The sequence below is a fragment of the Nycticebus coucang genome, chromosome 1, assembly GCF_027406575.1.
Source record: "Nycticebus coucang isolate mNycCou1 chromosome 1, mNycCou1.pri, whole genome shotgun sequence".
Lineage (NCBI taxonomy): Eukaryota > Metazoa > Chordata > Mammalia > Primates > Lorisidae > Nycticebus > Nycticebus coucang.
In genome coordinates, this window is record NC_069780.1 from 44,838,130 (window position 1) to 45,100,834 (window position 262,705).

The window sequence follows — 262,705 nt, forward strand, 5'->3', positions numbered from 1 at the left end:
GGCAATTGGACAATTGTTGGAACTGAGCTCCAGAGAGGAATTTAGCTGGGGCAGTCTGGCCTGTCCTTCAGCTCCCTGTAATGAAGAGAAACTGAAGCTTCTTCAAGGCCTCCTTATACTTAACAGATTATCAAGTTGACATGTACAAAATGGAGTTACCCACAGAAAATTCCACATCTGGATTTCATCATATACACTTTAAAACATATCTTCTTAGTAAATAAATAGCATTTGTGTAAGTAGACCATGGACTTAAGGATATCAACTTGGGCTAGGCCTTCCTTGCATTCCAAGGCAAAATATGACTGCAAAGTATAAATCCATTCTTTACATGTGACTCCCCTCCTCTGCTAACATTTTCCCTTCCTCTCTTCTTTCAGTCCTCCTCCACTAACATGCAGATACTTAGAATTTCCAGATCCCAATTCAGTCCCTTAAATGCATTTCTCCCTCCCACCTCATCACATCACAGTGTGAAGGGAAAGTGGGGTAGGGGGTTTATGGGAAAAAATTCTTTCCTTCTATTCTATTAGGCCATTCCCTAGTCCCTCCTCTGATTCTCATCACCCTCCATCATAGTTCTTAAAGCTAAAGTGGCAAGGCAAAGGAGGCAATTCCATCTTGTTACCACTGTAAGAACTCCACAGCTCATTGTCCACCATCCCTTCAACAGCAATGAGGTAGCAAGTGAAGAGAACAGAAAGAAATGCCATCTCGCAGGCCCTCCCCACCATGACACTTGGAAGTCCCCAGGGGGCCCTCATAATTCCCCACCACTTTTGTCACCTCTGATTTCTTTGACACCTCTGATTTCTTTGAGCACAAGCAAACATATTGACTAGCAGTCTAAGAATTCAGTTCCCCCTAGCCTCATAGACTATTCTGGTGGAATCTAGATCCAGAAGCACAATTGGGAAGCTAGGGAAATGAAGAGAGCAGTGTCCCTGTCCATAACACAGTGGGGCAGCGTAGGCAGTCCTGGGGGTGGGGGTGGGGTACACATACATCTGTGTATTTGTACTTTCCCATGGAAACTATGTCATATGTGAACATTTGGTTCTATGGTGGTTTAAAGGATCATTTTACTTTACATAAGTGATGGGCTGAATAGCTCTTGTGTAGTTTGATTCTGAAACATAGCCAATATGTATATTATTTTTACAAAATTCCAAAAATCAACATAGGAAATAACTTTTGGAAAGGCCCATTTACAATTTAGATACCGTCTGTATTTGGAAAAGCTAAAAGCTTTTAAACAGATGGCATAAAGCAGTGTTTACTTTTACAACTTGAATTGCAAAAACCGTGTTAAAAGAACACTGAGCATTGCTCTTTCACATCAAAGGGGAAAAAAATCAAATAATATGAGGGCCTGTGTAGAGCCTGTAGGAGATCCAAAATGATAAGATATTGTCAGGCTTTTCAAGGGCTGAAAAATAAATAAGTGATACTATAATATTTAGTTTAAAATTTGAGAAAATAAGAGAAACTTTCAGACAATACATGATGAATTGCTGAATTAATGGCACAGTGTTTCGGGGTCAGAAGCCCTTCTTAGCAGAAGGTCCCTGGCAGTGGAGGTAAAATTTATACCTCTGCCTGCCTTGATCCATGAGAAGGTCTGAAGACCAGTGATTGCAGTAGCAATCATAGTATGCTGTTGATCTTATATATGGTGTCCAAGAAGAAAATAAAAGTTCTACTGACTCTTTGTGTCTTGATCTCTTTTTTTATTGTTTAATATTGAAATTTATATAAAAGAACAAAATTCTTTTTAAGTTTGAATTCAAATTTATTTTTTTTAATTCATCTAAACTTGATACAATTTCTATGTGGAAATTAGTTCTACAGAACTTGTCAGGTTACCCAAATGATATATACTAATAGGTGAGGAATATACAGAGGGTGCCCAAAAGAACATCTACAAAGTCAGACAGTTAAGTTCATGAACTCATCCTAGAAAAAAATGCTACTATCTCACTGCTGAATATCAATATGATCACCATCAAAGTACTCCCCTTGGGAAGCTATGCACTGATCCTAGTGCAATTTTGGAACTCTTTTTCTAGAATGGCCGTGACAGCTGTTGTCACATTACCTTTGATGCCCTGAATGTCATCAAAATGTCTTCCTTTCAATATTTCCTTTATCTTTCAGTAAAGAAAAAAGTCCCTGGGGGCCAGAACAGGTAAGTAGGGAGGGTGTTCCAATACAGTTATTTGTTTACAGATTAAAAACTCCCTCACAGACAGTGCTGTGTGAGCTCTTTGCTTTTGTTCACAGCTCCTTCAAGACCATTTTGCACACACTTTTCTCACATTTTTCAATTAAGATTTTCCTGTTTCTCTATGGATGTTTCCTTGGCCTGCTATACTTCTCAGAGTTAGCTCACAAGTTTTACGCACAATTTGACAACTTTCTGCAATGTTTTCATCAGTTTTGCTCATTACTGGCCATCCTGACCTCTCCTCATCAGTGATACTTTCTCTCCCCTCAGAAAAATGTTTAATCCATTTTTACACTGCCATTTTCTTCATAGTATTATCCCCATAATCTTGGATTAAATGTCCCTGATTTCACTTCCATTCTTGCCAAGTTTAATCAGAAATTTATTGTTTGTTTATTGCTCTAATTGCAGTTGTGACATTCTCAAGATGGCCACAAAGCCACACAATAACAATAATGAATGCTACTTAGCAAGACACCACCACACATCAACATGAACACAGGTGTGAGACACCGCTATATCAAGGTTATGAAACCTTACCAAGTTGTTTGTACAGTGCTGCCAACGTAAGCTTATGGTAGCAAGTTCAATAACTTAATTGTCAGACTGTATATACACTTTAAGAAAGGAATTGACTATTAAAAGTTAATACTCAAGTCACATTTGACTTCTGCAATTACAAGAGATTCAAGATACAAGATAACATGCATTATTGGTATATATTGAGTATTACAAATTTAATATATTTTGTTTATTTTATTGTGTACCTTTTTTGGCACCCTCTGTATATACATATGTTGTTATAAAAACATGTTGGTGTTGGACTCAAACTATGCTTAATCTGACTTTAGCCTTTAATCCCCTGGAGTTTCTTAGACAAATTCCCTGTGTAAAGGGAATAGTAATAGTACTTGCATGATAAGTCTCAGTGAGAGATAGAGAATACCGTGTTACCTGTGGAACAGAGCATTTCATAAATGTCAACTATGGATGGTATGGTGGACTAGATCAGTAACTGCCTTTCAATTCTTAACCCCACAAACTGAGTCATCCTGTGAAAACATGCACGTAAGGCAGAAAGTTTGTCTACATTTCCCTCCCCAACATGCCTGCCTTTCACTGCCGCTTACTGGCTTCCCCACTAAACCAAGGGCAATCATGGGGCTGCCCTAGTTCAGCTCGCATGAGCTCTTGTCCTCTCTCCTGTGGTTTTCTCTTTCTTCCTCTCAACAAGTCTTGTTCCTGAAAGCCAGTGAAATACTTCTCAAGTTAAAACACTTCCCTAAGAAGTTTGCCAAGTATAATGAGTGGTTTTCAAACCTCTCAGTCTTCTAGCTGCAAGTGGTCTGTGGTCACATAGGAAAGAAAAACTGCATGAGAACTGTTTGCCAGTGATCCTGGAATTACAGAATCTTAGGTTTGAAAAGGACGTTGAGATCCAACTTTCCATCAAATGCAGGAATCCTTCCTGAAGTTCTGACAAGTGGACCTCCAGCTATTACTTGAAAACTAATCATAGGGAAATTCCTATTTGGGAGCCAGCACACTCAATTTCTAGAAAGTCTGAATTGTTGAAAAAGTCTTCCCTTCTACAGAGCCAGAAGTTACCTCCAGGCAGAAATCTTTTTATCTAGCTGTGGTTCTGGTTCTATACTGCTATTGCTTAGGGTTTGGGAAGAGGTTGAAGGGGAGATTACAGTTTTGGAATCTAGCCCACCTGGGTTCAAATCCCTGTTAAACTAATTAGCTTCTCAGCCTCTAAGGGCTGCTGAAGTCTCCTTTGTTTCCCACTTCTCTCTATCCTCAAGAAAGAGATGCGCAAATTTGGAGAGGGCAGATCCAAGCACAGTAATTAGTTCACTTTACCAGAGTCCCTTAGTATTATAATGTAAGGCATAAATAAATCTTGTTAGCATAAATGATTGATAATCTAATCTCTCTCCTTTTGCTTAGTGTGATTTTCTTTACTTCACTGGAATTTTGAAAGACATAAATCTGAGTGTGGATATGGGTTGAAATGAAAAAGACACTGTTTAGCTATTTCACCTCGTAACTAGGAAATTAATTTTGAATTTGGGGGCAAAACCTCCACTAATTGTAAAGAGCTTACATTTGGGCTTGTTCTCTATCATATCAATGTCTTCTGGGTAATTCATTGGGAGAGAGGTGGCATAAAGATAGAAGTTAGGATTAATCACTGCTAACCTCTCCAAATATAGTTTGTCCGTCTGTTACGTGGAGATAACAATTCTGCTTCAAAGAGTTGTAAGGATTAAAAATATTATGTTAATGCTAGATACTGAGCAAGTGACTTTCATTTTAGTATGTGAAGACAATTATCAGGGCCTCTCTGCTTTTTTCTAAACCATCATTCTTTCTACCATTTCTTAACTTTCATGCCTTATGCTGGAATCCCTTGTCTGGTTAAACAAAATTATAGCAATATCTTCATTAAACTGTAGATTATAAGATTAAAAACAATACCTCAGATATTTGACCAGTACAGATTTCAATGAAATAAAAATGTTATCCTTATTTCAAATAATCACACTAGGATTGCACTAACTTTTTCATGGCCATGTAACATTTGGCTCTTACACAATAAGCATTTAAGCTCTTACTTAAATTTTTGTCAGCCTGACAAAATTTTCCACATTCTGAAAAGCGCTGTTCAAACTGTAAAATATTCCCTATCCAAATTCTGCTTTCAAAATAAGTGTTAACCTGGCACACTGTACTTACGAAATTTCACAATCACAATAGCATTTTTGTTGTCATTAAAAGTTCCTTAGTGGAAAGATTTGTGTACTCCACAGTAATTAGCCCTTAGCTGGAAGCCAATAAATAGTCATTGAACAAATGAAATCTTGAAGTAAAACTCTAATGAGCCTTTTTCACTTTTTTATAATATGTTAGTATAGAATCTACAAAAGACGTCACAGACTAGCAGCCAGCAAGATGAACATGCCATCCAGAAACATTCTGTTCAAAAAAACTCATTTTAAAATTTAAATTTCATATAACCATTTAAAAATCAGTAGATTACACATAAAATTACAGATTTTAGCATCCCTTGTGCTACCATTAGAATGCTTTTGGCTGCAAGTAAAATAAACCTAACTCAAACTGCCTTAAAATAATGTATTTTAAAGTACCACATAGGTCTCATAAAATAGTAAATGCCAAGTTCCCCAGGGTTGATTACTCCAGTGTCTAACTATGCTGCTGCAGTCTCAGCCTCTTTACATCTTTGTGCTTGGCCTTTGTAATGTTAGCTTTGGCTTCAGACTGCCAGCAAATGGCAAGACATCATCTTTAGATAGAGCCTCTGTTCAGAGGAAGAAGAGAGACTTATTCCTTCAGCGCTACTTTTTTAAGTGAAAAGAAGTCTTTCCCAAAAGCCTCCTTAGAGATTTATCCTCAAACTTTATTGGCCAGAATTGGGTCACGTGCCTGTTCATAAAACATTCCCTGCCAGGAAGGATAAACTTCCTATGATTAGCTTGGACTGATTATCTGGAGTATAATAAGTGGTTGGATTGGGAAGAGACCAGCCTATGGTGCACTACACCTTGAAAAATCAAAAGATCTGGCTACATCGCAACCCTAATACCCATCCGGCAATAAATGCCTATAGTTGTTTCAGTCCTTATACCTAGAGAATAGGACTCAGTTCACCATGGTCCCCACCCCTCACACCCAGGCCTGGCCTTTGCAAGCATCTGAGTTTACCACACATAGTTTATACTTCTTTATCTGGCAATTTCCTGCTAAGTTATGATGCTTCATGGATATTTCAGCTTATAGATTCTATAAACTAATGACATGTGAATAATTGTGTTAGTTATTTGTAGCATGCAACAAATTATTTCACAACTTACTGGCTTAAAAGAACAAGAATTTATTATCTCATAGGGTTTCTGAGGGTCAAGAATCTCTGAGGGAGTGGCTAATCCATGGAGTTTTATCTGAAGGTCATGAAGTTGCTGTGAAAATGTCAATGGGACTGCAGTCATCTGAAGGCCTGATTTAGCTAGAGGATCTACTTCCAGTGTTATTCGTGTGGCTGTTGACTGTAGACCTCAGTTACTTACCATTAGGACTTCATCATGGCAGTGCTTTACAATATGGCATTGGCATGCTGTAATGGCATACCATCACTTCTGCCAGGTTGTATTGTTCATATAGTAAACTAACCTGGGACAGGGCAGGAGAGGTCTACACAAGGATGTGAATTCTAGGAGATGGGGACTGTCGGGGGCCATCTTTGATGCTGGCTAACACAGTTATGTTCTGGAAAATAACTCCAGAACAGAGAATTTAAAGATACTGTTTTTGTAATGTGGCCAAATGCAAGTATCTTGCAGATGCATTAACAATTAAATAATAATTTTCCATAAAACATGGGCTAGCTCCAAGCAAATGTGTTTTAATTTTCTTACAATTGAGTCTCCCACTCTATTTTATAAGCAGACTCATTGTTGGTCTATCATTTGTCTGGTTACAAGAAAGCAAAAGATTTTAATCCATGAATTCAGGTATCCAGAATTCTATTAGAAGACTCCAGAGCATACCAGCTGCCTGACAAGGTTTAATATGTCACCCAGTATGGAGTTACTAACATCTTAATGGGGGCAAAAGAATGCACTGAACAGACAAAGGATTTCAGGCACCTCCTGAACTAAGTCCCAGGGGAGCAGGAATTTAGGTAAGGAAGATGCTTTCTAAATATGTATCGCTTGTAAGATATCACTGATATTAGAATATTAGTGAAGACAAAGAAACATAAAACAAAAACAGTCTATTTTGATGAGATTACTGAACTTTTTAAGTTACACTATATTCACTATCTGCAAAACAAATAATTCTGAGCATTTTATAATGCAACAGAGTTTCCTGTCCCTGAAATCAAGCTACATACATTTCGATTGCTTTCCTATGCACCCACAAGCAAACAGAAAACCGCACAGCATCAAAAGGCTTATAGTTATCCATTACACAGCTATAATAACTGGAAACAAAATTTGCTGGTAGAGCTGGTAGAAAGAATTTTTTCCTCTCTTTGCATAAAACAGTTATATTGTGAAGGCTATTTGCCCTCATTTTAGTGCTGAAAGATTGGTACAATTTTGAAACAGAGACTCATTGGCAGTAATAATAGCTGAGTTGTGTAATAAAACCAACTCAGGGCATTGAAACTATGATGCTACTGCAGACTAGTCTTTATTTTTAGAAGGCTTAGAAACCTCTACGCAATGTAGAAAGCCTTTGGATATGACTTAATGTTTGTTGCTATCGAATAATCATTAGAAAAATGAAATATGGTCAGTCAACAAGAAAGACAGGGATGGCATAATAGATTAGTTATGTTGGATACAAGCTGAACAGACGACTTAATAGAAGAATTCTCAGTTCCACTGAAGAGTCTGAAATAAGAAATCCTACCTAGAAAGGTAGTTTTTTTTTTTTTCTGTGAAAAGAAAATGGCTATTAGTGTAATTTATACATCTTGTTGAATGTCTATCTTCAGAAATATTTTAAGTAAATTATTTCAAAGAATCTACGATAACTTTGAACAACATTGACCTTTGGACCTTCACTAGGTCTACAGGGCATATGATGATTAAAACAGAGGGAAGAAACCTATTAAGAAATATGTCTCTTGAAGTGAGTTAAAAATGTTTGAACATTGAGAATCAACACAAACCCTGAAAAATGACAGGTTTTGAGAAGATAAATAATAACATGATTTTCAGTTTTGATTGTGACACATAGCTGTCTTTGGAAGCTGTGATTTTGTACTTTGTAGCTACTAAGATGAGCTATGAACTCAGACACCTTGGGTTCAAACCCATTTCAGTTGCTTAACTATCAATTTGACCATTTTGGCGAGTCACATACTCTCATTAAGCCACCTAAAATTATTACGAGAATTAAGTGGGATAATTTTTGTATAGTACTTATTTTAGGGCTGGCTTTTTTTAAAGCTACAATAAGAGAGGGAACAAGAGTATTAAGGAGAAAAAGAGAAATATTTAGTTCATAAGCAGCTCTTACTGAAAATGATAAAAATAGTTATTTGAAAAGGTGGGCCACTAGCAAACATTTTCAAGGGAATTTTGTACTCATATGCTATATTATGTGACCTAGCTGTTAAAGACTGAGGTTTAAGCAGAGTCAGAATGAATCTATATTTAAAATCTGACTCTGCTCCTTAATGGTTCAATGACATCAGACAAATTGCTTAGTGTTCTTTTGCTCAGTTTAATCATCAGTAAAATAGGATAACTCTAATATCTCAGGAGTAATCATTGATGAATAAATAAAATGATGCAATAATAGCATAGCATCTGATTATATGTTACATTTTGGGAAAATGGCTGTTAATATATTATTAAAATTATTGTTTAAAGTAGAAAATAGGAAATCTACAGTTCAATCATGGGGAAGTGAAAAGAACTTTGGCTTTTTCCTCCTAGTACTTTCAATTATGTGGATTTGGCCGCTAGACTGTCTTTTGAGAAAGAAGTTGGAGAGGTAAGTTTTGAATATAGTTTGATGAAGGCACAAGTTCAATATCAGATTCAGCTTGTCCAGGAGCCAGGTAAACATTAGACTTCCTGGTCTCAAGTGGTTGGTGCATAACAGCAAGCATAACAATCTTCTACCAAGGGAAAAATCCTGATCTAGAAACACAAATGTTACCTGAAAGAGTTGTAACACTTCAGTGATTATTTTGTTAAGAAAGAAAAAAAACAAAGTTTTCTTATTTCTAAAGTTTTGACGGTGCCCGATTGACACTTCTTCATGAATTCCTAGATAACCGACCCAAAGAATTCAAGAAAATTCCTTTTCCTCAACCTCAGATGGATAGTTTTCTATAGTGTCCATTCCAGCTATAGTTAGCTGACAACTACTTGACTATCTATCCCTCATGCACCCAGGCCTTTCACATCACAAGCACTCTTTTTCATCAGAAAAAAAAGGGGTGTGTGTGTTATAATTAAGCTATGATCATCTAGAAGTTGACTTATGTTTTTAATGTTTTTAAACATTAGTAGGTAACGTTATTCTTTGTTTATCATGGTTATGTCTAAATCACAGGATGCTATGTTGTCTGGTGGACAGCACATGGATTAACAATCAACTGGCATTATATCATATTCTACTCAGTCATTTACCAGAGTTTTGCTAGTTCCTGTCTGAGTCACATCTGAGGATCGCAATGTCACCTCACAGTGTTGTGCGAAGATGTCGTAAAGAAAAATGCTATGTTAGCTACTTCATAGGCACTCAGCAGATGGTATGTTTTTGTTCCTTTTTTTTTTTTTTTTTGTATAAGCTTAATGTTTGCTCAATATTATTAGAGGGTAAAAGTTTATGCCTTTCCAAAGTATGTGTCAAGAAGCTGTTTCACAATCCAGACTGAAGTGGGACTGGTCAGGAAAAAATGTTATAAATCCTTGAGAACATGCTAACCTCTAAAAACCAAAAAATAAATAACTCACCTACTGTTTATTTGGGACCCTGAGGTCTAGTAAATAATACGTACTTAATTAAAATTTCAGCTACTTTGGAAAGGAAGCCAATTTTCTTTCTCTTTCCAATTGGTAGGCAAAAGAATTTAGACCAAATTAAAGGGTTATTAAACCTTTGAGACACACACACATGAAATGAAATAATACTGCTGAGGACTAAATTATGTGCTGATATTTTTTGGGTTCCCCCACAGTTTTAACTTCTTTACTGTGTTAAAACTATAAAACACTTTGGCCATTTAAATTTATGTGTTATGTAGGTGCATAAATACTTCCTGAAGGTGTTAATGAATGAATCAATGACTGCTTCACCCTCTTCTCCAGCCTATGTAATCTTACCAGTTAATCAAGGTCCCTATTTCTTCCTTATAAATGTCCTGCTTGAAGATTCGAGCCCATGATGTTGATTAAAACAATTGCTTTTATTTTCAAAAGTACTAGACTACCTTTTAGAATTTCCTACCACTCTGTCCTAAGTTTCAATTACTTGTCAACTCTGATCCAAATGATCACCCCTGAGTTTAGGTTGGAACCAATCAATTATGATCCTAAACAGTTCTCAGAGACTACTCAATAAGTATATAATCCCTTGACTTCCAAAATTTAGCCCAGGACTCTCCAGAGTGCCTCCAGGCTATTTGAGATAATGGATTTTGCAAGGAAGAGCAATATAATCCTTGACTTTTCATACCAGCCTGCTCAAGACAGTGATCCCCAATCCCATCTTGGCTGTGGACAGTCACCTGTGTAAAACAGATGTTAGAAAATAAAATCTGTACTTCTTGCTTTTTCATATTTTTCACTTTGGGTACTCTCCTTCCCTCTCTAGGAATGTGCCTCCTGCATTAAACCCCAGGGCCTGCTTGCTGAGCAGTTAGGATTCTTCTGGGTGTGTGGCCAGTGAGTTTCCACAGCTGTCCAGAGCTTGATAAAGAATCAACTTAAGTCATTTGAGGAAAAAATAAAGCTCCCCACCTGCTGCTTTTGATTTCCTGTGGCGATTTCCAAACATCATTGCTGGCTATTGTTCTTCCCTCACTTTCACAGCTATTCCTTCTCCTGAATGCTCTTCCCAGGACCACATCAGTGATATTTTTTTCAACGCAGCATGCTTAGCCTGAAATTGTTCTTCCCCTTCCTTCGTTTTTATTTTCCTCTTTCACGTTCTATCATTTAAAAAAAATCCCTCTTTTGAAGTCTGTTACTTGTTGGAATGGACATGCCAGCTCTAAATTTTCCCCTCAGGAATGGAATAAAGGGAAAAACATGAGAAAGAAAGATGAAAGAATCATTGGATCTGTTTCTCATCTTCCTCTGTGGGGCTAAGGGAAAGACAGAAACCAGGCTCTCACTCTATGAAAACCCACTAACCTCGGAGGTTTCCTCGGCTCCCTTGATGGATTACAGCCTTAATTATCTTTCTATAGTTATTAGACTCCTGAAGAAATCCTTGCCTCTTATTTATGCACTGCTCTGGTGCTATCACATCACCTTGTTATTATTGATCATAATAGAGAGAAACAATGACATTGAATGCATTCTTTGTAATTTAATCTTCTCTAATCTGATCCGAATTTGTTCATATCATTAAAAGAGGGTGGTATAAAATGTCAACATATGAAAAGGTTAACATGCACTAAAACTAGTACATATTTAGGGTGGTGCCTGTGGCTCAAGGAGTAGGGCACCGGTCCCATATGCTGGGGGTGGTGGGTTCAAACCCAGCCCTGGCCAAAAAAAAAAAAAAAAAACTTTCAAAAAAAAAAAATAACTAGTACGTATTTTAGTTATTCTTCCAGTTGACATCTTCATGTAATAAACATAGAGAATTTCTATGAAAATGATGTATTACAAGATAACTTTTGCCACTAATTTATAATGAAATTTACAGTTATCAGTTTTCAGTGTGAAAAAACACTTTGAGATTAAAAACGTGTGTGGTACGATTATGAGATTTTATTTCTATTTTTCTAGAAAGCATGCAAAAATGCAGCTGCATTTTTACCACAGTGACATTGCAAACACATGGTCTGTTGAAAGTACAATCAAGAAGAAGCCTTTGTCTCCATCTATAAATGAGCTCCACAGAATGGCAGTGTGTTTCTTCAAGCTATTGAAGATCAGCTTGTTGCTAACAAGATTTAGGTTACTACAGAGTGAGGTTTAGTTAGTATGATAATGAGGGCACAAGGGAGATTTTCAAAAAAAAAAGCTGGGTTTTAATTAGATGCAAACTTAGCTAAGAAGAGGCATAGACCACAAATATCAAAAGACAACAGCGACTACTGTGTCCTAACAGCATTATGTTAGAACATAAATGTGAAATAAACAAACATAAACCAGAAATAATTTAACGTGAGTGCCAAAACAGTTCTCAAATTTCTCCATTTCATTAGGAAAGGTTTCAAATAGAATGATAAGGAATCACCTATATTTTAGAAAAACACTAGGTGTACCATAAATACGTAAATAAATAATTTAATGGGGAAATCAGCCAGCACTATTCTATTCAGGGGCTTAAAGGTCTGCCTTTTGTGCCATTTGGAAATAAAGCACTCATCCCTTAATTAATTACTGGTAAAGATAAATCAACTTAATAGCTGTTTTCTCTTTTAATCAACCCAGCAACGTTTGCAGGGTAGGTATTTTTACACGAGGATGCTGAGGTGTAGAGAGTGTGAATGGCGTGTTGCACCTTAACGGGTGGAGCCAGGACCAAAGTGGTGTCTTCCCTGCTGTCCTGTGCTGCCACCTTGGAAGCAGGGAAACCTGCAGGCAGGGAGAAGATCACCAGATTTCCACTCGTCTCCAAACAGATACGCAGGGTACTTTGTGAGCTGACTAGTGAAAAGGTAAATAAAAACAAAAATCTGAGAGCACTGAGGTTTCAAAAATACCCAGACAAAGCCATTGGATTTCAAAGTCTGAGCTTTTTCTGGTTTCTTGATTGGGGATGAACTTAGGAGCCATTTGCAGGAGAAAATAAGTAAAACACGATAATCCTTTGAACTGTTGTTCTTATAAAATATAGCCATCTCTCTCAGACAGCCACGACATCAGTCATGACCTGTACATTCTTTTCAAAATACATCACTCAGTCCATTTAAAGTTACAAAATGTGTTACTCAGTGCAGAAATAGAGTAACAGTTGTTATGACTAAATTAAAATCTCCCCTCAGATATCTCTTTTATTGACAGTGGTGGTACATAGGAGCATCACAGCCTTTAAATAAAGTGCTGTATTCTCAACCTATAAGATTTGGTGGGAAATAACTTCTGAAATTGATGTTGTGCCCTAACAAGTAGCTTTCTAGTTAAGGTTTACAGATACTTTGGTTTTTTTCTTAATGCTTTCTCTGTACTCTGTTTTATAAGTTATCGCATTCTTGCAATTATTTGTTTATATCTCTCTCCCTTACTGTGAACCAATGGAGCTTGTTGTGTGATTGCTCATTACACACCCAGAATATAAAAAGAAATCCAAGACTTTATAGCGATACTAAAAAATAAAAAGAAATAAAAAGAGGAAGAGAAACTACTCTTCAGAGAAGGATGTCAGGCAATGAATGTAGAAAGGATCAGAGAATTAGTAAATTCCCGCTTTCCAAACACAACACAATAGCATTCAGGAAAGGGTCATCAAGGGATGCTAAACCATTGGGTGGTTAAAATATGGCTGGGGAACAGGATATTTACTGTCAAAGAATCAAAGAGCTGCTATCAGAGCAATATGGATTCTGCTAAAATTGAAACAAGAGCAAACATCAAATTTGTGGGTGGAAGAATGGTGAAATTATTGATGCTTTACAAAAAGCTTAGAAGGCACCAAAGCAATCAACTTACAAGTAGATAACTATTTGTCCCTGTTAGAAAGGGACAAAACTCTGTCAAGATGAAGCCCATAGCTGCAAACAGTCCACATCTATGTGTGAGGAAAAATATAATCTCTTTCATGAACTAATTACTAACAATTAATAGCACAAACAGTAGCTTACATCGTATACATCTCACTGGGTCAGCTTACACAATTCTAGTTGAAAAATTAAAGTTGAGCAGACTTTCTAGTTGATGGGTGCCAAAACCACTGCACTCAAATTGGCTGCAGACAAGAAAGAGTTTTCAATGGAAATGTTTAACAAGTGGGACTAAGATCCTGAAGCATTTCTAGGAAGAATCATTACAGGAGATGAAATGTGGTGGTAGCAGTACAATCTTGAAGACAAAGTACAATCAAACTTATGGCTATACTAAGAGACGGAAGTGGTCCAGTCAAAGCAAAAGTGGACTGATCAAGAGAAAGGTCATGGCAAAATTTTGGTGTGCTCAAGGCATTTGCTTATTGACTTTCTGAAAGGCAAAAGAATGACCATCTGATTATTCTGAGAGTGTTTGGAAAAAGTTAGCTTTAGTGGAAAAAAATGCCCAGGAGTCCTTCGCCAGCATGACATGTTGGTTCTTGTTCTTTCCTTTCATCAAATAAGAATAATTTTGTGAAAGTTTCAATGGAAAATCATTAGGCATTCTCCTTACAGTCTGATTTGTCTTTTTCTACCTTCCTTTTGTTTCCTAACCTTAAAATATCTATTAAGGTGCCCATTTTGTCTTTAGTTAATATAGAAAATATTGTGATAAAAAAGTTAAATTTGCAAGATACTCTCAGTTCTTTGGAGGTGGAGTAAAAAAATGGTATTATCACTTACAGAAGTGCCTTGACCTTGATGGAGCTTGTGTTGAGAAATAAAGTTTATATTTTTATTTTTACCTTTTAGTTCCATTTTTCCTTGAACTTTTGAAGTCCCCTTGCAGACTTGAAATTAGCTGAAAGCACACTTTAACTGCTCTCACCATAGCAAAATGATAAGTGTTGAAATAATACCAATGTTAAGTAGCTTGATTTAGCCATTTCACAACATATACATATACCAAAATGTTGTGTTGTACATCATAAATAGATACAATTTTTGCTTATCAATTAAATGAATGAATTTTTAATAAAGAAAAGAATATAAATATCATGGGACAAACCTTTGTGCCTGTTGATGTGATTCATTTGAGAAAGACCTTATATCATCATTGTAATATTTTTGTCAAAAAATATTTCCAGTGACTCTAATCATGAGGAAATAATCAAGCAAACTAAACTTCTGGGACATTCTGCAACACGCTTGGCCCAAATGCTTCAAAAATGCCAGTGTCATGAAAGTCAAAGAAAAAATAAGAAACCCAAACAGAACACTCCTAGAATGAAAGATGCTAGAGAAATTCATCATCTAAATGCAATGGCTGATCTTTGACCCTGGAGTTAAAAAAAAAGAAAAGGAAAAACCTACAAGTGTTATTATTTAGACAACTGGAGACATTAGAACATAATGTAATATTAGCATATAGTATTAGGGGAATTTGAACGTAATGCAATAATACTACATAGTATTAAATACCTAAATTGTGATAATAGCATTATGTGTATGTGGAAGCTTCTTTTTGTTCTGGAAGGCATGTGTCAAGGCATCAGCAATGATAGAAGCATAATGCTGTGGCAGATGTTAACACTTGAAGGACCTGGGGGATGAGCATGCCTATTATAGGATGTTCATTGTATAGTAAAGGTTTTTTCAATTATTTTGGAATTTAAGAAACAGTTAAGCACTATGCACTGGGAATATAAAATGAAAAAAACAAGTCTCTCTTCCCCAAGGAAATTCTAGTTTTGTAGAAGACTGGCATGATCAAATCGTTGTAGTATATGCTGATAGGTGCATGAATATAGATATACGAAATACACAGTGACACAAAGAGATGTAAAGGTCAAAGGAAATTAAGAAGGGAGAGAGGGAGGAGGGGAGAGGTAAAAATGTGCCTATGGGTACAATGAACATTATTAGGGGGATGGGCACGCTAAAAACCCTGACTGATGCATTCTAAAAGGTATTCGTGTAACAAAAAAAATTTGTACCCCTTGATATTTGGGGGAAAAAACCCACAGTGATAGAAAATTTTGTTAATAAAATTGTTATCCTTATGGAAAATATCAAAAATAAAGAAAAACTGGGCTGAGAGTGGTGGCTCACACCTGTAATCCCAGCAGTCTGGGAGGTGGAGGTGGGAGGATTGCTTGAAGTCAGGAGTTTAAGACGAGTGTGAGTAAATCAAGATCCCATCTCTACTAAAAATCAAAAACTTAGCTAGGTGTGGTGACTGAGGCAGGAGGATTGCTTGAGCCCACAAATTTGAGACTGCTGTGAGCTAGGCTGAGGCCATAGCTGTCTAGCTAGCATCTGATCTCAAAAAAAAAAAAAAAAAAGTATGGAGAATCCTCAAAGAGCTAAAAATAGACCTTCCATGTGCTCTCAAAATCGTATAACAATGTATCTACCCAGAAGAAAAAATATTCTTTTATCATAAAGACATTTGCACTCAAATGTTTATAGCAGCTCAATTCATAATCAGAAAGATGTGGAAACAACCCAAGTTCCCATCAATCCATGAATGGATAAGTAAACTGTGGTATATGTATATCATGGAATACTATTCATTCATAAAGAAAGATGGAGACTTTACGTCTTTTGTATTTACCTGGAAGGATTTGGAGAATATCCTCCTAAGTAAAGTATCACAAGAATGGAAAAGCAAGCATCAATGTACTCAATATTAATATAAAACTAGTTGATAAACAACTACACAAAAGAAAAACACACTTAAGTTCAAGAAGTGAGGAACGGAAAGAGCAGAGGGAGTGTGGTAAGCTTTCACTTACTGTGTACAAAGTAGGGGTATGTGACACGTATGTACCTTTATTTAAAAAAGAAGGAAAAATTTAGACAATTCAAATTCTCATATGCTATGGTCCAGAGGAATTATTGTTACTATTTTATTAATTTGATTTATTTCTTTTTTCTATTCATTATATATATGTTCTTTTCTTTCCTCCCCCAACATAGCTACTCTTTTACCTCTGGAGGATAAAAGCACAAAACAGAATTCACATGTGATTTTCAGTTCTGTTCTCTTTTTCACTCATTGTATCATTACAGATAATTTTCCTTGCTGTCAACATTTGTTTGAGACTTCCATTTTAATGGCATCATAGTATTCAATTATATTCTCCCATTGTTGAAGATTCTGACCATTTCCAAACACTCTCTGTTATAAATGCTTCTAAGGAAATGATCAGAGAGAAGGGGTTTGGATAGCAAAACAAAATGCTGGTAGCAGTATAAGAGTAAGTAAACTTTTGATTATTCTTTTAATATATTCCTTTTACTCATTTTATAACATGAGAATGAAATGCTAATTTTCCTTTATCTGATTTTTCAGTTAGTTTACCATCATATTATACACCTAAATAACTATACTATATTAGTTCCTAGTAGTATTTGATTTTGAAGTAATAATGTAATAACATGAGGTTATATGTTAATCTTAGGTATTTGTAACAGGGGAAGTTATAATTATCTTGATTTTTCAACTTCTGAAAGAAATTATAATCAAGAACCCTTTCAAAGGAAACACTTTATTACATTAAAAGTAATTTTCCTTCTTTCACATACCTCTAACCTTTCCCTCAAACTTCTCTACTGAGGATTTTATTGTCTACTTCAAGTGAAAATGTCTTACTGCATTTATGTAAATGTATCTGAAAGATAAATTACCCAATAAATTAACGGTCCAGGATAATTTTTCACCTCTTATGTGGAGAAAAACTACAGCACTGTTTGGAGAAGTTTAAAGGGGAAAAGTACTCTCTCTGGCATTCCATTTATGGGAGGGTAATTTGATAGAACTTTTTTGTAGGACAACATGGCAATGCCCAGTAAAGATTTAAATATGGTGCCCCACGATCGCATTAATATACACAGCTCTGATTTAATTAAAAAATAAATAAATAAAATAAATTGTGTGACCACATTCTTTTTTTTTTTTTTACTGTTGGGGATTCATTGAGGGTACAATAAGCCAGATTACACTGATTGCAATTGTTAGGTAAAGTCCCTCTTGCAATCATGTTTTGCCCCCATAAAGTGTGACACACACCAAGGCCCCACCCCCCTCCCTCCTTCCCTCTTTCTGATTCCCCCCCCATAACCATAATTGTCATTAATTGTCCTCATATCAAAATTGAGTACATAGGATTCATGCTTCTCCATCCTTGTGATGCTTTACTAAGAATAATGTCTTCCACGTCCATCCAGGTTAATAAGAAGGATGTAAAGTCTCCATTTTTTTTAATGGCTGAATAGTATTCCATGGTATACATATACCACAGCTTGTTAATCCATTCCTGGGTTGGTGGGCAGTTAGGCTGTTTCCACATTTTGGCGATTGTAAATTGAGCTGCAATAAACAGTCTAGTACAAGTGTCCCTATGATAAAAGGATTTTTTTCCTTCTGGGTAGATGCCCAGTAATGGGATTGCAGGATCAAATGGGAGGTCTAGCTTGAGTGCTTTGAGGTTTCTCCATACTTCCTTCCAGAAAGGTTGTACTAGTTTGCAGTCCCACCAGCAGTGCAAAAGGGTTCCCTTCTCTCCACATCCACGCCAGCATCTGCAGTTTTGAGATTTTGTGATGTGGGCCATTCTCACTGGGGTTAGATATCTCAGGGTTGTTTTGATTTGCATTTCTCTAATAGATAGAGATGATGAACATTTTTTCATGTGTTTGTTAGCCATTCGTCTGTCGTCTTTAGAGAAAGTTCTATTCATGTCTCTTGCCCATTGATATATGGGATTGTTGGCTTTTTTCATGTGGATTAATTTGAGTTCTCTATAGATCCTAGTTATCAAGCTTTTGTCTGATTGAAAATATGCAAATATCCTTTCCCATTGTGTAGGTTGTCTCTTTGCTTTGGTTATTGTCTCCTTAGCTGTACAGAAGCTTTTCAGTTTAATGAAGTCCCATTTGTTTATTTTTGTTGTTGTTGCAATTCCCATGGCAGTCTTCTTCATGAAGTCTTTCCCCAGGCCAATATCTTCCCGTGTTTTTCCTATGCTTTCTTTGAGGATTTTTATTGTTTCATGCCTTAAATTTAAGTCCTTTATCCATCTTGAATCAATTTTTGTGAGTGGGGAAAGGTGTGGGTCCAGTTTCAGTCTTTTACATGTAGACATCCAGTTCTCCCTACACCATTTATTGAATAGGGAGTCTTTCCCCCAAGGTATGTTCTTGTTTGGTTTATCGAAGATTAGGTAGTTGTAAAATGTTAGTTTCATTTCTTGGTTTTCAATTCGATTCCAAGTGTCTATGTGTCTGTTTTTGTGCTAGTACCATGCTGTCTTGAGCACTATGGCTTTGTAGTACAGACTAAAATCTGGTATGCTGACGCCCCCCAGCTTTATTTTTGTTACAGAGAACTGCCTTAGCTATACGGGTTTTTTTCCGGTTCCATACAAAACGCAGAATCATTTTTTCCAAATCTTGAAAGTACGATGTTGGTATCTTGATAGGAATGGTATTGAATAGGTAGATTGCTTTGGGAAGTATAAACATTTTAACAATGTTGATTCTTCCCATCCATGAGCATGGTATGTTCTTCCATTTGTTAATATCCTCTGCTATTTCCTTTCTGAGGATTTCATAGTTTTCTTTATAGAGGTCCTTCACTTCCTTCGTTAGGTATATTCCTAGGTATTTCATTTTCTTTGAAACTATGGTGAAGGGAGTTGTGTCCTTAATTAGCTTCTCATCTTGACTGTTATTGGTGTAAACAAAGGCTACTGACTTGTGGACATTGATTTTATATCCTGAAACATTACTGTATTTTTTGATGACTTCTAGGAGTCTTGTGGTTGAGTCTTTGGGGTTCTCTAAGTATAAGGTCATGTCGTCAGCAAAGAGGGAGAGTTTGACCTCCTCTGCTCCCATTTGGATTCCCTTTATTTCCTTGTCTTGCCTAATTGTATTGGCTAGAACTTCCAGCACTATGTTGAATAGTAAAGGTGACAGAGGACAACCTTGTCTGGTTTCAGTTCTAAGAGGAAAAGCTTTCAGTTTTACTCCATTCAGTAAAATATTGGCTGTGGGTTTGTCATAGATAGCTTCAATCAGTTTTAGAAATGTGCCACCTATGCCTATACTCTTCAGTGTTCTAATTAGAAAAGGATGCTGGATTTTATCAAATGCTTTTTCTGCATCTATTGAGAGGATCATGTGATCTTTATTTTTGCCTCTGCTAATATGGTGGATAATGTTTATACACTTGCGTATGTTAAACCAGCCTTGCATCCCTGGGATGAAGCCTACTTGATCATGATGAATGACTTTTTTGATGATAAGCTGTAATCTATTGGCTAGGATTTTGTTGAGAATTTTTGCATCTATATTCAGGAGTGAGATTGGTCTGAAATTCTCCTTTTTGTTTGGGTCTTTTCCTGGTTTTGGTATCAGAGTGATGTTTGCTTCATAGAATGTGTTGGGGAAGATTCCTTCTTCCTGAATTTTTTGGAATAATTTCTGCAGTACAGGAATAAGCTCTTCCTTGAAGGTTTGATAGAATTCTGGAGTGAAGCCATCTGGACCAGGGCATTTTTTAGTTGGAAGCTTTTTTATTGTTTCTTTGATCTCAGTGCTTGAAATTGGTCTGTTCAGGAGCTCTATTTCTTCCTGGCTGAGTCTAGGGAGAGGGTGTGATTCCAAATATTGATCCATTTCTTTCACATTGTCAAATTTCTGGGCATAGAGTATTCAGAGATGATCTCTTGTATCTCTGTGGGATCAGTTGTTATTTCCCCTTTATCATTTCTGATTGAGGTTACTAGAAATTTTACTTTTCTATCCCTCGTTAGTCTGGCCAATGGTTTATCTATTTTATTTATTTTTTCAAAAAACCAACTCCTTGTTTCATTAATTTTCTGAATGATTCTTTTGTTTTCAATTTCATTGATCTCTGATTTGATTTTGGAGATTTCTTTTCTTCTACTGAGTTTAGGCTTAGATTGTTCTTCTTTTTCCAATTCCATAAGATCTCTTGTGAGATTGTTGATGTGCTCTCTTTCTGTTTTTCGAATGTAGGCATCTAAAGCGATGAATTTTCCTCTCAAAACTGCTTTTGCAGTATCCCACAGGTTTTGGTAGCTTGTGTCTTCATTGTTGTTATGCTCAAGGAAGTTAATGATTTCCTGTTTTATTTCTTCCTGAACCCATCTGTTATTCAACAGAAGATTGTTTAATTTCCATGCCTTTGGGTGGGGTCGAGCATTTTTGTTAGAGTTGAGTTCCACCTTTAGTGCCTTATGGTCTGAGACGATACAAGGTAAAATTTCAATTCTTTTGATTCTGTTGATATTTGTTTTGTGTCCCAGGCTATGATCAATTTTGGAGAATGTTCCATGGGGTGATGAGAAGAATGTATATTCTTTATCTTTGGGATGGAGTGTTCTATATGCGTCTATCAAGCACAGTTGTTCTAGGGTCTCATTTAAATCTCTTATATCCTTGTTTAATTTCTGTTTAGAGGATCTGTCCAGCTCTGTAAGAGGAGTGTTAAAGTCCCCTGTTATTATGATATTATCAGATATCATATTGCTCAGACTGAGTAAGGTCTGTTTCAAGAATCTGGGAGCATTTAAATTGAGTGCATAGATATTTAGAATTGAAATGTCTTCTTCTTGTATTTTTCCCTTGACCAATATAAAGTGACCATCTTTGTCTTTTTTGACTTTAGTTGCTTTAAATCCACATGTATCTGAAAATAAGATTGCAACTCCTCTTTTCTTCTGAATTCCATTTGCCTGAAAAATTGTCTTCCAACCCTTGACTCGGAGCTTCAATTTGTCTTTTGAAGCCAGGTGTGTTTCTCGCAGACAGCAAATGGATGGCGTGTGTTTTTTAATCCAGTCAACCAATCTATGTCTCTTCAGTGGGGAATTCAAGCCATTAACATTTATTGAGATAATTGATAAGTGTGGTAGTATTCTATTCGTCTTATTTTGTGACAGTCCATTGCTTAGTTTTATCTTTTGCATCAGTGTGGAGGTTAGGTTCTGTCCTTTAATGTCTGAGTTCTTACTTTGCTGCTGATCCATTGTGGTGGTCAGTGTGCAGAACAGGTTGAAGTATTTCCTGTGGAGCTGGTCTTGTTGTGGCGAATTTCCTCAATGTTTGTATATCCGTAAATGATTTGATTTCTCCGTCAATTTTGAAGCTTAGCTTAGCAGGGTACAGAATTCTGGGCTGGAAATTGTTCTGTTTAAGTAGATTAAAGGTAGATGACCATTGTCTTCTTGCTTGGAAAGTTTCATTAGAGAAGTCTGCGGTCACTCTGATGGATTTGCCCCTGTAAGTCAACTGGCGCTTACTCCTGGCAGCTTGCAGAATCTTTTCTTTTGTCTTGACTTTGGACAGGTTCATCACAATGTGTCTTGGAGAAGCTTGGTTAGAGTTGAGGCGACCTGGGGTCCGATATCCCTCTGAAAGCAGTGTGTCAGAATCTTTGGTGATATTTGGGAAATTTTATAATATTCTCTAGTATGGCTTCCATTCCTCTGGGGCATTCTTCTTCCCCTTCTGGAATTCCTATAACTCGTATGTTGGAACGCTTCATAAAGTCCCATAATTCTGGCAGTGAACGTTCTGCTTTCTCTCTCCTCTTTTCTGCCTCTTTTACTATCTGAGTTATCTCAAAAACTTTGTCTTCTACCTCTGAAATTCTTTCTTCTGCATGGTCGAACCTGTTGCTGATACTTTCCATTGCATCTTTAAGTTCCCTAATTGACTGTTTCAGTTCCTTCAGCTCTGCTATATCCTTTTTATATTCTTCATATCGTTCATCTCTTATTTGATTCTATTTTTGAATTTCCTTTTGGTTATTTTCCACTTTATTAGCAGTTTCCTTCATTGTTTCCATCATTTCTTTCATTGTTTTCAACATGTGTATTCTGAATTCCCTTTCTGTCATTCCTAACATTTCTTTATATGTGGACTCCTCTGCAGTAGCTACGTCATGGTCCCTTGGTGGGGTTGTTCTGGACTGGTTCTTCATGTTGCCTGGAGTTTTCTGCTGATTCTTCCTAATGAGTGATTTCTTTTATCTGTTTCCTTGCCCTAATTTTCCTTTCACTTCCTCTTGCCCTTTAAGTTCTCGTGCCTGTGGACTAAAGGTTATAGGACCAGAAGGGTGAGAAGGTTGAAGAGCAAAACAGGGATGAAAGAAAGGAGGACCAAGTGTTAAGAAAAAAAAAAAAAAAGCAAAATAGAGAAAGGAGAGGGGGTGGGTAAAAGGAATATTGACAAAAAGAAGAGAGGCACAGAAAGAGGGAGACAGAGCATTATAGGTGTACAGTAGGGTACTTTGATACAACCTTAAAAAAAACTACCTTCTGGGGTTGCCCAGTTGGGTGGTTCCCTTGAGGTCAGCAGCTCTTTGCTAACCTGATCAGACACAGTACCCCACCTCCACCAAGTAGAGAGGAAAGACAAAAATGCTATAAATCAAACCAAAACAAGCAAACAAAAAACTTTACGGGATAAAATTGGGTGGAAAACCAAATAATAGCGGTAGAAACACTAACAAAAATGAAGTTCTAATTATTGAAATAGGCAGCAATGGGAAATTATAATTAAACTAGAAAAATTGAGAAAGAAAAAGGATCTGTATGGAAAAGGTTGAACTTAAAAAACAAAACAACATCAACATCAAAATAAACAAAAAAAATAACCAAACCAAAAAAAAAAACAAAAAACACACAACCAAAAACAAAGCAGTATGTATATGTTATTGAATGTTGTCTGGGCAACACGTGGTCTTCTGGGGTATGAGACGTTAATCACAGTTCTGATACGACTGGAGGCTGCTAGTTTCTCAAACCCCAGCAGGTAGACACCCTAAATCTCTCTTCAGCCCACTTAAAAGGCACTTTGAGCTTGTTCACTTGCTGAGCAGAAGCTTTCCCAGGGAAGTGCTTGTCGCTGGAATCACTGCTGAAGTGGCTATCCACTTACCCTGTGTGCCAAAACTGGTCTCCCTCTGCCCTCGAGGGTTAGGGCTGCAAGGCGGCTCAGACCCCGCCCTTAGGCTACTTGGTCGCTGGGTTACCAGCTCCCACCCAATTTTAGCTCTGCGACCCTGAGGGTGGAGCTTGCCGGGGCAGATCGCTCACAATGGCTGCCTGTGACCCAGAGCCAAACACTATTAGCTCCGTCTGGCTCAGCGGCTCAGACTGGGGCCCTAGACAAAGGCCAAAGTTCTCCGCACTCCCGCTCAGGCTCTCCCCAAGGCAGTTCAGCTGAGTGCCAAGTCCAAAGACACCAAAACAGTTCACAGGTAAGGCCTTTCTGATTTGCAGTCTCGCTGCTACTGAACTTATAGTTGCGGGAAGGTTTAGACGGATTGAACACACGCGACCACTTGCTGGTTTTCCACTGTTTTAGTCCTCCTCTTGGGGTCCAGAAGTCTCTTGCTGACTCCCTGTATCCTCTCAGGGGTGATGATAGGCAGATCCCACCAGCCAGAGATGCCTGGAGTCCTATCTCTCCAGACTCACAGTGCCCAGATGCAAGGAAGCTGTTACTTGGCTGCCATCTTGCTCCGCCTCTCTCCTAATGTGTGTGACCACATTCTTATTGTTATTTTAAGGTTTTATAAACACATATGGACAACTTTTAATTGTCTTTGGGAGACAGAGGATAAGGTGGCTACTGGAAATCTTGTAGTCCATCAAGAGTTGATTTACACGCTTCATCCCCTCTTTGATTAAAGATTTTATTAAATCTCCTAAGAAATCACAAAATGACGAACAACCATGATTCTCTGCTTTATTCTGTCTCCAAACTACTCTTGGGAGATATGTTAGTGAAAGGGCTGAATAGTCAGCCACAGTGAGACAGAGTAGAGGCAAAAAGCTTGTATGATCTCCAAACAGGACAAACAGAACAATTACAGTTTGACTGTGCAGTAGATACAAATTATGCCCAACAGATCCCTTCTGTTCAGCCCTCTCATTATATCATGCAAAATGCATTGTGTATAGTAAGGCTTTCCATAAATGGTTCTTAGTAGAGGATGTGCTGGAGTGTCAATGGGGATTCTAAATGAATTAAATGGTCTAGTGCAGAGAAAAGAAAGAAGGTAATTAGGAAGATGTTTAATGGTTGGGTAGTGCTAAAGTCTCGAATACCTCTTCAGAGACTCCCTTTATGTTATCACAATTCCTATAAAGAAGCGGTAACAAATCAAATACATTCCATCCACTGAAGGCATTTTATAATCATGCAAGTCTTCCGAAATGGCAATTGAAGTGAAAATCAAACTTTTGGCCTCATCTAGTTTCAACCCACATTTTCTAAATGAGGAGAGCTGCCTGTTGAAGACATGAAATATTTTTTTCTTTATAGGTCAAGAACGATGTTCCTAATACACTTCCTACAATTTATATTCTAAATCCAAAAATATTCTTATTTAGGTTTACGCTTGTGTGTGTCTCAAGGGAGAAATGACAATCCAACGAAAAGAAGGTAAAGTTATGTTACCTGCTGAGAACTATTTCTTAATGTATGACAGCTGTTTATGTTAAAGATCCCAAAATTTATTTGGACAAATCTGTATTGTCCTCTTAATGTCACTCTTTATATTTGGATTCATGTCTTTCATATTTAAATGCAAATACCAATTATTTTATAAATATCATGGGGGTCTGAAAATATTTTTTATCCTTATGCTATCATATAGTTAATTTGTAATTTTAGCTATTATTTTAAAATGGAACTCCTTAATTTAAAGTTTTATGTCTTTCATAATATAATCAATTACATCCAAACCAGAATGGCAGCAGGGACCCCTGACAGCAGTCAACACAAACAGTGAGGGTCATTTATAGATTTTAGATATTTGGTTGACTCCTCAATAAATACAGAAATGTTAAATTTACCAAGTTCATCATTTAGTCTTTTCACTCATTTCCTTTTATTTTACTAGGTCCAGTTTTGTTTTTTTCTTTTTTTTGTTTTTGTTTTTGTTTTTCAGGGTAACAAAGAGATGTATTATTTAGGAAGAACAAAGAGAAAGTTTAGAGCATTTGCAAAGAAAGTGGGTCCCTCTCACGGAGGAGAAAAGGTGAGAGACCAGTTTTATTTTTTTCTTAAAAATTGGTCATTGTTATAGTATCTCTCCTTTCCTCCTGGCAGACTCAACATAAGAATTCCAAAAAATTAGTAGCAGTCAACCCCTACTGCCTTTTCATAGGGTGAGTCTTGTATGACCTGTTAAAGCAAATAATATATCCCAATATTGTTCTACATAAAATGAATAATAAGCAATAGTGTACAGAATGAAATAAGTGCAAAATAAGCCATATGGAGGACAAATCATTAATTCTCAGCTTGGGAATTGAGAAAAGTTAGATAAAGATGTGCAAGTAATAGGATTTGAATAGTTGTAAACATATTCAAAGCAGAGGTTTTATCTTTATATCTCTAGAACCTCCCTGAATGCTTGGAATATTGTATATACACAAGGAACTCTGTTGAGTAAAACATATAATAGACAACAATAGTTGGAAAGTAGAGAAAAGACATGGTAGGTTAAGGGTTGAGTACGAAAAGAACAGTCTTTTACACCTGATATGTTTGGGAGCAGGGACCATCCCGGTGTGTCCTCAGTATGAAGGGAGTTAATCAATCAGGCTAGTGCACCCATCTAAGCAATTTCTTAACTCTTCTTCTGGAAAGTCTGTTGGAGCTGTTGTCTTTTAAGGTCTGACAATTAAGTTCACAAACTCACCCTAAGAAGAGTACTTTGAAGCTTACTAAGGGGAGTACTTCAAAGTGACCATAGTGATATTCAGCAGTGAGATATGTGGCACTTTTTCTAGGACGGGTTTGTGACTTAATTCTCAGACCTCCTTTATCTACATACTTGGTGCAGAGTGTAACATGTGGCGGGTACTTTAAACAATTGTTGAGTCAATGGGTAATGATTATGGAAAGCAACTTTAATATATGGTAACAAGTCACATGATAACCTTTAAGGTTCTATAATCGTAAAACTTTCCTACTATAAAACATTAATTAAGACATTCTAGATAAAATGTAACAAATATTTCCTTAAGTGCACAGACATGCTCAGAAGAATTTTTTTAAATCTCCAAGATCAAAAATTAAGGAAGAAATTGCAAACCAGAGAACAGATTCATGACTGTTTGAAAATAGTTACCGTGAGGGCTTGGTTGGATTCAGCACTGAAAGGGCCTCGGTTTTAACATCCAAGTGGGATCATAAGACAAGATTTTGGGCAGATATAATTTCTGCCCAAAGCAGAGGCCAAATATCAGCAATCCAGTATAGTAGAAAAAGCCACCCCGCCAGCTCATGATGAAAAAATATATATATACTATGAGAATTCATAAGGACTCATGAAAAGAAAACCTGAGATTGGGGAAGTGGGGAAAAGCAAGCAACTCTCACTGGAGTGGAAACAAGATATAATAGAAATGTGCAGGCCATTGGTATAGTAACTGGTTCACCTCTCCGTGATCCACAAAGCAAAGGCTTTGGTTGTAAGGATGACTCATGTTAAAGATTCTTTCTCTATTGTTTTTAACCTAATTTGTTGTTCCTTTTATAAATTAAAAAAAAACAAACAGTTATTTCTGTCATTGTGTATTTAAGTTCATTACTCTGCTTTGGAGGTCCAGTTGACTAACAGTGAACACAGTGGTGGCTTTCAATAAACGTTTATTTAAAATATGTTCCATTCCCTTATTTAACTTTGGTAACTTCTGCTAAACATTGTGACAAATGTGTTTTATGTCCCAGAGCGGTTGGAAAATAAAGCCAGACAAGGTTTGACCTTGGCTATCTCATTATTTCTTTGTGGCTTCGTCCCTCTAAAATAAACAGTTTATCTTTGAATTTTTGAGAATCCTTACTTATAGAAAATTTGAATTACATACTACTCACTGTCCCAGGGTAATTTTATATGGTGCATGAGGTTTAATTTACTTATAGAAGATTTGAATTACATATTATTCACTGTCCATGGGTAATTTTTTATGGTTTGGGAAGTTTAATTTACTTACTAAGAATAAATGAGATGAAGTTTGTATTAAATGAAAAACATATTTGTGAATTTCCATGAAGGTCAGAACAACCACATTTAAAAATTATTAGCAGTTTACTTGGTTTAGAAAGTTTAGTTCATTTCGTATTTTTTAAAGCAAAACTCTTTAATTTACTTGAAAAGAAAAAAAAACATTTTTCCCTATGGGCTTTGAGGTTCATATTTCTTTCCTGTACAGATTTAGCTAAAGATTTGATACACTAACTTTTTTTAAAGGGATAATAAAAACATGACACTTGGAAGTTTTAAAAGTTGGGTTTATTCATAGAATTTCAAACATTTTGTTACCCATGATTTTTATTCTATCAAATCTGACGACAAAGAATATTGAATGTTTATTCACTCAGTATTAATTCATCCAAATGAGATATATTTATGAACCAGGCAGTGAATAAAGCCAAGAATAAAGAAGCTTTATTGTTGTGAAGCTTAGAGTCTAGCAAAGGATGGCACACAATAAATACAAAAACATAAAATGTAAGCCAGACAGTAGTAGATGTTATGAAGAAAAATAAAGCAAGGCAGAGGGACAACAGGCAACAGAAGGGACTATGCTATTTTACATAGCTTGACAGGATCCTCACTTTTATGGTTTAGCATCTCATTTTGAACATCTACATAATTGAAGGATCATGCTAATAATTTCAAAGCTCTGGCCCTGCAAAAAATGTAATATCTAGTATCTTGAAACACACATTTCTTAGAAAAAACAACATTCATATTGACCCGATGATGAAATATATATCTGAGCACTGTGTTATTTGGCAATATACAAATTATGAGTCTAGGTAAATACACTTTTCTTTTTGAGATATTCAAGGTCCTTTACTCAAAGTCCCAAATGCATACTTACAAATGAACTTTTAACAACACAATTTAGAAGTTCATTTGTAAGTATGCATTTGGGTCTATGGATACATTTTCCCATGTATAAGGCTATATAACTAAGTTTATTAGCTGAAACATGGTTAATTAAAAGAGAAGAAATGGTAGAAAATAATATCGTTTCCAATTATAGCATTAAATAGAATGGAAATTTGAAACAGATATTTTTTTCTTGAGGAGTGATACTAAAGCAGATCAGGTTTATTAGAGGAAAACAAAGAGAAAGAAAGAAAATGAAGACAATGGTAAAGACACCCAGGAGCATTTTCAAGGTCTTTAGAGGTAACTGGGATGATTTTTTATGTCTAATTAGTTTCCTTTATTTTTGAGAAGCCATGTTATTTAGCCTACACATATTAAATCATGATTAGAGTTAATTTGTATTTCTCCTCTCAAATCTAATTAAGAAGAGAGACAAAAAGAAGGTAAAATTTTTCTTAGTCTTGGGTATAATGAAAGAGGCAGAACAAAGTTTGTTACTAAGAATGTTATTACATTGAAGCATTATGTGAAATAACAAAGACTTGGAAATAAACTTAATGTTCAATAGTAGGAAAATGCAAAAGAAATTTAGACTTGGAATATATTGAAAAGGCCACCAAAGAGAATGCTTTGGAAGAATATTCAATGAAGTAGGAAGAAAATGAACTATGTTCACCAAAAAAAAAAAAAAAATGTAGTGACAAGAGTATGATTCTACATAGATTTTTCTAGAGGATTTTTTTTTTTTTTTTTTTTGTAGAGACAGAGTCTCACTGTACCGCCCTCGGGTAGAGTGCCATGGCATCACACGGCTCAAAGCAACCTCTAACTCTTGGGCTTAAGCGATTCTCTTGCCTCAGCCTCCCGAGCAGCTGGGACTACAGGTGCCCGCCACAATGCCCGGCTATTTTTTTGTTGCAGTTTGGCCGGGGCTGGGTTTGAACCCGCCACCCTCAGCATATGGGGCTGGCGCCCTACTCACTGAGCCACAGGCGCCGCCCTCTAGAGGATTTTTAAAGTGAAAATTTTGAAGTATTATCTCTAGGTGATAACTAGTATGTGTGTGTGTGTGAGTGTGTGTGTGTGTGTGTGTGTGTATTATTTATTTATTTTTTGATTGGAGCCTGAGCCCGCTGAAACCAAAGTGAAAAGGCCCCTACTTGGTGATATCCTGTCTACACCAACAGCAGTGAAGGCGAATGGCATTCCTGCCTGAATATATCGCTCATGTGTGAAACCAGCCAGTGATGGAGAGTGGATGGTCCAATGACATCCAGAGCATTCCCACCATCTTAACCCTGAAAACACAGACTACAGCCCTGCCCCAGTCACATACCAGGAGCTGACCGGTGTCCACACGGCAGAAGCTTGAGGATGAGCAGCATCAGCATGGGACTGATGACTGATTTTTGCTTTGGACTTTTTCACCTTTTCATCTTCCTTCTTTAATTTTAGGTATAAGGCATGATGAACGTTGTGAAAAATGTATCCAAAAGGTAACACAAACAGTCAAAATTGTTGTACTGGTTTACTCTTATTATGAATGCCCAGCAAAGCCTGAAGGTATTTGCATATATTTTATTGATATTTTTAAATTTCTAAAATGAGTATTATTGATTTTATAATTTTCAAGGTACTTTTCTGAGTATAAATTGCATAGGAAAAGTAATAGGAAAGGTTTTAGAATAACTCTGTTCACCATATATCGTAATGAACTATGTGGAAAATAATAGCCCTAAGAAGGAAGCAACTGAAAAAGATCTGAGTTTACTTCACATTTCTTTAAATGAAAAAAACAGCCTGATGATAAAGAATCTATGGACAGAAAACTGTGGTGCCTCCAGATTTCAGGACCTATGAAATGAATCTCCATATTATTTTCTCTCTCTCAAACTACCTCGTGAGGCTCTATTTTCCTGACTGCAATCTGACCAATAGCAGGACTTTTCTTCTAAGTAGTACTTCTTTTTTTTTTTTTTTACTTTTTTTAAGCAGTTTTTGGCTGGGGCTGGGTTTGAACCCGCCACCTCCAGCATATGGAGCTGGCACCCTACTCCTCTGAGCCACAAGCGCCACCCAGTACTTCTGAATAACAAAAATTAGACACACATATATTCTACATCGTGTATAGTGAACACTTTTCTCTCTCTGTCTTCTACCTAGCCAAGCATAGTCTGCACCCTCCACAGTGTGGTATGTCCCCCTCCTCATCCTCCACCAGCTGTCTTCAGCCAGAAACCAATGAGTCTATCTTAGTTAATGGTGAAAGGTGTGGGTACAGTTTCAGTATTCTACAGCTTGCCAGCCAGTTCACCCAGCACCATTTGTTAAATAGGGAATCTTTTCCCCACTGAATGTTTTTAATTGACTTGTCAAAGATCAAATAACGGTAAGTAGCTAGATTCATCTCTTGGTTCTCTATTCTATTCCATACATCTACCTCTCTGTTTTTGTGCCAGTACCATGCTGTTTTGATCACTATCAATTTATAGTATAGTCTGAAGTCTGTTAGTGTGATTTCTCCTGCTTTGTTTTTCTTTTTGAGTAATGTCTTGGCTATTCGAGGTTTTTTCTGATTCCATATAAAATGAAGTATTATTTTTTCAAGATCTTTAAAGTATGACAGTGGAGCTTTAATAGGGATTGCATTAAAACTGTACATTGCTTTGGGTAGTATGGACATTTTAACCATGTTGATTCTTCCCAGCCATGAGCATGGTATGTTTTTCCATTCGTTAACATTTTCAGCTATTTCTTTTCTTAGAGTTTCATAGTTCTCTTTATCGAGATCTTTCATGTCCTTTGTTAGGTAAACTCCCAAATATTTCATCTTCTTTGGCACTACTGTGAATGGAATAGAGTCCTTAATGTTTTTTCAGCTTGACTATTGTTGGTACATATGAAGGCTACCAATTTAAGAATGTTGATTTTGTAACCTGAGACGCTGCTGTATTCCTTGATCACTTCTAAGAGTTTTGTAGTAGAATCCCTGGTGTTTTCCAGATATACAATCATATCATCTGCGAAGAGCAAAAGTTTGATCTCTTCTGACCCTATATGGATACCCTTGATAGCCTTTTCTTCCCTAATTGTGGTGGCTAAAACTTCCATTATAATGTTAAAGAGCAGTGGTGACGATGGGCAGCCTTGTCTGGTTCCTGATCTGAGTGGAAATGATTTCAATTTAACTCCATTCAGTACGATATTGGCTGTGGGTTTGCTGTAGATGGCCTCTATCAGTTTAAGAAACGTCCCTTCTATACTGGAATGCTGGAATATTATCAAAAGCTTTTTCTGCATCAATTGAGAGAATCATATGGTCTTTGTTTTTTAATTTGTTTATGTGCTGAATTATACTTACAGATTTACATATATTGAACCAGCCTTGAGACCCTGGGATAAAACCGACTTGGTCATGATGTATAATTTGTTTGATGTGTTGCTGGATTCTGTTTCTTAGGATCTTGTTGAACATTTTTGCATATATATTCATTAGTGATATTGGTCTATAATTTTCTTTTCTTGTTGGTCTTTTCCTGGCTTGGGGATCAGGGTGATGTTTGCTTCATAGAATGTGTTGGGTAATCTTCCTTCTTTTTCTACATTTTGGAACAGGTTGAGTAATATAGGTACTAGTTCCTCTTTAAAGATTTGGTAGAATTCTGACATGAAGCCATCTGGTCCCGGGCTTTTCTTTTTAGGGAGATTTTGTATGGTTGATGCTATTTCAGAACTTGATATTGGCCTGTTCAACATTTTCACTTGATTCTGGCTAAATCTTAGAAGATGACATGCTTCCAAGTATTGGTTAATTTCCTTCAGATTTTCATCTTTCTGAGAATAAAGTAGTCTATGGAGTACACAAACAATACACCAGCGTATAATCTTGCTCCACACCCTCCAATATGAACCTGGGTTCCTTTAAGCCATTTCCATCCAGAGGAAGAATAGTAGGTCCATAATAACATTCCTCCATCTTCAACTATGGGGCCTGCTGTCCTTCTTCAAAAGCCTCAAACATCTCTGCACATTCCTGGAAGTCTTCTCGTATCTGCTCATGAACTCCGTCATCTCGCTGATCATATCTTTCCCTCTACTCTCCTCTTTCCTAGTGCCCTGAAGAAGCGGTCCTCAAGTCTTAAATTAGAAGTCCCTGTATCCCTGAGAAAGTTGAGGAATTCAGTCTCTCCTCCTTTCAGTGCTAAACAACTCTACCTGGGTCTCAAATAGAAATGAAATCAGGTTTTCCTTTGTTAGTTGGCTGGTGAGTAGGGGGTTCATATTTATTCACTTTCTTCTTTTCCTAGAACTCATATGTGGGTCTGTGGGTCTGGTATGAATACCAGTTGAAAGCCCCACCCATGTCACAATTTTCTCTCTCTCTCTCAGCAGGACCTTGAGATATGCCCAGACATGTCTGACTGCTGTTGTAAGGGCATTTTCTGAAGCTGGGAATTTTTCCTTACATGCTTATAAAAATGACTGTACATAAAAACTTCACAGGAATAATATCATCAAACTTCTTAAAGGAATCGTGTTGGGGGTAGTGATATGATGTATGAAATTTGTTCTTATTCTCTATATTTTCTAATGTTCCATAATATAATTATATGGTTTTTCTAACAAAAAAAATTATAGCCACATTGAAGAAAGGCATGGTGTTTCTGGAAAATCATGCTCTCGATAGCAAGCCGTCGGGCAGACCAGAATCGGCATGCTATGGCTGGGGCTGGAGTAGAGCTGGTGATCCAGCCTGCCTGTTACAGGCTGAGGTTTTGATTGAACTCTAGTTATGCTCAGAAAAGGGGGCTTAGGCACACAGAAAAAGAGAGAAAACCCATTTTACACGTATGGAGCACATATCTCTAGTGAAGGAAGCCAAAACATTCCTTTTTAAATTACTTGACAAAGGTTGAAATGCAGGGGCCCACTCTGCTCCCACCCTGCCTTGCCCACCTTAAGATGAGCTCCTTCGTGGTACTTACCAGCTCAGAAACAGAACTCAGAGATGGCACCAGAGGATCTAGGAGCAGACCTCACTTTTCCCATAAATTTACCTTCCCACATTTTGGCAGTGTGAAGACACCCTCTTTTTTGTCTTGTCACTATATGGGATTTGTGGCTCTTTGTTAAAGTATTATTTGGGCAAAGGCCCTAAGCCACTGCCTTGAACTGTATTTTTGAACAGAGGCGAAAAAACTTCTCTTTGCTTTTCTTTGGTTAACCTGACTTTTATTTTCAGAAAAGTGTCTCAACTAAGTACCTAAAAAGGGATAAAAAAAGCAATTTTGTTTCCTTTTCTCCCCAAGCATGCAAAGTACTCAATCATTTATCAGGACAAATTCCAAGTCTCATCTGTCAGCAGGATATCTTCTTCCCTGGGTGGGAATGACTCAGAACTTGGAGGTGGTGAGTTGCAGCGACTCACTCACTTTCCTGTGGACAGTCTCACTTTCTTTTGTCAACTCTGTCTTGAGGATGAAGCCTTAGTTATTTCTCGATTCCTTCACAGCTCAACCCAGCGCATAATCAGATGCACTGGGAAACACCGTGTTTACTGACTTTATCTGTCTTCTAAACACATTTAAATCATCTTTTATCATTTTATCAGAAAAAAATTTTTATTTACTCAGTCTAATTTTTCTTTCAGTCATTTTAATACACCTAGAATTTACTGGTGCACTAGAACTTTGGAAAAGAAATAGAATGCTACTAATAACCTGTGCTGAATGTGGTAGAATTACTTGATAGATTTACTGCGTTGTAGGATATGTTTTTAGTATGTTTACTATCTAATTTAAGGTAGGTTTGTGGTTACTATTTATATGTAAACTGTGTCATTTATATTAATTTTATTTATATGATTTCATGTTTCTTTTGTTTATAACTTTCACAGTCTATAAAGATTGTCTTGAAATTCTGAAAAATCAATGTATTCATTACAAAGCAAAACATGCTTTTTGTAGAAAATGTAATAAATGCAGAAAAACCTGAAGAAAATTTAAATAATCCATAATCCTACCACGAGGGATAATCATTTTAACATATTTTTGCATTATTCTGTTTAATGGTATTTTTCTTAATCACAGTACAATTACTGGTGTTAAAATTACAAATGCTCAGCATGCTTGCCTTGCTCAGAACATCCTTCTAAGTGGTTTTTTTCACCTAAATTACTCTGTTGCTACGGTACAACCTTAGCTAGATCTGATTGGTAGGAATGGGCACTGCCCTAAAAATGCTATGTGGTAGGCATAATAATGGCCTTCTCAAAGATGCCTACATCTCAATCCCTGGAATCTGTTAGTATGTTATGTCACATGGCAAATAAGGATTAAAGTTGCAAATAGAAATAAGGTCGCTAACAGGTGGACTGATTATCCTGGACAAGTGGACCCAATGTAATCACTAGATTTCTTAAAAGTGGAAGAGGGAAGCCAAAAAGGAGAGTTAGAAAAAAAAAAATGTGACACCGATAGCAGGGTCAGAGAGACGCTATGTCGTTGGCTTTCTCTATGGAGGAAGGGAGTCCTGGGCCAGGAAATGCAGTTTCTAGCAGCTGAAGAGTCAAGGAAACAGATTTTCTCCTAGAGCCTCAGAAAGAATTACGGTTCTGCTGACACTTTGATTATAGTCCAGTGAGATCATGTTGGACTTCTGAACTACAGAACTGGAGTTGTTTTAAACCACTAAGTTTGTGATAATTTGTATGGCAGTGATAGGAAACTAAATTCCTTCCTTTCTTCTACTGTCTCAAAGAGTAAGGGCTCCCCATATGCCAGGCACTATATTAGATGCTGGAGCATTTTGTTAGATGAGAACAAATAGTACCAAAGGAACTAACAGAAGGAAACAGAGAAAAAAAAAAGGAACATTCACCCTTAATTCCAGAGTTTAGCAATTCATGTGAGTATAGGCAGCCTCTCTGCCTCTTGCCTTACTGTAGAGAGGCAAGTCTCCGGATATTTCACATAGTTTTACATCTTTTGAGAAAAAGTACCTGACTGTCTTTGTTCAAGATGATCTTTTCAAGGAGGTTTGTAGAGTAGTTATCAGAATGTAGAGAATAACCAAGTAATATTTAGACCAGGTATTGATATAATAGCTACAAAAAAGAAATTTTCTGATGAAATGGTTCATTGATACAGATGAAAGCAGATTAGATGAATTAAAAATCATGAATTAGGAAATGTGAAATATTTTTATTTTTCAGCAAAAATAAAAATAAAAGAGGAAAAGGTGTTACCTGAGCTAAGTGTAAGTTTCATCTGATTGCCTTGTGAATGTTTCTATACTACTTTTTTTTGGAGACAGTCTCACTATGTTGCCCTCGGTAGAGTGCTGTAGTGTCACAGCTCACAGCAACCTCCAACTCTTGGGCTTAGGAGATTGTCCTGCCTCAGCCTCCCAAGTAGCTAGAGGCTATAGCGGCCACAATGCCCAGCTATTTTTTCTTTCTTTTTCCTTCCCTCCTTCCTTCCTTCCTTTTTGTTGTAGTTGTCATTGTTATTTGGCAGGCCCAGCCTGGGTTTGAACCCGCCAGCCCCGGCATACGTGGCCAGCACCCTAGCCACTGAGCTATGGATGCCAAGCCAATGCTTCTATACTATTATGTGAAATAAAAGAGCTTACAATATTTATTCTGATTACTCAGACAAAAGATTTGCAAATATAAAATTAAATTAAAAAGCATTCTATTCTTATTTATCCAGGGAACTTATACATTCTTAAAGTTTTCCTATGTTCATTATAGAAAAAAATAGAAAAATAGAAGAAAGAATAAAATCACATAAAAACTATTCCTTGATAATCACTGTTAGATTTTTCATGTTACCTTCCAGTTTTTTGACCATATGTTTTATATAATATCATAAACAGCCTTTTTTATTATAAAAGTAGTATGTTTTATTGCAAAACATTTAGAAAACATAACATATAAAGAAGAAAAACATTATCAAGCTGTACAATTGGGCTAATAACATTAATTAAATTTACTATAACCTAGGAAAAGTTTATCAGGTAAGTCAATCGGTTTCAGTACTTTATAATTCCCTATACTTTCTTAATCATATTAAAAAATATTAAGTGTTGACTGGGCATAGTGGCTCATGCCTATAATCCTAGTACTCTGGGAGACCAAGGTGGGTGGATTTGCTTGAGCTTATGAGTTCAAGACCAGCCTCAGCAAGAGTAAGACCCCCATCTCTAACAACAACGACAAATTAAATGTTATATATAAAAGCAACATCAAAAGGCTATAAAACCCATATATAACTTTCCATAATTTTTTCCCAGATAGTAAAAATTTTAACCTCTAGAAAAATTGATAGTGTTGTTGAATATCTATGAATATCAACAATATAAATCAAGAAGCTTATGTCACATATAAGTTTGTATTATAATAGTGAGCATTTAAAAATACAAGAAGAGGGTGGCGCCTGTGGCTCAAGGAGTAGGGCACCGGTCCCATATGCCGGAGGTGGCAGGTTCAAATCTAGCCCCGGCCAAAAACCACAAAAAAAAAAAAAAAAATACAAGAAGAAAAAAATAATTAACAAAGAAAAACCACTTCCACTTAATGAAACCAGCACATTGTACCCCTTGATTGCACTAATGTACACAGCTATCAGTTAACAATAAAAATAAATAAAGAAAGAAAAGCAAAGAAAAATCCTCCAAAACTGTATATACCATTTCTACTCATATCCAGCTGGCCAGATCTTACTCACATGACCACATCTAGCTGTAAGATTGGGTATTGAATAACAACTACCTGTCTCCACTAGGTATTTTTCTAAAACACTCAATAAAACTAAAAGAATTTACAGTTTGCACCTCTTTTTTTCCCACTGTGAAATTCTCCTTCAATTTGCCAATTTTGAAGTTTGAATTTAAATATATGTATATATTAATAGGCTAAAAAAAAAATAAAGACAGGTACTAATATCAAACAATTTGTAGACATCAAAGTTGATATATATTATTCCTGACAGTACATCTTAAGGCAATAAGGTAGACCTGCTCTTATCTTACAAAAAGCCCTGTGTCTTGCAGAAGTTAATAGATGTCATAAGAAAAATTAAGTGTATGTGCTCAAACACGTTTGAGAAAGTTTGTGTAGTACAATTTCCTCCTAGAAACATACAGAGAGTGCCAGCATATCAAAGATTCTGAAAAATCAAGTATTAAGTATTAGGTTTGTCATTTCAGAATTTCTTAGTTTTATTTGATAAAGGGACTTATTCTTTCTCTTCCAAAAACTTAATAATTAACTCACAAAGATGTCCTACAGAATTCAGTTTGGGAAATGCATATGGTTTAAGAGACTCATACTCAGGGTCTCATCCAATTTTCTTGGACGTCAAAAGATTGTCTAAATAGTTGGTGATTTATTGATTCATTGCTCTTGAAGAATTTCTTGTTTCACATCTAATGTAGTCTCCTATCATTCCCACCATAGTTATTTCCAAGTATTCTCTCCTGCTTCCCAGTCATCTTTTTGTGTCTTACTACTAGCATATCTCAAGTACTAATAAATCCAGAGAGACATTCGTATTGATTCCAAATATAAATTATGACTACCAATAATGATATTAAGAGTAAAACAAAAAGGAAAGTCGCAAGGAAATCTCCAGAGAGCTTCCCTGAGTTGTCCCTACTATTCGAAAGGCAATACTATTTTACCATTATTCCTCTAAATTCTTTATAAAGGAGGAAGTTTCAGTATATTTTACAAACAATTTCACCTTGAGAGGCTGGAAAACAAGTGCTTTCCTTTCAAAAATTCCAACACTTTATTTCAGAGCTTTTCAATTAGGTAGCTTGGCACAAATATTTGCCAAGTGTGTTGGCAACAGCATCTCACCTTTGCCCGCAGATGTGCGGGCTCAGCAGCTGCATCTGACCACAAGCAACTTTACCAGGTTTTCTCAGGGCACCTTATGAATATTATTATGTTTTATACTGTCACAGCATGAACAATGTTGGAAAGAAATGCATACAAATGCTCAGTGCATTTCTATACTAATCCATTTTTCCTTAAGTTGGAAAAGAACTAGAATTCTTTAAATCGAGAAATCACAATATTCATAAACAACAATAAACAAGATATATATTTAAATAACATTAGGAACACTTTTAACAAACTCTAAAACATTTTGGCAAAGCTATTAAACTATGATTTGAAGAATATTGTTTAAAACATCAGTAATGAAAATCATACTGTTCCTAAAATGTGAAAAAGCCACAGGAAAAGTGGGTGCAGTGAATACTTTCTTTTTTAATCAAGAGAAACATCCGGGCGGCGCCTGTGGCTCAGTCGGTAAGGCGCCGGCCCCATATACCGAGGGTGGCGGGTTCAAACCCGGCCCCGGCCAAACTGCAACCAAAAAATAGCCGGGCGTTGTGGCGGGCGCCTGCAGTCCCAGCTACTCGGGAGGCTGAGGCAAGAGAATCGCTTAAGCCCAGGAGTTGGAGGTTGCTGTGAGCTGTGTGAGGCCATGGCACTCTACTGAGGGCCATAAAGTGAGACTCTGTCTCTACAAAAAAAAAAAAAAGAAACATCCATGAAAGCTTCACTATTAAACTGGATTATCAAAAAGTAGTGCCCTTTGAACATCATAGTCCGTAGGATTCAACTTTCACTGAGTTTTATTTTATTACACAGTTAACATTGCAATGATTTATTAAGTACGATATGGGCTGAAATATATAATAACTAGAAGACATTATTAAAGCGCCTAAAATTAATAGCAAGAACATGCAAATAACCAAATAATGCAAACATGTTAAGCATAACGTAACAGCATCCAAAAGCTATTCAATAATTTGTAGTGCGTTGTTCTCACAATCATTGACAGGGGAAATTTTATTGATATATGAAAGGTTTTGTCCAATGAGCATGTACAATGAAAAGATAGTAGAAAAAAAACAAAGTGATGCAAACTTAACAAAAGGAAACCTTTTGGTAGAGTATATTTGTTTTCCAGATTTACAGAGCAATTCTCTTTGAATATCAAATAACCATATTTTCAAATTTCTATTAATTTCCTAGATTGATTGCTGGAGGCAAATTAATTTCAGATTAATTTCTAACATTTTTGATGGAGGAACATATTTAGAGCAAAAATGTGTATCAATCAAATATCCATCTGTCTTACAGAGGTCAATTCATAAGGTCATTGAAATGACCAATACATAAGGTCATTCAAATGACCAATACATAAGGTCATTCAATCCCCCCACCCCCAGAATGTTTTCAAACCTGTGTATTCTTTTGCTAAGAACATTGCTTAAGTATTCCTCCCAAGATTAGGACACACGTGTCATCCATGAGCCATATGGCTCTCAAATGCACGCATTTCAGATTCCACCATCATTACGAGTCCATACAATGCCCCTAACATTTTATTTCATTATTCATTCCCCTTTGTTTTATCCATCCTCATATCTGTTGTCCTTCCCAGCAGAGGTGTTCACACTAAAATATCCAATTTATTTCCTTGGGCATCTGAAAATATATCCCTCTGATATAATATTTTGTTGTTTTTTTTTCTCTGTGGATGTGTGTTTTTTGAATGTATGTAACTTGTTTTGTCCTGTAGAACTCATTCTGTATTTCTAAGACCCGTTCGCATTGCTCTATATAAAAATGATTAAGTGCTTCTTATTGCTATATCATAGCCCACTGCATGTATATGCTACACATTCTGTTTAGCCACGTCCCTGGGGATGGATATCAAGGCTGCTTCTAACTTCTTTGTAATACAAATAAAGGTAAGATACTACATCCTCATAATGTCCCCTTAAGGGTTTATATATAGTATGGTATAAACCCAGGCCCATAGAATTATATGAATTAGTTTCACTAAGCAATATGAAATTACATTCCTACCAAAAATGTGTAAGTTCCTCATTTCTCCTCATGCTAGCCAGCTCTTTAGTATTAGCTGACTTTGTAATTTTACCAATTCTTTGTTCACTTAATTTGAATTTCTTTGATTACAACCAAAGTCGAACATCTCTTTATATACATATTAGCTATTTAGGATTCTCCTTCCGTAAATTGTCTATTTTTTTATTCCTTGATCAATTTTTGAATTTCCTTATAGATTTTAGTGGTCCCTTGTATATTCTCCATGTTAATGACTTTTCATTTTTACATTTTAAAATCATCTTTTCCTAATCTGCTTGCCACTAGCCTACATTCGCCTATCATGTCTTCTTTGTATAGAAATATTTTTAGTATGATCATATCCACCAATTTCTATTACCCATTCTTAAGGTTTGTCATTTTTTTCTCTTGTTTAAAAATCCATTCCCTCACAAGTTCACAAAGGTAGCCTATACAAGTATATTTTATTAACCTTGTAGTGTTGCATTTTATAGTTAAGTTTTTCATCCTTTTGTCCATGCTTCCTCCATTCACATTTTAAAATATTTGCCCAGTTGCTCACAAAATCTTGATGAAATTTTCATTAAAGGTGTATCAAATTTATAGATTAGAGAGAATGATATTTCTATAATGTTAGTTTGTCCCATATATAAATTTGGTACTTTTCTGTCTTTATCAGGGTCTTGTTTCATATACTTTAGTGGAATTTGAAAAGTTCTCTATAAAGGATGTGTTTATTCTTCATTAGTTTATATCCTATGTGCTTTGTAGTTTTTGTTGCTATTGTGAGTGAAATCACATTTTCTATACTAATTTCCAGTTGGTCACTAATGATAGAGAAGAATGTTATTACACTGGTGGCAGCACTGCAAACTAACACAGCCTCTATGGAAAGAAGTATGGAGAATCCTCAAAGAGCTAAATGATAAAGGGCAGTAGTCCACTATTGCCACTGCTACTCAACATAATATTGGAAGTTCTAGTCAATGCAATCAGGCAAAAGAAGGATATCAAGGTAGTCAAATATGGTCAGAGGGGGTCAAACTCTCACACTTTGCTGATGATATGATCTTATACTTATACCCCTGGGACTCAACCACAAGACTCCTGGAAGTGATCAAGAAATGCAGTAACTTCTTGGGATATAAAATCAATGCCCACAAATCAGTAGCCTTCATATACACCAATAACAGTTAAGCTCAGAATCAAATCAAAGACACAATACCCTTCACAGAACTTCAAAGAAAATGAAATACCTGGGAATACACCTAACAAAGGACATAAAGGATCTCTACAAAGAGAACTAGGAAACCCTAAGAAAAGAAATGGCAGAAGACATTAACAAATAAAAGAATGTATCGTGCTCTTGGCTGGAAAGAATCAACATTGTTAAAATACCTGTACTAACTAAAGTGAACTACAGATTTAATTCAATCACCACCAAAGCATCAACGTCATACTTTGAAGAACTCAAAAAAAATAGTACTTCATTTCCTATGGTACAAAACCTGAATAGCCAATGCAATTCTAAGAAATAAAAACAAATCTGGTGGCTTCATGTTACCAGATGTCAGGTTATTCTACACATCTACAGTGATCAAAACAGCATGGTACTGGCACAAAGATAGAGATATAAATCTATGGAATAGAATAGAGAGACTGGAGATGAAACCAAATGCATATCACCACCTGATCTTCAATAAACCAAACAAAAGTGTACACTGGGAAAAAGAATCCCTATTTAATAAGTGGTTCTAGGAGAACTGGTAGAAGACTGGAACTGGAACTGCACCCCTCACCACTTATAAAAATTGACTCATGGTGGATAAAAGATATAAATTTAAGGCACAAAATGATGAAAAAAAAAAACTCTAGAGGAAAGTATGGGCAAACTCTTGACAATATTGGCCTGGGAAAAGATTTTTTTGAAGAAGACCCCTTTGGCAATTGCAGTGACACCAAGAATAAGTAAATGAGACATAATCAAGCTAACAGGCTTTTGCATATCTATTTCTTCTTGGTTAAGTCTAGGAAGAGGACGTGATTCCAGCTGGTGATCCATTTCCTTCACATTGTCAAAATTCTGAGCATAAAGTATGCTTAGAGAAAATTATCTCTGTGGCATCTGTTGTTATTTCCCCTGTATCATTTCAGATTGAGGTTACTAGAGATTTTACTTTTTGGTGCCTAGTTAGTCGGGCCAACTTTTTGGTGCCTAGTTAGTCTGGCCAAAATATATAAACTATTTTATTTATTTTTTCAAAAATGCAACTTTTTGTTTGGTTAATTTTGTGAATGATTCTTTTGTTTTCAATTTCATTAATCTCTAATTTATTTTTAGATATTTCTTTTCTTCTGCTGGGTTTAGGATTGGATTGTTCTTCTTTGGGACTTTGGGAATCTGGGACTTCTTTTTTCCAATTCCACAAGATGGTTTGTGAGTTTGTGGATGTGCTCTCTTTCTGTTTTTCAGATATAGGCATCTAAAGCAATAAATTTTCTTCTCAGGACTGTTTTTGCTGTATCTGACTGGTTTTGGTAGTTTGTGTTTTCATTGTTGTTATGCTCAAGGAAGTTAATGATTTCCACTTTTATCTCTTCCTGCACCCAACTGTCATTCAGCATAAGATTGTTTAATTTCCATGTGTTTGTGTTGGGTTGAATGTTTTTATTGGACGTTTTCCTTTAATGCCTTATGGACTGAAAAAATACAAGGTAAAATTTCAGTTCTTTTGATTCTGTTGAGGTTTGTTTTGTGTCCTAGGATATGATCAATTTTGGAGAATGTTCCATGGGCCAATGAGAAGAATGTATATTCTTTAGCTTTGGGATGGAGTGTTCTATATATGTCTATAAAGAATAGTTGTTCTAGGGTCACATTTAAGTCCCTTGTATGTTTGTTAGTTTCTGTTTAGAGGATCTGTTCAGCTCTGCAAGAGGAATATTAAAGTCTCCTGCTATTATGGTGTTATGGAATATCATATTGCTCATATTAATTGAGGTTTGTTTCCTATTTTAAGTACTGAGATCAAAGAAACAATAAAAAAAATCTCCCAACAAGAAAATTCCCTGGTCTGGATGGCTTCACACCAGAATTTTATCAAACCTTCAAGGAAGAGTTATACCCATACTATGGAAATTATTCCAAAATATTGAGGAGAAAGAAACCTTCCCCAACACATTCTACAAAGCAAACATCCTAATACCAAAACAAGGAAAAGAACCAACTAAAAAGGAGAACTTCAAACCAATTTCACTAATGAATATAGATGCAAAAATTCTCAACAAAATTCTACCCAATAGACTATAGCTTCTTATTTAAAAGTCATACATCATGATAAAGTAGGTTTCATCCCAGGGATGCAAGGCTGGTTTAACATACACAAATGCATAAACGTAATTCACCATATCAACAGAAGTGAAAACTAAGACCATAGGATCCTCTCAATAGATGCAGAAGAAGCATTTGATAAAATTCAACATCCTTTTTTAATTAAAACCCTGAAGAATATAGGCATAGGTGGTACATTTCTTAAACTGATTGAAGCCATCTACCCCACAACTAATATTTTACTGGGATTAAAACTGAAAACTTTTCCACTTAGGACTGAAAGCAGACAAAGTTGTTCTCTATTACCACTACTATTCAACATAGTGCTGAAAGTTCCAGCCAATACAATTAGGCAAGACAAGGAAATAAAGGGCATCCAAAGGGGAACAGAAGAGGTCAAACTCTCCCTCTTTGCTGATAATATGATCTTATACTTGGAGAACCTCAAAGACTCAACCACAAGATTCCTGGAAATCATCAAAATAATATAGTAATGATTCAGGATATAAAATCAATGTCCACAAGTCAGTAACATTTGTATACGCCAATAACAGCCAGGATGCAAAGCTAATTAAGGACATAATCCCCTTCACAGTAGCTTCAAAGAAAATGAAATATCTAGGAATATACCTCACAAAAGAGGTGAAGAACCTCTATAAGGAAAATTACAAAACCCCAAGAAAAGAAATAGCAGAAGATGTTAACAAATAGAAGAATATACCATGCTCATTACTGGGAAGAATCAACATTGTTAAAATGTCTATACTTCCCAAAGCAATCTACAAATTCAATGCCATTCCCATTAAAATACCAACATCATACTTCAAGACTTGGAAAAAATAATTCTTCATTTTATATGGAACCAGAAAAAAACCCATTTAGCTAAGGCAATTCATAGCAATAAAAACAAAGCTGGGGGCATCAGCCTACCAGACTTTAGGCTATACTACAAGGCCATAGTGATCAAAACATCATGGTACTGGCACAAAAATAGAGACATAGACATCTAAACTGAATAGAAAATCATGAGATAAAATTAACATCTTATAGCCACCTAATCTTTGATAAACCAAACAAGAACATACACTGGGGGAAAGAATCCCTATTCAATAAATGGTGCTAGGAGAACTGGATATCCACATACATAGCTTCTGTACAGCTAAAGAGACAACAACTAAAGCAAATAGACAACCTATATGGGAAAGGATATTTGAATACTATGAATTGGACAAAAGCTTCATAACTAGGATCTACAGAGAACTCAAATTAATCAACATAAAAAGAGTCAACAATTCTATATGACTGAGCAAAAGAAATGAATAGAACCTTCTCTAAAAAGGACAGACAAATGTCTAATAAACATATGGAAAAAAATGCTCATTGTCCCTAATTATCAGAGAAATGCAAATCAAAAGCACCCTAAAATATCACCTAATCCTAGTGAGAATGTCCCACATCACAAAATCTCAAAACTGCAGTTGCTGGCATGGATGTGGAGACAAGGGAACACTTCTACATTGCTGGTGGGACTGCAAACTAATACAGCCTCTTTGGAAGTAAGTGTGAAGAATCCTCAAAGAACTCAAAGTAGACTTCCTGTTTGATCCTGCAATCCCATTACCAGGTATCTACCCAGAAGAAAAAAAAGATCCTTTTATCACAAAGAAATTTTCACTAGATTGTTTATCGCAGCTCAATTTACAATCACCAAAATACGGAAATGGCCTAAATGGCCACCAACCCAGGAATATGGATTAACAAGCTGTGGTATATGTATACCGTGGAATACTATTCAGCCATTAAAAAGATGGAGATTTTACATCTTTTGCATTAACCTGGATGGAAGTGGAACACATTCTTAGTAAAGCATCACAAGAATAGAGAAGCAAGAATCCTATGTACTCAATTCTGATATGAGGACAATTGATGACCTAATACATAGTGGGGGATGGAGGAAAGGGGGTGCAGTGAGAGAGAAGGAGGAAGGGGGTGGGGTGTCATGGTGTGTGACACACCTCTTGGGGATGGGTCACAATTATAAGAGGGACTTTACATAACAAATGCAAGCAGTGTAACCTAGTTCTTTGTACCCTCAATGAATCCCCAACAATAAAACAATAACAAAAACAAACAAAAGAAAAACTTCTGTGTAGCTAAAGGCACAACAGCTAAAGCAAACAGACAACCTTCCAAATGGCAGAAGATATATGCATGCTATGAATCTGACAATGGGCTGATAATGAGAATCTATAGAGAATTCAAACTAATCAACATGAAAAGAGCAAACAATCCCATTTATAAATAGCTAAGAGACATCAACAGAACTTTCTTTGAAGAGGACAGATTAATGGCCAATAAACAAATAAAAGGATTCAAGTTTTCTATTTCTTCTTGGGCAAATTTCTCCTGAAAATTAATTTTTTTCATTTATGTTTTCAATATCATTGCTATATAATCTGTGGTATTATTTTTGAAATTTCTGTCATTCCTATAGTAATAGAAATTATTATAATTCTATAATTATAATGTAATTATAATTATTTGGAGGCAGTTGAATTTTAACCCTAGTCTCTTTTATTTTTTGTATTAGTCAAGATTCTCCAGAATTGCAGACTAATAGGAGAGAGATGATTGATAGATTGATAGATGGATAGATAGATAGATAGGATTTATTAGAGGAATTGGCTGACACAATTATGGAGTAAACATCTCTACTAACTTTTTTCTTTACTTTTTTTTTTTTTTTTTTTTTGCAGATTTTTGCTGGGGCTGGGTTTGAACCCACCACCTCCAGCATATGGGGCCGGTGCCCTACTTCTTTGAGCCACAGGCGCCACTCTTCTTTAGTATTTTTTTATTTTCTCTTACTTATAGCATCTGTTTCCTTATTGTTTCCACATATTTATTCTCTTATTTCCTTTTCTAATTTGTCAAGTTTAATGTTTGCTTTATTTTTCTCAATCTTTGTTTTCTGATAAATGTATTCAATCAGTTTAAAGAATTTCTTAATTTCCCCCTTTTAATCCAAAGTATGTTAATTATTTTTAATTCCTAGAGTTATGAGATTTTTAAAAATCCACCTTATTAGGGTTTATTCTTAATTAAATTGTTTAATGATGAAAGAACATAACCTTCATTACATGGGTTCTTAATATATGAAGTTTTCCTTATGACTTCATTCATGAATGATTTTTGTACATGTTCCATATGGAGTTGAAAATAATATGTATTCTCTGTTGAGTATAATATTCTATAGATTATTTTATTAATTATATTTTACTTGTAATATAACTGAATATAAACACAGTCTCACTTGTTCTCCTTGGTAGAGCGCCCTGATGTCATAGCTCACAGCAACCTCAAACTCGTGGACTCAAGCAATTCTCTTGTGTCAGCCTTCTGAGTAGCTGGGACTACAGGCACCTGCCACAACGCCAGGCTATTTTTAGAGATGGGGTCTCACTGTTGCTCAGGCTGGTTTCGAATCAGTGAGCTCAGGAAATCCACCTGCTTCAGCCTCCTTGAGTGCTGGGATTACAGGTGTGAGCCACCACACCCAGCCTGCTGCCTTTTATCTTTTAAAGCTATTTTTTGTTGTTGTTATATACTTGTATCATTATAGTTTATCAGTATGTTTTTGTTTTCGGTTTTTGAGACGGAGTCTTATTTTGTCGCCCTCGGTAGGGTACTGGGGCATCACAGATCACAGCAACCTCAAACTCTTGGGCTCAAGTGATTCTCTTGCCTCAGCCTCCTGAGTAGCTGGGACTACAGGTGTCCACTATTTTTGTTGTTGTTGTTGTTGTCATTGTTGTTTCAGCAGACCCAGGCCAGGTTCAAACCTGCCAGTCCTGGTATATGTGGCTAGTGCCCTAACTACTGACTATAGGTGCTGAGCTGGTATTTTATTTAAAGATTATTTTTAACCTTTAATTCTATCTTATTATGATGGCTTTTTTTTCTTAAGGCAATGAGTTAATATTTTCCTGATATGCCTTCTTCTGTCCCTTTACCTATGGCCTTAAGCCTGCATAGGGTAAATTACTGATTTTTTTTTTTTCCGGGAAAATGACTAGGAGTCCTGTTTACTAACACCTTGAGGTCTATACTATAAGTATATATAGGTTCATAGAGACAGATGGGATCAAGCAATGATCCCAGGACTGTTGCATTATCTAAGCTCTTCTAGTAGGCTCCAGATGTAAGCTCAGTTTCTGATTTAGCAGTTCTAACAAATCACTGAGAACATCAAAAGGAAGATGTGCAGAAGAGGTAGTTACCATCTTGAGCTGCCTGCTTGTACAAAAGATCGGAAGTCTGACCTTGCTTAGTAATGCTTGCCTAGGGAGACTCCGATTTCTCCGTTGTCTAGTTGCACTTGGTCAAACACTTAGATGAGATCTGGAACAGTCTAATTTTGCCCACGTTAACAATGATAATATCCTAACATCCACAGAATAATGAAAAACCAAGAGACCTTACCTTTTGGACTGAGTCAAACAGCATACCTGAAAAGACTCAGTCCCAGAGATGATCTGGTTCACTGTGAGTAAAAGAGGGTAGTACGATTTATCGTCACAACCTCAGAAGTTTGCTTTGGGTTGGTCACTGTGAAATCAATTTCTATCACCTGGAAAACTGCACTCTTGGGAACTCTTCACATTTGCCAGTCATCCTGGCCAAAGGGATCTTAAACAGAGAATATCATTACACACACAACTGAGTTCTCCTTGATGAAGAACTTACACAGGCATGCTAGCTGGTCAGATACGACATAGATGCTCAGGTTAACAGAAGATTTGAAATCCAGATTGTGTTTCCAACACAGGAGACACAATGAAGGATGAGAAGTACTTTCCTCTGTCAGCAACCTCATCCATGCAGAGAGCCTCTTCAATGATATTCTTTGGCAGCTCCAGGGTTTTATTATTTTCTAGGGTATTTAGAGGAAAACATTGAACCTCCACATTGGTATCATCTTGTCTTATTCCTCGTGGATGGCTTTCTTTAGGTTTTGTTAGGCCTCAGCTCTAGTACACATGGCTACCTTGATGTTTGTGAACACTGCATTGTGATCTTGTTGCTGGCATATGCTCCAACATTGAAAACTGAGATGGGATGATATCTGAATGGCTGGAATACTCAGCAATGGGATGGGACAGGAGCTTGCTTTTCATCAGCACCTCCCATGTACTTACCATCTGTGAAGAGCAGGTGGAATTGTTGGGACTTTCCAATGAAGAACTATAAAATATAATTGCAAGGGCAATGACTGGGCAGGCTACTTTTGACAGCTATTCTCTAACTAGATATAAGACCCTAAACTAGTAGAGAACTATTATTCACTTCAGAGTGTCAGATCAGAAAGAAACTCTCCAAGATAAATGGAAGAATGTAATGTGAGCCATTTTCGAGATAGTTATAGTAGGTCAGTCCCAATAGCATAGATGGATGATGAGTAAGGTCTGTCTTCGTGTGTGTGTGGAGTGTGTGTGTGTGTGTGTGTGTGTGTGTGTGCATGTGTCCTCAATTTAAAGAACAGTCTTCAATCTAGGGATCTGGTGCCCCAAGATCCGTTATTACCAGCAACAACAGTGGAAGTAGGCTTTTAAGAGGAGATGAAGGAGTCTCAAATTGTGAAAGGATCTAAGTAACATCTTAGGTATGTCTTGATCCTAAAAGAAAAATTTAGAGGCTAGGTTCCCATAGTTCTGCAGGTGGAATTGAATGAAAGTATTATGCTATTATTATTATTACTGTGACTGCATTTAACCATTATCATTGTTCTGCCCTCCTGACCCCCTGCCAATCCACTTAATCTTTTGGTTTGGAAAGGCTGACAGAATTTCAGATTAAAGTATTGATTGATATTCAGCATTCATCATTCACAAGGCTATTATCCAGACGAGATAATTCACTAAAAATAAATATTTTTAATATAATTAAAGAATATTTATTGATGAAAAGCAGTCATATAGTGGCTCACATGTATAATCCTAGCACTCTGGGAGGCTGAGGCGGGTAGATTGCCTGAGTTCACAGATTCAAGACCAGCCTGAGAAAGAGTGAGACCCCCATCTCTAAAAATAGTGGGCGTTGTGGCAGGCGCCTGTACTCTGGAGGCTGAGGCAACAGAATTGCTTGAGCCCAAGAGTTCGAGGTTGCTATGACCTACGATGCCAGAGCACTCAACTGACAGCGACAAAGTGAAACTCTGTCTCAAAAAAAAAAAAAAAAAAGTAGCCACATAAAGATAGAAGAAAAAGCCCTCGTCTTAACACTCAGCACTGTATTGTAAAGAATGTTTGTCTCTACAAGCCACTCCCTAAAAGTTATTATTCTTTGATATGAAAAAATTTTAAATCTTAATATGAAAAATTCATAGCTATGTTTCAGATTTCACATAGCAACTGGACTTTAATAAATTACTATATATAAAGTTTCTATGTAATTTTAAAGAAGAATATCCACAATTATCTGAAATTTTAAAAACATAAATCTCTTTCCAAATACATGTCTGCATGAGACCAAATTGTCTTCATATACTTGAACCAAAACAACATGTCACGGCAGAACAAATACATAAAAAGATATGAGAATCCAGCTGTCTTTTATTAATCTAGACAATAAAAAGATTTGACAAAATATAAAACAATGTCATTCTTCTCAAGAAAAGTTTTGTTTTGGAAAATATAGTTACATTTTTTTTCATAGAATATATTGGTTTTGTTAACATATAAAGAGATAGTTATTTTGAAGTGAATTAACCAGTAAATATATTAAAATATTCTTAGTTTTATTTTCTAGTGTTGTAAATAATGATTGATTTAAGCCACATAAACATAAAGCTCTTTGAAGTCATCAGTTTTTAAGAGAGTGAAGTGTTCTTGACTAAAATATTTGAAAATTACTGAATTATTTCATTTCCTTTGAATTGTAATCAAGGAATCTGTGACATAAAATAGGTGACTTTATCCAAGTCATAAAGTCAGTTCATTCTGATGACTTCTGAATTTAAAAAGCTTATTTCATATTTGTAAATAAAAACATTTTAATTTTATAAATTAAATGAAAATTTTGATTTTACTAAATTCTGTCTATTAAAGTATTACCGTTAGTTATAGTAACGTAACTATAAGGCTCTTTTGATATTTATTAATCCTTTAAAAAACTCTACATAATAAATCTTATCAAACTGTATGTATTACAAGTTCCAGTTTCTTTGAGAAAGATGGATAGGACTCTTTTAGAATTAGAGTTACATCTTGGATAAATTAACAATCACTTTTCTTGTTCCATTCTTTAGTTGGGTTCCACAGGGTCCTAAGTAGATGAAGGCTATTAATATCAGAAAATTTTTTCATTTCATAAGATATGTGTCTGAAATACTCTATAAGCTTATTAAGTATAGTTCCCTGATTTTCTACTAAAGTTTGGAGACTATTCTGAGATATCCAAAAGTCATAGTCTAAAGATACAATTAAAAGTGATGAGACAATTGTTCAGCCTCACTAAATTCTGAATTTATTTTTAGATTTAACTGCAACACCATTCCAAAAATTAATTAGACATATGCAATATAATCCCCATAGAATCTCCAAGAATGCGTTATCCTTTATGGCACAAAATCTTTTGATGCCATTGTGTGATAAGTGTGCTGTTCCACACCAATATAGACACAAAAATCATACAGTACTTGTAATAAATAGAAACTGTTTTACATAGCATGTTGGTGAGGTAAGCTTGTGTAATAGCCTTTTAACAGAACAAGAAACTAAGCTGTAAAGACCTGTTCAGACCTGCCTGGAGTCTTAGAATTACTGCTGAAGCACAGTGCAAATTTATACAGTTTTTGGAGTTCATGACAACACAATAATAGCATCTTCTCTTGCAGCTGGAATCAAGATGCATCTAAGGTGTATTTTGCTCCACTTGTGAACCTCAGGCTACATGGACAAAGGACATGTTTTCCTGGCATGAGTTGAACTTATCAGAAACCAGAATTCGCTTTTCTTTGTTTCTCTAATTAATGCTAATTCATAATTAGCATTATTATAAATAGTCCCTTTTGAGGGCATATTGAATCTAGCCATAGCTGAATACTCAATAGGAAATTTGGCTTTTAAAAAACAAACGGAAGAGTTCAACGATTTAATAATATTAATTGAGTAACTCCACGTGCTGGATGTTCAGAATGTAAGGAAGAACATAACAGGCAAGTCACTGCTCTGACAGACTACATACAAGTGGGCAGACGGTAAACAAATAAACAGCTTCAGCTAGTAAGTGAAAGTGCTTTAGAAAGAAAGCAGTAATAATAAAAGGGGTGAGAGAAAGCAGGCAACTTTAAATATGATGATGAGAGAAGGCACCTTGGGGCAATTGACTTTTGAGCTGTGTCTGGAAAGAGGAGAAGCTAGCCCTGAGAACACTGGGGGAAGGGTCTGCAAATGCTTGGATCTTTTTTTTTTTTTTTTTTTTTTTTGTTGTCTAGGGTGTTTGAATTTATTTTTTAAATACTGGTAATACTTTGTTGAATTTTTTTTTGTATTTTTTTTATTAAATCATAACTGTATACATTGATATGATCATGGGGTATCATACACTCGCTTCATAGACCATTTGACACATTTTTATCACAGTGGTTAACATAGCCTTTCCGGCGTTATCTCAGTTACTGTGCCAAAACATTTACATTCTACCTTTACCAAGTTTGGCAAATACCCCTGTAATATGCACCACAGGTGTGATCCCACCGATCCCCCTCCCTCTACCCACCCCACCCCCCTTTCCCACTTCCCCCTATTGTTAAGTTGTAGCTGGGTTATAGCTTTCATGTGAGAGTCCCAAATTAGTTTCATAGTAGGGCTGTGTACATTGGGTACTTTTTCTTCCATTCTTGAGATACTTTACTAAGAAGAATATGTTCCAGCTCCATCCATGTAAACATGAAAGAGGTTTTATATGGAATCAGAAAAAACCTCGAATAGCCAAGACATTACTCAGAAATAAAAACAAAACAGGAGGAATCACGCTACCAGACCTCAGACTTTACTACAAATCGATAGTGATCAAAACAGCATGGTATTGGCACAAAAACAGAGAAGTAGATGTCTAGAACAGAATAGAGAACCAAGAGATGAATCCAGCTACTTACCGCTATTTGATTTTTGACAAGCCAATTAAAAACATTCAGTGGGGAAAAGATTCCCTATTTAACAAATGGTGCTGGGTGAACTGGCTGGCAACCTGCAGAAGACTGAAATTGGACCCACACCTTTCACCATTAACTAAGATAGACTCTCATTGGATTAAAGATTTAAACTTAAGACATGAAACTATAAAAATACTAGAGGAGAATGCAGGGAAAACCCTTGAAGAAATTGGTCTGGGTGAGTATTTCATGAGGAGAACCTCCCGGGCAATTGAAGCAGCTTCAAAAATACACTACTGGGACTTGATCAAACTAAAAAGCTTCCACACAGCTAAGAACACAGTAAGCAAAGCAAATGCTTGGATCTTAAGTGCCAGGGAGTTTGTTGTGCTTGAGGAACAAGCAGAAAGGAGAGTTGAGTGCACCAGTGTGAGAAGGAGGGAAGTCAGAGGTTATTGTAGCAGGGTGAGGTCAGATATAAGACAGGCAGGGAAGAAGACAGCTGCCTTTTGTTTTTGTTTACAAATATGAAATAAGCTTTTTAAATTCAGAAGTCATCAGAAAGAACTGACTTTATGACTTGGATAGAGTCACCTATTTTATGTCACAGATTCCTTGATTGCAATTCAAAGACTGTGGCAGAATCTGGATTTTATTCTGAGATTTAAAAATTTCCCATTTTATTCTAAGATGGGAAACCTTTGGGGGATTTTAAGTTAGGAGGTCACATAATGTAAGAAGCAAGACCAATTAGATGAGCTAGGATGGTGGTTTGAAACTTGGGGATTGCTGTAGAAATGGAGAGAAGTAGGCATGTTTCAGTTATATTTTGGAGATGGTGCTCACAGGACCTGCCAATGACTTGGCTATAGGAAGAGAGGGAAAGAGATGTATTCACTTCTATATAGAATACGTTAACTATTACTTTGCAGCAAAAGCATGATCCAAAAAGTAAAATCTGGACTTCATCAAAGCTCAAACTTTCGCTCTGTGAAAGTCTTTGTTAAGGGGACAAAAAGATGAGCTACAGACTTAGAGAAAACATTTGACAATCACATATACAACAAAGAACTAGTGTCTGAAATACATTTTAAAAAGCTTTCAAAACTCAACAGTCAAAAAAAACAAAAAAATCCAATTAGAACATGGGCAAAAGACATGAAGAAACATTTCACCAGAAAAGATACACACATGGCAAATAAACACATGAAGGGATACTCAACATTATTCACTGGGGGAATGCAAATTTCAATCAAAATGGGATCACTTTTGTGATGGATTTTTATAATTCTAGGTTGCCTCGGCATCCATTTGAAATATAAATTGGACTTTCTTGTACCAGAAGCAGGGGTTAGTCACCCCTGACATAGTTTTGAGCTTGACACCACCCAACCTCCCCAGTTCTTCAGTGTGATTGATCTGAATATGTGCTTTATACCCCTGCTCCCTCGTAACACTTTCCTGTGGTGAGCCAGACGCTTCACTGGCCTGGCTGATCCCACGCCCCTCCTGGACTGTGCAGACATGCCTCAGTGACTGCCTCAGTCACTGCAGGACCTCCCAGACCTTGTGCCTGCTTGCTTTAAACTCACCAGTTAAAACTTCCCTTAGAAAAACTGTTTGGATAATGCCCTGGACCCAACAAAGGCATTGGCCCCCGAGTCTTTCTCCCTCCCCTTGCCTGTGCTTCCTAAGCTCTGTGCGCCTGGCACCCAGGTGTACCGCATACCTCACTCCTGTAAGTAATAATATCCTTATTTCCGTCTTATGTGGCTCCCAATTACTTCCTTTTAGGAAGGCCCTCCATCCTAAAATCCTAAATTAAAACAACTTAACACCTATCAGAATGGATAAAATGAAAAATAGAGGTGATACCAAATGCTGGCAAGAATGTGGAAGTGAGGGGCCACTCACATATTGCTGGTAAGACTGTAAAATGATACAGATAACTCTGGAAAACAGTTTGGCACATGCAACTACCATATGACCCAGCAATTGCACAGCATTCATTTATTCCAAAGAAATGAAGACTTATGTTTACATAAAAACTCATACATTAATGTTGATGGTAGTTTTATTTATAACAGCAAGAAGTGGAAACAAACTATATGTCCTTCCTTGTGTGAATGGTTTAACAAACAATGGTACATCCATAGTTTGGAATACTGTTTAGCAGTATAAAAGAAATGAACTATTGGGCGGCGCCTGTGGCTCAAAGGAGTAGGGCTCTGGCCCCATATGCTGGAGGTGGCGGGTTCAAACCCAGCCCTGGCCAAAAAAAAAGAAAAGAAAAGAAAGAAATGAACTATTAATACATGCAGAAACCTGGATGAATCTCCAGAGAATCAAGTTGAGTGTAAAAAGATAACCCTCAAAAACGTATTGTCTTATTCCATTTTTTTTTTTTTTTTTGAGACAGAGTCTCAGTATGTCACCTTCAGTAGAGTGCCGTGGCAACACAACTCACAACAACCTCAAACTCTTGGGCTTAAGCGATTCTTTTGCCTCAGCCTCCCAAGTTGCTGGGACTATAGGCACCCGCCACAATGCCCAGCTATTTTTTGGTTGCAGTTGTCATTGTTGTTTAGCAGGCCCAGGCTAGGCTGGAACCTGCCACCTTTGGTATAAGTGGCCAGGGCCCTGCTCACTGAGCCACGGGTGCAGAGCCATTATTCCATTATTTATTGACAAGTTTCTTTTAATTTTCAAGAGACAGGATCTTACTGTGCATCTAGGCTGGAGTGCAGTGGCACAATCATAGCTTATTATAACCTTGACCTCCTGGGCTCTATTCCATTTATGTACAAATCCTAAATGACAACGTTACAGAAAACGGAGAATGGATTAGTAATTGTTAAGGGTCAAGGAGAGGGTGGGACAGGAGGAATGAGGGACTTTTGTGGTGATGGAAATGTTCTATCAAAGCCAATAAACTGGTTGTGATATTGTACTAAAGGCAATTCCTGGGTTATGAATGAGATAGGTTCTGTAGGTTTGTTTGTAAGCTGAATTTGTATGTAAGTTGGAACAGGCACATTTAACTATTACCTGTAATAACCTGTTTGCAAATTTGAGTTGTACGTAAGTCAAATATTTGTAACTCAGGACTGCTCATATAATTTTACAAAATGTTACCATTGGGGAAACTGGGTAAAGGGTACATGGGATCCATCTGTGTTATCTCTTATAACTGTATGTGAATCTATAATCATTTCAAAATTAAAAGATAATTTTTTTAAAGTTAATTATTGACAGGGTTCCTACATTTATATATAGTAGAACTTCTGTGAGTTGACCACCAAAGGGACTGTAACAATTGGTCAACACAGCGAAGTAGTCAACATAAGGACCTGCTGTACGCTGAAACGTACATGTGGTGCATGTCCAGTCTGTGAAAATTAGGTCAACTTAAGAAGATGGTCAGTGTAGGGAGGTGGTCAACAATGCAGGTTCTACAGTGTATATGTATATATGTACACAGAGGGTGCCAAAAACGTATACAAATTTTAAGGAAACAACTGTATTAAAATTGTAATATTCAAGTCACATCTGACTTCTGCAATGACAAGTGATAGAAGACATAATATACAAGCTAATAGATATTACCGGTATCTATTGAGTATTATAATTTTAATACAGCTTTTTCCTTTTTTAAAAATGTGAATATAGGGCGGCACCTGTGGCTCAAGGAGTAGAGCGCCGGTCCCATATGCCAGAGGTGGCAGGTTCAAACCCAGCCCTGGCCAAAAACCAAAAAAAAAAAAAAAAAAAAAAGTGAATATACATTTTTGACACCCTCTGTATATGCCTTTATATATAAATGAATATCTTTCACTTAAAAGCACCACAAGATTTGTTGTAAAGTTTTATCTAGGACCCTAAGAGAGGAAATACAACATTCCAAGGTGAGGCCCAGACCACCTGGTGGTTGTACTTATACAAGAAGTATAGGATAATTGGGTGTAAGGTTTTAAGCTACTTTACCCACTTTGAGGTCTGAAATGGTTGAGAGAACACCAACACTCCCCTCAAGGAGGAAAGGCAGAAGGTGATCTTTCTTCACCCTAAATCAAGAGAGGGGGCTTTAAGAGACCACAGGGAGAAGCCCAAGTCTGAGAACATGGGACTGTTTACTTCTCATTCGGGAAATCTAAAGAGCTGAATAATGGCTGGTTAGTTGCTCAGAAGGCAGAGACAAGAAGGCGTAATGTGGATGTTTAGAGGGGCCATAGCACAGTGGGATTTCTGGTTCCCTGACTTTCAGCCGTACAATATCGCTTCCAAACTCTGGTGGGGCAAACAATGTGGTTCTCCCAAACCAAATGTGGACCACTCACTTAAGAAAGCCAGTGTGGAGTCGTCTTAGGTTATGTCCAAAAGAGTGACTAACAGAATTAAATAGTCACTCAAGAAAGAATTCAAGTAAATAAAGGAACAGAAGAAATAGAGATACATTAATTTTTGTCATTAGAACCCACAGGATGGGTACAGTGGGTCTTGGAAGAATCTATTAAAAAGCTCAAGATAAAGAGCTACATCATGAAGACAGTACAAGTTTATTTTTTAAAATTATTTTATATTTTTTAGAGACAGAGCCCCACTCTGTCACCAAGGCTAGAATGCAGTGGCGTCATCATATTTCACTGCAGCCTTGAACTTCTGGGCTCAAGCAATTCTCCCACCTCAGCCTCCAGCACAGCTGAGACTACACACTTGGCCAAAATAGTATCAGTTTAGTGAGAATTTTTCCCTCAATGGATAAAAGACTTAAACCTAAGAAATGAAACCATAAAGATTCTTGGAAACAGTGCAGGGAAAACACTTGAAGAAATTGGCCTGGGAGAAAACTTTATGAGGAGGACCCCCAGGGCAATTGAAGCAATACCAAAAATACAGTACTGGGATCTGATCAAACTAAAAAGATTTTGTACTGCCAAGAACACAGTAAATAAAGCAAGTAGACTGCCCTCAGAATGGGAGAGGATATTTGTAGGTTACATTTCTGACAAAGGTCTAATAACCAGAAGCCACAGAGAACTCAAACTTATTAATTGCAATCAGTGTAACCTGGCTTATTGTACCCTCAATGAATCCCCAACAATAAAAAAAAGAAAAGAAAAGAACAAGTGATCCCATTTCACTATGGGAAAGAGACCTGAACAGAAGCTTCTCCGAAGAAGACAGGCGCATGGTTTACAGACACATGAAAAAATGCTTCTCATCTTTAATCATCAGAGAAATGCAAATGAAAACCACTTTGAGATACCATCTAACTCCAGTAAGAGTAGCCCACATAACAAAATCCCAAAACTACAGAAGTTGGCACGAATGTGGAGAAAAGGGAACACTTCTCCACTGCTGGTGGGAATGCAAGCTAATATGTTCCTTTTGGAAAGAAGTCTGGAGAACACTCAGGGATCTAAAAATTGACCTGCCGTTGGATCCTGCAATTCTTCTACTAGGAGTATATCCAAAAGACCAAAAATCACTTTGCAAAAAAGATATTTACACCAGATTGTTCATTGCAGCTCAATTCGTAATAGCCAAGTCATGGAAGAAGCCCAAGTGCCCATCAACCCATGAATAGATCAATAAATTGTGGTATATGTATACCATGGAATACTATGCAGCCTTAAAAAAGATGGAGCCTTTACCTCTTTTATGTTTACCTGGAGGGACCTGGAACATATTCTCCTGGGTAAAGTATCTCAAGAATGGAGGAAAAAGTATCCAATGTACTCAGTACTTCTACGAAACTAACTTATATTTACTTACATTTCTTATGAAAGATAGAACACAACTATAGCCCAGATGAAGAAGAGAAATGGAGTGGGAAGAGAGGGAGGTGGGAGGTTTAATAGAGGGAGGGTAAAGGCGGGACCACACCTATGGAGCATATTGCAAGGGTATACAAGTCAAATCTGTCAAGTGTAGAACATAAATGTCTTAACACAATAATCAAGTAAATAAGGTGAAAGCTATGTTGATTGGTTTGATGTAAGCACGTCAGATTGTATAAAAAAAACCCAACACATTGTACCCCACATATGCATAAATGTATTCAGGATCTATGTGTATATGACTTAATAAAAATAAAATAAAATAAAGAACTTTTCCCTTAAGCTCCTTCCATTAAATCCTCTCCCTCCCCACACTCCAAACCTAAGTGAGGCTACCGGCCTGATGAAGATGAAGTTGGAGCATTCCCATAAGGAAAGACAGAAGCAGCAGACCACTTTTTCTCATGTTTAATTCCTGGGATGTTAGTGTCATGTCTGCAACTGGCCTGGAAAGGGACAGGGAGAGAAGCTGTAATTCCAATGCCAACTAAATTTTGATCTTATATTTTGATTCTTAAAACTGAGACTAAAGCTTAAACAACTAAATAACTGTTTCTAGTATTTAATAATAACCATAAAAAGCATGGCAGACTGCTCAAGTTTTAATCCAGAGACAGGGGAAGAGCCAGACCCACAGAAAGGGTAACAGAAGATAAAAACCTAATTTGCTTTAGGATTTTACTATGAGTCCTGCTTACTCAATATTCTAAATACAAAGGTGATCTCCCTATACATCTTAGCAAAAATGTTCTGAATTATACATTAGCATATTATGTCTGATCACTTGTATATACACGTACATTATGTGCTTTCCCCACTGGTATTAACACAATGTTTCCAAACTATCAATTTAGACTTAGATATGGATGTGGCCGAGCTACTTCTTCATAATACGATTATCAGTTTTCCTGAATACGGTACTATAAATGTGAAACTATGGCTTAAGTTTTGGCTTGAGATAAATCTTGCCACGTGCAACATTCAGACTTTAGAGAAATAGTAAAAGTAGTTTAGTTGAAATTTAAGTTGGAATCCAGTTCCCATCCAGGATGAGATGATGTCCAATTTTTTTCCATCCCGTTAAGCTTTTGAAGCTTCTATGGCTACTAGCCAAAGCTGTTTTTCTCTGCTAACTTTCTCACAATCAACATGCTTTGGTTTATTGTACATTTGACCCATTAATGAACAGTAGAAAAAAACAGTAGATATAATTCATATCAGAGAGAATTCTAAATAATCCATGACTGGCAAATAAACACTAAATCTGCATCACTCCTAAGTTATCTGATAGAAATTCCCAGAGGGGAATGCTGGGAAGCCCAGAATGAACAGAAACTCCAGTAATTTCTTTTGGATGTACTTTGTTCATAATCTGAAACATATTTAGTATGTTAGCCACAACAATTTGGTTTTATTATCTTTCTTTCAAGCATATATACAAAGACTGCCTTTCATATTCAGTTGAAACTTAATTCTTTGGGGTAACAATTATAGCATTTGCATTGACTACAATAATATACCATTTATTGTAAAGATGTATGCAACTAAATCCATTTTTATGGTGTTTTGGTATAAAGCAACAAAACAAATTTTGGCATATTTCTGATCCAAATCTCTAGGGCAATGGCTTTCTTTCAATAATTTCTTTTGGTACAAAATTTACTATTTATAAATAATACTTTATAATAAAAATTGAATAATGTTATATATTCAATTTCAATGTAGGTTTTATTTTTGATTCATCACAGAATGTGCTTTCTTTTTCTAATTGTTTTTACCCTTTCAAATTTAGCTGTGGAAGGGAGAAAAATTTTAATTTCGATATAAGAATTAAGTTGTAACAACAGACAAATTCGAAAGCAGTGTTAAAGTACAAAGGCTCTTTAAATAAGCTACTTTACAGAAAGGCTGTTTAAATAAGCTACTTCACAGAAATTCATATTCTTTAAACATCTTTAGCATCAACCTCAGGGAGTATATGTTCCATAAACAATTTCATTTCTTACATAAGTATGATAACTTTCTTAGACATATCCATACATGCAATTTTTAAATACAGTTATTTTACTTACCTTGACAAGTTTTCTTTTTTTTGGCAGTTTTTGGCTGGGGCTGGGTTTGAACCCACCACCTCTGGCATATGGGGCTGGTGCCCTACTCCTTTGAGCCATAGGCACCGCCCGACAAGTTTTTAACTCATCATTTTCTGTGATGCATAGAGATACAGTGATCAGTTAAAGAAAATAAATTATAAAAGACAAATTTGGGATAAATTAATTTCATTTTAAAGGTATATTTCACTTTACTAAATCCATTATCCCTCAAAGCTTTAAGGTAGTTGTATTATTAGTGTTTTTCAAATAAGAAGAAATTTACAGAAAATGTTTTCAGTTTTCAGAAATTGTACGCAAATCATAAAAAGTTCCATTAAAGTAGTATTTTATATTCGTTTCCTCCTAGTTATAAGTATTTTTAAAGGCTGTGAATTAGTTTTATCTCTTCCTTTTTTTTTTTTTTTTCTGAGACAGGGTCTCACTCTGTTGCCCAGGCTGGAGTGTAGTAGCACTATCATAGCTCGCTGCAGCCCTGAACTCCTGGACTCAAGGGATCCTCCAACCTCTTTCTACTGAGTAGTAAGACTACAAGGGCATGCCACTATGTCTAGCTAGTTTTTTTTTCTTTTCTTTCTTTTTTTCTTATTTATGTAGAGATAGAGACTCAATATGTCACCCAGGCTGGTCTTGAATGCTTGCTTTTAAATGGCTCTCACTTCAGCCTCACAACATGCTGGGTTTATGGGCATAAACCACCCCACCCAGCCCCTTTCTCTCTTCTTGATGGTGTAAGTGCTTTCAAAATGTAGTAGACTTTTTTTTTTCAAATTTATAATTCCGTTCAGATAGAATGAATTAAAAGAAATTTTGATTAGTCCACTTGTTGGATTTTGTTGTAGTTATATTTCTCTGAAACTGTTATTTTGATCTCAGAGATAAGGCAGAACTTTTCAAGAAAGCACACAAAATAAAATGAGTGTCAGAATTTGCTGATAAGTTCTGCTTTGTTTTTTCCAGTGCCTTTAAAGAATAGATGCTCAGTAGATGCTTATCGATAAACCTGCTGGTTGAGGCTAATTATTTTTGAATTTTGTCAGAAAGACTGACTGGAAATAGCTATTTTGGGGAGGATCTCGGAAGGGTGCTTACCATTTTACTTCATTCTTAGAGCTTCAGTTATAATCATTAAATACAGATGATTTCCTAGCTCATAAATTCATTGTGCTCAACAGGACAACTGTTAAGGTCTAGTGTACATGTGGCATTGTACATGTGTACAAACCTCATGTGTCAAATACATGAACTGCTAGGAAAGAAGAATGAAGATTATCTTTCTCATCACTTGTCAATAGGTTTTTTAAGGGTATGAAGATTATAAAAAATAATTGTGAAGAAAATTGATTTTCTGCAGAGTAAAGTAAAAAGAGATCTATTTCACATCCTGTCACATCAGTATCAAATGGAAATGCAGAGATTTGAATGCTTGACCTATTTGGGAAGTATGCATAAAATATTCCTATTGTTTTTTCCAAATGACCAAAACTGGGGAATAAGTTAAGAATGGGAAAATGAAAAGAATAAAATAATACAAACATTATAAGTAATGTCAATACATTTAACTGAATAGATGTTATATTAAAGAAAATATTTAAAGGTTGACTAGTGTAACATTAGTTTGTTGTATTAATTAGGAAAATTCAGTTCTGCTGTAGAGTACAGAATGGAATGGATGAGTCCCATAGAGTGTGTTAAATACAAGTAATGAGTAAGCAAGTCGCTTGTGAGACATAGGTAAAGTTTACAAGATGCTAAATACAGGGTGGGCACAAAGTCCTATATACATACAAAAGCCTAATAATCAAAATCTACAGAGAACTAGAACTAATCAAGAGCAAACGACAATCCCATTTATCATTGGGGAAGAGACATGAACATAACCTTCTCCCAAGAAGACAGACAATCCCAGCAAGAATCATAAAGTCCTCAAACTGCAGATGCTGGCATAGGTGTGGAGGGAAGGGAATACTTATATACTGTAGGTGGGATTGCAAACTAATACAGCCTCCTTGGAGAGAAGTATGGAGAATCCTCAAAGAGCTAAAAATAGACCTTCTATTTGATCCCACAATCCTATTACTAGTTATCGCCCCAGAAGGAAAAAAAAAATCATTTTCCCCTAAGGACATATGCACTAGAGCGTTTGTTGCAGCTCAATTTACAATTACAAAGGTGAGGAAACAACCCAAGTGTCCATCAACCCATAGATGAATACATAAACTGTTTTATATGTATACCATGAAATACTATTCAGCCATAAAGAAAGATGAAGACTTCACATCGTTTGTATTTACCTGGAAGGATTTGGAGAACATCCTCCTAAGTAAAACACCACAAAAATTGAAAAGCAAGCATCTCATATACTCAATACTATAAAACTAGTAGATGAACAACTCTATGGTCAAAAGAGAGAAAAACACATTTAGATTCTAGAAGGGAGGAGGAAGGAGTGTGGTGGGCTCTCACCCAACAGGCACAATGTAGGGGTATATGGCATACCTTCTGGGTGAAGGGCTCACCTGCAACTTGGACTTTACCTAACAAACACAAACAATGTAACCTAATTGTATGTACCCTTATATTTATCTGAAATTTTAAAAAGGAACCTAATAAACTGAATGATGTGTTAAAGCTAGATAGCCTAAACTATATGTATGATGGAACAAAGGAGAGAGTTATTTGTAGAGAGAAAGGGATGGAACGACCATATTACCATTCCATTAACCATCTATGGTCCTATTCTGGGCCCACGTGTGCTGTACCTAAGAAACACTTACAGTACCCGTGGTTGTTGGCAGGGTGATTGACAAGAAATAGCTGTGGTCAGGTGTACTTGTCACTGTCTCTCTTTAATAGATCAAATGTATATCTTGGCCCTAAGCGTCTTCTATCTATTGACTTCTTTGCTCAAATTTCAGCGTGTTCCTCTAACCATCAGTGAGGAAGACGGCAGCTGAAGACAGACACAGGACATATGAATATTGTACAACCCAGGATTCACCTGGTGTAGTCCTTCCCACTTGCACCCTCTCCTTACGGTGGTAACTTACCCCATCTCTTTCCACTTGCTTCAGACAATGTAATTTAATGTGATTTAATTAACTGTGTGATCAAAACATCTTTAATTGGTTTGTGAACCTGTTTCATGCCTTCTGGGATAAACTGGCTTATAGTTATTTGGAGGCCACCACTGCATCAGGATAATTTTTCATGACAGCTACAAAAATTTAAGAAAAATAACAATATAGTGTTACATAAATGAAAGTAATTTGAAGAGAGGAAAGAAAGGCGGTCACGAATTGTATCATTAGCAGACTGAAAGACCAAAATTGGCAAGTAAAGGACAAACCAAAAGATAAAATGTGGAAAGGATGTTTTCCTCTCAATTGATTTATAGGGGATTAAGACAAATAAAAAGGACATGGATCTTGGCAATGCTGTATGAAAAGTCAGTGACATCAATTATTCTTTATCTTGGAGATCAAAATAACTGTTACAGAGAAATATAACTACAATGAAGTCCAACAAGTAGACTAATCGAAATTTCTTTTAATTCATTCTATCTGGATGGAATTATAAATTTGAAAAAACATCTACTACATTTTGAAAGCACTTACACCATCAAGAAGAGAGACAGGGCTGGGTGGGGTGGTTTATGCCCATAAACCCAGCATGTTGGGAGGCTGAGGTGGGAGCCATTTGAAAGAAAGCGTTCAAGACCAGTCTGGATGACATAGTGAGACTCCATCTCTATAAAAAATAAGAAAAAAAAAAAAAAAAGAAAGGAAAAAAATGTAGTTTTTAAAAGTCTCTTTGGAACCTATCTCTTTATTCTAGGAGAATTTTCTTTTACCTAATTATAAATTTATAAAAACTATAGTAAAAAAAGGCATGTTTTTGGAAAAAAGACAAGAAAAGATGGGTACATAAAGGAGAACAGAATGAGGCTCGGTAAAACAGTAGAGTAGTGTTTCCAATGCTAAGTCGTTTAGATATTTATCCCCTTGAAACTGTTCAATATGGTAGTCATTAGCCAAATATGGCTAATTATATTTAATTAAGATAAAAGAAAAATTTAGTTCCTCGGATACAATATCCACATTTTTTTTTTTTGTGATTTTTGGCCGGGGCTCGGTTTGAACCCACCACCTCCAGCATATGGGACCGGCGCCCTACTCCTTGAGCCACAGGCGTCGCCCACAATATCCACATTTTAAGTCCTCAGAAGACATACATGGCTGGTGGCTACTATACTGGTTAGTGCAGGTAGAACATTTCTATCGTCTATAGAAAGTTCTATTGGACAGTACTGTCCTAGACAAGGGGGAAACATGAACAAATTTTGAGCAGAGTTTAAAATGATAAAATATTCCACAATCTCTAGGGAATACTGAATAGACTAGAAAGAGGTGGGCCATCAGGATATGAATTGGAATATAAGTCATCCACAGATTGCAGTTGTAGAAATGAAGAATTGTGTGTGTGTTATGTGTGTCGGGGGTGGGTACGGGCAGGGGCAGAGATATAGTCACAGAGCAGATATGGAGGCTAAGGGAGAAGTGGAGTATTTCTTATTTAGGAAAATAGGCGGATACGGATCAGTTGTCCTGTCAAGCACAATAAACTTCTAAGATAGATTAATTTATTAATTAATGAAATAGGAAATGCTGGAGAAGCGAAGTTGGGTTTTTCTGAGAGGGGGAAGGTGGATGACAAATTTAGACTTTATCTGTGTTAAGCTTGAGATTGTCTTAGTTCATTTGTACTGGGTAATTTATAAAAAACAGAAATATATTTCTTATAGCTCTAGCAAGTGGGAAGTCCAAGATAAGGCACTGCCAAGTTCACTGTCTGGTGAAAGGCCATTCTCTGCTTTCAAGCAGTACCTTAAAAGTCTATTCTCCAGACTGTTGGGAGGAAGGACAAAAGGGGTGAACTCCTCTGTAAAACCTTTTTATAAGAGCACTTATTCCCATTCATGAGGGTGAAGCCCTTAAAGCTCAATCATCTCCAAAAGCCCACACCTCCCAATACTGTTGCCTTGGAGATTAAGTTTCAACATGACTTTTTGGAGGAGATAAAGACATCTAAAACAGGCAAGACTGTGGAGGACATTCCAGTGGGATGTACAATAGCCACTTGGATATACAGGTGGTCCCCAACTTAAAATGGTTACACTTATGGTCTTTTGATGTTAAGATTGGTTTATCAAAGGTATTAAATGCATTTTTAATGTAGGATTTTTTTTACTTACAATGGGTTTATCAAGATGTAACCCCATCATAATTTGAGAAGCACGTGTATAGGTCTGAAGGAGTCATTCTTGAAAAGCACATTATGTTGATGTCTCCTCGCTTCCTTCAAGTAAGTGCCTAGAGGTGACATTACTTCTTCAAAGACTATGAAATGTATGTCAAGACTTTCCAATTTTTTTTCTTCTTTTGCTACCACACACACCCCCTAGTGGTCCTTATGTTGCCAGGATGAACAAATGTTACTGGTGGGTGTGTACAGTACTTACCGGTGTGCTAATGTGGTCTGGTGTTTTAAAATTCATTAGCTGGGAGCCTTATTTCAGAGTTATATCTTCTTTGTAAAAAGTGCAACAACCCTAGGCTAGATTCCAATTGCTTTGTAAATACTACAAGGTAGTAGACATCTCCATTTTATCAGCCCAGGTTCTAGGCAGAAAACAGAAATTGTTTAAAAAGTATTTTAAACAGACACCATTTTCTATGGAGAAATGGTTACACGGGTATTGAAGATTAGAAGAGGAAAATGACAGGTTTAAGATTAAATTCAAAATTCTTAACTGCAGATGGCCACCAGTCTTAGAGCTGATGGAACATGGGGAGAAGTGATATTATCAGAGCCCCTAAACAGAGTTGCTGTTGGGGTTGGGGTGCCACATAAAGGAAGGGGAAATGAGGGGCTTCTCTGACTCAAGAATTTGTAAGGGATATAGTGATTCCCTTGGATGCCAAAATCAGAGTGTAAAAAAAATGAACCAGTACCACCCCATTCTCCCTATTCCTCAAACCCAGGTAAGTAGGCTATTTCAGTTAGGACAAATGAACAAACACAAAAAGGGTCTACTGGCTCCTGATCTCTAGGACACAAACCCAGTAAAGACACATTTCACTATTACCCATTTCCCCGAAGGGAAGCATCCATAAAATGCATTATGGTAGAACAGTAAGTATCTGAAGGTTCAGTGAAGCGTGGGAAAGGGCAGGGCAAATACAGTGGTTGCTCCCTGCTTGTAAAGTAGTAACAAAAGTCTCAGTAATAAACACTTTCACGGCGTTACGCGCTAGAGCCGTTTATTCTTTCAATTTTTACAATTCTGACGTAAACTCTCAGTATGCCCATTTTTCAGATGCGAAAACGGAGGCTCACTCACACAATTAACTGGCCAAAGCCACAATCTGGCTCAAGTCTGTATTCTCAGTAAAAATCAGGTCCAGCAATTTTTAAAACGTCACGACTGGCAACTAGGGAATTTACAGGAAAGGGAGGCAACGCTTAGAAACACTGTGACACACCAAGGCAGCCTGATATCCTGGAAAGGAGCGTGGAGAAGAGGTAGGACCAGCCCTGACCACAGCGGCCAGGGGCGGCGGAACCACAGCCGAGACCCCACCTCCTCCCGGCGCCGCAGCTTTCCTGCCTTACAAGCAGCGTCAAACGCAGGAGTCTGGGAAAAGGCGGGACTTCCGGGCTGGGCTGAGCCAATTCCGGCCGCGCCCGGCGCCGGAAATCGATTCTGAGGATAATGTAGGGGGTACTCGCCGCCAGCAGCTCTCGGTGAACAGTGTGTTCCACAGACTGCGGAAAGACCGAACAAGGGTTCACTCGCAATTCACAAGTATTTGAGGTGGCGAAAAGAGGAGTTAGGACATGGACAGCCGCCTGCAGGAGATCCGGGAGCGGCAGAAGTTACGGCGACAGCTTCTCGCGCAGCAGGTCCGCGGCGGCCTATATGGGGCGGGATCGACAGTGCGCGTGCGCGTCCCCCTTCCTCCTCTTCCCTATCTGCAGCGGTCCGGCCTTCCTGCGCCCTCCAACCGGGTCCTTGGCTCTCTCCCCTACGGGGAGTTCTGCACACTTGCGGCTCCCCAAGTGTTTTGTTTTTTTTTTTTTTCCATTTTCTGCCTACTTCGAGTGCACGGTTGGTTTTCAGCAATTTTTATGGAACTGGAACGCCTGCGTGGCGCGGGGCTTTAGTGGTGGGGATACCAAGCTCTGATCTTTGTAAATAAATTACTGCAATTCACACAAGGATGAACGACTTGCTATCCTAAAATTTGACTTCACAAATGGTCGTCTGTGGCTTGTCTTTCCTTCTGGTCAGCACCAAATTCTTGAGCTTGTGGCTTCATTGTCAAATAAATTTCCACCATTTCTTTAGGGTCATGTCTGAAGACCATTGGAAGTTGCCTGAGTCTAAATTTAGTTTGTGTATATGATGTATGCATGTTATGCATGGCATCCTTGTCATGATCCACAGCCAGTAATTGAAATCTTACTCTGTGTTAGTTACAACACCCCCCCCGAAATAGGTAGTATTATCTTCACTTGTCAAATAATGAAACAGGCTCCAGAGTTTACATAATTTTACCCCCGTGGGTCATCTCTCCGCCAGGAAATTGAACCCAGATTTGTCTCTCCAAAGCTTGTCTTATAAACCCTTCTCCGCTTATTTAGGAGTAAGTTTACACATGCAGAAAGTACAGACTACATATTCCTGCTTAAAAATTCAGAGGTTATATTTTTCATTTGCCTGTTCAGATCAGTACATCTATCTTATGGGGAAAGTACTGATGGGCTGTAATGAGGCATCTTGCTGTTATTTTTCAGTAATAAATATTGGTTTTACTGAAGGAAATCCGAAACCTATCTAACTTTTATGACCTAATGAACAGATTTGTGAAATATTGTTAGAAATAGGGGAATTTGGAGTCAGACCTATTCTTGGCCCTCTGGCATTACCGTCTTGGAAAAATCAGGTGTTCTTCAGTCTTCTTTTCCCCCACTTCTTTTGTTATCTTTAGAAATGTTTAGTAGCTCTTGTTGCCACTATATAGGGTGTTTCTCCTTAATTTTAAATTCAGACCTCAAAATACATTATTGGAACCATTATTTGTTGAACATTTTACACTCAGTGAATGCCAAAGCTCTAGTTGGGGTTGGCAAACGAACGGTAGTCCTTACACTCAGCTTACAAAATTTTGTAAAATTTAATAATGCCTGCCATTTATTAAGTCCTTACTAATTATGTCTCAGACTTTGCTAAGCTTTTCATAAATTTTCTTTGATCTACAGTCAGTTGCTATCCACCCTTTTATAGATGAATAAATTAAGCTCGACAGAATTTACAATTGCCATTCATAAAGTGTCAGTAAAGTTCAGTGTTGTGCCTATAATCCTTATAACGACTTAACTTGAATAAAACTGGATAGATTTTTATTAGAGCATGGGCTAATAAAGTAGAGCGATAATAAAGTACAATATATCAGGAAGTGCATACAAAGTGTTTAATTTAGTGCCTACAACCCTGTATCAAAACAGTTAGCTGCTTTTTGGTTATTGCTATTACAGGTTGAGTATCTCTTTTCCCAAATGTTTGTGTATTTTGGACTTTTTTCAGACTTTTGAAATATTTACATTATGCTTACCAGTTGAGCATTCAGAAATACAAAAATCTGAAATTTAAGATGCTCTAATGACCATTTCTTTTGAGCATCATGTCAGTGCTCAGAAAATTTCAGTTTGGAGCATTTGGATTTGGGATTTTCAGATTTGGGTTGTTCAGCCTATACTACTAAACTTTGTTGTTTTTTTTTTTTTTTTGTAGAGACAGAGTCTCACTGTACCGCCCTCGGGTAGAGTGCCGTGGCGTCACACGGCTCACAGCAACCTCTAACTCTTGGGCTTACGCTATTCTCCTGCCTCAGCCTCCCGAGTAGCTGGGACTACAGGCACCCGCCACAACACCCGGCTATTTTTTTGTTGCAGTTTGGCCAGAGCTGGGTTTGAACCCGCCACCCTTGGTATATGGGGCCGGCGCCCTACTCACTGAGCCATAGGTGCCGCCCTACTAAACTGTTTTATTGTTTACTTTGAAAGTAGGAAATTGGGTAAAGTGAAATGTCTTATTTTCAAATACTCCTTAATGATTTTTTGACTTTCAAGTGGTGCAAAACCCACATACATTCACTACACTCCTCAGTTTCTAATAGGGTTGTATCCTGATAAATCCATTGTAAGTTAAAAAGTCTGGAAGCACACTTTCAACTTTTATTTTGAACACGTTTATTTTCAACTTATGATGGGTTTATCAGGGTGCATCATAAGTCAAGGGGTTATCTATATAACTAAAAGTATAAAATGCTTTTTCTGCTGTCAAAATCTTTCTTAATTAACATGATTTTGTTCCAACATTTTTCTAGTTTGTTTTGCAAGCTCATCTACTTATTTGTTATATGAGTTAGGATTTTTTCTTTTTTGGGTATTTTTTATTTTTTATTTTTTATTTTTTTTTGGTATTTTTTAAAATAGTTGATACAGTAAATGTTTCTATAAATTCCTGAAAAGGCTGTCCAAAGAACTGTTATCTAATTTTTGGTTTTTACCTTTTCACAGTTGGGAGCTGAAAGTGCTGACAGCATTGGCGCTGTGTTAAATAGCAAAGATGAGCAGAGAGAAATTGCTGAAACAAGAGAAACTTGCAGGTCAGTTGACTAATTTTTTTTTTTTTTCTTTTTGTGACACGTTAATATTGTTAAAGGATTGTTTAATAAACAGATCACCTTAGGTATGTAGTGTGTTTTTATGAAAAGCATCAAAATAAAGATTTTAAAAACATGAAGTTTTATTGTCAGTTCATGAATTATGAAATATTTTCTGAATATGGTAAGTTTTCATTTATAAAGTAGTTAGGAAATGGACTTTTAGAATAAGAATTGGCTTACATACTATTAAGTATTTTTTAAAAATTTTTATGAAGGAAAATATACTTTATCCTAAAAGTGATATTTATTTGATAGTTCAGAAAGCATTTCAAATTATTAGTGCTCACTTTGGACATCAGCCTTATTTAAAATAGATTAAAATGACGCCATATATAGAAGTTGTTTTTTGTAATACATCCCCTACAACAGCTTATTTTGTCATGTGTTTGCTTTCTCATGAAAATAAAGTACAGAATTATCAATCAGGTTGTTTGAATTTTTGGAAGATACATAAACTGAGTAAATACGTAATATTTAATTTTGAAAATTTTGCCTTGTTCTGTTTTTACTCTCTGTTATTTAATATTTTTAATAGATGCATTTATACTTCTCATATATATTTGTGTGTGATATTTTCTTTTTTTTTATTGTTGGGGATTCATTGAGGTTACAATAAGCCAGGTTACACTGATTGCAATTGTTAGGTAAAGTCCCTCTTGCAATCATGTCTTGCCCCCATAAAGTGTGACACATATCAAGGCCCCACCCCCCTCCCTCTGTCCCTCTTTCTGCTTCCCCCCCCATAACCTTAATTGTCATTAATTGTCCTCATATCAAAATTGAGTACATAGGATTCATGCTTCTCCATTCTTGTGATGCTTTACTAAGAATAATGTCTTCCACTTCCATCCAGGTTAATACGAAGGATGTAAAGTCTCCATTTTTTTTAATAGCTGAATAGTATTCCATGGTATACATATACCACAGCTTGTTAATCCATTCCTGGGTTGATGGGCATTTAGGCTGTTTCCACATTTTGGCGATTGTAAATTGAGCTGCAATAAACAGTCTAGTACAAGTGTCCTTATGATAAAAGGATTTTTTTCCTTCTGGGTAGATGCCCAGTAATGGGATTGCAGGATCAAATGGGAGGTCTAGCTTGAGTGCTTTGAGGTTTCTCCATACTTCCTTCCAGAAAGGTTGTACTAGTTTGCAGTCCCACCAGCAGAGTAAAAGTGTTCCCTTCTCTCCACATCCACGCCAGCAGCTGCAGTTTTGAGATTTTGTGATGTGGGCCATTCTCACTGGGGTTAGATGATATCTCAGGGTTGTTTTGATTTGCATTTCTCTAATAGATAGAGATGATGAACATTTTTTCATGTGTTTGTTAGCCATTCGTCTGTCATCTTTAGAGAAAGTTCTATTCATGTCTCTTGCCCATTGATATATGGGATTGTTGGCTTTTTTCATGTGGATTAATTTGAGTTCTCTATAGATCCTAGTTATCAAGCTTTTGTCTGATTGAAAATATGCAAATATCCTTTCCCATTGTGTAGGTTGTCTCTTTGCTTTGGTTATTGTCTCCTTAGCTGTACAGAAGCTTTTCAGTTTCATCAAGTCCCATTTGTTTATTTTTGTTGTTGTTGCAATTGCCATGGCAGTCTTCTTCATGAAGTCTTTCCCCAGGCCAATATCTTCCCGTGTTTTTCCTATGCTTTCTTTGAGGATTTTTATTGTTTCATGCCTTAAATTTAAGTCCTTTATCCATCTTGAATCAATGTGTGTGATATTTTCATTTTATGTATTTTATTTATTTATTTTTTTGAGACAGAGTCTCATTATGTCACCCTGGGTAGTGTCGTGGCGTCACAACTCACAGCAACCTCCAACTCTTGGGCTTACGTGATTCCCTTGCTTCAGCCTCCCAAGTAGCTGGCACTATAGGTGCCTGCCACAACGCCCGGCTTTTTGTTGTTGTTGTTGCAGTTGTTTAGTTGGCTGGGGCTAGGTTCGAACCTGCCACTGTTGGTGTATGTGGCTAGTGTCGTAACCACTGTGCTACAAGCACCGAGCCTGATATTTTCATTTTAATTTTCAGGGCTTCTTATGATACTTCTGCTCCAAATGCAAAACGTAAGTATTTGGATGAAGGAGAGACAGATGAAGACAAAATGGAAGAATATAAGGCAAGAAGAGAATTTTACTATCAAGAAAAAAAGTAATCCTTATAATAATACATGTAGTTTCATATCCAAGAAAACAAATTTGGTGAAAAAATGAATTTTACGATGTGCTAAAATAATTGTCAGTGTCATATGTTATCATCAGTTAATGTAAGACCTTATTATCTTTCTCATTTTAATGCCAGAGTTGTCTGGATTAAATTAGGTTATGCATATAAAGCATTCAGTATGCCAAGCACCAGGCGATAATATCCTTAAAGAAGTATGAGGAGATAAGTGTATCAGAAACTTTGAGTTATTAGATTCAGTTTCAGAAAGCTGCAATAGTCCTTTTTGAGTTGTGGTATTTCGTGTTAACGATACCGGCTAGTACAGTAACTCATGGCTAGCCAGCAGTATAGAAGCATTTTTGAAGAGGCCTGAGAAAGAACCAACACCTGAGCTTGTAACTACAATACTTAGTTACAAAATACATATTGAAGAATACAGTTGAAGAAAAATACATATTATGGCTGAAAACCTACTTCCATTTTTTTAAAGTAAATTATGTATTACTATATTTAATAGAGAATGTATAGTTTCAGTATATCTCTAGGAATTTTAGTGATATGATATGTAATCTCATGAACACTTTGTGTGTTGCATTTTGGTGTACTCTAATAAGTACTTAAATATTTGTGATTGTTTTAGGTAGAACCATATACAATTGCTCATATTCCAGTGTTTTTGACCTATAACTATAGTAGTTCCATATGGTTCAATCTAATAGGAATAAATTGCCCAACTGATGGTTGTATCTTTCATGAGTTAAGCTAAATTCTCACATTTGTAATATTATATATGTTATAAATCCTTGTAGACTATTCAGTCAACAAAATGTCAATAATTGTAGGTAATTACTCTTCATAGTAATGAGGAAATTTTTATTTTGAAGATAATTAGATCTAATGATGAGAAAGCAAAGACTTTAATGTTTGGCTTTAAAGCTAATTAGAAATATTTATTATATCTTAGGGACATAAAATATTTATTGCATCTTAATATATAATAATTAGAGGGATTGTCTGTGTAAAATGTTTACTAAATCTTTTTCAAGGATGAAGTAGAAATGCAACCAGAAGATGAAAACTTGCCATATGAAGAAGAGATTTACAAAGATTCAAGTACTTTTCTTAAGGTAAAATAGAGAATTTGTTTTTTTTTTTTTTACTCACCTATTTTTTTTTTTAGCATTTTTTTTTTTTTTTTATTGTTGGGGATTCATTGAGGGTACAATAAGCCAGGTTACACTGATTGCAATTGTTAGGTAAAGTCCCTCTTGCAATCATGTCTGGCCCCCATAAAGTGTGACACACACCAAGGCCCCACCCTCCTCCCTCCAAAATAGAGAATTTTTAAATCTTGTTATTAACTCTTCACGTTTAAGTTCTGTACCTGAAAAGATTTTAAATACCTATTTGTTTTTAAGATTTTTTTTCGGTTATTTAAGGGTTATTATAATAAAAAAAAAAAAGATGAATTAAAATTATTTATAAAATTTCCTTCTGATATTTGACTATTTGGTATGAGATAATAATGTATTAATGTCAGTAGCTACGGAACAATAATGCTATAATTTTACTTGTGTTTTCAAAGATTACTTTAACCTATCAGTTGATTATATTTTGTGTGACCCCATGATAAAAAACAAAGTACAAATTTGGTGTGTTTGTCTTCAGAGTACATGCTATTAATTTGATTTTGACTTTCTTAAGGGAACACAGAGTTTGAATCCCCATAATGATTACTGCCAACATTTTGTAGACACTGGACATAGGCCTCAGAATTTCATCAGGGATGTAGGTAGGTCAGATTTATTTGGAATAGGCTGTTCTTAAGTCTAAATTATATGCATGTAATTTAGTAATTTGTGGATTATTTCTAACAAAATTATTTTTCCTGGGTTGACTTCTTCTTTCTGTATCAGTGCTTTCTTCTGGTACAAATTCCTTTTCCTTGCACAATGTTATTATATTTTCTTCTTTCTTTCTTTTTGTAGGACTCCTCCTCATTGGTTCTATGACTGCCTGCATTTTAGATAGCTTTATTGAGATCTTGCAGTTCTTTTATTTAAAGAGTATAATTCGTTGTTTATTTTAGTGTATCCACAGGAGTTATGCAGCCATTACCACAATGTATATCTGAGCATTTCATTTAAGGAAGCCCTGTACCCATTAACATTCAGTCCCCATTCCCACCCTCTCCTCTGCCCACCCTAGCATTAAGTAACCATTAATATACTTCCTATCTTGATAAATTTGCTTATTTTAGACATCTCATAAATGAAATCATGTAATATGTGGTATTTGGTGAGTGGGTTCTTAGCATAATTTTTTTTTTTTGAAAGGCAATGTCTCACTATGTTGGCCTTGGTAGAGTGCCATGGCATCACAGCTCACAGCAACCTCAAACTCTTGGGCTTAAGCCATTCTCTTGTCTTAGCCTCCCAAGTAGCTGGGACTACAGGTGCCTGCCATAACACCCGGGTACTTTTTTGTTGTAGTTGTCATTTTAGCAGCCCCGGCTGGATTTAGCAGCCCCGGCTGGGTTTGAACCCATGGTGTATGTGGCTGGCACGCTAACCACTGAACTATGGGCACTGAGTCTAGCATAATATTTTTGGGAGTCATTGGTGCTATAGCATATGTTAATACTTTCTTTTTATTGCCAAATATTACATTGTACGTGTGTGTGTGGGTATGTGTGTGTGTATATATATGTCATACTTTATCCATTCGTATGGATTGTTTGTATTTTTTGGCTATTATGAACACTGCTGTTATGAATATTCATATACAAGTTTTTATGTGGACATGGGCTTAAGCAATTCTCTTGCCTCAGCCTCCCGAGTAGCTGGGACTATAGGTGCCCGCCACAATGTCCAGCTATTTTTTGGTTGCAGTTGTCATTGTCATTCAGGTGGCCTGGGCTGGGTTCGAACCTGCCAGCCTCGATGTGGCCAGTGCCATAACCACTGAACTATGGGTGCCGAGCCTGTGGACATGTTTTTATCTCTCTCCAGTATATACCTAGGAGTGGAATTGCTGGGTCCCATGGTAATCCTCTCTTATCTTTTTAGGTACTACTTCTTTATTTTCAAAGTGACCATACCATTTTACATTCCTACCAGAAATAGGTGAGGGATCCAGTTTCTTCACATCCTGGACTCTTATTATCTGTGTTTTTTATTAAAGCCATTGTAGTTGGTGTAAAGTGGCATCTCATTGTGGTTTTGATTTGCATTTTCCTAGTGATTAATGATACTGAGCATCTTTTCATGCTTATTGGTGGCCAATTATCTTCTTTGGAGAAATGTCTAGGTGCTTTGTTGTTAAATTTTTCTTTGTCTTTTTATTACTGAATTGCAAGAGTTCTTATTCTGTGTGTGTGTAAATAGTGTTCAGGTGTTTTAGGTACAAGTGTTATTAGATTCATGATTTGCAGTTATTTTCTCCCATTCTGGAGGTTGTTTCTTCACTTTTTTGATGGTGTATTTTGGAGTACATTTTAATTTTGATGTAATCCAATTTATTTTTTCTTTATCACTTGTAGAAACATTACTCTGAAATAGAAACTAATTTTAATGCTTCTACAAGCAAAATTTAGTCATCAAAACTTATAAATTTTGGGGCAGCACCTGTGGCTCAAGGAGTAAGGTGCTGGCCCCATATACCGGGGTGGTAGGTTCAAGCCCAGCCCCAGCCAAAATAGCAAAAAATAAATAAATAAATAAATAAATTTTGTAACTAAATTTGGATATAAACCTTTCTGCTCTTAAGACACTTCCTTTATCAATTCAAAGAAAATGTACTTAGAAAACTATTATGATAGACTGAAGAAAAGTTGTTCCTTCTATTTGGTATAGGACTGAGAACTGACAACTCTGTTGAAATCTAACTACAATAAAGTCTTCAAACTTGTTTTATTTGAAGAGTGGTCTATAAGCACTGGTTGAAGAAGCTTTTCAAAATCTTTCACTTTTTTCTCTTTTATGTTAAAGTTATTGATATTTGTACTTTTGTTTTTATATTAATTTTATATAATTTATAGTATTACAAATATGCTTCCTATGTGGTGAAAAAGATAGGAAAAAGATACTAATTTTCTCTACTTTGGCTAACTTTCCAAGAAATTAAGTAAAAAAATCTTAACAGTTACTACATTTTTTTAGGAGAAGGAATTTTTTTTTTTTTAAACGAAAAGGAAGGCAAGAAAGCACACTGGAAAGGGGGGAAAACACACAGGAAAGATAGTTGTTTTTTCTTTTCCTGAATGGTTAAAGTTGATGCTATGAGCAGATTGTTTAACCTAATAAATATGAGAAATTAAATGGTATATTGACTTGAACTAGTCTTCAGAACATCTGAGTTTTTACCTGTATGTGGGCTTGGGGTCATTAGTTATGAAATGTATATATGAATTATCTGAAAAATGCTACAGATTAGCTTTTCTAAAAGACATGAGAGCAAACTGATGTGTGTATTATTGTTTTGAGAAAATTCATACCCTTTGAATTCATTGATACTAAGTTTATTTGAATGGAAATTTAGAATTTGCTATTTTTCCTTCTCAGGTTTAGCTGACAGATTTGAAGAATACCCTAAACTAAGGGAGCTCATCAGGCTAAAGGATGAGTTAATATCTAAATCTAACACTCCTCCTATGTAAGTGTTTATATTGAATTACTGTTGGTTCCCAACTGAGGCTTAAAGTATCAGTGTGTTATAATTTTTTCTTTTTAAAAAATATTCAGTGCCCATATAAGATTAACATATTTTATTGCTCTATTTTTTATAATAAAATATATCAGTTTGAAACTCTTGTGCTAAGTACACAGTGGGTTCTCATTTAAAATTTTTTCAGCTTTTCAGATAATTTGCTTGAAGTACAAATTATTTTTGTCCTATTAAAAAATTATTCATGTTTATTGTATTCTTGATACTTACTCAGCTTAAAATACCTTTAAATTAACTTTTTTCTTACAAAATTATTTGTTTGCTGGAGAAAGTTTAGAAAACTTAAAGGATAAAAAATAATTAGCCATCTTAAGATACTTTTTTTTTTTTTTTTTTTGTAGAGACAGAGTCTCACTGTACCGCCCTCGGTAGAGTGCCCTGGCGTCACACGGCTCACAGCAACCTCCAGCTCCTGGGCTTACATGATTCTCTTGCCTCAGCCTCCTGAGTAGCTGGGACTACAGGCGCCCGCCACAACTCCTGGCTATTTTTTTGTTGCAGTTTGGCCGGGGCTGGGTTTGAAGCCGCCACCCTCGGCATATGGGGCTGGCGCTCTACTTACTGAGCCATAGGCGCCGCCCTTTTTTTTTTTTTTTTTTTTTTTTGATTCAGAGTCTGACTGTGTCGCCCTGGGTAAAGTGCCCTGGTGTCATCAGCTCATAGCAACCACAAACTTGGGCTTGAGCAATCCTCTTGCTTCAGCATCCTACATAGCTGGGACTATACGTGCCTCTGACAAGGCCCAGCTAGTTTGTTCTATTTTTAGTAGAGATGGGGTCTCACTCTAGCTCAGGCTGGTGTAGAATTCCTGAGCTTGAGTAATCCACCTGCTCAGCCTCCTGGAGTGCTAGGGTTACAGGTGTGACCCATTGTGCCCAGCCTCTGAAATACTATTCTTAACAATTTGGAATATGGTAATTCATTTTCATCTTTGCTAAACAGAATAATGTGTTTTTCAGAGATGTATATGTAGCATAAGTTCTTTGAAATTAGAGAATGTTTGTTTCATATTTAGCTTTAAATGTTTTGTACATGTAACAAAAGCATCCTATAAATTAGTAGAAAAGCCATCATGACAAGAAAAAATGAGAAATGTCCATTTCCCACTGAGGGCGTGTGTGAGCTAATGAATAGTATACTATAAAATGTGTCATTCACAGAAAGTATTTATGGCATTAAATCATAATATCTGTAAACTATTATTACTAAATTTATATTTTGGGTTAAACTGTTTCAAATGTTATTAACATTCCTAGTCATGTTATACGAAAATATGGGAAAATACATACTGGGCTGACAGCAATACTAATACATGGTCATGAGTAATGGGAGAGGGGCAGAAGTACAGTAAGTGTATAATCCCTAAAACATATAAGGTTGGACAGTTAAGTTTGTGAACTCATCCTAGAAAAAGTACTACATACCTGATTGCTGAATATCATTGTAGTCACCTTCAAAGTACTTCCCTTGGAAAGCTATGCACCACCATCAGTTCCTAGTTCACCCTTTAAAAGAATTTTGGAACTCTTTTACTGGAATGGCCGTCAGAGCTGCTGTCATATGAGGTTGATCAATTAAGTTTATGAACTCATCCTAGAAAAAGTGCTGGGTACTTCACTGCTATCACTAGTCACTAGACTTCCCTAGGGAAGCTGTGCACTAACACACCAGTGCATAGTCCACCCTTCAAAGTACTTTTTGTAGGATGAGTTTGTGAACTTAATTGTCAGACCTCTTTCAGTGACAGCTGTGATGGCTATTCCAGAAAAAGAGTTCCAAAATTACTTTGAAGGATGAACTAGGTGCCAGTGTTCTTGCATAGCTTCCCAAGGGGAGTACTTCAAAGGTGTCTGTAGTGATACTGAGCCATGAGTTTGCAAACATAGTTGTCTAACCTTGTATGTGGGGAAATCTTAGTGTACCCTAAGATTCATTCTATTTAAAAACTCTGTTACATTCAGAATAGTTTAGATTTAAAATACTTTTATACTATGTGAAAATAACTTCAGGAAAGGCTAGGAGTAATTTATGTTAGCATGAAAAGTCTAGTAATGTAGACATTTTTAATAATGAACAAGTTAATATAAGAAAAATTATGTCAATATTTAGATGCTATTTTTATTTTTATTTTTTCATATTCAATAAAAATTAAGTTCATTTTTATTTTTTATTTATTTTATTTATTTTTTGACACATTTAGTAGAGTGCCATGGTGTCATAGCTCACAGCAACCCCAAACTCTTGGGCTTAAGCGATTCTCTTGCCTCAGCCTCTGTAGTAGCTGGGACGCAGGTGGCCACCACAGTACCAGGCTATTTTTAGAGAGGGGGTCTTGCTCTTATTGAAGCTGATCTCAAACTCTTCAGCTCAAGCAATCCACCCAGCTTAGTCTTCCAGGGAGCTGGGATTACAGGCTGAGCCACTGTGCACAGCCTTAGATACTATTTTTTAGAAGGACGAATTTAAAACACATAGTGAAGTAATTTTTCTAACCTAACTAAACAATTAGGAAAAAAGTAATATGGCATTCCTTAGAAAATTCAGGTGACTATGGAAAGGGGTTCAGAAAGTTACATCTGAATATGAATTTTCAATGTAAAAATAAGACAAGAATTCCAGATATATGTGAGGAATAGTATGATTTTTATTTTATAGTGTAATTGTTTCCATGACTTAGGGAGGAATACTGGAGGGTGGTTGAATGTCTATACTAAAGAAAGAAGACCTTCCATGAAAAAACCATTTAGTAATTAGCTCATGATTATTTTAAAAATAATGTTTGGTAATAATGTTTAGTAATATTTAAGAAAATTTTCATTACCACATGTGAATCATATTTGAAAATCTTTTATTTATTTTTTGTTTTAATCAACCAGGTATTTACAAGCAGATATAGAAGCCTTTGACATCAGAGAACTAACACCCAAATTTGATGTTATTCTTCTGGAACCCCCTTTGGAAGAATATTACAGAGAGACTGGCATCACTGCTAATGAAAAATGCTGGACTTGGGATGATGTATGATGAAACTTTCTACATCGTAATGAATTATTTGATCAGAAAGTGAGATTATAAATATCCCTACTTTTGTAGGAATTATAAATATAGATTTACAATATATGTTATTGCTGGAGGTTCAAGTTACATTAACGAATAGTACATTATCTTAAATTTTATTTTTCTTTCTGATACAAAAATAGAGCAAGTCGTGAGTAGGCTGTAGAAGACTCACAATTCCAGTCTTAGAGTCCTTGGATATATAGCTAGAAAAAAATCTAAAAGCTGACAGAATAATTACAACTTATTTTGCACTTGATTAGTGTCAGTAACATCTAAGTCCTGATCCAAGCAATCTCCCACCTTAGCCTCCTAGAGTGTAAGGTTGAGTGATTGAGATGGGAACAAGAGCTGAAGGTTTCTATCTTGGGTTAAATGGATTGAGTTACTATTAACTGAGGGTGAATCAAGGAAGAGAAGCAGAAATAGAGGGCTCAGATAATATTGATAAATATTGATTTGGGGGGCATATGTTAGATACTCACTTAAGTGGAAGAGGTAAGAGGAATGCGAAACTCAAAGGACACACAGATCTGGTCTCAAAATACACATTTTAGAGCAGGCGTCCTCAAACTTTTTCAACAGGGGGCCAATTCACTGTCTCTCAGACTGTTGGAGGGCAGGACTATAGTTAAAAAAAAACAACTATGAACAAATTCCTATGCACACTGCACATATCTTATTTTGAAATAAAAAACAAAACAGGAACAAATACAAATCACACCACCTCATGTGGACCGCAGGCCATAGTTTGAGGACCCTTGTTTTAGAGGATTATCACATTAAACACATGCAAATAGTTAAGTTTGTCCTTGGATTGTGTCTCAAGATAAAATATGGACTGTCAACAAAACCTGGAGAAGCATTAGATCTAAGGAGCACTTATAAAAAAATGGATCAGAGATAAATGAGGAGAACCAGGAGAGTAGGAATGTCATGGAAACCGAGGTAATAGGGAATTTCAAGGAGAGTATAATCAGAGCATGAGGTCATGAATTAGAGACCAGCCTGACCAAGAGCTCAGGGATAAGTATTACTGATACTAAGAATAGTTAACTACCATTAATGCAGAAAATCACATGCAGGGATTCAAAGTATTACTGATATTAAGAATAGTTAACTACCATTCCAGAAGAGAGGTAGGGTAAAGAAAGGATTGAAACTGTAAGGCTGATGTTTCTTCTTCTTCTTCTTCTTCTTCTTTTTTTTGATACATGATACTTTCATTAGCATTCAATCATTTTCTAATTTTCATATCCTTTCTTCTTTGACGATGGGTTATTTGGATATATATTTTCTTTTCTTTTTTTATAATTAATATACTGATTTTTATTTATTTTTAGTTTTTTTTTTTTGTACCAGAATGTTTATTGCAGCCCAATTCATAATTGCTAAGTCATGGAAAAAGCCCAAGTGCCCATCCATCCAGGAATGGATTAATAAATTGTGGTATATGTACACCGTGGAATATTATGCAGCCTTAAAGAAAGATGGAGACTTTACCTCTTTCATGTTTACATGGATGGAGCTGGAACATATTCTTCTTAGTAAAGTATCTTAAGAATGGAAGAAAAAGTATCCGATGAACTCAGCCCTACTATGAAACTAATTTATGGCTTTCATATGAAAGCTATAACCCAGTATAACCCAAGAATATGGGGACGGAGGAGAGGGAGAGGAGGAGAGGTGGGGGATGGGCGGAGGGAGGGTGATTGGTGGGCTCACACCTACCGTGCATCTTACGAGGGTATACGTAAAACTTACTAAATGTAGAATATAAATGTCTTAACACAATAACTAAGAAAATGCCAGGAAGGGCTATGATAACCAGTGTGATGAAAATATGTCAAATGGTCTATAAAACCAGTGTATGGTGCCCCATGACTGCATTAATGTACACAGCTATGATTTAATAATAATAAAAAATAAAATAAGTAAAAATAAAAAATAGAGCTTGGGAGGCTCAGGCAAGATCACTTGAGCCCAGGAGTTTGAGGTTGCTGTGAGCTGTGATGCCAAGGCACTCTGCCAAGAATGACGAAGTGAAACTCTGCCTCTGTTTTTATTAAATCATAGCTGTGTGTATTAGTGCAATCATGGGGTACCATACACTGGTTTTATAGACCATTTGACATATTTTCATCACACTGGTTAACATAGCCTTCCTGGCATTTTCTTAGTTTTATTGTGTTAAGACATTTATATTCTACATTTAGTAAGTTTCACAAGTACCCTTGTAAGATGCACTTCCCCCTTCCCTCCCCTCCCTCTCTCCCTAAGACTGATGTTTCATAGGAGACCTCTTTGAATCCTTGCATGTGACTTTCTGCATTAATGTTGATTAACTATTCTTAACATCAGTAATGCTTATTTTTCAAGATTTGCCTTTAGTTCTTTCTTCTTCTTGAAGGTTTTTCTGTTAACTTTAGGACTCCTCACTTTTTTATTTACTATTTTATGGTTCTTATAATGTAAAAGAACAAAAGAAATCTCCTCTCTCCCGTTTATAAAGTGTTACCTGTATTTATTGTTGAAAAATCAGAAAAGTATACAGAATATAATATTCCCAAGATTCAGAATTAAAGACTTAACATTCTTGCTATTATTACTTGCTGAGCAGTTTTCCAAATGGGTCATACAAATTTGCATCCCTTCCAGTAGTGTTTAAAAATGTCTAGTTCATCATATTCTTGTGGAAATTGATTATTAAAAACTATTTTTGGTCAAAAGAAAAGAAAATTTAAACAATCTTATTATACCTTATTTAATATTATTTAATAGTTAGATTAAACCTTGTTTTCTCTACCCAATCTGTGAAATTTGGTGAGTAAAGGCATAGAACTTCAAGTATATATGTCAGAATAATAGAGTTTTTGAAATAAATTCCATTTTATATGGAAGTTCTTGATTTCAATTTATTTTCACTGAATTTCAGCTCTGACTGACATACGAAAAGTTTTGTCTGGACCCAGAGTCCTAAACTCTTAACCCATGTGATGATATTCTAAGGAAAATACCAGTAATTAATATAGTAAATAAAATGTAAATAAGAAAAGTATGTTAGTTTCATAAGTATTCTTTTTCACATTAGTGATCAGTGTATTTTTGTTAAGGACATTAGCATTTATTTAGAATATCAGTGCTTAGCTTTTAGAATTACAGAGTCAAAAGAGTATTATCATTTTTTTTTTTTGGCATTTCAGACTTGAAGTAGTTATAAGAAAATAGGTATGTTGATTTATCAAAAAGTGTTCTATAGATACTGGAAACCACAGTCCTCCAAATACTATATTTCATTTTAATTTTACCCTTAACTTTGGGCTCCCTTAACCTCTTTGCATTCTTTTGGTAAACAGTATAACATTATTGTAGAATATCTCTGAAGTTCCATTTTGTAAGATTCCATAATTCTATAAAAAAGGTTTCATCTAAGTTCTTTCCCTATAAAAGCAAGTGTATTTATGTGTATGCATGTGTATATAATATTAAAACAGCAGAACAAGTAATTTTAAATAAATTTAAATTTTATTTTCCATTAATTTACTAAGGGAAATTAGTTCACTCTCAACACCTACTGAGAATCCTGATAAATTTTGATGGTTATTCTTTTGGATGTAAGATAAATGAGAAACGAACTACTTTCATGCAATATTGTTTTGGTTTCTTACAGATTATGAAGTTAGAAATTGATGAGATTGCAGCACCTAGATCGTTTATTTTTCTCTGGTGTGGTTCTGGGGAGGGATTGGACCTTGGAAGAGTGGTAAGGTGATGTTTTTTAAAGTGGAATTGTGAGTTCAGAAGAAAAAACTAAAAATATTTTTCAGAAGAAGTTTGAAGATTATTATTTTGTCTTTTGTTTCTTGGATAGTTCTCAAATATTCAGAAGGAAAAAAATATACAGAAAAGAATGAAAGACATTACCCTTTAATCAGTTAACTAGCAGGATGGATAAATGTAGCTCTTTTAAAATATTATTTATTTTAAAAAAAGAAAAAATATGTAATTTATTACAACTGCAGGAAGAATATAGTTTAGAGATTTGAAACTGTGAATTAACCAGCTCAAAAATAAGCTAGTTAAGGTCATTTACTCCTCTTTATGAGCAGCTAAACAGTGTCATTCTGAATAGCATTGAATTCTAAATTGAAGCATAATCAAATTGGAGAAGTGACAGTATGTGGAACACATATTTTGAATGAATGAGAGTGAGAAAAAAGTTTTAACATTCAAACTTATTTTAGATATATTAGTGGGATTTCAGAGCTTTTTTTTTTTATTGGAGTATTTCGCTAAAAAGAAACAAAATAGCCTGCTGTTTTAATAAAAAATAATGGGATTATTGTGATGAGGTAGGGAGAGTCTTCAGTTTGGGCCAGGCGCGGTGGTTCACGCCTGTACTCTTATCATGCCTCTGATCCTGGCACTTGGGGAAGCCAAGGCAGGAGGATCCCTTAAGCTCAGGAGTTCGAGACAGCCAGAGCAAGAGTGAGAATCAGGCTCTACTAAAAATAGAAAAATTAGCCTAGTATTGTGGAGGGTGCCTGTCATCTCAGCTAGTCAGAGGCTGAGGCAGGAGGGTAGCTAGGAGTTTGAGGTTGCAGTGAGCTAGTTTGAGGCCATGGTACCCTTGCATGGGCAACAGAGTGAGATTATCTCAAAAAAAGAAAGAAAAGCGAGAGAATCTTCAATTTTGGTCTCAATTTAGGTACTATTCAACGGTGAGACTTTGGGCAAAAAGGCACGTACTCTTAGGAGTCTCAGTTTGAGGCTATTGGGTTACATCACTGCTTCTGTCATTTATTAATGTCAAGAGTAAGACTTTAACTGTATTTTAATTAGGTATCTTCTTCTTTTTTTTTTTTTTTTTTGGTGGTGGTGGCTCCCCAAGATGCTATGGCAAATAAGAGAGAAAGAAATGTATCGTATGTGTTTACAGGTTTATTGGTATTTACCTTTTTTAACTCTAATGTCTGCCTTTGGTCTTTCTCCTACCCCATGAATTAGGTTAAAACTGAGTAAGAGGTTTTGTTTTATTTATTTATGCAGCAGTTTATCATATTAGTGAAAGCAGAGTTTGGCCAAAAGTGACTACAAAAATAATTCAGCATGAGAAATACTCTTGCGCTTTTGGTAAATTAGTAGATTAGGGCATGTAGGATTTACGTTACTGTGATGTTAATGAACATCCAGTGCTAAGTATATGTTTAGTGATACGAAGAGGTATTGACTTGGAGATTTTAAAATAAAAATCTAAGTTTTCATTTTGAAGTGTATCTCACTTTACACGATAAGCATTCCTGAAAAGTATGTATGTTTTATGCTTCACTGTATATGTACTTGATCATAGTACTAACCATATTGTAATATACCATTTATTGCCCCTAGTTTACTTTTAATGTGACTTGGGATAGGGACTGTATCGTGACCCATTGTTAACAATGAAAGTACATTGCAGCATTAGGAAGGTTGAGAACCGCTGCTGAGTAGCTGCATATGTTAGGGTCTCAAAATGTCACTGATCATTGGTTCGGCCAGTATTTGTTGTATTTGTATATATTACAGATCCTAGGACACTAATGTTCATAAATCTACTTTCTAGATTTTATAAAGACTAAGTATGATTTTACCCAATAAGATGTATATATAACAATTTTAAGTCAAAACTTTTTGTAGTTGTTAATATTAAATATAAAATTAAAATTTTAAAAGATACTCATTTGAAAAGAAGTTATCAGAAAATTTTCAACAGTGTTTAGTTTTGTAAGAAAAATAGAAAATTAAGGTGGCAGGAATCAAATTATCTTTGGACTATTTTGCGATAATAGAGGGTCAGAGTATTTTCTTAACAACTTAAAACCCAGTATCGGGCGGCACTTGTGGCTCAGTGAGTAGGGCGCCGGCCCCATATACCGAGGGTGGCAGTTTTGAACCTGGCCCTGGCCAAACTGCAACAAAAAATAGCCAGGTATTTTGGTGGGTGCCTATAGTCCCAGCTACTCGGGTAGCTGAGGCAAGAGAATCGCCTAAGCCCAAGAGCTGGGGGTTGCTGTGAGCTGTGATGCCATGGCACTCTACTGAGGGTGATAAAATGAGACTCCCATCTCTTAAAAAAAAAAAAAAAAGTAAAATAAAACCCAGTATCGATGAGAATGGAAGATAGTATTAAAGAACTGGGGTATGATTAAGTTTCAGTATTTAACTATATATGCATATTGATATCCAGCAGCCATATATGTGATTCTGTATTACAGCTATATATTTGAAGACTGTTGAAGACTGGCATTTGTTTTCTTCTATATTACACTAAACAAAATTACTGTAACACCTTGGAATTTAGTGTCTCAAGTTTTTTAATGCTGGTTGGTTATTTCTTTAAGTATTTTTTTTTCTTTAGTTAAGCATTTGTTAATTCTTTTATTTCTAGTGTTTACGAAAGTGGGGTTACAGGAGATGTGAAGATATTTGTTGGATTAAAACCAATAAAAACAATCCCGGGAAGACTAAAACTTTAGATCCAAAGGCTGTCTTTCAGAGAACAAAGGTAATTGTCTGTTTTGTTTTGTTTTTGTGATTTTTATTGTTTTTATGAAGCTTTTCTAAATCATATCTGTTTAATTAATTTTGGTGGGAAGGTCCTTTTCTTAGACCTGTAAAAATAGCATTGAGCATTATAGGAATATATCCAAGATGATTTTAAAGTACTGTATTTTGGTCACTATCTTAGATTGGCCCCCATTGTGCTAGAGAGGGGAGTCTTTATTCCTACATGTCCTCAACTGCTATATTTCTAAGTTAGATATGGGCTTTTGATACCTCTGACCCCTGTAATTTTTTCTTTTTTTTTGTGGTTTTTTGGCGGGGGCTGGGTTTGAACCCACCACCTCCGGCATATGGGACCGGCGCCCTACTCCTTGAGCCACAGGCGCCGCCCCATGACCCCTGTAATTTTTCCCTTTGTTTGGGCTTAGAAGATGGCATCAAGACTCATAACTGGCTAGCTTAGAGATATATTTCTCTCTTCTTCCCTTCTTTTTCCTTTATAAGAAGTTCTCAGGGGAGAACTTCTACTTTTATTAGGCTTTAATAGTTTTTATTCTTTATTCTTTAAGGGGCTGTTGGTGGGAAGGTCTTTCTTGTTAAAACTTTCTTAGACTGGAATCATGCCTGTGTGATGATGCCTCCATAAAATCCCAAAGGACAGTATCTGTAGTGCTTCTGGGTTGGTAAACTTGTGGAATTGCTGTTAGGGTGGTCTGCCTGGAAAGGGCATATATAGAAGCTTCTCCCATTTCCTCTTTTTTTCCCCCAGAGATGCTTTATGCGTCTCTTCAGTCTGGCTGTTTCTGAGTTGGATACTTTTATAATAAACAGGTAAATGCTTATGTAAAGGCTTTCCTGAATTCTATGAGCTGTTCTAACAAATATTCCCCAAGAAGGTGGTCATGGGAGCCCTCTGATTACAGACTGTCAGAATCACAATGTGGACTTGTGATTGGTATCTGAAGTGAAGAGCAATCTTGTGTGACTAAATCTTGATTTATGCATGGGGTCTACAGTAACTGACTAGTGTCAGAGTTGAATTGAATTCCAGTGTTGGTAGAGAAGTGGGGAATAGCTTGGTGTGGGAATCGCACACATCTGATGTCAAAAATGAAGTGTTTTAGAAGTATTGAATGTTGTAAGAGTATGGAAGAATACTGTTCTTCTGATTTACACGGTAATCTTTACTCATCCAGAGATCTGAGCTTTCTTATCCTGTTTTTGTGTGTAGAACTGTATTATCAAAGATTCAGAGAAATGAGGGTTTTTTGGATTGAGGACATAAAAAACTAAAATATTGTGAAATATGACTACTGATGAAAAGAGATTAATTGGTCTGTTCTTGTTACATAGGAACACTGCCTCATGGGGATCAAAGGAACTGTGAAGCGTAGCACAGATGGGGACTTCATTCATGCTAATGTTGACATTGACCTAATTATCACTGAAGAACCTGAAATTGGCAATATAGAAAAACCTGTAGAAATTTTTCATATAATTGAGCATTTTTGTCTTGGGAGAAGACGCCTTCATCTATTTGGAAGAGATAGTACAATTAGACCAGGTAGGACTTAACTTTAAAAAAATAGCTTTATGATTCCTTGGGATATGGGTATTGAGAAGCAGGACACACTGCTGCATAAAATAAAATTCTTATGTATTTGAGTCCCCCTTTTCGCTGTACTTCAAGTATGTACAGTTTTAGGTTCACAGCAAAATTGAGAGGAAGGTACGGAGAATCCCCTGTGCCTGCATTGCAGACCTCCCCATTTATCGGCATTCCTTACCATAAAGGTATGTTTGTTACAGTTGATGAGCCAGTGCTAACACATCATAGTCACCCCGTGTTTGTAGTTTACATTAAAATTTACTCTTGGTGGTGTGTGTTCTCTGAGTTTAGACAAATGTAAAATGATGTATATCTGTCATTGTGGTATCATACTGAGTAATTTCATTGCCCTAAAAATCCTCTGCCCCACTTCCTAGCCCCGTCCTTTCCTCATCCCCTGGCAATCACTTGATTTTTTATACTGATTCCATAATTTCCCGTTTCCAGAATGTCATATAGTTGGAATCATATAGTATGATTTTCAAATTGGTAGCCTTTTCAAATTGGCTTCTTTTAGCGGGCTTTGGTGGTATAGTGGTTAGCATAGCTGCCTTCCAAATTGGCTTCTTTTATTTAGTAGTATGCATTGAAGTTTCCTTCGTATCTTTGCATGACGTGTTAGCTCATTTCTTTTTAGTGCTGAGTAGTATCCCATTTTCTGGTTGTACCACCATTTATTTCTCCATTTACGTACTTTCTTTTTAGTGCCGAATAGAATCCCATTTACCTTCTGAAGGGTGTCTTGTTGCTTCCAAGTTGCCAAAGTGTCTATGCTATTTTGCATTTCCATCTGCAGTAAGAGTTGCTGTTGCCGCGCATCATCACCAGCACTCAGTGGTGGTAGTGTTCTGGATTTTGGCCATTTTAATATGTGTGGTGATATGTTTTAGTTTGCAAATCCCTGATGGCATGCAATGTGGAGCATCTTTTTATATGCTTAATACTATCTGTAGGTCTTCTTTGGTGAAGTATCTCTTAAAGTCTTTTATTATTTTTATTAGGTTGTTCACTTTTTTATTACTGATGTTTAAGAGTTCTTTGCTTACTTTGGATAGCAGTCTTTTTCAGATATGGTTTTTACCAGCACTTTGTCGCAATTTGTGCTTGGGTTCCCATTCTTTTTTACATGTTTTGTTTTATTTAATTATTTTCTGCTCTTATGTTTTGTTTTCTTCCTCCTGCTTTGAGTTTATCTTTTATCTGAGGTATGTTTTGATTATTGTTATTAAGCTTTTTCATATTATAGTGTTATATTTAGACCTGTAAATTTCTCTAAGCACAGCTTTACTGCATTCCAAAAGTTTGACATGTAGTATTTTATTATTTCAAAAGTAATAATTATCTAATTTTTATTGTGATTATATATTTAATCCATTGGTTATTCACTATTGTGTTGATTTATTTTATTTATGTATTTTTTTTGAGACAGAGTCTTATTTTGTCACCCTCTGTAGAGTGCCATGGCGTCATATTCACAGCAACCTCAAATTCTTGAGCTCACGTGATTCTCTTGCCTCAGCCTCCTGACAAGCTGGGACTACAGGTGCCCGCCACAACGCCCAGCTATTTTTTTAGAGATGAGGTCTCACTCTGGCTCAGGCTGGTCTTGAACCTGTGAGCTCAGGCAATGCACCTGCCTTGGCCTCCTAGAGTGTTAGGATTATAGGCATTTTTTAAAAATTTATTTATTTTTGCCTAATATTGTTGTCAGGTAGCACAGATCAATTTCAATTCTTTGTAATTTGTTTAATTAACTTTATGACTCAATGTAATAAATATTCCAAGTCCAGTTGAAATGAACATATACTTTATTTTTGTTTTGGTTATAGTATTGTGTGCTATTTAAGTCATCAATTGTTTTCACTGATACTTTTAAACTACTTTGTTTGTTGAAATCTGTTATGGTGGTTTTCTTTATTTAGTTGTCAGTTTTTATTTATATCTATTTGGGGCTCTTATTAAGTACATATAAAATTAAAATTTTTATACCTTCCTGGTAGATTAACCCTTTTAATACTTAAGGAAATGTCCTTTTTTCATTCAAATACTTAATCAAAATACTTTATACTTAATGAAATGTCCTTCCTTATCCTATGTTTTCTGCCCTAAATTCTACTTCATGTGGCATTATTGCAGTTATTCCAACTTCTTAGGTTTGTGTTTAGGTGACATATTATTTTCATTCATCTACTTTGAGTTTTGCTATCATCACATTTAAGATCTTTTATGATTAAATACATCATCCAGTTTATATTTATTTAATCGGACTGTTTAGTCAATCTGTATTTAATGTAATTCCTGATACATTTGACATACATTACCTTGTACCACTGGTTTTTTTTTTTGTTTGTTTTTAGTTCATGGAACAGAACTTTTAACCATCTCACTGTTTTACAATGGCACCATCTATTTTGTGTTCCTTTTTCTCTTATTTCTTTTGGATGATTAATTATTATTCCATTTGTCCTTTTCATTAACTTGTTAGGTATTCTTTTATTCTTTCATTGGTTATCTTTGAGATTGCAGCTTGCATCCTTGGATTATTAAAGTATAAATTAAAATAGTATTGATTTTTAAAGAGTGAGAATGATACGATTTAATCTTTATAGTTTCCTTAATTTTTTCAAAACAGCTTTTCCTCAGTTGTTATAGATCATGCATATGTTATTGTATACATAGTATATATACAGGTAAAGAATGAACTGACAATTGTTAAGACTTCTGCAAATATACATGAACAACTTATTTGGAAGTTCTGTGGATGATTTTACTTTCTTATGAAAGTAAAAATATTTTGGCAAACAGAGTTTGTAGCTTAAGATAAAGTAATGTCACAGATACTCAACTGGAGGAATGTGTTTAGAAAGCATAGGTGTTCATATAATATCAAGATTATGGCTCTGGTTTAGCAAATAAGAAACAGATTTTTCTCTTCCACCATTAACGTATCCTGCCCCAAAATAGCACCTGAATATGGGAATAATCACCAGTGCCAGTTGTTTTTTTAAGGAAACAAAAAAAGTAAGAAGAAACAAAACCATTTGGAGAATAAAAGCAAACATCAGATGGTAATATTTTAATAATTGAAAAGTTAAAGCAACAACATTTAGGAAAGGTTTGAAGAGGAAAAAAGTCTCACTACCTCCAAGAAGTACTTTGATTTTTTTTAATGGTACCTATCAAAACCTGTGCATATAAATTTTTACATAATTGTAGCCATCATTTTGTATTTTTGATCAGTATTGTATCAGATATTTTCTACATTTTAAATAATTATTCATAATCATTTTAATGGCTTTATAGTATCATTTTAATGATCTCTATTAATTTTTTTAAATGAGTGGAAGAACCTAAGGAGACAGTAGATAATTGTTAAGTGTAGGTATTATAAGCATAAGAAGCAACTAAAGTAGAGATTTCGCCTCATGCCAATTCTTATTTATAATTTAATTTTTTGGGGGGGAGTTCTTCATCCAATTAGTTGTGGCCACTCTACACACTTTGGTTATATTATACATTATGTCTTTTAAGTAGGATATCTTCTATTTTTATCTGTATCAGTTAAAGTCTTTGAGGCTCAAATCTAATTTTTTACTTATAAACTTCATCTAATGCTTTACTCTTGCCTATTATTACAAAAATTATTTTGGTATTAGCTGTAGTAAGACAAAATTAGGAAGAAAAGTTTGGTTGATGTTTGGGGGTTAATCACATTAATAATATTAATAGTAGGGGCAATTGAGAGACTGCTCAAGAGGTATTTATTTGGATTGAGCCCTCAAATACACTGCTTCCTCAAGAAGGTATTCTAAGCTATTTCACATTTGTACCATGGAAATACCATTTTGCCATGGCTTTAAAGTAGAAGTTAAAAGGTAGCTGTATGAATCAAATTCATTCTGATGCCAGGCTGTTTTAACTTTACTCTGCTCTTTGTGATACCTTTAGAACTTGTATAAAACACTGATGTAGTTAAGAATTTGAGGGGGTAGTGAATGAATCTCTTGGGCTTCTATAACCAGTTTACCCTGCAAAGATTTGCATGTTTTATTCACATAAGAGGCCGTGTGACAGGGAAGAGGCAATATTAATTATTTTTATTATATCTTTAAATTTTCTGTTTCTTACCCATTGTCTGTATGTCACGTGCCACAATACCATAGATGCCATGAGAGCATGTAAGAATGCCAAACCAGAAGAGAGCAAGTAAAAATCTCACAGATTGAACAGTCAGTGTGATCGCAGAGGTGTGGAATGTGCTTATTAATCTGGTGTGTCTTCTCTGTTTATCATGGTGTCTACTAGTTGATAGCTAAAGCACAATATGATAGATCTTTTATTTTTTCTTCAAAAGCATTTGAAGAAACTATACAGTTAAATACTGAAGATTTCTTAAAACCATGAAGAAAATATACACAAATGGCTACTATGTTTTAGAATGTTTTCCTAGCAGAATATTTTTTCATTTTATGGCAATTATTTTTTTCTTTTTAGACAGTCTCACTTTGTTGCCCTTAGTATAGTGATAAAGAGCCTAATGCTTAAAGATTTGACCTTTTCCAAAGGATCTCATGCCTGTTGTAATACTCCAGAGGCATATTTCCAGGATCCCTCAAAAGACATGTCAATTATAAGAATCACCACACCCAAAGAATCCAAAAGCATGGTGTTTCTATTGGGTGTTCATAGTTAATTTATAGTTCCTCCCATTCCAGATACAGTTTAATCAATCAGAAAAATATCCTTACAAGCAAAGTTGTCTAGCAATGTAATTGACAAAAATACCTTTTTACTTATAGAAGTATAGTGTACAATAGAATTTCTGAGAAGAGAGAAATAGTTTTCATTTCATATAGAAAGTATATTTGAATTGGATATTGAAGGGTGAAATTTTAACAAGTCAGCTGGATAGAAAAGAAAATAATATGGGCACAAAGTAGGGTTTAAACAAAGGTTTTTGGAAAGCATTAATGAGAAATGTGATTGGAAAGTTAGTTCAAGACTTACATTTTGTATTTATGAATTTGGGCTTTGTGTAAAATCTAGAATGTTTTTAAGCAGAGAAGTGACATGTTTTAGGCTTTGCTTCAGATTTTCCACTTTTAGAGGGAAGAGAAACTAGAAGTTGGGAGATGATGACACTATACACATGTGTATCTATTACATGTTGTGGTATAGTAGTGGACTGTCCTTGTGAAAAATAAAAGTTTAAGTTTGAGGGTGGCAGTAGAAATGAAAAGATGGGAATGAATGGGGCAACATGGTAGTGGTTGAGTTTCTAGGACATATCTGTGAGAATAGAGCAAAAGTTGGTTCCAAGATTTTAACCAAAAAATGATGGTACCATTTCCATAAGAAGAAAGATACATAATTTAATAAATACTCACTGAGCTCAAATTCAATATAATGTGTAATATAATTTTTTTCTGAGCGCTATTCTCACAGACAGAATGTGGATGGAGACACTGAGAAGGATATATTACAAAAGTTACAATCTAGGAGGAGAAGCAACATATGTAAACATGACATCTTTAAAATATGACCATAATTAAGTGCCATGAATTCTGTAAAAGAGATCAGTATAGGGTGAGTGATAGGGACATCTTTAAGGATACATTGGGAATTTAACCTAGTCCCTAAAGGTTGAATAAGAGAAGAAAGAACTGAAAATAAAAATAATAATCTTTTTTTCCCTCCATTTCAGGCTGGCTCACAGTTGGACCAACGCTTACAAATAGCAACTACAATGCAGAAACGTATGCATCCTATTTCAGTGCCCCCAATTCCTACTTGACTGGATGTACAGAAGAAATTGAGAGACTTCGACCCAAATCACCTCCTCCCAAATCTAAATCTGATCGGGGTGGGGGAGCACCCAGAGGCGGAGGTAGAGGTGGCACTTCTGCTGGCCGTGGACGAGAAAGAAATCGATCTAACTTCCGAGGAGAGAGAGGTGGCTTTAGAGGGGGCCGTGGAGGCGCACACAGAGGTGGCTTTCCACCTCGATAATTTTTGATGACATTGATCATATTAATGCCCCTCTAACTATCTTTATTATTTGCATTTCAAGTGGGAAACTTACTTTAGAACTTAATTCAAGCTTGCATCTTTACTTTGGTTTCTCTGAGCTGAAGGAATCTTAGTCAACCTCCTTTGCAGTTGATACACACACTGTTTGGTTTTATTCAGGATAAATGAGCAATTCTGCCTCTTGTCATCTGCATGAACAGAATGGAGCAACACAAGTAGACTTCAGAGACTGAATCTGTTCTTATAAATTCCAACTACTTACAAAAGTTTTGCTTCTTAGAAATAGTTGAAGAGTTGAAAAAGTTCCAATCTTTGGTTCATGGTGCCCACAGGAGTGGGTAATGTGCATCCTCCTATTGCTGTCGTAGCAAACGGGAGCTATCTGGGAGCCTTGACAGAATGGAGTTGGGGCAGATGGTAAGCTTTTGTCAGAGTTTTAACGTTTTCTTGATGAAAGAATAAAAAGGGGTAGGCTTCTTTTTTTAATCTTAAATAAACTTAGATACGATTGAGTATTGAAGAAGTTGAGAGACTTTGAACAAAATCACCTTCTCCCAAATCTAATCTGATAGGGGAGATAGACATCCCAGGAGTGAAGTAGAACTTGGTAGGCAGACAAAAAAAAAATAACAAAAAAGCTCATTGTCATAATCTCAATTATGTAGTGAAATATGACTCTTAGTCGTGCTTCCTAAGACCCAAACGAGGACAAGAGCTAGAACTCTGGTGTAGACTTGAAGTAGTTTCATATTCCTTAGCAAAATAAAGTAACAGAAGTAATGACAGAGATACCTGGTCGTCAGATGCTTGGTTTGAACATTTTGTGGAATAAAGTATGTGGGACGAGGAAATGACATACATCTTCAAACTTGTTATGGAGAAAATTTAATGTAAAATCAATTACAGAAGACTCTTCAGAATATAGCTCAGAAAATGAACTGCAGTTGCCTTTTATTAATAAAGCTTTGTGTTGTTTCTAAGGGGCTGGTGTAAGACTTCATGCTGTCATTTCTTTTTCTATACTGTAATTCATGTTTTAAACGAATTAAATGATGAATGAAATTATGCCCTTATTGTTCCTCATGAGTACTTTTTTATTGTTTTACGATATTTCTAATGAAACTTGAAGCCTTTGAAATTTGAGAATCTACTTTCTGTAAATGGAATTACTGTTGTTATTTATAAAATGAAAAGACTGACCCAAAATCATACTGTTCTTTTGGTCTTTGATGCATTTTATTGACTCTCTTGTGCTCTGACCACACCTAAGATGAGGTTATCCACTGAAGATTTGGTTTGAAGATAAAGACCAAATAATCGAAATAGGGTTGAGATTTTTAAAAGCCTGATGATTAACTTGATCAGTCTTTTAGTACTATTTGACTAACACCTTTTGTAATGTAGATACTATGTATCATAGTTGGGTTATAGTTTGGGGGAAATGGTATATTTTCAATGTCAGTAAAATTATAAATTATCTGCGATTAGAACTATGGATGTCAGAGTTCTAATTTTAGATCATTCTAGGGAGTGAAGTCAGGACACAGGAATTTCCAGTTGCCCACTTCTATTGGGCAACTTAGTGTTGGCTAAGGAGCAGCCCTGCCCTGTAAACAGAACTCTTTTCTCAGGTTCTTTGCCCCGGGCCTACCCTAAGTGAAGAGACATTCCTGGTGCCTAGCTGATGTAGACACTGTGAGGTTTGTATCACAAGGTCTTCACAGAGAGACAGGAATAGCTTCTTGGTAGGTTTAAAGTTAAGGGGAGCCACAGCCCACTAAATAGAGAAAAGAGTTGGTAGAAAAAGAATGCAAACCTAGAATTTATCCTTTTGACAATGATTCTACTGAAAGACTTGGGACAAGACCCCCACTCTGTCCTGGACTACGACGACCCCAATCAACCGCAAGAGACAGCACTTGATGCAATCAGCAAGAGGGTTTTATTCCAGCATGCTGGGGCTTAGCTCGTAACTCTCTCAGGAGCAGAGGAGTCAAGCCCCGAACAGCAGGTTTTACAAGCTTATAAAGGCAAAAACCACAAAGTAGGGAGGGGTAGCAGACATGGCAGGGGCTTTAACCACAAAGTAGGGAGGGGTAGCAGACATAGCAGGGGCTTTCTAGGTAAGAAGAACTCTGGTTCATTACTCAACTGTCTTAAGACAAGATTAACAGTTAAACATTTGCTTAGCCCTTTTATCTGCTTCAGCTCGGGGCTATCTCCTGGAACAGTTACAAAAAGTCACATTCTCATGGTAGGGGGCAAGAGGTGCTGCTACAGGTCACATTCTCATGGTAGGGGGCGAGAGGTGCTGTTACATGGCTGGTTCCCCACCCCCTTTTGGATTTGGTAGTACTTTCCTTCACTACCCTTTTTTAATAACATAACAAATTATTTAATAACTTTTAAATAACTAGTTTCTCTACCTTTCAGTAAAAGTTGAGATGTTATTTTTACAACAGGATTGTCTATTCATTGAAGACAGGGTCCCAATGAAAATTCATTACTCTGAGCTCTTCTGATTTTTGATCCTCTTTGTATTTACATGTTGTATTTTCACAAAATTATCTAGAAACAAATTTTCACTTGCTTCACTGATTCTTTATTGGGAATAGAAGCTAATAAATGAAATAATCCTGAATTTTTTCAGTTTAAGAGTCCTAAGATCAGCATGCGTGAGTTTATACAAAATTCCTAGGTATTCCAAGTCAACAGTGGGAGCCATTCTCCCTGTGACCCTCCTGCCTTTCGAGGATGGGCATTAGGGGGCCCAGAGTGCTGCATGAGTAGACATACTTTCCTCCTCTTTTTCATTCTGGAGAAAAAACAAGCCAGGTAGTTGATGTCAGCTAGCAGATTTTGGGGTGGGGATACCCCAGAATACCCATACATAACTAAACCAGATTAGACCAGGGAATTGTGGGGATAGCAATGTAGATTAGTGGCCATGAAACGGTACGTTGTGAGAGGTCAAGATGTAGTACTGGAAAGTGGGACTCAAGCACGGAGTCTGGCATGACAACCAGGTCACAGGTCCAAAGGTGAAAGGGATCCATACTGATTCTTTGTGAGCCCTTGGCTCAGAGCTCCCTGATCCCCACCCAGGTCAGTGCTGTGCCATGGTTTCATTAATTAGTGAAGTGTAATACCTGGGAGCCACAGTGTGCCTCTGTGTCATGCCTAGTACTAGGAGGAATTCCTTTTTAAGTCTTTTGAAATACTTTCTACCCATCTTAATTGTTAAATTCTGTCTTTTAGTTATGACGGCTTATTTTAAAATGTACTGTTTCATCCTAAATTTAGAATGTAAGATTTAGTCTTTGAAGTATAGTTTCAGATGTTACTAATTTGTTTAATAAAATCCTTATTAACTTGACAAAACGAAAGCTTAGTAGGGACTCATTCTAAATGGTAGTCTTTAATCTGAAAGTCTCTCATATTTTTGTGATTAAAAACAACCTTTGCTTATTAGAAAGGCCTTTCTTAGAACAAGGGTTAGAATATTGGGGCTCATGTAGGGCTATGATCATCTTGCCTCTAATGGGATAGAGCCTGAACTTTTAGCTGAGATCTCAAGTCTGTGGTCAGTTTTGAAGCTTTGCATCTAGAACTTCCCAAAAGGTTAGGGAACTTACCAGGCAAACGGAGCCCAGCGGAGACTCCATTTCTGGGTTACCACGCTGCGTCTGCTCTCAAAGCCTCAGTCATTTACTCAGGTACAGGCAGTCCTGGGTTACAAATGAGATAGGTTCCATAGGTTTGTTCTTAAGTTTAATTTGTATCTGAGTCGGAACAGGTATGTTTACCTATTACCTCTGGTAGCCTACGTTCATAAATGTGGGTTGTACATCAGATGTTTGTAACTCAGGGACTATCTATATAAAATTACTAGCTACAATCCGTCAACTCATTTAATGTACATATGGATAATTTGGACATCTTTTTCCAGTAAACTTTCTCCAGTACTGGACAAAATATTAAAATGATCAGTTTGAGCTATATGTTATAGTTCTTGCTTCTCTGTTAAGTGTTAATAAACAGTGAAAATCAGGTAAGTGAGGTTTTTCCAAAAATACTTGTAAAGAATTGAGAATCTGGAAGTCAGCGATGTGAAATGCAGGCAGAAACCAAGTATACAATATAAATCAGTGAAGCAGGCCAGGAGTTTGGGTTTTTTATGGAATAATTATCTTTCTAAGGAATATCGTGTGCATGTTAAATACACGGAGATTGTTATTTTTACTCATTTTCTTTCTCCCTTTTTTTTTTTTTTGGCATATAGCAAAATTCTTTATTCCAAGTTTTAGTTTTATACTCTTCCAGTCACGTACACACCTAATCTTTTATCTATTAGTTTCATCATCTTATCTTCTTTTTTACATATCTGTAATGTAACTTGAAAGGAAATATTTATCATATCAATGCAATCACTTGCGTAGTAAATCTCTTCCTCCAAACAGTGACTAGGTTTTGAGGAGGTAGCTAAAAGGAGATACCAAAGATGAAAGTAGCCACAGGGGAATTGAATATCTTCAAGCATTCACTCAGTTTACTCAGTATGAAGTAATGACTGTGACCTTCCTTGAGGGCAGAGCACCTACAGACCTCTGACAATATGTTGTTAACATATGTCAACCCTCTGGCCCCTATCTCTGAGGAAGGGTGGCATGCCCTTTGATCTCAGGCTTCACGGGGTGTACTGCTTCAGAGAAAAGGCCTAAGAAATTCGTTACTCCAAAAGCCTAACTCTGCGAGTAACCCAGGGGGGTGCAAGCCTCTTAAGCCTCTGGAAGAAAAGCATGTCATTTTAAACTCACATTGAATTTACTTTGTGTGCTTGATGTAGGATATGTTTATTTATTTTTTTTATTAAATCATAACTGTATACATTGATATGATCATGGGGCATCATACACTCGCTTCATAGACCATTTGACACATTTTCATCACAATGGTTAACATAGCCTTCCTGGCATTATCTCAGGTACTGTGCCAAAACATTTACATTCTACATTTACCAAGTTTCACAAATACCCCTGTAAGATGCACCACAGGTATCTCCCATGTTTCTTATCTGTTCTGTTTCCCACTTTGATGAGCTTTCTCAGTTCCTCTTTGAGAGAAGTGGAGCAGCACAGAAGCCTTAGTGAACAGCCACTGACTTGGCTGCATGGGTACTTGAGATGACATGCCGTGGTGTAGGTGGACAACACATCACTCCAGGTAATTGTCACCACAGAGGAAAGAGGGCAAGTCTGAGATGTTCATACGAAATCCACCTAATTTTTAGAGGCTGACAAAATAGTTTGTGACTTTTGCTTATACTTTAGTGAAATTAAAATTTCTTAATTTGGCTAACTAAATACTGCGTGCATATTTAAAATTCTGGCCTCCAAAGACTGTGGGACCAAATTTACTAAAGAGAAAAAAGTTAGTTTGATTGGGATGGGAAACCATCATCACCCTTGAAAGCATATTGTAAAGTTGACTTTCTTTGGAATACACAAAGAAGGATGAAAATGTTGACTAATACTTTCAAGTTGCAAACAGTGATGTGATTGCAAGCCATTGACTGTCCAGTGGGAAAAAGCATAGAGACCTATTGCAGCTTGTGTTGTGACAAAACACACTTTTTAGAGAAGCCTATACTTGTACAAATTTTTCGTTTACAACTGTTAAAATTGTAAGAATGAATACCGCATCATCAGCCGGCCTTTTGTGTGTGTGTGCATTTTGTTTTTTTGAAAGCAGGGGACAAAAAGTCAAAACTCAATTTTTGTTCAGGTATATCTAGTTCAATATATTAAGGTAATTGGCTTAAATGTCTTGTGTAATTGGCTGTCCCTTTGTAGACCAATGCTTTTCAGGACAACTTCTGGGTAGGTACATACTTTAATTTTTTAAAAAAGAAGCTTTTAAAGTATTCTTCAAACATCAGTAATTGATATTTAGTTTTTCATGGACCCAAGGCATACCTCAACTTGAAATAAACTGACTTTAAAAACTGAAGTCTTATTCTAAAAAGGTCTCAAAGTTGCAAATTTTCATTGCAGTAGTTTTGTAATTGGTAAAAATTTTTTTTAAAAAATCATAAAAAGCATTTCCCAAATATTCTTGTATAAGTTTGTATTCTTGATACCGGATCTGCAGTCGTCATTATAGTTTCCTTTTTGAAAGCAGGGGACAAAACACTTGTAATTTTGCCTCCCCAAATTGACTTGAAAAGTCTGCTAAATATAACTTAACAAGCAGAATTGTTCATAAATGACTGCTTGGGAAAGAAGTGAGCTTCTCCTCACTGATTCTCAAGCAGAGCTCTGTAGATATCCATTGGAGATGATGACTAGGAGATTTCTATTGTCTCTTCCAACTAATACTTTTTCTTTTAATCCAGATTACTATTGTGTTTTTAGCAATTAAAATCTGTATATTCAATTCCCCCAAAAGAACTGCCTTTTCAAACTTTCTGGAAGGTTTAGACACTAATGTATAATACCTCCTAGTGGAGTTGAAGTTCAATTTCAGATTATCCTTTAAAACAATTGATCTAAAATTTGATTTTTGCTCTTTTGTTTTTTAGAGAAGTATGTTTCCTCACAAAGTTGTGCAACTGTCACACACACACAAAAGAAATGTTTTCATCTGGCTACATTAATTACATCTGGCTACATTAATGTGAAAAAATTTTTTTCTAGGTCTCCCTTCAAGAAAGAAAAAAATTATTAATAGACAGTTCTTACGTATCCTCAATTTACTGTCTTTAGAAAGTGAAGCTGTGCCATTTAGTAACCTCAAAGATGTGCCTTTTGGAGTGAGTAAACTTACTTTTTTCAACTGTTTCCTCCGCATTTAAAATGCAAGTTCTTGTCTTTGGTTTAAAAATTAAGGTTTTGGTTTTTAACAGTGAAAGCAGCTTAGATTACAAGTTATCCTTATTGGTGAATTTATTGTAATCTCTGTAATGATCTGTCAATTGGACATTTCCGTATCATTTAAAGATAGTAGCTTTATTTCGAGGATAACAATTGAGACACTTACGGCCTAGCAGTAGCCAGTACATTATGAAGTCAGAGTAGTCCTAGTTTTTATGAACCTTAGAAAGTTTAAGAAAAAAACTAATAAAATAATAACATTTGCTATGTGTCAGACACTATTCTGAACCTCTTCTATTTATTAACTTAATTCCTAAAACAATAGAAGAGGAAACAGACACAGGAAAGTTTCTACCTTGGTCTGGATCACACAGCCAGTGGTGGAACCAATACAGAAACCTGTCTTGTTGGGTCCAGAGCCATTGTGCTCTGCTGCCTCCTGAGGTTTGGGGAGGGGAGAACTAGTTCAGAGCACCAGGATGCAGCATCTACACTTTTTTTTTTTTTTTTGGTGAGCGGGGAAGAGTAAGTGATCATTCAGCACTCACTGAAGCATTTCCATTATAAAAAAAAAAAAAGTTTCTTCCACCATTGAGAGCTAGTCTCTCCATTTATATTATATTCTTTCTGCTTTCCAAGGGTCTTGCTCTTTTGAATATTTTTTCAGGCTTCCCCCTTCAGCATTCTTTGAAGTACAATATTGCCACTATTTTTCAACATAATACTGGCTTCTTTCCACCAGCATTTAAATGTCGATTTAAATGTTAATCTCTGCATGTTTTAAAATAAGAAATCCTCCCCTCCACCTGTGACCCACCCTTTCATCCCCTTCCAGAGTTCCCTCCACTGGGCCTCCACTTCCTCAACCTCTTCTAATATAGCAGACCTCTTTGTTGATCTAGCGAAACTGCTCCCATCCAAGTGACCCATGACCTTTCCACTGATCACAACATACATCTTCTCTGTTCTATAACTCATCTTTTGGAAGCCTGTAAGCTGGCTGCCCAGTTTCTCCACGTACCCCTCTCTTACCTTGGGCTTAGTGACAGCCTCCTGCCAGGTTTCCTTCTTACCTTTTTGGTCCTCCCTTCAGTGTCCTTCACAAGTTTCTAGTTTACTCTCTGCTCCAGGGATTTGCTGTCTTTTCTGCAGTCTGTCTTCATAAGCTTTTTGGCCACTTGTATGGCTTTTCTCTATACGTAGATGGCTTTCAAATCTCCGGCACAGCTCTACTCTGAGCTGCACACCTGTATTTCTCAGTGCTATAGTTTGTCTCCCTGGGGTAGCTGGTGAGGGACCTCAACATGTTCAAAGTTGAACCACTATCCTTTACACACGCACTGCTCTGAAAATACAATCTGCTTCTACTTGTGTTTCTTCTCAGAGAATCATTTATCTACCCAGCTGCCTGAAACAGAAATCATTTTCTGACAATTTCTTCCCTTTTACTAGTATCAGCTCTACTTCCTATGGCTTCCCCCTCCCAACTAAATAACTAAGTTAGTTTAGGCCACCATGAATTCAAACGGACCACTCTGATAAGCTAATGGTCCCTCTGCTGCAATTCCATCATCTCACAACCCCAAAATGATCTTTCTAATGACTGATGCTGCCGCTCTTGTTTAAATTACCTTGAATGTCTTCACTTTGCCATTAGGATTAAGTCCAAACTCCCCCTTCACCAGGACTCCATCTACTTGCCATCTTTTTTATATCGTCTCTCCTTAGTGTAACGGTTCCAGCCAAGTTTAAATTCACTAGTTTAAATGGTAGGTAATGTATGCTCTTCCCCACTCTGGGCCTTCATGTATATTTTCTCCTCTTACCAGAGTATTTACCAACACTAACAACCTGGCTATGTCCAATAATTTTTTCTGGACTTAGCTTTGATGTAACTTCCTCTGGAAAATCCATACTGGGCTGCGTCCTGCTCCCCACCTAGACCAGTCCAGATATCCCTGCTCTATACTCACTATAGTGGTTTTCTAATTTGTATGATCCATTTAGATAACTTTTTGCCAAGACACTTTGAGTACTATCCTTATTTCTTTTTAAAATCTCAAAATACATAAAAATGAATAATTCTACCTACTAAGAGTACATGAAGTAATTTATTGATACTAGTTAAGAGCCATTATATACAGGTAGAAACCTTCAAAATTGTACAAAGAACCATTAAGAATATTGATAAAGACAGTTTTATAGACAAAACAACTGGAAAAAGTTTTAACATATACAATATATAATTATGAAAAAAACAACGCAGAACACAAATTGTTCTACCAGATTGATTTTAAGGTTTGCTATTCAAACCTTAATTTAAAAAAAATTGCTCAATGGAGTTACATGGTTTAAAAAAATTAAGTGTAATGTAAAAATCAAGCTTTTTTTCCTCACTGCAAATGGGAGAGGAACAAAGACAACTTTTTACCTCAAATCTATAAAGTTTGAAAAATAATTTATGTCTGGCACAAGGAAAGAAAATTGAGAATGTTTAAGGTTCTGTAAACTTTGCCTTTCATGAAATGCAATCTGCATCAGTTTTAAAAATTCAAAATTGTGCAATCAGAAATAGACTGTTCCCTTTATGGTACAATGGTACCTTCATTGGCTTTATACCTGAGCACCGAAGCTGAAGTTCTAAATGCTGTCTCAGAAGGCTATTCTGCAAATGAGCAAGAAATCAAAACTAGCCTATTATCATCTAGAAAATTAGGCACCAAGAAGGAGATTTCCTTAGAAATGAAACATCAATGATAGAGAAGTTTCAATTAATTCAGCAACTGACAGATCTCCTTGTGAACACAACAGAGGAAATCCACGTAAGATGATCCTCCGTAAAGTCCTTTGTCTTCTACCAGGAACTGTCGGAAAACCATTTCTGGCTGCTCCCGCTGCTTTACTATTGTGAGCTAGGAAAAAAAAAAAAACAACAACAGCTGCCGGTTATAAACATTTCTTTAACACGTTTCAATTTTGTCTGCTTCTATTTTATCAAACACTGGAGAATGTCCACTAGGAATGAGGACAAGAAGCACAGATCCCCAAACCACAAAAGTGAGACATACAATTTTAAATGGCAAAAAATAAAACATAAGCACAATGCTATGGAAAGGCTCTGTAAGCAAGTGACTGTCACCTGAGCCTTAAAGGACAGGGTTAGGGCCAGACAGCATTCCATACCATGTACCAGGCACCAGAAATGCAATACAGCTGGCACGTCAATCATCACAGGCTTCCACAGGGTGGCCATAAAGTTCAGGTGCAATTTAAAATAGTGTGCAGTGAGAGGTTAGTGGGAAATTACCAGAATAATGAGTCTGCGCTTTTATAGGACATGTGATCCAGGGAAGGCACAGAAGAATGAAAGGAGACAGTTAACTGGCTCAAGTATGCGCCATGCATTAGGACATGAAGAAACGAGGTTGGTAGATAGGAAGTAGTTGGAAGTATCTACGTCAGAAACCATCAGGATCTGAATGAAGGCTCAGGATACAGAAAGAGGGTAGATTTGAGAGATGATACAGAGGGTATCACACCGGGAGACCTAGGAGAACGCCTATCCTCTGCTCATCGCAGTTCTCTAGGGCTGTGCTGTCCAGTACTATGGCTACCGGCCACATGTGCTACTGAGCACTTGAAATGTGGCTTTTCCTCAGAGAGAAGGGGGTGGGGCCTTGGTGTGTGTCACACTTTGTGGGGGCAAGACATGATTGCAAGAGGGACTTTACCTAACAATTGCAATCAGTGTAACCTGGCTTATTGTAACCTCAATGAGTCCCCAACAATAAAAAAAAAAAAAAAAAAAAAAAGAAATGTGGTTTTTCCAAATTGAGATGTGCTGTAAATATAACATACACAATGGATTTCTAAGACTTAATATGAGAAATAAAATGTAAAAAAACTCAATAATTGTTTATACTGAACACATTGAAGTGATAATATTTGGATATATTAGGTTAAATGAAATATATTATTTAAATGAATTTACTTTATATGTATTTATTTAATTTAATGTTTGGGTCACCCCAAACATTAGAGTGCTATAAAGTCATAGCTTACAGCAACCTCAGATTCTTGGGCTTGATCGATCCTCTTGTCTCAGCCTCCCATGTAGCTGGGACTATAGGCATGTGCCACCATGCCCAGCTTGTTTTTCTATTTTTAGTAGAGACAGGGTCTCTCACTCTTGCTCAGGCTGATCTAGAACTATGAGCTCAAGCAATCCACCCTCCTTGGTCTCCCAGAGTGCTAGGATTACAGGCATGAGCCACCATGCCCAGCTACTTTCTAAATACGGCTACTAGAATTGCACATGTGGCTCACACTATTGGACAGTGCAACTTTGGGAAAAGACACCCACAGGGAGAAAGCCCAAGGGGGACATTTTGTCATGAACACTTTGAGCCCTTCCCTGTACCCACTCACTCCTGTTTGAGGGAGTCAGAGTAGATGATATGAAGGGTCAGAGCTGGATATATATGGGGCTACAAATGGGGTTAACTGAGCTGTACCCGCATAGTATGTCTCTCCACCTGCTTCCTATGTGATTAAGAGCAGCTGGCACATCTGACTGCCTCCTCTCATTGTGAAACCACCAGTGGGTCTGCATGGCGAGAGCCTGCGGTTAGTTAGCAGGTTCACCAGCTACAGCAGGGAAGGGATGTGCACATTTTAGCCTGGCCCTACTTTTGCATCAAACGTGTTTTAGTTATCAAGTACAAATAATTCTGTCAATACACTTGCTTTTTTTCCTTTGTGACATTTTTGCTGCACCTTAGGGTGATACATTTTAAACTGCCCTGACCTAGTTTAAAATGTGTGTGTGTGTGTGTGTGTATACACCACTACAACTCAGCCGGTTCCACGTAGATTTAGATGGTGTGTGTGATGACTCAGCTTTCAGATGTCAGCACTAAGCAGGGGATGTGGTACTGAAATATTGTTTGCATGGATTCCACTCCTACACAGAGAAGGAAAACTGTCAATGGAGATTTCTCCAAAGGAGCTCAAGATTTGCTTCCTGATGGACTGAAGCCAAGGCTATTTACATTTTTTTCCAGCCTTATCCGTGAGCCCCTATGACTGCTGTTTTCTGGAAGGGGCAGCAGCAGTGTGAGTAGCTTCAGTGATACTCTGCAGGCTACGAGTGGACACAAGGAGGTGCTATGGGGAGAGGAAGCTGAAGTTCCAATTTCTTTAGAATTTACTTTCTCTGTGGAAATTAATGGGGGGTTACATGGCTCATCTGGGGTATTTTCTATTGCAGCCATTCACTGGGGTTATATATTTTTTTATGCTTTGAATTTTTTATTTATTATTTTTTATTAAGTCTTGTACATAGATCATAAATACATTTATGCTCATTTCAGTGTGTTGATTATTTGTGCAAATTGGAGTGCTTCCATCATACTAATCAGCATAGCTTTCATCTCATGTACCCAATTATAGCATTAGGACATTTGTGTTCTACACATGATAGAACCAACTTGTACTTGCAGTGTGCTCCATAGTGTGGTCCCCCTACTATCCTTCCCATCCCCTCCCCCTCCCTCACTTGGGTTATATTTTTGTTTGTTTTCCTGTGGTGCTCACTGTACAACCTCTAAAAACATGTGTCTGGTTGCAATCTGAGGGGGTAAGTAGTATGTGGAATGAATTTCAGCCTTAGAAGAAATTTAGCTTTAAGCTAAAGTAATTAATATCCTGCTCAACCATTTGACTATCTACAAAGTTAAGCCACCACTGATTGTGCCAGGATGATAGTGGAAAACTCAGGAAAGTGGATTCATTAAAGTGGAGCCCGGGTTGTCTTGACCCACAGATGGTCTCCTCCTCAAGGGCACCAACACCACTAAGAGCTGGAATGGACTGCGGGATACATCTTTATCCCCCCTCTTTACATTTTGACAGTGAGGGGTGTGGCCCTGTGGAGAGGGAGGAGAATACTAAAATGATCACTGCTGGTCTCCCTCCCTTCCTCTGCATGGAAGGACTGGCTAACTCAAGTGGTCCAAATGTGACATTCTCTGGGTCATATTACCAGAGGCCTTAAAGAATTAATGTTCTGGCTGGGCAGCTATAGCTCAGTGGTTAAGGCGCCAGCCACATACACCAGGGCTGGTGGGTTCGAACCCCAGCTAAACAACAAGGACAACTGCAACAAAAAAATAGCCGGGCACTGTGGTGGACACCTGTAGTCCCAGCTACTTGGGAGGCTGAGACAAGAGAATTGCTTGAGCCCAAGAATTCGAGGTTGCTGTGAACTGTGACACCACAGCACTGTACCGAGAGTGACATAGTGAGACTGCCTCAAAAAAAAAAAAAAAGAATTAAATGTTCTTCAAAAGCCAATCTCCATTCTCATTGCCTGATTCATAGGGAATAACTAAATGATAGGAAGGATTAGGAAGAATGTTGGAGTGAAAAAAGCAAAAGACAGCACAATGGCACAACCTTGGGGGAATACCAGCTCTTAAGGGGCAGATAAATGAAGAGAAGCCAAAGAAAAAGGGTCGCGGAGAAAGGAGAAGAATCAGGAGCCTGTGATGTTTTGAAAGCAAGCAGATGTGAGAATTTGAGGAAAGAGGTAGTATGCAGTCTTTTAAATGCTGTACAGGGACTGAGAATCAATTGTCTTTAGTAATTTGGCATTTCACAGAGAAGTGGAGAGATGAGGGGGAGGAAATATAAGCAGTTAATACAGACAACTTTTTCAAAGAGCTTGGTTGTAGAATGGCATACTGCAGATGCTCAATCAATATGTGTAGAATGAATGAAAGAAAAAGGAAAGAGAAGCAGAATCTTGGAGAAGCAACAGCTTCAGTGCAGGCAGATTTGGACAGTTTGTAAACTGTGAAATAGAACTAGTGGGGAGGGAATAATCTAGAAAATACAAGAGGAAGGACAGAGAACTAAAAGCATTTGTAGCACAGAGAAGCACTCCGGGCAGGACTGCAGTTCTTCAGTAAGGCCCCTGATTAGATCATCTGGGAGCAGACTGTGTAGAAACCGTTTTTTGTTCTGCTCCCCCACAAATGTAAGAATAGGCAGACAACGAGGTCTGAGGGATTGAGTCTCTGAAAAATAATTAGCATAACCTGGAAAATAGCAGTATCTACTGGATTTGATTTTGTTCTTCTTGAACCTTCCCATTCCAGCTTTTTTCCCCTATTCAGTATTGAGTCTTTAAAAGTATGCTTTTCCTTTGTGTGGTTGATTTTCAAATGTCGGAGAAAAAGGTATAATGCTAAGTACATTTATACTAAGTGGTTTGAGCCCTATATCTGCCATGATCCAGCTTTGAAATGCTGTCCCAGCTCGTGGGCTGGTTTGAGCCTCACTTCAAATCTGTCAGAGGTGGGGAGAGCTAAAAGGCTGGAGTTGGACCCCTTAATCTCCTAGGTTCCTTTAAGTTCTGACATTTGTAGATTTTAGATATTTCGAATTGGAGATGGAGAGAGCACTCTGAAATCTTACAATAACATATGAATTTGAGGGGATACATAAGAAAATCTGATTCTTTAAGAATTTAATCTAAAATTATTTTATCACACAGTTGCTTATATGCATATTTTATTCACACTTAATATCAAAGCTTACCTCCAAGTCTTTTTATAATCAAAGCTGAGGTAAAGGGTTATTTTTTTCTTGAAGGAAGGGCTATGGAGCATAAAAATGATCTCCACACTTAGTCCTGCCTCTTCTCTGCCAGTGGAGCCAGTTGGAGGGTTGCAGTTCACAGCCGTGCATTCTAAATACCAGCAGTTTTCGATTTGTGTTTCCTGAGACACTAAGATTTGGTTACACGTCCCCAGGGCATTTTGAGTGTTGTGTGGAGAATGTGTTTAGTTTGTGCCTTCTCTGCCATCTCCTGCTGGCAGTGTAAGGTCCTGCCCTTAAACTGAATCCAAATAGGTGCTATGTGGTGTGAAAACCATTCTGGAACATCTGCTAAAGGCCTCAAAGGTGTTCATCGGCTGTTTATTCAATTTCCCTAAGCTCCACCAAAAGTTGATGTTTGCACACATGAGTTACTGTCACAGTTAAGAATGCTAATTTAGACTGACATCATATTTACATTTCAGGAGAAAACTGGCCCCATTATAACCTGGCACTTGTAGACACTTGCGTCCAGGTGAGTCTCTATTACCTCTGCAGTAAGCTGTGTTACATACACGTGACCATTATCACCTGTACATCCAAATCCCAGGAGATTCTAATATTGAGCTGGGAAGGATGACAGGTGAGCAGCTGGGACCTAGCAATGATGTATAATTTTCTTGGGTTCTAGACATTTTAAATTCTTTTATTTAAACTCAGAAAAAGATACAAGGAGTTAGAAGGAATAGAGGCAGAGGTGTCCAAACTGTGGCCCATGGACTGTGTGCAGATTATTTGAGGACTGTTTTGTGAATTGGATATCACAAAACGTATGCACAGACCTTTCCTTTTGCTCATCGGCTTTCCTTTGTGATTGTATTTAATGTGTGACCCAAATCAACTCTTCTTCTTCCAATATGCAGCAGAAAAAAGACTGGACACCCCGGTAGTGAATAACAAAATTGTTTCATAAATCATAGGTCAAAAATCATAATAAATCAAATTTTACAAACGTTCTTGATGATTCCTCCATAATTAGGTAATTTTCAGCACCCAAGGGAAAGTCATTTCAAGACCTGTATTAACAGTACCAATTGCTATTAAATTGTAAAGAGGGTTTTCATGATTACTGAGGTAATTCTTAGCTATCTCATGCTTAACCCATGGCAATAGCTGGTTGTTTTTATATGTTTGACTGATAAGTAGGTAGATATACTAAGGGGTTGGTGTGAGTTTTCTATCAAAGATTACCTCATAAAAATATAAGACATGTGTTTTAAGAGCCATTAATGAAATTTAAAAATAAAACACTTGAAGAAAGGAAAAAGCAAAACCTCATTCTTACCTTCATTGAATATGGCCTCTTTCGTTGGATGGTACTCATTATCATTCTGAGTTGTTGCGAGTGTGGGCTTCCCACCTCAGGCAGCAAAGTCTACATTAAAGAAAATCAAAGTTTCAGTATAATTTGTAATATTCAGACAGTATAATTTGTAATATTCATTCAGTATAGAAATATGAGATTAGAATGTTAAATACATTCTCCTAAAACTATACACGTCACTATTGGTTTAATTCATTTACCCCAAAATGTTGGGAAAATACACTAAAAATTATTATTATTATTATTATTTTTTTTTTTTGAGACAAAGTCTTACTATGTTGTCCTCAGTAGAGTGCCATGGCATCACAGTTCACAGCAACCTCAAACTCTTGGGCTTAAGTGATTCTCTTGCCTGAGCGTCCGAGTAGCTGGGACTATAGGCGCCCATCACAACGCTCAGCTATTTTTTGGTTGCAATACTCATTGTTGTTGAGTAGGCCCAGGCTGGGCTCCAACCTGCTAGCTTAGGTGTATGTGGCTGGCATTCTACTCACTGAGCTACAGGCACCAAGCCAAAGTTACTGATTCTTAATGTTGCACATTCCTACTGTGGAAACAACTGTATATTGCTGTGTATAATGTGCACTCACATTTTTGACCCAAACTTTTAAGAAAAATTTTCTCATTTTAATTCAAATTTGTATTTGTTTATATTTAGGTACTTTTTTCTATTATAAAGAAATTTTATCATCTATTTTTTAACATATTATGTATAAGAAATTTTATGTAACAAATAACTAAAAAGCACAAGAAATTTTATGTACCAGTAAGCTAAGAGTTCTTCAATCACTGTCAATATCAGAAGAATTGTTTTCTTCATTTTTCTACTTTACCAATGTCTTCTGAAGAATCCCTTCTCTCTATAAATTTCATCATCCTCAGTTCTATCCACAGCATTGCTGATGCTGGATTTTTTAAAATAATTTCACAACCACTTCTTTCTTGATCTGTTTTCCATGGTCTTAGGATCTAATCACAAATCTGGATGCTGGATACTTTCTTGAGCTGACTGCATCCAGACGTCTACTCTTTCTTCATGAAGGCCTTCAAAGGTTTGTTTACTGACACAACCAGAGGTTGCAGTTGGCTGGCTAGCCTACCAAGTATCACAGCAAGTTGGGTTTTTAAGTCAGCTGTGATTGCTTTTGCACTTTGTGTAACATGGGCTTTGAAGTGATCAAAAACAAGCAAATCTGGTTTTTTAAGTAATCCTCCAGGGGTCCTCAAACTTTTTAAACAGGGGGCCAGTTCACTGTTCCTCAGACTGTTGGAGGGCCGGACTATAGTTTAAAAAAACAACTAAGAACAAATTCCTATGCACACTGCACATATCTTATTTTGAAGTAAAAAAACAAAATGGGAACAAATACAATTACACCGCCGCATGTGGCCCGTGGGCCGTAGTTTGATGACCCTTGCTCCAGACTTTTGTGACCAGACTTTGTTAAACCAGGTGGTTTTCATGCCTTCTTCATTCATCCATCCTTTTTTCATGCACGTGGACAATAACTATGCTTGGTATCTTTTCTTTTGGAAATATCTTTCTTTTAAAGATGATCCTAAGTGGTAACTCTGTCTCATCTATACAACAGACTAGAACAGTGGAATGTGTTTTCTCACATACAATAGTTTTTCATCAATGTTGAGCCAGACCTCATCTGTTTTGGCGATTTGAGACAGTTCAAGTTGTAAGTCCTCTGAAACATATAGAAGGAAACTCCAGAACTTGATTTTCATAGCCTGCTGGAGATTTGGGGGCAAGTTTTGTTTGTGTCCTCATGGTCAGACCTTCTCTCTTCATAAAGTTAAAGCACCGTTCAGGAGTCCCTGAGAAATCAACACTGGTTTTTTCTCATGCAATCCTTTTACCCTCTTCTTGAATCATCTTGGTGGAAACAGAGTTCCCAGTTTGACGCTGCTCCAGAATCCAGGTCTTCACCTCCCGCTCCACCTCCCGCCACCTCAGAGGTTTGAGGTTTCCCTCACATCACCTTCTTCTGGCATCTGAAGAAGCTTCTCCTCCTGTTGCCTCTACAATCTGATGACATGCTCTGTGGGAGGAGGTCCCATGCTCTTTGGCATATTTAACAACTGTTAGCTTAAAGCTCATGGTGTATGGAAACCATTTTGACATTTTCCAATGATTTTTGTAAAAATATCAGCTAGTTTGCTAGATCCTTCCCCTAAAGTGTTTGAAGAGAAATATGTCACTTTTCGTTGGCTGAAAATGTTTCCATTCTAAGTTCACCCTAAGTTCAACAAAACCAGTAACCGTATTCTAGGATATTACTTTGCGAACCCATACTGTTATTGCTTTCTAGAGTGACACTTTTAATGCATAAGCATAAATGAAAGTAAAAACATTTATGGATATAGGGAATTAGTACTACCCATGTTTATATAATGTACATACTTATTTTTCCCAAAAAAGTTTATGTAAAAAGTTCACATTATACAAGGCAAAAAATGGTGTTCTCTGCCTTGTGAAAATAAAACTCCTCCTCTGAAATTTGATGCATGTACGTCACTGAAATGACTCAACATGGACAAACGGTCCTCCACCCTCGGATTTTGCATCTGTGGTTTCAAATAACCATGAACTGAAAATTTTAAAATGTCTATACTGAATATGTTTACTTTTTTCCTTATAATTATTATCTAAACAACTATCTACCTAGTATTTAGACTGTATTAGGCATTATAAGTAATTCAGAGATGATTTAAAGTACTAAATGTGCTTTATGATGATGTGCATAGATTATATGCAAATACTGCACCATTTTATAAAAGTAACTTAAGCATCTGTGGATTTTGGAATCTGCAGGAGTTCCTGGAACTAAGGAACTCCCCCAGAGATGCCAAGTATATGTTTTATGCAAAAGATTCTGCTAGACCCTTCCCCATGAAGGTTTAATCCTTTTTCAAGATACATATTTTCTTAACATATGTTGTAAGAAAAAAGAATGTACTTTATCACTTCAGTAGATCAGCTGCAGAACTCAGAAGCATTACCAGTTTGGAAAATATTATACCATCCAAGTACCACTGTTAGAACATTAAAACAAACTACCAAATATTGATTTCTCAAGGGGAATGTAGTCTCTTAGATTTCCCTGAAATCTGGTTAGTGGTCACAAAGCAACCCAGCTGCACATGGTCTTCAGGAAATATAAAGGATTTGGACTTAGACCTCTTCTATTAAAACACAGTAAAAGGCTAAACTTGCTTTTCAGAAAGAATATGCTGAAAGCCAACACATCATCTGTGAGTAAGCCGCAGAAATTTTGAGTTAGAATATTTAATCATAAAGCTGCAAGTCTCAGGAAAGCATTATGGCCGATATTATTCACAGGGGTTATAAGAAAAGCCAAAAAACTCATTATTTATATTCACACTCCTTCCCCATATGTATTCTTTGACATTAGGTAGGTCTTTTTATTCAAAATATAACATAAACTAAATGCACTTCACGTATAATATATAGGTCTTAAAGTGCTAGCTGCCTCTAAACAGAAAGTAGCCCATGTTTGGCCTTTCATTTTCTTTTTCTCTCTTTTCTTTCTTTTTTTTTTTTTTTTTAATTGAGATGGAGTCTTACTTTGTAACCCTGGGTAGAGTGCCCTGAAGTCATAGCTCACAGCAACCTCAATCAAACTCTTGGTCTCAAGTGATTCTCTTGCCTCAGCCTCCCTAGTAGCTGTGGCCTTTTATTTTCATTTGTTGAAGAAGGTCAAGAAGAATTATGCTGACAATGAGGACAAACCTACCAATCTACTTGGTGTAGCAGCTATTCGTGTTGGCTATCTCATATGTACGTTCAATTCAGCAAATATGCACTTAGCATTTATTAGGCCAATACACTGTAACACCAGGGGAACTTCCTGAAATTTTATATAAACATTCTTCACATTCATAGTTCTTTGCCTACTGAATTTTTTTTTAATTGCATTTCTAGTCATTTCTTAATTTCAGTCACATGGAGATATCTTACTACATCTTCATCTTAATCTTGAAACTGTTCTCTTACAGAATATGGACACCCTCAGTTCTTTAAAAATATGCTTATGACACTCATAATGGATGTGCAGCTCTCTAAACTGACCTTTGAATTTCAACCTTGTCCTCTTTGCAAGATGCTACACCTCTAAATTGTACTTCATACCAGAAATTGGGTACAACAACTTGACAGAAGCCATTTTGCCATAACGTAAGGGAATAAGTGATCTGCTGCCCTCTACTGTGAATTCATAAGGGATTCACCATCAAGCACGGTTAAGACAACCATCACAGACAGAAATGGTGCTCATGCAAATAAAGTGGTCTACAAATAAAGTCTGCAGTAAATGTGGACTCTCAAACAAATTATAATTGCTGGGTTTTCCAGTGACTCTTTAAAAAGTAATCATTTGTATTCATTTCCACCTCAAACCTAAAATTTCTTTTGTTATGATCACAGCTGAAGAGTGTATAATTTGTTCTTCTGGGTTATTGTTTTGTAAATAATCCAATTTAGTCTCTAGTCAAAGACCTATGAAGGATTTCTGCATTCCTTTGAGCATGGATGCTTTAGGTTTAAGCTACAGTTTGGTAGTTCCAAGCACACTTTCCAGTACGCTTACCTTGTTACGAGTTTAGCCCTGGGAATGAGCCCAGGGCATAAGAACTGAATTCACTTCCCACCTCTGCCACTTACTACCTGCAGGAATTTGCCTTCAGGCCTCCCTTGATTCATCCCTAAAATGTTGATATAATATCCATCTCCCTGATTTGTTATATGCATTAGATGACATGGTGTACTAAAAGTATTTAAATCATAGCAACTGGCACATAGTAAATAATTTACAAGTGTTAGCATTTTCTATTAAAGTCATACATTTTGGTTATTTGATAAAATTCTATACAAATAACTTTTAGCCAGTTAATTATTATTGATCAAAACTTGAAATTCTTTATTCCTGTATAGAACTGTATGCCTTATTGTTTTTTCTTCTCTGTAATATATGATTGCGTATACATAGAAACATTTAAGAATTGATATTTTGTATAGTATCCCCCCCCGAAAAAATGAAAAAAATACTTCACCATATCTGTGTTGACATGTGCAAATGACGGCACATTAAATATTCCTTGGATCAGTTCTGGTGGGCTGCTCACTCCCAACCATAAGAACATGTGCAGACCATTAGCCAGCAAGAATATTCCTTCTTCTGAAAGACGGGACTCAGAGCAACGAACAGCAGCAGGGAACACTGTGCTCTTGACATCTAACGTGTGCTGCAGGGGCAGAGACCAGGGTTAGAAACGTCTCTCCTTCTCTTTCCTCCCCTTCTTTTCTTTTCCTTTTTCCTCCCTCCCTGCCTTCCATTGGATATTTCATGAGTTCCCACTATGTGCCAGGCATTGTTCTAGTCATTAGACAATAATCTCTGTCTTATACAGCTAAAGCTTTTTTTTGGAAGGAGGAAGAGACAACACATAAATAAGTAAAGTATATGGAACTGTAGCTGATTTCAAAGCTAGGAAACAAAGCAGAACTTGGGAAGAGGTGGTGGAAGTGGGTGTCCAGGGATTCTTTTTTAGAGACAGGGACTCCCTGTATAACCCAGGCCAGGGTACAGTGGCTTGAACATAGTTCACTGCAGCCTAGGCTCAAATGCCTAGGGTCAAGCCATCCTTGTGCCTCAGCCTCCTGAACAGCTGGGACCACAGCCCAGGAACTTCTGAGAGGGTAACCTGAGGAGGTGGGAGAAGGAGTCATGGGCATATGTGGGGAAGATCATTCCAGGTACAAGAAAAAGCTACTGTCAGCAAAGGTCCTGGAGCGAGACCCTGTGTGTACGGTCTGAGGACAGCAGGGGCCAGTGTGGCTGATGCACTGAGGAGAGGACAGTGACAGAGGAGGAGGGCAGACAGGCAAGAGGAGGACAGAGAGAGCAGGGCCAGGCAGTAGGAACCCAGAGTGTGTGGAGCAGAGCAGAGACCTGACCTGCCAACTGTATTAACAGGATCACCTTAACTTCTGTGCTGATAACAGACTCAGGAGACAGGGCTCTTCACGTCCCCGACCCCCCCCCCCCCACACACACACACAGAGCTCATGCTCACACATGTAGGCAACTGGCTCAAAGAGCTGCTCTCCAAATCCCACATTACACATTTTGAAGACATTCGTAACTTTGAATTTCCTTCTTAAGAACTAAGTATTTCACATGACATATGGAAAAACACAAAATGCAATTCCCTTCCAGACTCCTCTAGGAAACGCACCACTGCCGCAAACTTACTATTGGCAGAAGCTGTGGGTAGAAGAAAAGCTGAGAGTCGGCCACACCCATGGTCATGACCAGCTGCCGCTGGTACGCCCGCTCATCTGTTGAGATCTCGGGTCTGCTGAGCAGCACGCAGTTCTTTAACAAACAATTCATATATACTGGTAATACTTTCATGGAATCTGGGAGAATAAGCTGGAAAAAAAAAAAGAGGATTTGTTTCATATGCTTGACTAAGAGCCCCTGAGCATTATCTGTAAGACAGAAACATCGGCTGCCTTGAGATTGCTGTGAGGCTTAAATGGTACCCATCAAAGCACCGACAGCACAGTAACTGGCACATAGGAAGCATCTGAGGAAGAGCAGCTTTGCATTTTATCTAGTGCTCAGAAGCCCACACAGTGGTTACAGCACAGCACGCTGTCCGGACGCAATCCTAGTTCTGCCCCTGGGCAGGGTGCAGCCCTGGCCAAATGACTTACCCTCTCTTTTCTTTGGCTTTCTGACCTGAAAATGGAATAACAGTGTATCTACTTCATCTTAATAGGGCTACTATGAGAATTAAATGATTTGTAAAACACAATAGTGCCTCATACATCACCGTGTGTTTATTAAATAAACATTTTCTAAAAGCAATTTCCTAATCTGTATTTCTAATTTCTAGCTCTTTGGTTGAGGAAGAGCATTTCTAATTGCCCACAAGATAGCTGCCACTTTATGCTCTTCATGCATCTAAATCCACAGTTACTCATACATCCACCAAACACTGCTACACGCCACTGTGTCCCAAGTTCTGTGGAAAGTGTCGAGGATATTCCTAAGGAGGAAAAAGGTACGGTCTGTGTCATAAGAGGCTTGAGGTACACTGAGGATAACAGACATGTAAATAGATAAGACAGAACAAGGAGATTTTAATGCCACAGATACTAAAAAAGGAAACACTTTACGCATTTCGATATGTCAGTACTGAATGGGAAGTTCCACAATTCAACTCCTGCAATTCCACACACGTTCTTCTTCACGAGTTTCCCATTCAGTGTGGAACTTCCAGATAAATCTAATCTCATTTTTTTCTTTATTTCTCAATTAGTAAAGTTAATAAGTGAATCATTTTCATCCTGCCTTTATAATCCACCTGCGTCTCCCCATCCATCCTTACTTTGGCTCACATGACCTCATTCTAACTGCCTCAAAGCACACACCAGAATGAGACGCTATCGTGTGAGATAACACAACGCAGCAATTCTAGGAACACATCTTCAGGATTTAAAAAATTATAATGTCCTATGTTGTTTAACCTTCTCCCAAATCAATTTCATAAGAATAGCTAATCATCAAATCTGATGACTGAATGTCACTTCCTTCCATTTATACGCTGACCTGTGCACAGGTTGGAAGCACAAGGACAGACCCCAAAGAGAAAGTCTTAGGAGACAGTGATAATATACACACAGGTAACCCAAGGATCTAGTCTATAAATTCATGATTTCTTTTTAGCTCTCCATCTTAATAATGAAAAAGGATGCACAGTTATCAGAATCCAAAGTAAAAAGGAGTGTTCCTTAGGGCTCGGTTAGCATTTATTCCTCAGTTTAAATCTCTTCATATTACAGATCTCTTCTCATGATCTATTCAGTGAGGAACGTGTGGACCTGAACTTTGCAACTGGTTCAGGCAAACATATTTCTGAATGATTCTCTTTTGCAGTTTGTCTCCCTATTCAGATTCTAATCTCCCCTCTAAGAACCCAAATTTAACGCATGTATACTCAGAACACTCTCTTCTTGTAATTTTTTCTCTAGCATAAAATATTTTCATTTGACATTTGATACTGAATCACATTTTCAGCCAAGGAGAAACTGTCAGAAGATACAGAAACCAGATCAAGGTCACATGCGGGAGCCATGTGCTATTTCTGAGCTAATTATAAGCTAGGCATTTTATACATTATTATTAAGAATGTTCTTAAGATTCCTGTATAGAAGTGTGTCCATATGGCATTTAAGTATTTTCTTGAAATTTCACTAGTTGCTTCTAATAAATCAGGTCATATTAAGATTTCAGAAATCTGTTGTCCTAATTGCCACAAACAGGTGAAGGTGGCCCACAATGACACTGTTAAGAGTAAAAAGTCTAATCAGAGGAGACTGGATTATAAGGGGATAGAGGGGAGAAAACAGAAGCAGTAAATGAGAAGGAAGATTAATAAAGAAGAAATGGAATTAAAGAGTGAAAGAAAACAAGAACATGATCTTATCCATGTTTGTGAAATGGGAAAGAAAATGTAAAGTCCCTCCACCTCCTTGATCCCTTCCATAAATAAGTAAATTATTCTTGAGGCGAGAACATGTAGATAAAGAGGGAGTTGGAATTCACATAAGTCCAGTTTAACTGCATGTGGAAAATTCTTCTATTCTCTAGGTTTAAAAACGACAGAAATAGTAATGAATAAAAAAAAAAAAGCGATTACTTTGCAATTAAGGTCATTTGCCTTGCCTTCTGAAGTCAATGTACTCCTTTATAATGTAATATACAAAGGGTACCAAAGATAAATGTATATGCATTTTAAGAAAGGAAAAAAACTACACTAAATTTGTAATACTCAAGTTACATTTGACTTCTGCAATTACAAGAGGTGCTCAACATGATTTATATTTATCTTTTGTTAAGAGTACATATTGAATATTACAATTTTAATATAGTCTTTTCTTTCTAAAAAGGTATATACATTTTTTGGCACCCTTTATATTTAAGCTCAGAAGAACAAGCTACTAGATTTAATAAAAAGAATGTATGTTATTTATGCAAACCTGAAAATCTGTTTTAGTATCATATGATCCAACTCACAGCTATTTGATGGTCTTACGTGGATAAATGAAACTTTGGACTCCACGGTAAAACAGTAGAATTCCTTTAGTAATTTTTCTACAGATGTTACTTCTCATAAGTGAGCTGTAGGAGGCCCTAGGTTTATAGCTACATTTTCTGATGAGAACCTTAAGTCCAGCTATTCTTTTCTCAGTTAATGGCATATTTTATTACATTATTGTTACCAATAGTTTTGGAATATGCATTTTCCATACTCTATAATGGAAAATCATAAGGTACTTAAAATCATTTTTTTCAAACACCTCATAGGTTGGAGGATACATTTGATATATGCTAACAATGGAGAAAGAAAAATCTCATTATCAGAACAGGAACAATCTTTATTAACTTATTTAGAGAAAAATTTGACACCATAAGGTTTTCATACCAGAAATAATTAAATTATTTAAACAAATGATGCAGTAATAGACATAATTCTTTTTAATTTACACCAGAAAGAAATGACAGGTTTTATTTTTTTCCTTAAATAGGTAACAGATTTGTTTTTAAATTAAGATCTTTGAATCCAGTTGTTTTAACATGAGCAAATAAACTTCTAGAGAGGACACTAAGTATATCTGTACTGCTTCAGCTAACCCTTCTGCAATGTGAGATACTCCAGAGACAGAACAAAGTTTCCACAGCTCTAAGATAAACAGTAAAACTGGGTGTAAAGTGCTAGTTGGACTTTGCCCAGGCCAGATTCCACGTTCCCCTGTGAGTTGTGTATAATTTAAACAAGCACACTATGAAACAGTACTGCTATTTGAGTTTATTAAAGTGGCAGATCTTCCATATGGTAATAATAAAGAGGACTGGACACTCAAGACATCAGCAAGTGACAAACTGGATTTTCTTTTCTGTGTCATTTATATCATTATCAACACAGGAGGTGAAAGGATGGACAGCTAATTTATGTGCACTGGACAGCATGGAAAGGAACTTTTATGAAAAATCCAATCTAATAAATGTATTTATTTTTCTTCTTCAGCCAGATTATGAATTTGGACCCCTAAGTTATCTACATTATCTTTTCTGCTGAAGGCTAACGCTAGGTGGGGTTTCAGGTGTCCTCCCAGCACCCACCTTTGACAAAAAATGAATCGGAAAGTTTCCCACGTTTATTCACTGTCCTCCCTTTTAACTGAAATTCTATACTTAGATATGCCATACATCAACTAGGAGAAAAGGTATCTAACTTTTATTGACATAGAAAAGAACATGAACGACAGAACAGATCAAAAAATAAATGCGGATTTAAGATTTCACTTTTTTCTTTTATAGGAGAGAGTCTACATAAGGTTTGTTTAAGGAATCTTCAAAAATTTCAAATTATTAGATGATGGCCAGAGACAATTCTTTCAAAACACTTCATACCTCTTAATAGTGTTGAAGTACAAAAGATTCCAATATTCATATTTATAAATTATATTTATGGTTATAAAATATAATGCTGTAATTGCAGCAGCTCATGTCAACTTTGTTAATATGCCTGACGTGTGTCTCAGCATACCCATTTCATAAAATACTCATCTCTATATACAAAAGAGAATCCTGTTTATATTATGACAATTATAACATATAACATTCTTCTGTTTATACATAATGTAGTGGCTGTCAACCAAATATACACACTCATGTTTTGGTTCAGGCACCTTGTAAAGTGAAGTTTTTTTTTTTTTTAAATTTCAAAATATTAAAATTTCAAATGTTTTAGGTTACATGGATTATTTTTGTAATCCTTGAGTACCAGCTATAGGTGTGGCCATCATCCAAATAGCACCCATTCGGTTGGTTTCTAATGGGCACTATTAGAAACAGGTACTGTTCATAGTACCCATTAGCTTGGTTTCTTCCTTTCCCCTCTGCTTTCTTCCCCCTAAACCAAGTTTTTTAGTGTTGACTATATAAAAATCACAGCCCCCCAAAAACTGCATTCTTAATCTTCTGGCTATTTGATTTACTACACAGCATCTAAGTGCCTACAACATCCTAAGTCTTAAAGAGCTTTGTGCTGAAGGAGTGAGCAGTCGTGTGTAACACTTTAACATCTAAGTACAACAGGTGCCTCACCTGGCTTGCTGCAGACGGACTTGCACAGTTCTTTCGGTAACACGCCAACATATGGGCAGTCTGATTTACAAGAATTTCCCGGATAACCTTCAAAGGCTGATGTAAAACTGCTTTAAAAGCTATGTGCACAAAACAAGGAAAAAGACATCAGAGTTTTAGCTCAGAAACTGATCTCTTCAAATAATAATAATAAAGAACAAATTGCTATTATCTTTAGACAACCAGCAAAGAATAGCAGTTATAAATGTCGAAGGCATTTGCTAGTGTTCTCCTCTTGCCTAACTTGATCTAACTGAAAACAGTGACCCACCTACAGCAAAAGGTTCTATCAGCCTGATTACTTTCACAATGTTAGAAAGAGAGTTCTACACTCCGAGAAAAGAAAGGCCAGTTTATCGCCTTCTGATGTCCTGAATTTTTATAGGCTGGACTGCTATTTTATCCAAACCTTAGTGTAGAAATTTCAGAGGGAAAGCCAAAGAAAAGTTCTGCCTTGGGGCCCCATCCTGTCTCACAGTTAATATGGTACAGATAAGCTAGTTCAGTGTAGTATCAGGGATAGTCTCCTTCATTACCCTGATTGTCCCAGAGGGCTTACTCACATATCATAATAAGGGTCTATGCAGCATATTCGTAAACTCAACTCGGAGCCCCTGGCCTCGGAAAGAAAATGTTATATAAATCTGCATAGCCTAGCCCTGATGAATGAGTTATCTCATTTATTAATCTAGCATTAGAGATGCTGACTACTCTCCTTTACCCTTTGCTTTTATTAGTTCTGAATTTCCCCACGAAAGGCTCCTCCACCATAGTACTTTTCAGCTACTGACTCAATTAACCAACAAGTCCTGACTGAATGACTAAGGAAGGTTTACTGATCTTGGGATTAGCAAAATGTTACCTGACTTGGCAAAGAAGTTGACAAGGGCATCTGTCTCACAGCTCTTATAAAGATCAGCTAACTGGGAGCTGCAGTTCAGGCCAAGATTGTGAATCCGAAGTCTTCTTTGACCGCTGATTGTCGTGTAGAGCACAGCACACTGCAGAAGGAACATAGAGGTCATGTGTTTTTCTGGTTAATATATCCAGCCAGCTTGATCTTATTAACATTTACAAAACATCGAGTATGGATAAAAGACCTCCAAATTTTTCTGCAGAATTTTTTCTATTATAGTCAAAGACTGAACAACATCAAGAAAGGCAGAGTAATGACCAATCCATCTGCTGGTGTCTATGCAGCATTTCACAGGTTTAAACTATCGGGCTACTCACAGGGACGTACTTTTCACATTTCCACAACTAGTCTGCATTTCACACATCTCAGGTTTTATTTCCAGGCCTCTAGGTCCAAAAACAATACCTTCATGTGCTCACAGCCCCTACTCAGAGCTCACTTCCCTTAAAAAGAATTAGTTTCGATGATGGACTTGAGTTTTATGCTAAAGATATATACATTTCAAAATGCAGAGATAAACCACTTCTCCAAATGTCTACAACTAAAACAAGCATTAGTTAAAGTTCTTCAGCTTAATGTCAACCTCTCTCCATCTTAAAGGGTTATGCTAATGTCTACTGAAACTATGACCACTATATATATTTTTTCCTTATTTTAATTCAAAGTTTCCATGGCTTCTAATTTTATTTACTACAAAGCCAAGTCTTATCCAAATAGCTTATAATATGACAATGTGCTTAATGCAGTATTAAAGGCTGAATTATGTCACCTCCATTCTTTGATGTTGAAGTCCTAACTCCTGGTACCTCAGAATGTTGCTGTATTTAGAGACAGAAAAGAGATGAACAGTGTCTTTATAAGTGGAGGAACTTTGGACACAGATAGCTAATGCAGGAAAGAGGATGTGAACTCACAGGAGAAAGAAAACCATCAATAAGCCAAGGAGAAAGGCCTGGAACAGGTGCCTCCCTTAAGTCCCTTGGAAGCCTTGATTGCAGACTTCTAACCTTCAAAACTATGAGAAAGTAAGTTTCTGCTGTGTAAGCTGCTTGGTCTGTGTTATTCTGTTATGGCAGCCTTTCTAGTCTATATATACTTGGTTGAAATGGAGTGGTGCTGAAGCCTGAGAGAAGTGAATCCCATTGCAAGCCAGGTTGCTGGCACCATGAATCTTTACAGGGCTCCCATGCAGTGGCACATAATTGTTACTCTATCTAAGTACTGTACATATGTGAATGAGAGTGTGGATAAATCACACAAGTGAGTTCTCTATTCTGATGACTTCTGCCTTTGGAGAAAGTGAGTTTGTTGTTTTCTTTTTAAATGAAGACACTATCATATTTGATGCTATTTTAGTTTCCTCATTGATCACTGTCAGTAACAAACTAAAACACAAAAGATGGGAATAAACTTTAAATCACCTGGATTAAGGCTCCACTGTCTTCACTGAGTTTGTCATCATGCTTGAACTCCACAGTCACTGCCTTGTCACAATCAATGGCCGCCATTTCCACGTCAGTGGTATTGTTCATAAAAATTCCACCAAAGAAATCAGTGGCTCTGAATCCTAAAGATGAGGGGAAAAGGAAATTTTGCTTCTCCTTCTTTGATTGTTATTTTCTTCGTTGGCCTATTATTAATTTGAAAAAGAAACACTTATATAAAAGAGACCTGAAAAACTGTAGAAGCGATAATTACCTGTGCTGGTACGAACCCTCATGATAGCATCAAAGCCTATTTTCTTTTCAATATCATTTCTGAGGTCGTTCAAAAATTGTTGGCTATCCAAGTGCATCTAAAAAATAAAGTTTGATCAATGCCCACCAGATGGCAGTAAAACACTTAAAATAACAATTCTCATTTTAATCCTGACTTAAAATAACTATTTTTTATCTTCTGATTTCATATATTTATGTGCATACCTTATGTTTCTTTGGTTCAATAAAACATAGGATCTTTGGACCATAATTCTTAACTTTTCAAGTGAAACTCTCATCTATTATTTTCTTTCATTTTCATAACACTTGGATGAGAAAATCAGTTGTTAATTTTATTTTGCAAATGGGAGAATTAAGCCAGCATAAATGATCCACTCAGAGATTTAGAGTTGGAGCAAAGACTAAGACCCAATGTATAAGACCCATTTAAAGAGTCTGGGGATAGACCCTGCAGTTGGGGTCTTCTCCTTATCTGACCACATATAGAACTTGGTGAAGCTAAGTCACAGGACAGCTCATGCTTGTAGTAGAAACCCCTTCTCCTAGCCTTGTAAACGACTCAACTATCACATTTCTGAAAGCTGAGCACATTCCACAACTGAGCCGTATGTATACAACAAGCACATGTGCATAATACTGAGCTGAGCGCTTCCCCAAAGAGCATAAACAAACTGGTGGGGCACCAGCTTCCAAAGCTTCTCGTTGACCTGGTCAGTGAAGCTCTGAGAAATTCTCACCACTACTGTTTGACAGTTAGAAGGGCAGCAACACGTGCATCCCTTCCTGTCCCCCTCAACCCTCCCCCAATCCCCGCAAGGAGGCAGGGAAGTGGGAAATCACAGATGCAGTCTTCACGTAATAATCCCTTTAGCTGTTTATACACAACTTGAGGCCTCCAAAGTTCATGACCATCAGAACAATGACAAATGGAAAACACTATTAAAATTTTTACTAAAGATGGGATAGAAATGCTATAGTTTTACAGTAATGTGGAGTAAATACAAATAAACATCTGAGTGGTAGCACAGGCAAAATTAACACTGTTCAATGATATTTTACCACCTGATTACATCTCAGAGGGTTCTTCCTCTGTTGGACTGCAACAGCCTTTTTTAGGAACATTGAAGGAATCAGTAATAATTATTGATGTGTTGAGTACAAGTAAATATCCTTTATTATATCAGAAACTACATGGGGTTAACACATAACTCAAAAACTTAAGGAAATAGGAAAAAAGGAATAAACCTAGATGGTCACGTTGTGGTACACCCCCTGTCTGCACATCACTGGGTAGCCTGCTCTTTGAAGCTAAGTCACTCCAGTGTGGACGACCACACTAGTAAAGAGCTAAGGACCCCAGCAAGGATGCAAGTACAATTTAACTGTGCCAAGACCTTATGGAATGGAATGGAATGAAAGATGATAAAGTCTTTTTTTAGGAAAGTGAAAAATAAAGTTTCTAATGAAACTTATCTTCTTAACTGGAGAAGGAACTGTAATTGGTTGACACAATAGGCTTCACTGTGCCTCAATACCTACAGTCTGGGCAGACTGAGAAAGGGTTAGAATTCTGTATGATCACTAAGAGCTTATTTTTAGGAGTGTGCATAAAAAGACGTACTTTTATCCAGAAGTCTTGGAAAAAGCTCTTAAGTTTTATTTCATTTGTCATGTTTGGTCTTATCAAGACCCTTGACTAGTTTATTAATATAAACATATACGCAGGCTCAATTAATAATAACTTTACTGGTGATAAATAAAAATAGATGATTAAGATGTGTCATTTATGTTGGGAGCCACTCTACACACAGTCGTGACTCCTCAGGTGAGAGGAGTGACTAGGAACTGGGTCGGTGCAGTTCAGCACTGTCTACGAGTCCTCCTTTGTGGGAGGCAGCCTTCCTGCAAGAGGCACACATTTTCTGCCCCTGAATGAAGTTTTCAAGGGACAGGTGTCCATGGGAGAAGCTTGCACAGGCAGTCCTGGAGTTACAAACATCCAACTTACAGGCAACTCATTCACACTTAAAAATGGGGGCTATTACAGTAAGTCTCTGAATTACAAACATCTGACTGAAGTTGAAATTGCACTTAGAAGTGGAGGCTATTATCTTTATCACATTTATAGGTAAATATATCTATTCCAACTTACATGCAAATTCAACTTAAGAACAAACCGACAGAACCTATCTCATTCACAATCTGAGGACTGCCTATAACTGCCCTCCTATGCCTACGTGTACAAGTTTGTCAAGTTCCGGGTTGAGGCATTAGCAAGCCAACCTGCCTTACATAATATTCTGTTGACATTTTGATTATCTCTTCACTGTCTCTCAATCAAGGCTTAGAAGAAAGAAGTGTAGCGAATTGACTCCCTAAATCCCCACAATTTAAACCAAATATGTAGTCATTTTTAAAACATTAAGCATATTTTGCATAAAATATATGTTTCCCTACTATAAAGGCTCACACTGACATTTAACTCTGAGCATGAAGGAGCTCATTCTATGCCAAACACTTAGGAAGTATAAATTGCTTAACCATATATACAGTCATCTCTTGGGTATCCATGAAAGATTTGTTCCAGGACCTTCCACAAATACTAAAATCTACCAGATGTTCAAGCTCCAGTACAAAATGGCTTATTTGCATAAAATCTACCCACACCCTCCGTAAACATTAAATCCACTCCAGACTACTTGTAATATGTAATGACAAGAAGAAAAAGTCTTCATATGTTCAACACAGAACGCAATTTTTTTTTTCTGAATATGTTTGACATTTGATGTTGGCTGAATTCACAGATGCAGAACCCTCAGATACAGAGGGCCAACTGTATACATTCTTTTCTATCTGCTCTTGAATTTAAATTTATAAGCTGCCCACAAGATTACACAGCTTTTTAACCTATGAGCAAAGCACTAAAACAGAAATGGGAGTAGAAAACTGCAGTGAAAAAGGAGCTTGCATTCACCTGGAAATTGTTGTATTTGTAAAGGGTTCCTCCAGTGAGCTGTGGAACAAGTCCCAGAGAGGCCACATCCACATACTGACTGGGAAAGAGGAAGAGCGTCACGGAGCAGCCATGAGCCACACAGTCCTTGGCCAGTGAGTCATAGACATTAGTTTGGGGCTGGAAAAGTATCTGGAAAAAAAAGAGATACAAAAAAGGAAAAAAGACAAATTAAGATATGTTTTTGGTTTAAAAAAAAAATTTTTTTTTTTTTTTTTTGAGACAGAGTCTCATTATATTGCCCTCAGTAGAGTGCCGAGGTGTCACGGCTCACAGCAACCTCAAACTCCTGGGCTTAAGCGAATCTCTTGCCTCGGCCTCCCAAGTTTCAGACTATAAGTGCCCACCACAATGCCTGGCTATTTTTTTGTTGTAGTTGTAATTGTTGTTTAGCTGGCCTGGCCGGGTTGGAACCCACCAGCCCCGTGCATGTGGCCAGTGCCCTAACCACAGTTTCTATTGAACTCTGAATTTTTTAAATGTAAAATATATATATATTCTCCAGTTAAGTGAACTGGGATTATGAAATAAATCATAATCACTTGTTGAGCACCAGGTCTGTGCTGGGCTCATGTGGTATTCAGTTTTATTGGTCCTCCAATAATCTGAATGAAGCTGATGTTGCTGTCCTTATTTCACAGATCTAGAGGAGGCCACTGTGCGTTGTGGCCAGCAGCTGGATGCCTACACCGTGGTCTTTTCCTTCCCATGTCCCTCCCCCGCCCCACTGTTATGCTGTCAGACGTGTTAGACGAAGGCATGTTTGGGCACCCAGCCCCTCTGCGTCACGACTCAGGCCTCTGCCTCAGTGGGCTCTGGTCATATGGCACCTCTGCTTTCTCCCTCCATCCTTTATATTCTTTTTGTAATTTTCCCCTCCTTCTGCCATTTCTTTAATAGTCTTTTCATTCACTCTCTTAAAAAGATTACTCATGAGCAAGGTTAGGCCCTTATTTTGAGACTTCAGACATCAATTTTTCTAGGACTATAAACTTTCTTAAATTGCTTGCAATTCAAAATATTTCTATCGTGTACAATGTCCTGGTCTTACACATTAGATGTAGCTTATCCCCCTTTTTCTTCCATAGGATACACTGCCTCTTCCTTTACCCCCCTCAACTGAGAGATGGACACTGGAAAGATTAACTATTCACAAAGTACCTTCTCTTTGTCTGTATTGACCAGTTTTTTGTCATCTCTGTTTTTGAGCTTGCCTGGTGCTTCAGCAGTCGGCAAGGAAGAATGGAAGATGAACAGCTTCCCAGGACAGTCTGCTGCCTACAAAAGGAAAAAAAGAAAAAAGAAATCACATAACACGCTTGGGTAGAAAGGTTTTATTTTAGGGTAAACAGAAAATAAATTAAAACTATTAAAAAAATGTGTTACACTGAAAATACTTTCTTAGTTGGGCTACAGTACAGTCTTTGAGGATCAGGTAGACAGAATTTCCAGGATTATAACACAACCAAAATTCTTACTCCAAATCTTTAGTAAACAAGGATTAAAACCACAGTGGTATTCTGGCAAACAACGCACAAGACCATAGTGGTGCTGCGGTAATAGGAGACTCCAGGAACCAACGCTCACACGACAGAAGGAAAAGTATGTGATCAAGACTGTGTACCTGCACTCTCTGGAAAGCAACAAAAAGAAGATTCAGGCCCCATGAAAGTCAATTCAGCCCTAAGTATTAAGATTTAAAGATTTAAAGGAACTAAGAAGTAACCTACTGAGAAAAGGGTCCTGAAATATGATTCCATGTGACTCCTGCCCCTCTCCAAACCCCACTGTACGTTGCTCCAGAGAGCTGCCCCTGAAATGAAGGCAACAGCTCTGATCAGGTCTGTGGCTTTTCTCCTCCAGAATCCTGAAGGCTTCCTAGTACAGGAGAAAGTCCACAGTCCTTCATCTAAGTGGGAGTAGGAAGGGTAGGAAACAGTAAGAGGAGACGCTAGCAACATTTGCTGCGTGCAGCTCCACACCAGGCCTGTCACAGTTTCTCATTCAACATTCACAACATTGCGCAATAGGTGCTTCTGTCTACATTTTAAGAACAGGAAACAGTGAGGCTCATCCAATTTGCTTCCAGGTCACACAACCAGCTTCAAGACCTTTTGGTGGAGCTGAGTCTGAAGCTATCTTTCCAGACTACTGTCCAACATTTCCTCACCCCTGCCATCCCTTGCACTGGAAGTTTTAGCCCCACAAGTTCTTGCCTTCCTGGAACACACCACGTGCTTTACACATCTCCACATCTTTGCACATTCTGTTCTTTTGGCCTAGAATCCAATTCTCCAGCTCACTCCCAGCAGCTGGTCTTGGCAAATACACAGGTGCTCCTGGTCAGCTGTAAGGATGTGCTGTGAGTGCTACTAATAGCAAGGTGCTTAGGTCTTTCAGTAGCTCCGTTTAAAAGAGACTAAGAGAATGCACAATCAGCCCTGTCCTAATGTCTCTCTGAACCAGTGGCATTCTGAGGTGCTCTGTGGAGTGGGTCAGAGAGGGGAAGACACAGGTGACACATGAGGAAGGGGGTAACCCACAACCTATCTCATTTCTGCTGTGACCAGGAGAGAGAATTTGTGGGCTGAGCTTATTGTTGTACGTGTCTTCTCTGAAAATTACTGACAGATACAGCATTAGCAAGAATGAAGGAAGGATGAAGAAATGTAGGCGCAGATGTCCAGCAGATGTACACTGCACAGAGGAAAAGATGATCAACATTTTGGCCACTCAGGATGTAATTAGCTCCAATGACCAAATTCAGTGTCAAATTGACGATAATATTGATTATAACATGTCAAGAATGTTACAAATTTTGGAATTCTATGACTGTATGTTTTCAGTTCTATATAGTACTTTTTAGAAAAGTACTTTTTAAATATTTCAAATGGCAGTACAAAAGTGAAAAAAAAAGAAAGTCTACCTTCCCTGAACTTTTCTTGCCTGACCCACTCAACTCTCCTAAGGATTTCATTGTCAAAAATTCTTCTATCCACAGAGATATTCTCTACTCACAGAAGCATTGTAATTTTATACTGCAGCAATTAAAAATAAGGGCCCTGTTAGAATCATAGCCATTTTATTATCTGAATGACATTGGGAAAATTACTTAACTCCTCTTATTATTAGTCACACCTGATACATGAACTATATCAAATATTGTTGGGAGAATTCAATGATCCAAAAAAGAATGTTGATCATAATTCAACATGCTTGATTGCCTTCTTTTTTTTTTTTTTTTTTGTAGAGACAGAGTCTCACTTTATGGCCCTTGGTAGAGTGCCATGGCCTCACACAGCTCACAGCAACCTCCAGCTCCTGGGCTTAAGCGATTCTCTTGCCTCAGCCTCCCGAGTAGCTGGGACTACAGGTGCCCGCCACAGCACCCGGCTATTTTTCTGTTGCAGTTCGGCCGGGGCTGGGTTTGAACCCGCCACCCTCGGCATATGGGGCCGGCGCCCTACTCACTGAGCCACAGGCGCCGCCCTTGATTGCCTTCTTAATGTTACCTATGATAAAACTCTTGAGGTAAAAAAAAAAAAAAAAAACTAGGCTTCATTAAAAAACATAAAGTCCAATATTGAAAAAAAATAAAATAGCTGTATTTATGTTTCCTTATAAAATACTTACTAAATTTAGATTCATAATTTCATTAATCACATACTTATACTCTGTATTTTATAAGTAGCAAATGAATCAAAGACAAAGTTCCTATCTATTAAAGGTGTCATTTCTCTACAAAATTTATGTTTTAACCCAAATCTGGCCTTGAACACAGGAGCGAGTCATACAGAATCCATCAATGACGTATATCATTCTTATTATGGTAGAAACAGGTTGAGAAAGGCTGGCCTAGAGAGATCACAGTTCTAAATTCAGCCGACACTCGCTCTGAGGGATCTATTGCTAACACCCTCAGCAGAACCAGCTGTCTCTACCTCTGTGTCCCCATTATTCCCTGTAGAAAAGCTCATTCTAGAATTAATACATTGTGTCACAACTTTAAATATTCCACTGTCTTCAGCAGATCCAGGGCTCCCCGAAAAAAGACAGACTTTGATTTAGTGTTTCTCCCACCCCCATCAGGTTGACTGCCTTTGACTCTGTATATGCTCCATAAAGGTTGTGTAAAGAGGGTTGTCTGTGATGCACCACCCTGAAATTAAACCTGGTATGTGTTAAAATTTAAAGATAATTTCCCCCAATAGTGATATATTTTAAACATACCCACAAAAGGCCATTTCCCTCCCAATTTTGCCAGATCTTACCCCCAAGTTTTATTTATCTGGTTTTATGGCAGAAGTAACAGCTAACTCAGAAAACTGTTCTTTGGACACGTCAAAAGACAATGCCAGAAATTCATATACATTTAAGTTATGAGGGTCAGATTCTAAAATAAATGTAGATTTTGAAAGACTGTGGGGAACAAAAAAAGTGCTAAGAGTCTAAGACGCTATAGCCATGGAAGCGGAAGCGTTTGTGACAGAAAGCAGTACAGCGAAGCCTTTCGCTGGATATTTCTGGGACTTTTGTAAAATATATGTAAGAACTTTCCAAACATTCCCTGTTTATCTTTGGGACAAATTAGCATATGTGTTTTGTCTACTGTGTTTCCTTCAAGAAGTTTATGACTACAAATTATATAGAGATTTTACTTGGCATCTATCCGACAGAAAGTAAAGCTTATCCACTAGGGGAGTCCAGTTCTGAAAAGTCTTCTCTTGGACACTTTATAACAGAGGTTTCGCTTTGATGTTCCTTCAGTTTCTACTCCCTGTTCACAGGGGATGCCCTCAGCTCTGCCCTCCTCTGTGCAGAATATTCTGAGCCACAGTCCTGGGCTTTCCAAAGTTACACTTTGCCCTTCCCTTGCCCTGCCGAGGGTGGCGGGTTCAGGCCCAGCCCCGGCCAAATTGCAACAAAAAAATAGCCGGGCGTTGTGGCGGGCGCCTGTAATCCCAGCTGCTCGGGAGGCTGAGACAAGAGAATCGCATAAGCCCAAGAGTTAGAGGTTGCTGTGAGCCGTGTGACGCCATGGCACTCTACCGAGGGCGGTACAGTGAGACTCTGTCTCTACAAAAAAAAAAAAAAAAAAATTATAAACAATGAACTTAAGTTTGTATTACTGAGTTACCTCTCTTCTACCACTCTGTAAGCAACTGAGGAGCAGGGACAGCAGACTTTACACTGCCTTATAAACAGTGGCACCTCATGTATCTTTGCTGATTGAAAGAATGAGTGAAAGAATGATGTAGGCTCTTCAATATTTTGACACTACCTTGCAAATTTTGAAAACTGTTAGTTCTTAGCCTAATAATGACTTCAGGCAAGTCCCCTCATGTATAACTTGTATAACTTGTACAAGTATTGGTCTGACTTTCAGCCACACAGGACCTGAAAAGATACTGAGATAATATGGCTGCCATAGGCAGTTAATCACGCACACTCTTTATCCCATTTGCATTTTTTTTTTCCAGGTGAAATGACCAATGGGACCCTGTGAGAGGCTTACACTATGGCCAGCAGCATCTCAAGTACAGCTATCAAGTGCAGCACCAGTCCACTCTCCCATAGGTCTCTTTATTCCATCAAAAATCATAACAATGTTGGCAACGTAATACATAAACTTAATTTGAGTTACTCAAAGCAAGGCGCCCCAAGTAATCATTTTCAGCCAGAGGTAGAGAACACAGGAAGGCATGCAGGCACCCATATAAGATTACAAGACAGACTTTACAAACTGGGGGTAAACGTGCCCCATTCGCTTCAGTGACTTCTACCCACGCCTGGGCAGGACTCAGGGGATGGCCACCTTTGGCTCCCAGCCGTTCTGTTCTCAGCCACCAGTGAACAGCCAGGCCGTTTGTGGCACCTGAAAGGGGCGCAGGATCCTGGACTCTGCTCAACAGGACACTCAGAATTCCAGCCTTAAGCCTGTCAGGTGCCAGACCATCCCATGTAGACCACCAGGCTATTACTAGCCTTGAGGGCTCTGAGGAATGTGGACTCTGGGCAACAAGCCTTTCAGAAATGCCTGGCCCAAACTACACTGCAAACCTGACTCCCAGACTCTGGCCGCTGAACTCCCTGGGAGCTCCTGCTGCTGTGCTCCTCAGGGCCGGAGACATCCTTTTCCCTTACTGCCTTGCGTCTGGGCCCTGAAGAGGACAACTGCTGTGCCTGCACTCCCCACTCTGTGCTCCTTTTCTTTCTCCTCTTTCCTTTTTTCTTTTCTGTGCTTGTCAGTGAATTTGTCATCTTTGGAGTCCTCAGAAGAACTCAGAGAGGGGGTGTGAGCCCCACAACCCTTCTCCTCGAGCTCTCTGGTCACCTCACCATACCCTCTGAGTCCTTAGGAGCCCGACAGTTGGACATGTGATCCACAAGGACAGCTCGCCCTTTTATCTTGATTCTACTGAAATTGTCAATGGCCAGAATTGCGTTCCTCTGGTCTTCACAGCAGAGGAAACAGAATCCTTCAGATTTGCTGGTCTTCTTGTCCCATACAAGATTAATGTTAACAATCTCCCCATACAGTGAGAACACACAGATGCTGTCCCCTTTAGTCAGTTCATAAGGAAGCCCTCCCAAGAAGATCCAGGTGCTGCCCTTGTACTCAGAGGGCCAGGACCCCTCGCTCATTCAGCTCACTGGTCAGCTTCACCTTAGTTAAAGGATTCATCTTCAGGGTTTGTGATCCTGAGAGATTTTATTTATAAAGGCTCTTTCATTTGCATAGGGAGATACCAGGACCTTACTGTAGAAAACATAATAATTATTACATATGGTTTCCCTAGAACATAATGGAGTTTCAGAAACTACAAAAGATGTCAAGACCCATAATTTCCTTCATCAAATGCTTTTCTAGCCCATTTCAATTCTTCATTCACCATAAGCAAGTCTTTAACCCCAGCAAATTTCCTGCAGTCCTTTTGAATCAAGAAGACGATATCTTCAACTTGTCCTCAACCTTGTCTTCCAATAGACACGGCCTTGTGAGCCATTTCAGTAATGAACTCTATGACAAGGTCTTCAAGAACATCTCCTGACTCAGCATAAAGATTCTGGTCATCTCCAAAGCCATACATCATATATCTCAATTCTTTAGAAAAAAACCTTTCTTTCTTTTACCCTCTCTACCTTCTTCACCTCCTCTAATTTCTTCACGTTCTTCCTCAGAAGCAGGGTCTTCCTCCTCATCTGCCATCCCACCAGCCAGCCGACCTACAGTGCCCAGCAGGCTCCCTCCCAGCAGGTTTCACTACTTCTGCAGCCTCACTTCAGTGTGACACATTAATCTGAGTTTTTAAAAATAAGCATCCATACCAGTGTGGGTACTGTGAGAAGAAAGGAGGAAGGGCAGGGCAAGGACTTCTGCTCTATTGGTAATAAAGATCCAGGTTCATCCCATCACGGATTTCATATTCCCCTAGAGACACATGGTCCTTAAAAATCGTGTACCACTTCTTAAGGACAATCTTATTCCAAAGGGTACCAGTTAGGGCTGCAATCAGCTAGTTAAGGTCCCCAATGGTGTCATCGGCATTACATTTAATGCCGAACTTCTTCCCCAGATGGTCGTTGCAAACAACCTTGATCATCCTGGCTGGAGCTACAAACGCAAACCTCGAACCTGCAGATGCCATACCCTCCAGTCTCAAGTACTCTGAATGAGGAGATTTTTAAAACCATGAGAGATTCTTTTGCAATCTCTACACATTTCAAAACATTTGGAAGCCATGTTGAATTTCTACTCTAGCCTGTCAGAGCAACACAACACTCTGGATTCTTTTTTCCTTTACCCAAAGCTGGCAAAGTTGCTACAAGGTGAAAAGCATAAACTATAGACAGGCTGCAATGAGACTGCATCAGTTCTTACTCTTAAATAATTACATACAAAGTGGTTATTCTTCTTAATTATAATCACCCAGAATTTTCCTGACAGGCGCAAGAGAAATTTTTCATTAATTTACTGTTCATATTAAAAATCTACTTACAAAAAGGTTTTCAGAAAACATATGAATAAAGGCATATATACATAGAATCACTAAAGCAAAAGTAAAACCAAAAACCCTAGCAATCAGTAAGAAGATTAGGGAAAGGAAATAATTCTATTAGAAGATCTACCCTAAGAATTATTAGTACTTTCTTTTTAGTATATAAGTCTAAACAAAACATTATAGGCTAGAACGCTTACAATAACTGACTATAAAATCAACCAGCAAGTCTTTATATAAGAAACTGAATAACACAGAATGCCTCCACTGAATATTCTGTACTATAGACTTTTTCATCAAATTACTTCTTTTTGTAACCATTAATTAACAGCTGAGGGCACGAAGTTAAATCACAGGTAAGTAGAAGCATTCCTAGAGCAAAAGGAACACATGAAGTAGTACGGGTCAGGAATGCAAGTTTCTGGTGAGTTAACGTAATGTGAGGATGTTCTCAGAGATGGCAGAACAATGAACAATTCCTTGTGCTGGTAGTTCCTAAATATGGATAATCCTCAGAATAAATCAGAGCCCTAATGATCAGAATCTCTGGGAGTGGAGCATCGCCCACTCTTTATCACCTGCTGCTCTGTAGAGACGCTCCAGGAGCGTCTTACCGAAGCAGTGGAGCCTTTTCCTGCCTCTGCATGAATAGGGATGGGATGGGGAAGGACCTTATGCTCACTGCTGTGACATTAAGCCCAACAGCATCATTTATGGAGACAGTTTCTTATCTTTTTTATAAAGATAGTTCTTTTTATAAAAATAGTCCATTCTACTTTGTAAGGATGATACTACTCACTAACTTTGTTTTACGAAGCTATTAGTTTTTTCTAATTTTTAAACGTTGAGGTAAAAATATAGATTACTATAACAATAAAATTTCAAAATAACAAATATAATGAACAAAAAAAAAAATACCCTGCAAAAGATAGGAAGATATATTAGCCAAAATGAACCAGAACTCTGGAAGACTGACTGATAGCCACATATACTGATGCAGGGTCATTATGGTACATATTCAGCCTCAGAGAATGCATGGCTATTAAGAACACTGTTTTTTCCAGTAATATAATATCAAATTTCAGATACACGGAGTATACATACACAAATTTGCTTCATATTACTTTTTCTTCCGATGCTGCCTAGCAGCCTCTAGCTGTCTTGTGGACTTCCAGTGTGGAAACCACTGTCACAAGACAGCATTACTCCCTTCCAGAAAAGAAACAAGGGGGTGACTGGGATTCTGCATGTGGGCACACTGGCAGCCACAGCTGAATGCTTCTTTTCACTTTGCTGTGCTCTCTTAACAGACAAAGTGTTAGCTTATGAATATCCATTCATCCTTCCTTTCACATGTGAGCCCAAGAACACAATACTTCCAGTCCTAACTTCTTACAGCAGAAAAACTCGTAAGGTCATAGATGACTTATTGTATATAGGAATTTACATATGGATTTCTAGATACCTTATTGGAAGACAGAACCACCACCCAAAAAAAAAAAAAAAAAAAAAAAACCCTTTCAAATTGAAATAGAAGATATTTGTTTGTAGTAATATGAAATAAAACAGGAATTCACAAACCTCTCTGGAGCCCAATTATCACTTGCTAGTTTCTGCTGGGTGAGCCCTAATATCTCCAAGTCACTTTATGGTGTAAAATTAATTTTATGTTAAATTAACATGTATTCTGAGACTTATGAGGGACGCCCAGAACAGTCTTTGATCCTGTAAGTGAATACCTTGCAGAGCAAAAAGCCTAGGCAAGAATCGCTATACTAGAGGCAAGCTAAAAAAATCAGACACAAACTTCATGTGGGAAGTACGTCAAGACTCAGTTCTTGTCCTGTTGTTGTTGCTATTTGTTATTTCTGTGGTTGTTCTTATTATTACATTTTACTTTTTAAAGTCTGATTTAAATTTAACTTTAACAGTAAAATTAAAAAATGTTAGGAACTAGCTGTCAGGGCCAAAGTGGTCTGACTCTCATGCTAAGGTAATAATGATTTAGAGTAAGTGGTTGCAGTGAGCTATGACGCCATTTCACTCTGCTCAGGGCATAGGGTAAGACTCTGTCTCAACAACAACAAAAACAAAGAAGTAAAAATAAAAAATAAGGAAGGAAAAAAAAGAGTAAGTGCACTTTCTTTTTAAGCCATACAGCATTCTTCAGTTTACTGTCTTTATTATGATGAATACGACCAGAGTCACTTGGGCTCAGCTTCCCAACGAAAGACATGGCCAACCTCTCCAGGGAGGCCCTGAGCAGCATTCACTGTCATGGACAGTCACAGGCCTTGCCACTGCATGTTTGAAAACCTCAAGGAAGAGAGTGATGTGGGAATCTGGTAGCTCAGATATAGCTGGACTGTTTTTAAAATAGACCATATAAAGTTCATAGAAAAGCCAAAAGGAGGAGCTAAACTGGAAATCATGGTAGAATCAGTTGCTCAGATGCTAATAGTGATGGAATGTAAACGCTGTGAACAATTCTTGGTTTGGGCCATTTCCTCTTGAGATTTGCATGGAAGTTTGGAATAGCCTCTAGTGACCCACATGTTTTAATGAAGACTGTATTTTCTTGCATACAATGAAACTTTTTTCTTTTCTTTCTTTCTTTTTTTTTTTTTTTGTCTCTCTTTTAAAAACTTTTTAACAATTAAAAGCAGCTTCCTCTCACCTTTAGTGCTTCCATGCCAGCCTGTATGACAGGCGCAAAGACAGTCTCATTTTCATTAGAGTCTGCAAACATCTCTGGAATCTGGTCCAGCAAACTGTAACAGATGAATAAGCTGTTTAGCATATTTTCAACAAACCTCAAGAAATAAATCACTGACATTTCAAGCCTAAACACATAAAGTATTTGACACCCAACACCTATGGGTGAATTTCACAGGCCATTCCTCATGTAATGATCTCCTAACCTGGGTGGCACCAAAATCTATAATATGAATGGAGCATTTACAAAACTACATTTTTCGTCAATATTTTTCTATTCACCACATTACTGATCTCTTAGACTATAAATTCTTAGAACAGTGGCCGTATCTTTAATTATATCATGATTAAATATACTCATCCGCAGGTAAGAAATCTCTCTCTTACATTACCTTTAAGGGTCAGCATGGTGTAGTGTGAGTATAAAAAAATTACTCCTTTTAAATATTGGTCTACATTAAAAAGGGACAGAACAAAAGGGATGGTGGAGTTTCATAATCCATGTTCTTAACACCCCCTTGCTAATGACAAAACAGCATGTGATTGAATAAAAACATGATACAATTAAAAAGACACCTGATTGGTATTTAGATCATAAAACACTTGATATTTACTTGTGAATCACAGATTGGGATTCTTGATAGTTGACAAGGAAACCATCCAATAAAGGAACAAAGACTTCTCCAACATCAGTCACCACCATCATCTGAGGCTGGGCCAAATTACTCTTTACATTAAAGAAATGGAGAACTTTGTTGTATGTGATAAAACCAACTCGAATTGCAGACGTCTCTTCTTGTTCTTCCCTATGAGAAAAAAAAAGTGCTGAAGTCCTCTTGTTAACTTAGAATGCAAAGGAGGTTTCCATCTGAAATTCAATAAGGATGTATCTCTTACAAAATATATGGAAGACATATTTAAACTTTTGGCCTTAATTTCTATTACCAGATATAAATAACATTGAGTCACAGCAGTAGGGAATAGGGGTTATTACAAAAATAAACAAGTTGATAGACTTCTCAAAATTCTACATAAAAAAACCAAATGGACATTGTGAAAACATGTACTCATATTTCTTTATCTATTTTCAATCCATAGAAAATTATAAGGTTGTTTTTCATGAATAAGCTGGGCTTATTACATTCTTTATAAACAAAGCTCTCTCAAAAGTCACCGTAAGGTCAGAAGAACAAATGGAGTATCTGAGGCAAGAGAGACAAAGGCACATTCATGTTACTAACAACCTCAAGTTCTTGGGCTCAAGAGATACTCTTGACTCAGCCTCCGGAGTAGATGGGACTACAGGCGCCGGCTAGTTTTGAGACGAGGTCTTGCTCTAGCTCAGGCTGGTCTCGAACCTGTGAGCTCTGGCAATCTATCTGCCTTGGCCTCCCAAAGTGCTAGGATTACAGCTGTGAGCCACCTCACCCAGCTCTTAAAAAGCAGACTTTCTAAAAGAAATTCCAAAACATGTCTATTTCCTGAAAGTATGAAAGCCTGGATGTCTCAGTCCAGCCTGTAGTAAGCATATCCAGAACTTAGGGTGGTCTAGGCTTTAGTTACACATTTATTGAGTGCACTGTATTGTTTATTTTTCTCTCCTAAAATAAAACATTTAGACAACACTGACGCTCTTACTAATTTTAAGTGATGAATATTACATAGAGCTCAATGATTAAATGGTTAAAAAAGCCACAAAAAATATATGCCATTTTCTTTGATTCTTAGATGTCAGTAAAACTTATTTTGATTAAAGGACAATTCTTTTGAAAAGGAAACAACCCCGGTTTTCTCAGTTTCTTAATTTTGTACATGGCATAAAAAGTTGCCTCAAGTAATAAAGGAAAATAGAAGTATCCAGATGAAAGTATCTCAAGTTAGATTGCTGATTCCATTGCAGACTTCCCAATTTCTTTGATGTCTCAGGCTGACAAAGTACTGCCTTCCAATGGTGTTTGATTTCTTCTCTTTCCTTTGCTAAAGGTATTTGTTCTTCATTGAGATCTTGATTAAAGAGTAGGTAGTTTAAACAGAGATTGATAATCCCTTCTGAAAGCACTAAGTAAACGTTTATATCTAGAATATACTTGCAAAATACTTGCAAAGCTTTCAGAGGTGAGGCTCTTTAACCTCTGTCACTACACAGACACAGGGTATATACCCTGACATTCTAAAGCAGTGGTTGTCAACCTTCCTAATGCCACGGCCCTTTAATACAGTTCCTATGGGTAGCCACCCACAGGTTGTGAGCCACTGTTCTAAAGGGTACGACTCTGTGCAACTAACCACTACACTACACTGCATCCACACTTCCCCTTCCTCTTCCCAGTTATTAGAATCTTACAAGACTAAGTGCAAACTTATTCTCCTTTGTGAAACCTCCCCCTGATGCTACCTACTAGAGGTAATTTCTTCTTCTAAATTCCTATAACTCATTCTCAATGGGCTCTTAACATACGGTGCCTTTTGTTTAACATTTCATGATCCTCAACTATAAGCTGATAAAGGGCGGAGTCCAAGGCTTACATTTCCTTTCCCACAAGGCCTAGCACACTGTAAGGAATGACAGGTTTCACTGAGGATAACTATCATGATGATGAAACACCAGATTTGGGATGGCAAGTTGCAAGCCAAGTTGATAAGCCAACAGTACACATCTCATCCCAACTCCAGTTTAGTGATGTCATTTTCATAGTTTAAAATCATCTACAGAGACCACCGACGCTGCTCCGTGTCCCACCTGCCCGGACCTCTGAGGCCACACGCAGCACCCCGCCTACCGGGAGTCCACTGAGGCTGCACACCGCGCCCCGCCCATCCGGAGACCACTGAAGCCATGTGCTGAGCCTGCCCTGCCTTCACGCCAGGCCTCCACCTGAACATAATTGCCAGTGGAGTAGTGATCTTGCTGAAGTCAACGGGCGCTAGATACTGCCAGAATCCATGCAATGTACCCTGCCCTGCTGCCAGATCCGTGTGCAGCACGCTCCTAGGGCTGCTCCTATAGCCAGAATTCTCTGGCTTTTGCAGCAGTAGTGGAACTGTGCAGGAGCACTTCCCACAAAGATCCAGCAACAATAGAGTGATCACGCCAGGGTCCAATCTTAGAGAAACACCCCCCCAACTCTATGCATTGTGAGAGGAAACTGGAAGTCACTCTAAAGGGATACTGGTGCTGCAGAGCGACAGGGACAAAGGTGCAGTGGCTGAGGGAATAAGCATTTGCAGGCCTGGTACCCCCAGGATTAGATTGAGACCAAGTGGAACACTCACCAGTAGAAATTGAACACCCGAGGTAGGCAGGCCTCAGCTCTCACAGCTGGCTGGTAGCTGAGGGCAGTGGCCGGGCCTTGGGGGCACTGACCTTCCTTTGACTCTGACAGGTGCTAAGCCCTGGCACTTTGCATTATTGGAGGAAACAGGACTGCAGCCCTGCAGGGTCACCAGTGATTAGGCGTGAAAAAGGAACAAAGTGAAGAAAGAGACTCAGCCTTCTGGTCCTACTGTGCTACTGGGCAGGCCTTTCTGATTCCGTAGAGTACCAGAGAGAGCACAATCTGAGCAGCCAGTGGACCTCTGCTATCTAGCTGCTGGAGACCTTTCAAACTCTCCCACCAGAGAGTTCATACAGACAGAGTCAATTGGTTCGGAACCCTTAACTTGGGACAATTACCCAAGGACCCTCTAGGGGGATACCCTGGTTGTGTAGTAACAGGAAGGGTCGATTTTTCCCATTCCAGTTGTTGTCTGGGGAGGTGGGGTTTCTTAATTGCTTGTATTTCTTCACAGCTAAAACTTCTCCAGAGTCACTGATCCACCAGGATAGGATAAGAACCAGTTGAATACAACACTGAGCCACCTAACCCCACCACACCAAGCAGGTTTTCCCAGCCTTACACTGTAATACTGTACAGGTCCTTTGCAAAGCTAAAGGGGAAAAAGCTGCAGTCATCAGTCTCAGATCCTTAACAAAGGGCTGGTTAACCACAACCCCAGGAAACCCCAATCCAATCTCACCTTACCAGATCACCTAGCCAACAGTGAAAAACAATTATGAGGCGGAATCAGAGGAAAAACTCTGGCAACATGAACAATCAGAATAGATCAACTTCCCCAAGAAATGATAAAGTAGATACAGTACAAGATTCTATTCCCAAACAAATGCCTGAGATGACAGAAATCGAGTTCAGAATTTGGATAGCAAATAGGATCAACAAAATGGAGGAAATGATGAAATTAGAATTTAAAGCAGAAATACAAAAGATGTCTGAAGAATTTAATGAATTTAAAGACAAAATGACCAAAGATTTTGACACATTAAAGCAAGAATTTGCAGCTCTCAAAGATCTAAAAAATACAGTAGAATCCCTCAGTAACAGAATGGAGCAGGCAGAAGAAAGAATCTCTGATATTGAAGACAAAGCTTTTGAACGCTCCTAAACAAAGAGGAAAAAAAGTGGAGAACAAAAACAGATCATTCTCTCAGAGATCTCTGGGATAATTCAAAGAGGTCTAATAGTTGCCTTATAGGAATACCTGAAAGTGATGAGCTTGCTGCAAAGAATACAGATGCTTTGCTTCATGAAATAATTAAAGAGAATTTTCCAGACATGCCCAGAGATTCGGAAATTCAGATAGCAGACAGTTTCAGAACACCAGCACAACTCAACCCAAATAAAAATTCTCATAGACATATTATAATTAATTTTGCTAAAGTTAATATGAAGGAGAAAATTCTGAAAGCTGTAAGAAGTAAGAAAATCATTACATACAAAGGGAAGCGCATTAGAATGAGTGCAGATCTCTCCACTGAAACCTTTCAAGCTAGAAGAGGGTGGTCATCGACCTTTAATCTCATTAAACAAAATAACTTTCAACCCAGGATCCTGTATCCAGCTAAACTGAGTTTCATCTGTGATGGCAAAATTAAATACTTTAATGACAGTCACATTTTGAAGAAATTTGCCATAACTAAAACAGCTCTTCAGGAAATTCTCAGACCTATCCTCCATAATGAACAACACAATCCTCCACCACAAAGTAAAATCACTCAGAAACTTTTGATCAAATTCTAACTTCCATAGTGGCAAAAGGATTAAAAATGTCCACTGGTCTTTTGAAAAACTCAATACCAAAAATTACACCAGGCCTATCAATATTCTCAATTAATGTGAATGGATTAAATTGCCCTCTAAAGAGACACAGGGTGGCTGACTGGATACAAAAACTCAGGCCAGACATCTGTTGCATTCAAGAATCGCATCTTACCTTAAAAGATAAATATAGACTCAGGGTGAAGGGATGGTCATCTATAATTCAGGCAAATGGAAATCAGAAAAAAGCAGGTGTTGCAATTTTATTTGCAGATACAATAGGCTTTAAACCAATCAAAGTAAGAAAAGACAATGATGGTCACTTCTTATTTGTTAAGGGCAACACTCAACATAATGAGATTTCAATTATAAACATCTATGCACCCAACCAGAATGCACCTCAATTTATAAGAGAAACTCTAACTGACATGAGCAATTTGATTTCCCCCAGCACCATAATTGTTGGAGACTTTAACATTCCTCTGGCAGTGTTGGATAGATCCTCACAAAAGAAGCTAAGCAAAGAAATTTTAGAATTAAATTTAACCATTCAACATTTGCATCTAATAGACATCTATAGAACATTTCATCCTAACAAAACCAAATACACATTCTTATCAACAGCCCATGGATCATCTTCCAAAATGGATCACATATTAGGTCACAAGTCTAACCTCAGCAAATTTGAAAGAATAGAAATCATTCCTTGTATTTTCTTGGACCACCACAGAATAAAAGTTGAACTCAGTAACAACAGGAATCTCCACACGCATACAAAAACATGGAAACTAAATAACTTCATGCTAAATGATAAGCTGGGTCATAGACGAGATTAAGAAGGAAATTGCCAAATTTTTGGAACAAAACAATAATGAAGAAACAAACTATCAGAACCTCTGGGATACAGCAAAGGCAGTCCTAAGAGGAAAATTTATAGCATTGCAAGCCTTCCTCAAGAGAACAGAAAGAAAGGAAGTCAATAACTTAATGGGTCATCTCAAGCAACTGGACAAGGAAGAACTTTCCAACCCTAAACCCAGCAGAAGAAAAGAAATAACTAAAATTAGAGCAGAACTTAATGAAATTGAAAACAAAAGAATCATACAACAGATCAACCACTCAAAGAGTTTGTTTTTTGAAAAGGTCAATAAAATAGATGAACTGTTAGCTAACCTAACCTGAAGTAGAAGAGTAAAATCCCTAATTTCATCAATCAGAAATGATAAAGGCCAAATAACAACGGACTCCTCAGAAATTCAGCAAATCCTTAATGAATACTACATAAAACTCTACTCTCAGAAGTATGAAAATCTGAAGGAAATAGATCAATACTTGGAAACATGTCACCCTCCCAGACTCAGCCAGAAAGAAGTGGAAATGTTGAACAAGCCTAGAACAAGCTCTGAAATAGCATCAACTATAAAAAATCTTCCCAAAAAGAAAAGCCCAGGACCAGATGGCTTCACATCAGAATTCCACCAAACCTTTAAAGAGGAACTAGTACCTATATTACTTAATCTTTTCCAAAACATAGAAAAAGAAGGAATACTTCCCAACTCATTCTATGAAGCAAATATCACCCTGATACCCAAACCAGGAAAAGACCCAACAAGAAAAGAAAATTATAGACCAATATCTCTAATGAATATTGATGCAAAAATATTCAATAAGATCCTAGCAAACAGAATCCAACAACACATGAAACAAATTATACACCACGATCAGGTGGGTTTCATCCCAGGGTCCCAAGGATGGTTCAATATACGTAAATCCATAAATATAATACATCACACATAAACAAATTAAAAAACAAAGACCATATGATTCTCTCAATTGATGCAGAAAAAGCTTTTGACAATATCCAGCATCCTTTCTTGATTAGAACACTTTAGAAAATAGGTATTGAAGGAACATTTCTTAAACTGATAGAGGCCATCTACAGCAAACCCACAGCCAATATCATAGTGAATGGAGTAAAATTGAAAACATTTCCACTCAGATCAGGAACCAGGCAAGGATGCCCACTGTCTCCACCGCTTTTTAACATTGTAATGGAAGTCTTAGCCACTGCAATCAGGCAAGAAAAGGCAATCAAAGGAATCCAAATAGGACCATAAGAGATCAAATTGTCACTCTTTGCAGACAATATGATTATATATCTGGAAAACCCCAGGGAATCTACAAAACTCCTAGAAGTAATCAAGGAATATAGTAACGTCTCAGGATACAAAATTAACACTCATAAATCTGTAGCCTTTATATACACCAACAATAGTCAAGGGGAAAAAATAATCAAAGATTCTATTCCCTTTATAGTAGTGCCAAAGAAGATGAAATATCTGGGAATGTATCTAACTAAGGACATGAAAGATCTCTATAAAGAGAACTATGAAACTCTGAGAAAAGAAATAGCTTAAGATGTTAATAAATGGAAAAATATACCATGCTCATGGCTGGGAAGAATCAACATTGTTAAAATGTCTATACTACCTCTAAAGCAATTCACAGATTTAATGTGATCCCTATTAAAGCACCTCTCATATTTTAAAGACCTGGAAAAAATAGTACTTCATTTTATATGGAAACAGAAAAAACCTCGAATAGCCAAGACATTACTCAGAAATAAAAACAAATCAGGAGGAATCACGCTTCCAGACTTCAGACTTTATTATAAATTGAAAGTGATCAAAACAGCATGGTACTGGCACAAAAACAGAGAGGTAGATGTATAGAACAGAACTGAAGACCAAGAGGTGAACCCAGACACTTATTGTCATTTGATTTTCTATAAGCCTATTAAAAATATAAATTGGGAGAAAGATTCCCTATTCAATAAATGATGCTGGATGAATTGGCTGGCAACTTGTAGAAGACTGAAACTGGACCCACACCTTTCTCCTCTAACAAAAATTGACTCTCACTGGTTAAAGGACTTAAACTTAAGACATCAAACTATAAATATTCTTAGAGAGAGTACAGGGGAAACACTTGAGAAAATTGACCTGGGAGAAATTGGCCCCAGGCAATTGAAGCAACATCAAAAATACAATTAAGGTTATGGAGGGGGGAGGAAAAGCAGAAAGAGGGATGGAGGGAGAAGGGTGGGGCCTTGGTGTGTGTCACACTTTATGGGGGCAAGACGTGATTGCAAGAGGGACTTTGCCTAACAATTGCAATCAGTGTAACCTGACTTATTGTACCCTCAATGAATCCCCAACAATAAAAAAAAAAATACATTACTGGAATCTGATTAAATTAAAAAGCTTCTGCACTGCCAAGAACACACTAAGTAAAGCAAATAGACAGCCCTCAGAATGGGAGAGGATTTTTGCAAGTTATGCTACTGACAAAGGTCTAATAACCAGAATCCACAGAGAACTCAAACTTATTACTAAGCAAAAAACAAGTGATCCCATTTCATTGTGGGCAAGAGACACGAACATGAACAGAAGAAAACAGGTGCATGGCCTACAGACACATGAAAAAATACTCATCATCTTTAATCATCAGAGAAATGCAAACCAAAACTACTCTGAAATACCATCTAACTCCAGTAAGAGTAGCCCACATAACAAAATTCCAAAACAACAGATGTTGGCGTGGATGTGGAGAAAAGGGAATACTTCTACACTGCTGGTGGGAATGCAAGCTAGTACGTTCCTTCTGAAAGGAAGTTTGGAGAACACTCAGGGATCTAAATGTAGACCTGCCATTTGATCCTGCAATTCCTCTACTAGGTGTATACCCAAAGGACCAAAAATCATTTGGCAATATAGTTAGTTGCACCAGATTGTTCATTGCAGCTCAATTCATAATTGCCAAGTCATGGAAGAAGCCCAAGTGCCCATCAACCCATGAATGGATTAATAAATTGTGGTATATGTACACCATGGAATATTATGCAGCAGTAAAAAAAGTGGTGACTTTACCTCCTTTATGTTTACATGGATGGAGCTGGAAAATATTCTTCTTAGCAAAGTATCTCAGGAATGGAAAAAAAGTATCCAATGTACTCAGCACTACTGTGAAACCAATTTATAATAACTCATACTTGCATATGAAAAATGAAACACAACTTTAGGTTATGATGAAGGAGGGAAGGGGAGAGGGAGAGATTGGGATGGAGTGGGAGGGATAGTAGGGGATAGTACGGGGACCACACCTATGGAGCACATTGCAAGTACAAGTTGGTTCTATCATGTGTAGAACACAAATGTCCTAATGCTATAAATGGGTAAATGAGATGAAAGCTATGCTGATTAGTATGATTTATGCTCTCCAATCTGTACAAATAATCAACACACTGAAATGGGCATAAATGTATTTATGATCTATGTACAAAAGACTTAAAAAAAAAAAAAGAAATTCTCTTAGAAAACTCATTGTAAAAAACCAAAATATAAAACAATAGTTGAGCATTTTTAGGGTTATAAAGGTTTAAAAATTAAATTGCTAGGCATGGAATGTAGGATATGCATATTTTCATTTAGTTTTTAATTTCTCCTACATAAGTGGTCCTCAGATCCAGAGGGTTTTTGAATAAACAAAGCAATGCACTGTTGTTAAAGTTAAAAAAAAAAAAGAAAAAGTATGATCAACACCATCAGTACACTATAAGTACTACATATTTGGTCATATAACAAAGTCATAAGCAGAAAGAATCTTCTATTTTTCTTCCTAAAGTAAAATATTAACATACTCTATGTAGCTTAATCCCCCTAGGATGTGGTGAAGTTATTTAAACCTACTAAAATTTTACCACATATATAGAACTTTCAAGTTTACAATGGTGTTTATAGAAGCTATCTAATTTGATGATATATTATTTAGTTAAATATAACTGTGTTACCACTTTTCTAGACACATACGAAAATAAAATATTCTACATTTAAAAAAAAATCATCTACAAGTATCCACACCATAGAATGAACAGACACTACAAGTAATTTATTTGAGAAACAGTTTGCCAGCACACCACTAGTTTAATTCTTTTTTCCCAGTAAACCTTTCATGACGTAAGGTGAAAAATGTCCAGCAAACCATGAAAGGCTTTAATCCCCTTTCCAAGGTTGATCTGGAGCGAATTAAGGCAAAGGGCACAAAAGCAAAACTAGAGAAGGAACTCTGGATTGTTATTTTCCTCTGGATTTGGATATTTTCAAGTGCTGGGAAAAGAGTAGCCTGGATTCATAGGGTTCAATTAAAATCTAAACTAACATTTTTAAAAGCATCTAATCAGAATATCTCATATAACTGCAAAATATTATCTTGTCTCCACAGGAACATATTTTTTAAAAATTGAGACACAAAGAACTGCCCTGTGATTTTTTTTTTTAACAGTATAATTGCCTCATTAATCATATCCAGAAGAAGAAAACTAAGTCTGAGCCTGTCCTTCAGATTAGTTCTACATGAGTTTTGTGAAATTACATAAGGGACTATCATGAAGACTAGTAGATTGCTTCTCTTCTTCTTTTCAATTACTTTCCCTCAACATGTGCCCATCATCATTTTAAAGGGATGAATCCACTAGAGCCACACTGTAAACATCAGCAACGAGATGACCCAGAAAATTCTAAAATCAAGCATTTTGACCATTTTAGTTACACCAATATTAAAAAAAACAAAACCCCAAAGTAATCCAAGAGCTTCTTCTGAACAACAGGTAAAACATTTATAATCTCTTTCCAGTTCTAGAGAAGTCAGAAAAGTCTGGCAATCTTGGGAGGCCAAGATTCAGAATTAAACAGGAAATAATGAGGCCTTCCTTTTCCAAAAGATTAGCTAAGAGATTAACATGCCCTAAAATGTTAATCACAACTTCAAGCTGTGCTTCAAAAGGCTATTTGGCATATTACCTGCTTTGGTACAAAGAAGCAAATCAAATTGATGGCACTCTTTTTTTTTTCAGTTTTGGCCTGGACCGGGCTTGAACCCGCCACCCCCCGTATATGGGGCCGGTGCCCTACTCCTTGAGCCACAGGTGCCGCCCTGATGGCACTCTTTCCATAGACAATAAAGTTACACACATGTGCAGCCCAAAATAAATTTCAGGACAGAAAAAAACAGCCAGGTTTGTTTTAAAAGATAAAGGAGAAAAAGGTAGTTGGATTGAATGAACTCTTTTAAGAGAGATATTTGAATAGTGGTAAAGAATAACCAAAAATGTCCTTTTATTTTTTGTTCCTATCTTTTGCCAAAGCCACTTATGGGATATAAAGTTATGACACTGAAGGGAAGAAAGTGTATGATGTCACATCAACAGGTTGTGTCATAGCACCACCATGTTGAAAAGGAACCAGAGAGTGGTGAAGTAACTGCCTATGAAAATAGGTTAGCCCAGTTCAAACCAGTTTGAGAAAAGACATAGAGAGAAAAAGACCATTTCCAGAAATTAAAGTAGTTTCTTTTCTTATTAGCTAGGTTCAAATTTCAGATTTAGGATGAAACCAACTCATGAGAGAGTTCTATGATACAATACATCATACTCAGCAGAAAATCCATACTGCCCAAGTCTCTCTAAGAACAGGGTGAGGGAAACTACAGTCACAAATAAGTCTGTGGGTATCAGATGCCCTTCTTATGCCACCATCTCCAACTTGCTCCCAGCTCATTCTTCATTTTAGAATTTAGTTTGAAATCGGCTCAGGGTTTTTTAAACATCCTCACTGCTTTTCCAAACCATCTTCAAGAATATTATGACTTCAGCTTCACAGATACAAACAAAAGTACTCCTGGGAGGTCCAGGGTTCATTCCTCTGAGTCTCACATGTGCCAAAGCACCAGTCATATGAGAAAGAATACAGAGGAGTGGGCAGCCACAGTTCCACAGAGTCCTGAGGGCTAAAGACAATCCCCCCACCCTCAAAGAACATCCCCTTCCAGGACAGACTTCTTTTGTTCCAGGAGGGAGGGAAGAGGTGGGAGATGTAGGGACTGGTACAGATACCAGGTTACAGGTGCCGTTTACTAGGCTGGTTTATCTTTTTCAGCATGTCTTCTCTCATGAAGGATGGCGTCCTCCCTGCTCCTGAATCTCCTTACTAGATGCTAGATCCCCATGCTAAACATCTAGTTTGTACACTAACAGAATTTAAAAATAGAACCTATGTTGATATTTGTTTTAGGAGAGATGATAGAAGAAAAGAAATTAAAAGATACAGCTAGTTATTCCCTGTCACTTTTTAAATCTTTCTCTGAAAAGTTTTTATTCATGCCAAAATACTTTTTACCCTTTATCTCTCAAAACAAATCTGGTTGTTTTTTCCCCCCTGAAATTTAGTTTGGACTGTGTGTGCGTGTAACTTTATATTTTTTATGGTAAGATTGCCATCAATTGGATTTAGATGCAGGTAATATGCCAAAGAGCCTTTTTAAAATACAGTCTGAAGTCTTGATTAAGGTCTGGGGTAAGCTCATCTGTTTGCTATTGGAATTCGTTTTCTACCTTTCCTGCGTGCACTGTCCCTCTGCAACACCAAGGGAAGTAGTGCACTTTGGGCTACATTATAGGACACAGAGGCAGTAAGCTGACAGTGTATAACTGTGAGCAAAGGGAAATTTGACTAAAAAGTTAACATCCCTGCCATAAGACAACAGTTCAGGCCAGTGAGGTAGTTCACGCCTGGAATCCTAGCACTCTGGGAGGCCAAGGTGGAAGATTCCTTTGAGCTCAGGAGTTCAAGACCAGCCTGGGAAAAGTGAGACCCCTGTCTCTACTAAAAACAGAAAAACTATTCAGACATTGTGGCAGGTGTCTATAGTCCCAGTTACTCAGGAGGCTGAGGCAGAAGGGTCACTTCAACCCAGGAGTTCGAGGTTGCTATCAGTTAAGCTGATGCCATGGCACTCTAGCCTGGGTAACACAAGAGACTCTGTCTCGAAAAAAAAAAGGGCAACAGTTCATTTTCCGTCACCCCTTCAAACCCTCTACCATGCCCAGCAACTATTAGTTTCCATTGGGAAATCAATGCTTTGAAAAGTGAATAACAGGCTTACAAAGTCTTTACCACCGCACCGTTGGGATTTTCCTTACAATTTATAATGTATTTTGAATGTTTTCTTTACCATAGCATTTTCTTATCAGTTTGTTTCTTTTGCTTTGTATGAAAGATCACTCTGACTTTTTAAAGACTCAAAAGAATGGTGCTGCCTGATTTATAACTAATTACTCAATGTCTTCATTAGCAAAATATATCAACTGGTCACTCAACACTTGCTTTCTGGCCAATAAATTAATTCAGTTATAAGTTATAAAAAGTTATAAAAAAATGGCAGCTTTCTTACTTTGGAAGTTTTTCCAGCACGGTCTTTAGTTCTTCACATATAAGCTTGACAAGTCCGTTCTTTATGTTACTATATGAAACATCAATCATGAAGATAAAGGCTGGTGGGTTGGGAGGCTTATTCTTCTATAGGAAGGCAAGCATATCACATAAATAGATATAATTAGACAGTAAATACATTTCATAACCAAATGTAAACACTCTTTAGAACATCTGAATACTTAGGATATAACATCCGTGCAACTAAATCATCTTCTAGAATATAGTCTTTGATGCTATAAAAAAGATCAAAGAAGCTATTTTCTAGGGTATGATCTGGATCCTAGTATTGAATTAAATAGTACTGTAATACTTTTGAATTAAACCATCCTGTAACAACTAGCAGAGAAGGTTCACTTTTACAAAGCTCTGAAAATTTCACTATTACCACTGCCAGAGGGAGAGTATAGTATTGTGGCCAGCCTTGCTTATAACACTCTGCCTTATGGGACAAAATGTTTGGAATGTCAACAAACTGTGCTAAGAAAGAGTACATGGAATAATTAGTGTCTATTCTTGAAACTGCAATAAACTTTAATTAACTTGGATATCATTATTTTTAAATCTTTCAATTCTAAGCATATGAAATTATATACGAAAATGTAGAGTACAGTGGTGGGAGAGGTACTGGCAGGATCTGTGCTGCTGCTAGGACCTGGGCTGATGTGTCCAAGTTCTCATCCATGCCGAGCCCACTTGAACTGCAACCATGTCCGGAGACGAGGTCATGGAAAGTCTTGATCACATGGCAAGGAAATGGTGGAGAAGCAAGTAAATGTGCTCACAGAAAGTGAAATATTCTCCACTTTGGATAAACTCAAGGAGTGAAGACCTGAAAATTGGATGATTTTTGATCCTACTATGAGCAAGAAGAAAAAGAAGAAGAAGCCCTTTATTTTAGATGAGGAAGGAGATGCCCAAACAGAAGAAACCCAGCCCTCAAAAACAAAAGAAGGGGAGCCAGAGCTGACTCAGGACAAAGATACAGAAGCTGATGAAGAGGACAGTAGGAAAAAAGATGCTTCTGATGATCTAGATGACTTGAACTTCTTTAATCAAAAGAAAAAGAAGAATAAACCAAAAATGATATTTTTTTTTTTTTTTTTTTTTTTTGTGGTTTTTGGCCAGGGCTGGGTTTGAACCTGCCACCTCCAGCATATGGGACCGGCACCCTACTCCTTGAGCCACAGGCGCCGCCCCCAAAATGATATTTGATATTGATGAAGCTGAAGAAAGTGTAAAGGATCTTAAGATTGAAAGTGATGTTCAAGGGGCGGAGAAAAGATGACTGACTGAAGCCAGCTTTCCACAAAGGCTCCCATCCAGAAGGAGAGTTAAAGGACAGAAATTTAGCAAGTAACCTGGCAGATTAGAGCTGCGCCAAGAGAGAAGGTTGAAGAACGCACATCAACCCTGCTGAGGTGAGCTGCGACCCCAAGGATACAAACAAAAGGTACAAAATCCATCACCAAGCAGATGGGAGTCCCCTCCCACATGAGAACAGCTCGGAGTACCCTATAAACAAACAAGCAGAGTTCAAAAGTCCTCCCATTATACTTCACAGGAGAGACCCTCTAAAAACTGGACGTACTTCCTCTATTGGGGTGCCATGGTGCTCTCCTGATAGGTATAAAACTGTGTAAAACCGTATATATCCTCTACCTGCAATTCTGAGCTCCCAGCACTCCTCTCCACTCTCACTATAAGGTCTGGAGGCCTGTCCCCCAAGAATCTAGATTCTTGGGTGTTTTCTTGAGAGGTGTGGACAGGGTTTGGACTGCTGCTGCTTGGTGGTGATTCTGTGGCACAGGAGTGAGGAGAGGACTGTTGGCTGATAGGGAACATACAGGAGCGGCAGTGCCCCAAGGCACAGAACAGTAGCCATTTTTGGCAACAATAGGGCTCGCCCTTGGATATTCCGGAGTCACACCACCTATCTCTCTAAGCAACCAGAGGAGGACGGGCATCTTCTCAGGTGGCAACCACCAGTGGAACAGATCTGGGACAGAAACACAGGCCCTGTGAGTAAAGAGTTTTCCTGAGGTGTCACCGGCCTGGGTGGAGTGCAGGGAATACATGCACAGAGCCAGCTGATTCCCAGGGCAGGGCTGACCCAGAGGACAGCTTTACTAAGCCTAAGACACACCCACACCCCAGGGGATCATCAGCCTAAACAAAGGAGGGCAGGCAGAAGCAGGAACTAACAGGTAACAGTGCTGTGAATACAAACTACAGCTGAGACGAGACAGCGGCACAGACAGGGCTTAAGGCATAGGTTCTATGAACTCAAGAAACTTCTCTTCTGAAGGGGAATTTAGAAGGGACAGAAACAAATTCCGCAAAGTTGTTCTGTTCTGTCAGTAACATCAATAAGGGGCAGAGAGCAGGGGCCTGGCTGAGGAGACATATACCTCCTTGTGATTCAGGCAGGTGCAAACCCCTGGAGTATCTGCTCATTGGAGACAACTGGGTCAAAGCTCTGCAGGGCTATCAGTGACTGGATGTGACAGAGGTGCAAGGTAGGGAAGGAGGCATCAATCTTCCCAGACTAATCTATTTGCTGGGTGGGTCCTCCTGACCTCATGGAGCACTAGAGCAAGTCATATTTCAATTGTCAGCAGACCCATGCGATCTAGTTGCCAGTGACCTTTTAAACTTCACCAACTGAGACAGGTGCTGATTGAGACAATTGATTTGGACCTTTTGAACTGAACCAATCGGCTGAGGACTATCCAAGTGGTACCCTGGGTGTGTAGTTGTAGGAAGGTTTGATTTTCCTTTTCCAATTGTTGCCTATAGGGGGCGGGGTGACTTAATTGCTGGTATTTTCTCCACAGTTGAGAATTAAACCCAGAGTAACTGTTTCACTAGGGTCAGACAGAAACCAGCTGAAAACAAGACAGAGCCACTTGGCCCCACCACACCAAGCAGGTCACCAGCTTCTCAGGCCATAGAACCATACAGGTCCTCGGCAAAGCTCCAGGGGAAAAGGTACAGACACTAGTCCCAGCTTTTGGGCAAAGGGCTGGTCAATCACTAATCCTGGAGCCCCGAACCCAACTTTTCTTTATCTACTCATCTAGTCAAACGGTGTAAAATAATCATGGGGCAGAATCAGCAGAAAAACTCTGGTAACATGAATACCCAGAGTAGATAACCCCCCCCCCAAGGAAAGATATGGCAGATCTAACAGAAGATCCCATTCATAAACAGATGGCCAAGATGTCGGAAATCAAATTCAGATTTTGGATTGCAAACAAGATTAGTAGAATGGAGGAAAAGTTGGAATTAGAAATTCGAGGAGCAATTAAAAAGTTGTCTCAAGAATTCAAGGAATTTAAAGATAAAACCATCAAAGATTTTGACACATTGAAGCAAGAATTTGCAGCCCTCAAAGATCTGAAAAATACAGTAGAATCCCTCAGTAACAGAGTGGAGCAAGAAGAAGAAAGAATTTCTGACATTGAAGACAAAGCTTTTGAACGCTCCCAAACTCTCAAAAAGGAAGAGAAATGGAGAGTAAAAACAGATCATTCTCTCAGAGAGCTCTGGGATAATTCGAAGAAGGCTAATATCTGCCTCATTGGAATCTCTGAAAGCGATGAAGTGGCTTCGCAAGGCACAGAGGCTCGTCTCCATGAAATTATGAAAGAGAACTTTCCAGACATGCCAAGAGATTCTGAAATTCAGATAGCAGAAAGTTTCAGAACCCCGGCACAACTCAACCCAAATAAGTCATCCCCCAGGCACATCATAATTAACTTCACTGAACTTAATATGAAGAAGAAAATTCTGAAAGCAGCCAAATGTAAAGAAAACCATAACCTACAAAGGGAAGAATATTAGAATGACTGCAGATCTCTTTGTTGAAACCTTTCAAGCCAGAAGAGGGTGGTCATCGACTTTTAATCTCCTAAAACAAAATAACTTTCAATGCCGGATCCTGTATCCAGCTAAACTGAGTTTCATTTATGATGGAGAAATTAAATATTTTAATGACATTCACATGTTGAAGAAATTTGCCATAACCAAACCAGCTTGTCAGGATATTCTCAGACCTATCCTCCATAACAAGCACAATCCTCTACCACAAAAGTAAACTCACTCAGAAACTTTTGATCAAACTCCAACTTCCAAAGAAGCAAAAGGATTAAAAATGTCCACTGGACTTTTGAAAAACTGGAAACCCCAAATTTTACCAGACTTATAAATATTCTCCATTAATGTGAACAGCTTAAACAGTCCTCTAACAAGGCACAGGTTGGCTGACTGCATACAAAAACTCAGGCCAGATATTTGCTGCATACAAGAATCTCATCTTACCTTAAAAGATAAATATAGACTCAGGGTGAAAGGATGGTCATCCATATTTCAGGCAAATGGAAATCAGAAAAAAGCAGGTGTTGCAATTCTATCTGCAGATACAATAGGCTTTAAACCAACAAAAGTAAGGAAGGATAAGAATGGTCACTTCATATTTGTTAAGTGTAATACTCAATATTATGAGATTTCAATTATTAATATTCATGCACCCAATCAGAATGCACCTCAATTTATAAGAGAAACTCTAACAGTTATGAGGAACTTGATTTCCTCCAGCGCCATTATAGTCAGAGATTTTACACTCCTTTGGCAGTGTTGTATAGATCCACCAAGAAGAAGCTAAGCAAAGAAATTTTAGATTTAAACCTAACCATCCAACATTTGGATTTAACAGTCATCTGCAAAACATTTCATCCCAACAAAACTGAATACATATTCTTCTCATCAGCCCGTGGAACATAGTCCAAAATCTTCTTAGGTCACAAGTCTAACCTCAGTAAATTTAAAGGAATAGAAATTATTCCCTGCATCTTCTCGGACCACCATGGAATAAAAGTTGAAGTCAGTAACAACAGGAATCTGCATACTCATACAAAAAACATGGAAGTTAAATAACTTTACGCTGAATGCTAGGTAGGTCAGAGATGAGATTAAGAAGGAAATTGCCAAATTTTTGGAACAAAACGATGATGAAGACACGAATTACCAGAACCTCTGGGATACCGCAAAGGCAGTCCTAAGAGGGAAATTTATAGCACTGCAAGCCTTTCTCAAGAGAAGGAAAATAGAGGAAGTTAACAACTTAATAGACATCTCAAGCAACTGGAAAAGGAAGAACATTCCGACCCCAAACACAGTAGAAGAAAAGAAATAACCAAAATTAGAGCAGAATTGAATGAAATTGAAAACAAAAGAATTATACAACAGATAAATAAATCCAAAAGTTGGTTTTTTGAAAAGGTCAATAAAATAGATAAACCTTTGGCTGACCTAATCAGGAAGAAAAGAGTAAAATCTTTAATTTCATTAATCAGAAATGACAAACACTAAATAACAACAGACTCCTCAGAAATTCAAAAAATCCTTAATGAATATTACAAGAAACTTTATTCTCAGAAATACTGACCAATACTTGGAAGTACATCACCTTCTAAGACTTAGCCAGAATCAAGTGGAAATGTTGAACAGGCCAATATCAAGTTCTGAAATAGCATCAACCATACAAAATCTCCCTAAAAAGAAAAGCCCGGGACCAGATGGATTCACGTCAGAATTCTACCTAACCTTTAAAGAGGAACGAGTACCTATATTACTCAACCTATTCCAAATATAGAAAAAGAAGGAAGACTACCCAACACGTTCTATGAAATAAACATCACCCTGATCCCCAAACCATGAAAAGACCCAATAAGAAAAGAAAATTATAGACCAATATCACTAATGAATATAGAAGCAAAAATATTCAACAAGACTCTAACAAACAGAATCCAGCAGCACATCAAACAAATTATACATCATGACCAAGTCAGTTTTATCCCAGGTCTCAAGGCTGGTTCAATATACATAAATCTATAAATATAATTCAGCACATAAACAAATTAAAAAACAAAAACCATATGATTCTCTCAATTGATGCAGAAAAAGCTTTTGATAATATCCAGCATCCCTTTATGATCAGAACACTTAAGAAAATTGGTATAGAAGGGACATTTCTTAAACTGATCGAGGCCATCTACAGCAAACCCACAGCCAATATCGTATTGAATGGAGTTAAACTGAAATCATTTCCACTCACATCAGGAACCAGGCAAGGTTGCCTGTTGTCTCCACTGCTCTATATCATTGTAATGAAAGTTTTAGCCATTGCAATTAGGAAAGAAAAGGCAATCAAGGGTATCCATATAGGGTCAGAAGAGATCAAATTTTTGCTCTTCACAGATGATATGATTGTATATCTGGAAAACACCAGGGATTCTACTACAAAACTCTTAGAAGTGATCAAGGAATACAGCAGCATCTCAGGTTATAAAATTAACATTCATAAATCAGTAGCCTTTATATATACCAACAATAGTCAAGCTGAAAAAACATTAAGGACTCTATTCTGTTCACAGTAGTGCCAAAGAAGATGAAATATTTGGGAATTTATCTAACAAATGACGTGAAAGATCTCAAAAAAGAGAACTATGAAACTCTAAGAAAAGAAATAGCTGAAAATGTTAACAAATGGAAAAACATATCATGCTCATGGCTGGGAAGAATCAACATTGTTAAAATGTCCATACTACCCAAAGCAATATACAATTTTAACGCAATCCCTATTAAAGCTCCACTGTCATACTTTAAAGATCTTGAAAAAATAATACTTCGTTTTATATGGAATGAGAAAAAACCTCCAATAGGCGAGACATTACTCAGAAATAAAAACAAAGCAAGAGGAATCATGCTGCCGGACCTCAGACTATACTATAAATCGATAGTGATCAAAACAGCATGGTACTGGCACAAAAACAGAGAGGTAGATGTATGAAACAGAATAGAGAACCAAGAGATGAACCCAGCTACTTACCATTATTTGATCTTTGACAAGCCAATTAAAAACATTCAGTGGGGAAAAGATTCCCTATTTAACAAATGGTGCTGTGTGAACTGCCTGGCAACCTGTAGAAGACTGAAACTGGACCCACAGCTTTCACCATTAACTAAGATAGACTCTCACTGGATTAAAGACTTAAACTTATGAAACTATAAAAATTCTAGAAGAGAGTGCAGGGAAAACCCTTGAAGAAATCGGTCTGGGGGAGTATTTTATGAGGAGGACCCCCGGGCAATTGAGGCAGCTTCAAAAATACACTCCTGGGACCTGATCAAACTTAAAAAGCTTCTGCACAGCCATGAACACAGTAAGTAAAGGAAGCAGACAGCCCTCAGAATGGGAGAAGATATTTGCAGGTTATGTCTCCGTCAAAGGTTTAATAACAAGAATCCACAGAGGACTCAAATGTATTAGCAAGAAAAGAACAAGTGATCCCATCGCAGGCTGGGCAAGGGACTTGAAGAGAAACTTCTCTGAAGAAGACAGGCGCACAGCCTACAGACATATGAAAAAATGCTCATCATCCTTAATCATCAGAGAAATTCAAATCATAACTATTTGGAGGTATCATCTAACTCCAGTAAGATTAGCCCATATCACAAAATCCCAAGACCACAGATGTTGGCATGGATGTGGAGAAAAGGGAACACTTTTACACTGCTGGTGGGAATGCAAATTAATACATTCCTTTTTGGAAAGATGTTTGGAGAACACTTAGAGATCTAAAAGTAGACCTGCTATTCACTCCTATAATTCCTCTACTACGTATATACCCAGAAGACCAAAAATCACATTATAACAAAAATATTTGTACCAGAATGTTTATTGCAGCCCAATTCATAATTGCTAAGTCATGGAAAAAGCCCAAGTGCCCATCGTTCCATGAATGGATTAATAAATTGTGGCATATGTACACTGTGGAATATTATGCAGCCTTAAAGAAAGATGGAGACTTTACCTCTTTTATGTTTACATGGATGGAGGTGGAACATATTCTTCTTAGTAAAGTATCTCAAGAATGGAAGAAAAAGTATCCAATGTACTCAGCCCTACTATAAAACTAATTTATGGCTTTCATATAAAAGTGATAACCCAGTTATAACCTATGAATATGGGGAAGGGGGAGGGAGGATGATTGGTGGGATTACACCTATGGTGCATCTTACAAGGGTATATGTGAAACTTAGTAAATGTAGAATATAAATGTCTTAACATAATAACTAAGAAAATGCCAGGAAGGCTATGTTAACTAGTGTGATGAAAATGTGTCAAATGGTATATAATACCAGTGTATGGTGCTTCATGATCCCATTATGTACACAGCTATGATTTAATTGAAAAAAAAAAAAAAAGTGATGTTCAAGAACCAGCTGAACCAGAGGATGACCTTGACATTATGCTTGGCAATAAAAGGAAGATAAAGAAGAATGTTAAATTCCAAGATGGGGATGAAATACTAGAGAAAGATGAAGCTCTAGAAGATGAAGACAGCAAAAAAGGTGATGGTATCTCTTTCAGTAACCAGACGGGCCCTGCCTTGGCAGGCTCAGAAAGAGACTAAACATGTGAAGTTAATGAATCGAGCAACATCATGAGGAAAAAGTATCCAGATATGGCTGCTGGAGAGAAAAGGAAATTCGTCATGAAACCTCCACAGGTCATCTGAGTAGGAAACAAGAAAATTTCTTAATTTCATAGATACCTGTAAACTATTACATGGTCAGGCAAAACGTCTTGCATTTTTATCAGCTAAATTGGGTACAAGTCGCTCTATAGATGGTAATAATCAGCTTGAAATCAAAGGAAGATTCCAACAGAAACAGAAAATGTCTTGAGAAGACATATCAAGGAGTTTGTCACACATGCCGATCACCAGACACAATCCTGCAGAAGGACACCCAACTTTATTTCTTATAGTGTGAAACTTGTCATTCTCGATGCTCTGTCGCTAGTATCAAAACCGGCTTCCAGGCTGTCATGGGCAAGCGAGCTCATGCCAAAGCTAACTAATTTGCTAATCACAACCAGTTTTGTAAAGTGTGATGTGGAGATTCGGCTGGATGGTTTGCCATCAGAGTGGATATACCATTGTATTAAAAACAAGATAAAAAAGCTAAAAGAAAGAAAGAAAAACATAACTGCATACCTAAAAATTTGTACCATATTATTGCTTACATAATTTCTTATACGTCTATAGTAAAAATGGAATGTTAGGCCTTTTCTTTGTTTCAAACAATCACTATAGCATGGAGCAGCTGTTATGAAAACATTTTCTTGCTTATTTGTCCCTTTACTGGCTAGTGTTCAAAAAGCTCTTAGGAAGTGACTCTTCAGTTATTTCTTAAATATTTAGAAATGACAGCCACAAACAACTTTAGTAACCTAGAGAATAAAGAGTTAAGACCTAAATATTTTTAACTTTATTATAAATCATAAAAATGTTCTAAAATAAAATTGTATTTAATTATTATAAAATTAGATAATGTCTGTATCTTATTGATTCATTCCATATCCACGACGAGGCGAAGATATAACAATTTCTAATAAAAGTCTTTCATTTTAAATAAAAAGAAATTAAAGGACTTAAAAGTCATCATCCTGAAAACTTCATCCCTTTGCCAAAATAAAACTAAAAAAGAGATGAAGGAACTCCACTATCTACGTGAGTAATTCTTAGGGCAAATCATTCCTGATTCTTGCTTGTCTAATTCCTAACATAGATTTATGCTGATTTAAATAACCATTTCTGTTAATAAAACAAAAACCTCTTTGTGATGAATCCAAATGTACCTTACCATTCTTGTTCTCTCCTAAATTCGGCATTACCCACTCCCCATTAAATATTTTCCACATCTCCAACCTTCGTATTTCTACAGAAATGTTTCACTATACCTTGTTTTTTAATATATGCAAAATTAATTCATCATTCCTCTAAATCATGCTCTCTTCCCAATTTTTCTATCTTTACATCACTACATGCCAACTCAAAGATTTGAAAATGTGAAATTAGATATGGCTTTTCCTTTTCTTTCAATCACTGAGTCATCACATTGTTTTTCTCAAAATGATTCTTTCATGGTACTTTCTCCCATCCCTACTCTTCACCACCTAGAAGCTTCATTTCATGCCTAGATAACTGTAACAGCTCATCATTACCTTCCTTAATCTATCATTCTACCCTTTCAATTCAGCTTGCTTTGTCCAACCAAGCTTAACATGCACACACACTAAAAAGATCTGGTTCTCCAGGTTGCTTTACCAAAACTGCTCTCTTAGAGGTCACTGACCTACAAAGACTTGAAATAAAATCCTGCACTCATCCTAAATCTCTTCTACCTCTTTACAACCTCAGGCACAACCACCGCTTTCGCTTCCTTAGCTGCCAGGGAAGCCTTTCCTCCCCATTTTTCTCACTCCGGAACATTTTGTTTATCCTTTCATCTGTCAAGAGATACTTGGTTGCTTCCACCTTCGCTTCTCTTTTTCATTTCCTCGTCTTTCACCAAAGAACCCCTTCTCCTTTCCTCTCACCATGGGTTCCATCACAGGAATTGCATTCATTTGCTCATTTTCAACCAGCATCTCTATATGGGTGACTCTTCAAATTCTCTCCCATCTCTTTTTTGAGCTCAAGTCCAGCACATTCCAATTAGCTATAGCACACATTCACGTGAAGGTTCTGCCAGCACCTCAGACTCAACATTCTAGAAGTCATGAAAATATTTCTTAGAATCCCCCCAAAAAATAATCTGAGGTTGAAATCTGACTGTCTCAACCAGTTAACTGTGAAGGCCTTTTAGTTTCTTTTAGTTTCAGTGCCTAAATTTAGAGTTTTTTCTCTCTTTTTTGTTAGTTTTAGTTGGCTTAAAAAAATAACATAAAAGTCACCATCTTAGCCATTTTAAGGGTACATTCAATAGTATTAAGTGCATTCCCATTGTTGTACAACACCACTACCATCCATCACAAAACTCTTTTCATCTTGTAAAACTGAAACTCTGTGCCCATTAAACAATTTCCACTGACCTTCTCCTGGCAACCACCATCCTACTTACTGTCTCCATGAATCTGACGACTCTAGATACCTCATGTAAGTAGAATAAAATAACATGTTTATTTCATGCAGTGCAGTATGCTCAATATTCATCCAAGTTGCAGCATGTGTCAGACTTCCCTTCCTTTTTAAGGCTGAATGATATTTCATTGTATGTATATACCACATTTTGTTTATGCATTTATCTGTCAATGGATACTTGGTTGCTTCCACCTTTAGGCTTTTATGTGTAATGCTGCTTTGAAGGCAGATGTGCAAATATATTTTTGAGACTCTGCTTGTAACTATTTTGGAATATAAACAAAAATGGAATTGATGGTCATATGGTAATTCTATTTCTAATTACTTGAGGAATTACCATATTACCTTCATTTTCTCCTACTTGGACTACTACACTAACTTCTAATGCTTACTTGCCTCCAATCTCTCTCCTCTCTTCTATTCTGACATACTGTTGTCAGAAAAAACTAAGGCAAAATACAGATCACAATGCTACTCCTCTAAGAACAGGAAGCTTACTGGTGCTCAGCACCCAGCACATAGCATGGCACTAGAAAGAGGTTGACAGACTGAGTGAAAAAAACGCATGAATGGATGGATGGTTGGATGAATTAATGGAAAGTCATCCTTAACTTTAACTGTCCCCTTGGCCTACTGAATTAACATAAGCTCTTCAATGCCCTGGCACTCAAGACTCACCATTTAACAAACATGTATAAAAACCTAAGAGATCAAAGATATGATGCTAGATGCACCAGAAAATAAAAAAATAAACTGTGTCTCAAAACAATTTCCCAGCTTTATTTCCCATTATTCCCAATTCACATTCTCCTAACAACTTAAGTGGTAGTCATTTTCAAAACATCTCTTGTCCAGAAGTCTGTACAGACTAGTGGGCCTGAGCCAAGAATTTGGCTAGCAGAGTGTTTTGTTTGGCACAGTGTTTCAAAAAAAATCTTTAAATTTGAATATGTCTTGTGGGAAGGGAGAATATTCTAATTATCCTATTCTCCACAGTAGGTCCATGTGACTCATCTACGATGCCTGCCTCACCCCTAAAGAAATCTGAGTAAATTGTCAATTCTTTTGTGAAACTGTTTCTTCCCACTATTCCGTTCCCCCTTTTCCATTTTCATATGTTGATCCCCTGCTCATGGTTTAACCAACTTAACTTCCCCTTTGAAGCCTAAAAATCCTATTTTCTTATGACACTCTTGACTTTTCTATTCTTACAGCATTCATCATATTTGAGTTTATATCATAATCATATACATCCCTTATCAGGTGTATAGATGGAAGCACCTCAAGAACAGGTTTATCATCTTGCTAACTCTGGTATCACTCACAGCACAAAGACAAGCTCCTTCGACATGTTAGCAGTCCAAAAAATGTCAAAGTGAATTAGAATTAAATGAAGAATGTACATATTTTATTCAAGAAAAAAAGGCTGACTTGGAAGGACACTTTACATTTCAGGTATACTTTATATGCAGATATATTCTACAAACATAAATAATAAATTCTTAGTTATTTGACATAGCTGAGGTCTTTTTTCTCCAGGGGAACTCCAGAGTGATTTTGTAAATACTTGCTTATACAACCACAGTGTATATGGACAAGGAATAGGGGTTCTGTGGTCACACAGAAAATGGCTGTCACTCTGGCTCTGTCACTATCTAGATATATGGCCTAAGACGGGCACTTAAACTCACTAAGCTTCAGTTTCTTCACTTAATGGTGGTACTGACCACATGGATTCACGGTGAGAATATAATGTGAGAATATAATTATACAATTACAAAGGAAGAATTTGACATAGAGTTTGACACATAGTAAATGTTTAATAAACATCTAATTGTATTATCTAAAATTGACATTAAACTAAAATAAAAAGGGAAAATGTGATTTTGCAATTCCCTTTTTGGCATGTGTAGCATTAAAAAATACACATACAGGGCAGAGCCTGTGGCTCAAAGGAGTAGGGCACCAGCCCCATATGCTGGAGGTGGTGGGTTCAAACCCAGCCCCGGCCAAAAACTGCAAAAAAAAAAAAAAAAAAATACACATACAAATTAAATAAGCTCATTTTCGTCATCCAAATCCCCAAGCCAACTCATTATTACACTTTAATTACATTTTAAATTATAATTAAATTTTAAAATGTATACACCATATTTATTATGAGCCCTACTTAGAATAATGAAAGTTAATTTAAACTTAGAAAATTCTTCAAAATGTATAATTTTTATTTGGTTTCTTGTTTGCTGGGTGAAATTTCCCATCAATTAGACTTCTGGAATATTTCCAGATAACAGAGTTTGAAGATCCTAAGACTTTTGTTCCCAGAAATAGATTTGACTCTCTGCCTAAGTTTCTACTAAAAAAGCATAAAATCAAGATAATGTAGCCTTTCTGGCAGAGAACTGGAAATTCAGAACATGGTTAAATTTATACTACAGTTGCAAAGATCCATGAATAAATTTTCTATTGGTAGTTAGGATGGCTTTATTACACTTAATTAGAACATTAAATGTTTATGTATTGCCCAATGATTCTCCTTCAGTCAACAGAAGTTACGAACAAATAAACTACCCAAAAGTAATTATACTTTAGGACATGCTTCTTCCCTGAAATAAAGCATTTGTACCAAAAATGTTTCCAAATTTTCCCAAATGCTTAACTTAACTTAATTTTAAAGTCATAAAGGATTACGTTTTCTTTAATACCTTAGCCCTATGTGATGCAGTGTAAAACAATCACATAAAAAAGTAAAATAAATGGAATGAGTTATATAACAGAAAAGAAATTTTAAGAGTCAGTCAACCGAAAAAAATCACAGTTAGAACAAATGTTCATTGTTATCTATACTCAATACTTGCCCCCAGCGAACATCTGTGAAAGAAAACTGTGGGTCAGAAGTTGTTTTCTGGAAATTGAGCAACAGTAGACATTCATTTTTCAAAGCAGAAACGAAAAAGTAAGTCATAATGGGCCCATTCCTTGGAGTCCATACATATTGCTTCAGAGATATAAGCTGAAATCTGAGCTGAAATGCAAGAAGATATGACTTTCAAATCACTGAAGGGTTTGAAAACTCTGCTAGGTCCCCATAATGATGTCATTATCACTGTGATACTGGAGAAGGGAAATGGCCAGGCCTGGGAATAGTAATACATCTTCAAATTCACATGTTCATTCACCATCATTCATTCTACATACATGGATCAACTGCCCACCCTGTGCCAGACGTGGCAAAAGTCATAAAGTTGACCAGGACAAGACCGGGACCCTAAGGATACCAGAATCGACTAAGAGGGTAGATACACAAGAAGATTTCAACTCCAGGAGGAGAACTGGAAAAAACACACATGCAGACCAAATTCTATGTAAAAACAGAAGCTGTAGCAGATAACTACCATGATGCATGCAGAGAAAGTACAGCGTGGACACGCACATGTTTGCGTGCGCGCGCACACACACATACACACAAATTTCAGCCAGGTGTTATAGAGTAAGTAGGAGTTTTCCAGCCAGGATACACATAGATGTGACGGGAAAATGGAAAGACATTCTGTTAAAAAAAGATTCTGCTATAAAGGCACAGTGCTGTTAAGGGATTGAAGGGTTCAAAGTAAGAGGTGAGAGTTCCATACAATTGAAGATAATATGACTGAGGTGATAGTTTGGGGTGTCTAATAATGTCCTTCCAAGGAAAGCTAAATGGTTGGGTTTTTTTTTTTTTGGTTTTATGTATTTGTTTGTATTCAGACAGAGTCTCACTCTGTCACCCTGGGTAGAGTGCCCTGGCACCATAGCTCAGCACAACCTCAAACTTCTTCAGTTCAAATGATCCATTTCCCTCAGCATCCTGAGTAACTGGGACTACAGACGCCACCACAATACCTGGCTAGTTTTTCTATTTTTAGTAGAGTCAGAGTTTCACTTTTGCTCAAGCTGGTCTCAAACACCTAAGCTCAGGTGATCTACCCACCTTGGCCTCCCAGAGTGCTAGGATTATAGGCATGAGCCACCGCAATAAATGTTTTTTAACTTAACTTTTTAGAAAAGAAAGAACCCATGGAGGTTTGCAGGAGGTGGGGGAGGGAATCTCACAGTTACATTTTAGAGCTGGCAAACCACATGCCGCGGTCCCAGCTCCTGATACAGTCTAAAGGGGATTCGGAGAGTCTGAACCACTGTGGTAAATAACGACTGCAGTGGAGAAGGGAGCACAGATACACATCCATAGTCCTACTGACCATTTTGGTTAAGCTTTTGGCTTGGAAGGGAAAGGTTTTCTGAGATTATTGATAAAAACAAGTAAGGTAGAGGCACTGTGTGCAACTGCTGTGTTAAGAACCTAGGATATTGTATCTAGCAGGCACATAAAAATTATAGTTTTCTATTTCTGGCACCATATTTCAGTTTTTAAAAATGATCACTCCAGTGGATGGTTTGGCCGCTGAATCATGTTAATGACCTAGAAGACAGGATCTGTGTCTCAGGCATTTCTATATCTGCCTGGTATCACCAAAATTCTTTGTGAATCAAGAGTCAGTTCTTTGCACATGAAAGTTATTCACTTGAATCCGACATCCACGTATAAACATTTGAAGTCCTGGGAACACTTACTCTGCAGTAATCCAAAGTAGCAACATATTCATAAGATCCTAGAGATAACTCTGGCTTCTCATAGTGGTCCAGTCTCCTTCCAATGTGGTCCAGATGTTGGAAATAGAATGGTGGAACTAATAAAAACAAAACAGGAAAGGAAATCTTTGTTTTCACAAACACAGACAACTTAATAAGCTCTCAAAATTCACTATGACAGGAAAGGAGTTAGTTTAAGAAGAAAAGTACTTTAAAGTTGGAATGTAGTATATTCTAAACATCCACTATTTCGAAAAGATGTCTTAGAAAATAGGAGCATTTTCTAAAAATCCTCTTGACTCTTCTAAAAGTTATTGATGGTAAAGAGCACTTGTGATTTAGACCATCAGGGAGAAACGGAGATAAAAGCACAAGTGTTTTTAAGTTGTCACAACCCAAATTTAGTTGTCTCTATTAAATTACCTTTTTTAAAAAGAATTCTTACTTTTCTAACTATTTGAATTTGTAATATACCTAACAAAATAAACACAGGTTATTTGGACTATATTATTAACTACAATATTTTTTATGCTTTTTTTTTTTGTAGAGACAGAGTCTCACTTTATAGCCCTCGGTAGTGTGCAGTGGCCTCACACAGCTCACAGCAACCTCCAACTCCTGGGCTTAAGCAATTCTCTTGCCTCAGCCTCCTGAGTAGCTGGGACTACAGGCGCCCGCCACAATGCCCGGCTATTTTTTGGTTGCAGTTTGGCCGGGGCCGGGTTTGAACCCGCTACCCTCGGTATATGGGGCCGGAGCCTTACCGACTGAGCCACAGGCGCCGCCCTATTTTTTATGCTTTAATTAAGAGATGTCCAGAGCCACGGAGAGTTTGCATGATAATCTTTTAATGTTTGGGGTTAAAGAGTGGAGAGGATTACTGTATTAGGGAAAGACTACGCTGCCGAGATCTCAGCTGAGGAACTTTAATTTGATTCAAATGTCTAAGAAGGTTAGTTCTGGCAAAGACCTGGAAGCCATCCTAAAGCTCAGGAACACTTCTGAGTCACATACCGAACACTTGGACAAATATGGCCTGGTATCTCTGTGAAAATGAGCTCCTGCTGCCTTGAGATTAATAGGGCTGGCTATTAAACCACTGCTGACACAGTATTTAGAAAAACCAGCAATGCTCTGGTTTTAAGCATTCTGTAAAGAACGACATGACCATTTGCACAAACCATAGAAATAATGCTTTCTGTTTTTAAGCCAAAAACTCAGCATTCTTTATTTTTAGTTGTGAAACTGACACAAGGATTACAATAGGACTGTTTTCTTAAGGTTGGATTTAAAAAAAAAAAAAAATCACTGAGGCTTTATCGTTCTGTGCTCTTACCATACTGTGGCTATTTCTTTTTTAAAAAGTTTTATAAGGTTCATATGTACATATGGTCTCTGAATTTCAAAAATTCAGAAAGACTACAGAAGTGGAAATTGACAGGCTCAGCCAGGTAAGTAAACTTTGAGGACTTTAAATTGCTACTCAGTTATATGAGCCAGAGGAGGCAGCTGGGCTGTCTTATAATGTATGTTACAGTAACTGCCATATCTTATAACCTATAATTCACTTACATCTACACATCTACATGTAATATGTTCCTTTCAAAATTAATTTTATATTCATTAGCATTTAATATTACCTGTCATCTTTTATAAGCCAAAATTCAAGTCACATCATAAATTGTGCACTGCCCTGTGACCCTGGTCTCCCTGCATGCCTCTGACCTAACATCCTCCCCACTGGCCAGTCTCTGGACATTTTGCAGTGATCCTCCTGCCTTGCTTTGTTAAATCTAAATGAAGAATGTAGGTGTCAACATAAATCTAAGGGATCTGGCTTCCTTGTAGGAACAAATATTGGCGCCTCATATGAATAATACTGGAACATGAACATGGCAGCCTCCTAGGAGGGGATACCCAAAGGACCAGAGTCCATGGTGTGGAGACAAGAAATCTGAGTGGTTTTTTCTTCCTGGACCTTTTAAGCCTGAGCTGACACTTTGAGTGTGAGTCAGGGAGTCACAGCAAATTGAAGATCCCTGCTGAATTATATGCTGGATAAATTTCTGATCACCTTCCTGAGAAAGCTGAAAGCCTGGAAGAAGACACTGAGGAGCTAGGGGTCTTAGTGAGGGTCTTCTTTCAAATGCTTTGAGAGAGGCTTCTGCCTTCATCCATGACTTGCCCCTCAAAACTAAAGAGCAGAGAAGTGAATCATCACAGGGATCCTGATCTAGGTCTCAAGACTGAGTGACAGCCAAGGATTTGATTGCAGATTTCATCCAGGATAAAAGATAAAACAAGATCTTCCTTAGAAAGAGAAATAAGGGAGGAACACTAATGGAATCTGGTCTTGCTGGGACATCTAATTTACTCTGAGCCACAGTAGGTGCAAAGAGAGAGATGTCCCAAGAAGCCCTCGCTACAGTCTTCAAGATGAGGGGAGGTGCCAATGATTCAACTCTGCAAGTCATTTTTAAAAAATAATCAAAGGTCTTCATGAGAAAGACTCATAAGGTCGACCTCTGGCACCCTAAGGTGGATAAAGCTATGGACATGTCACAAGGGGGCAGGGAAACAAGGAGGTGTGCAGAGAATGCTCCTGGAGCCAGGAGGACACAGAGGCAGCAAACTGTGCCCGAGCCCAGCTCCCATTAGGGAGGAGCCAGCACCCACAGGAGACATGGGTCAAGGGCAGACAGACTCAGCGCTGGAGCCCTAAGCATGTCCATGAAGACAAGGAAAAGAGAGATACCCACAGAAAACTCACATTTTAATAATCACCACATGGTTCAAAACAAAATCTATAAATGTGAATGAATGTGCAAACATTGTTAGCCTGAATATGTGCCTCATTTAATACCAAAGGATTACAAATTTAGAAGCTGAGTGTGGTGGCTTATTATGCCTATTGTCTTGGGAAGCAAGATGGGAAGATTGCTTGAGGCCAGGAGTTTGAGACCAGCTGGGAAATACAGTGAGACTTTGTTTCTATAAAAAAAAAAATAATAATAATAATAATAAAATTCAAAGAATTAGCCGGGCATGCTGGTGCAATGCACCCACCTGCAGTCCCAGTTACTCAGGAGCCTGAGGCAGGGGGATTGCTTGAGTCCAGGAATTTGAGATGGCAGTGAATATGATAGTGTCACTGCACTCCAGCTTGGGAAACAGAGAGGCAAAGAGGGATATAGGGGAGGGAGAGAGGGAAGAAGCTGAGTCAAGAGGATCACCTGAGCCCAAGAGATTGAAGTTGCTGGGAGCTATGATGATGCCATAGCACTCTACCCAGGGCAAGAGAGAAGAGGGGGGAGAGAAGAGGAGAAAGGAGGTACTATTATATAGAAAAACAATCTATTTTTCGCAAGCTAAGAAGTATATTTTATTTCATAATAAAGAACTCTCACAAAAAGAATTTCATGGCACCACTTACCATCATTCACACAGTTGCAGAATCCACACTGATACCTTCTTCCGCCTTCAATGAATTGCATAAATGGGCACATGTAGGCCTTGCACCTGTTGCATCTGACTGGTCCATTCTCTCCATGATTTACCAAGAAAAGTGGAGTCTATAAGAAGGAAATAAAATTAAATTAATAGGCAGGTATAAGATTTCTAGGTATTATAATTTTAAAAGTCTTCTAATGGCACTCTACAAGAAACTGTACACTTTCAGCATTTGCCCCAGGTCAGTAAAGATGCTTTTCTTGATAACACACGAATTTGTAGCAATAACATGGTATCCACAATACCCAAACAAAAATTATTTTAAGTTTGTATCTCATTTATAAACTTACATCTATGTCTACATGCATATGTGTATTTACCGGTATGTGTGTGGAAAGGCCAAGAACGTATAATGATGGTAATAAGGTTAACTGTGCTTATGTTAAAAACATCCCAGACACTTTGCATCATACATTTTGCTAAGTTTGTTCATAGACTATAAACAAAGAAGAGAGTTGGGTCTGGTTTTAAAAGCTCTAGCTTGCATAGCAGTATGTTGTTTAGATAGTTCCCTCAAAGTATACAAAAAATCACTTTTAAAAATGCAACTATCTGAAAAAATATGCAGTAACATTGACTTATTTAGGTAAGGAGGTCGATTCTATCTTTTCTGTTACTCTATCAGATGACAAATGTTCCATTGAATACTCAAAGTGGCTGCTTATGCTTTGCCAGATTGAAAATAAATCATTCTGTTGCTTTCTCCTCATAAACACATGCAGAAATCATTATACGTCTTTTACAGTTGGAAAGTAAAAACACTCAGCATTAGAACTCTGCCTTGTTTTTCAACTCTTCTGGCTTTCAAAATAAAACCACAAAGGTTCTTCTTGTTTTTATAAATATTCTTAAAAATAATATTTTTTAAGAAATCCTGAGAATTGTAGAGTTTAGCATGTCAATTAAATTTTTCTTTAATGAAAAAGATGTAAAGTGGACTGCTTTTTCAAGAAGGCCTGAAGAGCAGGAGGCAGGTGGGTGGGGTGGAGTCACCAGACCATTTTCTGCTCCAACCCTAATTAGAAAACCAAGATCCCCCTTTGTCCCTGCCCAGATGTTCAATGTGAAAACTGATGCCCTGTGGAGGTTTCAGAAATGGGTTGTGAGGTCTCAAAGCAGAAAAAACAGGTTTAGTTCAAGACGCAACAGAATCAGGGAAAGGATATAAAAGGAAAAAAAAAAAAAGCATTCTAAATCATTTCATGCAGCCTCTGCACTGCCCTCTTCCCCTCCCCTTGCCTCAAGGAAGCCAGCAGATGGATTGGATTTTCTTGCTTCCATTCTCTTGTGATCCACAACATGGGGACGATTCTGGCGGTGCCCTGTAGGGCTGTGACAGGGATTAGATGAGTAATACAAGTGCAGTACAGAGCACTGTGTCTGCACAAAACAGCTGTAACATCATTTCTATCCAGAACAACCTGTCCTCTCTCAAAACCACTCAGCTCAGGACAGAGTTATCGTTCATAGAAAAGTTATAGCTGGCTGAGCATGAGATAGGCTTCAGTTCCCCAAGGCTAACTTGTCAGTTATTGTAAAATGTTATTGCAAAAGTGATCTAAATCTAGAAGATAAAGAATCTGCTGTCCACCTTTCAGAAGCTTCTGATACAATCTAGTGGTTAAAAGTTGAGAGTCACAGTGAATTTTTAAAACATGCAAGAAACTTGGTTTAAATATATGTTCGCACACACAAATTCATGTATTGATGTGGACGGTGCTCTTTTATACAAACCATTAGTTTGAAAGGCATAAAGTGACAAATGTTTATTCTCTTTAGCTGGTGATAAGAAGGAACAAGAGGGAAGCAAAAATATGAAGGTACAAAAAAAAGATTCTTAAGACAATGAAAGGAGCTAGAAATATAAGAAATGAAAGACAACAAAAAATGTACTGACCAAGTACCTTCTTCTGGATCAAAAAATGCAATGATCAAAGGTGCCTCTGGTTACTGTTCTGTTCTCAACTTCAACCTCTGAGATCAGGAGATGCTTTCAGAAGTTAAAATAGGAGAAATTCTGCAATTTGCATTCACTCACCCTAGTTTACTTTTCTTATCCTTTTATTTTCAAATAGTTCAAATGCCATAATGAATTCCTTGAGAGACTTTAGAAACAACATGATGCAATTATTTTCTAGACAAGAAAGGGGTAATGGAATAAATCTGACATTATTACTGATATGACTTGCTCAAAGGCAGGCCTAGCCTAAAATTACTGTGAAATTGTCAGCAACTAACACCTCAGCATTCCAGTCCTGGCAGATTCAAACTTGCAGAACTGAAAAATGAATGTATAGCAATAAATTAGAGTCAAGTCATAACTGTATTTAGGCTATTAAATACACTTACAAGCCCCCCTCACCCCACTGCCAAATTCTTACTCTTTTGGAAACCAGACGATGGATAGGTAAGCAAGGTCTTCAGACAATAGAAGTGACAGTAAAGAATGTTAAAAGCTTTTTAACTGTTTACATTTGATTTTCAGGCAACTGGGCAAGGGTTTCTAAATTACACTGTCTTGTTCCACCTCTCCCAGGCCATGCTGAAAATCATCAGAGATGTTCCTTTGCTCTCTCCAGATGTCTGCTTATCTACAGTAGTGTACATGATCTCATAAAGAGCTAATCTCACTTGTCCTCTGAGTTCAAGCCTAGTGTGTACAGCTTTTTCTTAAATCAAATTACTTTCAAAAAATTCCCTAAGTTGTTTTCTTTCCTTTCCACCATATTTATTTGAGAAATATTTTTGTGTTTTAAAAGTTTTGTTTATAAATGTGCTTTAATGATCAGCTCCAAGTACACCCCTGCCTGCTCTTTCTCTTTTGTTCTTCTCTTAAATGGAAACAGGGAAGGGGCGAGAGAATGGCTCCCAAACCTCATCTGGCCGCTCTTGGTTCTGGCCCTGGGCGGTGTGAGTGAGTTAAAGCAACACGGAACTCACGAGGAAGGTGACAAAGGAGGAAGAGGAGAATAACTTAAATCTTCTCCTTGTATTTTTGGATTGACAGGGATGTGCCAAATATTATATCTGTACTAATTTTAATTAAAATCTTTAGTTGAATAAAAGGTATCTCTCTTTGCACATGGTATATAATTCCATAGTTAATTTGAACCACAAGTAAGAATATCATTCACTGAGAAATTAGGCTCAGTACTAAAATGATAAAAACAATCAAAACAGAAACAAAAACAACTTTTCCTTATTTTTCCACATATAAGAAGTTGCTGTCAGTACGTTATCAATCAATACCTTTTTAATACCACTATGAAATTTTTAAATTTTTCTTATGTTAAATACATGGCAGTATCAGTTTTCCAAGTATTCCTGCCATCTCTCAGGTAACTTGAACATTTGTGCAATTCGTACTGGGTATACCTTTGTGAGACTTATGATGTAGTGGGATAGAAAGATAGCAAACAAACACACACACACACACACACACACACATGCAATTAAAAGAGCAAGCTTTGAGTAGAAAGAATACTTGGATGAACTTCATCAACAAAAGCTCTTTTTAGTTTAGCAAGTCAGTGTTAAACTATTCACAGATTGTATTTCCAAAACAAAAGCAGATGCTCAAAGAAAATGAAGCACAATGTAAACCAACCCACCATCAAGAATCTGTGTGAAGTCTGCAGGCTATGGATTTTTGTTTCATCATTTATAGTATTAAGAAAAATCAGAATATATAAATCTGGCCGTAGATTTTCTGTTTTAAGAAAGTGATGAAGGAATTACAAAGAGTAGATGAAACACCAAACCCGGAAAGCCAAAAATATGAAGGTGGTTTTATAATGTCCATCCAGTAGGTGGCACTGCGCAACTAAAAATTAAAGTTGTACCTAATTTATTGGTACGAAATAAATACACAAGATAATTAGGCTGCATCCATTTCATGTAACTCTAATAACATTAAACTAAACTTGCTTTTCCTGACAAAACTTTGCTACTGGTTTAAAAATACTCTGGGTGAACTGAAATGAAACAACATGAATTATAAGGCATAAAATTATACAGAAATGACAGAAATATACTGAATTTACTAACCTAACAACCAAGATAAACTTAGTTTAAATGTTTCTAATTCTCTGCTGACTTTTCCCTGACTAACTAGTAGGAAAATAGAGGTGCTGTTGGAAGAGGCAACCACAAAGCACAGGAGGCAGCCTAAAGATGGCGTGGAAAGCAAAGGGTACGTGAGACACACTGCCAGCGCCCCTCCTAGTCTCCATGTGAGCCATCCCGGTACAAAATTACCAACAACAGAGACGCTTGCTCACCTCACCGGGACACCGCGATGGTAAAATGATTGTTGTGGTGGAACCTCAAATCACAGGCGATAGTGATGACAGAGGGGTGAGAGAGATTAGCCAAGTCCCAAACTCAGGGAATGTCCCAAATGAGTAATGTCACACTTGTCTAGGTGAAACAGTTCCCGTCTCTCCTTTCTTTTCACATTTGCCCCACTACCCACTTTCCTTACTGTTTAGCACCAGGGTTTCATGTAAATTCTAATACACACACACACACTTTAACCAACTATCTGCCTTCTCTTAAAACACTCATATACTAATTTTGAAAACAGCATAGTTCCCATTTTCAATGTACACTTTCCCTCCCTTTTCTCTGATTTTATTTTCTTCTTTAGATGCCTCTAGGAAAATAACTAGTGTCCTGAGATTATACAGTCGTTCCCATAGCACTAATATTCAACTTTATGAAGTACCTAAAGGAAATGCCTGAGCTAGGCAGCTGCTGGTTATGAGAGTGAAATTCTTCCTACAGTGGGACTTAAATCAGAAGAGAAGATTTAAAAGAAGTGACCTACCAAAGTGTGACACAGCCCTCCAGCTTAATAAAGGATCTAATCCAACATTAGATCATACCTCCCAGTAAATCACTGCAAATATGTATACATGTATATCTCTAGCAGCAATGATTTCAAATTGCCAATGTAATTTTGACACATGGCTCCTTCTTGGGGCTGGAGTGCTGCTTACTTTTTGAAATTAATCTCAAGAGGAGGTTAGTTGGTAATTTGGATTAATTGGAGGATATAAGTAGAAACATGGAAATGGTATGTGAAAAGATAATCCAGAACCTGTGATGAACAACCTACCCTTTAAAAATGTTAAACATTCAGATGATTAGGCACGCTAGAAGATGAGCAGAGTCAGATTCCCAAGGGATTATGCCCAGAAGCTAAAATGAAAAGAGTCTGTGTCAACTGGAGTTAGTAAAGACATTTCCATGTGAAAGAGAAAGGAGAAGCCAGTTGTATGTGTTTTCCATTTTTAGTTTTACCATATATGATATTTAATCTGCCTGTGTGGCAGAAAAAGTACCGGTCAGCAGGCTACTTACTGTGTGAATGTTTTTTAGAGAGAAGTAACAAGTGTGAAATAATAGTTTCTGAATGCTTTTTAAAAATCTTATTCTGTATCTTCTAAAAAGAAACCTGATAAGAAAACTGAATGCATTGCATTAATTCTATGACTATATTTATATTTTTCAAGAATGTTTTTAGTTGGCTCTTCATAACCTAATGCTTGGTATTGCTATGTTTCCAGAAAATTATCTTCTTGTTAAACTAAGTGGCATTTGAAAGATAATTTTCAATGTTCTTCTTCAACAACACTACTACAGAGTCTATTTGTTCTGTTATAGCGGTACTTAGGACTTATATAATATCAGATGTGGACATCTTTTTAATTTGGTAGTTTTTTGGTTTGGGTTTTTTGTTCAGCATTGAAAATTGTAAAAAATTTTACTGATTCGGACTTTTCAGAATAAATATGAGCTCATAACTATTATCTGTATGATGACTTATAGTTGAAAACTAATTTTACTTTTTGGAACCTCTGCTAAGTTCTCAACCCATGACTCTGGGGACCAGCATGTTCACTATTATCTTCTACAGCACCATACCCCAGAGAGTGGTCAGTCAAAAGGTTTTGAGTGAACAAGCAGAATATCTATCACATAACACACTGTCACAAGCTCAGAGAAACCTGTGATAGGTGCTACTGCAAAAGGCACAAGTAAAAGAGGAAATCACTTGTTGGAAGACAGTCAGTAAAGGCTTTCTTCTAGGAAGAGGATGGGCAGCTGTAAGAAATTCCATGTCCACTGTCGGGAGAGAAGCAGGGACGCATTTCAGTCAGTGAAAACAGCTTAGCACAGGAAGAAAAGCCCAAGGTACCGTTGGTGGTGATCAGCTAGCAGTCTAGTACAACTGTGATGAAGGGTGACAAAGAGTAAGTTTGGGGTGATTTTGTGGAAAGCCTTAAAGCCAGGTAGCACAGTAGCATGCTGACCAGTAGGTGTAAGACACAACACACACACACACAGACACCGTACTACCTCAAATCTGTTGTTACGATTCTGACAGAAGACAGTTAAGAGATGTCACTATTCACTAAAATGACGTCTTTGGAAAAATAGTACAAATGACGTCTTTGGAAAAATAGTACATTTGGTAAAGGTTTTGACACCTGCCTATAATTAATAAATTCTACCACAGGTTTTACAATTACCATGAGAAGTTTTTAGAATTTTTGTTTCATCATCTACTATATTTTACTCAAGTCATAAAACTCTTGAGTTTATCTTTTAAATAAACTCAAAAGATGTTTGAATGTGGTGAACCAATTTTATTTTTATGAGACTGACGCGCTGCCCACCGCGCTAAGAAGGCGTCTTGCCATTTTTAAATTAAACTTCTAACTAAAAACTTCACTCCTTAACAACTTCATGTTCATCGTTGATCCCAAGAGCCTACAGAGCAAATGCTCAATAAATATTTGAGTGGATGAGAGGGAAAGGAGAGAGAAAGAGAGTGAGGGAGGAAAAAAATGGCAGGAAGAAAAGAAAATAGAGAAAGAGAGAGAGTTGGAGTTGAGGCTATCTGCCAGTTCTTTTATCACTACAAATCTGGGTGTGATAAACCATAATATGCTAAGTTCATCTAAAATATGCACAAATAACTAAAGAGGAGACTCTTGGAATAGCCAAGATTGTATTTAAGCAAACACAGCTGTGACCCTTCTACCCTAGCCCTGTAATGCCAGGAGGGCTTTTTGGTGGGAAGGTCACATCAGACTCCACACTGAAGTCTATGAAAGAGCTCTCCTGGAGAGAGGGCATCCACAGCTTCAAAGGGAAAATAAATACCAGCGCAGTCAAGAGAACAACTTAATATCACTTTCCCGGAATGGCAATCCTAGTTCATGACCAAACTATAAATGGTAGGTAATGACTTTTAAGCAAAAAATGGTCTGTTTAGATTGGGTTATGCTGACACCGTCCTTCAAGTTATAGGCATATTTGTAAAGATCAGCATTATTTTTCCTGCTGGAGCAGAAGTTTGAAGTTTTTGAGTCAGACATTCCCTCTCAAAGAACAATGACATTCAGGAACTCTATAGTTAAGCAACATTTCCCACATTTCTTATAATCCTTGACCTATTATAATTTATCTTTTCTTTTCTTTCTTTTTTTCTTGTAGAGACAGAGTTCTACCCTATGCCCTGAGCAGAGTGCAATGGCGTCATAGCTCACTGCAACCTCAGACTCGGGCTGTGGGCATCCTGCTGCCTTAGCCTCCAAAGCAGCTGGGATTATAGGCGCTCACCAAGGTGCCCGGCTGGGTTTTTCAATTTTTTTCATGAGTCGGGGTCTCACTCTTGCTCAGACAAGCCTCAAACTCCTGAGCTCAAGCAATCCTTCCGCCTCAGACTTCCACAGTGCTGGGATTACAGGCATGATATAATTTATCTTTTATCTCTATGAGAGAGTTATATTTTGTTGTCTAATTACAGGCACTTCCAGAAGACATAATTAATTGCTGTAACAATGCACAATATTCTACAGATAATAAAAATATGTTTTAGGCTTAAAAACCCTCTGAATCAAGCATGTTTCCTTGACAGCAGAAAAACTGGCAGCTTTCTGTTCTTCAAAGAAAGTTGTAAAATATTCTACTTTAAAGAAGAGGGGCTAAAAATAATGCCAGAATTACAAGTTAGGCCAAGTATTCCCTCCATTGTCTCATGTCTTTACAAGGCCATGAAAATACCTTCAAGAGATTTTCCTTAAGTAAAGATTTGTATTTAAATAATATCGTCTCAATGAGGCATGCCCTGACCCCGCTATTTACTTATTCATTTATTTATTTTATTTTTTGAGACAAAGTCTCATTCTATCACCCACGCTAGAGTGCCCTGGCCTCAGCCTAGCCCACAGCAACCTCAAAATATAACACAAGCAATCCTCCTGCCTCAGCCTCCCGAGTAGCTGGGACTATAGGCACTGACCACAACACCCAGCTAATTTTTCTATTTTTAGGAGAGATGAGGTCCCTCTCCTTCTCAGACTGGTCTCCTGACTTCTACTGATCCTCCTACCTTGGGCTCCCACAGTGCGAGGGTTGTAGGTGTGAACCACACCACCCAGGCAGATCCCCTGATTTAATCTGAAGCCTGCACTCCACCCACTCACAGATAACTGTCATTCCCTCCTCTGCTCTGCTTTTTCCTTCTTCCATTACAGAAGATAATCTTTTTATCAGGTTCATTGTCTTGCTTCTCCTCTTAGAATGTAAGCTCCATGAAGGCAGAGATCTCTGCCAGCTGTGTCCACGGACATATGGCAAGTACTGAGAAGAGCATCTGGCACATAATGCGTGAACAAGAAATACTCATTGAATTGAATGAAGGGCTAGTCTTAAATCTTTTTTGAAGTTAGGTGGAATAAACAGATCAACAGTCTTTTGGATACTGCTCACAAACCATTACAAAAATAATAATGTATTATCCAGATTATGGTATAAGAGACAAATTTCTTAAATCCTAGGAATGATTATGTAACTATAAAACTGTTCCTGCAAAGAAGTTTAACAGAACTCAAACTACCATTTTTCTTTTCAGAGTAGACACCTACAGAAGCTATATATTTATCCAGATACTTCTGGAACTTTTTCTATAAAAGAAAAAAAATGCTTTCAGAGTGGGAAAAAATATATAGGATTCTCGGAGTCATGCAGTTCAATCTGTTATCGATGTAAACACTGGTGATTAACCATCCCTAGTGCACTGGGCCACTTCCAGTGATACAGTGAATCATCTCGTGAGTTAATTTGATTTGGACAAACAGCCAAAAATCATTCAGAGGAGAAAGTTTTTCAAAATAGAGTTTTAAAAAGTTTGAGAAAAAATTTAATGTTAAAAATGTGTAACCAAAAGCATCTAGAGAAATACATTTATATATCTAATACATATTTTATGTATTTATTATATATCAATAATAAACTAAGGGAGAATATGAATTCTTAATTAAGTAGATTATAAAATTTATAAATATGTGCTAATACACATTTTCTGTCTTTTTCCTGGAAGAAAGATGTAATGTAGACAAAATTATGTTTAAAGTATTTAGGTAAAGAATTTCTAAAAACTTTTCAAACTGTAGAGGGCAATCACATATGAGAGAACAAAAGAAACTTAATCTTGTTCCTAGGTAGATTACGATATACTTGAAATTACAGTTTAAGATTAGGATCTTTGAGGTAGATGAGTTCCAGGATGTCTACAAATACTACATTTATAACTATGGCTCTTCTGTTTTACCTGTATTTGCAGAAATATTGTTTAAGAAAGTTAATGATGGTCATGTTGTCCCAAAGAGTGAATAATATTTTAAAGATTTTCATCCTCTTTTTTTACATGTATTGCTCATATATTCTCTCCTCCCCCAAAAAGGCCCACATGTGCATGCACACACACACATATACACACACTTACACATAATATACCTTGACAAAGTGAGATGATGTTGAAAAAAACATTGGCGAAGAAGTGAATAAAAGTAAAACTTAAGCTCAACTTACAAGGAATTTTACTGTCCAATAAATTCCTTAAGCCACTGTTATTCCAGTCAACAAAGCTGTCTTTATCTGCCAGGCATACTAAAAGCAGAATACAGTCTGATTTTAGAAGCTAAGCAGGTGAGGCCTGGTGTCGAGACCATCTCACCCTGAACACACTCCATCGTAATTGTAGTGGATCCCCAAATGGCTATTTTTTCATAATAACAAAAAAAATAACAAATTTTCATTGGAAACTCGAATAAATGGCAGATGACTGCATAAAGAGATGACTCTTAAATACAGGATCCTGGCCTTAGCTTGGCTTCTAAATCGGCAGTTCCTTTCCTAAATTACTTTGTAATTTTTTCAATATCAAATACAGTATTTGTACACAAGGTCAGTAAATGTTTGAGTACAGACATCTATGGGGAAAAATCTTATCAAATCACTTGGCCTCAGATTCTAGTATACTACAATATATATAAATGACATTGTGTGATGAAAATAGCATATTTTAGTATTATTTAGCAAAAAACATTCCAGGCACTGTTTTAGGTCCTGGAAATGTACTGACGAGCAAAGTCAGATGTAGGCCCTACTCTCATGGAACCCAATAGAAGAAGAAAGACATTAATCAAATACACATATATAAAACTGCAAACTACAACATGTGAGGAAAGGTACAAGGGAGTCCACGGATGGGGCAGGCACCCTGGAAAGCTCTCCTCAGGAAGTGACTGAAAGGGTGGAGGGGGCGGGGGATTGAGGGGAAATTATTCCAGCAAATACCCACGAAACAACCTATGGAAAAACAAAGACTACAGAACCATTTATGTTATGGTGGGTGCTTATAAAGGAATAATAAAAACAGAGAAAATAGTGATACAACATCTAATGTTAGATACCATGCAACATCCCTTTAAAATGTGAACGAGTAACTCTCTTTCCCCCCTCATATGTGAATATAAATCATGGAGTCTATCTCAGTTTCCTCCTTCTTGTACTATATAATGTATGTAGCTAGAATCGCTGAAGGGATTTGATTATATTCCTCTGACATGTACACAATTCAGGTAAATAGAATACCTGAAGTTCTCCAACTTCTCTTCCTATACATAGCAGTCAAAATCAATGATTACTCAGTTAGAATAAAACTTTCCATAGTGAAATTTAATACTGTATAGTAAGTGATAATGATAAAGATGACTAACTAGCTTATCTTATTTTTAAATAATTATGGGGGTGTTATTATAATTTTATTTGTGACAGAAATGACAAAACATGAAGTAAATTTTTCAAAGTCACGCTGCTGAAAGTAATAGAATGAAGTTATGTAACTAACTCTGTTGACTCCCAAATTTCTGCCCTTATCACTGTACTTATTATAACAATGCTCTATGCTTGACAATCACTTCAAAAATAATTTGTGCTTTAGCCAAACTTGGGTGTCACTTTCAAACATTTCAAGAAACAAACACTTAAATTAAAAGTTTAGATAGAGTTTTCTTTTGCTACTTTCTTTCCCTTCTAGTTTCCTTCCTTCATAAAAACAGCATTTTGCTTATTGATTCCTTTTGCCCCTTTTATTTAATAAGAACTTGGTCCCTACGAAACTTAAAGTATTTGGCTTCCTCTTACTTAACGACCAGGGGCACATCAGTTGCATGCACTGTTAACCCTTGTATTATTAGTCACAACATTTGACTCAAGTTAGGATCATAATGTAAGATATAGGTAGCATATTTCATTGACTCTAAAATCCCAGCAGTTCTAAGAGACGCTGAAGCTTTCAAACTGAACATGATACAGTGCTAGGAAGTCTTTGTCAACAGGACACGTTCCTATTTTAGAAATGTTAACAGGTGAGAAAATGTGGGTCTTAGAATCAACAGAAATGATAGTAAGAAGGCTTTAAAACATTCCTCTTTGGGGGTGGCTTCTCATTCATTCCCCCCGTTCCACATGCAAGGTGTCTGGTGTGGATCCCAGTGGTCTGCAACCACCAGGGCCTGGAGGTCAAAAAGTCTACACCCTATTTGCAGAAAAGTAAAGCATGGCAGAACATTTAATTCTTATTTCTCCTGAAGTTAATCTCCACTCAAAAAAAAGATTTATATGAATAATTCTGTGATTGATAAAATAAGCTTGGTGCATTTAGCTTCTAAAATGTAACTTAAAACAGAATTCTAATGACCTTTGCCCTGACAAATGTGATTCTCCCCATGACTGGGTGCAGTGCTTTAACACTAAGTTCTAAAAGGGCATAACATTCTGTTCTTCAGCTGCCAAACTTTCTCATAGTACTTTCTCATAGCATTATATAAACAATGACCAAAAACCTTACTGGATGAGATTCCATTTCTAAAGTAATTTTATATAAAAAAGTATTTTAAACATTATATTCATTATTCTTTTTTACTTGAGTATATTTTATATTTCCAAGTTTTTATGTTTATGCTTTAAAAATACAGCATTAAAGCAGATAAGATTACACTGCTCACTTTAAATAATAAATTCTGGCTTTTAAAGCTTTCACTTAAAATTAATTGGTTGTAAGTCTTCTTAAAGTCCGCTAGAGTCATGATATTATGCAGCAATCAGTTTAATCTCAGCGCAGACTTAATATTAACCTAGCTAAATTTGTGCTACATATAAAAATGCACAGTCACAATCTTCATATGTTCTTTTTAAATAATACACTACAGACTTATTCTAAAAGTATAATACAAGTGAAATCACTTTCAGTTGGGCTGTGCAATTCATTCACATAAATTTTTAGCAACATGTAAGATATCATAAACAAATGGTAATTCATGTTGAATGCTCAGTAATGACCTGAAAAGTAACACAAACACCATCAGCCTTCTAGATTGATAGGATATTCTCCCTTTTGAAAATGGAGACCCAAGATCACAACACGAGGCACAGTAGAGATCTGAAATTACTTATTGGCTCCTAATCCAGTATTTCACCATTTAGTTACTATATATTGTGCTTCAAAGAATGTAGTCAATTCTTATTGGCTCCTAACATGTATTGATCAATAATTCTAATTATTTTATTGTTCTATCCTTTATAATGAAATAGAACCTCTCTCTTTAATACCATATAAGAGATGATATTGTAATATATTATAATATTTTAAAGATTTTTCATTCTGTTTTTTTAAGACCAAACTGAGCTGTTTCTAGCAATGGTAAAAAATACATCAATCATCTCTTAAATGACTTTTTTCTTTACTCACAAAGTTTGCTAAAGAGGTCATAGGACTATAAGAGAATTTTGTAGTCATTTAGAAGTATGAAAATATCCAAAGTAGTATGGACACTTTTACTTCATTGGCAACATGTTTTCCAATAGACCTAACTGCTGCCAAAGGACAGTAAGACACACCAGCGTTCCAGCACACTAAGAGAGTAATTTGGAGGCCTAAAATACCCACACATCAACCACCATGCTGTGGTCTGGTTTATTTTTGTCTGTTTAATGTCTGTTCAACCCTGAGGAGAGTCCATTTATTCAACTCAGACCCCTATTCTACGTCACGTCCACTGATGAAATCTCAGACATGTCCGTCTTCAAGGAGTATGAAGCAGCAGCCTGAAGCCAAAAGACCTTTGGAAATCTAAAGCGGACATTTCAAGATAAATCATGAGCTCGCAGGAGGAGGAAGAGGCCTATTGCTAAAACTATAGCTGGCAGGAAAAAGAAGTTCTGTTTAACAAGCTCGTTTGCAGCCAGATGGATTTAAAAAACTTAGAATTTGAAACGTTGAGTTCTAGCAGTAACACTTATTAGCTATAGAATGTTGATAGCCCCAGAACCTGTGAACTTCATCATCTATAACAGTGGGATAACGCCTACTTCACAAGCTGTTATCTTCCTAAAAGAAGGATGACACACTGCCATCGTGACATAAACTGCTACAGTGAAGTACAATTTTTTTCTTTGATATATTAAACAGCAGTAGAAATTCTGCCAGAATGATGTCAACTCATGGAAGCAATACTGGTTGAGAAGTTAAGAGCATGACCAGCCATTCCTTCTGCAGGTGATAAATGTGAAGTCTATTCCTAACTGAATACATTGGTGTTGGGTTTATTCTCCGATAGGTTTTCCCTTTTTGTTAACCTCATTTATCAGTTGACGTCTATTCCTTTTTCAATCTCTCTAATGTTACCTTCTCCATGTCTACTGAACCTGTCAGAATATGAACAATTATGAAGAGAAAGAATTCAAACAGTATTTAATAATAGGACAAATGTTCTTATTTATTGAGTTATGACTCATATAAAATCTTCCGTGAAACTATGCTCCATAACAATGAGATTATCCCCATCAAAGCCTTTTTTACATTGTACAAGTATTAGCTGCATACTTGAAAATTGGCAGCTTGACTTTCTATAAGAAACCTAGTCAAGAATAACTGCTCTCGTTTTGCTCCAAATCACCAAACTGTAGCTAAGTGAGTAGTGGACTAAAAATCCACTGAAATTTAGTCTTCTAAAAAAGTTTATCCTTGCTAATTCAATAAGCAAGGAAATTACTTTGACTGTTATGTTTATAATCTAAAAATATACACAGATATTCCTGAGTCTAGTCACAAATGGAGTAAAATCTTCTACCACTTTGTTTATAGATGAAATTACTTAATTGCGTGTATAATTACATGTATACATTATCCAAAATGTAAAGATTTCCTATTCTAGAGAAATAAAATGCAAAATTAAACTAGTTAAAATATTAAATCCTTTACATTGGACTTTTGTACTGTTTTTACTTCAGTTTTTTTTTTTTTTTTTTAATTGTTGGGGATTCATTGAGGGTACAATAAGCCAGTTACACTGATTACAATTGTTAGGTAAAGTCCCTCTTGCAATCATGTCTTGCCCCCATAAAGTGTGACACACACCAAGGCCCCACCCCCCTCCCTCCACCCCTCTTTCTGCTTCCCCCCCCCCATAACCTTAATTTAAAATATGTGTGTGGTATCAAAATTGAAAAAGAGTTTACTAAACAAAAAAACTTACAATATAAGCAATCACTTTTGCTAAGTAAATACCTCATAGTTAATCGTATTGAATGTGGGGATGGGTTCACTTAAGCACACTAAAAATTTACAATTTATGGTTGGGAATATGAATTGTTAAACAATGATGACACAGCTATGCCCTGGAAATTCCATACATCTCCAAAGCAAATGTTCACAGGGAACATTCTCTGATCAAACTAGGGTTTGGTTTATTTTTATAAGCTGTTGCTAACACAATAGCATGCTTAAACAGGTTGGAACCTGTCAAACAATGACATCAACTTTAAAAAAAAAACAACTACTAAATAAAATCTTTTGGTAGATGGCAAAAGCAGGATATCTTTAAGGGAAGGTTTTTAAACTGAAGTAATGATGGCAATATTAGATAAGCAATCAAATCCCAAGATTTTACTAACCTAAAAATAAGACATTTATTATAGAGAAAAACAATCAAAAATGTGTTTCACATGTAGAATAACAATATTCATGTATTCATCCATCTTTAGGAACGATACTTTAAATAAAACTTGCAATTTCCCTGACTGTCGGTTACAGTTATCTGAAAAGGCATGTCCCTCATTTTCTATTACTGCTTAATTCTAATTGTTTCATTTTTGTTGTTTGGCTTGAGCAGTCAAATAAATGACAGTGCTATTTATTGATATGTGGAAGAATGAACAGGTTTGGAGCACAGAGATCAAAATGACACTTTTAGAACATGTTAAATTTGTGGTTTTTATGAGATACTCAGGAAGAAAAATTTCAGAGAGGTATTTGCTTCTGTGAATATGAAGCTGAAGACATAGAAATGAATGAATGAATTAATTAATGAGAGAGTAACAACATAGTAACTTAGAGTTAAGGACTCCAGTGTCAAACTGCCAGAGTTTGAATCCCAGTTCTGCTATTTAATAGTTGTTGACTTTGACATGTTATTTAACAGAGTAATCACTCATAGGATTCTCCCCACAGCCATGGTATTTGAAAATAAACATTTCTCTTATTAATAAAAAAACAAAAACAAAAACAAAAACACAAGTTATCTAATGCTGTGCCTCAATTTCTTTATATTTGAAATGGGGGTGACAAATAGATTGATGTTAGGAGTAAGTAAATAATCAAATATTTTCCAAACTTGTAAGTGTGCTCATTAAGCCATTAATTTTGACTGTTATTATTCTCATCAGTACTAGCAGCTGCTGTTACAGATAATATTATTGTCTTTGGAGGGCATAAGGAGTCTAAAGAGAGAGGATCCTGAGTCTAAGACTTGATTAACTCCAAAACTAGAGGTCAGGAAAACAACAAAGGAAACTAAAATGTTCCCCACCTACATTGTAGAAAAAGATATCCCCTGATGGAAACCATGAAAGGCAAATCAGTCAAGAAGGCTCATTTACTTGATAGTATATGAACTTTAATCCAGCTAATGAGTAAAGTGTAGCAGCAATGTGTTTTCCTCATGACAGTGGCTCTTCCAACTATAGGTCCAGTTTTATACCCAAAGAGGAAGACATTTTTTGAGTGCATACCTCTAAGGAACTTCTTCTGGTATGTTAGCATCCTTTTCACAGTCGTTATTTTATTTAGTTTTTAGAGATGGGGTCTCACTATGTTGCCCAGTTTGATCTTGAATTCCTGGCCTCAAGTAATCCTCCCACCTTCACCTCTCAAAGTGCTAGGATTACAGGTGTGAGCCACACATTCAGTTCCACAGTCCTTTTTTTTTTTTTTTTTAAGCTCTAAGTATAATTCAGGGGTCTTCGAAGTACGGTCCGTGGGCCATATGCGGCCTGCACAGGACATTTATCCGGCCCGCCAGGTGTTTTTGCCACCCTTCCTGTCCTGCTTAGCAGCCAACTCATCCCGGGCTGCAGTGCGCATGTGTGGAATGTGCGCCAAGCCAACTCTCCGACTCCGCTCCTTCTCTCTGTCTCTCCCTGCTGGGTGTTTTGGCCGCCCTGCCTGTCCTGCTTAGCAGCCCACTCCTCCCGGCCCATAGTGTGCATGTGTGGAATGTGCCCCACACTCTCCGACTCCCCTCCTACTCTCTGACTCCCCTCCTTCTCTCTTCTCTCGACTCCTCCTCTCAGTCTCTGGTATAATGGAGGAGTCACCAGGTTGCCTATGCAGAGCCTGCTGCTGCCTAAGGACCAAGGTAAGAACAAGTTAGGATTTATTGGGTTTTTTTTTTTGAAGTTAGAATGTCTATTTTTTTTTTTTTTATTTTGCAGTTAGTAAGGCCTTTTTGTTTGCGGTCAAGGGGGGGTCTTTTTTTTCTGAAGTTAGGAGGTCTTTTTTTTTTTTTTTGCAGATGGGGGTGCCTTTTTTTTTTGAAGTTAGGAGAGCCTTTTTTTTAAGTTGGTTAGTTGGTTGGGGGTGGTTTCTAAGGGGGTTGCATCACAGTGATAACGCAAATAGTCAGTGCTCAGTGCTAATGCAAATTGTCAGTGCTCAGTGGTAATGATAATTGTAAGTGCTCAGTGTTAACACAAATTGTTAGCATTCAGTATTAATGCAAATTATCAGCAGTCAGTGTTATCACAAATGGTCAGTGGTCAGTGTTAATGCAAATGGTCAGTGCTCAGTGTTATCACATGGGGGCCCCAAACTGGTAATCTGCCTAGGGCCCCACTGGAACTTAATCCAGCTCTGCAGACAGCAGAGGAGTAGGAAACCCAATTTAATTGACAGTAAGTGCATTTATATTCTGATTGCTATTCAGTTGTGTATGATGTATGTTGTGTGCTGTGTAAGCCCTGGTTCACATTGTTGCGATCTCTGAGCAGTGCAAGTTCAGCCATATGCTTGTATGGCTTAACTTGCATTAGATTCAGAAGAAAAAAGGCATATGTACCTTCTTTTTTCCTGCAGTGAGAAGACCCATGCGATCAGATTCCTGTGAGAGTTCACAGATGGCAGTGCGGTTCACACAGGGTAGTGTGAGCCTGAGGTAAAAGTGGACTTCCACCAATATGGGCACTGGTGAGGCTGAAATAATGTGGACTGGCAAGGCTGCATTGATGGACACTGATCAGACTGCATTGATGGGCAGGGCAGTCTATATTTTTCTATGTGGGCAAAGTTATTGCTGGTATATTGTTTTTGTAGCGCTGTATATATATATTGGTATTTTGCTAATAGCAATTTGGAATCCCTAGGAAACAATGATATCAAGAAAGAGAAAAATTGACTCGGAGTGTAGGATATTCAAAGAACAGTGGACTTATGATTACTTTTTCATGCAGTACAAGGAAAGAACTGTGTGTTTGATATCCCAGAATATAGTGTCTGTATTAAAAAAATATGATTTGCATCAACACTATCAAACTCAACATAAATGTAAATATGATTGTTTGGTCGGAGAAGTGAGAAAAGATAAAATATTAAAACTGAAATATACATTGACAACTCAGCAAAATATTTTTGTGAAGAAGAAACAGCTAAATACTTCATCACTGCGAGCGAGTTTCAAGTTGCCAAGCTAATAGCGTGCACTGGCAGACCATTCGTGGAGGGAGAATTTGTTAAAGAATGCCTTCTTTCTGTTGCCAAAGAGATGTGTCCAGAGAAGGCCGATTTATTTAGTACAGTGAGTCTTTCAGGACCCTCAATTATACGAAGGATTGAAGAAATGGGAGACAATTTGCATCAGCATTTGCAAAACTCTGCAAAAAAACTTTCCTATTTTTCCTTGGCACTCAACAAAAGGGATGATGTTCGTGATTCTGCACAACTTCTAATTTTTATTCGTGGGACAAATGACTATTTCAAAGTCACACAACAGCTTGCTGCACTGCAAAGTATCAAAGGAACAACTACAGGAGAGGATATCTACGAAAAGGTTTGCCAAACTGTGAATAGTTTGGAGCTGGACTGGGCAAAACTAGCCAGTGTGACAACTGATGGTGCTCCTAGCATGGCAGGGTCTTAGAAAGGAGTAATTGCTGGCATTAACCAAGAGATGGACAAACGTAACCATTCTCATCAAATAGCTATACACTGCCTCATCCACCAACAAGCGCTGTGCAGTAAATCACTGAAGTGGGACTCTGTTATGAAAACTGTAGTATCTTGTGTTAACTTCATTCGAGGTAATGCACTAAACCACAGACAATTTCAGGAATTTCTGTCTGAGCTAAATGTTGCCCAAGAAGATGTTCTGTACCACACACAAGTCCATTGGCTGAGTCGAAGGAGAGTTTTGAAACATTTCTATGACTTACTTCCACAGATTACAGCTTTTCTGCTTTCAAAAAAAAAAGAAGTACCAGAGGTCAATGATGCAGAATGGAAATGGCACCTTGCCTTTCTGATAGATGTGAATGAGCTATTCAACAGTTTCAATGTGCAACTTTAAGGAAAGGGGAAGCTCATCTGTGGTACGCAATCACATGTGAAAGCATTTGAAGTAAAATTAGGCCTCCTCATTAAACAAGTGAAGGAGGAAAATTTCTGCTATCTCCCCACAACTCAAAATCTGTTCGCAGAAAATCCATTGGTTGCATTCCCAAATAAAACATGTGTGGATTCACTGGAAAAGTTGCAAAAGGAGTTCCAATTTAGATTTAAAGAGCTTCATCTCCATGAACAGGACATACAGCTTTTCTGGAACTCATTTTCTATTGACATTGAAAATGTGGATACGATTTACCAAATGGAACTGGCTGAACTGCAGAATTGTGACTCTGTGAAAGACGCATTCAAGTCAAGCAGCCTTCCTAATTTCTATGCATCTCTCCCCTCTGAGACATATCCTAATCTCAGGAACCATGCACTCAAAATGGCAACCATCTTTGGCAGCACTTATGTCTGTGAACAGACTTTTTCCAGAATGAAACATCTGAAATCTCCAACCAGATCTATACTAACGGATGCACACTTGCATCACTTGTTATGACTAGCAGCGACAAATATGGAACCGGACATTGACCATCTCATGGCCCATAGTTCCCCCATTGAAATACTGGTAAGTTTGTTGATTTATTTAACTTGTTCTTCATTTTAAATATTGTATTTGTTCCCTTTTTTTTTTTACTTCAAAATAAGATACGTGCAGTGTGCATAGGAATTTGTTAATTTTTTTTTTTTTTTAAAACTATAGTCCGGCCCTCCAACGGTCTGAGGGACAATGAATTGGCCCCCTGTTTAAAAAGTCTGAGGACCCCTGGTAATTCAACAAATAAAAGTATGTCTTTAAATAAAAAATGTCTTCATTCAAACTCGGGGACACTGTCCCATCAAGGACAGCAATCTTCTTAAATATAGTACATGGCAGAGTAATTCCTTAGACCTTTAGGTCTAAGGAAAAAGAAAGGGCTTTTTGCAGAGAGATCTTGAAGAGAGAAAATAGTACTGTCAAAATGCATTTACACAGTCTGTATGCTGAGTCTCTAGCAACATTAAAACAATAGAGTGTGTTATTTTTACAAGTAGAGCTTCTCCCTAAGTCAGATTCCAAAAATAAACTACGATTCTAACCTCATCTGTTTATGATTTTGGAAAACACAGAGATGGAAATGCGGCACACGTTAGCCCTGGAAAAGAGATCTCGTGCTGGGGGAGGGTGGTGTTTGACTCAAGCCAACAACTTGGGAAAATAGAGACCAGATCCACATACATACACATACGAAACATGGAGACCAGATCCACATACATGCACATATGAAACATGGAGACCGTATCCACATACATGCACATATGAAACATGGAGACCGTATTCACATACATGCACATATGAAACATGGAGACCGTATCCACATACATGCACATATGAAACATGGAGACCGTATCCACATACATGCACATATGAAACATGGAGACCGTATCCACATACATGCACATATGAAACACGGAGACCGTATCCACATACATGCACATATGAAACACGGAGACCGTATCCACATACATACACATATGAAACACGGAGACCGTATCCACATACATGCACATATGAAACATGGAGACCGTATCCACATACATGCACATATGAAACATGGAGACCGTATCCACATACATGCACATATGAAACATGGAGACCGTATTCACATACATGCACATATGAAACATGGAGACCGTATCCACATACATGCACATATGAAACATGGAGACCGTATCCACATACATACACATATGAAACATGGAGACCATATCCACATACATGCACATATGAAACATGTATATACATTTTTAGGAGAGGCTTGGACTAATGTTTGAAAGATTTTTTTTCAACCAAAAGATAAAATATCAGGTTTTATTTTCCAAAAGGTTTTACTGAATAATGTTGTTGTTAATAAGAAGGTGATAAAAAGAAGAAAGTCACGGATTCTGTTCATTATTTCCACTGCTCCATGCATGTGTGACCCGAGTCTACCTTCTCATAAGGAGTGGTTTTAGCTGAAACCATGCAAATGCACACCACGAGAAAGGTGCACCCCAAACTGGCACTATTCAGGGCAGAAATCCCATACAGCCTCAATGTGAATACACAATAAGGTTGAGGCCTACAATATTTTTTTATTTATAGATTCTACAGTTTTCTTTCAAAGTAGAAATGTTATCTTCTCCTAACTATAGAAACAATGGAAGATGAGTACAGGAAGGTTCAGACAGCAGAGGAACAAGTAAACTACAGGGCGCACATTTGTAGCAACCCCCTCCTTTCAAGAGAAGCTGTGTCAGTGGTTCTTCTAGGGATGTTTATGGCAACACATTTTCTTGGTTTTAGGATTCATATAAGTGTCACATTTTTGAAATCTGTAGGCATCACAAAATTCAGTATACAGAGTTACAATAACGTTTCACTTATTAATACATATATTTTGCTACCCAGAGATTTTTAAAAATGAGGCAGTTCTAATGGTACTAATATGCATGAGTGCCAGACATATTAGCTAAGAAAAGTACAGGCTCGGTGCCTGTAGCACAGTGGTAACAGTGCCAGCCACATACACCAAAGGTGGTGTGTTTGAACCCGGCCTAGACCAGCTAAACAACTGTGACAAAAAAAAAATAGCTGGTCCAGGCTAGGCCTGCCAAACAACAATGACAACTGCCACAAAAAATAGCTGGGCATTGTGGCAGGCACCTGTGGTCCCAGCTACTTGGGAGGCTGAGGCAAGAGAATTGCTTAAACCCTTGAGGTTCCTGTGAGCTGTGATGCCATGGCACTGTACTGAGGGCGACATAGTGAGACTGTCTCAAAAAAAAAAAAAAGAAAAGTACAGAACAATATGTTTGCTGTGCTATAAAATATATATGGGTGTGTTTTTTTAAAAGAATGGACCCTTATATGATGGTATATATTTCTAGAAGGAAATACAAAGATCCTGTCAGGGGAGTCTGAAAAGGGGAGATAGCAAAGGTAGGAAGATAGCTATTTTTTATTGTATGCTGTTTTCATTTTTGGAATGCTTGTTTTACTTACATGAAAGTACAATAATTGACTCTTTAAAAAAGCAAAGACTAATACTAGGTGTTATTATGTATACCTGCATATGACGTCAACATACAAAAACACTCAGAGGATGCCTATAAAATTCATCATAGTGTTTGTCCCGGGAGAGAAAGGAATAAAAAGGATGGGCCAGATTAAAGGTGATTTGATATATTGCCATAAAGTCTGGCAATATATTCTCTAACAAATTACGATAAGCAAATATGACAAAGTAATAACCCTTTTTAATGATAGGCAGTGTGTACGCGAGTGTTATACTAGTTGCTGTACCCTTCTGCAATTAAATTTTCTTCAAGGAATAAAATTTATTATTGATTTACTTAATTAGTTTTTTTACTTTTAACAGACAGTCTTGCTCCATTGCCTACACTAGAGTGCAATTTTCTTACCATAGCTTACTGTAACTTCAAACTCCTGGGCTCAAGTGATCCTCCTGCCTCAGCCCACCAAGTAGTTAGTACTACAGGCACACACCATTATGCCCAGCTAATTTTTTAAATTGTTTTTTATAGAGGTGCCGTTTGCTTATATTGGCCAGGCTGGTCTCTTAACTCTTGGGCTCAAGTGATCCTCCTGCCCCCACCTCCCAAAGTGCTGGGATTACAGGCATGAGCCATCAAATTTACCTTAAAAGCATAAAAATTAAAATAAAAATCTATCTCATGGATACAACTAGACACTCATAATATTTGCTAAAATTAAAAAGCTAACAACATCAAATGCCGGAGATTAAGGAGAACAGCTAGAACTCTGATACTACGTTGGAAGGATTATAAAATGGTACAATCAGTTTGGAAAATGATCTGCCAGTTTCTTATAAAACTAAAAAGTATGTACCCAACAAGCCAGCAATCCATTCACAGGTATTAACCCAGCAATAGTGAATATGTGTCCAAGGAAAGACTTGTATGAGAGAGGAACAGAGCAAGGTGGCCACTGGAATCCTCTACCAGCGATCTCACTTCATCAACAACAATTTCAATAACTATCTATGCAAGTAAGCATCTTCAGGAGAACCCAAAATCAGTGAGGGATATTTCTATCTGGTCTTAATATTGTATCAAGGATAGTCCACTGAAGAGGCAGGAAAGATAATCTTGCCTTGCCTGCACCCCCCTCCATATCTCCCAGCAGTGCTCCACCAGCACATGCAGTGCAGAAAGAATCTGAGTCCCCTGGGGAGGGAAAGTAAAGTGATGATGGGACATTACAGTGAAACTCAGGGCTTCCTCTGAAAGGAACAAACACAGCGTATGGCAGAATTCTGCTGGTGCTCCTGGGGAGCATTTAGATCAGCTCAGCCAGAGGAAAATTCTCCACCCCAAAACCTGGCCAGCCCCACCACTGGTTGACAAAAAGCAACTTAGGGTCTATACTAAATTCGTTAGTCACTCAGGCCACAAAGGCTGTAGTCCTTGGGCAGTTACTGCAGCTGTGCTAGCTCCCAGCCAGAAGACACAGGGGGCCTGTAACCCAGTGGTATATGAACAGGTGCAGCCAGCCAGTGCCAGTGTCACCCTCTCCTAACTGTAGGTCCCTTGGCTCAGAGAGAATCTTCCTCCACTGGAAAAGGAAAGAGAAAAGTTCAGAGGACTATTTTTTAACTTGGGTACCAGTTGGCTACAGTAAAGTACCAAGTACCACTGGAAAAGGAAAGAGAAAAGTTCAGAGGACTATGTTTTTTAACTTGGGTACCAGTTGGCTACAAGTACAGCAGGTAACTGAAGCCTCTGAGTCCAGACCTTGACTTCCAGATGGCATTTCTGGATCCATCATGGGCCAGAAGGAAAGATGTCACTCTGAAGGAAAGAACTCAGTCCTGGTAGGATTTACCACCTACTGACTAAACAGCTGTTGGGCTTTGAATAAATATCACAGGCAGTCAAGCAACAGTCACTATGGGCTTGGGTGGAACAAGGTTGGCTTCAGGCATGACCTGGTACCAGAGGCCATGAGAGAGTGCCCACATCACCCTCCCCAACTCCAGCGGCCCAGCACAGAGAGGGAAAGAGAGTGAGAGACTCCAAGCATGGTGACCCAGGAATTCTGAATCTTACCCGAGTCCACCAAGGCAGTACCACCTGAGGTCTGCAAGAGTCACAGTGTTTTTCTAGGCTTGGGGCACCTAGTGCAGATTCAGCTGCAATAACCAAAGACTTAGATCACTACACTCAATTCCCCTTGAATACCTGGAAAGCCTTCTTAAGAAGGATGGGTTCAAACAAGCTAAGACAATGAAGATTAAAGTAAATACCTAACTCTACAATGGCCAGACATCGATGAACACCCACAAGTAGAAAGACCATCCAGGAAGACATGACTCACCACAGGAACTGAGTAAGGTACCAGTGACCAGTCCTGGAGGGATGGACACAGGTGACTGCTCAGACAAAGAACTCAAAATAGCTGTCCTGTAGAAGCTCAAAAATCCTAAAGACAACACAGACAAGGAGATCAGAAGCCTACCAGAGAGATTTAACAAAATGATTGAAATAATAAAAAAAAGTCAAGCAGAAATTTTAGAGCTTAAGAATTCAGTTGACAAACTGAGAAATGCATCAATCCCCCAATAGCAGAACTGAATAAGCAGGAGAAAGAAGTAGTGAGCCTCAAGATCTAAGAGTAATAGGCCTTAGGAGGTAGAAATAGAGGTTTGGGTAGAAAGTTTATTCAAAGGAATACCCTGTTTCCCCGAAAATAAGACCTAGTGCATCTTTGGGAGCACACCTTAAAATAAGACACTGTCTTATTTTCGGGGAAACAGGATAATAAGACAGAACTTTCCAAACCTAAAGAAAGATATAAAAAATCACATACAAGAATATCATAGAATACCAAACATTTAATCCAAATAGGACCACCTCAAGACATTTAACAATCAAATACCCAAAGGTCACACATGAAAAAAAAAAGGTCTTAAGGGAAGCAAGAAAAAAGAATAAAAGAACATTAAAGGACCTCCAGTAAATCTGGCAGCAAACTTCTCGGTGGAAACTCTACAGGCCAAGAAAGAGTGGTGTGAATTATCAAAGTGCTGAAGGAAGAAAACCTTAGTCCTAAAATATTATATCCTGCAAAAATATGCTTCCAACATGAAGGAGAAATAAAGGCTTTCCCAGATAAACAAAAGTAGAGGGATGTCATCAACACCAGGCCCACCCTACAAGAAGTGCTAAAAGGAATTTTCAATGGGAAAGAAAAGGACATTCATGAATAAGAAATGATCTATAGGTATACAACTCACTGGTAGCAACTAGGACACAAATACAGAATACTCTATTGTGTAATTGTGGTGTCTAAACCACTTGCATCTAGATTAGGAAGACTAAAAGACAAAACTATCGAAAACAACAACAGCAACTCTGAATGACAGTATATATAAAAAGATAATGGATGGAAACAACAAACAGTTAAAAAGCAGGGGACAGAATTAAACAGCAGAATTTCTATTATACTTCTTTTTGATTATTAATTTATTTCTTTATTTGAAGATAGAATTCCCTGTGTTTAAAATTATTGTTTACAAAACGGTTTTTGCGAGGCTCATGATAACCTCAAATCAAACAACCTACAACAGATACATAAACAGTATAAAGAAAGAAATTAAAACACACTGCTTGGGGAAAAAATGACTTTTAACAAAAGAAAAGAGGCAGGAAATTAGAAGGAAGGAAGAGGAACACAAAACAACCAGGAATCAATTAACAAGCTCAAAAGCTTCTGCATAGCAAAAGAAACAATCAACAGAAGGAAGAGGCAAGCCACTCAGAAAGGGGAGCAAACCACCCATCCGACAAAGGATTAATAACCAGGGTGTACACGGAGCTCTAACAACTCAGTAAGAAAAAAAATCAAATAATATAATGAAAGAACTAGCAAAGGATCTGAATAGAGATTTTGAAAAGAAGACATATAAATGACCAAATGAAAAAATGCTCAACATCATTTGTTATCAAAGAAACAAAAATCAAAACTATAATGAGATAAGGTCTCACCCTAAAAATGGCTTTTATTAAAGGGACAGGCAAAAACAAATGCTAATAAGGATATGGAGAAAAGGCAACCCAGTACACTGTTGGTAGGAATATAAATTAATGCAACCACTGCAGAGAACAATATGGAGGTTCCTCAAATAACTGAAAATGCCACTACCACATGACCAAGCAATCCCACTGCTGAGTATATATTCAAAGAAGGGGAATTCAGGATATCAAAAAGATACCTGCATACTCATGTCTATTGCAGCACTAGTCACAATAGCCAAGATGTATAAATCAACCTAAGTGTCCATCAGCGGATGAATGAAGAAATTGTAATACACATATACAACAGCATATGAAATAACCACAAAAAAGAATGAAATTTGTTATTTACAACAACATGGATGTAACTGGAGAACATTATGTTAAGTGAAATAAGTCAAGCACAGAAAGATAAATCTCACATGTTCTAATTCATATGGGGGAGCTAAACACTAAAAACAGTTGACATCATGGAGACAGAGAGTAGAATGATGGTTACCAGAGGCTGGGAAGGGGTAGCAGGCAGTGGAAGTAAAGGAGGAGTGGTGGCGGATAATGGATACAAAACTATAGTCAGATAGATGAAGTGAACAATATTTGATAGCACAACAAAGTTACTATAATCAACAATAAGTTAGAATATAGTTCAAAATAACTAAAAAAGTGGAATTTGAATGTTCCCAACACAAAGAACTGGATACCCCAAATACCTGATTTGATCATCCACAGTGTATACCTGGAACAACATCACATGTACCCTATAAAGATACCCAACTACTATGTACACATGATTTTTTTTTTTAATTCTAAAAAGACTTATGTAATATTGTCTAGAACAGCTTTATTCACAATAGTCAAAAAGTGAAAACAGCCAAAATGTCCCTCAATAAAAAAACTAGATAAGCAAACTAGTATATGCACACCTAGAAATACTGTTCATCAATAAAAAGAGAAGCAGCCTACTGACAAATGTCACAATACGTGGCTCTGTAAAACAGTATGCTGAGTGTGAGAAACCTTGCACAAAATAGTGCATACTCTATGAATCTATTTATATGAAGTACTAGAATAGTCAAAACAAGTCTATCACAGAAAAAAATCAGAACAGTGGTTGCCAGAAAAGGGGGTTTGTGCCAAAGGGTAGGGGTTGACCAGGAAACGGCAAGAGATAACTTTGTAGGGTGACTATAATGGGCTATGTTTTGACGCACATTTTATCATAAACAAAGTTTGCCTCAAATAAAATAAAGTGACTTAGTCCATGAGTGTCTGGTATACAAGATGCCCAAATACATAAGCTTGTCAGATTTTTGTTTTCTTTATGGATTGAATGACTAATATTTTTGCATTATATAAGTAAACTACAGTTTTCTATTTATATTACAGAATAATGTATAAGAAAGCAACGATAAAAGAATAATTTTGAAATTGATAAGATACTGAATCTCTATTATTTATCATTCTTACCTCATTTGAAGGAATCGTGGCAAAAGGTTTGATGACAGCAGCTAGTGGAATCTGAGCTTGCTTAGCCATATCTGATGTGCAGGGGAAACAGTATGTGGTGCATCTGATATACCAAGGACTAGCATTGCCTGAAACATTCAAGAGGATACAATTAAAACTGGCTTAGGAAAAGTACACCCTAAGATATTTAAAATTCATAAAGGTACTTCTAGATAATGGATTGCCTTATTTCTTGTCTGTAAAACACTCTTTGTGATTCCTTTAAAAAAAAAAAACAAAACATAGTATCTTACAATTCTACAATGTATATTCCAAGCATGCTATACTTTCTTGCAAAATAAAACACTAAAACACTATAGCAAAGATATGTTTTAATCGTATTATTTTCCATAACCACAGTCTGCATATACCTTAATATAGGGTGCTTAGATTCGATGGAATAAATAAAAGAAAGAGGCACAAAAATATGAAAGAACAAACTTTTTGGATCATGATCAATTCTTCATCCTCTTGTGCTTTTATGGGAAAGGTAAACATTTTCACATTATTTCATATTAGTAAGTGATGTTTTGTCCATTTGACTTTTTTCTAAATCTGGAAACTAATTGTTAAAAAAATTCTACTTTTAGTAAGAATATTATTTTTAGGCTCAGCACCTGTAGTTCAGCAGCTAAGGTGCTGGCCACATACACCAGGACTGGTGGGTTCGAACCCAGCCTGGGACTGCCAAACAACAATGACAACTATAACAACACAAAAAATAGCTGGCCGTTGTAGCAGGTGCCAGCAGTCCCAGCTAATTGGGAGGCTGAGGCAAAAGAATCGCTTAAGCCCAAGAGTTTGAGGTTGCTGTGAGCTGTGACGCCATAGCACACCACTGAGGGTTACATAATCAGACTCTGTCAAAATAAGGGAAACAGTATTTTTGACTCTGTCAAAAATAAAAGAATGTTATTTTTAAAAACATGCAAATATACTTCTAATTAATTTATCTATTCATTTTCATTTCAATAGGTGTAGGGGGTACATGTGTTTTGTTACATGGATGAATTCCACAGAGCTGATGTCAGGGCGTACACACAGAGTGCCCATCACCAGAATAGTGCACACGGTGCCAAACAGGTAATTTTTTAGTGCTCACCTCCCCAATCTATTTTTAATATATGCTAGGCTTTCTGACCAAATATCTTTATTCTGTAGCATACGTGAGTGCTAAAACAGTATCTATGGCAATATCTAGGGATTTTTTTGTATTTTTGAGACGGAGTCTCACTCTGTCGCCCTGGGTAGAGTGCTGTGGCGTTATAATTCATAGCAACTTCAAAGTCTTGGGCTTGAACAATTCTTTTGCCTCACTCAGCCTCCCCAACAGCTGGGACTACAGGGGTAAACCACTACACCCAGATAGTTTTTCAATTTTTAGTAGAGACAGAGGCTCCCTTTTGCTCAGGCTAATCTCTATCTCCTAAGTTCAAGTGATCCACCCACCACAGCCTCCCAGATTGCTAGGATTATAGGCATAAGCCACCATGCCCAGCCTACAAAGAGAACCACTAGAATAACTTAGCTAAAATAAATTTTGAAATGAAATTATAATATTACTAAAAGAATGTAATCATGAAACATTTATCACACATCTACTACATTAGGGGCACTATCCTTGGTACTTCCTTTTAGAGCATATATTCTTGCAAAGCACAGGATAATAAATATTAAACCTAACAAATGAGTACATTATATAGAACATTAGAAGGTGATAAGTGCTATGAAAAATTATAACTGGTTAAGCAATATCATGGATTGGGGGGAGATTGAAAGTCTGAATATTTATGAGACAGGTCTTATTAAAAAGGTAACATTTGAGCAAAAACCCAGAGGTGGCGAGGGATTTACTCAGGCAGATATGAGGGTTGGGAGAAGGACGCGCCTGGCCTCGTGGAGGGGCAGCACGAGGCCTATGCCACTGAGTGGGGCCACTGTGGGGCACAACCCCACCAGGGATGGGTTTAGAGAAGCAGCAGGGGCCGGATCAGGTAGACTCTGGTGATCATTTAAGCCTCTGCCTTGGAATGAAATGAGGAGCCACCATCAGGTCTGGAGCAGAGGAGCATCATGATCGGACTTGGGTTCCTCTGTGAAGGGACTGCAGTAGAGAGGAGCAGCACCAGGCTGCTACAGGAACAAGTGTGACAGCAGCGGAGGTGCTGAGAAGTGGCCCAATTCTGGATCTAAGCGAACATACAGCACTTTATTTGATAATGGCATGATGTGCAGGTGGGAAGCGAGGTGTGGTAGGGTGTGGGGTCAGGAGTGACTCTAAGGGCTGTGGCCTGAGGAACTACAAGCTACAGTTGCCATCCAGGGAGTGACAAAGACTATTATATGAAGGGAAAGGATGTGGTGATGGGTGTGTAGAGATCAGGAATCTGGTTTGGGGCACGTCCAGTTTGGGAAATCTATTACACTGTCAAACAGCAATGCTGAGTAGGCAACTACACATGTGAGTCTGGAGACTGGGCTGAAGTCTGGGTGGGAGATAGACTTTTGGAGAGTTCTCATCACATAGAGGGAATAGATTAAAGCCGCTGAGGGAATCATTGTGGCCAAAGAAAAGACAATGGTCAAGTACTGAGCCTTAGGGTCCTCTAAAATAAGGAGGTTAAAGAAGAGAGAAAACAGCTAAACGACTGTGAAAGACAGTCTTCATAGAAGAACTTGATCGAGGGACAGAGGTCCAGTCACAAGCACCACGCCACTGACCACTTGCTTTAGGAAACCCCCCGTTTGTCTCTGTGGCGTCCAATGAGGATGATTAGCATGGTCCCAGTGTGATGCTGGATTGCAGTTTTCTCACATGCTGACTAAACAGTTTTTTGCAGCAGAGCAGCAGTTTTCAAGCCTCATCTTTGGTGGGATAATATCTAGGCATTTTGCAAAGTTTAACCACCTGAGTACCACCATTCTTGTCCCCTGTTTTGTAACAGTGGCAAGGACTTTCGCCTTCTTTTTCTTTTCAATCTTGGATTTAGCCACGGTGTATTTCCTCTTATATATCACCTTGCTGGAATACACAGCAGATCGGGAATACCTGCCTATTCTCTGACGAGAACAGAATTTCAGCTGCAGTGGGGCTTTCCCTTCTTGGGCTTAGGTCTCTTCTCTTTATTAACAGGTTTCTTCTCTTTAGAAGCCAGCTTCTCAACTTTTTCACCTGCCATCTTACAAGATGGGAAAGCTATTTAACCATAATTTTAAAAAGTCACCTGTGAGACTCAAAACAAAACGGCATGCCATGCACACTCTCTCTCCCACCGCTATGCTTAGGGGTTCTGCCTCCTCTACTGACAACCTTCTCCCCCACCTCCCGTCCCTTCTTCTGAGCTAACGCTTGCTCACTCAGACTCAGCTTGGGCATACCCTACTCAAGCAAGGCAAGTTAGGGCAGTTATTTGGCGATCTCACATTTTAAGTTCCCATGGAAAATGCTTTCTATTCTTCCATTATAACATGTATCACCCTGTGCTAATATTTAGTTACCTTTTTCCTTGCCAAACTATTCACTCATGAACAAAAAGAACCCCATGTTTTATTACTGAAGATACTGTGAAGTGGGAGGTTAAGTATGTAGATGCTAGTGTCCAAATTCTGGGGTTCACATTCCTACTAGCTACATATCTTGTGTAAATTACCTAAGCATTCCATGCCTCAGTTTCCCACTCTATAATACAAATATGATATTAATGCCTATCTCATGAAGTTACAGGGGAGATTAAATGAATTTATCCACATAAAGTTCTTAGAAGTTTGTCTTGACATGTTACTTATAAATACAGAGGGGGCCAAAAAATGTATATATATTTTATGAAAGAAAAAACTATATTAAAATTGTAATATTCAGGGTGGTGCCTGTGGCTCAAAGGAGTGGGATGCTGGCCCCATATGCTGGAGGTGGTGGGTTCAAACCCAGCCCTGGCCAAAAACTGCAAATATATATATATATATTGTAATATTCAGTATATACCCATAAGAAAGTCATATTTTAACACCTCTTGTAATTGCAGAAATCAAACGTGACTTGATTATTACAATTTTAATAGTCTTTTCCTTTCTTTTTTTTTTTTTTTTTGTAGAGACAGAGTCTCACTGTACCGCCCTCGGGTAGAGTGCCATGGCGTCACACGGCTCACAGCAACCTCTTAACTCTTGGGCTTACACGATTCTCTTGCCTCAGCCTCCCGAGCAGCTGGGACTACAGGCGCCCGCCACAACGCCCGGCTATTTTTTGGTTGCAGTTTGGCCAGGGCTGGGTTTGAACCTGCCACCCTCGGCATATGGGGCTGGCACCCTACTCACTGAGCCACAGGCGCCGCCCGTCTTCTCCTTTCTTATGTGTATACTTTTTTGCCACCTCTGTATTAACCACAATAATGTTAATTTGTATATTTTTATTAGTTTATCATTAATCTCAGGCCTACCACAGAGGCACAGCAGATAACAGGCAATGAATAAACGTTTTCGGAATATGTGCAGGGATGAGTGAATAAACAAGTCGAACCCGGCTTCCTGGCAGCTTACAGATTGGGGAAAGACAGACAGACCTAAACCACAGTAAAATGTAACGTGACAGGCACGAAATATGTATGAAACACTCTGGAAGAAGCAATGGTAGAAAATTTCAACAAGAAAATTTATTTATTTATTTATTTATTTTTGCAGTCACCCTGGGTAGAGTGCTGTCGTGTCGTAGCTCACAGCAACCTCAAACTCTTGGGTTCAAGTGATCCGTTTGCCTCAGCCTCCTGAGCAGCTGGGACCACAGGCACTTACTACAACACCCACATATTTTTAGTAGAGACTGGGGTCTTGCTTTACTCAGGCTGGTCTTGAACTCCTGAGGTCAGGCAATCCACCTGCCTCGGCCTCCCAGAGTGCTCATCTGGGACTATTGGCATGTGCCACCACACCCAGCTAGTTTTTCTATTTTTAGTAGAGATTGGGGTCTTGCTCTTGCTCAGGCCAGTCTTGAACTCCTGAACTCAAGCAATTAGCCTGCCTCAGCCTCCCAGAGTGCTAGGATTATAAGTGTGAACCACCAGGCCTCAAAGAGAAAATTTAAATTGAATTTGGAAGAACTAAAAATTTCCCAAGTAAAGGGATGAGAGTTATGTATTTTAAGTACATGTGTTTAATAAATATTTACTGGATGACCATTATATTCTAGATACTAGGTGAATTTCTAGGGATGAAATGGACAACAAACAACAAACCGTCCTGAGCCCATTGCAGAGATGGCAGCTCAAAGTAAGGATCAGAGGGGTGAGGAGAAAAAGGAAGAATTTAGTAAACTTAAGGCAGTTGTAAAGGAAGGAATAGGTAGGAGATGAGGCTGTTAGGAGTTGAAAAGAGCCTCAAACACTATATTTACTTAAAATATTAAGTAAAATAAATATTAAAACATTATTTATTGAACATTATTAAACATTATTTATTAAAATAAATATTAAAACATTTATCATTAGGTTGAAATAAAATTGTCATTTTTGTAGGTCACAATAGTAGGAAAAAAGGATCTGCAATTTCATATTGCTCAACCATACCCTAAGAGCTTTACAATATGAACTCATGTAACTAGTTTGGATTGATTTTGTAAGTAATGAGGAATAAACAAATTATTTTTAGAACAATAAATGAAGTGATCTGAATTACTGTCATACTAATAACAATTCCAACAACACCTGTAATTTATATCAAACCCTTCTGTATGTCGCACCCCCTCTTCCTACATGAGAGTACACACACCCGCACATGTGCACACCCAGAGTCACCTCTGTCCTTACGTCGGCTCTGCAGGGCAAATCTGGGGGTCACATATTACTGGGGGTGATGACAAGGTTCAGAGAGGAGACACGGGCAAAGCTCATGTGGACGTCAGAAGAGGGGTCTGGATGTCACAGTCAAAGCTCTTTCTACCCACGGTGCTGCCTGCAGAATTAGTCTAGCTCTGACGACAACACAGAGAATGAACCGAAGAGAGGGAAGATCCCCAGCTGCAATGTGGGTGCCTCAGCAACTCAGAGATGAGAAAAATGCGTGTTTGTATAATGATGTTATACTTCTAGGATTAAGTACATGACCCATTAAAATGGTCTATTCAGAATCTGGGGTGTCAGATTTCATCAGTTTGTTTTTTCAGGGTAGGACTGGGTAATACACTCGTGGTTGGAGCAAACCTGTACAAGGCTTGACAGATATATTAAACTTACAGCAGCAGGTATGGCACAGACAGTAGACAGACAGCTCAGCCTCTCTTCTCCACAATTTAAAAGTGGGAAAATAGAATCCAAAATGTTAAAGGACTTGCTGAAAACACATAATTGGGGCTAGAACCAGGTCTGCTGACTTCTCAAGAGTTCAAACACCTATGATTTCCAAAGTAGCAAATAAACTAAACCAAAGTAGGGTATCAACTACTTTAAACACATAAATAAAAGTGAGGAATTGTTCTTAAGCAAATATATTTCTCTAGACTTCACAGAAACTCTTCAGATTTCAACAAGCAGAGAAAAGAGTTCAGTTGACAGTACTTTCTCAGTCCTTGGTGACTGAGATTAATGGTGAATTGCTCCATCATCAGCTACAATGGGGTAAAGGGTATCAGTGTATTTGCTTTAAGAATGGTGAGAAATTTTAAAACCGCAATCGAAGATACCATGAAAAATCAATACCTTGGTCTTGTATCACACAGTCTGTCGTGACCAGGGGAGGCACCTGGCCTCTGGTGTTGGTGGCATAAACTTGGCCCCCTCGTGTGGCTCTGTCATTCTCAATCACCTGGATCTGATAAATAAGACATCAAGAGGAAGTTACAGTAAGTGAAGACTCTTCCCAACATCCAATTAAAGAAGTCTCCTCCCTCTCCCCTCATTTTTTCCCTCTCTCACTGCTCACATATAGAAAAATAGACATTTTCTAAATCCTTTCAGGTCATTTCAGGTCAAATTCTTAGGGAGAATCTACCATATCTTTAGTTCCACCTTTCTTTGCTTTCACAATTACAGACAAATAGTTTTTAAATTCTATTAGAATTTAGCTTTGAACCTGACCCTTCAGAGAACTTTGTTTTTATTTAATTTGTTTATTGAGACCACAGATGAGCATTTCTTTAAAAAAAAATCTGGTAGAAAAAGAAATTGAAAATAATTGTTTAAAGGTAATAACATTTTACAAAAAAAAGAAAACTCTGAAAGGCTAAAAAAAAATCACTAAATTCAGGAGAAATGATTTATAATATATGACCTAAGGCAAGGGTAGAGAAGCTACAGCCTTCAGGCCACATGTGGACTTATAGGTCATTAAATGCAACCTTTTGACTGAATCCAGGTTTTGCTAAACAAACCCTTTTATTTTTATTAATACATTTTTACTCATTTTTTATTTTTTTATTTTATTTTTAAAATGAAGTATTTAAAATACCAAACAAAAAGTTAAGTTTCAATGAAATAATCCTGCCAGATTGACCACCACAATTAGAACATTAATAAGCCATAAGGGCAAAATTGACAGAAATTACAACTAACCTCCTCTGCCTGATGACACCACAACTGCACGAGGTTGGCTGGCAAGAGTTTATGGGGGTCAAGTACACAAGTCTGTTATCAGCTTTTGACAACGGCACACTGTGTTTCCATTTGAAGTAGAATGTGTGAATGGTTGAACAGTTCGACAGTATTTTTTAATTCTGTCTACTTAACAACTGGTGATGTCAAAGAAGACCAAGAGAATACTGAAGAAAATGGATATTTTAGTGAGCATTACGAATCTCAATATTATCTTCTTTCTACTAAAGATAAAATGATTTGCTTTGTGATACTTCGATACCAACATTAAAAAAAGTCAGTGCCCATCAGCATTCTATAACACTCATAAGGACCACAAATATTTTACACTAGAAAGAGAGGTACAAATGGTTGTATTGCAGAAGTTAAAAGATTTATGAAAAGCAAAGACCATTTTCTCAAGCAGCAAGAAGACCTGGAAATACTGCCACTGAAGCAACTTACAAAGTACCTTACATCCTCAGGAAAAGAGGGAAGCCACTCAGTGATGCAGAAATTGTGAAAGAATGCGTTGTTGAAAGTAGAGGATGCTTAGACCCCCATTAACATTCTGAAATACAAACAACTGCTTCTTTCAAGGAGAACCATAACTGATCAGCAGCATGAATTAGGCTTCAACTTAAAAGAACAACTTCCTGCAATACTTCAGAAGGAAAATATATATTATTCAATCACTTTGAGTGAATCAACTGATACTACTGACTCAATGCAGATTTTGTACTTCATTGGGTTCAGAACAGATTTTCTTTGCTATGAAGAGTTACTCTCTTTGGGCACACTTGCAAGGAGAACACAAGAAATAGATTTCTTCAACAACTTTGAAAATAAATGTCATAAATTTGGACTGAATTTGGTAAATTGAGTGAGGGTGTGTACAGATGGTGCACCTTGCATGATGTTAAAACATCAAGGGTTTACTGCACAGATAAAGAAAGCATTAGCAGAGCCAGATGCTCCCATTTCTTTTCATTGTATCTTGCATCAGCAAATCTCTGTGCTAAAGCTACTTTTTTAAGTGACACCTTGCAACAAGTTGTAAGTATTATTAACTATATTCCTGCAAATGCAATACAGCATAGTCAATTCCTCAGTTTCTTTCCTTTTTAAAACTTTCAGACTATTATGGTGATAAGTGTAAGTTTTGGTTACATAGTTTCTTTTGTAAGACTATAGTCAGAGTTAGAGGCATGTCCTTCATCCAGAAAGCGTACAATGTGTCCGTGCAATGTAGCTGTGGATTAGGAATTTGCCTATCCTCCTCCTCTCTATCCCCTACTTGAATTTGAGTTTTGCTTCTACATGAACATATATAGGTGTTGACCAACTAATTCCAATTTAGTATTGAGTACATGTGGTGTTTGTTTTTCCACTTTTGTGATAAATCAAACCATACTGAGATATCACCTAATCCCAGTGAGAATGGCCCATATCACATAGTTCCAAAACAACAGATGTTGGTGTGGATGCAGAGAAAAAGGAACACTCATACTGTTGGTGGGTCTGCAAACGAGTACACCCTCCATGGAAAGTAGGATGGAGATTCCTTAGAGAGCTAAACATAGCCATACCATTTGATCCTGAAATCCCCTTACTAGGTAATTGCCCAAAGGAAAAAAAGTTTCTCAGTTTTATAACATGCCCAAGTTGAAGGATGACATATTCACTATGGATACACCATATTATTCTAAAGTGTGCTGGCTATCACAGGGACAGGTGTGAGCTAGAATTTTATTTCTGTGAGAACAGATGGTTAAATTTTATGAAGAACAGAATTAGTAGTGTGAATTAGAGAAGGAAGATTTCTTTAGGAATATAGTATTCCTGCGTGAAATCATGTCAAACAAAATGACTTGAATATTTCTTTGCAAAATAAAACTAAGTCTATATGTGATATGCAAAAAATCCAAGCGTTTTGAAGAAAGTTTTTCAAAACATTTCTGCTTCAAAAGGAAATTCTGGATGAACATTTTCCCTAGTTAGCAAGGTCACTGATGAGCAGGATGATGTATGTGAATCATCTGAAGAACACGAAGATGTTATAGAAGAATACAAAGAAAGGTTCACTGTCTCTGAGAATCATGGAATTCTAGAGAGAGAAAATGGAATAGGAAGCACCCAGCTGCTGAATAATCCTCCTGTGAGTGCAGAAAGGGAGGGAAGAAGAATTTTGATGATAACACCAATTTCCTCTCTTTCAAAAAATGGCTAAAACCATCATAAGCACATAGCCCGAGAGCAGGAGAGCAGTTAACATGATTTTACACCTATCTTTCCAGAGGAAGAATTTAGTTAGCAAAAGCATGTTACTTCGGTAATAGGAACGTAAACAGGCTCCATTTGGCTCGGCGCCCATAGCACAGTGGTTATGGAGCCAGCCACATACACCGAGGGTGGCAGGTTCGAACCCAGCCCAGACCAGCTAAACAACTGCAACAAAAACAAATAGCTGGGCATCGTGGTGGGCACCTATAGTCCCACCATGGAGGCTGAGACAAGGTAATTGCTTGAGCCCAAGAGTTTGAGGTTGCTGTGAGCTGTAATGCCATGGCACTCTACCAAAGGTGACATAGTGAGACTCTGTCTCAAAAAACAAACAAACAAAAAACAGGCTCCATCTGGCATCATTATTTCATTACTTTTAAGATAAAAATAAATACTAGATTGTATTTTAAGGGTCTCAGATGAATCTACAGGGTCTACAGCACCTGCTGCCTACTGCTTTTATTGTTCATTCATTCACTCAACAAATATGTGGATACATTCAATGTACCAGGACCTTTTCTGGGTGTTAGAGACACAGCAGTTAACAAAACCAAATCTTTGCCTTCATGGAGCTGACATTATAGTATGGAAGGCAAACGAATGTACAAATAATACACCTATTTCATATAGTAGTATGTGCTACAGCTATGGAGTGACATGGAAGGAGTGCCAGAGAGATTGGGGATGAGCAACGAAGATGAGAAGGAACTGAGGACGTGATTTGTACCCTGCATACATCTAGGGAAGAGGAAACATCAAGTGTAAAGGCCTTGAGGCAGGAGCACACTTGGCAAGTCAAGGGAACTATAAGGAGGCTGGTACAGCTGAAGCAAAAGAGAAGCGTGCTAAGAGACCAGGTCGGAGGAGGGTATGTGCAAGCATGTTTATGGTGGGAGGTGTAGGAGAGCCAGGTGTGACAAATAATGGAGAGTCTTGCAGGCTATTGTAAGAACTTCTGTTTTTAACTAGAGGAGTACTGGGGATTTTCTTAGCTAAGACATAATCTGAGTTAGAATGTGAATAGATCACCATTATTGCTAAGAGGCTCCTTAGCAATAATCCAGGTAGACAGATGGTAGAGGCTTGAAGCAAGGCAAGCACATACAGCAGCATCATCAATAGAATTAGCTGAAGAATTATACGTGAGATTCATAAGAAAGAGAAAATTAATCATGATTCCAAGGTTTTTGGCCTGAGGAGCTAGAAGAATGGAGCTGGATCTGGATTTCAGGGAAATGGTCTTACCTGGGAATGTTTGCATCTCATTTAAAGTCATGAGAATAGATGGAATCACTGAAACAGTTTTCAGGGCCCCACCCCAGAGATTCTGACTTAGGTCTGGGCTAAGAACACGAATTTCTAATAAGCTCCCAGGTGGACGGTGCTATCCAGGGAACACACATTAAGTAGTACTGACCTAAAGAGTGAATGTCAGTGGGCCAGGTCCTAGACTAAGTCTTGGGACACTTCTAACTCTAGGAGGTCAGAGATGAGGTGAAACCAACAAAGAAGACAAAAGCTACTAGTGGGGTCAGCAGAGAGACAAGTCAGTGGGTGGTGCCCTAGCAGCCAACGTAAAGGCTTTAAGAAAAATGGAGTAAACAGAGGTGTACAATTGCTGCTGACAGTCAAGATAGATGAGATGTGACAACTGACCGTTCGATCTGGTGGCGGGAGGTCACTGGTGACGTACATAAACACAAGACCTATAGGGCTGTGGTGATGAAATCCGAATTGGAACAGGTTCAGGAGAGAGCAGGAAGAGACAATCTGAAGACAGCTGGTATAGGCAGCTCTTCTGTAGATTTCTAACTATACAAGAAAGCCAAGAGATGGAAGAAAAACTAGACCCAGATTTGGGCAGGGGCCAAGGAAAGCTGCCTTTATGACTGATGGGAAGCAGTATAGCTATTTATACCCTGATGAGAATGATTCAACAGAAAAATTTTTAAGTCATTTTTAAATAAGTGTAGATGATGTAAGAGAAGGGGATATGATGGTTAATTTTATGTCAACTTGACAAGGCCATAGTACCTGTTTTGGAGGTAAATATCAGTCTAGATGTTGCTGTAAAGGTTTTGTTTTAGATGTCATTAATATATAAACCAGTGGACTTTAAAGCAGATTACCCTCAGCTGAAGGTTTAAGAGAAAAAGGTTCCTGAGGAAGAGGAATTCTCCCTCCAGATGCCTTTAGACTTCAACTGCAGCATCAACTCCTCCCTAGGTCTCCAGTCTGCAGCCCAAAATCAAGTGAGCAATTCTTTAAATAGATCGATCTCTCATATCTATCTATCTATCTATCTATCTATCTATCTATCTATCTATCTATCTATCTATCTATCTATCTCTCTATCTATCTATCTATCTCTTTCTCTCTTGCCATAAAAGTAATGACTGGCAATATAATTAGCAAAAAAAGCACTAAGAGTTGCTAAAATTTAATTTCTAACATTCTACCAATAGACACTTTCTTAAAAATCTTCAAATTTCTATTCAAATAGTTAGAAAATAAGTGTTAGATTACAAAAATAGTCAAAATTCTCTACCCTTCCCTATATCTGTGCCATTTTCAATGACTTGCACCTCTTCCCATAAAAAGGTAGAGTCTACTTTTCTACTTCTTGAATCTGGGATAGTCTTCTGACCTGTCCAAGAGAATGTAACAAAATAGCTATGTGTCAGTTCCAAGCCTAAGCCTCAAGAGGCCTTGCACTCGCCTGCTTTGCCTGTTGGAAATCTGCCACCACATCAACAAACCCGGTCTAGCAAGCTTGACAATATGGCCCAGTTGTCCCCAGTATGGTACACGAGATACACGAATGACACTGTCTATGGTGGGCAATATGATGGCCGCCAAATGATACACCCATGTATATTACTTCACATGGCTAAAGAATTGATTAAGTTAAAGACCTTAAGAGGAGCTTATCCTGGATGAGCTGGGTGGGCTCTAAATTGGAATCATGTGTATTCTTGTAAGAATGAGGCAGACAAGGTTTGGGACAGATGCCCCAAAAAGAAAACAGTGAGAGAAAGTGGCAATGTGAACACAGATGCAGAACTGGTGTCATAAGCCCAGGAAGGCCTACAGCCACCAGAATCTAAAACAATCAAGGAACAGATTCCCCCCAATAGCCTTCAGAGGGAGCAGGGCTCTGCCATCTTGGCCTGTTTTTCATTGCTCATAACAGAACTCCTAAGACTGGGTAATTCATAATGAAAAGACACATTTCTTACAGTTATGGAGGATGAGAGTCCAAGGTGGAGGGCACACATCTGGTGAGGACCTTCTTGTGGGTGAAGACTCTGTGGAGTCCTGGGGCAGCTGAGGGCATCACACAGTGAGAGGTCCTTTCCTCTTCTTATAAAGCCACCAGTCCCATTCTCATGATATCTCCTTAACCCACTAATGCATGGGTTAATCCATTCAGGAGGGCAGAGCCCTGATGACTCAATCACCTCTTAAAGACCCCACCTCTCAATACTGCCACATTAGGGATTAAGTTCCAACATGGGTTTTTTGAAGGGACAAATACTCAAACCATCACACCCACCAACACATTGGTTTGTCTGACTTCTGGGAGAATACATTTCTGTTGTTTTAAATCAACTTATTTGTGGTAATTTGTAATAACAGCCACAGGAAACCATCCTAAACCATACAGGCACCAGACAAGCCCCCAGAGGTACCCAGATGCACAATCGGCTGGGTCTGGCCCACATTAGCAGAATTGCCCCAGAGCCCACTGACACGAGTATTAACAAGAAGCGGTTCTAAGCTACTAAGTTTTGTAGTGGTTTGTCACACCGCAAAAGTTAGCTAATACAGTAGCTCTTTGTGCTCACTTGTTTATTTCTAATTTTTCCTATTTCTGTTTATAGAACCTATTCAAAGACCTGAAATTAACTATATTTGACTGCATTATTATTCTGAAGGAATGTTAGCCGCCACTCATTGCCATAAATCTTACAGCTCCACCCAAGGGAGGCATATACATCTCTGCCCCACTGACATTAGGCTTTGTTGTATGATTTACTTTGCCCAAAGGCACAGGAGCAGTTGTGACACATGCCACATCTGAATGAGAGCTTTAAGAGCTATTGTGTATTTTGGCCAGCTGGCTCTCTTTTTTTTTTTTTTCCCTCTGCCACAAGAATAGCATGTCCCCATAGTGGCCGCCTCTTCACTCCAGATTCTGGGATGATAATGGCAGGTGAAGCAGAAACTAAGTCAATCTGCAGCAGCCTATACATGCAACCTAAGTGATAAATAAATCTTTCCAGTTGTAAGCAAACTTGAAAACTGTCTCTTAGGCAGTAAAGCTGACTGATAACAGTTATTAAAAAGGAACCCTCCAAAGAAAATTACTTGAGGGGAGAAGAGTTTTAAGTTCCAGTTAGAACTTTACATTAAAAAATTTTGTTTTCTTAATGTGCAAAATAAAAAATACTTTATATTTTCAGCCTTGCCCTTATTGAGAAGGACCCTGTAGTTATTTAAAAAGCATGTCTATACAGGATATACTTTTACTACTAATTACTCATTAAACAGCAATAGATACTGCCAGTGTATGTCACTGTCAATGTTAATAGACACTGCCCAGATGATAGGACAGCAAAACAATAGCCTACATAGCTGTTCTCCCAAGGAGCCCCCTAGGATGCCTTCCCCGTACAGACATATAAAGGAGATGAGTATCTCCTACCTTCTGTGATAAACAAGACAAATGCCAACAAACAGGAGAGTTTCTAAGAACAATGAATGAAAAATGCTCCTTTGTGAGGGAGACTATGGCAGAAGAGCACTTACAGGGCTGGGGACAGAGTCAGGATCCAGCTTCTTTGGGGGCTGTGGTGGACCAGCCATCTGTGCAGGACCTCCAGGGAAGCCTCCTGGGTAGGAAAGCTGCGTGCTTGCCATCTGGGGGCCAGAGTTAGCTACTTGGGAAAAATTGAAAAAGAAATAGCTATAGGACCAAATCCCCTACATAAGACTCACTGACAACATTATGCTGTTCAGTCAAGCATATTGTATTCTTCAACTTCTTTTTTTTTTTTTTGCAGTTTTTGGCTGAGGCTGGGTTTGAACTCGCCACCTCTGACATATGGGGCTAACGCCCTACTCCTTTGAGCCACAAGCGCTGCCCTTTTTCAACTTCTTAAATAAGGCAAGGAGTCAAGTATGAATATTGTCAGTGTCCCAGTTCTTGGCTCTGGCCACACTGTTCAAAAACAACCCCATCTCTTAAAATGATATATACTAGTAACCCAGGAGCAAAGCTGATTTCCAGTTAAGGGTTCCCCTAGGTAACCCAAGGTTGTCCTCTACAGCCTGCCCACCTTACCCTGCTGTGGAGGGTATCCAGCACCCAGGCCCTGGCCAGGAAGAGGTGGGGGCTGGTACTGTACACTCGGAGCAGCAGGCCCAGGGAGCCCATCCTGCCTGAACGGAGTTGGCGGAGGCAAAGGTGGGACACCAGGGCCATTTATCATGGTGGGTGGTGGTGGGAGAACTTGAGATCCAGGCTGCAAAATAGATGGCTGTGGAGGGCGTGGAGAACTCTGGAATGCTGAGGCTGACAGAGGACCAGGGGGCCCCTGGTTGGGAGGAGCCATGCCCGAACCTGTGTAAGAAAGAAAACCAGTCCACCTAAGTGCCACATTGCTGTACTCCCTAACTTCTGTGAAGTACATGACAGAGACCTTTGTTTTTCTGACATAAAGCAAGAGGGCACCCTTATACATTTTTGGGTGTTTTTGGCCACACATTGAAATCTTCTTTTAGAAAGTGATACAAATGCCATTTGGAGCACTTTATACAATTGGAAATTTTAAAAGGTAAAAAGCAACATTCACAACTTTAGTAAAAGAATTAATAGGATAAATTTTAACTCAGTTGCATTAACTTGACATAAGACATGCATTAAGATAGCTATATTTCGTACAAAATCTAGAAAAATCATATAGAAAAAATTTTTATTATTTAACGAGCATTATACAGGTAAATTACACATTCAACAAATTATTTGCATCCTGTGCTTGACTTGATCAAACAGTTTCAGAACTAGGAAGAAATAACCAGTGGGAAGGGCTGGGCCACTAATGTGCTTTCCAATCATTCTTGGAAAGGACTGTAAAACCAGATTCATGTTTTCTCTTTTCTGATTATATGAAATTGAATTGCTTCCTCGAAGACTTTATTCATTTTGAAATTCATGAGAAATAGAAAATATTCTGAGGGCTTTTTACTGATACTTATAAAAAACTAATTTTAAGTACCATAGAAACATTCATCAAGATAAATAGCTGACCTATCATTACAGTGGTGATGTCTATGACTCCAAAATTCTTTTCTCTTATTCTCTTTTTTGCATTACAACATCTGAGCTTCCATTCTTTCCATGATCTAAACCCAAAATTTAAATGCACTGTGAAACAATGAGTATTATATTTTCAGTTGTGGGGGCCCATAATACACACAAGGTTAAAATATACTCATATTTCTTAAAATCATTTCACTGTCCTAATGCCCATTTGTAAAATCAGCATTCTTTTGTTGTCCTAGCACTGAAGGTAAGATATCCTGAGGGTCTGTCAGTTTTGTTGAAATAAATGGCAGCACAGTCAGAAAAAAAAATTACAGCCATTTATAATATAGATGTTTTATATAAAAATCTCCAAATACCAACGTAATATGGTATGCCATAGTCATGTCTATTTTAAAAATGAAGAAAATATTTCTCACTAAAAATAATCATTACACAAAACAGTCAATGAACACTAGAAATAAAACTGTTACCGTAGCTGCTGATTTGCATAGCACTGAGCTGATTACCCAGCTGGGTGACGGATGAAGTGGACATAGGACTTGAATAAGAGGACTGTGTGGAGGGTTGGTAGGGTGCATAAGAAGATGTCATACTGTTGACAGGGACAGGGCCCGGAAATCTGAGAGAGATAAAAAGGGTTTTAGAGCAGTGGTTCTCAACCTTCCTAATGCCACAACCTTTTAATACAGTTCCTGTGGCTCACGACCCACAGGTTGAGAACCGCTGCCCTACAGTTTCATAAGCAAACAACATCCAACAAATGTCAATAACTTCATCGCACTTTACTTTTGATTTAGTTTGAACTTACTGGATGTTTATTTTTCCTTATTTTGCATTAAACAATAACCACCATCTGAACAGAGTTCCTATTATGTTGCTCTGTGCCTTAGATTCACATAACGGATTCTTATCAATTTTAAATTTTAAATAAAATTAAATTTTCCCAAATGATATATTTTGATTTCAACTTCTCCAACTGTAAACTGGAAACTCTTTCCCTAGTGGCCCACATCTTGCCTTCTGTCCCCAAATGCCACTTAAGAGGTCAGGAGCACAGCCCAGGAATGGCTTGTGGTCTGCCTAAAGTTCCATGACCTGTTTGTGACAACAATGGGACCAGGCTTTCCCCAGGTCTTAAGTGAATACACTTTCTAAAATATCATACTAATTTTATTTTGTCATTTTTCTTCATATGTCTTGGTTTGAATAATTATTTTAAACAAAACTTAAAATTGGCCAAAAGACTATTACTTTGTATGATATTAAGCACATTCCCAGAATAATGCTATCTCACATTTTGTGTTAAATAGATGAATGCTCTAAATGCTCTTTCCCTGTAACTCACAACTACGAGCTATCCTATAGAAGATAACTGATTATAAAATTTAGAAGGTACAGTGTTGTAACCCAAAAGTATTGCTAAACAAAACTGTCGAATTCTTCTCCTATAAAAAAGTTTTAGAAGACCAACAAAGATTAAGTATCCTATGATTTAAATATTTGGGGGGGAAAGATGTATAAAGATAGAAAATATAAAAGTTAACTTTTTTGTACTTATGTTTGAGGGTCACAATGTATTATTTATTTATTGGTGCATAATAGATGTATATAGTTTCAGGGTACATGTGCTAATTTAATACATTTACACAACTTGTAAAGATCAAATCTGTGTCCTTGAGACATCCACCACCTTAAATATTTATCTTTTATGCTATAACCATTTGAATTATTTTCTTCTAGCTATTTTTAAATGTATAATAGATTATCGTAAACTGTAGTCACCCTGCTGATCTAACACTAGGTCTTATTTCTTCCATCAAACCATGTATTTGTGCCCACTCATCAAAAGTTAACTTACACAGTAAAATCTTTCTTTATATTTCTACCCAATTAATGACACTGATGAAACACTCGGGGCAAAATATAATTCTAGTCTTCCATAACACATTTAAAATATGTTGTGAACACTGAAAAATGTTTCCAAGAATTATATTAAAGACTTGTTTTATCAATCCATTTCTTCTTTTTATTTTTTAAGAAATAATACTTTGTCTTTTTTCAAAAATTCAGGCATGGGGGTAATTAAACACAAGCAGAATGTTTACTCTGTAAGAACACAGAAGTAGATGCAGGATAAGCAGGGACTGGGCTAGCAGACAGTTAAATGAAGAAAAAAGTCCCCACATTTTCAAAGATGTGTCACAAATGTTAACAAAACTAAGGGGAGTTTTATGTTTTTGGTTTTTTTTTAAAGATAGGGTCTTGCTCTGTTGCCAACACCAGAATGCAGTGGTGTCATCATAGCTCACTGCAACTTCAAATTCCTGGGCTCAAACAAGCCTCCTGCCTCAGCCTCTTGAGGAGCTGGGACTATAATCACGCACCACCATTTCTGACTAATATTCTACTTTTAGGACAGATGGAACCTCGCTCTTGCCTAGGCCAGTCTTGGACTTCTGGACTTAATAATATTTTTAAAATAGAAAATTCTGGCCGGGCACGGTGGTTCACACCTGTAATCCCAGCACTCTGGGAGGCCAAGGCGGGTGGATTGCCTAAACTCACAAGTTCAAGACCAGCCAGAGCCAGAGCAAGACCCCGCCTCTAAAAACAGTCGGGAATTGTGGCAGGCACCTGTAGTCCCAGCTACTCAGGAGGCTGAGGCAAGAGAATCACTTGAACCAAGAGTCGGAGGTTGTTGAGAGCAATGACACCACAGCATTCTATCGAGGGTGACAAAGTGAGACTGTCTCAAATAAATAAATTTCTATAAATAATTTTTTTGCATAGATAATACAGGTAGGACAGAATATATTTCAAATAGGAGTTATGACACAAGCAGCTTCAAGTATTATTTTGACTTAACAAAAGGTTAAATATTTAAAATACAAAATGAGAGAATATACAACCATCAGCTACTACTTTTAACCCATAAATGCTTACTTATCATTCAGTATTTATTGTACGTCCTGAGAGTCACTTCAGAAATTCATGAAGAAACCATTTCTTTCTGATCATCTTAAATATGGGAAGTATTATAGTCTTGGCCTTTAAAAGTAATATTATGAACTTAAAAACAAAAATAATATTAAATATTAAATTAACAAAAATCCTCACATAGCAGAACATTTAAAATACATGATTGGGTATGATCCTTTTCAATTTCATTACCTTACCAAATTAGTCTATCCACAGTCACACATAAAGTGGGGGTCAAAGTTAAGTAAGAATCCTGGTCCTCACATTACCAGCATTGAGACCCAGGATGTGATCACAGACAAACCTCTTCTCTGTAGCTCCCAGCTTTAAAATTGTAACAATGGAGGTGAAACAGAATGATCCCTTCCTCTGCTATAAATATAATATGATTAAAATTAAGAACCATATAGAGTTAAATATTTCTCTTGGTAACTGCCTTCATTTAACATATTTCTGAGTGAAATATAAGAAACATTCAATTATGTCTTTTAACTTACTGTTTTGTTGAATGTCAGAAAAAGGTAGATTCACCACCAAAAAGAAATCAATAAAGAATTACTAACAGATGATTAATAAAACATGAAAATGTAGTCTCAATTTAACCCTAGTCCTCTACAGAGTTGATTTAGTTGTCCGTGGCCTGTTCAAATTCACATAGTCCCCATTTTTAACTTTCTGGCAAATTACACAAGAAATGAGATACAGGCCAAAGTTTGTGTATGTAAAGTGCCAAATTTTCCAAGGTTTGATTAAAACAAAATGTAGATTTTTTAAATACTCAACCCATAGAGTAGAGAAAATAAAAGCTCTGCCAAATCTTACCATTGTTTTTCACATTAAAAAAAGTTAAAAAAAAAATAACCACTAGTTCTCTTATTTTTACCACTCCCTCCTTTTCCATTGAAATCAATTTCTTGGTAGATTCACATACATCAGCTTCAATGTGGAAAGACAAGGGCCCTGTTTCCTGAATTCACCATTTTCTGGTCAAAACGTGTCACTTACAATTGACTACTTGACTTTTTCCCTTATAATTAAAAAAAAAAGAGAGATTTTTAGGTTGTAGATTTTATTTAACAGTTTAATCCCACCCAGGAGTAACCCCATGTAACTTCAGCACTACTTATGAGTTTAAGATATTTATTCTTCCTCATCCAAGATGAAAAGTACAAAGGACTAGCCCAGCTCTGTGGCTCATGCTTGTAACCCTAGCACTTTGGGAAGATGAGGTAAATGGATCCCTTGAGCTCAGGAGTTTGAAAACAGCCTGAGCAAGAGCAAGACCCACCTCTACTAAAAATAGAAAAACTAGCCAGGCATTGTGGTGGATGCCTGTAGGCCCAGCTACTCAGGAGGTTGAGGCAAGAGGATCACTTGAGCCCAAGAGTTTGAGGTTGCTCTGAGCTATGGCGCCATGGTACTCTACCCAGGGTGACAGAGTGAAAACTATCTCAAAAAGAAGGAAGGGGGGGAGGGAAAGAGAGAAAGAAAAGGACAAAAAACTGCATATAATTTTTAAAGTTTATGAAACATTATACTCAACAATATTTTTTAAATAAAATTTTTTATTGATACATGTTATACTTTTCTGTATTTTAAATTCAAATCAACATAGTGGTCAAATTATATCTTGCTTTTATTTGTTTAAATATGGTAAAAATTAAGGGATATCTTTGATCCTTTAGGTAAGAGTGACACAGAAATGCTTGAACCCACAAAAGGGTCATAAATCATCTATGTACTCTTTGACAATCTCATCCATCAGACTGGTATGATTCATCTGCACAATCACTGTGTACTTTGCTCTTAAACTTTACTATGTTTACAAAGTGTGTCTGTTCTGGGAGGGCAAGGTAACATGGTAGCCATGGAGGCTCAGCCTGAAACAGTAGAATTTTCTTCAACTTTTTCATTTTTACCCCCAATTCCAACCTTCAATGCAGTATCCAAGTTGTAGCAAGCTTTCCTAGGAATAATAAGCAAAGGAGACCAAGCTGTCATATGTAACTAGATTGAGCTCTGTGGAAGGACAAGCTACAGACAGTTGCTCTTCCATATCCAGTGGACATAGTATTGATAACCACTAACAAGTGTCGAGTACTTCACGGGGACTCTGCATGCATGAATCATCAAAATCTTCTCAACCACACACTATTGTTGCAGTTGTCATGAGCAAACCAACACATGGCAAAGTATCTGCCTGGGCCAAGATTAACAGACATGTCCCAACTCTAGGGTCTGTGCTCTCCCTGTCCAGGAGCCTGTGCCGAGCTCACAACCACACAGCCAGGGTCTTTGTGATGGCAAAGTGCACAATTCACTTACTCCTAAGCAACCTGATTCAAGTAGAAGAAAAAGCAATAAACCAAAAAGATCATCCAGTCCAGCTAACACCAGTGACGGAAACCTTTTCTAAACTTGAAGCCAGCTGTTCAATCTTTGCATTGCATTTTAAAAACCACCTGTGATGCCTGGAAGTTCAAAACAATGAATTTTTCCAGATCTTCTCCCCTTTACTTCTGGACTGAGAAGTCTTTGTTCTCATTTTATGAGTGAGGAGAATGAGGACCAGTGAGGCCAAGGAACTTCACCGGCATCTACAGTTAGTTAACCACTTTCACCAGAGGAGGTCTCCTGGTTCCCAGGCTTTTTGCTTTCCCTCTCTTGCCCTTCCTATAATCACTCTCGTGAGACTAAAGGTGGTAAGGTCAGGTCCTGACAAAGGCCTTTGACTTCTTGTTCCAAGCTAAAACCGCAATCACACTTAAACCAAATTAGAGTCCTCCTGTTTCCTGCATTAACTTCCCAGTGCATCCCACAGCCACCATTTCCATGGCAAATGTTATCAGGACAAACAGTTAGCAAGTATGAAACTCACAAATGCCCCATGCAAGAATTAATTCAATGAATTAAAATATCCCAGTAGGAGTTTTCTTACAATGGAGGACTAGAGGGTTCTTGAAAGCAATGTCTAAGTGGCTTCACCATTCAGTAGGGTCCAGATTTACATTAAGGCGTTACTCCCCCTTCCTCCCAACAACCTGGGAAAGGAACCTGAGAAATAAAGCCTCTCGGTAACTCCAGAGTAAACACTGCCTAGCCCTTGGCAGTGTGGCTCTCAGCTGCAACACCTCACAGCACAAGCAATAATGAGATTTCTAAAAGGGAAGGTGTGATGCTGGCTCCCTTCCCAGGGAACAGTGCCAAGTGGGCTGCAGGCTCTGAATAGTTCATACATTTCATACCGTGGCTTCTCCATACCTGCTCCCAATTTTTCCCTTCCTCAATTTATTACGAACACAAACACAAGATTTATTTCCCGTGTTGTTTTTACTATAGCCCTGCCTTTTGAGAGTCCCTCACTGGCATCTCTGGGCCTTCCACATCAAACTCACGACTTTACCATTGGCCACAATCTGATTTAATTTAAAAATATTCATTAAGCACCTCTTGGCACTGACTCAGTGCTATGAAGGATCAAAGAAATAAGGTGACTTAAAATTTTATTGAGAAATACAGGCCACAGGCATCTAAAGAATTAGCAATTAATACAAAATTCTAAAACTAAATACAACTTAAAATTAAAAGGCGTGGCATTGACACAAGTAATTTTATGATATATTTTTAAATACCTACTAATGTTTTTTCCTCCTAACTTATTTTTTTCTTTTCCTACATTGTCTTCACTTAAGCTTTTCAGGAGATCTTCCCAAGAATGTAGATATTATCCAGAGGTCAAACTTTCAACCTATAAACATGTAAGTTTAGCAGGTATTTCTGAGACTATTTGAGTACAATATACAAATGAAGGCTGGAATCTACCTAGCTCACCTTTGGGGAGGATGACCTGAGGCATGAGCTCCATTCTGGCCAAACTGATGGGGTCCAGAAGGTGGAGGGCCAGGAGGCAGCATCGCCCCAGGAGCAGCAGCCCCCAACGGCCCTGCTGGCTTCATCATACCTGCAAGGGAGGGGCATGAATTTAGAAGTATATCAACGTGCAAAGAGAGATGACATAAAGATAATAGGTTAACAATAAAACGAGGCAGAAGAGGAAGGAAACAAATGGATTAGGTCAAGATCCCTTGATTTAACCATCACCTTCAGACTTGTCAGTGCCAGGCTCTGGCAGAGGTACTTGTCATAATGATAAAAGAACAGGAAAGAAAGTAATAATTTTAATACCACACAACTAAAGCAGTAGTAATAATCTCTGCATGGGATCAAGGCACCTCAATGGAGCCTACTACCCCACAAAGAATACTTAGAAAACACAATGGAAAGCAGGATCCCTTAAACTGAGGTATGGTTGGATGCCAGAAAATAAATATGGCAAAACAGTAAGAGGCATGATAGAGCGTTCTAACTCTAATTGTAGGGCATCAAAGAAAAAGACCACTGAGAATGCCCTTGAGTGACACCAGGAGGACAGCAAATGGAGAGTAGGATCTGTTTTTCTAAAAATCCTGAGCACATCCTTTGCTTACTAATTTTTTCTCCATCCTAAATAGTTGGGTGATAAATAGTTGGGGGACTGCTCCAGTCATCATACTCACTCAAACAAAATACAGGATCACATGCAGTTAATGACTGTGTTTTCATTTATAAGCTCTTCTCAAACAGAGATCTTTAATGGTTTCTCTTTGGAACTATCTTTAGACATTTTTCTTTTTTCTAGAGAAACTGCTGTTTCAAGTTCCCATATGGCCACTTGGTAGTAGTTGTGTGGCCCTGGGCAAGAAGCTTATCTTTGAGGACCTCTGTTTTCGCTCTATAAAATGAAAAGCTTACATTACTAGATTACCTGTGAGACTCCTTCTATCCCACTGAAAGAAAAAGAGAAGTGCATTCTTCTGTTTGTTCTCTCTGCTTCTACACTGCCTGTTTGTGCTCCAGCCTATTTGATTGACTTTTGTTCCTACCCACCTCTCTGGCAAGGTCACCATGACTTCCTGGCCACCTGCTATGCCCTCTTCCTCTGGACCTCATGATGGTACTTCATACTAACCTCTTCTTTCCCCTGTTCTCCTCCTCCAGAAAGTTTATTTCCTCAGAAAGAAAGGGTCTGACTGGATGACCTGCATTCACCCAGGAGGAGTTTTTCATACTGTCATTGTAATACGTTCAAGGGAGTACTTTCTTATGTTGGGTGATCTAGAATGACAGGTGACCTGTGAAGGGCCAGTTTTCATGAATAATATTACTGAAACTTTTACAAAGGTTTCTTCTCTTAAAACAGAATACCTTAAACTGAGGAAATATTTTATGTTAACTCTACAGTCACAATTTCATTTATCAATTTTCATTTACCACCATTTTCAATATATATTATTATTATTATTATTATTTTTTTTTTTTGTAGAGACAGAGTCTCACTGGACCGCCCTCCGGTAGAGTGCCGTGGCGTCACACGGCTCACAGCAACCTCTAACTCTTGGGCTTACGCGATTCTCTTGCCCCAGCCTCCCGAGCAGCTGGGACTACAGGCACGCCCCCACCTACGTGGGAGGCCAAGGTAGAAGATCACTTGAGCCCAGGAGTTAAGAGTCCAGTCTGGGCAACATAGTAAGACCTCTTCTCTAAAAAATACAAAAAGTTCTAAACCTCAAATTCAACAAAGTTAGAAAAACTGTGAAGTCACCCAGATCTGGGTCTGAATTCCTTCCGTACCATTTAATAGCTGTGACTCTGACAAGATACTTTATTTCTTAGAGACTTGACTTGTAACACCAAGTCATGGCAATAATGACACCTATCTGCAAGGATTGTTCTGAAAATTAAATGAGGCGATGGATACAATAGCAGCCAGAACAACTGTTTCCTCTCTCCTGGCTATATCCTCTGTTCTGCTCTTTTCAAGCATTTTTATCCTAATGAGTGCAGCCTCTCCATCTATCTATATCTACACACACTCTATAACTATATGCACACTTGTATTTTCATTTTGGACAAAAGTAGGAAATCTACAACATTACTTCTCCACCTTTTGGCTAAGATCAAATGTGAAAATCCACAATAGCTGCACTAAGATATTTTCAATTTAATTCTATGCACTAGAAGAAATAGAAAAATATTCTTTTTTAAAAATAGTACTTTTGGCTCGGAACCTATAGCTCAAGTGGCTAAGGCACCAGCCATATACACCAGAGCTGGCAGGTTCGAATCCCGCCAGGCCCGCCAAACAACGACAACTATAACCAAAAAATAGCCAGGCATTGTGGCACCTGTAGTCCAAGCTACTTGGGAGGCTGAGGCCAGAGGATCGCTTAAGCCCAAGAGCTTAAGGTTGCTATGAGCAGTGACGCCATAGCACTCTACTCAGGGTGACAGCTTGACACTCGTCTCAAAAAAAAAAAAAAAAAAAAAAAAAATTAAATTAAATTAAAAAACTACTTTAATAGGAGTTTTCATCAACAATCCCCATCTGTTTAGAAAATCAGAAAACAGTTCCAATATATGTGAGCAGAATTGTTAGACACCAATCTTAATAAAATGTACTCTCCCTTTTATTTCTGCGAATCAACTCTATAGCAATGATTCAAACTCATTCTTACTCAACAGATGTTTTACATGCTTTCGAGGCATTTACAGAAGAGACAGCCCCATAAACAAATCATTATAGTGCCAACCGGCGATGATGCTATAATATGCTCAGGGACTCTCTAACTCTGCCTGAGGGAATCAAGAGGAGTTCAAAGAGGAAGAACTGCTTGAGGAAAGCCTTGAAAGACAAATAGAGGTTTTCTTGGCATGGTGGACAGGTGGGATGGCAGTCCGACGGCAAAGCTTGAGCAAGATGTGAGAGAGGACAGCATGATCAGGACCTGGGAAAAGGCTCAGTGTGTAGAGACTGTGGGGAAACTGGCCAGAGTGGAGGTTGTCCAGCTTTGTTGGGGTCAGACTGCAAAGTCTTGTGTGTCATCTGGACTCCATCCCTAGGGCAAAGGGAAGTCAGTATCACTGGTATCTGCAAAGTCATAGTCCTCCCTGGGCCATATTATTGACATTTTTTGAAAGAGATCAGACACAAAGAAAATTAAGTTCTTCATAAGACATGAGAATGAGAATTTTCATGAGAATTTTGATAACACTATACAGTGAGAAGGAAATAACTGTGCTTAAGCAAAAAAAAAAAAAAAGAAGAAGAAGAAGAAGAAAGGAAGGAAGGAAAGGAAGGAAAGAAAGAAAGAATGGAAGGAGGGAGAGAGAGAGGGAGGGAGGAAAGAAGTAAGGAAGGAAACGAAAATATCTAAGATCCCAAATTGGTCTTTAATACAGTGGTAGATACTGTACATTAGTTTACTCAACAATAATTACAAGCCCTTTCCAGTTTGCCTTCTGTATAGTCCTGAATTGGAAAGACAGAAACTTCATTTTCTAGACTCCCTTACTTTTTGGGTTGCCATGTGCACTGAAATCGTCAAAGCGACACACTCTTGTGGGGTAGAAAAGCAGTGACTACTGATCAGACTGATGCATCTTTAAGGACCACACAGGCTTGAATCTGGTTCTCTTTCTTTAGTATCAGGCTTGCTTCCTGATGCCCTTTAACAAATCCCTTTCCACCAGAGAGGATTGTTTTCAGCAAAGGAGCCCTTACCAAAACCACATCACAGGAAAGTATACCTTGAATTTGGCCTTGGATCTGAAAGCTAAAACCAAAACTAAAAACCACATGGGGGGTGGGGGCAGTGAGGGGAGGAGAAACTTACCTAAACTAAACAAGGATAGGCTTCCTGAGGTCTCTATCATATGTCAGAATGGCTACGGGTCCTGCAGCACTATGCGGAGTGGTATGTCTACATAAGCTCACCTTTTATTGGGAGCATTACCACCACCCCCACAGACCCTGTCTTAGTTCCAAGACATCAACACTTCTTGACTTTCAGCTTCCAGACAAGCAGTCCTCAACCAGGGGTGATTTTGCCTTTAACAAGACACTTGGCATTGTCTGGGACATTTTTGGTTGCTACAAATCCCAAAAAAGTAGGGGAGGTACTACAGGTATCTGGTGGGGTAGAGGCCAAGGAAGCTGCTAAATATCCTCTAATTTCCAGGATAGCATCCCCTCCACACAACAAAGAATCAGTTTGTCCAACTGCCAATAGTTTTGAACTGACAAACCTGCTCCAGAGAGCAGTATGCCTAGCCTTAATTCCTTCTCCACACTTTTTACTGCATTCTTTCTAAACTACACATTGGATTGTGACCCTTCCAAGACTAAATTACTACAGAGGCACCCTATGGCCCCTTTTAATAAAGTCTGAGTTATTTAAAATGGTCCACGTTCAACTCCTGTAATGTCTTTCACTGCTTACATGCCACACCTGAGCCATGCTGAATATCCTGCAGGTCATCAAAAGTGCCACCTCTGCAATCCCAGTAAACTGCCTCCCTGCTTGGCCGCCTCTTTCTCATCTTTCAGGCCATCCCCTCCAGGAAGATTCCCTTCTCTCTACCACCTCTGGGGTAGGTGCCCCAACCACCAACCACCACTTCCTCTCTGACAGTACCACGGAATTATAACTATTACTTTTAAATTTAGTGCATTTGCCATCAGAGAAGCATGTACTATAAGGACTGAGATTAGGTTTATTTTATTCATTGTTGTATCACCACAAATATTTTGCTTACTCAATAAATTTGTTAAATAAGTTACTACATAGCATCAGCATTAAAAACCCAGTGAATAGGCATAAATGGAGATTTGGTATATGAGAAGTACAGAGCAGGAGTGGCCACTGGCCAGATCTTTGGTGGAATAGACACTTGAAGGAACCACAACTAGGTTGCCTATATCTGTCAGAAAACTAGAAGAAAGATCAACAAAAGACTAGACAAGAAGACAGATGATGACTAAAGATTAAGGTACCTCAGGTTATTCACCACAGAGAAATAAAGGCTGGGGTAATTTAGTGTAAGCTCTAAATAACTAAATAAAAACCATTTACAGAAAGGTATAGTTACAGAGTATGGCAGTTTGATTATCCATCTGAGAAGTACATAAGGAGAAAGTGGTTTAAATTGAAGCATGAAGGATTCAATCCAACAAAGAGCTTTTTAAAATACCGGTAAACACCAGGGTGTTGTGCTAATGAATGCTGCTGCTTGTCATTCACTTAATTCACTGAATAAACATTTATAATTAGCTTGATTTAGCCATTGCATGATGTATACATATTTCAAAACAACATGTAGTTTGTGACAAATATATACAGTTTTTCATTGTCAATAAAAACATGTCTTAAAAACACTTCCCTGCTCCAGGCACATTGCTTCTAACAGTGTGATGAATGGTATAGAGGCCTGCTGAGAAGTTAAGAGAACATCATTTATAAAGAAGTTTGAGGAATAAAATGGCCAAAATGCCTGCAAGCATGGCGCTTGAACTGAGTCTGAAGAAGTGTGAAGGTAATCCTGTTATGAGGAAAATGTGGAGGCACAGGTTGACTTTCTGATATGGGAAGTGATATGGGAGTTCAAGTACAAACCAGCTTGCAAACAACAGTAACTTTTTTGTTTAATTTCAGATTTATATAAGGATACAAATGACTAGGTTACATTGTTTGTGCAAATGACAATAACTTAATATCACAAATATGGGAACGAGGGAGGTGAACTAAAGAAAAGGAAATATGTAAAATAATGAAGGCCCAAAGAACTTAAAAATATAAATGGGGCAATGACCATAAAAGGTTTTAAGTCTTTGTAAAGATCTGCTTTGGAAACTTTTATATAAGAAAAGTCCAAATTAGATTTGCTTGCTATAAAAATCCCTCTGACTCAAGAGTTGATGGCTTAGAAAAAAGGCAGTGCTGGAGAGCCGGGTAACGGTTAAAGGACCATTTTAGTAATATAGGTGAGAGATGGATATATTGAACAGAAAAACTGACAGGAAGATGGGAAAGAGGAACCAAGTGGGAAAGATTTGGGAGGACTGAGTACACTGGCTCCTACCTATAATCCTAGCACTCTGGGAGGCTGAGGCAGGTGGATTGCCTGAGCTCAGGAGTTCAAAACCAGCCTAAACAAGAGTGAGACTCCATCTCTAAAAATACCAGGCACTGGGGAAGGTGCCTGTAGTCTCAGCTTGCTCGGGAGGCTGAGACAAGAGAATCTCTGGAGCCCAAAAGTTTGAAGTTGCTGTGAGCTGTGACACCACAACACTCAATCCAGGGCAGTGATCAAGGGAAGGAGGGATTTGGGCAATCCATTGCATTTGCGTAGATAAAAAGGAGAAATCTGTTTTTGAAATAGAGTTTCTGCTGTGGACCACTAAATAAATGATGCTACTGAGTGAGTACTGAAGACCAGAAAAAAACAGACTTCTAAGAAAGAATGCCAAACCGTTTGGGACATGGTAAGTTTGACATGCTGAGTAAACAGGTAGGCCATTGGAAATACGGGTCTGGAGCTCAGGAGAGACATCTGGGCAAGAGGAATACATCTCAGAGACAAGCACTTCATGTGGAATGATATAGCTTCAGGACAAATAGAGTGAGAGAAGAGGAATGAAGATAGAACATAAATGGAGAAACAGCAATATTAAGGGTCATGCAGAAGAAGGAAGACGCCTTCAAAAAGAGATGTCCAGAAAGTAACCAAGAAAAACAACAAAAGGATAGTGTCATTGAAACCAAAGTAGCCAAGAGTTCTGCAAAAATGGTAGCAATAAATAACATTACGTACAAAAGAGCACAGACAGGACAATGTCTATTACTTTTAGAAATAGGAGGCCAATGGCAATCCCAGTGAAAGAAGCGGAAGGGAGGATGGAGGGGCACACTATGGAGTGTAAGGAGAGGCAAAGGCAGACAGTCACAATTCCTCCAAAATGATCTGGGAGACCAAATGCACTGGAGGAGGTTAAAGAGGCCTTCTCAAGAAGATGGCTAAGAAGAGAGGAAAGAAAGTGCTGCACTCAGATGTGTAAGAGAGTTTGCGGTTTGCCTTCCTGAGTGGCTGGAGTATGAATTCTGGCTCCACTACACACCAGCTCTGGGAACTTGGAAAATCACATTATATCAGACATTCAATTTTCTTATTTGCAGAAGAGTGCTAATAATTTAATGCATAGCATTGTATGAGTATTAAATAAATCAATACATGTGAAGCTTTTAGGACTAGATTTTGATACATGGTAAGCACCAAAAAAGAGTAATTTACAATTATCATTATACATAAGTGCTGAGGAGGAATGAACCACTGGATAGAGAGAAACTAGAGAGATGGGTTAATGTCTCCTACAGGATACAGAAAGGCAAGATTATAAATGTTATGGGGAGGACCGATCCTGAGCATGGAGAAGGATACCTCATCTGGAAATCTTTAAAAACTGGGGGTAGATTAAATAATAAGGGTGACTTCACACAGGACATTCACCATCTCAGAACATCTTCTGTAGCAAACTATGTGTGGTCACTAACATCAAGCCTCCCCAGAGGCTTTCCTAACCCCTCCCTGACTGCTCTTTCTCTGTGCACCCTTCCGAGCACAGCCTGGATGCCAAACACCTGAGCCAGTCCCAGTGATCCCTGAGAATTAATTACTCATTGATTGATATATGGTCCATTTCCACAATGGATTATCATTACATATAAATGATCTATAATTGATCTAGGACCAATTCTTCCCATAATGTTTAGTATTTTGCCTTTCTGGATGCTACAAGAATGATTTCCCCAGTTTCTCCCCACGTGTCTAGTGGTTTATTCCTCTTCAGTACTTATATACATAGAGTGCCAAAAAAAGAAAAATGTATACACATTTTAAGAAAAGAAAAACCTGTATTAAAATTGTAATAATATATATCAATAACAAAAGATAAATACAAGTCACACCGAGCACCTCTTGAAATTGCAGAAGTCAAACACAGTTAAGTATTACAAAATTAATACAGTTTTTTTCTTAAAATACATATATATTTTTGGCACCCTCTGTATAATGATACATCTGTGGTATGGATTTGAGTGGAATTCCCAGCATGTTCTCAGATGACCAGAAACTGTCTTACCCAAATGTTTGGGACCATCAGACCTAAAACAAGCTATTATTAGCCTCACCCCTGTCTCCTAAAGCTTGATTGCTCCCCTAGAGTAGCTCTTTGATACAGGGAGGTAGCCTCATGATATTGGCTGCCATCAGAATAATAGTCATCATTCCCACTCCATTATTCCTTTCTCTGCCATTCTGCCTCCTAAAGCCAGGATTTGCTACTAATTACCATATTTAAAGCAACCAGTATTGTTCAATAATAATTTCAAGGCAAGACCAAGTTTTTCATGTTATTATTATCAGTGAGTAATCTTTAGTGTGCCAATCTAACAGTATTTTTCCAATCTCAAAATTGATTTTCAAATATTATTGCACCAATCACCTTAGCACATATATGTATTAAATTTAATTCATGTATTATTGAATATTTACAATAATCTCACAGCACTAAGTAACAATGAGAACAATGACAGTAAAAATAAAACACCCAGAACATCATCTTTTAGTCTATATTTAGAAACCAAACTATTCATCCAATAACTGAACTGTAACTCTGATATGAGAAACTTTTCCAAATAATCCTATAATCTCATGTCATTGGATCATATAACAACCATTCAATGCTTTCAAAGTTCTTCTTCCAGAACATCTTATGGCTCTGAATCTGAAAACTGAATACTTACATACAAGGCCAAAGAAGACATTTTACCTTGTGGAGATACTGCATGTGATGGGTCTCCATAGTGCCCATAGTGAGGGGGAGAAAGGCCTATTCCAGGCTGGGACTGAGAATAGGGGGGTGTAGCCACATAACCTTGTTGACTCATCATGAAAATATCATTCCAAACGATAGTTCTACAAAAGAACTCTGCAATAGAAAAAAAAATTTTTTTTTTAATGTAAGAAAGCTTTAGTCACTTAATGCTATTAAAAATATAAACACTGCTAATGTTTATGATGCTTTGAGGAAATGTACAGTAGCAGGTGCATGAAACATCTTAATATCACACAATGTACAGTATCATACCATTATCTCTTAAAATGGGTCTAACCATAGCTTTTTGAAACTCAAGTAAATCACTTGAATAGTTCTGGGCACATTCTCAGGCATGAAACCTGAATAACAACTTCCAACCACTTTTTTCAGTGGAAGCCTAAAATGTGGTCTAAGTGTTCCTACTATTCTGTGCTTTTGGTTTCCACCGCCACACTTTAGCACAGAGTGTACCATGCTATTCAACTGACTGACCATCATAACCGCCAGAAGTCTGCAATCAGGTGTTTTATGATTTGTATCTTTTTAGAGCTCTTCTACATAGCAATTTTAACCTGGTAGTTAGGACCAAGAGAAATCATAGTCCAACAAATATAGCAAATGATAAAGTTAATAATGGACTTGTTTGATGACTCATAATTGACCTAGCCAGGTGGTAAGCTACCGACATTTGCGTGTTGTCAGTAGTGTCACAAAGATGACAGAATTTCTTTCTGATTTAAATGGTATCACTCCTCTAAGAACACATGCACCTACATTTAAAGAACTAAGGAAAAAACCGTAACTTCCTATATGTGTAGGCGCACACACTCACAAATATAACACACTCATCTTGATTCTACTCAGAATCCAAACATCAATTTGCTTTAAATTTTCCAGTTTTCACAAAATAAGAGATATTCCATAGGACTGTTTTCAAAACACCTTTTATACAAGACAGAATGCTCTGAATCGTAGCAGAAGTGGGCTTTCATTCCATATCTGCCAACACTTCACTATGTGATGTGGAATAACCCAAAGAACCTCTGTGGCCTCAGTTCCCTCCTTTAGAAAACAATGACTCTGAGAGCCTTCCAGGTCAAAAGTCTACAAAGTCTCTCCAGTTTCTTCACCCAGCCCAGGCACAACGTTCCCACTGTTCTTTTTATTTGCTGCCTTTTAAGGTGAAAGATCTGCAATACCTTCTAAGACCTGAAATCTGTATTCAGAAAATAGCATTTCAAATTTAAAACTCGAAGCCTAAAATTGGTAATTTGGTTTCGTTTTCACATCAAGTTTCCAGAATTAAAGCAACCAAGTAAAAATAGTATGAGATCACTTTCTTCACCTTGGAGAACTAAAAAGAGGAGCGAGAGAGATAGGCAAAAAGCCTTCTTCTGGTCCACTTTGTTCCTGACAACATGTTTTCCCTCCTCCCACTTAGCAGAGAGAGACGTGGCAGCTTGAGCTTTGGACAAGCTCATCCAACTAAGCACATTTAGGAAGTCAGCAGAACACACCTAAGTGGCAGCCTGTTGCTGAGTAACAGAAAGAAGGGCCAAGCTATTCACTCCAAAGAGCAGGAAGCAGCCAGGTCCCTCTAAACTGGGTCCTGAGAGGAATTTGCTTCCACACGCAACCGAGTTTGCCACGTCAAACTTCCTCACACAGCACCAAGTTTCAGAAACCTGACTCAGCTTCAAGCGGCGACATGGCAGAAAGCCACTTGGCATGAACAGGCCCAGGATGAAAATCTGGGCAGCTCCAATCGCAAAACGAGCCCTCCAGTCCACTGTCACCCACGGTGCACTTCTCACCCCGCAACAAGTTCGGATTTAGCCAAATCAGTTTCACCATCAGGATGTCCCGAAGCTAACAGATACAGTTGCCATTTTTTACTAGGAATATTTCTAACAGTCCCTTCCCTCAAGAAAAAGGAAATTAAGTTGATACACGACCAGGAATCCGCTGGCAGGGACACTGAAAGGCTGTAGCTACTGAGGATTCTAACCAAGCAGCTGTTGCATCCCGAGGCTCAAAGGTGGGGGCGGGTGGAAAAGGCCCACGCCCACCCGCCCCATTATTACACCGAGGGCTACAGGGACTGGGTGTGAGGTCTCCTCCCGCCGCCCCCGCCACAGGTGAGCCTCGGCCTCAGCCGCCCGCCTCCCGGCCGGCACTGCGCCCCGCTCCAGCGGTGCCGGGGAGGGGGCCGTCCCGCCTGAGCGCGTCCGGGCTGGGCAAGGCTTTACCTGGTCCCGCTCCCGCACGCTGCGGGGCTTCCGAGAGCCTGCGGCTCCGCGCCTACTGCGGGTTGCTCCGGGTGACCCAGCTCCCGCAGCGGCTGCTTCTTCCGCCGCGCCTTTCCCCCGGCCGGGTGTCCCCACAGGCTCGTCTTAAGCGCGGAGTTGCAGCTGGGCTGGGAACTGCCACGTCAAACACTCCCGGCTGCGCGCCCCCGGCGCCGGGGCTCAGCGCGGCCGCCGCGCTCCCGCGGGCGCACGCGCACAGGCGCCGGAGGGGGCGGGCCGGGGCGGGGCCACAGAGCCGGCTCCGCGCGGTGGCCGTGCCACCTCCCTCTTTTCTCTTTGGGCCTTTTCCCGTTTTTTTTTTTATTTGTTTGTTTTCTTCTTTTTCTGCCTTCTTTCCTCTCTTCTCTTCTAGCAGGCCAAATGATTTAACGTCGTTGCTAAATCAAGATCATTTCCTCTCTGAAGCCCTGCAGGAAGGAGAGGGAGCGCGTTCATTCATTCTTCCAGCCAACAGGTTGCAGTTTCAGCAACTCATTCATTATATGTTACTTGAATAGCTAATATTTCTGGTAGTCCATTGCTGATACATACAGACAAGTACACGCTCCCGGACCTTAAGAAAAGTACAGTTTAAAGGCAAATCTGGCATGTGCACACGAACAATTTGATGACACCCTAGTACAATGCAGTACGGAGGAAGGAACCCCCAGGCCGTCTGGTCACGTGTGAAATGGGGAGAAGGATGCCTCACATGAAAAGTGTGGGAAGAGGTATCCCCATTGAAACTGGGATTGCTGGAGTTCTGTGTACCCCTTCAACGCATGTCCATTCCTTGCGTAAGAAGGAGGATACCGACCCTGTCCCCAAACAGGAATCTTAAAAACATCCGGTGCTTAGCTCATCGTACTATGAAGAACAGCTGACAAACAAAGGCAACCTATGTGAAACCTGGAACTTAAATGGTCCTAAAATCAGGACCATCTGGCTGCTTCCCACCATCCTCCACTGCTAAAGACCTTCAGCCAAGCCTAGATTTGGTATAGCTACCACTTTGCTCTAACTTAAAGTAAGCCTAGTGTTTTTGTTTTCAAAATATACTTTCTTCCAGGCTTCAGCAAAGATAACTTTTAGTGATGAACTGCCTAAGTAAAAATTTACATGAGGATGTTGCTAGTACTGAGATGCTACATGAATTGTATAGTGATTTTAAGTCATTTCAGCAGTGAAGAAATGACTACTTTTATAGGATTTAAAGACATGATGTCCTGCCTATATCCAACTTCAATACCGAGAGATTTGAAAATCCATATTATAAAATTGTTTTAAGTTGTTTCTTATGTTCTCAATATGATGAAAATGTTTGTTGGAGGTTTAGGAAACTTTGTTCTGTGTTTAAGCAGTACATCTTGTAAGAGTAATGAAATAAGTTGTATCATAGCTGGTTCACAAGGAGAGAGTGACGGCTATGACACAGGATAGGAGAGAGTAGAGTCAGTCAAATCATGTGCTGACCTGGTTGGCTTGTTGCCTCTTTTAAAATCATTAAATTTGAGTTATAAATTCATCCTCATTTTTTTGCTCAGGGACCAATTCTGTCTGAGACCAGGACAACTTACAGTTTTCAGTTCTAAGATATTGTTGAATTCCTAAATGTTAAAGTTGGAAGGGACTTCAGAGATATGAATATTCAACTTAATATTTCCTAAATGTCAAATTTGGAAGGGATTTCAGAGATATGAATATTCAACTTAGTATTTAGAAGAGACTGAATTCAGAAAATAAAAAATGACTTACTAGTCTTACAGCTAGTTGTTTACGTCACTCCTCCTGATTCTCATTCCAAAACACTTTTCACTTTACTATACTTTCCTTTTGATACTACTCTGATTTGCTATTCTCTGTTAACTGGTTCTGCCTTTTTTTCTGGTAACTGCCTTATAGTCAAGCTCTCAAATAACTAGAATATTAACTGACTGCATTGTTCCGCCAACAATCAGACCTACTAATCACAAATCTCTTTTGTTAATGAAAGGCCCTCTAGTTTTTGGACCTGCTTCCTGTCTGCTGCCCCCAAGTGTTCACCCCTTAAGTGACTAAATCTGACCTTGTTCCTGTAATGGGATCTCGGGGCTGCACAAGATGCAAGGGTTGGCCTGTTTTCCCAGCCTTCCTTGGTTTGACCTGCCCTGTTGCCATCAGAGCTCAGCCTCTGATGTTCTCTACGTGATTAACTTAGAGAACCTAGGTAGCCATACCATAATTGAAAGGTGAGGTCACAGGGAATGCCCATGTGCTGGGGTTCTGTGTTCTTTAGTGTCTTTCTGTTCTAACTTTAAAAAGGACAGAAAGCAGAGAGTCAATCATGCATAAGACTATAGAGAAAGTGCCGGGACTGTGGCTCACACCTGTAATCCTAACACGCTGGGAGGCTGAGGCAGGTGGATCTATTTAACCCAGGAGTTCCAAGACCAGCCTGAGCAAGAGTGAAACCGGTCTCTACTAAAAAAACTAGCCTGGAGTTGTGGCAGCTGCCTGTAGTCCCAGCTACTCAGGAGGCTGAGGCAAGAGGATCCCTTGAGCCCAGGAGTTTGAGGTTGCTGTGAATGGTGATACGAAGGCACTCTAGCCTGGGCAAGAGAGTCGAGACTCTGTCTCAAAAAAAAAAACTATATAGAAATATAAAGAGTTATCTGAAAATACTCAGGATTTCTTTTAATTGGTAACCTTTTGAAGGTCAGAGCTATGATGCTCTAAGCATTTATCTGACATAAAAATTTTGAAGGTTTCTGATTCCAAAGCTGAAAACAGCTTGAATAAGTTTTCTTTTTTTTATTGAAATGGCCAAATCCTGGACTATTTTATACACCTGTAAGCACAATAAATAAGGCCAATGTGAAAGGTGGTGTTGAGAATTGTACATGATAGTCTGAGCTGAGTTAAACTAAAAAGAAATGAGTTCCAGTGTTCATCAAGGCCCAATACTAAAGTGTTTCTGGAATTACTTTTTGAGTATCTTGAACATCATGCACTGAGTGCACTACGTTCATACACTTAATATTTCCCAGCCACAGAGTGAGAGATGGGAGTGACATCATGCCACCAACACAAACTTCAGTTTGAATCCTGACACTATCACTCAGTATGAACTGTGCAAGTTTTATTTATTCAACAAGTTTATTAAGCACCTGCTATAAACTGGGTACTGTACTAAGCACTGTGGATACAAAGTCAGATAAGACATTGCCCTGGAGTGGTATAGTATAGTGATTGACAAACTACAGTTCAAGGGCAGCAACTGACTCACTCACCTATTTTTAGATAGCCTTTAATCTAAGAATGAGATTTATATTTTCAAATGGCTGAATTTTTTTTTTTATATTTTGTAAATTTTATGTTTTTTTATATTTTGTGATTTTTTTTATATTTTGTAAAACATTAAAATTATGTGAAATTCAAGTTTTAGCATCCATGAATAGTTTTCTTGAAACACAGCCATGCTTTTCCATTATAGTATTTTCTGTGATTGCTTTTGTGCCATAATGGCAGAACTAAGAGGTGTGACAGAGGCTTGCAAAACCTGAAGTATATACTGCCTTGCCCTGTACAGAAATAGTTTGCAAACACTTGGACTGCTGGGATGTTCAGTTGTTGTACAGGTTGCCATGGGACTATGTAAGAAGGGACACTTAACTCAGACATGGAATTGAGAGTTATCTCCCTGATGGAAGTGGCACTGAGCTGAGGCCCTAAAGACAGGAGTAAATTACACCTAAAACAGAGATGAAGGGCAGCAGGAACAGAATGAATAAGTCAATACAGTGAGGAGCACGTGGCATCCAGATATGCTGGGAGTCCAGGATAGCCAGGACATGGGTGTCTAGAGGATATGAGTTTAAGCAGGTAGGCCAGGTAGCTCATGGGGACTCAAAGCATTGAAGAGGTAATTAAAGATTTTAAGCATGGAAATGACACAAGGAACTTTTTTCCCAGAACAGTCTAGAATAAGTGAAGGAATGGAGGAGAGAAAGGGGTAATAGTGGCTCCGTAAAGACCGGTTAGGACACAGTTGGCAGTCACCAACGCAGATAAGAAAACATGGTGGTCTAAGCAAAGACAGTGGAGGTGTGAATGGAGGGGACAGACAAGTTAGAAAGAGGTCTGCAAGGTGGATCAATGGGACTTGGTACAGGAAGCGGGAAGTGAGGCAGAACAAGCACAGCCACTCTCAGGTGTTTGATCTAGCGGAATTAGAAGACAAATGGTGCAGTTGTTTAAGGGAACAGGAACAGATCTGGGAAGGGGTTGTGTTCATTTGGGATAAGTTGTCTTTGAGACATCCGAGAAGTCCAATCACCTATTAGATATGCAGTAGAGCCTCTGTAAACCGACCACCCAAGGGACTGTAACAAACTGGTCAACATCAGGCACTAGACCTACTGTACTGACACGTACATGTGGTGCATGTCCAACCTATGAAAATTAGGTCAGCTTAAGGAGGTGGTCAATGTAGGGAGGTGAGCAACCATGAAGGTCCTACTACATGTGTCTGGAGCTAGGAGAGGGTTCTGAAATGAAGATAACAGAAGGCAGTGAGCAATACAAATATAAAAATAAGTCTAGGAGACAAGAGACTGGGCCCTACAGTCAGACCAATTCACAACTTCTGATTCTGCCACTTAATATGTACCCTTCAGTATCCTCACCTATTAAAAATGGGAGGAATACTACTACTAACCTCAAAGGTCGTGGGGATTAAATGAGATAACGCAGGTAGCACTCAGTACAGTGTTTGGCACATAATATAAGTGCTCAAAAATGTTAGCATTGTGGCATCATCATTATGATCTAGAATAGAGGCACCGTGTAAGTGCTAAACCTTGGTTTACTCATTGTAAACTGGGGTATTACATTCTCCTTGTGATTGTGAATTAATGAATTATGGAACCAAGTAAAAGCAGACTAAAGAGGATTGGGAATGGTGAGTTGGTGATGAGTATTACGTGGGGAATTAGGGCAGAGCTCTTGGGGCCACGGAGTTGTGCCATGCAGGTCCCTCTTTGAGATAATGGAAAGTAAGTGGCTGGAAACCTTCAGCAGCAACCCCCGTGGACCTGTGGTAGCACTGATCCCAAAGCCACACTCCCTGCAGCTCTTGGCTAATGACTAAGGCTGATGGAGTTCCTGAAGTCAGAGCATTTTTGCCCAACATGGGACACCTCTAGAAAGAACTCCTGTTTCTGGGGTCCCACCTCCCTGGCCAAGCCTTTCTCAGGGCTGCACTGCCATCTGAGGCTCATCCCACCAACACTTCCTTCCTGCCTTATGATTTCCACAGGTGTCAAATCAGCACTGCACCTGCATCTCTGCTATTCCTGTCTCCTCATTTGTCTCTTCTTCACAGGGCATTTCTTACGTGTCTAGCTCCATATTGGCTTTTCACACTACCTGAACAGCTGCAGCCTTACAGGGAAGGTGAGCTTTGCACAGAGCTTTGAAGGAGGTTAAAAACTTAGCAACACAGATTATCTGTGAGAGAAACATTCAGGCAGATGGGCAGAGCGGGGGGACCCTGAGAAAGTTCCCATGTCAGGAAATAGGATGTCTGGCCCGTTTCAAGACAGAAGGATGAACCTGCGGCAGAGGGAATGAGGAGCTGGAAAAGAGGAGGGCTGAGAGGGAAATAAGGGAGGGCCAGCTAGTGTGGGATCCTTAGTCCGTTTAAAAGTTTGGCATTTACTGTGAGTGAAAAAGAAGTCATTTCAGATTTTGAACTGAGGAATGACCTGACCGCACTCACTTTTTAATGCTGTTTATTAATTTATTTGAGCTGCAGCATCCCTTCATAATGAATCTAGTATTCAGAAAACAATTTAGGCCTCAGAAATGTTTCCTTTAATCATATAGTTTCACACAGGTTTTCTGGGTCATGGCCAAGATTTGGGGAAGATCAGTAAATGTTTTATAACCTACTGTACCATAAAAACAGGTGGAAAATTGAGGCGTGACTGTTGCCACCCATAGCCCTGTATTCAAAGCTCACCCCTTACTCCTACCATATTCCCGGTAACTGGAAAGGTTTTCCAATTGATAAAGTGAATAGGTGTGACAATATTTTCATTGTGTGATCTCAGTGAAAAAGGCAGGCAAGCACACACTTAAGGAGAATGAAACCCAATTTTTATGCAACAAAATGCCTATAAGAAAGATACCCTCCCCTTCATAATATTGAAAGCTTATTATGTGAAATCTATCACAAATATTTTCCTTTTTGCTATTAAGATTGAATTGAGAACTAAAAAGCACCTGATAACTGACTGAAATATTAATGAGAAGGAGAAATGAAATCAGTGCTTGAATATATGATCATTGATAGGAAGAAAGGGTGTTCTTTTAATTCCTTCCTCAATCCACTTACATGACCACCTAGTCCTAGAGGAATATAAAACATCAGACATGCATATTTTGTAATATTATATATGTGGCAGAGACTGCAAATTTTTCCAGAATATCCATTCTTCTGGGTTTTCACTGATATGTGGGTGCCCTGTCTTTGTCTCATTTTTTCTATTTTTCATTAAATCATAGCTGTGTACATTAATGCAATCATGGGGTACCATGCGCTGGTTTTATATACAATTTGAAATATTTTCATCAAACTGGTTAACATAGCCTTCCTGGCATGTGAAATTTACTAAATGTAGAATATAAATAAATGTCTTAACACATAACTAAGAAAATGCCAGGAAGGCTTTGTCTCATTTTTAAAACTAACTTCCTGAGTCTTTCATTTTCTTGAAAGTTACAAATTAGACATGGTAATGGTAAAGCCAAATTAACCATCTACGTAAGATGATGGCAAGAAATGCAGGGGAAAGAACCTGTTTTTTCTTGTCTTCGTGAACCAGAACCACCTACCGTCTTGAACCCTATGTCCACTTTTAGCTGTTACATGAGAAAAAAGAAACACTATGTAGTTTGAGTCACTAGTTTTTAGCAGGGGAGGGATCTCTTGCAACAAATTAACATATTTTTTAAAATCAGTTTATTTTTAAAATTGAGATATTCATAAATTATTCCAGGCATAAGGAACAGACAAAAAACAGATCATAGTCTTCTAGAGTAAAAAGGGGATATAGATAAAAACAGAATTAGCCACAAAGGGGAGAGTGTATAGACACCTTGGTGGTTTTGTTGTTTTTATGGGTTCTTTCTGTAAAAGTACGCCTTAATGGGGAAAAGTGGAGTTTTCTTTTGAAGAGATCTGTTGTTCTCATTGTCGATCAAAATGGACAGTTTGGCCACTAATGAAGGTGATATTTTTAACTGAGAAAAGAGGAGTTTTCTTTTCTTCTCCTGGATCTAAAGGTTAAATCTAGAGTTAGAGAGAAGTCTGCGGCAGTGCCAGTTGGGGAGTAGGTCTGAACAGCTAATCTCGGCCACACAAAGACGTGTGGTGTGGAGTGAGGAGAAACAGACAGCAGAGCAAGGCCTGGCCAGAGTGGAAGAATTGGAGGACTGCATTCAGAAATGCACGTAATTCCACACGCCGGGAGCCTTCAGAAATCACTGCATCACCCTGAAATGGGGGCTGAATTCAGTGAGCTGGTGGGGACGGATATATCTTTCACTAACAGGTAATATTTTATTGCCTCCTGAGATAACACCTTTTTTTATGTTTTCAAGAGTTGTCAATAGGTTGAGACTTTCTCATTTGGTGTGATGGGAAATTCGGTACTTGTTCTGCTAACTACTATAAAGAAAAGTGACAAAAAACAAACCAGTATAGTATTGTCATCAAGATAGACAAAAATATTAAAGAAACAAATTAGCATTACAAAAATAAATCCTCCTCATATGTATATTCAATTAATTTTCGACAAAGTTGTAAACAGACTCTTGGGGTTTTTTTTGTTTTGTTTTGTTTTTTTGAGACAGACTTACTCTTGGTCACCCTTGGTAGAGTGCCCTGGTGTGACAGCTCACAGCAACCTCAGACTCTCAGGCTCCAGCGATCCTCTTGCTTCACCCTCCCAAGTAGCTGGGCACTGGACACAGCACCTGGCTATTTTTAGAAATGGGGTCTTGCTCTTGTTCAGGCTGGTCTCGAACTCCTGAGCTCAAGCAATCCACTCTTCTGGGCCTCCCAGAGTGCTAGGATTACAGGCATGAGCCACTTTGCCTGACCAGACTTTTCTTGTCTTTTTAATAGATGGTGCTAGCTAGAACAATGAGATATTCACAAGAAGAAAAATAAACATCAATCCCTACTTTCCACCATACAAAAAAAATTAATCCAAAATGAAATATAAACCTAAATGAAAAACCTAAAACTTCAAAATCAAGATCATAAAGATTTTCTCTTGTTTTCTTCCAGACATTTTAAAGTTCCAAGAGGAAAAAACATATATGGCCATATAAAGCTTCAACACAAATGTTCACAATGGCTTTATTTGTAATAGCCCAAATCTGAAATTAACCCTAATGCCTATGAACAGGTGAATAGATAAATAAATTGTGGTATATTGATATAATGGAATACTCAGCAATGAGTAGAAATGAATTACTGGTACATGCAGCAAATGGATGAATGTCAAAATAATTATGTTGAATGAAAGAAGCCAGACCAAAAAAAATTATGATTCCATTTACATAAATTTTAAGAAAATGCAAACTTATCAGTGACAAAAAGTAGTTCAGTAGTGGCATGGAAATGAGAAGGGTTCCAAAGTGGGAAAGAGTAAAGGGGGAATTGTAAAATATACAATTGTTATACATATATATTAATTGTATATTTTAAATATGTAGAGTTTACTCTATTTCAATAGACCACAATAAAACAGTTAACATTTTTTCATTGAATTTATTATTTTTTCAAGAGGTGTGATGTTTTCGTGTTATTAAGATTTCCCAACCCAGAATGTACTCTGTTGTTTACTTTGCCTTTGGGCCTTTCAATAAGTTAGTATATTTTTTCCACATATAGGTCCATATTCTTCTCTTTAACTTAATTCTTTACTATTTTCTGTTTTATGCAAGTTTATTTTTTCTGCTTCTATTTGTACTGTTTATTACCAGTAAAGAAAAACCTATTGGTTTTTAAATATATATTTATATAAGCAACTGATCAAATTATCAAAATGTCTTCTTAAAATTGCAATGTTGGGATTTTCTAGCTATATAATAACATCACTACTACTACATATTTTTTTATCCTAGTGCTTTTACAAGCTTTTATTTAACTTAGCTTATTGCTTTCACTGGACCCTCCAAAACAATCTTGATTAATGTACTTAATGGGGAACATTTCCATCTGGTTGAGCTCTTAAGGGAAATGACTTTGGCGTATGTGTTTGGATGATATTTTAAGTAAAGATGGTATGATGGTTAATTTTACATGTCAACTTGAGGGACTATGATACCTGGTTAAACATTATTTCTGGGTATGTCTGTGTGGATGGTTTTGGAAGAGACTGACAATTGAATTGGTGGACTGAGTGAGGCAGATGACCTTCCCCAGTGTGGTTGGGATCATCCAATCTACTGAGAGCCTGAATAGAGCACAAAGGTGGAGGAAGAAGTTTGAATTCATTCTCTGCCTGGCTGCTTATGCAGAGATCAGAAAACTCTATTTTTCAAAATTCCTTGCATTGACTCTTTTGTATTTTCTTTTATGTTTTCCTGAATTTTCCAAATTTTCCACAATGAACATGCATAAGTAACTTGTCCAAGTGCATACAGATTGCTAGCATGTGGCCAATCCAAGTAAGCATATTTGACCATATCTGTCAAAGCTAAATTCTCCAAACTATCACACAGTTCCACTGAAGACTGCTTGCTTCTCACTGGATTTATTACCATGTTGTAATTGCATTAGATTTCTACATTTTACTTGCATTTGTCTATTTTTACCTGGGAGCTTTTAGTGAAGAAGGCCGACCAGCAAACATGTGGGTACTTGTCCATTGGTGATCTTAAGTGTGTACTCTCAGCTTTGCTACTGTTAGTTAGCTCTGTTTATTGGTAACAAATGCCACATGTTGCTATTAACTTGATCTTTTTTGTTCCTACTTTGTTATGCAAAAAGCTACTTATTTGTTGAGGCAGGAAATTTTTCAGAAGCTGATTTTGCCCCTTCTGACTCTTACAATTCAGGTATATCTCAACCACATGGTAAGGTGTTTCGTGAGGCAACTCTCTGCTTAGCACCACCTAGATTTTATAATATAATCAAATACCAGAATTACAAAAAGCCTTAGAGATCATTCTAGCCCAATAGCTAAATTCCCTACTTAAGCAAGATAGTCAAGCTCATCCCAGTCCATGGGTTTTAGAAGAGCTAGGACTAGGGTGGCGCCTGTGGCTCAAGGAGTAGGGTGCTGGTCCCATATGCCGGAGGTGGCAAGTTCAAACCTAGCCCCGGCCAAAACCCCCCCCAAAAAAAAAGAAGAGCTAGGACTAGAACCTAAATCTCTGGATCGGCACTCTAGTGCCTTTTCCACGACTCCAAACTCTCTCCACATTGTATATGTGTATTAAAAAGCCTCTTTTAAGACTTAAACTTTAAATTATAATTGCATTTTCAGAGGATACTGTGAAGAAAAAAAGCTCCTAACTGTGTATGTGTGTGCGTGTACACACACGTTCAGGGTGTCCATAAAGTTCATGTGCAAAGGACATCCTATATACACACATATGTGCCCAACACTTTCAGAGGCTGAGGCAGGACGATTGCTTGAAACCAGGAGTTTGAGACTAGTATAGTGAGATCCTGTCTTTACAAAAAACAAAAAGCAGGGTATGGTGGCACACACCTATACTCTCAGCTACTCAAGAGACTAAGGTGGGGAGGAGCACTTGAATATAGGAATTCAAGCTAGGATTGTGCCATTGCACTCCAGCCTAGACCACTGAGCAAGACCTATATCTAAAAAAATAATAATAAAATAAATATCCATATAAGCATGTGCGTGCACCTTCCCTCACCCCCAACAGATATACGCAGACACAAACCAGACAGGAAAAACAAGAGAAAGAATTATGGATTATTTTAGCCCACATTAAAAGGGAAGGGAAAGAAAGCCCACATTTATGGCTTACTTTAACGCAATATGAACAGAGAAGGGAAGGAGAGGAACTGGAAGCGGAGGCCTTCCATTTAGAGCTTACTTTAACCCAACACTGTTTAGTCCTTGATAACCAGGGAGTTTGGCTCTCAGCTTCTTCCTTTCCAGGCTCTATGCCGTCTTCCTGTGGCTCGGATCCACTGTTTCCAAGTAATTCATGGGAAGGTGCAAATCTGCTTTTGTGACATGATGCTTTAATTATAAAGCCAGTTCTTCTGCCTCCAGATTTCAGCTTTAAGATCTTGTCTTTGAATAAAACAGGAACAAATTGTCTCTGAGTGGGGAGTAGAAGTTGGAACACCAAACTGTTCTCCTCAGATAAGATGATTTTACCATTTACACTCTCAGGGAGGTGAGACAGCCTCCTTCCTCCTGTTCCTGAGGGTGAGAGCTATCTTTGCTAATACCTTTTCCTCTACTATGCCCACCACAGAATCAAGCCATTTGTTACCCTGCTAAAGTGACCGGTTTATAATAAAACAGAATATTTTAAACAGATAAAGAAATGAAAAACAATCTAATTTATCAGAAATCTCCCCACTCTTTTGTGAAACTTTTACTTCAACAAGTTTTGTTTTCTTTTTTTTTTTTTTTTGAGACAGTGTCTCACTTTGTCACCCTCAGTAGAGTGCTGTGGCATCATAGCTCACAGCAACCCAACCTCAAACTCTTGGGCTCAAGTGATCCTCTTGCCTCAGCCTCCCAAGTAGCTGGGACTACAGGTGCCCACCACAATGCATGGCTAGTTTTTAGAGATAGGATCTCCATTTTGCTCATTTTGCTGGTCTAGAACTCCTGAGCTCAGACAATCCACCTGTGTCTAGCCTCCCAGAGTGCTAGGATTACAGGCATGAACCACCACACCAGGCCTTAAAATTAGAAAATACTTAATGAAGTTCAGATCAGTAGAGGTTCATATGAAATGCTGGATGTACATATATAATTTAACTGAAGGTACTTTATAAACTGAGAATATCTCACTTTTTAAAAATTGATTTCCTAACACCCTTCCAAGTTTTCGTATTTTTTCCAGAAAACTGCAAGGGAAACCAGGCCCAATAATGAAGCAAGTCTCTGGCAGGCTTATCTGTAACACTGATATTACTTGAATTAAAGAGATGACAAATAGGGCTATGATGTTGGTGCTTAAGAATTTTAATCCTTTTTAAAAGGGACTATGGATGACCAGCTATGTTAAAGTGAAATACTAGAAATTTGGCTTTAGGGGGAAAATCTTGCAAAACAAAATCCCTCTGAAGTAAAAGAATACCAAACCTATAAAAAATTAAATTTGTTATACTCTAGGAATTCTAGTAATATAAAATCATTCGTGGAAAAGGGTTTTAAAGGGCATAATACACATTTGTACATTTGACATGTATTTTATAAACCCTACCTCTTTGCTGGCTTATGTCTCACCTGTTAGAAGAAATATCAAATTTGGTACTTTTTGCAAGAAGTTTCAATTTTCCTTGCTTTTCATTTAGCACAATATGAGCCTATGTGGAATGCTTCATATCTTAGCTATTTTGTTCTGTCATTCCCTCTGGCTACAGAGAAAAAAATCGATTAAAAATAGTTTTAGAAACACATTTCAAATGAAAGTACAGGTCTTTGACTGATGATGAGGTTATATCCTGATAAACCCATTGTAAGTTGACAATATTCTAAGTCTAAATGCATTTAATGCATCCAACCTGGCTGGTCTTGGTGGCTCACACCTGTTATCTCTGCACTCCGGGAAGCTGAGGTAGGCAGACTGCCTGAGCTTTGGAGTTTGAGCAAGACCCCATCTCTACTTAAAATAGAAAAAGTAGCAGGACCTAGTGGTGTATGCCTGTAGTCCCAGCTACTCAAGAGGCTGAAGCAAGAGGATTACTTGAGCCCAAGATTTTGAGCTTGCTGTGAGCTATCATGCCAGGGTACTCACTCTGGGGCGATAGAGTGAGACTCTGTCTCCTCAGAAAGAAAAAAACAAAATATAAAGAAAAAAACATCCAATCTACCAAACATCATGGCTTAGTCTAGGCCATCATAAATGTGCTCAGAAAAATTACATTAGCCTTGAGTTGAACAAAATCATCTGGCCACACAGTACACTGGAGAGTATCCATCGTTTCCCTGGTGATGGTGTGGCTGCCTGCAAGCTGTGACTTGCTGGGGCTGCCCAGTATCATGAGAGAAGACTTGCATGGTATATTGCTAGCCCAGAAAAAGAATAAAATTGAAAGTACAGTTTCTGCTGAAGGCATATGGCTTTTGCACCATGGAAAAGTCCTAAGTCGAACCATCATAAATTGATGGTTCATCTGTAATCACTTTCAAAATGTTATTATTAAAAGAGAAGTTAAATATATTGTTTAATCCAATATACAGAGACGGGTTTTTAGAGAAAAATAGGCCTCGAGAACAATCCAGAAAGGTAAGATGTTATTCTTTGTTGACGGAGCAGGAAAGGGCATTCCTGGAAGAGAAAGCACCTGTACAGGGGCACTGGGACATGAAGCAGCCCGAGGACTTAGGGAGCTGCAAGCTCTGTGTATGGCGGCAGCAAGGAACATGCTTGTCATAGCCGAGGAGGCTCCCTGCCAAACAACCAACATTAAGAGGTCACCAAAGGCCAGAGAATGGATAGCATTCTAAGTTTCACTAAGATGGTGGTGCATCATCCTGGAGGGACCATCAGAGGTTTTGAAACAGGAAGAAAAGGTCATTTACATTTGTTGTTTTTGTGCTATTGGCTTTGGCCACAATGTGGAGGGTAGAATGGACGATTGTGAGAATAGGGACAGAAGAAACTAAGGAAACAGCACAATACTACAGGAAAAAAAAGGGAACACTGGTAATGGAGGGGATCAAATCAAATGGCTGTTGGGGAGGAAGGTGGGAGTAGAGGCTAATGTGGCTACTCCTGAATAGGGGTGGGAGGTGCCAAGAAAGAGGCCACAGTGGAGGAGTGGTTTCCAGGAGAATATTCTTTCTACTTTCAGTTTGTTGCCTTCAAGAGATCCAGAACATACAGTTTTGGAGCTTGGGAGGGAAAGTGAGCTGAAGGTCTGGGATTCAGCAGCCACGAGTGAAGCTTCAAACTGAAGGGTGGATGTGGTTGGTGAGAGAGACAGACCATTTACAGAATGAGAAGAGAGACCCAAGGACACAAGTGTTGGAAGCATCAATATCTATCTATGGAATGAGAGCAGGAAAAAAAACCAGGAAAGCCGACAAGAGGAATGGTTATACACCTTTAGGTCTATATCAATGGAACCTGTTACTCATTATTGCCTGAGGATACTAAGGGCTTTCTTGTTTTTAAGGTTTTACTCATATCTTTTATCTTTTTCTAGAGTTTCTCTCGAAATCCTACCCACTTTTGCCAACAAACACATTAAAAAATGTTCATCATCTCTAATCATTAGAGCAATGCAAATCAAACTACCCTGAGATATCACCTAACCCCAGTGAGAATAGCCCATATCACAACATCTCAAAGCTGCAGGTGCTGGCATGGACATGGAGAGAAGGGAACGCTTTTACACTGCTGGTGGGATTACAAACTAATATAGCTTCTATGGAAAGAAGTATGGAGAAGACTCAAAAAGCTAACAGGAGACCTTTCATTTGATCCTGAAATATGTTGTTTAATCCAATTTAGGGTATCTACCCAGAAGTAAACCATTTTACAAAATCATAGGACATTTGCACTAGAATGTTTACTGCAGCTCAATTCACAATCACTGAAATATAGAACCAACCCAAGCTCCCATCAATGGATGGATTAGCAAACTGTGGTATATGTATGGAATACTATTCAGCCATAAAAAGATGGAGACTTTACATCTTTTGTATTTACCTGGATGGAGTTGAAGAACGTTTTCTTTAATAAAGTGTCACAAGAGTGGAAAAGCGAGTATCCCACATACCCAATACTAATATGAAACTAGTAGATGAACAACTACATTCCTACATGAAAGAAAACAAATTAAACTCAAGTGGGGGAAGGAAGAGGGGAGAAGGGCAGGGGATTGGTAAGCTCTCACCTAATAGGCACAATGTAAGGGTATATGGCCCACCTCCCGGGTGAAGGGCTCAATTTCAACTTGAATTCTATCTAACCTAATCATTTGTATCCTCATATTAATCTGAAATTAAAAAAAAAAAATCCTACCCATTTTTCAGTGTCTACCTGAAACCAGGTCTTCCATGAAAACTTTCCTGATTATTACCCCAGTGATCTCTCTTTTTCCTATTTTTCAGTAGCCCCAGTGTCATGAAGTTGAATCCAATTGTATCATTTAAGGCGGTCTTTCCCCAACTTTTTGGTCTCAGGACCCTTTTACACTCTTAAAGATGATTGAGGATCTCCAAGAGCTTTTGCTTAAGTATGGCTCTCAATATTACTGTATTAAAAATTAAAAAAATCAAGACATATTATTACAACCTGTTAAAAATATTAATAGAAATAAAAAGCCATTGATTAAACTAAAATGTAGTCATTTTAGTTTTTAGCCATTGCTGAATCATGAAAATCTTCAAAATGTTAAAATATATTATCAGATGTGTTAATATTATCTTCAATCTCATCTTAAATATTGTCATTTTACATTTTTGCAGATCCCTTGAATATCTGATTTAATGGAGCACAGTGGGATTATCATAACCACTTCCATATTCAACCTGTGATATGTCCTTTCGTAGAGGTATAGGAAGAAAAGCCTGGCTCACATAAATGAGCACTTGGGAAAAAAGGGATATTTTAAACACCTTTTATTTATTTTATTTTTTTATTTTTATTTTTGGGGGACAGAGTCTCACTTTGTCACCCCAGGAAGAGAGCTATAGCATCATAGCTCACAGCACCTCAGACTCTTGGGCTTAAGCAATTCTCTTGCCTCAGCCTCCCAAGTAGCTGGGACTACAGGTGTGAACCACTAAGCCCTGTCCTTAATTACCTTTTTAAAAAGTGAATATTCTTCTTTGATGCTATACCAAAACTTAATAAGAATTGTTTCTTAAGGGTTAGTTGCAATGTGGAATTGAAAACCATACTGATAAAGTTTTTAAACTTTGTATTAAAATTCATTGGTCTATCTTGCAATTTTTTTTTTGTCGGAGAGAGAAAGTCTCACTGTGTCACCCTTGGTAGAGTGCTGTGGTGTCATAGCTCATAGCAACTTTGAACTCTTGGGCTCAAGTGATCCTCTTGCCTCAGCCTCTCAAGAAGCTGGGATTACAAGAGCCTGGCACAATGCTCAGCTACTTTTTTAGAGATAGGGTCTTACTTTGGCTCAGGCTCGTCTCAAACTCCTGAGCTCAGGCAATCCACCTGCCTTGGCCTCCCAGATGTTTTGCAATTTAAATGGTGAATTTTTACCCATGCATGATTTTGTGACATCACACTTTTGTCACTTAGAAAATATTGATTTGCTTCTTACAAAAATCTTCAAAATGTTGACACATATTATCAGATGTGTTAATGTTACCATCAATCTCATCAGAAAAGCTTTTAAATCTCAAGAAACTATCAAGCTCACAGTGGCGGACACAACTTTGTCAAACTTTCCTTTTTACTTGAAAGCTTAAGTTTTGTCATTGGCAACAAACACTGTCAATTATTTTCTTTGTAAGAAAGTCACTTCGTTAGTTTTCAAGAAAATGCCATACCATTCTATTCTAAATATGAATCCTTCGAATATGGTGTTATCCTAAAGGTAAGAGGAAGGAGTTGGCTGAATTCTTATTTGTATTTTCCTTTCAGCTCGTGGCAAAGGTTCTTGGGCTCAGTAGTTCCCCAACAAATATTTATGGATTTTAATTGAATTTATTTCCACTGTGAATTTAAACTGCTATAGATAGGGAGCCAAGAAAGATGGTTGAATAGAAATATCTAGCAATCTTCCCTCTTCATGAACATCAAATTTCAACAACTGTCCATGCAAGCAAGCATCTTCACAAAAACCAAAAATCAGTTGAGCAAACATACTACATGATTTTAACATTATATCACAAAAAGGGGACTGGAGAGGGCTGATAAGACAATCTTGCATGGCCTCACTCATCCTCTGGCAGTGCCATGCCAGCACAGCAAGTGAGAGAGAATTGGTATGCCTGGGGGAGGAAGAGTAAAGTGATGGTGGGGTTTTGCGTTGAAACCAAGACTCCCGTGGCACAGAGAAAAACAGCACAGGGCAGAATTTCTGCCAGTGCCCATGAAAGGAATCCTTAGACCAGGGCAGCCAGAGAGCAATCCTCTGCCCCTTTGCCTAGAAACCTGAGTTAAGGCCCCCTCCACCACCAGGAGATAGAAAGTAGGCTGGAGCCTGGACTAAATTAGTAAGGCAGTAAGTAGGGCCCCAAAGGCTGCAGTCCTTGGGCAACTCCTATTGCTGAGCTGACTCAGAGCCAGTGGGCATGGGGTGCATGTGACCCAGTAAGCCCCAGTGGTGGCGAAGCCATGCCTATGTCATCACCCCTCCAACTACACAGAGTACAGCTCAGGGACTTCTCTGACACTTGAGGAAAGGAAAGAGAAAAGTTCAGAGAACTTTGTTTTGCGACTAGGGTACTAGCTCAGCTACAGTTAAATAAAATACCAAGCAGACGTCTAAAGCCTCTAACTCCAAGTCTTAGTTCCAGGAAGGCATGTTTGGACTGACACTGGGCCAAAAGGAAATATGCTGCCCTGAAGGAAAGAGCCCAGTCCAGGAAGGATTCATCACCTGCTGACTAAAGAGCCCTGGGGCTTTGAATAAACATCATTGGCATCCAGGCAATGGACACTACTGCCTTAGGGAGAGACGGAGCTTCAGGTGTGACCTGGTGTTGGTGACCGCAAAGAAGTGCCCATGTCACTCCTCCACCAACTCCAGCAGCCCAGCACAGAGAGTGAGGGAAGAGAGTCAGAGACTTTGCCTGGTCATCCAGGGAATTCTATATCTTACCCAATTCCACAAAGGCAGTACTAGCAGGAGTCTTCAAGAGTCAAAGCATTACTAGGCTTGGGGCACCCATGATTTAGCTGCAGTGACCAAAGATTTAAATCACTACACTCAATTCCCTTTGCATATCTGGAAAGCCTTCTCAAGAAGGATGGGTCCAAACAAGCCCAGATTGCAAAGATTAAAATAGAAACCCAACTCTTCAATGCTCAGACATCAATAAACATCCCTAAGCATCAAAAACATTCAGAAAACCACAATCTCACCAAATGAACTAAATAAGGCACAAGCAACCAATCCTGGAGTGGTGGAGATATATGACTTTCCGCACAATGAATTCCAAATAGCTGTCCTAAGGAAGATCAGAGAACTTTAACACAACACAGAGAAGGAACTCAGAAGCCTATCAGAGAAATGTAATAAAGAGATTGAAATAATAAAAAAAAAATCAGAAGAAATTCTGCTCAGGAATTCAATTGACAAAGTGAGAAATGCATCATAGTCTCCTGACAGCATAACTGACCTAGCAGAAGAATTAGTAAGCTTGAAGACAAGCTATTTGAAAATACATGAACAGAGAGAAAAAAGGAGAGTTAACAAGTCTGAAGCACATCTACAAGATCTAGAAAATAGTCTCAATAGGGCAAATCTAAGAGTTATTGGCTTTAAAGAGGAGGTAGAAAAAGAAATAAAGGTACAAAGTATATTCAAACAAATAGCAAAAAACTTCTCAAACCCGGAGAAAGATATATTCAGTTACAAGTATATCAGTTACAAGAATATCATAGAACACCAAGGAGATTCAACCCAAACAGGGTTACCTTGGGGAAGTTAATAACCAAGATCCCAAAGGTCGCAGATAAAGAAAAGGTCCTAAGGGAAGCAAGACAAAAAGAAAAAATATATAACATATAAAGGAGCTCTAAGATATCGGGCACTAGACTTCTCAGTGGAAACCTCAGGCCAGGAGAGAGTGATATTAAATATTTAAAATGCTGAAGGAAGAAAATCTTAGGCCTACAATATTATATCCTGCAAAAATCTGCTTCCAACTTGATGAAGAAAAAAGACTTTCCCAGATAAACAAAAGCAGAGGGATGTCATCAATACCAGGCCCATCCTACGAGAAATGCTAAAAGGAATTCCTCAATGGGAAAGAAAAGACATTGATGAACAGTAAGAAATCATCTGAAGATATACAACTCAGTGATAACAGTAAGTACACAAACACGAATACTCTACTGCTATACTTGTGTATAAACAACTTACATGTTGAGTGGGAACACTAAAGAACAAACCTATCAAAAATAACAAAAACTTTTTGAAAGAGTATAAAAACATATGGATGGGAAGAACAAAAAGTTTAAAAATGGAGATATAAAATTAAAGTATAGAATTTTTATTAGATACCTCTTAGCTTGCATATTTGTTCATTTGCAGACAGAATTGTACTAAGTTTAAATTGAATACTTATAAAATGCTTTTTGCGGACCTCATGGTAACCTCAAATAAAAACACACTATCAGAGAAAATTGCTTGTGACAAAGGAAGACAGGAAGTAAGAAATAAAGAGATGATCACAAAACAACCAAAAATCAAACATCAACATGGCAGTAGTAAGTCCTATCAAAATAACATTGAATGTGAATGGACTAAACTCTCTAATCAAAAGACATAGAATGGGCTCAGCCCCCATAGCATAGCACATACACTGAGGCTGGCAGGTTTGAACCTGGCCCGGGCCAGCTAAAAACAACAATAAGTGCAACAAAAAATAGCCAGGGGTTGTGGCAGGTGCCTGTAGTCCCAGCTACTTGGGAGGCTGAGGCAAGAGACTCGCTTAAGCCCAAGAGTTTGAGGTTTCTGTGAGCTGTGACAGCACAGCACTCAACCGAGGGTGACAAAGTGGAACTGTTTAAAAAAAAAAAAGACATAGAGTGTCTGAATGGGCTAAAAACAACAACAACAGAAAAAATCTGGCAGCAGACTTCTCAGATGAAACCTTATAGGCCAGGAGAGAGTGCCAATTATACATTGACCATAAGAAATATTCCTCACCTGTAGACAGAAACTATAAAAAGAGATTATGTTACTATATAATGATGAGGTGGCCACTTCAGCAAGAGGATATGATAATTCTAAATATATGGACCAACACTGGAACATCCACATACGAAAAGCAAAGATTATCAGAGCTAAAAATAGAGATAGACCCCAATATCATAATCATTACAGACTTCAGCACTACACTTTCAGCACTGAATAAATCATCTAGACAGAAATTCAACAGTAAAACATGAGGCATAATTTGTACCATGTACCAAATGGAACAGATAGTTATATATGAAACATTTCAACCAGCAGCTGCAGAACAATCTTTTCCTCAGCTCATGGGTCATTATCAAGGACAGACCATATTAGCGGCAAACAAATTTTTAAAAATTTCAAAAAAGATTGAAATCATACCAATTATTTTCTCTGCCCAGAATGGAGTAAAATTAGAAATTAATCACAAGATGAACAAGGAAAATATACAAATGCATAGAAATTCAACAATATGCTCCTGAATGACCAGTGGGTTAATGAAGAGATTAAGAATGAAATTGAAAAATTTCTTGAAACAAATGAAAATGAAACACAACATATAAAAAACCTGTGGGATACAGAAAGAAGAGTAATAAGAGTTTATAGCAATAAGCACCTACATCAATAAAGTGGAAAAGATTTGAATAAACAGCGTAACAATGCTTCTCAAAGAACTAGAAAACAAGAGCAAACCAAATCCAAAATAGTAGAAGAAAGAAATAATAAATATCAGAGCAGAAATAAATGAAATTGAAACAAAAAATACAAAAGATCAATGAAAATTTTGTTTTTGAACATACAAGCCATACTAAGAAAAATGATACTGCAGAAAATCAGAGGATTATTACACACTACTGTGAGCAAACTATATTTTAGGAAAAATGGAAAACCTAAAAGAAATATGTAAATTCCTAGACAAATACATCCTACCAAGATTAAACCAAAAAATCCAAAACATGAATAAATCAATCACAAGTAACGAGATAGATGCAATAATATAAAAATCTCCCATCAAAGAAAATCCCAGTACTTGATGGCTTCACTGCTGAATTCTACTAAGCTTTCAAAAAAGAACCAATGTCAATCCTACTTGAATTATTCCATAAAATTAAGGAGGAGGCAGTACTCTCAAATTCATTCTATGAAGCCTGTAATACCCTAATATTAAACCAGACAAAGACATAACAAATTCTCAACAAAATACTAGCAAACAAAATTCAGTAACACATTAAAAAGATTATTCATCTCGGTGCCTGTAGCACAGTGGTTATGTCGCCAGCCACATACACCCAGGCTGGCAGGTTCCAATGCAGACTGGGCCAGCTAAACAACAATGACAACTACACCAAAAAAAAAAAAAAAAAAAAATAGCCGGGCATTGTGGTGGGCACCTGTAGTCCCAGCTACTTGGGAGGCTGAGGCAAGAGAATCACTTAAGCCCAAGAGTTTGAGGTTGCTGTGAGCTGTGACCTCACAGCACTCTATTGAGGGTGACATAGTGAGACTCTGTCTCAAAGAAAAAAAGGAGATTACTTATCATGACTATGTAGAATTCATCCCAGGGATGCAAGGATGGTTCAACATATACATGTCAATCAATGTGATACATCACATTTTAAAAACTAAAGACAAAAATCACATGATCATTTCAACTGAAGCTGAAAAAGCACTCAATAAAATTCAATATTCCTTAATGATAAAAACTGTCAAAATATCGGGCATAGAAGGAACTTACCTCAACATGACAAAAGCCATATATGACAGACCCTTCCCCCAGTATCTGGAACAAGACAATGATGCACACATTCACCACTGTTATTAAACATAATACTGAAAGTTAGAGCAATCAGACAAGAGAAAGAAATAGAGGGAATTCAAATTGGGAAGGAAAAAGTCAAATTATCTTTGTTTGCAGAGGATGTAATCTTATATCTAGAGAAATCCGAGACTCTACCAAAAAAAAAAAAAAACTGTTAGCACCAATAAAAAATTCAGTAAAGTTATAGGATATAAAATCAACATACAAAAATCAGTAGCATTTCTATATGCCAATAGCACACAATCTGAAAAAGAAACAAAGAAAGTAATTCTATTTATAATATCTACTAACAAAATATCTAAGAATAAATTTAGCCAAAGTGAAAGTTCTTTACAATGAAAACTATAAAACCTTGGTGAAAGAAATTAAAGGGACACTATTTCCAAAAAATGGAGAGATATTTCATGCTGATTGATTGGAAGAATCAGTATTGTCAAAATGTCTTTACTAAGCAATCTACAGAATCATTGCAAACAATTCTCACCAAAATACTAATGCCATTCCTCAAAGAAATAGAAAAAAAAAAATCTTAAAATTTATATGGAACCACAAAAGACCCAGAATAGCCAAAGTCATCCTGTGCAAAAAGAACAAAACTGGAGGAATAACATTACCTGACTTCAAATTATATTACAGAGCTATAGTAACCAAAACAGCAAAGTATTGGCATAAAAACAGACACATAGACTAATGCAACAGAATAGAGAACCTAGAAATAAATACACACATCTATAGTAAATTTATCTTCAACAAAGTTGCCATGAACATATATAGTGGATAAAAGACAGTGTCTTTAATAAATGGTGCTGGGAAGACTGGATATCCATATTCAGAGGAATGAAACTAAACCCTTATCTCTCAACACACACAAAATCAAATAAAAATGGATTAAAGACTTAAATCTAAGAACTGTAACTATGAAAAATACTAAAAGAAAACATTAGAGAAATGATTCAGGATATTGATCTGGGCAAGGGCTTCTTGAGTCACATCCTCAGAGCACATGCAACCAAAGCAAAATTAGACAACCGAGATCACATCAAGCTGAAGGCTTCTGCACAGCAAAGGAAATAATCAGCAAAGGGAACAGACAACCCACAGAATGGGAGAAAATATTTGCAAACTACCCAGCTGACAATAGACTGGTAATTAGAATGCATAGGGAGCTCCAACAACTTGATGGGAAGAAATCAAATAATCCAATTTAAAAAAACAACAATGACAACTGCAACCAAAAAATAGCCAGGCATTGTGGCGGGCGCCTGTAGTCCCAGCTACTCGGAAAGCTGAGGCAAGAGAATAGCTTAAGCCCAAGAGTTTGAGGTTGCTATAAGCTGTGATGCCACAGCACTCTACCAAGGGTGACAAAGTAAGACTGTCTCAAAAAAAATAAAAAATGGCAAAGGATCTGAATATGCATTATGTGAAAGAAGACCGGCAAATGGCCAAAAGACATTTGAAAAATTTTTTAACATCATTAATCAAAATGTAAATGTAGAGAAATGTAAATCAAAACTACAAGGAGATTTCATCTCACCCCAATTAAAATGGCCTTTATCCAAAAGAAAGGCAATAACAAATGCTGGAGTGGATGTGGAGAAAGGAGAATGCTCATACACTGTTGGTGGAAATGTAAATTAGTGCAAACACTATGGAGAACAGTATGGAGGTTCCTCAAATAACTGAAAATAGAACTACTGTATGACCCGGCCATTCAACTTTTGGGTACATAATAAAAGGAGGGGAATTTGGTATATCAAAAAAATATCTTTAGTCCAATGATTATTGCATTACTATTTACAAGAGCCAAGATTTTGAATCAACCTAAGTGTCCATTGATGGAAGAATGGATGAAGAGATTGTGGTACATACACACAGTAGCATATTACATAGCCACAAGAAAGAATGAAATTCTGCCTTTTGCAACAACATGGATGGAACTGGAGAACATTATGTTACGTGAAATAAGCCAAACATCAAAATAGAAATCTGTTATGTTCTTACTATGTGGTAGCTAAATATTAAAAACAGTTGATCTCATGGAGACAGAGAATAGAATGATGGTTACAAGAGACTTCTAAGGTTATCTGGGAAGCGGGTGGGATAAAGTGGGATGGTTAATGGGGGCAAAAATGTAGTTAGATAGATAGAATGAACAATATTTGATAACAAAACAAAGTGACTATAATCAACAATAAGTCAGGGTACACTTTAAAATAACTAAAAGAATGGGATTAGAACACAGGGAAATGATAAATTCCTGAAGTAATAGATATCCCAATTACCTTGATTTGATTATATTGTATGCCTGTATCAAAACATCACAAGTACCCTGTAAATTTACACAACTATTATGTACCCATAATAATTTAAAAACATATAATTTTTCAAAAGAAATAAACTGCTTCTTTAATTATGGTTTAATTAACATATGCCTTCTTTAATTAGGGTTTAATTATGTTCTGGTTTGTCCAAGATGATCCCTGTTTATCCCCGTATTTTTGGTATACCATCATCCAAGTTGGATTTTTTTCCCTCTTGATTGAAATACATACTATTAGGCATTGCATTAAAAATTTCAGGATCAATTTGATGGACCCAAATGTCATACGTTCGTTTAATTTCTTTTTTCTTTTCTTTTCTTTCTTTTTTTTTTTTTGTAGTTTTTGGCCAAGGCCAGGTTTGAACCCAACACCTCTGGTATATGGGGCTGGTGCCCTACTCCTTTGAGCCATAGGCGCCATCCGATACATTTAATTTCTACTCAAAGAAGCATGAGACTAAAGTTTAGGACACAGGATTCTTACCTTAACCTATTTAAAGGCAATACAAGACAACCTATCTTTTATATCAGAGTCTTTCTAAATGCAAAACAGCTAATGCCTCCTGTTCAGGATAGTATGCAAAGTCCTAGGTGATAAAAATAATGTGCATTTGTACTCCAGTGGCTAGGAGCAGTTCAGTTCTTCTGGTCTTGGGGGTGGAGGGAAAAGCTGTCAACAGTATCGCCACTACAGTCTACTTGGCGGTCCAGATAATTATACCATGGCCTGTGCTGCAAGTTTCAAGCTATAACAAGCTACCAGGCTGCCAGCCTGTCAATCAGCAAGGCTGTGGGGGAAGCTTGAAGAATAACAGATTAGGTATCCATGAAATACAAACAGAAAACAGAGGTTGGCTATTCGACTGGTATAATGACCACTTATTTGGGTGAAGGCTTGACTCAAGTATTACAAAAGTGATCTATGCAACCAAAAACATTTGTACCCCTGTAATATTTTAAAATTAAAAAAGAAAAATGAAAACAGAAGCTAGATACCATAATTTGTATAGAGAATGATATGAACACTCTCATTGCAGCAGTTTGGCCAGTATCCTATGGTGTAAATATTCAAAATTGTGTTTATTTTGGATGGCGCCTGTGGCTCAGTGGGTAGGGCGCCGGCCCCATATACCCAGGGTGTGGTGTTCAAACCCAGCCCCAACCAAACTGCAACAAAAAAATAGCCGGGTGTTGTGGCAGGCACCTGTAGTTCTCATCTACTCTGGAGGCTGAGGCAAGAGGATTGCCTAAGCCCAGGAGTTGGAGGTTGCTGTGCCCAGTGATGCCACAGCACTCTACTGAGGGCGATAAAGTGAGACTCTGTCACACACACACACACACACAAAAAAAATTGTGTCAGTGCTTTTTATTTTTTTCTTTTTTATCTCAAATTAATATGAGGGTATAAACAATTAGGTTACTATGTTTGCATTTGTCAATGCTTTTTTAAAAATTTCAGGTTAATGTGAGGGTACAAACAACCAGACGTCAAAATATTTGTATTTTTTTAGGTAGGATCCCACTTGTAGTTATGTCTTGAGCTCAAAGGTATGCCAACCACCCCCACACCGTGCCCATTCAGTGACAGCACCCTATCCCTCCACCTCAGACTCTCTCCTCCCAACTTGAATTGAGTTTTTCTCCTATGTGCGCATGCATTAGGTTCTCTATTGGCTTTGTATTAGTATTGAGTACATTGGATAATTGATTTTCCATTCTTGTGATACTAAGAAGAATATGTTTCAACTCCATTCAGGTTAATACAAAAGATGTGAAGTCACTGTCTTTTTAATGGCTGAATAGTATTCGATGGTAGGCATATACCACAATTTGTTAATCCATTCCTCGGTTGATGGGCATTTCCACATCTTGGCAATTGTAAACTGAGCTGTGATAAACAATCTAGTGCAAACATCCTTATGACAAAATAATTTTTTTTTTCTTCTGGGTAGACGTCTAGTAGTGGGATTGTGGGGTCAAATGGGAGATCTAATTTGAGTTCTTTGAGGATTCTCCATACATCTTCCAAAGATGTTATATTAGTTTGCAATCCCATGCCAATGCTTTTTAGAAAAAAATTGCAGTAACCTCTTTTGGCACTGATGAGCCAAAAGTCAAAAGTATTTAGCAAAAAAATTAAGTATTGAGTTTATGTTTCTCAGAAAAGCTAATGATGGTGTATCTCTTAGAAAAATGTCAAAATTTCCTATCTGACATGGGCCATAATCAAAGGCGCTACTTCAAAACTATTTTAAGGTGACTGTGCCAGGGGTCATGATTTAATCTGTACTGCCACAGAACATTCACTCTGTGAAATGTGAATTTTCATTTGCTCATTTTAGATTCTAGGTTTCCATGTAATCATATAAAAAGTAAAGCAATCATTATTACTGTATTGGTTCCACTAATAGAATAGCTTTACAGATAGTTTAATGAGGAGGATTTTATGGCAACATATCAGATGCTACAATTAGAAAACAGCCAATTAAAAATGGCTCAATATTTTCCTCATATAAATCATGGAATCAAAACTATTTGAAGTTCATTCTGTTGAGATAAAACATCTGACACTATTGTTAAAACCATTATAAATTTAGTTTAGAAGTTCAATATTGAAGATAATTATTTATCTTACACAGTAATAAAGTGAACACAATTTTGAATGATGGGTTTATTATAAAAATAATATTTCACTAAATTCACAAACATAAAGATGAATTGTGCTCGTAACTGATTATGGTATATACATAATTCATAATTATATATTAAAAGAGGTACAATAATCTAATAACTGAAATAGAAGCCATATCACATTTTACAAATACTCTGTACATACACACGGAGTAAATGAACTATGTAATTTTTTAAAATTTGGTTTTGAAATGAAAAAAATTAATATTTAGCACAGGAGTAACTTTCTTTGCTACTCATTATTAATCAACTTTAGAAATGCCTGAGCTCGTAACTTCTTTGAAAATGAATCTGTGAAACAATATTAAACTTATTTGCAAGTGTTCAAAATTTATTAGAAATATAAATTAAAATAATAATTTTGAAGTGTTTAGCAAGTTGCAATTACTGACAATACTTACAAACAGAATGACATTCCAATTTATTTTTGCTAACACAAAAGAAGTCTGAACATGTTAAAGTTCAAATTGTGTACAAGATTCGATCTTGAAATTTGATAATATGCCTTTGGGAATACCTGGACTTGTATAAAGGTGGATTTTCTATTTTTAGTTGGAAAAATTTATTCTCTATGCCAAAATAATGAAAATAATTACTTTGCCTATATAATTTTTACTATCTGTATTAATGATTTGTCTCTTTAAATATATAACTTACATACAGTAAAGTTCACCAATCTTGATTTTTTTTTATTAAATCATAGCTGTGTACATTAATGCGATCATAGGGCACCATACACTGGTTTTATAGACCGTTTGACACATTTTCATCACACTGGTTAACATAGCCTTCCTGGCATTTTCTTAGTTATTGTGTTAAGACATTTATATTCTACATTTACTAAGTTTCACATGTACCCTTGTAAGATGCACCGCAGGTGTAATCCCACCAATCACCCTCCCTCTGCCCATCCTCCCCACTCCTTCACCTCCCTCTCCCCCTTCTCCATAGTCTTAGGTTATAACTGGGTTATAGCTTTCATATGAAAGCCATAAATTAGTTTCCTAGTAGGGCTGAGTACATTGGATACTTTTTCTTCCATTCTTGAGATACTTTACTAAGAAGAAAATGTTCCAGCTCCATCCATGTAAGTATGAAAGAGGTAAAGTCTCCATCTTTCTTTAAGGCTGCATAATATTCCATGGTGTACATATGCCACACTTTATTAATCCATTTGTGGATTGATGGGCACTTGGGCTTTTTCCATAACTTAGCAATTATGAATTGGGCTGCAATAACATTCTGGTACAAATATCTTTGTTATAATGTGATTTTTTGATCTTCTGGGTATATACCTAGTAGAGGAATTATAGGATTGAATGGCAGATCTATTGTTAGATCTCTAAGTGTTCTCCATACATCTTTCCAAAAGGAATGTATTAATTTGCATCCTACCAGCAGTGTAGAAGTGTTCCCTTTTCTCCACATCCACGCCAACATTTCTGATCTTGGGATTTTGTGATATGGGCTAATCTTACTGGAGTTAGATGATATCTCCAAGTTGTTCTGATTTGCATTTCTCTGATGATTAAGGATGATGAGCATTTTTTCATATGTCTGTAGGCTGTGCACCTGTCTTCTTCAGAGAAGTTTCTCTTCAAGTCCCTTGCCCAGGCTGTGATGGGATCACTTGTTCTTTTCTTGCTTATATGTTTGAGTTCTCTGTGGATTCTGGTTATTAAACCTTTGTCAGAGACATAACCTGCAAATATCTTCTCCCATTCTGAGGGCTGTTTGCTTGGTTTACTTACTGTATTCTTGGCTGTGCAGAAGCTTTTTAGTTTGATCAGGTCCCAGCAGTGTATTTTTGAAGCTGCTTCAATTGCCCGGGAGGTCCTCCTCATAAAATACTCGCCCAGACTGATTTCTTCTTCCCTGCACTCTCTTCTAGTATTTTTATAATTTCATGTCTTAAGTTTAAATCTTTAATCCAGTGAGAGTCTAGCTTAGTTAATGGTGAAAGGTGTGGGTCCAGTTTCAGTCTTCTTCAGGTTGCCAGCCAGTTTACCCAGCACCATTTGTTAAATAGGGAATCATTTCCCCACTGAATGTTTTTAATTGGCTTGTCAAAGATCAAATAACGGTAAGTAGCTGGATTCATCTCTTGGTTCTCTATTCTGTCCCAGACATCTACTTCTCTGTTTTTGTGCCAGTACCATGCTGTTTTGATCACTATCGATTTGTAGTAAAGTCTGAGGTCTGGTAGCATGATTCCTCCTGCTTTGTTTTTATTTCTGAGTAATGTCTTGGCTATTCGAGGTTTTTTCTGATTCCATATAAAATGAAGTCTTGTTTTTTCAAGATCTTTAAAGTACGACAGTGGAGCTTTAGTAGGGATTGCGTAAAAATTATATATTGCTTTGGGTAGTATGGACATTTTAATGATGTTGATTCTTCCAAGCCATGACCATGGTATGTTTTTCCATTTGTTAACATTTTCAGCTATTTCTTTTCTTAAAGTTTCATAGTTCTCTTTATAGAGATCTTTCACGTCTTTTGTTAGATAAACTCCCAAATATTTCATCTTCTTTGGCACTACTGTGAATGGAATAGTGTCCTTAACTGTTTTTTCAGCTTGACTATTGTTGGTACATATGAAGGCTACCGATTTATGAATGTTGATTTTGTAACTTGAAAAACGCTGCTGTATTCCTAGATCACTTCTAAGAATTTGGTAGTAGAATTCCTGGTGTTTTCCAGATACACAATCATATCATCTGTGAAAAGTGAAAGTTTGATCT

The 262,705-nt window shown here is 37.7% G+C and overlaps 2 protein-coding genes and 4 pseudogenes across 6 annotated transcripts; 2 read left to right on the plus strand and 4 right to left on the minus strand.

Moving 5' to 3' along the window:
• The first annotated feature begins 67,769 nt into the window (after positions 1-67,769).
• Positions 67,770-96,009, plus strand: METTL14 (methyltransferase 14, N6-adenosine-methyltransferase subunit). Of its 4 annotated transcripts, XR_008376038.1 has the most exons (12): positions 67,770-67,975; positions 70,655-70,743; positions 72,842-72,929; positions 74,023-74,103; positions 74,681-74,768; positions 77,539-77,629; positions 80,578-80,719; positions 84,429-84,521; positions 87,186-87,302; positions 88,655-88,865; positions 93,074-93,181; positions 94,615-94,737. XR_008376038.1 is itself a non-coding variant. In XM_053571792.1 (11 exons), exons 1-11 carry the CDS (start codon positions 67,910-67,912, stop codon positions 94,917-94,919), a joined length of 1,371 nt encoding a protein of 456 aa, XP_053427767.1. In that variant the 5' UTR covers positions 67,770-67,909; the 3' UTR covers positions 94,920-96,009. The 4 variants fall into 4 exon arrangements, 3 of the variants coding, with proteins under 3 accessions (XP_053427767.1, XP_053427902.1, XP_053427838.1); XM_053571792.1 differs by lacking the exon at positions 93,074-93,181 and having other exon boundaries at positions 94,615-96,009; XM_053571927.1 differs by lacking the exon at positions 93,074-93,181 and having other exon boundaries at positions 72,842-72,876; positions 94,615-96,009.
• A 7,895-nt stretch (positions 96,010-103,904) lies between these two features.
• On the minus strand, positions 103,905-233,196 carry SEC24D (SEC24 homolog D, COPII coat complex component). Of its 2 annotated transcripts, none has more exons than XM_053572074.1 (23): positions 232,989-233,196; positions 230,692-230,850; positions 221,820-221,949; positions 215,480-215,628; positions 214,026-214,304; positions 213,491-213,618; positions 205,526-205,637; positions 198,801-198,928; positions 170,883-171,021; positions 167,432-167,547; positions 151,789-151,913; positions 139,024-139,215; positions 138,372-138,465; positions 128,856-128,972; positions 127,656-127,826; positions 124,662-124,758; positions 124,385-124,530; positions 122,910-123,048; positions 122,009-122,127; positions 117,083-117,262; positions 115,881-116,072; positions 110,760-110,849; positions 103,905-104,724 (listed from the first exon to the last, which is right to left on the minus strand). In XM_053572074.1, exons 2-23 carry the CDS (start codon positions 230,810-230,812, stop codon positions 104,584-104,586), a joined length of 3,105 nt encoding a protein of 1,034 aa, XP_053428049.1. In that variant the 5' UTR covers positions 230,813-230,850; positions 232,989-233,196; the 3' UTR covers positions 103,905-104,583. The 2 variants fall into 2 exon arrangements, with proteins under 2 accessions (XP_053428049.1, XP_053428028.1); XM_053572053.1 differs by having other exon boundaries at positions 213,491-213,621.
• Positions 133,722-134,379, minus strand: LOC128587716 (RNA-binding motif protein, X-linked 2-like; annotated as a pseudogene).
• LOC128572351 (transcription initiation factor TFIID subunit 13-like) lies at positions 134,528-134,904 on the minus strand (annotated as a pseudogene).
• On the minus strand, positions 134,955-135,305 carry LOC128572403 (ubiquitin-like protein 5; annotated as a pseudogene).
• On the plus strand, positions 152,670-160,832 carry LOC128572279 (eukaryotic translation initiation factor 2 subunit 2-like; annotated as a pseudogene).
• Positions 233,197-262,705: the final 29,509 nt, after the last annotated feature.

What these genes read in the sequence shown, in the direction of transcription:
- METTL14 (XM_053571792.1), top strand. Translation starts at nt 67,910, where the DNA reads ATGGACAGCCGCCTGCAGGAGATCCGGGAGCGGCAGAAGTTACGGCGA. An exon ending in GACAGCTTCTCGCGCAGCAG is followed by an intron (nt 67,976 to 70,654) that starts GTCCGCGGCGGC and finishes ACCTTTTCACAG; the next exon opens with TTGGGAGCTGAAAGTGCTGA. An exon ending in GAATTTCATCAGGGATGTAG is followed by an intron (nt 74,769 to 77,538) that starts GTAGGTCAGATT and finishes TTTCCTTCTCAG; the next exon opens with GTTTAGCTGACAGATTTGAA.
- SEC24D (XM_053572053.1), bottom strand. Translation starts at nt 230,812, where the DNA reads ATGATGAGTCAACAAGGTTATGTGGCTACACCCCCCTATTCTCAGTCC. An exon ending in TCAGGTCATCCTCCCCAAAG is followed by an intron (nt 215,629 to 221,819) that starts GTGAGCTAGGTA and finishes TATCTCTCTCAG; the next exon opens with ATTTCCGGGCCCTGTCCCTG. An exon ending in CCACGATTCCTTCAAATGAG is followed by an intron (nt 171,022 to 198,800) that starts GTAAGAATGATA and finishes TCCTTCTTATAG; the next exon opens with ACTCCACTTTTCTTGGTAAA.